The 288,358-nt window shown below is 40.7% G+C and overlaps 1 protein-coding gene across 3 annotated transcripts; it reads left to right on the plus strand.

The window, feature by feature from the left end:
- Positions 1 to 213: 213 nt before the first annotated feature.
- On the plus strand, positions 214 to 130,823 carry LOC132392502 (growth factor receptor-bound protein 14-like). Of its 3 annotated transcripts, XM_059966443.1 has the most exons (14): positions 214 to 384; positions 11,652 to 11,931; positions 67,859 to 68,015; positions 77,943 to 78,064; positions 84,643 to 84,711; positions 85,423 to 85,560; positions 98,698 to 98,808; positions 99,430 to 99,525; positions 111,128 to 111,196; positions 113,085 to 113,201; positions 114,489 to 114,558; positions 116,566 to 116,653; positions 125,147 to 125,240; positions 129,302 to 130,823. In XM_059966443.1, the coding sequence occupies exons 1-14, from the start codon at positions 248 to 250 to the stop codon at positions 129,446 to 129,448; spliced, it is 1,695 nt and encodes a 564-aa protein (XP_059822426.1). In that variant the 5' UTR covers positions 214 to 247; the 3' UTR covers positions 129,449 to 130,823. The 3 variants fall into 3 exon arrangements, with proteins under 3 accessions (XP_059822426.1, XP_059822427.1, XP_059822429.1); XM_059966444.1 differs by lacking the exons at positions 214 to 384; positions 11,652 to 11,931 and adding an exon at positions 51,181 to 51,484; XM_059966446.1 differs by lacking the exons at positions 214 to 384; positions 11,652 to 11,931; positions 67,859 to 68,015 and adding an exon at positions 51,183 to 51,484.
- Positions 130,824 to 288,358: the final 157,535 nt, after the last annotated feature.

A 288,358-nucleotide genomic window follows, 5' to 3' on the forward strand; every position in this document is an offset into this window, starting at 1 on the left:
AGTGTTTAAGTATTCCTAAATGCCCAGACCTCGTGCTACTAAGGCAACTGCTGAAGATTTGATGTAAAGAGTGCACTTAACGTCATGTTGAATAGCTTTACCATCTGTTAGCTGAAGAACTGAATTGGGACTGTATGCACAGCGGTAATGTTTGTATGGACCAGTTAACGATGGCATTATCTGAGTGAATGAAACTTGTTCCCTGCAGTTGAATGATAATCTGGATCCAGAGGCCCTTCGGTAAAATATGGAAACTTCACCAGAAGGAGTGAAAGAATTGGAGAAATTGGAAATAAGTTCAGCTCAAGATGACAGCGCTACAAGTGATCCAGTCAATCCAGACCCAACTGAAGCAGCATCAAGCATTCAGACCCAGCAAAGCAGGTATACTAGTTAGATATTTATGACAGTAAATTGAACTGCTAAAACAGCAGTTTGTGTCACTATGATATTTGAGGAAGTCTTAAATGGGTTTGAACAATTGTATGTGGAGCTGTGAGGTTTGCTGCTTTATTGAATTTAACTAAGGTTTAACTAGTTGGATGTCCAATATTCTTCCTCGTTTCACTCTTCATTTCAAGAGAATTTTAATTGCATTCCAAGAGTACTCAAATTGAAATGAATCAAAGATGGCAGAAGATGTATTTCCAAGGAGCGGACTCTTAAATTTAGTAAAACCTTTCCTGTCTTTTTTTAGTCAAAGTTAGACTAATTTTTGAGGCTTAAATGTACTTGAGGGAGTTGCCAAACAGAAATTGACACTTGTTGCAAGGGAGAGATCAGGACAAGTAACTGATTGATCAAAGTTGGATTTTAGTGGTATGAAGGCAAAGTGCTCAGCCTAGGCAATGCCAGTCTTTGCAATTGAAAGCAAATCTATCTATCTTCTCTTCCCCCCCCCCCCAAGTGGAGCTCTGCATGTTGGTGATGAACCAATCAATTTACTAATTATTAGCAGGGTCAAAGCTGAGCAGCCATTGTATGAGTGGACCAATTTAGCAGTGGGAGCTTGAGGCTGTGCCTCCTTGCTGAAGGCTTTTGTAGTGGTAGAACAGTCACTAAATTACAGCTAATTAAAGGGATGATGCAAGGCCAGGCGATTGTGCTTTAGCTGAAAGATGTGGGAGCTGGTGGACCCCATTGTGTTTCCTGGTGACCACATCGGCAGCAAGTGCTGGCTGCGCAGAACTCGGACTCAAAGTTGATGCCCTGGAATCTGAGCTTCAAACACTGGCATGTCCGGGAGGGGAAGAGTCACCTGGATTGTTTCGGGAGGTAGTCACGCCCATTAGACCAGCTGCCTCAAATCCAGTCTGTGGTCAGGGACAAGCAGGTGTGATTGTGAGTGAGGTGGGTAGTGGGATCCAAGAGACTGTGCTGGAGGAGCCTCTGTTCTTGAGCTTGTCCTAACAAGTCAGATTCTTGCTCCCTTTGTGGATAAGAGTGGGGGTTGCAGGGAGAATGAGCAACCCAGCTGTGGCACTTGGGAGCCACTCAAGACTGGGAAAAGATGAATCTAGTGGCAATTGGGGATAGTACAGTAAGGGGAATAGACAGTTCACTGTCATGAGGATAGAGCATCCTAAAGGCTATTGCCTGCCCGGGTTTGGGGGGCATGGTTATCTGACCTGCAGAAGAATTTGCAGTGGGAGGGGATAGATCCAGTTGTTGTGGACCATGTGGGTGCCAATGACATGGGTAGAACAAGGAAAGGGGTTCTGCTGGAATTTGAGCAGCTAGGGACTGAATTGAAAAAGCAGAATCAACCAGGTGGTAATCTCTAGATTACTATCTGAGCCACATACAAATTGGCATAGGGTCAAGAAACTTGAGTTAAATGCATGGCTCAAGGATTGGTGGGAGAAATGGATTTGAATTCATGGAAAATGGCACCAGTATTGGGGGAAGGAGGGGGCTGTACCAATGGGACGGGCTCCACCTGAACTGTGATGGGACCTTGATCCTAGCAAACAGCATAACTGAAGCTGTGGATAGGGCTTTAAACTAAATATTGGGGGAGGGAGGGGGGGTTCAACAGATTGGAGAAATATGGATAAAGTAAAAAGTGGATTTAAAAAATAAAGCAAAAGATCAGTGAAGAAAAATCAGTGCAGAGTAAAAAGGTTTACAAGCTTTTAAAAGCACAATGAGTGTAGAGGCACTTTATTTGAATGCCCACAATATTTGAAACGAGGTCAGTGTACTTGTGGAACAAATCAATACAAAGGGGTATGATTTAATGGCCATTACAGAAATGTGTTTGCAGGGTGGAGAGAATTGGGGAATTAAATATCCAAAGGTATTGGGTAATATGGAAGGATAGGCAGGGAGGTGGGGTAGCACTCTTAATTAAAGATGAGATCAAGATGATGGTGAATGACTGTATAAGATCCCAGGAGCAGAATGTTGAATCCATCTGGGTAGAGATTAGGATTAGTAAAGAGAAAAAAAATCACTGGTGAGAATTGTCTTATCGGCCACCAAATAATAACATTACAGTGACACGGGCAATAAACCAAGAAATGAGGCATGTAAGAATGGAACTGCAGTCATCATGGGGGACTTGACTTGCACATTGGGTGAATAAGAGGTAGTCTTGAGGAGGACTTCATAGAATGCATCCATGATGGCTTTCTTGAACAACATGTTACTGAACCTACAAGGCAATGTGATCTTGGATCTGATCCTGTGCAGTGAGATGGGTAAAATTGGTGATCTTGTAGGGGATCCTCTTAGAAAGTGATTAAAGTATGACTGAGTTTCTCATACAAGTGGAGGTGCAGTAGTTCAATCTAAAGTCATTGTATTGTGCAGAAGTAAGGGAAAATACAATCATGAGGGAGGGTTTGGCTACTGTAAAGTGGGAACACAAGTTTTATGGTGGGGATGGTTCAGGAACAGTGGAAGATCAGTGGGGATTTTTTTAAGGTATTCTAGAAAAGTATATTCCAGTTAAAATCAAGGACAGCAAGGGTGTTGAGAGCCAGTCGTGGATAACTAAGGGAAATAAAAGCTCATCCATACCAAGCTGGCAAGAATAGTGGGAAACTGGAAGATTGAGATTTTTAAAAAGCAAAGTATCACTTAGTGAGCAATAAGTAAAAGGAAGCAACACCTTAAAAATAGACTGGCACAAAATATAAAAGTCAATAGTAAGCATTTAAAATATAAAGCAGAAAAGGGTAGCTAAAGTGAATGTAGGTCCCTTGGAGGATGAGAAGAGAATTGATATTGGGTAATGAAGAAATGGCCAAGGCTTTGACTATTTTGTGTCTCTCTTCATGGTGGAGGACACGTCTAACAAGCCAAGGAGAGGTTATGGGTGGATTGGGAGGTGAGGATGTCAATAGATATCACTAGAGGGGTAGTGCTGAGCAAACTAGTGGTTCTGGAGATAAATAGCCCCTGGTCCTGATGGAATGCATTGCAGGGTACTGAAAGAAATGGCAGAAATTGTAGAGGCTTTGCAGATCTACCAAAGTTCTCTGCACTCCGGGCAGGTCCTGGCAGATTGGAAGATGGTGAATGTCATGCTGCTTTTATTTTTTATATATATATATATAAAAGTAGGCAAAAGGGCAAGTAACTATAGGCCAGTTAGTTTAAAATCTGTAGTTGGGGAAATGCTTGAAGCTATCATTAAAGAAGAAACAGGCATCTGGAAAGAAATAGATCCATTAGGCAGATGCTGGTCCTGTTTGACAAACTTGCTGGAGGACTTTGAGGATACGATGAGCATAGTGGTTAGAGGGGACCAGATGGACATTATTTACTTGGATTTCTAGGAGGTGTTTGATGAGGTGCCACATAAAAGAATCGTCCATAAGATAAGGATGCATAGATGGGAGGTGATGTATTGGCATGGACAGAGGATTGGCTCTTTGGTAGAAAGCAGGGTTGGGATAAATTGGTGTTTCTCCATTTGGCAATCAGTGGTGAGTGTGCCACAGGGCTTAGTGCTGGGCCGGCAACTGTACATGATCTACATTCTCAATCTGGAAGAGGGGACTGAGTGTAGTGTATTTAAGTTTGCTGATGACATGAGTGGAAAAGTAAATTGTGGAGAGTCTGCAGAGCCAGGTTAAGTGAGTGGACAAGGATCTGGCAGATGAGTATGATGTTGGTGAATGAGGTAATCACTTTGGAAGGAAAAATAGATCAAATTTAAATGGTTTTTAAATAAAAGTTGCAGCATACTGCTGTGCAGAGGGACTTGATGGTGCTTGTGCATGAATCTCAAAAGGCTGGTTTGCAGGTGGAGTGGGCTATCAAGAAGTCAAATGGAATGTTGGCCTGCATTGCTAGAGGGATTGAATTTGTGCTGCAACTGTACAGGGTACAAGGCCATAGATGGAGTACTGCTTGCAGTTCTGGTCTTGTTATTTGAGGAAGGTATACTGGCTTTGGAAGCAGTGCGGAGGAGGTTCAAGTTGATTCCAGAGATAGAGGTTAGACTAAGAGGAGAGATTGAGTTACCTGGGATTGTAGTTGCAGCAATTCAGAAGAATGAGATCTTGTAGAAACATGTAAAGTTGTGAAAGGGGTAGAACAGGCAGGAAAGATTGCTTCCATTGGTAGGTGAGACTTAGAACTAGGGGACATCACCTCAGTTTCAGGGAAAGAGGATTTAGGAAGGAGATGAGGAGAAACTGTTTCCCCAGAGTGGTGAATCTGAATTCTCTGCCCAGTGAAGCAGTGAAGTCTACCTCAGTAAATATATTTAAGACAACATTGGATAGATTTTTGCATTGTTGGGGAAAAGAGGATTATGGTGGGGGGGATGGGGGGAGAGGCAGGAAGGTGGAGATGAGTCCATGGCCAGATCAGCCATGAACTTATTGAATAACATAGCTTATCAGGCCAGAAAGCCTACTGTGTTTGCTCCTACTTGTGTTGTACTTGATTTTTTTTTTGGACTGTTATGTGCTCTGGAAGTCGGGATGAAAAGCATCTTGACTTACAGAATTGGAGAGTGGCTGCGTGGGAATAAAAGGAGCTTGTTCTGGTTGACTGCCAGTGACTAGTGTCCTGCAGGGGTCTGTGTTGGGATTGCTTTTATGCTGTATTTCAATGATTTAGATAACAGACTAGATTGCTTTGTTGCAAAGTTTGCAGATCTGAAGATTGGTGGGAGGGGCAGGTAGTGTTGAAGAAGCAGATAGGCTGCAGAAGGACTTCCATTAGGAGAATGGGCAAAAAAAGCAACAAATGAAATATGTTGGACAATGCATGGTCATGCACTTCAGTAGTAGAAATAAATGTCCATACTATTTTCTAAACAGGGAGAAAATCCAAAAATCTGACATGCAAAGCGACTTGGGAGTTTTTGTGCAGAGCACCTTAGAGGTTAACTTGCAGGTTGAGTCTGTGGTGAGGAAGGCAAATGAAATGTTGGCATTCGTTTCAAGAGGTCTAGAATACAAGAGCAGGGATATGATGCTGGGCTTTAAAAAGCACTGGTGAAGCCTCACCTTGAGTATTATGTACAGTTTTTAAGTCCTAATCTAAAAGTGTGTTGGCATTGGAGATTGGCATTGGAGAGGGTTCCTAAGAAGTTCACAAGGATGATTCTGGGAATAAAAGGGTCCTTGTATGAGGAACATTTGATAGGTCTGTCCCCACTGGAATTTTAGGAGGTGGGAGGATCTCATTGAAACATTTCAAATATTGAAAGGCCTAGACAGATTTGGAAAGGATATTGGGGGGGCATCTAGAACACAAGGCCTTGGGATAGAGGGGTTTGTATTTAAAATGCTGAGAAATTTCTCAGCTAGAGGGTGCTGAATTTGTTACCATGGGCAGCTGTGGAGGCCAGGTTGTTGTGTTGGGTGTATTTAAGGTAGAGATTGCTAGGTTCTTGATTGGCCATGGCATCAAAGGTTATGGGGAGAAGGCAAAGGCCTGGGGAGGAGAGGGATCAGCCATGATTGAATGGCGGAGCAGACTCGATTGGCCTAATTCTGACTTATGTCTTGTGGGAATGTGGATATCTGTCATCTGACTTGACCTGGTTTACCATTCAAGGTGTCTATTTTCTACCTGGTGTCAGTTCCTCCCTTCTTACTTCAAGAGAATGAAATTTTGGTTGTATATGGTGACATGTACTCAGATTTATTTAAACTATTTTCCTTTTCTACTCTGAGCTCTATCACCCAAGTCTTTTACATCTCTGGAATAAAGAACTTCCAAGGTTTATCACTAAATAAAGAAACTTCTCCTCCATCCTGTCCTAACTAACCAACCCTTATTCTGAGTAACTATTAATTATAAACTCCTGAACCATGGGGGGGGGGGGGGGGGGGAAGAGACATCCTCACTTCAAATTAGGTTTCCATAAGATCTTGTGGGACAAAACTCGCATGTAGGTCACATCTCCTAGGTTGTTGCTTGTATGGCAAAGTTGCTATCCCTGGAACCAGGTCCAGTACTGCTCTCTCCAGTACAGCAGGTGTCTAAAATTATTCAGAACATCTGAATGTAGTGTTAAGTTGTACAGCACGGAGATAAATCCTTTAGCCCAGCTCCTCTATGCTGACCAAGCAGTCTGAGTTGGTCCCATTTTTATCTGTCTGGCTCATATTCCTATCGTGCATAAATACAAATGTTTAACTGTTGTAATTGGACAACCCTCTAAGTTTCCTTTAGTAACTGGTTCCATATCTGCCACCCAGTCATGTGGGGGAAGAGGAAGTTCCACTTGAGCTCCTTTTAAATCATACTGCTTTTGCCTTAAATCTATGCACACCAACAATTCATCCTGTTAATACAATGGGTGATTTGCATTGAAGTATTGACTGAAGTTGAAAGACAAGAAGACTTAAAAGAATGTTGCTAGGACTGGAGGGTATGTGGAAAGACTGAATAGGTTAGGACTTTATTCCTTGGTATGTAGAAGATTTGGAGGTATACAAAATTGAATGGTTATAGATTGGTCAATACAAGAAGGCTTTTCCCACCAAAATTGGATGGGACTACCAACAAGGTCAGAAGGATGAAAGGTAAAATTTTAAGAGAAATGTGAGGGGAAAACTTCACTCGGTCATTAGTGTGGAATGACTTACCAACGTAAGTGAATGCAAGCTCAGTTTCAAAGTTTGGATAGGTATATGGCGGATAGGTAAATGGAGGTCTATGTTCTGGGTGCAGGTAAATAAGAGTAGGCAGTTTAAGTTGTTTTGTGCAGATGGAGTAGGCCAAGGGGCCTGTTTCTGTTCTGTACTCGTCAACTTTCAAGTAAATTTAAAGTACATGTATGTCACCTTGTATAACTCTCAATTCATTTTCCTGTGGGCATACTCAGCAAACCTATAGAATAGTAACTACAACAGAATGAAAGCATAGCCAGAATGCTGAAGATGACAAACTACAAATGCAAATATAAATAGTAGTAAATAATAGTCCTTAAAGTGAGATTATTGGTTGTAGGTGCAATTCAATGATGGGGCAAGTGAGTTGTTGTCTCTTTTATTCAAGAGCCAGGTAGTTGAGAGGTAGTAACTGTTCTTGATCCTGGTGGTGAGTCCTGAGGTCCTACCTTCTACGGGGTGGCAGCAATGAGGAGACCATGACCGAGGTGGTGAGATTTCTGTTGCTTTCCGAAGATGCATTTCATGTAGGTGTGCCCAGCAGTAGGGAGGGTTTTACCTGTGTGCTAGGCTGAATTCTGACCTTTTGCAGATTTTTCCATTCGGTCCATACCAGGTTGTGATGTAGCCAATCAGTATAAGACTCCAGTTGACCTGTAGCAGTTTGTCAGTTTTAGATGTGCTGAATCTCTGCAGGCTCTCAAGTAGGGGTGCTTTCTTCATGGTTGCCCTTAGTCCAGGATGGGTCCTCTGAAATAGTAACATGAAGGAATTCAAGGACCTCTTCCTTTTCCTGAGCTTCTCTGTCTTGCTGACATTGAGTGAGGAGTTATTATGACACCACTTAGTAAAAATTTCAATCTCCTTCCTGTATGCTGATTCATCACACATTTGATTTGGCCACAAGTGCTGTCATTAGTAGATGTGAATATGGAATTGGAACTCTGCTTACTCATAGGTGTTGAGCAGCGGGTTAAGTACACCAGCCTGTAATGTACCTGTGATGACAATTGTGGAGATGTTGCCTGTCTGAACAGACTGGGGTATATGATTCTATTTTGGGTCCATCTTCAAGTCTGTTTTACTTGTACAGCACGCAAACAGGCCCTTTTGTCCCATAAGGTGCACCAGTGACTTTCTAATCTCCATTACATTTGCTGAACAAGCTATCATTTTGTTTTACCTGTTTCAATGTCTATCAAATGCCCCTTTAAAAATAGTGACTGTATAGATTAACTTTCTCTGAAGTACTATTACAGCTGAGGATTCTCATCTAGTTGGAAAGCAGGCCCATTAAAACCAGTGTGTTAAGTGTGATGTAAGTAAAGCAGCTCTTGGGATGCTGATTGTCAGATGTGTCAGCTTTATTGTCATTTAACTATATACATCTATATAATGTATATAGAAACAAGACAGCATTTCCCCAAACCAGGCACAGTAGCACACAACACAAAGTTAGAAGGCAAGCATAAAATCCACAGGGGAATTTCTCATAAATAACAATGTATTAATAAATATTGTAAGGTACAGACCAGATTAACTAGGAAAACTTTGAATATGATGCAGTGGGGAGCTCAGAAGCCTAGTGGCCTGGGGGAAGAAACTCTCGTCCTGACTTTTTTTTGTGCGTCATTGACTCTCTACCATCAGGCAGGATCCTGAGGATGTTGGGTTGGATCCTGAATACTAAGGGCCCTGCATGCACACCACTCCTGATAAATGTCCCCAATGGATGTTTTGGAAACCCCAATGATCCCCTCAGGAGCTCTCAGACCTTTTGTAGGGACTTCCAGTCCAATGTTCAGCTGCTCCCATAGCAAATGGAGGTGCAACTTGTCAGGGCACTCTCAATGGTGCTCCTGTAAAAACAGTTAAGATAGGGGAAGTGGGGAGCCTTGCTGACTCCATCTTGGGGTATGGAAGTGCTGCTGTGCCTCATTCAGGGTATTGGGAACCAGGTGAGGTCACCTATAGCACAAACTCCCAGAACTTGGTGCACTTAACTCTATGGAAGAGCCATATATTTGCAGAAGGGGGGAGGTGGGTTGTCTGCACCTTCCTGAAGTCCAGTGACTTCCTTGTCCTAACATTCAGGTTTGGGTTGTTCTCACATTAAACCACAAGCCACTCCACTTCCTCTATCAAACAAGAGAACCTGGAAATCTGAGCAACACCATGCTAGAGGAACTTGGCAAGCCAGAAATCTAAGAAAAGAATACAGTTGTTGTTTCAGTCTGCAACCCTTCAGTGGGAAATATCTGTTGTACTCTACCTTGATGCTGCTTGACCTGCTGAGTTCTTCCACCATTTTGTGTTGCTTCACTTCCTCCATACTCCCGTCTCGTCTTCGTTCCTGATGAGGCCAACCACTGTCATCTGCAAACTTCATGGCAGGGCTTGAGCTGGATCCTGTGACAGTCATGCATCGGCTGTGTGAACAGCAAGTTTGATTGCTTTGGAGCGCTAGTGCTCAGTGTCATGGGACAAGTTGTTGCTGCTCGTGCACTGACTTGGACAAATTAGATTGCAATATTAAACCACGTGGAAACCTATAAAGCTAATCATTGTAGTCTTAGAACATGAAGTGGCCATAGCAGTCATCAATAACTTCAACTGAAACTCTGCCTCATTCTGTTAGGTAGAATAAAACAAATGTAAAAATTGACTTCCAGGGCCACCTTGTGTTTATAGCTTGAAACTACTTTGTGCACACTACATCTGGGCATTCATTTTGGGAAAGGCAGTTTTGCAAGGTTATCATTTGATTTGTACTGGAGATTTGTGTAGGCATCTTTGGGTTTTGTGCAGCTATCTTGCAGAGGGACCATGATGCAAACCTGTTGGTGTCATCAATGAGATGGTGTATAGAGGAAGACGAGCAACTGGTAAAAGTGTTAGCACAGCTTGAGTCTCAATGCAGACAAGACTTGGGATGAATGTGGGCAGCCTGCACCTTCCTAAGTGCACAAACACAGCTTGACTGGAGAGAGTTGGAAGCATGGAAGTTTCCTGGATTGCATGTTATGAATGATCTCGCCTAGTCCATGAACACCATTTTGATCAAGAAATTACAGCATAGTCTTCACTTCCTGAAGAGTGAGGCAAGTGTGGCTCCCCTGCACTGCTGTTATAAACAATTTTTACAGGAGCATCAGCTGGTACAGGAATTGCAAGGTGTATGACTGCCCGTCCCTCCAAAGGATTACAAGGGTTGCAGAGAGATTCACCATTTACTATTTATCAGGAGTACTGCATATGGAGGCCTTTGGCATTGCCAATGAATAGTCAAATCTCTTTGACCTCTGCCATCAGACAGGAGGCACTGTAGCATTAACACAAGGACTGTTGGGATGAGAAGCACCTTGTTTCTCCAGGCCCTGAGATTACTGGACTTCCTGCTGCCACCCAGGTCTCATTGCATAAAAGCACCTGTAGTGTTATAGTTGGCTTTGAACTTGTCACAAATGCACATTAATCTTAATTTACAGGTGGTAAGAGTATTGTGAGCACCTTGGTTCAGGGGGCAGACATGTGTACAGTTGAATGACAAACTTGAAGTTGAACTTGACTGCCCAAAGGGGCTTGCTCTTTGGTTATCTCGCAGTGCATCTGAATTAGAAGTGGGATATTTCCTTTTCTAAAGGAAATACAAGTGATTGTAGTAGAAGTAATGAAGTAGTATTTTAGTGGTGGGGAATGGTGCTGAAGTTTCTAGTTTGGAGACAGAGGCAGTCTGGATGCTAGAGCCCCCCAACACAAGTGTCTGATCAGAACATCCTCCATTTTTAAACACAGACCAGATGGTCAAAGCATCAAATGAAGTTGTTGAATCCTGTGCTCCTTGTTGCTTTAGCTCTGCCACATGATAGGAAATGCATATCATTTAAGTATTTGATGGCAAGCAGGAATTTTGCTTTATTTCTGTACTACACTTGAATGTCCTTCAAGTGAACTAAAGGATTCAAAAGGTTCTGAAATGGTTGAGAGTGAAGTCATTTGGATGTTAAATCTTCATTGCTGATGACTTAACATGATGAGTCATGTTGAGCTGGGACACTTTGAAACAGTTTTAGCAATGTAAGAGGCTAACGGAGCTTCCAAAATGTTTTTGCAGTGGTTGTATTGGCTCCAAATCTGACCTGGATAAAAAGCTAGCTTTTTTAATTGGGTAGCAAAATTATTCAAACAACTTGCAAAAAAAAAATTCAAGTTGTACAGTACTTGTAAGAGTTCTGACCATAGTCATTGAGTTGAAATGTTAACTCTCCAATGTGTCACCTGGTGAGTATTTCAAGGATTTGATTTTTATTTCCAATTTTCCATATGCCTTGACATTCATTGATTTGCCTTGTGTGTTATATATTAAAGGATATCCAATTTATTAAGTTTGAAGATACTATTTAATCCCTCCAAATCTAGGCAAAGTAAGACTTCAGTTTTGAAGGACTGACAAAACGCAATTATATTTAAATTTGAGGTTAATCACATGGATATTGCTGCCTAATGTGGGTTTTTTGTATTGAGTTTTGTTTAAACTTGTATGGAACTGCAATTTTCTTGACATAGGAGTGAAAAAGGGGGTCCTGAAACAGCAGCAGCAGTGCCCAGTGCGAAAGAAGGTGCTAAAGCAACAGTTTCACCAACCAGTGCAAAAGAGGGTGCTAAAATGGCAGTTTCACCAACCGGTGCTAAAATGGCAGTTTCACCAACCAGTGCTAAGGGTGCAGTTTCACCATCCAGTGCAGGAACAGCATCTGCATCATCCATTCCAAGCCCTTCTACTGCTGCAGTGAATCCTTCAGTACGTCCCAAAAGTTCCTTGCCTGCACCAAAACCCACTACTTCGGTGAGTACAATCTAGTTCTTTTGCATGTTGCCTCGATTGTTTTGTATTTGACATCTAGTTTATCAAAATTTCGGGTTGTCAAGTAGACTTTGTTCCCTCTCTGGTAGTGTTGGCCATAGGATTATGTTCTTGTTACACTAAAGCTTAGAGTGGTTATGAAGTAAATACCTGGTTAAAATGACAAATCTAAGTTGCGCATTTAGAAGTTGGTGTGGGTTTTAAAACCAAAACCTGTACACTTCATATTTGTGACAATGTATAATGTTTTGCCCTTTGGTACTTACTGCCTGAAAGACTTTTGTTTTTGCTAAGTGCAAATTGAAATTCCTCAGCAGACCATACTCCTTGAATTTTAGTTCCTACTTGTGAGCAGAGCTGAATAGTATTTAATTTGAGAGAACATGGAGGTACTACAATTTGAGAGTAGTCAGTGAATTTGGGAGAGCATGGACAGTTAATTGTGGAAATACAGAAGTTGTAAGAACACAATCTATTTATGCAGTGTCCATCCTGTGATAGATTTCAGCTTATTCATGAAAGGCAGAGGAAACTCAACTAATTGCATGTAAAATTAAATGACCTATCCTCCAATCTAACAAACATCTTTGCATGGAAGATTACTTGAAAAAATCAGTTTTAAATGATTGACTAGTCTAGCATTGAAAAAGCTAAATGTTTTTAAGCATCTTCTGGGTCTATCATATTACACATCAAACTGGAGACTGTCGTGGTTTCTTGTGCCCCACAAACGACCAGGAGAAGCAGAAGACTCTTCAATAAGTATTAAACTTATTAAGCATCACACGTACATCCGCCACTATTGTTTCTACCCATTGACTTAATCATGTTCTAATCTACATCTCTTAGCTACCTCTAACACCATTATAATCTACATCCTTAGCTAGCCTCATTAACATCACATCTTCTACATTTTTAAGATCTCATTCTCCTACTAAATTGGATACATGCATAGCAAATAGCAAGCTCAAAGCTGACTACGTAGTTTTTGTTGCACAGCAAACAATGCAACTTTTATACTCCCAATAAGACCAAGGTACAAGTTCTGTACTTAAATGTTAAATATTTTGCACTTAATTTTAAAGTAGGGTAAAATCTTATGTATTCCTATTTTCCAATGGACAAGGTACTTGTTTTGAATCTTGATGCTTTAGTCACTGCCTTCCAGAATTGGTGACCTCCCAAGAAGAAATGACATTCAGCTGCAAGAAGTTTTTTTTGGATTTTTGAAGTAAAATGCAACTACCTTTGTCTACTTTTACTTTAAAGCACAATGAACATTCATTAGACAATCTAAAAGTAGACAGATGTTCCCTTTTGTGATCTTCATTCCAGTAAGTGTTTCGCATAAATGGATTAGACAGTATTTCAACCTGATGGACAACATTTCATTTCTAATCTTCCACTTTTTTCTCCCAAAACAGAAAAAGGTTATGTATGTGCTTCAGTGCTCTGTAGCTGTGAACTGCAATTGTATTGTTTGAAGGAAAAGATGCTTTCAGTAATGTGCTTGAAATACATAGCCTCCAACTTTGGGAAGTGCAGTAGGTTAATAATCCTGTAATTTCCACTTGAGCTCTAAAGTGGATGCTGAGACATTTGTGTACCATTCAAATGATTTGTCTTACCCTCTTCCCATAATTTGCAAACTGATTGATTGCCAAGATATTTGAGGCACATGATAAAATATGCTGAAGTTAGCATGGTTTATGTAAGGGGGAATTGCCTGACAAATCTGGAATTCAGAGGAAATGAGCAGCAGAGAAGCCTGATGTTCGCATGAATTTTCAGAAGATGCTACTAAAGTTTGCTTAAGAAGATGAGAACCAATGGTATTACAAGAAATCTACAAGCATGGCCAGAAGATTGGCTGATTGGGGGACAGATTGGGAATATAGGGAGCCTTTTCTGGTTGGCTTATATATAGTGTTCTGCAGGGATCAGTGTTGGATCTGCTACTTTTCACATGTTAATAATCTGATTTACAAAATTGATGGCCAGCTTTGTGGATAATACAAAGATGAAGTAGCAGGTAGTATTGAGGATGAAGGGCGGTGGGGGGGGGGGGGGTGGGAAATCTACATGAGGATTTGGATAGATCAGGACAATGAAGGACTACCTAGGGACCTGTATGGCCATCCTCTGGTAGAAGTAAAGGCATAAGGAACACATTCAGAAGTCTGAAGAGCAAAGGGATTTGAGTCCCCATGTAGGATTCCCTAAAGATTAATCTGCAGGTTGAGTCAGTAGTAAGGAAGGCAAATACAAACTATCTTCTGCAGAGGCTGGAAATCCAAAGCTTTAGTTAGGTCTTAATGAAGCCTATTTATTCCCCTCCATAGACCAGAGTTTCTGTAGAATTTTGCAGCGTTAGAATTTGAGAACAAAAATTGCGGATTGAATGCTGAGGCTTTAAAAGCATTAGTCAGACCATATTTGGAGCAGTGTTAGATTTTGGGGTCTTTATTCTTAAAGTTGGAGATGGTCTAGGGCGGGGGTCGGCAACCTGCGGCTCCCGAGCCATTTGTGGCTCTTTCACCTCTGTGCTGCGGCTCCCTGTGGCTTTGGGAAATAATTGGTCAGTATTTAATTAAAATGTATTTTATGTTAGTTTGTTAGCTTTTGAAATGTAATTATGGTGATCTTGTACAACCTAAGTGTAGCGACACATTTCCTGCCACATCATAAAATGGCTCACAATTAGCCAGCATTCCGGCTAAGGGAGATAGCCTACGGGGGTTTGTGAGTACGCGTCTTTTGCAGCATCTGCGTCCATGGGGGCTGGGTTGAGGGAAGCTGAAAAGCAAGGCTGTTTAGTTCGAATAAAGCTATCTTTGACTGCAGTTTACTGACACCGCTACAACGTGTTTTTATCGCTGGCTGTCCAGACGGAAGGTGCTGAAACGCTTTGTCGCGTGTCTGGAAGAAGTGAAAACTTTCCTGGGCAGCAAAGGGCTCACCTTTCCTGAGCTGGAACAGCCAGAGTGGCTGGAAAAGCTACACTTCATGGTAGACATGACAGCGCACCTGAACACGCTGAACACAGCTCTTCAGGGGAAAGGACGTACAGCCCTGCACATGTTGGAGGATGTTTTGGCATTCGAGCGCAAGTTGACAGTGCTTGCCAGAGATTTACAGAAAGGCACTTTGTCTCACTTCCCCAATTTGAGAGAGTTCAAACAAGGTCACGACATGATAATTTCGGAGTATTCACATTCTGCAATCATCGCAATGCAAACATCGTTTGGGAAACGCTTCTGTGAGTTCAGAGAGGAAAAAAACACATTATCCTTCCCGGTCACTCCCTTAAGCATCGATCCTTCCCTACTGAATACGACTGCATTGGCAGGTGTGAGTCAACCTGATCTTGAGATGGAACTGGCCGACATAGCCGACAAAGACATATGGGTGTCCAAGTTTAGACGCTTGACAGCAGACCTTGAAGATGTTGCCCGTCAGAAGGCCGTTCTTGCTCAGAAACACAAATGGAGTGATATTGAAAACCTCACAGATGACAGCTTGCGATCCTGTGTAAAGATGAAGGTGACATCATACAGCCCTGATGTGCAGACGCTGTGCGCTGAGGTCCAGGAGCAGAAATCCCATTAACCAAGTATGATAAATATTTTAATTGCCTATTATTTTACTTATATTCATATTTTTTCATTGTTCAGTGAAATAGTCCTTTCATTTTTCAGGATGACAGCTGGCTGACGTTATTTTTGGTTTGCTGCTGGCGGAAAATTTAAGTTCGGCGTTTTTCATAAATACAAGAAGGACTCAAATAGACATTGAATATTTTACTTAAAAGTAACTTTCAACCCAACGTCTTTTTTTCGGAGTTCAAAATGTTTTTGTTGCATGCAGAAATGTAATTTCGTTTTCTCTGCAGGAGTTCATCAATTTCATAAATGCAACACATTATAGTTTGTTTATACATAGCATAAAGGCAAAAAAAACGTTGTATGCAGTGTTATTTCATTTTAAATGTCAAACGGGTTTTGCGGCTCCCAGTGTTTTCTTTTCTGTGGGAAACGGGTCCAAGTGGCTCTTTCAGTGGTAAAGGTTGCTGACCCCTGGTCTAGGGGATGTTTGAGAAAGATTTCAGGAATGAACGCTAACATGAAGAGCATTTGATGGCTTTAGTCTTGTACTTGAGTTTCAAAATGCCCCTTTCTACATTATTAAATATTGAAAGATGCTGGGGGGGGGGATGTTTCTGTTGGTGGGAGACTGCAGGACGTGAGGGCACAAGGATGACCCTTCAGAACAGGAGAAGGGGGATTTCTTCAGCCAGAGGCTGGTGAACCTATGAGTTCATTGACACAGATGGCTGTGGAAGGAAGGCCAAGTCATTGGCAGTATGATTTCTTGATTAGAAAGATTACAGGGAAGAGGCAGGAGAACAGGAAAGTTAGTAGTGATCAGATGGCAGAGGACACTAAGGCCGCCAAATGATTTCATTCTTTGTCTTGTGATGGCGTTTCAGCCTGAGAGCCTATGTTTTGGGAAAGATTGAATAGTTTAGGAGCTCTATTCCATGGATCATAGGAGAATGAGGGGGTCTTGGAGATGCTCAAAATTGAGCGCTAAAATTGGGGCAAATGCATGAAGTCTTTCTCCTTGAGTGGAATGAGAACTAGAGGTTATAGGTTAAAGGTGAAATATTTAAGGTAGGGTTCTCAAACTGGGGTCCATGGTATAAAGTTTGGGATCCCCTGATTTGAGGGGAAATCTGAGGGATTGCCCTCATGTTGAGTGTGGGGAACCAGAGCACATTTGAGGGCAGCCTTGGTTTGAGGTGAGGAACCTTTGTCCAGAGGGCACAGTCTCAATAGGATATCCCTTTAGGACAGGTGTGGAAAGTGGCACGTGTGGAATGAGCTGCCAGCAGAAGTTGTGGCTATGACTCCAACTGCAACATTTAAGATTTTTTTGATGGGTAGATGAAGGTGCAGCTGAACAAGCCTAGGCAGAAAAAGTTGGCACAGACTAGATGGGCTGAAGGGACTTTCTGTGATAGTGCTATGACTATGGTACATTGATTTGTATTTGGATTAATTTTCCCCATATATGCAACTAAGAACTTTTGATGGATGCTTTTGTAAGTATGTTGCTGTTCTCATTGTGCCACTAGGTGGGGTGGCATCATGACCAAGACAGAATCAAAGGTTTGTACAGTTGTGCTTGGCTTCAATTTATTTTTACCAGTGTACTCAGTTTTGCAAGGATCATTATTCAGCTCAGTTCCTGCTGTGCTGAACTTCTAACCCAGGAAAGTGTAAAAATAATTGTTTTAACCAAAATGGTTTGTGTGACAGTACAGCAAAATGTCATACTTATGCAGGTCAATTCATTACTGCAGTGTATTCAGATAGTCAAGGTAAAATAAACAATGCTGACTAGCTTTAGTACATGCATACAATCAGTGGTAAGGCTGTAAGAAGGTGGTAGTTTTGGGTAGTATATTTTATACCTGGGACATTTTCAGTAACTGCTAGTTGTCCCTCTCCCTGTTGATTCACACTTTAAACTTTTGTATCTTCTGCCTGATGGAAGAATGTCTAGGGTGGGGAGTCAACTGTGCTGGCTGTGTATCAAGGTAGTGAAGTGTGGTCTATAGAGGGGAGGCTGGTTTCTCTGTACTGAGCTGTGTCCAGAACTCAAACATTTCATTGGTAATGAGCAGAGCAGTTGTCATACTAAGTCATCCTACATGTAGGTAGGATGCTTTGTATAGTAGATCTCTTTAAATTGGGGTCAAATGGAAATGTGCTAAATCGCTTTCAGAAGCAGGTTTATTATCACTGGCATGTGATGTGAAGTTTATTGACACGGCAGCAGTTCAATGCAATACATAATAGAGGAGAAAAAATGAAAAATAAGCAAATCAATTAGTGTATATTTAAAGTTGCAAAAACACAGTATATTAAAGTGAAGTTGGGTTTATGGGTTCAGTGTCTATTTTGGAATCTGATGGCAGAGGGGAGGAAGCTGTTCCTGAATTGCTGAGTGTGCCTTCAGGCTTCTGTACCTCCTACCTGATGGTAACAATGAGGAAAAGGGCTGGGTGCTGGAGGTCCTTAATAATGGATGTTGTCTTTCTGAGAAACTGCTCCCTAAAGATGTCCTGGGTACTTTGTAGGCCAGTGCCCAAGATGGAGCTGACTATATTTAAAAACCCTCTGCAGCTTCTTACAGCCCAGTGCAGTAGCCACCATAACCAGGACTTGTGATGTGCACCAGATGCTCGTACAAACATTTGCCCATCTACTGCCACGGCTTCATGCAATCCTGATTGGGGGAGGGGAAGCTAAGGTGCTACTCCTTGCCTAGGCTCGCAGAAGGAAGAAATACTTTTGACCTTTGATAGAGACCCCTCTACTTCACCACCCAGTGTAGCTGAAGAGAAGTCTGGGCATGCAGTGGAATCAACATTTTCTTAAAGTTGAAACCTGACCTACATAACTTAAATGAGATTTTTATTTTTGTGGGTTGAAGAAACTCGAGCTTGTTGCAGTCTTAATTTTCAAAATGCAAGATGGGCCTAGTGGGTGACAATATTTGTATCATTTCAACCTCTAGCTATTGGAAGTCTCTAAATGTCAATGTTATGCGCTTGTCCATAGTTGACTACAGCAATTTGAGTAGTCAGTACTGTTGCTGCATAATCAAAATGAATATTTGCTGATTTAGGCTACAAGTTGTCCACTAGATTTATTAGAATACTCGAGAGAAACTTAATGCAGTAACTGAATATTCCTCTGGAAGAAGTTCTAGCCAATCTACAAAGGATCTGGAGGTCCTGGGGAGAGGCTTGAACCTGCAATTAGAATTGAGAATATTGCCAGATGAAGCTGGATGACATCAGAGGTGACATTTAACAAGCAGGTTGAAGTGCAAATGTTTGGTGTCAGAAGTGATGGTTTGCTGTATTCAATTTTTGGATTGAAGCAAAATAAGATTAAGATGTTTGGATTGCTAATTTCAATTCCAGTAAATATGCATGTTGCTGTTCAAAAGTATTTAAAAACCATGCAATACAAAATTGCTTAAATTAACTTGGGTACTTGGTTGCCATTGTCTTTAATAGAAATTGGGTGTGGTGAAGTGGATGATTGATTGGATTATTATCCTGCTGGACAGGTTTGAATTCAACTTTTTTTCACAAGTGAAGTATTGAATGCAATTAAAACTTGTCAGGCCATGCAGGATTCGGCCTAAAAGACTGAGTTAATTCAATTGGTTAAATCATTGTCAACTGGAAAGCAGTAAACATTTATAGATTTCTCTCTACATATTAAACTCTTTGCAGAGACTGGGATGTATCCTAAGACTAACACATTTGTAAAATGACTAGTAATCAGAGTTGATGTATTCTGATGTGGGTAAAATTTGGATTAGATTATGTAAAGAATGGAAGCTGGGAACCAGTCAAAAGCTGAACGGCAGTCCAGAAGTAACTATTTGGAATGAAGTGAAAGGATGGAAATACCCTAAAAAATACATTTGTGCAGTATTTGGTGGTTAAATAGAATGAATAGTAATTCAGACTTGGATTAATAATCCAGAGCCATAAACTCGATCTGTATTTAAAAATAAAAACATCTGTACTCTCCAGAATTCCCCATGTGTCTTCCTTCAAAGGAGAGAATCTCTTCTGATTTGCTCCAACCTGGATTTAACTCCAGAGCAATTAATAAGACTGCTTTCAAATGTTTTTTTGCATATGTAGTCAAAGTATAGCACAGAAATGAGCACATCAGCCTATCTAGTCCATGCCAAAACCACTTAAGCTGCCTACTCCCATTGATATGTACCCAGACCAGAACCCTTCCTACCTGTCATGATTTCTCATGCCCCACAAACTACCAGGAGATGCAGAAGATTCTTCAAGAAGTATTGCCCACTGATCCTTAGCATTTTTTATATAGCAATCTCCTGGTTTAGTTGCATTAGCATATCCAATCTACAGTTGCGCATCACAAGTACATCCGCCACTATTGTTTCTACCCATGACTTAATCCTGTTCTAATCTACATCTCTTAGCTACCTCTCATTAACACCATTATCTTCTACATCCTTAGCTAGCCTCTCATTAACACCCCATTATCTTCATTAAGATTTCATTCTCCTACTAAATTGGATACCTGCATAGCAAATAGCTTGAGTCTGAAACTAGAAGGCATAAATTTGGGGCAGGAGGGTAAAGATTAAAAAAAACAATTTGAGGGGTGAAAATATCTGGAATGAGCTCCTAGATTGAGGAATATAAAATCAACAAGCATTTGGATGAGTACATTAAGATGGGGCTGTGGTTGGCATGGACTTGTTGGGTAAAGGGGTCTGTATCTGTCATTTTAAATCACTTATTCAGCTGGAGTCTCAGCTAGCAAGGATTTGCTTATTTTTTTTAATATACTTGTAATATGATTAACCTACTACATGGAACCACCATGTCCCTTCACTTTTCCTTTAGCTTGGCAAGGCTGCCTCTGGTTGATCCCAGTTTGCTATCCTAATCAAAATTGGCCTCTGTTTTTGCATTAATACCACCCCTTTTCTGTCTGCTTTGTTTAACTTGTCATGGGTAATACACTGAACATAAACTCTGATATAAAACATCAGAAATGGCTCTTGTGCCAGCTCAGCAAGGAAGTCTGAGTACATACCAACCTTCCCTCATTTTCCTTACTATCTAAAGCACTTTGCTCCAGTTTTATTCCTTTTTGGGATATCTTTGAAAACTTTAACACTCTTGGCTGTGTTTTTTCTATCTCTTGTATTACATAACCTATAAATCAGAAGTAATTCATCTTATCGGATGGACTATTAGAACTGTGTCTGATAAATTTCACTCTAAATTCTTCTATTGGTAGAATCTAAAAATACCTCAAGTAAAGAACATTGCAATCTATTTGTTCTATCTGAGGGAAAAGTACTCTCCAAATATTTACCACACATTACAGTTGAAGACAGGTTTGGTGTTCTTAAATGCAAACTCCATTATAAAATGCGACTGACTTATCCTTGTCACTATTAAAATCTCCTGTTTCCAATACTGCAACCACAGTTTTTGTTCTCAACACAATTGCTATTCAGTTTGTTTCTCCTTGCTCTCTATCAATGAGTACCATTGTCAAGTTGCCAACGGAAAGTCCTTCATTAGTTGTCTTGGCTTCATTTCCATAGTTTACTGCTTAATCTGTTCCCACCCCCTCTCTGGGTTAACATTTTACTTCACCCTTGTATCAATTGGACAGAATACAAGAATTTAAAGATGCATTTGCTTTCATCCTTGTCCTTCAAGTTTATCTCAATCTTTCATTTAGACATTCATTTTGATGGTTAATGCTTTGGCATCATTGCTTCAGCTACATGTAATGCTATGTGCATCCACTTAATACATTCTCAGTTTTTGCTGTCAGTTAAATATTCTGGCATGGTCTCATTGCTCATTTGGGCTAAATTGGTCTAATTTCAATGATTTTAAGAATCCTTTTAAAATGACATTGCTATTTAAATTTCACTGACTATTGCATATAAACTTTCTACACTAAATTTGCTTCATTTGTATAGGATGGCAACAAAGATCATTGTCACAGGGTGGCACTTTCAAATCTAAAGGTGCAGTGGTAAAACGTAACTGAACTTCTCGCCTTGAATTGCCCCCTAATCTTCCTATAATGGTGGTTACCAGGTCCAGACAGGACAGTTCTGGCTCAAAACATCTTGATCTCCTGTGCTATTTGCTTTAGAAAGTCTTTTCATTGGAAATTTCACAAGTTCTGATGGTTGTTGGATCCCACTGTTGGCTTGACCAGCTGTGAGAATTGAGCTGATTTTTCTGGCAGCAATTACGAAGAAGGTTTGTGCCATTGTGAAAGGATTCAACTGTAAGAAAAAGCAGCATGATCATCAAACCCCCAAATCCCTCCTCCCACACAAAACCAATCAGCACATTAATCCCCCTCACCAGAGGGTGGGGAATCCTCCCTCCTGCAGAAAAGTCAAGACCAGGTGTGCAAAATCACTGAATGTTAAAGTATAAGATTAAATTTTTAAAAATAATTCCAAGACCACATCCAAAAGGGGCTCAGCCTTACTGGATTGGGTACTGTAGGGAGCAAAAGGCAAAAGAACCCTTTGGAGGTTGTGGTTACTGAGTTCAACCTGAAGTATGATGGGGGGGAGGGGGGAGTAAGTGAGGTCTGATGTAGCAGTGTCAGTGGAGTAAAGGAAATTACTGATATGATGGGAGTTCGCCAGAGTAAGCTGGAGGGAGATGCTGGCAGTAATGACAGCAGAGAAGCAATGGTGAGTTTCTGGGGAAAATAAGGAAGGTACAAGATGAATGGATTCTAAAAACAAATATTTAAATAGCAAAATGGTGGCTGATGAGGGAAGTCAAAACTAATATAAAAAGAGGGCATGTCAAATCAAAAATTAATAGACAAGATTGGGAAGCTTTTAAAAACCCTATGGAGCAACTAAAAATCTTTAGGAGGGAAAAGATTTTTAAAAATTCAACCAATCAATCAGTAGGTAGTAAAAGCTTCAAGAATATTTTTTAAAAAGTGGATATAGGACTGTAGGACACTTGAGGCTAGAGGAATAACAATGGCAGGTAAGGAGATGGCAGATAAACTAAATGAATATTTTGCCTCAGTCTTCACTGGAAGACACTAGCTGTGTGCCAGGTGTTGAAGGGTGTGAGGGAAGAGAAGTACAGTTACTATTGCAAGGGAGAAGGTTCTCAAATCTGAAAGGCTAAGTGTATGTCACCTGGACCAGATGAACTGCACCCTTGGGTTCTGAAAGTGGTAGCAGTCAAGATTGCAGAAGCATTAACTTTTTTTAAAAAAAAATCATTGGACTCTGGCAGGCTTCTGGAGGATTGGGAATTTGGATGTTGTATATGAGGCTGCTTACCAACTTAAGAGCCAATGATTTTACAGGGAAGTTACTAGCATGGTTAGAGCATTGGCTGATTTGGTAGGAGGCAACAACTGGGAATAAAAGGATCCTTTTCTGGTTGGCTGCCAGTGACTAGTGTTCCACAGGGGTCAGTGTAGGGTTTGCTTTTTATGCTGCATCATTGATTTAGATGATGGAATAGATGGTATTGTTGCCAAATTTGTAGATATGAAGATTGGAGGGGCAGATAGTATTGAGGAAAGGGTAGACTGCAGAAGGACTTACAGATGAGGAGAATGGGCAAGAAAGTGGCAGATGAAAAGTGATGTTGGAAAATGCATGGTCATGCACTATTGTAGTAGAAATGTGTAGATTGTTTTCTAAATGGGGAGAAAATCCAGGAATCTGAGATACAGAAGAACTTGGGAGTTCATGTGCAAACACTCTGAAGGTTAATTTGCAGGTTAAGTCATTGGTAAGGATGGCAAATGCTATCTTGCATTTCATCTCAAGAGGTCTAGAATACAAGAGTAAGGATGTGATGCTGAGGTTTTGTAAAGCACTGGTGAGGCCTCACCTTGAGTATTGTGTACAGTTTGGGGATCTTCACCCAAGAAAAGATGTGCTAGCATTGGAGAGGGTTTGAAGGAGGTTCACAACAATGATTCTGGGAATCTAAAAGTGTTATCATATGAAGAACAATTGATTGGTCTATAATTGCTGAAATTTAAAAGGATTGGGGGGGTAATCGAAACTTTTTGAATGTTTAAAGACCTTGACTGGTGTGGAAAGGATGTTTCCAATTGTGGGGGGAGTCTAGGATAAGAGGACATGGCCTCTGGATAGAAGAGCATCTATTAAAATGAGTACAGACAAGTTTCTTTAGCCAGAGGTTGGTGTGTTTGTTGAATGTATTGCCACAAACAGCTGTGGAGATCAGGTCATTGGGTGTATTTAAGGCAGATCTTGATAGGTGCTGGATAGGACAAGACATCAAAAATTGGGGAAAATGCTAGTGAGTGGGTGGAATGTCAGCCATGATGTGTTGAGCTGGTTCAATGGTCCAAATGGCCTAATTCTGCTTGGGGGTTAAAACCAGGCCAACTCCCTGCAGTGGCATGTTCTTCCCCCCCCCCCCCCCAGCATAGGCAATGGTCAAGACAGGTCCTCGCCCTGAGCACATACTTCAATTGCTTAGTTGGTGAACAGTGGAAGCAGAATGGAGAGCCAGAGGTAATCTTGTGCCCCATCCTCCCTACCTGCTATGAGGTTCTGCCTCAGAGACCACAGAGCACTGGAATACACAAAGGATTTCTGAACTGCTACACTTGCCTTGATATCTCAATTGCCCTTGTTGCTATAATTGGTGAAATGGTGTCAAGGTTGGTGTAAAACAATTGTCTGTAAAACTCCAAGATTATTAAACTTGTGTGATGACCTAATAGGTTCTGATGTGCTGGTGTACAGATTGCAATACTGGATTAAGTAAACTCTGGGACCTATGCATTTATCAGAGCATGTGGGTTCCAGAAATGGAACTAAATGTCAGGTAAATATCACCAGTTCATTTAATATAACAAATGTTGTCCAGTAGATTTTAATCAAGTAATTCAACTTGATGGGCAACAATTGCACAAAATTGTCCTGTTAGACTTTTGCCTCAAAGCTTTTGTTAGTGCTCAGTATAATGAGGTAATTTGACTTCAGTCTGAAAACCCGATTCCAAATTAAAACAACTTTCTATCAATCCTCTGATTGCTTTGAGTTAAATTTTGGCTTTCCCTGAGCGGAGATGTTTTGACAAGCTTTCTTGAATGAACATCAGTGGAAAGATTGTAGCTCAGTGTGAATTCAAGCCATAAATTACTTCTGATATTTACACTTCAGGCTTGTGTTTAGAAATTTGGCCCTTATCCCGATGTTTAAAATGTGCCTTTTGTTAGGAATCTCATACCCTCATGCTCAACCTAAAATTAATTTGAATGCTATTTAATGAAAATCTTCATTAACCAGATTAGAGGTGAGAAGCCAGTTTGGGGGATGGCAACCTCTATTTGCACAGCCACTGCAAGATTCATCAATTGATGGAGGGATGCACATTGTTGGCTTGGACATTAAAACAATACATGATCTCCTCACTTCTGCAATACTTCAGCAGCAAAAAAAAAAGCCTTGAATCAAGAATCTTATCTCCACTACTTGCAGACACTGGGAGAGGGTCTGATAAATCTATAACCAGGTCTCTGGGTACTTATTTGCTCCTAATATCTTGCAAAGAATCCCTCTACTTGTGTTATTTAGTATACCAACTCAGTTAGCTACTTGATGATCTTAGCCATGTGGTGCTCTCTAAATTACAACTATTTGTATGGGTTAGGGCAGTACTGCATGAGCACATTTGCCCTCAAATGGCAAAGTCCAATCTGTTAAGCATATGCAGGAATCCACTAAATAAGCACAAGATTCTATAGATGCTGGAAATCTAGAACAGCACAATGCTGGAACAACCCAGCAAATCGGGTGGTATCTATGGAATAGTTGACATTTTGGCCAAGTCTTGATGAAGGGTCTGGCCTGAAATGTCAACTGTTCATTCATTTCCAAAGATGCTGTCTGACCTGTTCCTCTAGCATTGTGGTCGGGAATAGACAGACTGCTTTCAGTTGAAGAGCCAAAGAAAATTCCCAGAGTAAATAACTTAAAAATTGCAAATTTTACAAATGCTCAGGTCATCAGTTTGTATTTCCACAGAAAATGTTATTGAGTGTAAATCTCATGGTGTAAAGCCCAGCCAAAATCTCCCTTTTTGGGCTAAAGCTGGGAACTGCTCATGTGCTAATGGTCTGGCTTTGAAAGCTCAACATTTAAAGTGATTCTGGAGGTCAATTAAGTTTCTAAAAACTGTAAAGTATCAGATTGTAGACTAAACTGCAAGTACAATTTTTCTTTACAAAAGTGCATTTCATACTCGAGCCAATAGAGCAGTGGCAGGTCAAAGGCACTTACATGTGACCTTTCAGCTATTCCACATTTCATTGCATAATCAAGGAAGTCTGTGCTGACAAAGGATGACTTTGGCCAGAAGCAAGTCATTGACATTTGCTTAATTATCTGAAGCAGAACAAGTTTTTCTAACCTTGGCATCTCCCTAGTTATGTTTTGGACTCCTTGACACTGTTTCCACATTTCTGGATTCTGCCCTGTCTCACTCCTCCAGTGAATCTTCATCACTTCTGTCTCAGAGTTAATTATTTTGGTGTTCCTGGCTGTCCTTGCTTGCTTTGTGCTAAACTTGATTATCCAGTTGCATCACCAATATTCCTGACATGGCTGACGTGATTAGATAAAACCACAGACAAATGTTCAATCCCCAAGGCATTATCACTACTTTGTTTTTGATAGAGCTGAAGGAACTCGGTCATTTGTGTGTTGCCTCATGAGTACCCTTGAATTTATCACTTTATCTCTGACTTCCTCCTGTTATCAACACCCAAGCGTAGAATTTGTTCCTCAGGGTTTTACTTGTTCATTTGGTTAATGAACAAGCTGTATTTATGGCTTGGCGCTTTCAAGGTGGCTTTGAAATATTTCATCAGAATCTTAACTTTGAGCATACTATATGGAAGGGAATATAGTTGGTGATCAGTGACGTCCAAAGCAACTTCCAGCTGCCTGTTGCATTATTGTAATTTATAAACTTCAAGTTCAGAAGTGCCATGCCATTTGTTTTGGTATAGTTAAAACTAATAGCTTGGTGCTTAGTTGGCTTATTCCTTGGCAATTTTCACCATCCTGGATAAACTTGGGCTCCAAAAGACCAAGCAACAGGGCATTTTGACTTTAACAGCTCTTGAGGATAAATATCCTTTAATCATTGAAACTTGAGGCTGTCCAAGGATTTTCTCCTGATGCCTTTCATTATGGGATGTCAAATAGAAAATCAGGAATCACTTGTGTTAAACTGGGAAATTTTCAAGTAGTGTCGTGCCCCACAAACGACCAGGAGACGCAGAAGATTCTTCAAGAAGTATTAAACTTTAATTTGCAAATCAAAGCTGAGACAGTCATTGAGCTAGTCGCCGATTGCCCACCGATCCTTGTACATAGCATTTTTTATAGCAATCTCCTGGTTTAGTTGCATTAGCATATCCCAATTCGTCTACAGTTGCATATCACAAGTACATCCGCCACTATTGTTTCTACCCATTGACTTAATCCTGTTCTAATCTACATCTCTTAGCTAACTCTCATTAACACACATTATCAGCTACATCCTTAGCTAGCCTCATTAACACACCATTGTCTTCTACATTAAGATTTCATTCTCCTAAATTGGATATATGCATAGCAAAATAGCAACTTTTATACTCCAATAGTAGTTATGTTAATCTTCCTACCACTCTGAAGCCCTAAATTCATGTTAAGGTATAGTGAAATACATTACATATAGGAATGCACATGACATTTACTTCAGTATTGAACTGAGGGATGACATTTCTTTTGTATTCAGATCCTCAGGCACATAATTGCTTGTTGAACCTGTAGGTTAACTTTGTGTAAAGACTTGTATTGCCAGGCTTCAGTACTTAAATACTAGAATTCCTGTTGGAGTAGTTGATCGTTAATCCTTGTAGGAAAATAATGATTTGTCCCCACTGCCATGGCCTTCCCCTTCCTCTCTGCCATCCAATTCCTAAATGGACATAGAACCCTTGGACGCTACCTCAGTTTTTTTGAAGTATTTGTTTTTACATGATTTTTAATCTATTCAATATACAATTCAATAGCTAAATTGATTTAATTTTTAAACTGTATATTGCATTCTGCTGCTAAGTTAGCAAATTTCACGTCAGATGCTGGTAATAATAAAACTGATTTAGTTGACTAGGCTAGCGGTGATTTAATCTTTTTTGGTTGTTAAAGGGCAGTCAAGGTTGGCCTTTAGCGGTGACTATCACATGGAGATCTCACTTTTCATTTGTATCCAATGTCTTATTATCCTGCTGTTGTCTTCAGTCTCAGTAGTATAGGATAACAATTGAAAATTGGTTATAAGCAGAACTGGTCCAAAATGTCAGTCATAGAACAAAATTTACAGCACATTACAGGCCCTTCAGCCCACAATATTGTGCTGGCCATGTAACCTATTCAAGAGACTGCCTAGAATTTCCCTAGTGCAGTCCATGACTTGTGTCAAGATGAAGCCACACTTGGGGTGGAGGAGCAGCACCTTTTATTTCATCTGGCACCCTCTAAACAATGGCATGAATATAGATTTCTCCTTCCTGTGAACAATTCCCTTCCTCTTTTCAATTCCCCTCACCTGCCTATCAATTCCCCTGGGTCCCCTCATACCCTTTCTCCTGTGCTCCTCTCTCCCCTTCTATTACATTCTTTATTCTCCACTCACTGGCTTCACCTATTGCTTTCCAGCTGGCCCCCTTCCTGTTCCCCACCTTTATTCTGGCATTCTCCCCTTCTCAGTCCTGAAGAAGGGCCACGGTGCAAAAAGTCAACTTGTTGGCTCTTCTCTGTAGATGGTACCTAACCTGAGCATTTTGTGTTGCTTTGGATTTCCAGCATCTGTAGACTTCCTCACATTTTCAGTCGATCATAAATGTGTTAGTGAAGCCCAAATCGACCTTATTAGAATGTACTGAAAACTAATTTCTCGATTTTAGGTATTTGGGCAATGTTTTCCTCACATTGTGTATGTCAGCTTTGCTGTGTTTACCCTTTAAAATGATAGATAATGCATTATATAATCATAGTTGAAACAATATTAGTTTCTACCAGTTTAAAATTGCTGTTCTCAAAACTTTGGAGTTTTGGCTAAATATTAAAGTTATCTAAATGGCAAAATGTTTTTTAAGCCCATTAAATGTCAAGCATTTTAGCAAGTAGGCTTTGTGGGAAAATAAGACCTTGTGGATAAAAATGAAGATATAGAATGAGAAAAAGCAAGTAGTTATTCTTGGATAAAATTATGTTCCTACTTATGATATTAATTCCAAGAAAATGTAAATGTAAATTGCCTTGGGCTACACTTGTTTGCAGCAGCTGTTGATCTGTCCTTAACACCAAAACACAAGCATGGCTCAGAACAACATACTCAACCTTCATGTGTGGGTACAAAAATAGACTGGACTGCCGTTCAGCAGCAGTCTGTGATCGAATGAACTGACCTTGAAATCTAAAGGTAAAATGCAGAATTTATTTTAAACAAGATTGGGGAATGTAAGTATTTAAAGAGACCTGATATATGTGCACCAGCTGAGAGAGTAACTGAAAAGAAATGGTGCATTAGTCTCTTGTAGTTGCAATTTATGACAGAAGTCTTACTCCATTGTTGCAGTCACACCTTTACTGACAAAGTAGCATTCTTGAGTGTTCAAATGCAAGGTGGCACTGATAATTATGACAGCTACTTTGTGCTTCAACTAAGTTCAGACTTGTGCTATATGAAGTTTCCTTGTGGGATAGGTCTTCTGGCTTCCTACAAAATTGAGACATGGGCTAGTAGTTTAATTAGCAACAAGGTGCAAGTGTTGGAGAGCATGTGAGATGACAGGCTGCACCAAAATAACCTTGAGCTGGAAAGGAAAGTTATTTGATGGCCCAGTCTTGAAACAATTGCCTCACTGGAGAACTGTAAAATTAAGTAAGATTTACTGGATTGAGGGGGGCGTCACGTGATGACGTAGGGTCGAGACGTTGGGAATCCAGCTCCCTAGTAAAAAGTAATGAAATAGGGTTTAAATGAAGAAGAGTAATCAAATATCTGCTCGAAACTATAAGTAACTCAGGTTTATCTTTTGATATGGCTCCTAAACTGAAACAGAAGAAAGCTACTACTTCGAAGACTGCGCAAATCGGCGGAGAAAAAGGCCTAGCCGTCTCGGTGAAGCCTTGGACTCAAGTTGGATCTCCTCCCGGTGAAGTGCATGGCACTTCTGATGCGGGACCGGAGGTTGCAGCAATGTCGGCCGTCTCCAAGAAGAAACGGCAAGAACAACGAATGCGTGAAAGTATGCATGAACAGATATTAACAAAACTACAAATCCCAACTACGGTTGGAAGTGAATCGGAGGTGGAATCGGACTCTGGGAAATTCAGGAGGAAGAAGAGGAAAAGGAAGAGATTAAAGGAGACATAAGATATCCTGATATATTATGAATGAATTAAAAGCTAAGAAAGATGCAGAATAAACTCTATAATGTGGTGGAAAAACAAAAGATAGAAAATAAAGTTAGAGATGGAAGTAAAAGTGGAAGAAAACACTGAAAGAATAAATAAGATAAAAGACAATCTTTCTTGCCTGGACAATAGAAAGAAAATAGATGTTGGAAAAAATAGATGGGCTTGAAAACTCTAGTAGACGAAATAATATCAAAATTGTTGGTCTTATAGAAGGTACAGAGGGAGAAAATCCAATAAAATTCTTTCAAGAATGGATTCTAAAAATGTTAGAAATGAAAGGAAGCCAAGTAATTGAAATTGAAAGAGCACACAGCTTTAAGACCAAGATCTCAACAAGATCAAAATCCAAGATCAATTTTGGTAATGCTTAAGGTAGCATTATCTTGAAGGCAGCTATTCAAGGTGCTAAAAAGAGAAATGGGCCATTGATAATAGGGTGGAAAAGTTTTTTTTTAATCCTGACATAAGTTATGATAAGAGGTGGAAGGAATTTAATCCAGTGAAAAAATCGTTATGGGAAAAGTGCTATAAATTTTTATTGAGCTATCCAGCAAAATTGATGATTTTCCTGGATAACGAAGAAAGATTTTTCGTTGACTTACCAGAAAGCGGAGGAATTTGTACAAGAATTACCTGATGTCCACAAAGAAGTAAAGAATTAAAGACGAAGACTGAAACAAGGTTGGACTTGATGGACATTTATATATAAAAAAAGTTGAGTATTAATTGGGAGTAGCGACATTTTCTTCACTAATATTTTTTGCAGGGGAGCTGGAAGAGCTCTTGATCAATGGCTGCGAGTTTCACGTGTACAATCATGGCGATTGCCATGACCAATTAAAAATGGGGGGAGGGGAAGTAATGTGTTTATTTGCAACATTAGTGGGGGGTGGGTACTTTGTTTTTTTTCTTATTTATCTACTATTTTTCTTTTTGCCTGGATGGTTGGGGAGAAACTCATAGCAACATGGAGAATTTTAGAGTTCCCAAGGTATTATGAATGATTAATTTACTGAATTTTTAAAGTTTTAATGTTAATGGAATTAATGGACCTGTGAAAAGTAAGTTTTAACAAACATTAAGAAAATGAAAGGAGATGTAGCTTTTTTTTACAAGAAACACATTTAATGGAAACGGAAGTTAAGAAATTAGAGGGATTGGGTTAAAAAATTACATAGAATCTAAGAAATGAATGATATATTGAAAATTTGGCTCCCATACCTACGAAAGATAGGATTAAATACACAGGTCCTTTGAAGATAAAATTATAAAGTAATTGGGGAAAGTAAAAATAAATAAAAATTATTTTGAACTCCATGGAGCATGTGGGGATCCGATATCCAAGCAATCTTTTTTCTTTAGATAAGGGTTAAGGGGAGGGGGGATGAATTATTTTTCTCACTATTTATCATCGCATTTATTCTTTGTAATTTTCTAAAATTTAATAATTTTTTTAAAATACTGGATTGATTGCTAGATTTTGGTAGAGATCATAATAGGATTTTTAAACTCTTCTTGCAGGCTGGGTATAAGTGATGAGACCAGTATCTATTACCCTCGGGTGATTGAGACATTGCTTCATACAGCTGTAATCCTTTTAAAGTTACTTTCAAATGCTTTTGAGGAAAGATCCAGGATTTATATCAGGTAGTGATGCAGGAGAAAGTGAGGGCTCCAAGCAGATGTGATATAAGTTTGAAGAATCTATGTGTGGTGGTCTTGGGTTTAGCAAGTATCAGATGAAACTTGTGTCCATGTTTGTTGGTTGTTTAAGCTATTCCAGAGCAAGAATCAATTCATCAAGCAGCTCAGAATTGGGGCTGCAAAGACGGTCTCTCAATGGTCACCTCCATTCCTATTCACACTATGATTTTTTTTTTCCTCATTCTGAACAGCAAGCCACATACATCAGTGGAAAATGATAGTTGGATTATGCACAAATCAAGTGGGCTGTTTTGTCTTGGATGTCAAAATGTGTATTACAGTGAGACTTGTCCAGATATATGGACAGCATTGCCTGTGTTGATTTGTTCTCTGGTGGGAAGGTTTTGAGGTGTTGAGAGTGCACTGTGCTACATTGACCTTGTAGCACAGTAGTTGTGGTAGGTTAAGTTGAGCTTCTGATCATTGATTTCCTGTGGACTCCTTCCAAGCCTTTATTAAAAGACCTGATGTTGAATGTTAAAGCTGGAAGATGCAATTTTTTTTGTGCATGGCAGTGGTGTCAGTGTTAATTGACTTCATGCCAGGAGTTGTGAATAGAGTTGAACTTTTTTTTGGTGAGTGTCCCTACTTGTGATTGAAGTCGTAGATGAAGCAGCTGTAAATGGCAAGCTGGAGCTCCTGCAGTGTGCTGGAGCTTCAGTAATCACAATTGTGTTTGAGGAGCAGATCAGCAGGCAGATCTCAAAAGTACAAAAATAACAGGACTGATATGGCTGACTTTGACTTCCCTAATATGTCACCTCCTTTATTACAAGAGAGTTGGATGGGATAATTTGTTTAGTCTGTCCAGGAGGGATTCCTGACATGTGGACAGGCTGACTGGAGAGATCATACTAGGTCTGGTACTGAGCAATGTGGCTGGCCTCCCTGTGGCTACTTTTACAACGGCTTTGGCGAAGGAAAGGAGTAGAGACAGTGTTTAAACTGGGAAAAGCTAACTGTGCTTCTTACTGCAGTGGTTCCCAACCTTTTTTTGGCCATGCCCCACCTAATCACCTCTAAAATCCTGATGCCCCCTGTGGTGATATAATTCTTTTATTATTCAAAAAGTGAACTCCTATTCACCTGGAGCAGGGGTCAGCAACCTTTACCACTGAAAGAGCCACTTGGACCCGTTTCCCACAGAAAAGAAAACACTGGGAGCCGCAAAACCCGTTTGACATTTAAAATGAAATAACACTGCATACAACGTTTTGTTTTGCCTTTATGCTATGTATAAACAAACTATAATGTGTTGCATTTATGAAATTGATGAACTCCTGCAGAGAAAACGAAATTACATTTCTTCATGCAACAAAAACATTTTGAACTCCGAAAAAAAGATGTTGGGTTGAAGGTTACTTTTAAGTAAAATACTCAACGTCTATTTGAGTCCTTGTATTTATGAAAAACGCCAAACTTAAATTTGCCGTCAGCAGCAAACGAAAAATAACGTCAGCCAGCTGTCAACCTGAAAAGTAAAAGGACTATTTCACTGAACAATGAAAACATATGAATATATGTAAAATAATAGGCAATTAAAATATTTATCATACTTGGTCAGGTTGACTCACATCTGACAATGCAGTCGTATTCAGTAGGGATGGATCGATGCTTAGGGGAGTGACTGGGAAGGATAATGTGTTTTTTTCCTCTCTGAACTCACAGAAGCGTTTTCCAAACGATGTTTGCATTGCGATGATTGCAGAATGTAAATACTCCGAATTTATCATGTCGTGACATTGTTTGAACTCTCTCAAATTGGGCAAGTGAGACAATGTGCCTTTCTGTAAATCTCTGGCAAGCAACGTCAACTTGCGCTCGAATGCCAAAACATCCTCCAACATGTGTAAGGCTGTACGTCCTTACCCCGTTGAAGAGCTGTGTTCAGCATGTTCAGGTGCGCTGTCACATCTACCATGAAGTGTAGCTTTTCCAGCCACTCTGGCTGTTCCAGCTCAGGAAAGGTGAGCCCTTTGCTGCCCAGGAAAGTTTTCACTTCTTCCAGACACGCGACAAAGCGTTTCAGCACCTTCCGTCTGGACAGCCAGCGATAAAAACACGTTGTAGCGGTGTCAGTAAACTGCAGTCAAAGATAGCTTTATTCGAACTAAACAGCCTTGCTTTTAAGCCTCCCTCAACCCAGCCCCCATGGACGCAGATGCTGCAAAAGACGCGTACTCACAAACCCCCGTAGGCTATTTCCCTTAGCCGGAATGCTGGCTAATTGTTTCGGATGTGGCAGGAAATGTGTCGCCACACTTAGATTGTACAAGATCACCATAATCTTCAAATTTAGAATTACATTTCAAAAGCTAACAAACTAACATAAAATACATTTTAATTAAATACTGACCAATTATTTCCCAAAGCCACAGGGAGCCGCAGCACAGAGGTGAAAGAGCCACAAATGGCTCGGGAGCCGCAGGTTGCCGACCCCCGACCTGGAGGAAGCCTAAAAGACCATTAACTTGGTTTAAACAAGCTTCCAAAGAACATGGCATTCATGAAAGAAAAATAAAAGAACCAAAGGACTGTTAAAAGTTCTGAGGAAGAAATTACTAAGAAATTGTTTAAAAAAAAGTGATACTAAAATAATAATAAATAAATAAAACAATGCCAATTCGTTTCTATAGCATACAAAGACAGATACACCGTTTAAAAGAGATGACGCAATGTGCACACCTTCACACCACCAAGAACCGAAAGCTACCGTAAAAAGCAGCATTGGCGCAACCTCGTACGAGTTTCTTAAGCATTTGGACTTGTTCATTCATTCCTTCCTACATCAGTCAATTCATTAATTTAATTCTGAAAGCCATTTGATGGTTGTAATGATGGTGATGCACTATATATACAGTACATACGCAATTACACATGTACATACAAGTATTTTTATGTATGCATACTGTATATACACATATGTATTAACGCGCGCACACACTCATACTCACACAGACTTACTAGAAAAAATTCACTGTTAATTCATTCTTGAATTGCCCCCCTTAAAAATCAAATTACCCCCCTGTGGGTTGTACACCCCACGTTGGGAACCACTGTTCTAATGGGTACTGTAAAATTGAACAAATACACCCAGGAAAAAAACAATGGAAATGTGGAGGTTGTTTTGAGGAGCATTTATATGGGGTTTTGGAGAAGTTTGTCATATTAAGGCAGGGTGGGATGGTAGGATGCAGGAACCATGATTGACAAGAGGGTGAACATTTGATCAAGAGCAGAAGTATTGGAGTATAAAAGTTGCGTTGTTTGCTGTGTAACCATGTAGTCAGCTTTGAACTTGCTATTTGCTAGAGAATGAAATCTTAATGTAGAAGACAATGGTGTGTTAATGAGAGGCTAGCTAAGATGTAGATTATGTAGTCAGCTTTGAACTTGCTACTTGCTATGCATGTATTCAATTTAGTAGGAGAATGAAATCTTAAAAATGTAGAAGACAATGGTGTGTTAATGAGAGGTAGCTAAGAGATGTAGATTAGAACAGCATGGGTAGAAACAATAGTGGCGGATGTACTTGTGATACGCAACTGTAGACCGATTGGATATGCTAATGCAACTAAACCAGGAGATTGCTATAAAAAATGCTATGTACAGGGATCAGTGGGTAATCAGTGACCAGCTCTCAATGACTGTCTCAGCTTTGATTTGCAAATTAAAGTTTAATACTTGAAGAATCTTCTGCGTCTTGTACTTGAGTACGAACCCTTTAATGCCTGTTTATTCATATGGCAGGTCCTATTGCCAGGGTTCAGGTTCAGGACTGCAACCTGTCCACATGTCTGATTGCTCTCTCATGCTTGTCAGGCATATTATCAAACTGGACATCTGGTAGCCCAAAGGTGTATTCCATTGAAGCCGACGGTCTAAAATAGTCTGCTTCCAAGAAGCAGAATGATTTGTTTACCCAGTCAAGATTTGTTTTATGGCAATGAAGTATTTGATTTTCCATGGTTACCTCATTGCCAAAGTAATCCAGTCATTTGGTGGCTGACAGCTTTTAGATGGTACATGTGAATGTTTGCCTTGTCTATGGAATTGATGTTATGGCCGTACTTTCTGCAAATTTCCTAATGTATAGGAGACCACTTAATGTATAACCTGTAGGAAGATAACTTCATGATTTCCCTCGGTTGCTGACTTGGGGGTGCCATCAATGACCTGTCTCCATTGTCCTCTGAAGTTGATAGTATGGTTTGAGTCCATCAATCAATTCTGCAATCCATTGCATTCACTGTACAGCGTCACCAGTGGCCTGTTGGCCAGCCTGGCTTGTTTCTACCTCAATAGGGTCATGGGGTTGGACTTTAAGAGGCAGCGTATGTTTAAGTTGCAATAATGAAAGCATCAGTGACAAAACTAGTCTGTAGAAGTTTCTAACCTGTAAATATAATTGTTAAACTTGGTTTCAAAATTTACTTGTATCATTAGGTGTCATAAGCTAGTTTATTCAGAACACCTAATATGCTTAAGCTTTGTGGGTGCATTGTTTTCCTTTGAAGAACTTGATGTACAAATGTAAAACGCTTCATCACATTTTATCCATATTTCTTAATATTCCATTGAATCTAAATTGGCCACCTAATTTCTGCCTTATTTTAAAAGTATTTCACTTCTCATTGATGGAAAGCACTCCTTGCAGATTGCTAAGCTGAGGATATGTTTGTATCTGTAAGATTTAAAAATGTATATTTCTCCCCAATAGTGGAGGCCACCGCTGGTTGAGATTGAACATGTGATATGCAGGCATGCTCGTGAATGCAGCTGAATCCCAAAGTACAGCTTAGTTTGGCATCATAGAGTTGCCAGTCTTGAACACAATACGGGGCTGCCTTAAGGACTCCAGCACCAGATTTTTCTTTCTGTTCACTCCTGAAGCATTCCCTGTGAATGGGTATAGCCCAGGGGTGGGCAAACTTTTTGACTTGAGGGCCACAAAGGGTTCTAAAATTTGACAAGGGGGGCCGGACCAGGAGCAGATGGACGGAGTGTTTTGATAATACACCTCATAAGAGAAAATAAAATATCATGGGATATGTAGAAAACATGTGCTTTAATTTCAATTGAAAATGAACAAATGCATTACAACAAAATATCTGTCTTTGAAGTCCCATGGTATTTAGCTATTTATTGAAATGACTTTTAAAACACTGAAAATTAAATGAATAAAATACAGCTTATTTTAATAGTAACAGTTATTATTTTAAAGCACTGAAAATTCTGTTATCCTTCAAGATATTATCATCATCACTCTCCTCCTGACCGTCTTTTATTTCAAAAATGGTAGGAGATACAGGTCTACTTGTCCTGCTCCTTCTTATTCAATTGTCCCCTGTGCCAAAACTCAATGACCTGCACAATGACAGAACAGTGAGAGCGCGCCAATATGCGGAGCTCTGTGCTCGCAAATCCCCGCAGGCTATCTCCCTTAGCCGGAACGCTGGCTAATTGTGAGCTGGTTCGGATGTGCCAGGAAATGGGTTGCCACAAGGTCACAAAGTAAAGCGCAAATGTGGAGTAATACACTGCACCTCAAAGGTCAGTGCGTCATCTATTAGGGAAAACGCCAGAATTGCAGGGAAAAAACGTTAACAAGGTTTATTAATATAATTTCATCAAGTTCTGCGGGCCGGATTAAAAAGCTTAATGGGCTGCATATGGCCCGCGGGCCGTAGTTTGCCCATGCCACAAGGTGATGGAATTTTGATATTAGATTTCATTCCAGGTGCGTTGGCAACATCAGCTGATGAGCCCCATTTGCTTGAGGTGACTGGTTTTGAGGTACCACGGGAGCTGAACTTTGTCAGAGCCTCTGAGGTGTAGCCATTAGGAGCATTTGATAGCGGGAGCTTATCCCCACTGCTCCTCCCCATTAAAACTAAGATTGTGTTCCTATTCTGGGCAGAATGTCACTGCCAGGATTTTCAGTGAGTACACATTGAAGCTTGCAGCATGTCCATTGGGATGACTTGTACAGTTTGCAGTGTATTATCAAGCAGTGGCCAGATCAGGGGGGTTTTGACTGGTGACATTCGCAAATCTCTGGTATTAACATAATTTTTCTGTTTTGGGAGAGGGAAGTTGGGTCTTTCAAAGTAGACCAGATTAAAGTAAAAGTTTCTATCTTTATTGTATGCTGAATGCATTTATGGTACCTACCAATCTGTAGACAGCATTTGTAAAAAAAAAGGAGCAAATATTTAAATCTAAAACTTGATTGTATAATTAGCAGACAGCTTTGTGAATTTCTGTATATGCAAAGTCGACTGTTGGAACTGAGTGCTTCATGGGAGAAACGTATTTAACCATTTTGCACAATATTAGAGGTAATGTACTGAGGCTTAGTTAATCATAGTGAGGGCTGGGAGTGAAAATTCACTTTGCCTTGCAACAAAATGGATTGGTACTAGTCTATAAGGCAATGTAGTATGTCTGTATTTGAGGCTCATGAAAAGCTTTGTCCTGAGGGAAGAATTCAAAATGCTTAAAGGGAAGCTAAAGAATGTAGCAAAGTGTGAAATTATTTACCTAAATAGCAAAATTAAAAGCAGCACCAATAGCGAATTAGATTGGGTTCTTTTACTCGTATAGAAAGCAACCAGAAGGCACAGTTGGTGGCCATTTTTGGGTACCTCCTGTTAACAAAGTGGCCACTGAGATTTTGTTCATGGTTCTTTAGTCCATCCACCTGGCAGCTTGAAGAGGTGCTGTTCCGGACACAACTATTGTAACGTGAGTGACTTACTGTTGCTTTCCTGTCAACTTGAAGCAGCCAGGTCATTCTCCTCTGATCTCATTAAGTGTGTTTTCACCCACAGCACTACTGCTTTCTGGGTGTTTTCCTTTCCACTATGCTATGTGTAACCCCCAGATTCAGCAGGCTGCGTTTCGTTTAGGGGTAGAGTTGCTGCCCCTGCCAAACCGGTGAAATCTCGATTGGGTGGATGCTGTGTGATGTTCCCTGTTACAAATCACTACCAAAAAATAACTAGTACGCTACATGAAATCAAAATTAATTCTTAATTTGGATAGAAGGTTAGTAAAGAAAACAAAAGGGCCCATTTTAATGAAACAGTCTAATGCGCACATTGGAGCTCATGATTTTACTGTCTTCTCACTCTCTATCGGTTTCCCCTGGGTGTCGTTGACTCCTGACCACATTCCACATCCTCCCAGTCCTGCAGTCTACGACCTCTCCATTCTGGTATCTTCTCTCTCCATCGTCTGCCGAACAAAAGTGTTTGACAGCCCTTGCACTTGGGCACATGAAAATAAAACTTCCCCTCATTGGACACCACAGATTCCAAAGCCCCCCCTCATTATCTCTAGTCATAACCCAAATACTGCTGCTACAGAGAAAACATATTAGCAGTGAAACCTTTTCCTGGGCATTACATTTTTAAAGTCTAGAGACTGGGGAAAATCCTAGATCAGCAATTTTTGATGAAATCGAATTGCCCTGTGTGGCACCAACCATCACTTCAGTCAGTCACTTTGATCATATTTCTTCCCTGTTCTGAACAACTGAACCCCTTGCTACATGCTTTCATGGATTGTGATCCTGCCACATGGTGATGAGCTGTTTAATTTAATGAGCAGGTGTTCCTAAAGTGGCCAATGAATGTATATCGGCTTTACTGGCAGTAGGAGTGACGTTGTCCTGAAGTTGTATGGTATTTTTGTATATTAAGATTGTATAGTGAAATGGAATCTGTGATGCACTGATCAATTTATTTAAACCTTGTGGTGGAGGGAGTGCAGCAAACTGATTCTTGCAGATGTTGGCCTGTTAAAGATGTGCTTTTAGTCCCTCGAACGTAGGGGAGAAATGGGGTAATCACATTGAAATGTACAGAGGTGATTTCATTTGGAGATGCCGCACGAAGCAGGTCCTTCCAACCCCATGAGCTACACCACCCGGCAAGCAATTTGTCTAACCTAGCCCAGTCACGGGAAAAGTTACAATGACCAATTAACCACCCAACTGGTCTGTTTTTGGAATGTGGGTGGACACTGGCACACCCAGAGGAAACTTGCAGGAAGGATGTAGGAACTTGCAGAGTACACCAGAACAGAACTCTGAAATCGGATGCTCCTGAGGGTCAATAACATCAACTGCTACACTGCTATGACTGTTCTGTGCTTGACAGGTCGGCTGGTTTCATTCGCCTGTGACGTCCAAAAACAGCATTCCGTATGAGAAGGGCTCATCTCTGAGCACACGAAAAAACACGCTTTCAGGTTTCAATCTTTCAAATTTTCTACTGGAAGTGACTGTTGTGATGCAGTTGATGGTATCTAAATAACTCGTAACTAAGTTTCTTGATAGCAAAAAAATTCCAATAGTCACAGCATAGGAACAAGCCATTCAGCCTAACTGGTCCATGCTTAAAAATATTCCCATTTGAGCCAGTCCCTCTTGCCCCATATCCTCTAAACCTTTCCTATTTCATTCCTGTCTTTCAAACATTAATGCACCTCCCTTAACCATGCAAATTCCCTTATTCCAAAGGTCCACCCTGGGTGGGAAATTGTCACTGGGGTTCTGAATAAACCTGTCTACTTAATCTTGAGCTTTCTGTACTGTGCAAAAGTCATGTGTCTGTATATTTTGCTAGGGTGCCTGAGATGTTTGTACAGTGCTCTATTTGTCAATTAGTGCTTGAGACTCTGCATCAGGTAACATCTAAGAAGGAAGTTGACATCTAACTTTTCATGTCAGCTATCCATTCTATTTCTAATTTATCATTGAAGGAAATCCTTGGGTTAGTATTAACATTTTGTCCATATCCCACCTTTCCCATTCCTTGCGTTAGGGTTAGTCTTTTCCTGCACCTCAGTTTGCATCACATGCTGCACTAGTCCACATGGAACCTTGGCAAAGACCTTCTGAGTTCATAGACTACTTACAGCTATGCCCTATTTGAGTTTCTTTGAAATAACTCAAAAAGCAAAACCAAAATTTTGGTTTGAGGATGGTATCCTTGTAGAATGTGAATGGCAGAGGCAGCCTTTCTACTTAAATTTGGAGAGTGCTATTGATAGTGGCATCTAGGAAAGTTGATTTGATCCTTGGTTTAAAGGGGTTTTAAAAGTGAACTCCTGCTGGGTTGTAATAGCTGGTGAGGATGTGAAACCAGTGATGGTAGATGTGAGGACTGGGAGCAGCAAGTCTTTAAACTTCTACTGCAAAGCTTTTAGGAACTGGAGAGATTTCTTATTCAATTTTTTAACAAATCACTAATGTTCACTACAGACACTTCATTGTTGCTACTGTTACCTCAGTCAACATGTACAACTAACTCAGCCACAACATGGGCAGTACTCCATCCTGGTGGAAATATAATGTACTTGAAGACAGCTAGTCAATTCTTATACAGGAGCTTACAGAGCAATAAAATATTACACTAAAGTGCACCCTGTGAACTTGCCACTGTTTAATTTGAGCAGCAGTGTTTTTGGGACAATACTTCCATCAAATTGTCAGACTGTTTGATAAGAAAAGTGGAATAATTGTGTTGCCAAGCCTAATTATGCTATACTGATGGGAGGTGTATTAGCTGCACCAGTACTGACTGCTGCTGCTCCGGCTACCAGTGTGAGGAGTAGATTGTGCTTTTTGCAAAATGATTTTAATAGTCCATTTGTGTTTTGGATAAAATTTGGATTCTCTTAAATCGGTTTGACTTGCGCATTTAATCAACAGTATTATCTAAGTATTAGTGCTATCTAAGTGTTGAAACTGGTATTTAAAAAAAAATACACCTTAAATCTTTAAGGTTTCTGGTGCATATAGCAAAACTGGTGATTAAATGATCCAATTCCCTGTAGTTTGCTTAATTGTGCTGTGCATGTTAATTCAATGCAGCCATAATGTCAATGAAGGAAAGTCATTTTGAGGGCAAAAGAACATAATTCTGACACTTGCTGTAAACTATTACCAAGGTGACACTGAGGTGGTAATTTGCAGCATTTGTACATGCGTTTGAAATCAATCTGGATGGAGGTTCCCAACCTGGGGTACGCAGACCCCCCTCAGTTTATGTAGGGGTCCATGGCATTAAGTTGCGAACCCCTGATCTACATTGATAGCATAGCTGTTCAGGTGTGGCATAAAGTGTGTGGCTTATTTCAGTTTTTTCTCCTTTGGGCTGCATCAAAGTAAAACCAGAATAAATCAAATGTCCAATTGGGACCTTGGGATTTATAGACAATAGGTGCAGAAGTAGACCATTCGGCCCCTCGAGTCTGCACCGCCATTCTGAGATCATGGCTGATCATTCACTATCAATACCCGGTCCCTGCCTTGTCCCTATATCCCTTGATTCCCCTATCCATCAGATATCTATCTAGCTCCTTGAAAGCATCCAGAGAATTGGCCTCCACCGTCTTCCGAGGCAGTGCATTCCACACCTCCACAACTCTCTGGGAGAAGAAGCTCTTCCTCAACTGTTTTAAATAACTGACCTCTTATTCTCAATCCATGCCCTCTGGTACTGGACTCTCCCAACATCTGGAACATATTTCCTGCCTCAATCCTATCAAATCCTTTAATTATCTTAAACGTTTCAATCAGATCCCCTCTCAATCTCCTCAATTCCAGCGTGTACAAGCCCAATCTCTCCAATCTCTCTGCGTAAGACAGCCCTACCATCCCAGGAATCAACCTAGTGAATCTATGCTGCACTTCCTCCATTGCCAGAATGTCCTTCCTTAAACCTGGAGACCAAAACTGTACACAATATTCCAGGTGTGGTCTCACCAGGGCCCTGTACAAATGCAAAAGGACATCCTTGCTCTTGTACTCAATTCCCCTTGTAACAAGGGCCAACATTCCATTTGCCCTCTTCACTGCCTGTTGCACTTGCTCATTCACCTTCATTGACTGGTGAACTAGGACTCCTAGGTCTCTTTGCGTTTCTCCCTTACCTAACTCTGCACCGTTCAGACAATACTCTGCCCTCTTGTTCCTGCTTCCAAAGTGGATAACTTCACATTTATTCACATTGAATGACATCTGCCAAGTATCTGCCCACTCACCCAGCCTATCCAAGTCTCCCTGTATTTTCCTAACGTCCTCTTCGCATGTCACACTGCCACCCAGTTTAGTATCGTCAGCAAACTTGCTGATATAGTTTTCAATGCCCTCATCTAAATCGTTGACATGAATCGTAAAGAGCTGTGGTCCCAATACAGAGCCCTGTGGTACCCCACTAGTCACCTCCAGCCAGTCTGAGAAACACCCATTCACTGCTACCCTTTGCTTTCTATCTGCCAACCAGTTTTCTATCCATGTTGAAACCCTGCCCCCAATGGCATGAGCTCTGATTTTACTCACCAATCTCCTATGTGGCACCTTATCGAATGCTTTCTGAAAATCTAGGTACACAGCATCCACTGGCTTGCCCTCGTCCAGCATCCACTGGCTTGCCCTCGTCCAGCATCCACTGGCTTGCCCTCGTCCAGCATCCACTGGCTTGCCCTCGTCCAGCATCCACTGGCTTGCCCTCGTCCAGCATCCACTGGCTTGCCCTCGTCCAGCATCCACTGGCTTGCCCTCGTCCAGCATCCACTGGCTTGCCCTCGTCCAGCATCCACTGGCTTGCCCTCGTCCAGCATCCACTGGCTTGCCCTCGTCCAGCATCCACTGGCTTGCCCTCGTCCAGCATCCACTGGCTTGCCCTCGTCCAGCATCCACTGGCTTGCCCTCGTCCAGCATCCACTGGCTTGCCCTCGTCCAGCATCCACTGGCTTGCCCTCGTCCAGCATCCACTGGCTTGCCCTCGTCCAGCATCCACTGGCTTGCCCTCGTCCAGCATCCACTGGCTTGCCCTCGTCCAGCATCCACTGGCTTGCCCTCGTCCAGCATCCACTGGCTTGCCCTCGTCCAGCATCCACTGGCTTGCCCTCGTCCAGCATCCACTGGCTTGCCCTCGTCCAGCATCCACTGGCTTGCCCTCGTCCAGCATCCACTGGCTTGCCCTCGTCCAGCATCCACTGGCTTGCCCTCGTCCAGCATCCACTGGCTTGCCCTCGTCCAGCATCCACTGGCTTGCCCTCGTCCAGCATCCACTGGCTTGCCCTCGTCCAGCATCCACTGGCTTGCCCTCGTCCAGCATCCACTGGCTTGCCCTCGTCCAGCATCCACTGGCTTGCCCTCGTCCAGCATCCACTGGCTTGCCCTCGTCCAGCATCCACTGGCTTGCCCTCGTCCAGCATCCACTGGCTTGCCCTCGTCCAGCATCCACTGGCTTGCCCTCGTCCAGCATCCACTGGCTTGCCCTCAAAAAAACTCCCAACAGATTGGTCAAGCAATTTTAGTTAGACAAAACTAATTTTGTCTTGGACAAAATTCTTCAGGTACTGTAAACCTTGAGCAAGGCACAAAAAGCTGAAGGAACAGCAGGCCAGGAGGCATATATTGAGGGGAAACAGCCTGAAATGTCAACTGAGATTAATCATATTGCTGAGAAGAGGTATGGGCTGATGTTTAAATTTAGAAATTGTGAAGATTCTCCAATTTGGCATATTTTACCATGACATTATCTAGTTTTGGTTGGCATAGATTTGTGCCATGTATGATGGGCAATCCTGGTCTTTCCTGGCCCATGATTGTTGGCAAATGATCTCCAGAAGTAATTTGTTATTGCCTTTTAGGCAGTGTCCTTTACAAGACAGGTGACCCCAGCCATTATTAATACTCTTCAGAGATTGGCTGCATAACCAGGACTGCTGATATGCACCAGCTGTTCATATGACCATCCACTTCCTGCTCCCATGGCTTCATGTGGACCTGATTGCTGGTGGTTTTGGGGGGGAGCCTAAGCAGGTGCTACACCTTGCCCAAAAGAGACCTGCAGGCTAGCAGACATAAACATCTTAAATCTCCTTTGGTAGAGCCATGTCTCAACCTCAATTGGCATGGATGCATAAGATACACATACCACAGCAGGAACCAAAGGCTTCCTGTTAAAATGAGTTTATTGTATTAGCATCTTTTCATTGCTACATTGATTTTACTGGTATGGGATTTTTATTCAAAATTTCCAATAATTTTCAGTGTCACATGATTAAAGTAACAATTCCTGAAACAAGAGGAATTGGTGACCTGATTCAACTCTGAAGGCAAATACCAGAATCTTCTGCTGGTGATTTTGGTATCAAAAGTGAGAGAATGGGTTTAAGGTGAGTGGAAGAGTAGCAATCTGAGATGTAGGAGTCTGATATTGACAACTCAGCAGTGTGGTAGAATCAGTCTCTATATTTGAGACTACCAAAGTAAAGAAGGATGCAGATCTAGTAGATGGGCATGGGGGGGGGGGGGGGGTCAAAGGGCCCATTACAGATCTGTACAATGGACTTGAACCATCGTTATAGCTACCATCAGTCATTAAGTGTCAGTCCACTACACAATACAAGAGAGAAGCTTAACTGAATGGCTGCTGGGAAATGCTGTGGATCAGTGCTTCATTGATCATGTGCATCAAATTTTGAATCCACAGAGGGGAAGAATACTGAGTTGCATGTTTCCACTAGGATTCCTCGTGGGATGCTAGACCAACTTTAACAATTGGGTAGCATAAAACTCTGCAGATCTGAGCACATGTTGGTGATCAGAACTTCCTGCTCTACAGCTTTGCTTTTGTATGGAGACCAGAGGCTGCATTTAAAAAATAGCCTAAAACTAGAGGAAGAATGTATACAAAAACTAATTTTATTTCTTCACTGTAATGGGAAACTGTTTAAATTTAATGCCAATTCTAAGAGTTTATGCATAATTTCTTCTGGGGAGAATCAAATTTTAATCCCACCTGAAGCACTGAAAGTATGCATGCTACATTCATCCGCATGTAATGACCAATTTGAGCTCCTGCATGCAAGAACTCATAGTACATTTAATCAAGTAGAAAATTCTTATTGTACAAGTCACAAGCCAGTTTGAAGTACCAGAGTACGAGTTTGAACCTTCCCCAGTTTATGCTGGAGAGTTGGCTCACAGATTGAGTTAGATGATCTTTGGCATATTAATTTCAATTGAAGATTGGTTGAACAATTATTGAATCTCTTGCAACTTTTGGCATTATGTAATCCAGAGCAGTTTGTCATGAATATGAAGGTTGAGGCAATGCAAAGAAGCTTTGAATCACTGCATGCATTGTGCATCAGGCCACATCTTTTGACTGTGGACTGCAGAGAAATTTGGAACTTGCTAAGCATAATTTTAGCTGACAATAAAGATGGGGACAGTGCTTTGTAGATAAAGATTGTAAATCTAACATCTAGAAAAACTGAATACGTGAAAGGTGGACTTGCTGTCAACGTGGAAGATGGAACAAGATGAGGGTTCTAGCAGACCAGAAGTTTTAGCTAGTATAGTATCAGCTCATTGAAGAGTGCTAGATTTACTGAGGTTCCTTTGAGGCATTCTCATGGTTCTTGGTGGATATGTCAAGTCTCATAGGTGCTAATCTGATGAACCATTAAAGTAATGCATCCTGCTATGTAGAGTTGATGGTTCCTGTTGGTGGTTAATGTTTGAGGTGCTGTTTAAGAACTCCTACAAGTTCATTGAACTTTAATCTTGCAGTGAGCTTCTATTCCTGTACATTTCATACAGCAAAATCATTGGAGTGGCATTGAATGCCTTGAGGTAGTGTATGCATTTCTGTTGCTAGAACTGTGCTGAAAAATACAGTAATTCTAGGCAGAATTGGACTGGCTACAATGTTGGATCCTGATGGGATATTGCAATTAACCTGGTACAAGTTGTTATTGGGTCAATAATCACAATTGCAAGCTTTTTAGCATTTTAGTTTTTAATTGGCTTTGAATGTTCAAGATATGGTCAAGGTTTTTAAACTTGTAAGCCATGTAGTATGACATGAGCAATCATAATCTTCTATGTCTTTGATCTGAAGTTCTGAGCTCTTCGAAACTTTTGCCTGTACTACCTTCTGCAAATCTCAGCCATTCTGTAGTACCAAATTAAGACGCTGGATTTTCTGTTCACTTGACTAGAATTAACAGATTATTTCATAGTGATCTTAGTTTGCAAGATCTTGAACTTTTACTAAGATAAAGTAAAATGCATACAATCCAGTTAAAACATTGGTTAAACACTAAGCATTCTTTAGTTCGAAAGGTCTAAAACTCTTGATAGCAGGTGCTGTATGACATGAGTCTGCAAACCTGTAGTTGATTTCCCTCATCTGTGGGCATAACTCTTGGTGGAACATTTAAGTGCATCTTTAAACCAATTCTGGAACTATCTGCATCATATTAAGTGCTAATTATGATTACTTGGAATAGAAAGGAAATTGATTTTTGAAAATATTTTTGGATGTGACTTGCCTTTAGCAACTAATTAATTCTGTTTGCATGTCTCCTGCTGGCATTTAGATCTTTAAAATGCCTTTCATGACAGTAATGGGGAGAATTACTCATGATTCAATAGAATGTACATATTGGTATAGATCTTGACCACCATATGCTTGTTTCAGAATCAAGTGCAGAAGTATATTCTTCAGTCCACCCAATCAATGTTGACATGACCATTTGCATAAATCCAATTTGCCTGCATATTGAGTCCACAATTTTGTGCCATGCTGACTTTTGTTCAAGCCTCTTAAATATGCAGATTGTCAAGATTTCTCCATCGCCTTTGGCTGAGTTCCAGATATCGAGTCCTAAATGTTGCTGGATAGAAATTGATGATCTTTCTGCACCCCCCCCCCCCCCCCCATCACCCCTGAGATTCTGTCCAGCTTCACCAAACCATCTTCTCCAGTCTTCTATACTATTACCTGAGTGAAGGGAGATGAGGACTGATCTAAAAGTACCCAGTCTATCCAATGTCTCCATAACTCCCAGTGAATCTGCTCTGGTCTAGTGCTGCCACACTCTTCCTATAGTGCAGACAGGAGCTGCAAAGATCTTGAATTTTATGTATCCTGATCTAGATGCCATTGTGTATTTGCCACTTATTACTGCTTTCAGCAAATTGTGCTTGAACCAAGGTCCCAATTACAAACATTCATTAGCAACTCACTATTTACTGTGCATGTATAACTAGGTTTGGACTACACATTGCGCAACAAAATCCTAAAGTACATCACTGGTAATTTGTTGGGATTAAAATTCTAACTGCATTTCATCTCAATTTCAAATCCCCATACCCTTTACAATTCTCCACTTCTAATGTGCTCAGGCAAGATAAAGGAGGGTGGTTGACAGGTCCTGAGCTCTCAAACCAATGTATTGAAATTGTTAGTCAATTCAAGTGCTAATACTATGTAATCTTCTGGTTGACTATAGTCTGCATGGAGTACTGATGGAAGATAAGGTGCTGTTCCTAAAGTTTTCACTGGGTCTCCCTTCAACAATACCCAAACTGTTCCAGGTGCTAAATCATAAAACAGTTTGCAGATGCTTGGAATCCAAAGCAGCACAGAAAATACTGGAGGAACTCTATGGAAAGGCAGTTGAGTTTCAGAAGCTTTGCTTATGGACTAATCAAACAGTTTAGCAAAGCAGTCAACCAACTTTAGCCTATCCAAAGCAGCTGTCCAATTTCAAAGTTGTGTTGTGATGCAAGAATGCAGTATTCCATATTGGAAGGAAGTCTAATGGCCTGGGCTCCTATTGAAGCAGACCTATTTGTGAGATTTTAGTAGCAATGTAGTTGATGGGAAGTAGTTTTTATCCGCTACCTATGTTGCCATCACCTTAATTTCATGTAAGTTATGAAACTGCTCGATAACAATGGACTTCCAGCTTAAATTGAAATTGCCACTTCCACTTCCAAAACCCAGCATAGAAAGTTACCTTTTTGCTGCTTGCTCATTGCTATGCTAGTTGAATTGCTTGTTATTACCATTAGTATCTGTAAAGGCTGTGCAAGTCTTGGAAAGGAATATAGACAGCACAATGGCATAACCAGCAGAGCTGCTGTTTCATGGCTCCAGTGGCCCAGATGAGATCTGTAATACCAAATGTACTTGGATTTTGAGTTTGTGACTAGGTGCACTGGTTTCTTACTGCAAAGGCACAATTGGGTAGGTTAGTTGGCCACTATATTCTGATATAAATTAATGAGCTGGCATCCACACTGGACTTTGAGACAGATGGTTTGGAGTCTGAATCCAGCCAGGTCCAAGCTGGACAGCAGTATCTGCGCTGAAGGACCTGGCAATCTATTTCCATACCTGTCCATGAAACCCTAAGGGCATGTACTCTAATCATAGGGCTGCAGTAACTCGACAGCAGTATTGTAGGATCAGTTGAGTCACGTGGACTTGGAGCAAGTGTCCTATCTGTACTCCATGGCAATGGAACTTGGGGGTAAGCTCCCCTAATGTATTTCTAACAACCACTAGTTATCATCACTTGGGCAAGCTTGTGAAATGTCAAGCTGGGATCTGTGGATGGCACTAAGATGGGGTATCAACCTGACACAACTAGGATATTTGAGCAAGGTGATTCCACAGCAAAACTATCAGATTTATACAGCAGCACTGAGTGTCCTGCACAGATGCATCACCATCTGGTCTGAGTTACAAGGCGACATCAAGACCTGACAAAGTATTGATTCTCTCAGCAATCCTCATCAGTCCTCCTTCCACCCATTACAGATATTTATCAGGAGTACTGCATATCTGGTCCCTTAGCATTGTCAGCGATCCCTCTCTGTCCAATCTTTAACCACCCCTACACAAGAGGCAAGAGGTACAGTAGCATTAGAAGGATTTGGGATGGGAAAGGGCTTCTTCCCCACCCAGACTGAGACTATGGAACTCCCTGCCACCATCCAGGTCTCCATATATTATGAAGCACATTTGTAAGATTTCCTTGTGTGTGAATTGTGTACTGTGAGCAACTGGAGGAACACCTGTCACTCAAGCATTTACACACATACTGCCAAATAGAATGTGACTTGAAACTGCAGATGCTGGAATCTTGAGTAGCAATTTGTTGGAATCTGGTACTGATTCAAGGTTTTGACCTGAATAATAAGTTCCTTTCTTTCCACTGAGTTACTACAACACTACCATACTTGGTCATGAAAGTTCACAAGTTCAAAGATGTACCAGATATTTTAAGTGGTGTGTAAATCAAATTCACTACTGGGAATAGTGACTTGAGGATTGTTTGTTGGAAGCACTTAAATGTCTCATAGTACACGCGTGCAGAGAATGGAGGTGTATGGACCACGTGCAGTCAGATGAATTAGCTTAATTTGGTCATTAGGCACAACAATTGGGGATAAGGGACTTGTGTTCCATTTCTGTGAACAGAACTTGAGTACTGTACTACCTGATGGTTGTTGAGTGTCAGTGCAATAGACAACAGGTGCAGAAGTAGACCATTTGGCCCTTGAGGCTGAAGAATTCCTGTTGACAGATGGTTATGCTGAAAGACATAGGGACGCGATCCCTATCAACAATACATTAGGAGATGGTAGTGTGCTGCATTGATACAAATTGGAGGATGAGAGTGATTTTTGTCATGACATGGGCCTTCAGAAGCTCGCAACATTCTTTCTGACTTTTAGTAATACTGATGCTAATTTCTCCATTTGTCTTTATGGAGATGTCAGTTTAATGTCAGTTCTCAGCTGACATTTTCTTGGCCAGTTACTTGGCATACTTGTGCTCTAATGGAAATGGCACCTATTCCAGGCCAGCTTCTCCTGCCTTATCAAGTTAAATAATTTGCAACTGTACGTAACCAAATTCCTCTGCCATTTTAAGTTGCTGCTATGCTATAAACCATTGCTAGCTGGGTCTATTTTTTTAAACAAAAATTGAGTGGTTTCATTTAATTTTGGCTTGTTATCATAGCAGAAACTTAAATCCATTATGAAACTTGGAAGTTGTAAGTAATATTTTGGGGAGGTTTGTATGAATAGGGACATGTTTCCTGTAGAACAGATAGTATAAAGTACATTGTTCACTTTAAATTGTATGCAAATATGGATTGTGCTTTAGTTGTAAGTAATGTGCCTATTTTCTGCAGGGGGGGAGAGTATTGGAGGAAATTAAATCACTTCATTGCTTCCAGAAAGTGTTTTGGCTCTTTAAGCGTGGTGATAGAACCACGTACTCATTGTTAAATGCCAACTTTTGAGTAATGGAAATTTGTAGGCAGTTGTAAAATTGAATGTACTTTGCCATAATTGTTTTGCATCTTTGTTCAATGTTTCATGAAATCTAAGAACCTTTGTGCAGAATTTCAAACAATTGCCAAAATGCCAGGAAGTTCAGATATTAAATGCTCATATGTATTTACTACTGTATTTGAAGGAACTAAAACTGGAATTTCCTGACAAGCAACTGACTTGTGCTCTTTAGCAGACAGGAAATTTGTGTTCTTGCTTTGAAAGCATAAACAGTTCAAATTTGTTTTCAAGGGCAAAGGAGGATCTTTGTGGTGACTTTGATTGGCTGCTGATTTGTCCAGTCCTATGCTGATGGAAATTAAAGGATGTATTCACAAGTGGGATGATAATCCTTAACTCGGTGCTTCGATTACTGCCTCTGCAATGACAGAATATAGTGTTCAGTATTTTGCAAGCAGCCATGTCAAGAGTTTTCAAATGGGCTTTCTGTGATTAGTAGTTCTTTTCCGAAGATTAGAGATGAGCTTGTATGCCCGGCGAGTGACGTTGCCTGCAATCACTCCACTTATCCTGCAAAAACGGGTAAGATATTTTTGTTCTTGTTCAATATCCTTTTTCTAATCTACCAGGCTCCAGTGCTCAAATACAGAATTCAGAAATGTGCCCTTGAGCTAACTCTTTAACTATTTGACTACCAAGAGCTTTGTAATTTGTGGAATTTTTTAATTCTCAATTTTCTTGTAACTCAAGAACATAGAATTAATACATTTTATGACATGTTTAACTTCAGTTTTTAGTGTTCAGTTACAACATTAGAAGTTGTTCTAGTGAACAAGAAACATTTGTAGGGACTGCGATGAATTTTCTGATCTGACCAAAGTTTGAACTAAGTTTGTGGACTTTGTGCTTGGTTGTTCTGGAGAATTTGAGGTCTGTTAATTGTAAATTGGTTTGCTATCTGTGCTGCTGCTGATTTGCACAATGCTTCATTGGGGGAAGACGGTGGGTAAATGCACTTTGGGCTACTGAATGCAGGCAAGAGGTTAAGTAAAGCAGTCGTTTCCATGTTAGCAGTTAGCAATACACAGCATATGGTCAGACTGCTTCTATTTTAGGCACTAACATGGCACCACTTTCATTATTGGCAATGTTCAGTGCCCCCTATTGGCCAAAGATAGCAAGGCCAGATTCTAGTACAAGCTTATCCTGTAGCTTATCACTACTTTCATGAAAAGTTGATGGGTATCTATTTACACTTCTGATCAAAAGCTTTGAATTTTTGGTGCAATGTACCATAGAATGTTCTGCTAACCTGTCTATTAACTTTGATATTTCAAGATTTGATTTCCTTTCATGGTAAAGGTGTGTAAATGCTAGAGCAACTGACAACAGAATTGTAATTTGCCATACTCAAATCTAGTTTGACTGAGCTGGTTATTGTATCTGACACCAAACCATGACAAGATCTTAGCTATGTCAATGTAAACAAATTTACTATGGTTTTTGTGACTGTGCTTTGTTGTAGATTTGCTACAAGTATTTGCTGTTGTTTGACATTTTTGGCTTGAATTGGTTAAATGTTAGTTTGTGAACAAGATTTCTAAAGTAAAATTGTGCGAGTTATGAAGATGTGGGATTAATGAGGATGGGATATACTTCCCACAGGGTGCCAATGCAGAGTTAGTTTCAGGACCGTGTCCTTTTCAAACTTTCTGCATGTATCCATTGTGTAATATGCAGTATTGGTAGCTAGGTGCCATTTCAGGCATGTCCAAGAGCAAGATCTATTGATACCAATGAAGCTCATTTTAGTAACATTTAGTAAAAAATGCTAGAAGGGGAAACCTGAGCAATAAATTAAAAGTTGGGATTCTGCAGATTCTGGAAATCCAAAGCAACACACAAAATGCTGGAGGAACTCTTAAGTCGGGCAGCGCATCTATGGAAGTAAGCAATCAGACATTGCCTGAAATGTTGACTGTTTATTCATTTCCATAGATGTTGAATGACCTGAGTTCCTCCTGCATTTTGTTGCTTTGAATTGAGCAACCCTGGAAAGTGAAGCAGTTAACATTTTTGAAATCTTCATGTTTCTTAATGAAGACCTTTCACCAAAGTTGATTTGTGTAGAAGAGATGCTGAAGAATGTCCTTTGGGTAAAACAAAGGGAATTTTCTAGAGTTAATCAGTGGCCATCAGGGATATTTAAGCCCTAGTAAATAAAGGAAAAGGGTTGACAGGCAGAACTGGCCAGTCTTGATGCAGATGGTTATCTAAAGTTCTCATTGTTCCAGGTTTCTGGTCTGCTTGTTGTTCAAGCCTGTCTTGTATGATTTGAATTGAGAATCCAATCTAAATTTAGCAGCTATTAACAGATGTTTCGGTTGGGTGTGGGCAAGATGAGTAGTAGAGTACTCTTGTTTTGTTCCCTCTCTTCCTTGTGTACACTTGTGATACAAGAATGGAGTTTGTGGAATCCCGCTGGGTTGAGATTGAGAACAAGTTGCCTTTGTTCTTTTGATTTTGCAATTATGCTTTTGTCATGTAGACATAATAAATGAAAATTAGTGTATAGATGACATCAACAAAATTGAAAATGATGGATATTCAGTAAAGTTTGGGTCCATATACTCCACTCTACAATGATCTTCCCCTTTCAGCTAAGATTTTTCACATTACCAGGGAAGTCCGCACAGTGCTGAGTCAGAACTATTTTTACCTTTTAGGCATTCTGAAACTGTTGCCTGGAGCAGAGTGATTTCCAATCATTAGTTTCCCGAATGACTGGCTTTGGCTCAAATGGAAATGAAACTCAAATTGCTCCAGGCCTAATTACTAATGGGTGAAATTAGGATTAATTTTGGACAAGGCTAAATGAAAAATCTGGTTTTGTGTACAAGCATCTTCACTTTTTTTCAAAGAATATTTTTGAAATTGCACACTTGACACTGGTACACATTTATCTGTGATACATCGGCAAGCATCGGAACTTAGCTTTACTATTGGCTCCCAAATCAGTTTTTGCAAAGCAGTCCTTTTAAGAAACAATGGAAATTCTCCTACCAACTTTTCTTCAAAGAATGGGAGTTAATTTCTTGACATAATAGGTTGTTCAAATATTAATCCTCCACAGGATGGTCAAATCCATAATTAATGGCACAATTTAAAAATGGATTATCAGCCAGTTTCACATGCCACACAGCATCTCCTGTCCAAACAATTGTGATATCTAGATAGTTGTACTATCGACATAGTGAATGCTAAGTAAGACCATAAATACATTTTCTGTCAGTTCTTAGCAGTTGCCTTCAGGAAGTCTCAGCATATTAAATCATTCAATTTTCCATTTTGAACGATTCCGAGCCCTTCAACAGTACAACATGATGACTATTTGACTGTTCTGTAAAAGGGTTGTTATGTGATGGGTTGAAATTGAAGATGTGCTGATGTAATATGCTGGATTAAAATGAATGAAAATAGCATTAAATTGCTATTTTGTCAAGTTTCAAATGATTGACATTTCTGAGGTACTACAGCTAATTTTTGCCCACCTCAACTGAATATCAAAGCATGCAATTAGTGGTAACCTTTCGATGGGTTAATATTTTAATTTGGAATATTTGACAGGTTTGATGGGTGGAGCTATTGTGGCTGATCTATAAGTGTTCGATTTAAGATCCAATGATCAGCTCTGCTATGGATTGATAAACTTGATGCTGCTTTCCATTTTTCCTCCGGCTTGTAATCCTTACATTTGTTATTTCCCAATTTCTCTCCCCAAACATACAATTGCCTACTGAGAATTGATCCTCCTTGTCTTTGGACTAGGCTCCAGATCAGAAATGCTGCTTCCACCTAATAGCCAGTTAAAACGTGCTGCCAAGAGGCCCAAGGTGAAATGTTTTTGGTCTGTCAGTAAGGGGCCACTTGATCACTAATTCACCTTGAACCCCTTACTCACATTAATGCACACAGCTGAAACTTGGCTTGTATTTTTGCTGGCATCTAGAAGCTAATGCATGCAGTGCAGAAACATTTCTATTTGAAATAATGCAATGTAATAGAGGAGATTTTCAAAAGTTTAGGTGTCATTTGTGTTGTAATTTTTAATTCATTCCTGTAAAAATTAAGGAATGTAAAACCACCAAATCTATCAGAAGCAACTAGATTGCAAACGCTTCAGAACTGTTTTGATCTTAAATCTTTGGTTGGGGAAAGTTAACCTTGACATAATTTAATCCACTGAGCATTAACCCAAACTTGGAATTTAAAATTGACCAGCTGGAAAGAAAACAAATGTCAAATGGTGATTTGTCTTCAGGAGGCTCATTATGGAAATTATTTCACTGTTAAATTTGCAACTGTTAATTGGCAATATTAACTAGAATTTGGGGCTTCTGGCAACAAATACACTGGAGCACTGAGCAGATACCTGTACCAGGTCTCCGTTTAAATCTTAAATATTGTGGTTCGCAACAATAAATCACAGGCCATTCTGACTTCCTACCCTTCAGTCTTCAGGCAAGTTTAAGCTTTCGTGGTTGAGTCCTGAAGAAGTGTCATGACCAGAAATGGACTCAGATAGCATCTAGGGAAATGAGACAGAGTTCCTACAGCATTTTGTTTCTTTGGATTTCCAGCATCTACCAAATTTCTCAGGTTAAGACTTGCCTGTCTAATGTCTTAAGATCTAATTTGCCACTGTACTTCATCAGTTTCATTATATGGCGATTGTTAAGAGAAACTGATCCCTGAATTTAAAAGTTCAATACATTAGTTTGGGCCTCTGTTTTCCTTATTCATAATTGTCTGGCATGAAAATCAGCCCTATAGTTCAACTCGCGTATGCTAACCAAGATTAGTATCTAAGCTAGTCTCATTTGCTGGCATTTTTCCCATATTCCTCTAATTCTCTTGTAAATAAGAGATTCTAAAGATGCTGGAAATCTAGAGCAGTGCACACACATGCTGAAAATTCAGTCGGTCATGTGCCTGTCCTGGTGGTTTTAACTATGTAATTGTTCTCTTCAATATTCCTACAGTGGCGAGGGGGGGGGTGTAATCTTGCCTTTTACAATCTTACAGGGACTCCATTTGTACGTGAGGTGATTTTGAAAAGTGAAATAACCCACAAGCTCCAAGTTGCTTCATTCAATTGGTTCATAGTGGATTTGCGTCTGTTTATGACTTAACTAAATACAGTATTAGCAATCTTAAAGGCCTACCTCCTGGATACTGGGACACAGTGATCATGCTTTTGAGAAGTTGGTGCAGTGTTTTCCTCTTAAATTGTATTGTGGAAATTGGCTTTGCAAAGTTGAGTTTATTTTCATATGCATATTTATTTGCATGACTGCACACATGCAACAAAACTCTAGTAGTGTCATCAGAAGTAGCATTCACAGGGGGGTGGGTGGGGGAGATGAGAGAATTAGAACAAGTTAATTGTAGTGACAAGTTGGACCAGCCATGGTAGGTCTTGTACAGTGAACAATAGGTCACTAAGGGGTAGAACAAGAGGACCTGGAAATACAGGTCCATAATTTTGAAGGTGTCATCACAGGTAGATGGGATTATAAAGTTTTTGGCACATTGGCCTTTATAAATGTATTGAGTACAGGAGCTGGGATGTTGAAGCTGTATATGTTGGCGAGGCCTAATTTGGAGTATTGTCTGCAGGTTTGGTCACCTACCTGCTAGAAGGATGTAACAGGTTGTAAGAACAGGGAATTGTAAGGATGTTGCCAGGTCTAGGGGACAGTTGTAAGGAAAGACTTAATAGCTTGGGACTGTATTCTTTAGATTCTAGAAGAGTGTAGCTAGGGTAAGTGCAGGCTTTTTTCCACTGAAGTTGGGCAGGAACTACAACCAGAGGTCATCGGTTAAGGATGAAGAATGAGATGTTTAAGGGGAACGTAAGGGGGGAAAACTTCATTTGAAGCCATGAGTGTGGAATGAGCTGCCAGCACAAGTAGTTCATCTGAGCTAATTAAGGTCTTAAGAAAAGTTTGGATAAGTATATGGATGGTCCACCAGTGCTGATGCAGGGTCTTGGCCTGAAATGTCAACTATGGACTCTTTCATAGATGCTGTCTAGCTTGCTGAGTTCCAGCACTGATGTTGCAGTGGTAAGGAGGGCTGTGGTCCCCGGGCAGGTGTATGGAGAGCAAGAGGATGAGCCATGTGAGAATGGGACCACTTGGGTACAATAGTGGAAACGTGCATGGGGCTGGAGGAGGTAGTGGATACTTTGCTTCAGTGTTCACGAGTGAAAAGGCCTTGACAATTGTGAGGATGACTTGCAACAGACTGAAAAGCTTGAGTATTGGCATTAAAGAGGATGTGCTGGAGCTGTTGAAAGGTATTGGGTTAAGTTGCTGGGACCAGATGAGATGTACCCCAGGCTGCTGTGGAAAGTGAGGGAAGAGATCGCTAAGCCTCTGGCAATGGTCGTCTTTGCATCATCAATAGGGATGGGAGAAGCAACAGAGGATTGGCAGGTTGCAAATCTTTCTTTCAAGAAAGGGAGTAGAGGTAACCTAGTGAGTCTTTCAAGTTGTTGAAGATCCTGAGGAAGGATTGGAGATGGTTCATATTCTGCATGGAGGACTTTGATCAGTGGTGTTCTGCAGTGATCTGTTCTGCGACCCTTCCGCTTTGTTTTTTAAATGACCTGGATTAGGAAGTAGAAGGGTGGGTTAGTAAGTTTGCTGATGATGGGGGTGTTTTGGGTAGTATGAGGGCTGTCAGGTTACAGTGGGACATCAATTTGATGCAGAACATAAGTGATATCTGGAGTTCAATCCAGATAAGTGAAGTGGTTCATTTTGGTAGGTCAAATTTGAAGACAATATAAGACTCTTGGTAGTGTGCAGGATCAGCAATCTTGGTCTGTGTCTATAGGACACTCAAAGCTGCTGCACAGGGTTGACAGTGAAGTGTATGTGTGATGGCTTTCATCAACTGTGTGATTGAAGCTTGAGTCATGAGGAGATGAAGCTATAAAAGACCCAGGTCAGACCTCACTTGGAGTATTGGGTTCATTTCTGGTCACCTCACTACAGGAAGCATGTGGATGCTATGGAGTGCAGAGGAAATTTACAAGGATGTGGTCTGGATTGGAGAGAGTGCCTTGTGAGAATAAGTTCAGTGAACTCTGCCTTTTCTCCTTGAAGCAGTGGAAGACGAGAGGAGACCTGATAGAGGTGTACAAGATGATGAGGCATTGATCAAGTGGATAGTCAGAGGCTTTTGCCCAGGGCTGAAATGTCTAGCACAAGGAGGCAAAGTTTTAAGGTACTTGGAAAGTAGGTGGTGTCAGGGATAAGTATTTTAGTGGTGGGTGCATGGAATGCACTGCCATCGATATTGGTAGAGGCAGATAGATGCTGTAGGGTCTTTTAAGACACACTCAGATGAGTGCATGGAGCTTAAATAAGAGGGCTTTGCAGTAGGATCATTCTAGGCAGTTTCTAGAGTAGGTTACATGATCAGCACCACATTATGGGCTGTAATGTGCTGTAGATTTCTATGAAGGAGTTGGTAGTTGAAATAGTTCTGGCAAGGAATAGATGGGCTGAAGAGTCTGTCTCTGCACTGTACTTTAGTGCAGAGGTTAGTGTTGCTGAACAGTGATTGGGGTTACGCCACATGGTTAAGGAATCAAATTGTTAAAGAAAAATCACTATTCTTGAACCTAGTGGTGTGGGATGTCAGGCTAGGCCGGGGGTCGGCAACCCGCGGCTCCGGAGCCACATGTGGCTCTTTTAGGTCTGTGCTGCGGCTCCCTGTTGCTTTGGGAAATAATTGGTTGTGGCGACCCTTTTCCTGGCACATCCGAACCGACTCACAATAAGATAGCCTACGGGGGTTTGCGAGCACAGAGCTTTGGAGCCTCTGCGCCATGGGGGGGGGGGGCAGGTTGAGGGAGGCTTAAAAGTGAGGCTGAAGATTTCGAATAAAGTTTTTTCCTTCGACTGCAGTTACCGACTCCGTGTCGTAATTTTAGCGCTGCGTGTAGCACACCGCTACATGGTCAGTATTTAATTAATATGTTTTTTATGTTAGTTTGTTAGTTTTTGAAATGTAAATCTAAATTTGAAGATTATGGTGATCTTGTACAATCTAAATAAGACGTTGTGGCGGGCGACCCATTTCCTGACACATCCGAACCGGCTCACAATTAGCCAGCGTTCAGGCTAAGGGAGATAGCCTACGGGGGTTTGTGAGTACGTGTCTTTTGCAGCATCCGCGCCCATGGGGGGCGGGTTGAGGGAGGCTTAAAAGCAAGGCTGTTTAGTTCGAATAAAGCTATCTTTGACTGCAGTTTACTGACTGCGTGTAGCAACCGCTACAACGTGTTTTTATCGCTGGCTGTCCAGAGGGGAGGTGCTGAAACGCTTTGTCGCGCGTCTGGAAGAAGTGAAAACTTTCCTGGGCAGCAAAGGGCTCAACTTTCCTGAGCTGGAACAGCCAGAGTGGCTGGAAAAGCTACACTTCATGGTAGACATGACAGCGCACCTGAACACGCTGAACACAGCTCTTCAACGGGGTAAGGACGTACAGCCCTGCACATGTTGGGGGATGTTTTGCATTCGAGCGCAAGTTGACGTTGCTTGCCAGAGATTTACAGAAAGGCACATTGTCTCACTTCCCCAATTTGAGAGAGTTCAAACAATGTCACGACATGATAAATTCGGAGTATTTACATTCTGCAATCATCGCAATGCAAACATCGTTTGGGAAACACTTCTGTGAGTTCAGAGAGGAAAAAAACACATTATCCTTCCCGGTCACTCCCCTAAGCATCGATCCATCCCTACTGAATACGACTGCATTGTCAGGTGTGAGTCAACCTGAAGAAGTATGATAAATATTTTAATTGCGTATTATTTTACGTATATTCATATGTTTTAATTGTTCAGTGAAATAGTCCTTTTATTTTTCAGGTTGACAGCTGGCTGACGTTATTTTTGGTTTGCTGCTGGCGGCAAATTTAAGTTTGGCGTTTTTCATAAATACAAGAAGGACTCAAATAGACGTTGAGTATTTTACTTAAAAGTAACCTTCAACCCAACGTCTTTTTTTCGGAGTTCAAAATGTTTTTGTTGCATGCAGAAATGTAATTTCGTTTTCTCTGCAGGAGTTCATCAATTTCATAAATGCAACACATTATAGTTTATTTATACATAGCATGAAGGCAAAACAAAACGTTGTATGCAGTGTTATTTCATTTTAAATGTCAAACGGGTTTTGCGGCTCCCAGTGTTTTCTTTTCTGTGGGAAACGGGTCCAAGTGGCTCTTTCAGTGGTAAAGGTTGCTGACCCCTGGGCTAGGCTGACTGCATGGGGCAAACACCTTGCAACTCATAATTTCATATTTATCCACATTATGACAGAGTTTTCATTTGTATTTGGTGGGTGTTGATGTATAGTAAATGTATGCAGTTTGGCTTGGGTGGAGCATATTTGAACCGATGTATAAAGTTGGCTCCATGGTTTGAGTACCCGAGTCAGATCGGTACTTCATTGGAATACCTTTCATTCTGCCTGAGGTACCTTGTCCTGTGCTGCGCTTTTTTTTTGCAGCCTGGTGTTCTAATTTGCAAGTCGTGGATTGCTTTTGGAGCACTTTGCCCAAGAATGTGGGCAAAATTACAGTTTTAAAGAAGAGATCTTGCAAAAATAGTTAAATTATTCCTGGTATTTTAATAAAACTGGAGCTCTGGACTAATCAAATGTGTCTTAAAAAAAAAATCACCTTCCATCAAATGGCAGCATTAATTTGGAGCAGGAGTTCCCAACCTTTATGCCATGGACCCTTGCTGTTAACCGAGGGGTCCATGGGCCCCAGGTTGGGAACCCCAATTTAGAGCCTGGCCTCTCCCAGCTTGCTATGCTGGGAGCTCAGCAGAAGCTCAGGCAGCAAGCTGAAGTGTCAATACTGCGCCACTAGTGACTGGGCCATTGAAGCCTTGATTATCATAGTCAAGGTAATGAAATTGTGGCTTTTTTCCCTATTTAACAAGACAAAGTGCATTCATGTTAGCTATTTAAATTTAATTTAAATTTAACTTTTGCCATGGTTTGTTTCCTTCATTCAGAGCAGCACAGTACAGGCCTTTCAGCTCTCAATTTTGTTAGTCTACACTTAACCTACACAAGATTAATCTAATTTTTCCCTACTTCATACAGTAGCCCTCCATTTTTTCTATCATCCATATGTTTATTGAAGAGGTTCTTCAATGCCCATAATTTATCTACCTCTCCTGTCACCCCTGGGGAGGGTGTTCTATGCACCCACCACTGTAAAGAACTTACCTCTGACATTCTTCTAATACTGCAATCACCTTAAAATTATGGCAGCTTGTATTAGCCATCTGCACCCTGGGAGAATATCTCTGGTTCTCCACTCTCTTTGCCTCTTAACTGTTCAAGTAAAGTAATACACCCTGACTGGCAAATTTAATATGTAAGCTTTCTAGCCAGAGGGCCAGGGGACCTGTGGAAAACTGTACCATCCTAATGGTTGTGCTGTTAATTAGGATTTCAATGTATCGTGAAGTGCAAGGACTGGTTTGGGGATCTGTCCCAATAAATGTAGTGCTATCAAGCAAGTGTTGGTGAACCACATCGGGTATTGGGATGGCTGATTAAAGACTAAAATGTAGATTCAAAACCACATCTGAGGAATGAGGTAAAATGCATTGGGAAGGGAGTTCACTTGAAAGGTAACCAAATGTGTTGATGAATGAAATAAAAATGTTGAAGGTGCCTTGGGATGTAATGACAAAATGATATAAATTGAGAAAGAGGTTTTGGAAGCAAGAATTGTTTAAAATCTACTAATTTATTAACCAACTTTATTGTGAAGATCCCCATAACAAGGGACACGGCTACGATGTTCCCTCAACCCAATGGGTGAGTAAGCTGCTTGAAAACTGAATTTCCTGTGTAATTCTGATCAGTGTTTCAGATTGTAAATGGATTCCCTATTCATTGTAACCAAGAATTTATTGTGAATATTAATTTTTAAATGGTCAATTAGCAACAAATCAGTTGAAAAGCAAGAATAACTTGAGGTTGAGTTAACATTGGGCAAAGACCTGCTCAAATATTCCTTCAGCTTGGAAAATGATGGAGCTTTTGTCACTAAACTTTTAACTTTTAATTTGTGTTCTGCATAACTTCAACCTAGTGCTGTAGCAGTAGTAACATGTGCTGTCTGCAATGAATGTGGAAACACTTGTATTTAAAAAAAAAAATACTCTTACCATTTTGGCAAACATTGCTAAATATGTAATTGTCAGTATGTATGCAATTTTGGAACAAGGAATTGGGATTTTGATCTATATTTTGGCTCTTTATGTATGTTTAGTCTAGGTCATGTACATAGTTCAGTAACTAAAAATATTTCTAGTGTCTTGTTAAATCTGGGTAGCTCATTTGAAATGATCTGAGTGAAGGCCGGTCCTAGTTTGAAGGAAAAATTGCCTCAAAAAGTCAATATTTATGTCTGGTCTGATCTTGTTGCAATTAACTCTTCTGCTTTTCAAAGCTAGATAGTGGAAGTTGTAATTAAATGCTGGCTTTTTAAAACTTGTTTTCATAGCATCAGTAGTTATGCTATTGTTCTACTTGCTGATCCTGGTTATTCTGCTACATGCTGTCATCTTCAGTACATTTTGATGCCCTTCGGTTTAGGCAGGGAACATTGTCAAACATTTGATTTGTACATCACAGGCCATTTGGCCCAGTGAGTCTGCATTGGTCCTCATTCTGAATTTTTAACTTGCAAACAGTGCCACTGGTATTGCTTGGGCTCATCAGTAGCATCGTTTGATCTTCAGGAAGAGTTGAGACTGGAGCTTGTAGGGCATGTGTAAATTGGGTACAGTATGTATATACCCTCTAAATGTGCACATAATCTTATGTATTCAGTGACTTTAAAGCTGCCCTGTCCCCATTTAGTTTCCTTTTTGCGAATGAGACATGAACTCTTGGCTCTTGCTGGCACATTTGAGCATATCTCAAGCTTGCTTTGTCATTCTATCGGAGATCATTATGTGCTGTGTCGCACAGTCTCTGACCATGATTGTTCTTGGCAAATTTTTCTGTAGAAGTGTTTTGCCATTGCTGCTTTCTGGGTAGTGCCCTTACCAAACGGGTGATCCCAGCCATTATAAATACTCTTCAGAGGTTGTCATCCTGATACCAGTGGTCACATAACCAGAATTTGTGATGTGCACCAGCTGCTCATATGACCACCCACCACCTGCTCCCTTGGTTTCACATCTCCCGACTGGGGGGGGGAGATGAGTAAGGGTTTTGCGTGCTGTCATCTGTTCAAGCTAGTCAAGGTTGAGGGGAGGATGGAAAGTAATATCTGCAAGATTGTATCTTCACAAAATTAGCATGAAGATGGCAGAAGTTATCAACATCCTCAAAGCTCACCCTTAACCCATCAAACTGCTGAGAATCTCATTTGGAATTTGGTGTTCTGGAGTTTTAAAATGATCTTTGGTAGTAATACGTGAATAGCTATCATTTGCAGAATTAGTTTTAAAGTAATGATCAACAAATCTAATGTTGACAATTAAGCAAGGCTGAATTGTGCCCTTATAACAGTACTATCAATAATTGACATTAATGGCTTTGTGAAGGAAGGGAAATAAAATTCAAAGACTTTTTGACTGAAAGTTTTAGCTATGTAAATTCATTGTATTTTAGAAGTACTCCAAAGTCAGCTCCCAGATGTGTAGTCTGGAAGGTTTAAGGCATGGAACAGGGTTTCCCTTATTTAATGGTATTGGTCCAAGGCATAAAGGCTGGAAACCCCTCACTTTAAGTTATTTTTTTTTCCCTAAGACAACTAAATACATTAAGGTTTTAATATGAACCTTGGCCCATATTGAACCTGGTGGATCAAACTAGATGTTTTTAATTTGCATTGAGGCTCCTGTATGTAGGGGTGCAGGGGAGTGGGGATTGTGGCAAGCAATTGTATTGTGCAGTGCATCCAAGTTAGTTTTGCACATTGTGGCTCCTGCTTGGGAAGGGGCAATTATGGGATATTGGGGAACAAAGATGGTCGAGTAATTAGATTAACACTCTGGGTCTAGTGACCACGATTTCTATTAGTTTTAATAGCAGTAGGTTTAAAAATGTTAGGAAGAATTGTAAATATTCTAGGAAAAGGAAAAGGTGCAATCACTTTTAGGCTGTTGGGTATGAATTGTTACAAGAATCACTCGGGCACAGAGAATCTATTTACCGACAAGTAACTTTATTGTCTCATCTAAAAGCAGTTGGTTCCACAAACTACCTGCGTGTTAGTTCCTGAAGAGAATGTATTACCCAGGGAAGGAGACTATGCCAGCCCTTATCTCCACGTGTTTGTGATTGGTCTCTGGTTGCAGGAGAGTTATCACCTCTGCATATTTAGAATTCCTAACTCTTATAGTGTTCCTCATCAGTCGAACTGGTACATCTCCATCCCATTGGCTCAAGGTCACCTGATCTACCTGGATCACCTTACTGGTTCATGTACAGTGCTGCAACCAACAGTGTTTTATCGCTGTCCACACCCTATCTAGCCTTGTGTATGTCTTTCAACTCTGGGTCACTTCATTCAACTGGTTTGGACCAGTCAGAGTATAAACGAGATAGATTGCTCCTTTGGTAGGTCTGGTATGTTGCATAATAAGTAGCTACTCACCTGAGAATGGCCTTGGGTTATTACTGGAATTGAATTGACTTTACTCATGTGAAGGAGGCAAGAAATAAACATCTTTGTTACATCTGTCTAAAAGTGTAATCACTATAATTTACAATAGAACAGTCAGTGTAACATAGAAATACAGTCAAATCGGCATGAGTTAATTGGTCTGATGGCCTGGTGAAAGAAGCTGTCCCCAGAACCTGTTGGTCCACATTCAATTGCTCTGATCAGAATATTCCAGATTAGGAATCGGTTCAGAGTCCACAAAATGTGGGGGAAACAGACAATTGCACTCCCTATCCCTGATTCATCAAATCCAAGTGTAAACTGTAGTTTCTTCTGGCCAACAGAATGAATCCTTTAAATGTGAAAAGTTTAAGAACAGCTTAAGGAAAACAAGAGGGCTAAAAGGCATGAGATTGATGGACAGGGTTAATGGTGATCTGAAGAGTGGTTCAGTTATATTAACAGTAAAGGGATGGCCAGGGAGAGACTAGGTCTGCTTAAGACCATCAGGGCTGCCGATGCATAGAGCTACAGGAGATGGCTGGGATTTAATGTCCGTTTTGGTGGTTATGAAGGAGAATATCCAATGAAATGAGGATAGTGAAGTCTGAATATATTGCAAGGGAAGATTCGCAGCTGTGCAATCCCAGTGCTTGACCAAATGTATTCCTGGTCTTTATGGGAGGCCGTAGAAGAAATCAGACCTTTCAAGAGATGGTGCTTCATTGATCTTTGCCAGTTGCTTACAAAACTGGAGTGTACTTGAGAACTGTTGCTTGAGAGTAGTGACCTGCCTGCCTTTGTAGGAATACTGGTAGATGGAACTGGGGGACAGGATCTACCGTTGCTTTGGTATTCAGTCTAATCAAGAATGGTTTTGTAAGATGTAATATGTCTGAATTGCTGGGTGGGGTGCAGAAGAGATTTGAAGTTATTGCCTGGACTAGAAGGCCTGAGTGAAGGGAGGGATTGGCTATCCTGCATCTTTACTCCATGACATGCAGGAGAATGAGGAGTGATCTTAGTTTATGAAAAACCATGAACGGTATGGATAATTTAGTTGGTCAGTTTGTCCTCTGGTTGGAGAGTCCAAATCTGGATGGCACAGTTGCACACTAGGGGAGAAATGTGAGATTTGAACCAGCTTTACACAGCAAATCCTGGAATGAGCTGCTGAAGTGCTTGAGCCAGGTAAAATTGAATATTTAGATGGGTCCATGAAAGGCACTGAACTGTCGGGAAGGAGGCTGTAGTTGCACTGAAAATTCAGTTCTGTGCATCCAATTTTTGAAGTTTTTGTTTTTAACTGGGTGTCCTTGTGAACATGCAGCAGTCTAATTTGCTGCAGGCTGGCAAAAATGAGTTAAAATATTGACCAAAAGTTAATTTCAAATGAAACCTAATGTTTCTTTCAGTATTTGCATAGCTGAATTTGTCCTGAAATCTTTCCAAATCTGACGATGCAATGTGCATGCTTTGCCATGTACAAGTTGATAGAATTGCAAGTGTGGAGTAGGTGGAAACTTAATCTGACTGGAATGTATCAACAGGTGAAGTTGCTTGCTTCTAGTTGTACACCTATCAGAATTGAAGTAATTAATGCCAGTGTTGATAAAGGATAGATTGTGTATTAAGTTGTTTACATTTGATAATTCTCCACATTTCCAGAAACAATAACATCTTGCTGTGTTGATGCTTCAATTGGAGTGTTGTAATATCAACTTGATATTGCTTTAAAAATGTAGCCCATGTGATTGCTTTGAAAATGGATTTTAGGCTAAAATGATTACATGTTATCTTAATGGCTTGGCAGACATCTGTACTGATGCCCTTGACATTAGTGCAATTAATATTTTTAATTAAACATTGGCAAGTAATGGCAACACTAGCATATTCCTCAAGTTAAGCTTTGGGTTATCAGAACCATTTATTGGGACACAATTAGTTGTATGAATGAATTTCCAGTATACTTTTGCTTTGAAAGTGGTCATAACAATTGGGTTTTTCTCCCATCTGAATTGAGTTAGGAGTATCCTTAAGAGCTGTGTACTTGATGATGCTTTGATTTCTACTTTGTTAATGGTGGATAATTTCATTTGAAAAGACGTGCAGCCACAAAAATAACATCAGCAATTTAGAACTAAAAATTAAGAACTTGGTAGAAGACAAAAGCATTCAGGCCTAAGAGTATAAGATCACTTTCATGGCAGTGTAGCGATGCGCTACACACAGCGCTGAAATAACGACACGCAGTCGGTAAGTCGTTTCGAGACTAGTTTATTCAAACTTGGCGGCGTTGGCATTTAATCCCTAGCGCCCGCCCTCTCCGGGCGGAAATGACATCAGAGGTGCATTACCAAAGTCTCCCCCCGCACGCTGGCTATTTGTGAGCTGGTTCGCCTGCGCAGAAAGTGGGTTGCCACAACAGTCCATTTTAATAATAAAAAAAAAGAACAAGCTTGGTTTTGTAGTCTATATGGGCTGTGGTTTTAAATGTCATGACCTGTAGTGATCCTACTTTATGCAAATTCTCAAACTTAGTAATATTTCAAATGCAGCATGTTCAATTGGTTTAATTGGTGATTATTGAATGAAACAAAAGTGTTATTGCAAGTATAAACAAGATTTTGCTGTAGATAACAGTTCTGATGGTGATTGTGACTTGGTGAGAGTAGCTTGCAGAGAAAGGGAAGCTAATGTAATCTAGGTCTGCCTATATTTGCAATAAGGGCCAGTATCAGTTTATTAGGTAAAATTCACAAGATGTTATTAAAGTCAAACTGACTTTGTCAACAAAGTTAAAGCAGCACTAGATCTTTTGAGGCTGAACTTGCACGTCCTAATTCTGAATTATCTGCACAATGACTTTAACCCAATGTCCACAACTAATGACAGTAGGTCAAAATATCATTTCTCTCATCTCCAAGTACATAACAGGATTGAGAGTAAATTGGGAAAACTTGAGGTGGCTAAAGAGCCTATCTTGTTTAAAATTTAAAACTATAATAAACCTAATAGTTGATGTGATGGTCCATGTGCAGCCAAGTTTATTTTTGCTCTTCAAAGATTAATTTTTGTATAATCCTTTTGTAAATCAAAAACGTGAAGGAATTTTAGAGATTAAACAGAATGCTGAAGGATTTGTCCACAACTGTCAGTGAGGTGAATGTAGGTAAGTAGCAAAATATGACCAACAATTTCACTTTAGTTGGTTATCTTTTTGTATCTAGGTAATTAAGGTATTTAATGAAGATGGCAGCAGTCACCCTTTGGAAGTGCCAAGTGACATTGCAGCTCGAGATTTGTGTCAGCTGCTAATAACGAAAAATCAATGTGTTCATGATGGTTCCTGGACTATCATTGAGCAATTGACTCATATGGGCATAGGTAAGCATACTGAATACTTTCATATACAAATTAGTGCTACATCTTTTCTATGTAATAATCAGTAGATATCTGTAAATTATCTAGTGTTGTCCATGAGAATATAATGCATTATAGAGCATGGAAATGGCTTTTGTAGTTGGTCCAAGAAAAGTACAACACAGAAACAAGCCTTTGGCCCCTCTAGTGTTTGCTGAGCCATTTAAACTGCCTGCTGCTATTGACCTGGATCATAAGCCCTCCATATCCCCCCCCCCCCCATCCATATACCTATCAAAACTTGGTAAATAGTGAAATCGACCTTGCATGCACCACTTTCACTGGCAGCTCATTCCACACATGACCCTCTGAGCGAAGTTTCCCCTTGTGTTCCCCTTAAATGTCACCTTTCACCCTTAACCTGTGGTTGTCGTCCAACCCAAACCTTGGTGTAAGTACAAGCAGGCTTACATAGATTCTGTCCAAGTGGTTAATGTCAACTCTTGTCCAGCAAGCTAGGCTCATTGCCTGCATAACTCTGTAAATCTCCAGCATCTTTTAAGGGATCTAGACAGGTACCTGGATAATGTCTGCTTCCTTACTACTGGCAACTCAGTACAAGCACATCTCACCCTTTGTGTTGAGAAGCGGCCCCGGTCTTAGCATCCCCCTCCCCGGAGAAAGACTGCTTTCACCCTATCTCTGCCCGTCATGGTCCTATACATATCTCAGGGCACCCTTCAATCTTCTACATTCCAGGAAATAAAGCCCTAGTCTATGCAACTTGTAATTTGGGCCTCCAACCCCAAACAGCATCCTGGTGAATATTCTCTGCACTTTCTAGAAACATAGAAAACCTATAGCACAACACAAAGCTCTGCTGACCTATGTCCTTACCTTAGAACTACCTTAGTTTACCCAAAGCCCTCTATTTTTCTAAGCTCCATGTACCTATCCAGGAGTCTTTTAAAAGAACCTATCACCTGCCTCCACCTCTGCTGCTGGCAGCCCATTCCATACACTCACCACTCTTTACTTTTTTTAAAAAAAATAACTTGCCTCTGACATCTCTGTACCTACTTCCAAGTACTCTTAAAACTGTCCTCTTGAGCTAGCCATTTCAGCCACATGATTAATGCCTCTCATTAGCTTGTACACCTCTGTCAGGTCACCTTTAATCCTCCATCACTCAAAGGAGAAAAGGCAGAGTTCACTCAACCTATTCTCATAAGGCTTGCTCCCCAATCCAGGCAACATCCTTGTAAATCTTCTCTGCACCTTTTCTAAGGTTTCCATGTCCTTCCTGTAGTGAGGTGACCAGAACTGAGCACAGTACTCCAAGTGGGGTCTGACCAGGGTCCTATATAGCTGCAACATTACCTCTTGGTTCTTAAACTCAATCCCACGGTTGATGAAGGCCAATGCGCTGTATGCCTTCTTAACCACAAAGTCAACCTGTGCAGCAGCTTTGTGTCTTATGGATCTGGACCCCACGATCCCTCTGATCCTCCACACTGCCAAGAGTCTTACCATTAATACTGTATTCTGTCATCATATTTGCCCTATCAAAATGAACCACCTCACAGGTATCTGGTTTGAACTCCATCTGCCACTTCTCAGCCCAGTTTTGCATCCTATCAATGTCCTGCTGTAACCTCTGACAGCCCTCCACACTATCCACAACACCTCCAATCTTTGTCATCAGCAAATTTACTAACCCATCCCTCCACTTCCTCTTACAGGTCATTTATAAAATTCACGAAGAGTATGGGTCCCAGAACAGATCCCTGAGGCACACCACTGCTCACAGACTTCCATGCAGAATATGACTCATCTACAACCACTCTTTGCTTTCGGTGGGCAAGCCAGTTCTGGATCCACAAGCAATGTCCCCTTGGATCCTATGCCGCCTCACTTTCTCAATAAGCTTTGCTTGGGGCATCTTATTAAATGCCTTATCTGGTTAAATGTCCTTCCTATAACTAATCAAAACTGTACACAACACTCCAGGTACAATCACACCAGTATCAAATAATTGCATCATATCCTTCCAGTTCCTAAATACTGTGCTCTGAAGTGCAGTTTGTCAGCCTGTGGTGCTGTTTTCCGTGAGCTATGCACTTGTGCTTCTCGTTCCCACTTCTACCAATGCTCACCAGGGTTCTACTATTCACTGTACAAGTCTTGCCTTGTTTAATTTCCTAAAATACAGTATCGGACACTTTGCAGATTCTCAGCTTACACCTAGTTGATCAAGATCCCCTCATAACTTTGCAATGTAATGCACCTATTTTTGTATCATCAAAGCTTCCTCATCACATCCTGTAGATTATTATCCAAATTACAAATGAAAGGTCCCAGCACAGATATGTGGCACACTACTAAATGCAGGGTTTCCGATTGAGAAACTCCCCAAAACCATCACTGCTTCCTGTATTAAACCATCTATGAAACTATTCCACCATCTCTCCTGGATCCCATGCATTCTAAACTTCCTGATCAGCAAGGCTGCTCATGACAGGCTAAAGTTTAGAGAAATCCACTACCTTACTCATTTACCCTCTTGAACAATAAGATTTCAGATACCACTTCTCTCCGAAAACAGGCTATCCCAAATCAAACCGTCTCCAAAGGTTGGTGCTACAGAATCCCCTTTGTCTACTACTTGGCAAATGTTCATTTCCCTGCAAACAATCTGTCAATCAACCATGTTGAGGTTCCATTCAGTCTCTTGATGGCTCAGATTTGCTCTGCTGCAATTCAGACCTTAAACTATGAATTCTTTTCACCATACTATATGTCAAAACTTAGTCAATGAACCCAAACTGTTTGCTGACAGATACTTCTGCCACTTCTAACTCATTCCTGAGGAGGAGTTCCAGTGTGTACTCTCCAGAACTTTTCCTCTATGTTGATCAAGGAAGCATATCACACGTTCTACTTGGAACGTGTCTCTTTCACTATGGTTGGCCCATTTAATATCAGGGAAGTTAACAGCTTTCTCTCTCATTCCAACCCCCCCCCCCCCCCCCCCCCAAATTCAGGGGTCCCCAATCATTTTTATGCCATGGACCTCTGCATTAACCAAGGCAGGCTGTGAATGCCAGGTTGGGGTCCACTGACCTATACTCCCCTATAATGTTTAAAACCAGCTGTGATCACCACATCTCTGACTATTGGGGGTGGGGGGAATGGGGTGGTTGGCCACAACACAAACCCATTTGTGACCTCCCTTATTTTAATTCTACCCATATGGCCTCATTGGGTGATAAATCCCCAAGAAAATCCTCTAATAGCTTGTCCTCTTTCATGAAGGCATCTGACCTTAGCAGCGCCTCTATCTCAGAACATTTTAGCTGCTAAGCTTGTTCTTGGTCACAGTTTGTTTTTGTTATGATATCCCAGTTCTTGGCCAATCCAGAATTCATCTGCCTTCTCAGTCAACCCTCTTGCATAGAAAGAAATTTAGTTTAAACATTCCTCTCATTGTATTATCTTTATGACCATGTTTGCACTCATCGACTGCAATATTATCATTTTTTCATCAGCTCTGTGCCCCACCCTTCACTAGTTTGAACCCTCAAGTGTAATTTAGATGGGAACAGCAACTTTCTCATTCAACTTTAAGACATATGGTTTGTAGTGCTTGGAATTTAATATGGAAATATTTGTATAAGCTATGCTTGAAGATCTTCATGAACGTGAAGCTATTTTTGGTGGTCATTGTCCAACTAAGTACAAAGCCATATTCTGGATTCTGAACAACTTTATCCTTTTTGCTGGTGGCAACTACTCTGACATGATTTTCATGTAGTTAGTCATTAGTGATATTTCAAATTAAGGTTTATAATACTATTAGACATTTTGCAACCTCTGGATTTTGTCGACAATCAGGTGGGATATAGCTGGCAATCTGTCTAAGAAATGATTAGGTTTGTATGTTTAAACTTCCTCATTTTTAAACATTTTGATAACACCAATAAGGACTTGTAACTGACTATTTCTCCAGTAAATGACCCATGCTGCTGAATTGTAGGTTTTTCAGTGATAAGTAACTCTACATTTTTTGTGTAGATACTCCTATCTGAAGACGTGTTCCTGAAGTTAATCTATTGTTTTTTTTAATCCTTTGGTCAGTTGATCAAGTTTAAAAATGAGCAAATAAGTGTAAGAAACTTACAGAAAATCTAATGATCCCCCCCTCCCCCCGGGTCTTCACCAGTTCACTTGTAACAACACGTGCTATTGTGTCTACCTAAGCAGAACTGCTTTAAAATAGAACAGGGTTTCCTCCTCTTCTTTCCACCCCCCCCAAAAAAAACTGGCAGTTTTCTATTCTCTTTTCATAGTAGTAAGAGGGAGCATCTGAATTGATTAAAAGTCAAATATATGGAATAACTTCAAAAACTGCCTTCAAACAAACCAATGGAAAGGGTGACATCTGTAGGGATAAAGTCACATTTCTGTTAAGAATTTGTGTAGATGAAAACTTCCTACATTTTCCTTAACTCTTTAAGATGCTGTCTGTATTGGACAATCCTGGGGAAAAACTTGCTTCATTTATTAACTTGAGCTTCTCTAGATCTCCAAGTTGGAAACTTATGAACTCTATTCAACTGCCTGGTAACTCGACCCTTGGTCATATTGGTGCTCACCTTGCATTGGTGCAGATGTTGTTGAACATCTAGTACCATCTGGTAAGAATCTGATGCACCCTTCACTTAGCGCATTAATTTGACAGTGAAGAAAATTGTACTGAACAAACAACTGTACATTTCCTTTTTCATTAAAATCCATGATTATTGGCAAATCTTTCTACAGGTGCTCACCTTGCCCAAATGGGACATGGAGGCTAGAGGACAGAAGGAGTGCTTTTCACCACTTTCAGTACAGACTCGCTTCATCCTTGCCACCCAACCTTAACCAATATAATTAATCACTAGGATTGAAGTGTAAATAGGAAGAGGATTAAATTTGGTAACAAGATTGAACAGTAGTTGTGGGAAGGGGGAAGTGGACAAATCTAAGTTGGTAAAATTAGGTTTAATCTTTGACAAAATCTGAAGCAATGACATTGCATATACCAGTGAGGGTTTGATCATACTGTTGAAGGACATTTGTGTGTAGGATGGGGGTGTTGTTCACTATCCCTGATCACCTTCGACTTTGAATGTGGTGGTGAGCCTTTTCTGATTTGCTGTGGTATATGGTCCTCCCATTGCACTATTTGCCAGAATATTCCAGTGTTAAAGGAATAAGTGTCAACTTGTCAGTCTTATATGACACAAAGGGATTTTGCTTTAAGAAACAGATGGTGGGTACATGGAGATGCCATTGGCATTGGATATGATGCCACAGAAGCTTTGTCAATTTATACCAATGCATTTTGTGGATGGTGCCTTTTGCAGAATGATGATAGTCATGTACTGTCCTGATGTAGGCAATCAGTGACCATGATTGTTCCTGGCCAACTTTTCTGCAAACGATTTGCCATTGGCTTCTGGGCAGACTTTAAGACCCCAACCATTATCAATGCTCTTCAAGTAGTGCAAAAAGTTTGAGGGGGTGGGGAGAGAAGTCGTGTTTGAGTTCCATGCCCATTCAGAAATTGGGTTGCAGAGGCAAAGCTTTTGTTGAATCGGTGTCCTTCAGGCACCTGTACATCCCTGATGGTAGTAATGAGAAGAGGAATGCCCTGAGTGATGGGGGTCCTCTTGATGGATGCTGTCTTTGAGGCATCAGTACTGGAATGCTATATAGACCAGTGCCCATGATGGAACTGATTAACTTCACAACTCTTCAAGCTTATTTTGATCCTGTGCAGGCCCCCCCCCCCCCCCCCAACCAGTTAGAATGCTCTCCATGGTACATCTATAGAAATTTGTTTGTCTTTGACAAAATGAATCTTGAACTAATGAAAGAAGGCCACTGCTATGCCTTTGTAACTCCATTGCTATGTTGGGCCCTGGATAGATCAGCTAGTAAACATTGAAATATTTTGGAAAATCCTTGCCATGTGAACATGTGTGCCAAAATAATAAATGAAAGCTGCAGCAAACCAGCTTATTCAAAATGTAGTTTAAGACTAAGGGAACTGAAGATGTGGAGAAAGAATTGGGTATTTCCAAAGAGAATGTTGAGCTTGATTTCAATCTGTTTAATTATCTGGGAATAGGAAAAGGAGAATTTAGTTCAAAATATTAGAAGAACTTGATTGGGATGTTGCCTGTTGTGCTGTTGCACAAATGGAAGCATGAATGATAGCACTTTAAGATCTAATGAACTATTGGAGAGTGGATATACAAATTCAAATTTGAACAGAAGTGACAAACCTGAAGGGCTTTTCAGGCAAAAGAGCAGGAAAATGAAATGATCCCTTGAGAGTTGGAATGGACAATTCCTGTACTAGCTGACTACTTCTCCTCTTTTCAAATAGCTGCTATTATACCTTAGGCCTTTTAAGATCTAACATAAATGATCATTTATTGTCGAGCATTGTCAGTTCACCGCTCTGTGGAGAAGCAGATTATTAATTGAGCCTACAAGGATTAGTTTTCAGGCCATTCCTCTTTAGAATGACCTGACTTCCTGGCATTTACACAGATGGGATAAATGGAAAATGGAGATGAGAAAGGCTGAGCATGTGAATTCCATCCAAGGTCAATTCTAGGTTGAGTAACTGAGAATCATCTGGTTGGTTTAGCACAGTCCACGGGTTTGCATGTACTGTTGAACGAGATTGTTAAAAGTACTTGAAACATTGTGAAAACAGATTCTTCCTTGCATAAGAATTTGTTCATGCCTCACTTTAAAAGCCACCTCTTACTCTGTTCATGGTACTGGAGCCTCTCCAGGTGGTTCAGACAATGGCCACTTGCTGAGTAGCTTGTTGGAAAGTTTGGGTTTTGTGGTCGTCTTGGGGGGGGGGGGGTGGTTAAGATTAGCTTTTGGTTTTGATAAAGGTGAGGACGTCGTTTATACATCCAAATTTATTGGCTCTTTAACAGCTCGTAACAGAGCAAATTTGCATATATTTAAGCAGGTAAAATAAATTCCAAACTTGTTCAAACATGGTAACTAAGTGAAGGTAATTTTGATTATGGTATGAGGTATTGGAGGATATCTTCGTCATTCTGCTTTTAAATTAACAGAGCTCTGAGGCTGCTGGAAACTTAAAATAATTCCGGGAAACTTTCTGGTTTTTTTTTTGTAACTTAAACATTAAATTTATCTAAGGGAGTCTGAAGTGCAGATCTAACTTGGTGTTTACTAAGGTGTACATGTATCACATAGTAACATGTTAGAACATTTAAAAAAAACCTACAGCACAATGCAGGTCCTTCAGCCCACAAGGTTGTGCTGAACATGTCCCTGGCCTAGAAATTACTAGGCTTACCCATAGCCCTCTGTTTCTAAGCTCCATGTACCTATCCAAAAGTCTCTTAAAAGACCCTATTGTATCCACCTCCAGCACCTTTGCCGGCAGCCCATTCCACGCACTCTCCATTCTTGAGTAAATGTTGACATACGCAATTCATGTATTTGTACACATAACTCAATTAAGCAATGCTTGAATTAATATACACAAGATTATTCAAATACTACTGAAAAATTAAATGCACAACAGGTGAGTTTATTGATGAACCAGAATTATTTTCACAGCAATGCCACCGCTTGTGGCTAATCCATAATGCTCGTAATCCCTGACTTCACTTCCCCTTTATTCTCTGTCTCTTGTTTATTGCAATGCCACCGCTTGTGGCTAATCCATAATGCTCGTAATCCCTGACTTCACTTCCCCTTTATTCTCTGTCTCTTGTTTATTGCAAAATGCTACTTCCACAGATTCTACACTCTTGATTTCTATTGGGGGTCTGAATTCAGCTTCAATTGCTATGTGCTTTCAATATTAAAGGTTTGGCATCTCTACACTGAGCTTTCCAATATCTAATTTCATTGCCAAAACAACCTCATTAACTGGTTAATATCAACTTCATTTGATAGAATCTTTTGCACAGAATTTGATGTCCCAGATCTTGTACAAAAGTCTCCTTGTTACTTTTCCTACCCCTCTATCTTGCCAAAAACAGTGACTTTTGCATTAGTAAGTTTAAAATCAAAACTGGGGATGTGAAGCAAATAGCAGGTATGAAATTTCTTTCAGAGGAAAGTGGATGCAAGGAATAGTTATACTGGAAAACGTGTTTATTAGTGTGTGCAGAGGTACGGTGAAAACTGTTGTGATGCCATCAATATGGATCATTTCATTACAATAGTGCATTGAAGTAGAGGTAAAACAATAACAGAATACAAAGTGTTGGTTACAGAATGCATTACAGGCAGTCAATAAGATACAAGGCCATAATGTAGATTGAGGTCAATTCCATCTTGGAATATTAAAGTTGTTCAATAGTCTTGCAACAGCAGGATAGAAGTTGTTCTTGAGCCTTACAGTATGCTTTCAGACTTTAGTATCTTCTGCCGGGGGGGGGGGGGGTGGGAGGAGAAGAGAATGTCTGGGATGTGCAGCAACTTTGATTATGCTGGCTGTTTTACTGAGGCAGTGAGAAGCGTGGCCTGTTTTGTGATGTTCTTCAGTTCCCTTGTAGTCATGGGCAGAGCAGTTGCTGAACATCTGGATAGGGTGTTTTCTATGGTTTACAAATTGAGGATCAGGAGACATATCAATTATTTTTAGCTTGAGGAAATGGGTGTGTTGGCCATAGTTTCTGTGGCGCAAAAGGATATTGGTGATGTTCAGTCTGAGGAACTTTCAACACATTTGGTATCAGCACCACTGATGTAAATGGAAGAGTGTGCACAGAGAAGGGTTGTTACCATGACACTGTGCCATTTGGCACTTTATCTCCTTCCTGTACTGTCTTGTGATTTGAAATTCGGTGTACTATGTCACTACAAATTGTAGAGAAAGTTTGAGAATCTGCCCAGTCGTGAATGTATTGGGAGTGGAGTAAAAGGCTGAGGATGCAGCTTTGTGGGAACAATTGGGAATGGTTGCTACCTAGTCTTGTGGTCTGTAAAACTTGCAGCAGCATCAAGGCACATTAGATGAGCAGTTTAAGAAAATCATGAATAACTGCTACTTTTCTATTTGGGAAGAATGCATTTGGAGCTACATCCTTTTGGTGCAAGTTGACCATGGTGTTGATGTACTGAGGTAGTGATTAGGGTTGTGCAGGTTTGAGAATCAAGTACAAGGGAAGTAACACTTCTTGATATTAGTAGTGTGAGATTTTTGGCCTTGTTCCTCCTGCCCATTGTTAATAGCAAGAAGATGGCATGACCTGGATTTTGGGGAGATTTCTCTTGAGAAAACATCTCGTAGATTTTTGCAGGTGTGGAAGGGTGTATTGGCCAGAGTTCACTACCTTCTACAGCTTGCCCTACTAAACATTCAAGTTGCCATACCAGACCATGTTGCAACTGTTCAGTACATCTGCAGATGTTTTAGTTTTGGGTGACATGCCATGTCTCCTTAACCTTCATGTTCTGCGAAGAATTTTGCATCAAAGTGCAAACACCTTGGAACTGCTATATTAAAAATAAGGCTAGGCAAAAGTAATAAATCCTATTTGTGTGCCAGGGTCTCTTCGTATCTTACCAAAAATACCAAAGAAACTTAAATGCAATGATATACTTCAAAAGATTCATAAACTTCAAGGAGTGGAAAGTGAAGCTTGTAGAATTTCCACTTGCACATTCTTAATAGGAAAGTAAATTGAGTAACCATTGTAGTTGGAATCAATTTTATCACCCCTTAAATCATAATTAAGGTTTGCAATAACCACTAACTTTTAGTGCAGTATTCAATCTTGAGATGCTAGTAAGATCAACCTCGTTCTATTAGCTGTGTGACCACTCTTCTAATAGGCTACTCTTAAAAAGAAAGACGGAAGGGTATTATTCTCTGGAATTTTTTTATCTGTATAGAAAGAATCGTAGAAGATCATGAATCAGTGATGCAGGTACAATCAAGTTGGTCGATGGATACAGACTGTAGATTATACTTCAAAAAAAGTAATGCCAAATATGAATACTTTAGAAATCCAATGGTAAGTGAGATCAGCTATTTGAATCTATAATAGTTGATTGTTTTATTATCAATATTGTATAAAATGAGAATAATAACACTTTGAGGGAAATGTATTATCTGAGTGTCTAATTTTATAACCATTCTTGTTTGTTTTTGTGCACATTTGAAGTGCTGTGTAAAGGTTATTTACCTTTAATGGAATATTCTTTCTTTTTCTATCTTTTTATTAAGTTTCATATATATATAAGAAAAAACATAACATAATAATGAATAGGTTATAAATTCAATAGACTTGAAATTACATTAGTAGTAGGATAATAATATCCTATTAAACATCAACAAACAAGAAGTACATTAATCAATCAAGTCTATATAAATATATAAAAAAAACAAAAATAATCATCAAAAGAAAAGAAGAAAAAATTGAAAACATATAAAAGAAAATATATATTGAAAAAAACACTGAACTAAACTAACATGGGCAATAATAACAGTTTATAAGTATGTGATAGTGTCAAGAAAAAACTCCGGAACTCCATACCTGAACAAGAATAAGCAGAGAGAGGGTCTGAAAAAGGCCAAATTAATTCATATGAAAATGTCGAATGAATGGTCCCCAGGTTTCTTCAAATTTAATTGATGAGTCAAAAATAGTGCTTCTAATTTTTTTCAAACTCCGATAAGAAATAGTTTGAGAAAACCATTGAGATGTGGTAGGAGGATTTACTTTCCATTTTTGTAATATAGACCTTCTGGCAATTAATGTTACAAAAGCAATCATTCGTCTGATTGGAGGGGAAAACTGATTACCATCCTCATTTGGTATACCGAAAATTGCAGTAATAAAATGAGGTTGTAAATCGATATTCCAGATTGAGGAAATGGCACCAAATATGTCCTTCCAATAGTTATGTAAAGTGGGACATGGCCAAAACATGTGGGTCAATGAAGCCACTTCTAAGTGACATCTGTCACATTGAGGGTTAATATGAGAATAGAATCGAGCAAGCTTATCTTTAGACATATAAGCTCTATATACAATTTTAAATTGTATTAAAGCATGTTTAGCACATATAGAAGAGGAATTAACCATTTGCAAAATTTTTTCCCATTTATCTGTTGATATATTGTATCGAAGTTCTTTTTCCCATTCTTGTTTAATTTTGTCTGATATTTCTGGTTGTATCTTCATAAACATGTTATAAATAAAAGCTACTAATCCCTTCTGACAAGGATTAAAGGTGAAAATCAAATCTGAAAAATCCAATGGAGTTGAATTGGGAAAAGATGGAAGAACTTTATGTAAGAAATTTCTAATTTGTAAGTATCTAAAAAAATTAGATTTAGGTAATTTAAATTTGTTAGAAAGTTGGTCAAAAGACATCAAAGTACCTTCAAAAAAAAAAGATCACAAACATTTTATACCTTTCCTTTTCCATATGCTAAAAGCTTGATCTGTCAATGAAGGTTTGAAAAAAAAAATTAAGTAAAATAGGGCTATCAAGAACAAAGTTTTTCAGAGTAAAAAAACTTACGAAATTGGAACCAAATTCATAGTGTATTTTTGATAACAGGATTAGATATCTGTTTATTGAATTTAACTAAATCAGCAGGAAGAAAAGAGCCAAGAACAGAGAATATCGAATATCCCTTTACCTCACTACATTTCAAATTTACCCACTGTGGACACAATGGTGAGTCCAAATCTAGTTTCCAATACGTTAGGTTACGAATATTATTCGCCCAATAGTAAAATCTAAAGTTAGGTAAAGCTAAACCACCATCTTTTTTAGATTTTTGTAATTGCCTTTTGCTTAACCTGGGGTTTTTATTTTGCCACACAAATGAGGAAATTTTTGAATCAATGTTGTCAAAAAAAGATTTAGGAATAAAAATTGGTAAGGCTTGAAATAAATATAAAAATTTCGGTAAAATCATCATTTTAATAGCATTAGTCCGACCAACTAATGATGAGAATAAGGGAGACCATCTTGTAGTAAATTGTTGAATTTGATGAAGCATAGGTAAAAAATTCAGTCTAAATAAATCTTTATATTTCTTGGTGATTTTTATACCTAAATAGATAAAGTTATCAGTAACAACTTTAAATGGTATCCTGTCATTCAATAAGGTTTGCGCGTTTAAGGGGAATAATTCACTCTTATCTAAGTTTAATTTATAACCAGAAAAACTACCAAATTGTGCCAACAAGGATAAAATAGCGGGAATAGACCTATTGGGATCAGAAATGTATAACAGCAAGTCATCAGCATAAAGTGATAATTTGTATAACTTCTCATTACGGGTGATACCAAAAATATTAGGAGATTCACGAATAGCAATGGCTAAAGGTTCTAATGCAGTATTAAATAATAAAGGACTTAAAGGACAACCTTGTCTCGTACCACGAGATAATTGAAAAAAAGGATCTATAATTATTTGTAAGAACAGAAGCAACAGGTTTATGATATATTAATTTAATCCATGATATAAAATTAGGACTAAAATTAAAGTTTCTCAATGCATTAAATAAGTATGTCCATTCAACTCTTATCAAAAGCTTTTTCAGCATCTAATGAGATAACACATTCTGGTGTTGTGGGTGATGAAGTATAAATTATATTAATCAATTTTCTAATAAAAAAGGAATACCGATTCCTAATAAAACCAGTTTGATCTTCTGAAATAATCTGTGATAGTACCTTTTCTAATCTAATGGCTAAAATTTTTGTAAGAATCAGAGTCTACATTTAATAATGATATAGTGCGATAAGATGCACACAAAGTAGGATCTTTATCTTTTTTAAGAATTAGAGAGATAGTAGCTTCATAAAAAGATTGAGGTAATCTCTTAACAAACGCATCATTAAAGATTTCACATAGCCAAGGAGAAAGCAACGAAGAAAAAGTTTTAAAAAATTCTACAATAAAACCATCAGGAACAGGAGCTTTCCCTGAATTCATTGATGAGATAGCCTCTTATTTCGGCCATAGAGATAGGAGCATCAAGCAAGCTACGATCTTCATCTATCAGTTTAGGAATATTCAAATTGTTAAAAAAATTATCCATCATGGACAGGTCACCATCAAATTCTGATTGATATAAAGATTTATAAAAATCTTAAAGTGTTATTGATTTCTTTATGATCAGTAGTTAAATTACCGTCTTGTTTATGAATTTTAATAATTTGTCGCTTAGTTGAAATAGCTTTTAATTGATTAGCTAACAATTTACCAGTTCGATCACTATGAATATAAAATTGAGCCCTGGTCTTAATTAATTGATTCTCAATTGAAGAAGATAATAATAAGCTATGTTCCATTTGAAGCTCAACTCTCTTCTTATAAAGTTCTTTGGTAGGAGTAACGGAATAAATCTTATCAATTTCTTTAATTTTATCCACCAATAAAGCTATATCTAAATATCTTTGTTTTCTTTTACCAACGGAATATGAGATAATTTGTCCACAGATAAAAGCCTTGAAAGAGTCCCAAAGTATTCCTCTGTCAATCTCTTCGGTATAGCTTGTTGAAAAAAATAAGTCAATTTGTTGTTTTATGAAGGTAATAAATTCTGGATCTTGAAGCAAAGTAGCGTTAAGTCTCCAAGATCTAGTATTAATGGAAGAGTCCGAGATCTTGATAGATGACTTCAAAGGTGCATGATCCGAAATAGCAATAGAATCATATTTACAATCAGTAACATCTGTTAATAAACGATGATCAATAAGGAAATAATCAATTCTAGAATAACTACGATATACATGTGAAAAAAATGAAAATCCTTTATCTTTAGGGTTCAGAAACCGCCATATTTCAGTAATTCCCAAATCGACCATAAAAGAATTAATAAGTAAAGCTGATCTATTCGGAAGAGTTCGAATAGGTTTAGATCTATCCATCGAAGGATTCAAACAACAATTAAAGTCTCCACCCATTATCAACATATATTCATTCAAATTAGGAAGGGAAGTAAATAAACGTTTAAAAAATTCAGGGCAGTCAAAATTTGGAGCATAAATATTAACTAGAACCACTTTTCGATTTAAAAAGTGAACCAGTTATCAACAAAAATCTGCTGTGGATCAGAAATAATTTCATGTGTAAACGAAATTGAGGGGTCTATAAAAATAGACACACCCCTAATTTTAGCGGTACAATTCGAGTGAAATTGTTGACCCTTCCAGAACCTAAAAAAACGTTGATTATCCTCCCTCCTAATATGGGTCTCCTGTGCAAAAATAATACTAGCGTTCAATCTATGGAATACTTTAAATATTTTTTTTACGTTTAATTGGATGATTTAAACCATTAGTATTCCAAGAGATAAAGTTAATAGATTTATCCATCATACCAATATTAGTTGTGTGTATCATAAAAGGTTAAAAAGACACATAACCCATAATTCAGGAAGAAGGAAAATTGATTCAGGAGCAACCGGAGATCATGACACCTCAACAATATTAATAATTTAAAGTCGGCCCATAAACTAAAAGCAAAAAAATAAAAAGCAAAAGCATGAAAAAAGATCCCTCCCCCTCCCCCCACCCTTCGAAAGAAAGCCAAGCGGCAGGCGCATAAACTAACACTAATATTACCCCCATTTCAAGATGGCAGCTCCATAAAAAGATTTTAAAAAAACTATATAACACCCAGATTAAGATATAGGGTTGCAAAAAGAAAATCAGTCAGATTAAAAAAAACTAATATAGTAAAACAAACAATCATTAATTAAAAAAAAGTATGAACATTAAAATTTGAAAGTGTAATATACCTTTAAAAAAAAATTCCATATTCAAATACAAGAAAGATGACGTTTCAAAAGCAAAGACTTATGGGAAGAAGAAACGACATTTTGAAAGAAATTCATTATTACAAAATACAGACGTGTATAAAAAAGGATATTATAAAAATTAAAACAGCATCTATAAACAATGATAATAGTAGTAAAAAAAAAACCAGACCCGTAGATCAGGATAAGAAGTTGTAACCCAGCTTCATAGGTTAAAACTTAAAATGAGATGGCATCCTCTCTCCGAAAAACCTTCAATGTAACACATAGTTCAAGTTGCACTAGAAGATCGATATTCTTCAACAAATTTCTTCGCTTCTTCCGGAGTGTTGAAAAATCGTTGACTGTTGTCGTTCAGCGCAATTCTAAGCTTCGCTGGATACATTAGAGCTTGTTTTAAGTCCAATCAAGTGAATCTCTGCCATCACTGGTTTAAAAGCGATTCTGGCTCTCAATACCTCGTATGAATAATCCTCAACAATTCGAAATGTGTTATCCTTGTGAGAAATCATACCTTTTTTATGGGCTAATCGAATTAGAAGCTCTTTCTCACGAGGATAATGAAGGCGAACAATCACCGCTCGTGGTTTACCAGTCGTAGACGAAAACCTCGCAACTCTATGAGCACGATCGATAACAGGTTTAGCTTGCAAACCTTCATCACTGAAAATTTCCCACAGTAATTTAGAGAAAAATTCAGTTTAATCACCGGACTCAACTTTTTCGGGAAATCCGATGATACGCAAATTCTGTCTGCGAGATCGGTTTTCGAAATCAGTAATTTTAAACTTACACTGATCCATAGTTTTAGCAGTCGACTCTATCTTCTCCAACGCTTCAATTGTACGTGCTTTTTCACAAATTGATTGTTCAAGAGTCGTAATCTTATCTTCATGCCGCTGAATATCTGATGCCTGCGATTGAAACTTAGTTTCAAGCGATCTAACAACTGCTTCAAGTTCAGATATTTTCGTGGTAAGCCTTTTTTCCAAACTTGACAGTTTACTTTCCAATTTACCTTCTAACCTGCCTTCCAAACTCACAAGTTTAGTATCCAGAAGGGTAGCAATTACGTCGATAGATAAAGGATCCTTAGACGATTTCTTGCTTGTAGCCATTCTAAGTTTGACAAGATTAGATCAAATATTATTTTAGGAAAAAAAGTTAATCAGAAGTAGCAACTCATATGATTAAGTTCGAAAAGATTTGATTAAAGGGTGATTATAGTTGATAAAATGAAGAGCGCCTAAAAGGCAGATGCTTACGTCGCCATCTTGAAACTCCACTCCACCCCCCCCCCCCCCCCAATGGAATATTGGTAAAAAAAAACTGCATTTTTTTTGAGGGCTTGAGATTTTATGGGAAATAGCAGAAAATTATCCATGCAGATTATAAACCTGGAAAATTGGTGCACTTGCTGTTTTAACTAAAAGTGGGGAAGTGCACAAGCACTTAAATAATTGTGCATATAACAGCATAGCTTTTCTATTTTTGTTCCCAAGTCAAAGTTCTAAAGGTTAAATCTAAGTTTAAACCAAGTTTTGCTGACCAGAAAGAATTGGTTTTTGTACATTGAGCCAGATTTTTGAAGTTGGTAACGATTTTGAAATGCCAGAGGTTTCATATGTTAACTTTTTCAAGTTCAGCAAATGGGATTTTAGTACATATTTAAAATAAATGCAAGATGTCCTGAACTCTAGCTGGACTAAGGTATGTTGAATAAGAATAATGTGGTCAAAAAGCTGTTGGAAAGTACAGAACCCCATGCAAGAATTTGTTCAAATGTGTTTTATTTTCTCTCCTAGTTTTTCCCAGAAAACATGGTGTCTAGTTGCAATGAAACAGATACTTTAAGCTATTCACAGTTGACACAGGTAAGGAATTGCAAACAATACTAAACTGGGAACAGTAAGTTTTTAAACCTACTTGACTTGAGTTGCTGGGGTGGGCTGATTTGAATGAAAACTAGGTTTTAAAAAAGATTGTTTAGCAGTTTCAAAGAATCTTGAGCAAGCACAGATAAAAGTGAATTTAACTTAAGCTGATGGTGAGAATGTTGGAATAAAGAAGAATGAGATTATGGAATGAGTAATTATGTGCTTCGGAAAATTTGAGGTGACTGGAATTGGAGGAATGGTTAGGAGGGGCAGAGGCATGGATGGCAAGCAGCAGGTTTTTTGTATAGTTGAACATTGAATTTTATTTGTGAAGGTCACTTCACAAAATAGCATTTTATCAGATTTTGGGCCTTTTGTACTCATTGACACATAACTATCTTATAGACGTGCACAGTAATCTCTCTCAACATAGTTCACAATCTGATGTATCTTTTGTAGTTGACTGGTCTGGACAAGATCCTCAATTGGCAGTTTTTGCATACAGAAGCAAGTCTTAATGGATGGGTTCTGTTTGGTTTTAAGTGTACCTGATTGCCACTGGAGTCAAAATCCCCATCTCCATGTTACAACTTCCACCACAAATATTTCCACAACTTGCTGTCCAAATTTACTCTGTTTTACATGAGCAAGAAAACTTGATTAAAAGCTGATCCTTTGATTTGTACGTACTTTTTGCAAATTGTTTAGGAGTTCCTGAGTTCAAGAATGTGTCCTGAAATTCATGGGCATCTCCAAAGTAGAGAGCAAGGAAAGAAGAGCTGGAAAAAATACTATTTCATCTTGCGAAGATCTGGATTGTACTTTTCTACCAAAGGAACATCAAAGGCAAGAAAATGATGCAAATTCAATTCCATTCTGAAATTGTCCTGATGAATTTTAATACTGCAAAATTTCAGTCTCCAGCTTAGGTGTTTTAACTCAGAATAACAAGAAATTTGAGTCTCTTGGCTGTTGATTATATGATCCATGTTTGTAATGGTCACTATACTTGTGGCAAAATAGTGACATGCTGAAATGTATAAGAGCATGAAATTCAATGTGGCTCCACAGATTCCTGAAGAATTTGGGCAAGTTTGTAGTGTCCAAGAAGGCTTAGTGGCAAGTCAGCCTTTGTCATGTTTAGTGAAGATGAGTATTGGGTTCTGGTGGGACGATTCTGGACAATGCAGTACTGGAATAAGTTGGCTCAAAAGTGTATAGGATATTGCTCAGCATAGAATTGAGTGGCAGAGAGTAGATGGAGGTATAAGGCACTGCTTCCCTCTGCTCACCTGCAGGTAAACCTTGGATAAGGTTTAGCATCTCTTAGCCCCTGATCAGGGTCAAGTGAAGCCATGGGAGCAGGGGGTGGATGGTCATAAGAACAGCTGCTGTACGTCAGATCCTGGTTATGTGACAACTGATGCCATTGTCCTAGACTGTGACCTACATCATATGACACAGCACTTAATGAAGAAGAATTATTTGAGTTGAAAGTGACTTGTTTGGTTAATCTATCTTTAGAACAGTGGAGATTGGAGGACGATGTTATAGGCTAATGGAAAGATCAGTGTAGGCAGGAGGAATGAGTCATGTTTTAGTTTTATAACTATGCAACTTGAATCTGATAGGGTAAAGCTTGAATTTTTGTTTGCTTCTCCAAAGGGTATTTTCAACTTTAATTTCTTATTACATGCCAAGTACCTGGATGGATAAATCTGTAGGGAATAAACTCAATAACAGACTTTTAACATGTACACAGTGGGTTTAAAATTAACCTGTTTACTGCTTTTCCTCAATTTCTCCAATATGTCTTCAATTTCAGTCTTAAAATTTCATTCCTATTTGAATTTAATCTGTCTGCATCTCTCCCAAGTTTTAGATGCTCTTTTGAGAATTAACAGAATCTTGGATCATGTGGCCATCTTGCTACAAAACTTAACTATAGGATATCTCTTCCTGTGTACCTAGTAATGAAAGCATGATTTGCTGTGTTGAAACCCGTAATTAGGATTTTCTTTAATTAAAAAAATATTCCTAATTCTGTGGTACTTGAAGTTGTGTGACTTTGCAGAGAAATCCCCTCTGCTGTCTGTCCCCTCTATGCTGTGAGCTGAAGTCTGTTTGTAACAGTTAGTCAATCTGTAATGAGTCTGAAGAGGAGCAACTCCTGGTAACTGACTGTCACCGTCCTCTAATGGCACTCCATGTCTTAGTGGGATATCTTTGGATGGACTGGGTCACTCTGGCAAGTGCCCCTTAGAGACTCTGCTTAACACATACAATTGCAATGGTTGCTTTTCCCTTTGAGTTTGTTTTCCATTCTCCTCCCTTCCCCTCTTCCCTGCCCAACTCGCCCTACACCATGATACACCATCAATAACTCTTGGAGACGTGAGGCGAGATATAGGCTTTTATTGGCTGGAAGAAAGAACAAGCAGCAAATGACCACCACACTACATCCTGGAGACTGAGGCCGTGGCTGTGTCTCCAATCGCCTTTATACCGGGGTCCGTGGGAGGAGCCACAGGAGCAGTCAGTGGGGGGGTGTGCCCAGACAGGTATAGGTAGTTCACCACACACCAGGAATCACAGCTGGATGTAGGCACAAGTATGGAAGCTGACTGCATGTTACTATTTTATAGAAATTGAGTTAATTCAAAGCTGAAATATAAATGGTTAGTTTAAAGACTGGAATACTTGGTATATTTCTACTGTCACTGGTCAAAGTGACTTGGTGAAACACTAAATCTGGAAAACCTTACATAATATTCATCTTTTGCATTCCTTGTCTGTCTTAATCTCATTTTGCTTCAGTATGTTTCTGATAACAAATTCCATAGCTAAAATAATAAATGTTTTTCCCCTTTGGTAACCTTTTGCAGAGGTGACTAGTGTGTATGTCTGTGTATAATTTCTTCAAGTGAACTGATCTGTCCAAACAATTAAACTTTCCTATCACCTTCCTGTTACTTTGTCAATTGGTGACACCTTTTGTTTATCCTCCACTTTACAGCTTTTGAAAGGATGGGTTGTGGAAATTTGCAGGTTAAATAAGGACCATCTAAAAGACTAGGCAATATTGGGAGAGCTGATGTTTCTGCTTTGCCTGGACTGGAACTAAGTATTTTTCATTATTATTCACAAATGATCCAAAGCATTAACTTAGAATCTGGATATCATTTGTAAAGCTAATTTATTTACCACCTTTTTAAATACTGTTTGCCTAGGCCATTTCAAAGTAAATTCGTTATCAAAGTACATAATGTTTCTTTCATATGAAGAAAGACTGGATTGACTAGGCTTATAGTGGAATTTAGAAGATTGAGGGGGGGGGTGGATCTTAGCGAAAAGTATAAAATTCTAAAGGGATTGGACAGGGTAGATGCAGGAAGATTGTTTCTGATGTTGGAAGTCCAGAATGAGGGGTCACAGTTTGAGGGTAAAGGGGAAGTCTTTTAGGACCGAGATGAGGAAAAACTTCACACAGAGTGGTGAATCTGTGGAATTCTCTGCCACAGGAAACATTTGAGGCCAGTTCATTGGCTACATTTAAGAGGAAGTTAGATATGGGCCTTGTGGCTAAAGGGATCAGGGGGTATGGAGAGAAAGCAGGTACAGGGTTCTGAGTTGGATGATCAGCCAAGGTCATACTGAATGGTGGTGCAGGCTCGAAGGGCTGAATGGCCTTACTCCTGCACCTATTTTCTATGTTCCCTTAAGATGCATTTCCCAAGAGGGGGAAAGGCAGGACTAGCTGCTACTCAATATGCTTTTCCAATTGTGGATCAACCTGGCCCACCTTGTTTTAAAAAAAATCGTTGCTTTATTAGTTTCCCAAGGTGTGATCTCATAATCAAATCAAACTTCTCCCAAATGAAATTAATCTTAAATGGGTTGATCACTGCACTATGCTAACAAGCTATATTGTACTTGTAATTAACAATTATCAGATAACATTTCATTTTTGAAAAATTTCAGAATTTTAATGAGATTAGAAAATGGTAAAACCATTTACACTCTGACCTGTAAACAGAAACTAATGAAGCTGAAACTAATGAAGCCGATATTTGCAGAGCTATTGATAGTGTTGTGCTATTCTAATTTGCACAAGCTCAATGAAACTCATTGTTTTGAGTTTAGAGACTGCTTTGAAATTGAAAATTGACGAATTTGAGTTTACTAATATTTTATTGTAGAGTTTAATATCCTTTACCTTTCAAAGTTTGGGGGATTTGAAGCTGGAGTTGCCTCTAACCTACATCACTGTCCCTAATTTACAAAATAAGAAGCTGATATATTCAAAATTAATTTAGAACTATTTTTGTGCAGACCTGAAATTGGCCATCACTAACTTTTGCCAGGGTAATCAAGCTTCAGCAAGACTAATTAAAGTACAATTGCTTTTGAAGTGAACATTGTATGAGGTATGTAGATTTTTGTCTGTCCAGCTGGAATTTTCTTAACATTTCAACATTGAGAATGAAGGCAGTTTTCAGGCCATTTTTAAAAAAAAATAATCCTGCTCAGAGCAATGGTTGTCCACACAACTGTTCTTAAAAATGGGAGCTTTGGAGTGGAAACATTCTGGTTTGTCAAATCAAGGATTATGTTCCGAAACCTTGGATGACGAGATGTAAATTTGTTCGAGAAAAGCAAGTTGTATTTAGGAAGCTGAAATTGGGCTAGGCATTAAGGAATACAAAGCAGCAAAGAATTCAGAAGGCCAGAAGAGTCCTCTGCAAGTTGGAAATCCCAAGCCATCTTATACAAGAGGATAGTGAGGTTGGACATAAAGGAGAACAAGAAAATTTTGGGTTGAACTGGAGGAGCAGGTTGAGGGTATTAAATTGCTATGTTGTAATTGACTAAACCAAAGTATTCAAGCTGTAACTGGAAGTTTTAATTTACTTGATCTGCAGAGAATCTAAATCTCCCCCTTGTGACAAACGTTTTGCAGTCTTTTCAACAACAGTTAAATGATTAACTAGTTTCAATGGCTATAATCAGTTTAACTGTTTGAGTCGGGTAACTGAAGGATTCCTTTTACAATGACTCATCCCCACTAGTGGAACTCCTTTGAGTATTAAATATTAATACAAAATAGAATCTGAGTATTAAATCTGTTCAAAGCTCAAACAACTCCAGATGCCTTAATTGTAATTTAACTTTGTGTGATGGCTCGATAGATGCAACCAGCCAGATCAAGTGATGAAACGGATCACGGGTCTGTCCTGAGCTGGTCATTAAGTGGCAGGAATATAAAAGATTCTACAGATACTGGGATTCCGGAGTATCAATTTTGGAGGAACTCGGCAGTTCAGGCTGCATCTGTAGCGGGGCAACTAATGTTTTGACTGAGAACCTTCAAGTTGCTGTGAAATACCTTTAACATCAGAATTGGATTATGTATAATCTAGCCATGCGCTATTTTGATGTGAAGTTTTCAGTGACCACCAATAATGTGAATATTCATTGTCTTGTGTAGTTTCAGCAGGATAACATCAATGTCTCGCTGTGGCTTTGCTAACATTAAATTATCATTTGAAGTTGTATTGTGAATAGGTTTTATCATGAAGACAGGTTCTCATTTGAAGTAGCTATATTCACAATTCTGTACCTCCTAAATCCCTGACAAATGCCTTGCATTAGTCACTAAGGAGGACATGAATGATAGAGGTTAGTGAAGAGAATGCTAATATTTTCTAGACATTTTGTTATCGTAAGGGAGAAGGTGTTTGGATTCTTGAACATAAGATGATGGGTCTGGTGGGTCTATCCCAGAATGAGAGGAGTGTGTCTTTGACAGATCTTTGTATTCTCCCTTGTCTCAAGACTGCGGTAAGACAATAATCCCATATGATGTAGGAACGGAATTGAGCCATTTGGTCCATTAAGCCTTCTCTACCATTGGATCATGGCTGATCCAAATTTTCCTCTCAGCCCCAATCTCCTGCTTCTTCTGATATCCCTTTATGTCCTGACCAATCAAGAATGAAGGATAGGCAGTGTTGTGGGGAATGGGGGGGGGGGGGAGAACCCAGCAAATAGGTGAGTCTTGAATCAAAAATGGGGAAATAATGAGAGGAAGTTCTTGGCATAGGATTTGAAAAAGCATAGGAATATTAGAGACAGACAGCATAACTTTATGGTGGTGGGGGGAGAACAGTGTGTTGAACAACTTAAATTTCTGTAGAAGCTGTGACTTTGTAGTGGAGTAAGTCGCTTGACAAAGCTATGGGTTGATCCAGAAGGTTGTCATGTGGGATCCATGGTGACTTTATATACAGCAATCAAATTTGGTTGACCTTCGACGGGATAATGGAGGCGATGATAGTGGGGTTCTTCAGGAATTGGTGCTGGAACCTATTTTGTGATAAATGATTTAGATGAAATTGTTTCACAACATCCCTTTCTATCCATAAACCATTTTTTTTGGTTCGCAAGGGATATGGCAGGATTTAAGACTACTTGGATATATGGGTGGAGAAATGGCTGATGGAGTTTAATATGGGCAAGCTTGAGGCTAAGCATTCTGGTAGGGCAAATGTAAGGAATGATTTAAAAATGTAAACAGTGAAGCACAAGGCAGGAGTAACTCAGCAGGACAGGCAGCACCCATTGGAGGGAATGGACAAATCACATTTTGGGTCAATGGAAGAATCATTGAGAGCATTGACATAGAGGAATCTTGGGACAAGTCCACAACTCTCCTAAAAGTGGCAACGCAAGTTGACAGTGTGCCTTAAAAAGGTATATGACATGTTAGTGCCTCCCCTTAAAGCCATGTCCTCTTGTACTGAGCAGTGGTGCCCTGGGGAAGAGGTGCTGGCTGTCCACTGTGTCTATTCCTCTTAATATCTTGTACATCTCTATCATCTCTCATCCTCCTTCTCTCCAAAGAGTAAAGCCCTAGCTCCCTTAATCTCTGATCATAATCCATACTCTCTAAACCAGGCAGCATCCTGGTACATCTCCTCTGTACCTTCTCCAAGGCTTCCACATCCTTCCTATAGTGAGGCAACCAGAACTGGACACAGTACTCCCAGGTGTGGCCTAACCAGAGTTTTATAGAGCTGCATCATTACATCGTGTCTCTTAAACTCTATCCCTTGACTTATGGGGTGTTAGCTTTTATAAGCTTTCTTAACTGCCCTATCTACCTGTGAGGCAACTTTCAGGGATCTGTGGCCATGTACCCCCAGATCCCTCTGCTCCTCCACACTACCAAGTATCCTGCCATTTACTTTATACTCTGCCTTGGAGTTCACACTTCTGGGTTGAACTCCATCTGCCACTTCTCAGCCCACTTCTGCATCCTATCAATGCCTCTCTGCAATCTTCGACAATCCTCTACACTATCCACAACACCACCAACCTTTGTCTGCAAACTTGCCAACCCACCCTTCTACCCCCACATCCACGTTGTTGATAAAAATCATGAAAAGTAGAGTTCCCACAGCAGATTTTTGTGGGACACCACTAGTCACAACCCTCCAATCTGAATGTACTCCCTCCACCATGACCCTCTGCCTTCTGCAGGCAAGCCAATTCTGAATCCACCTGGCCAAACTTCCCTGGATCCCATGCTTTCTGACTTTCTAATTAAGCCTACCATGTGGAACCTTGTCAAATGCCTTGGTAAAATCCATGTAGATCACATCCACTGCACTACCCTCATCTATATACCCGGTCACCACCTCAAAGAAATCTATCAGGCTTGTTGGGCATGATCTGCTCTTCACAAAGCCATGCTGACTGTCCATGATCAGTCCATAGATGCTGTCTAAGAATCTTTTCCAACAGCTTTCCCATATTGATTCAAAAGAGGATCCTGCTACATTACTCACCCTTTCTGTAGCTGTAATAGTATCCCTGACCAGTAATGCCACCCCTTCTCTCCCCCCACCCCCACCCCTTTAAAAGCTCTGAAATCCAGGAATATTGAGAATCCCTTCCTGCCCTGGTGCCAGCCAAGTCTCTGTAACGGCCACTACATCATAATTCCATGTATGTATCGAAGCTGTCAGTTCATATCTTTGTTGCTGATGCTGCTTGCATTGAAGTACACACACTTTAGCCCTTCCACCTTACCACCTTTACACCCTTTATTCTGCTTCTCTTTCCTCTCTATGTTAGATCCGGCTTTACTCCATGCATTTCTTTCACTGCTGTATTGCTTTGGGTCCCATTTTCCCCTTGCAAATTAGTTTAAACCCTCCCGAGCCATGCCAGCAAACCTACCTGCAAGGATATTGCTCCCCCTCGAGTTCAGGGGCAACCCATCCTCTGAGGATGTATCTAATTTACTGTACTTTTGATCTGTTTTTAAACATATTAGATCAAGGGCATCGATTGTATTAATTGGTGCAGTAGGATTTCAGTATAAAATATTCTCAATCTACCTGTACTTTGAGTAACTGATTTGTTATTGGCTGGCCAGTATACAAGTACGGAACAGCTTCACTTGCAGCAATGAAATACTGAATTCCACAGTTGTAGCATCAACAGTGTTGGGTCAATGCCAGTTGACCTGAAGCTCTAGTTTGTATCGTATTCTTATCTCCATTCTTGTAGAGATCCTCCCTTGTAACAAACATAAATGGACTTGGACTCTATTCCAGCCTTCAGTTGTCTGAAGATGCTGTTACTTAGTTTCTATAAATTATACAAATACTTCTGGTGAAAATTTGCTTTATCCTTGACCTTGTGATTTCCTATTATGAAGAACTTGGGTTTAACTGTTATGAAGCCAAACTGAAGTTTTAGCCTTGACAATACTTCTGTATCCATTTATAGCTGTACACTTATCTTCAGGGCTGCATTGCTGTTTAGAATAATACTTTGGCACTTTTTTAAAAAGATGTAGCCCTCAATGTTTTGCATTGGGTTGATATTGAAATTGCCCTTTGTTACGATTGTTTGCATCTTTTCCAGTAGTATTTCTGAAATTTGTCCTCCAACAGTTATAGTTTGTGTTAGCAAACTTTTTAAATAAACCTTATATTAGTTCCACCTTGGTTGTCAGTGCCAAAAACAGTTGTTCATTTCAAGTAGCAAACAGGAGGAAATCTGCAGATGCTGGAAATGCAAACAACAACACACACAAAATGCTGGTGGAACACAGCAGGGCAGCCAGCATCAAAGGGAGAAGTGCTGTTGACGTTTCAGGCCGAGACCCTTCGTCAGGACTGAAAGGAAAGATGGTAAGAGATTTGAAAGTTGGAGGGGGAAATGCAAAATGATACAAAACCGGAGGGGGTGGGATGAAGCTAAGAGCTGGAAAGGTGATTGGCAAAAGTGATAGAGCTGGAGAACGAAAAAGGATCATGGGACAGGAGGCCTAGGGAGAAAGAAAGGGGGAGGGGAGCACCAGAGGGAGATGGAGAACAGGCAAACAACTATTTCAGGGATGGGGTAAGAAGGGGAGGAGGGGCATTAATGGAAGTTAGAGGTCAATGTTCATGCTACCTGGTTGGAGGCTACCCAGCCGGTATATAAGGTGTTGTTCCTCCAACCTGAGTGTGGCTTCATCTTGACAGTAGAGAAGGCCATGGATAGACATATCAGAATGGGAATGGGACATGGAATTAAAATATGTGGCCACTGGGAGATCCTGCTTTTTCTGGCGGACCGAGCGTAGGCGTTCAGCGAAACGGTCTCCCAGTCTACGTCGGGTCTCACCAATACATAAAAGGCCACACTGGGAGCACCGGACGCAGTATACCACACCAGCCGACTCACAGGTGAAGTGTCACCTCACCTGGAAGGACTGTCTGGGGCCCTGAATGGTGGTGAGGGAGGAAGTGTAATGGCAGGTGTAGCACTTGTTCAGGAGGGAGATCGGTGGGGAACAAGTGGACAAGGAAGTTGCATAGAGATCCCTGTGGAAAGCAGAAAGGTGGGGGGGGGAGGGAAAGATGTGTTTGGTAGTGGGATCCCGTTGGAGGTGGCATAAGTTATGGAGAATTACACGTTGGACCTGGAGGCTGGTGGGGTGGTAGGTGAGGACAAAGGGGAGCCCTATCCCAAGTGGGGTGGTGGGCGGATGGGATGAGGGCAGATGTGTGGGAAATGGGAGAGATGTGTTTGAGAGCATAGATGATGGTGGAAGAAGGGAAGCCCCTTTGTTTAAAAAAAAAGAAGACATCTCCTTCGTCCTGGAATGAAATACGTTGGACCAGTATTTTCAAGTATCTTCATTTCAAGTATCGGCTTTTCCCACAAGTGCACCGAAGCAGCAACATTTTTTTTGAGCTAATATCAACCACTTAGAAAATCTGCAGATGCTGGAAATCCAAAGCAACGCGTACAAAATTCTGGAGGAACTCAGCAGGTCAGGCAGCATCAATGGAAATGAATGAAGAGTGGATGTTTTGGGTATGGATGCTACCTGACCTGAATTTTGTTACCTTCAATTCTTATGCTAACATTTTGACTAAAAACAATATAACTGACTTGATGGAAAACAAAAATTAGTGCAATAAAATCTTTGATTCGAGATGAATAAATGTTGGGGTACAGGCAGAATAGGCCATTCTTGGTCAAGTCACAAAAACTCAGATTTCGCTAGTTCTGGATCTTTCCTGTAAGGCAAAGATGACTGCTAGGCCATTAACAGGTCCACAAATTGCCAGTTATGTAGACTTTTCATCTCTAAAGACATTGTTTATTGTTTTTCCCTACAGTTCTTCAATAGCTATAAAAGCATGATTGCAGAACTTAGACGTATTGACATGTGTATCATTAGACAACAGATGGAGGCATTGGCCAGACTTTCATGATTGTACAAGGAACATTAATTGCTGAGCGTAGTCTCAAGCTAAAGGATTGGCCATTGTGCTGAGGTGAGATTTTTCTTTGGCTAATCTTGAAAATTCTCCTACCTAAAGCACTCTGTTCAGTTGTACTGTGCATTTTAAAGCAATTAAAGACTCTTGCTTAGCTAGAGAATGAAACGGGGGGGGGGGGGGCACAGTGAAGGGAGTGAAATGAGTCTCTTTCATTCTCTCCTGGCAAAGCTGTGCAGGGGTATGGCTGTTTGTGAACCGGTGCAATACATGACAGAACAACAGCATCCCTTGGAATCTCCCTGTTCTAAACAGTCAATGTTTCAACATGCCCACAAAAATAAAAACGTGCTTCACTTTCATAGACTTTTGAGCTCCAGCAAAATAAATGCAGGGAATTTTTAAGTCTTACTTGAAAGGTTATCGTTGGTTAATTATCAGCTCTCAAACAAGGTGGTTCATATCTGTTCTCTGGTAGACTTGATCACTGTTTAATCACTTCAGTCTCAATTGATGAAACCATCCCAAAAGGTCCAAGCTCCGGGAGTAGCACATTTCATTGGTATCCACATAGGAGGAACTAATTTAGTTTCTACTGCAGTCTAAAATGACCAGAGTTAACTAATTGACTAATTGATCATGGATTTTAATTTTATTAACTTTCTGTGCTTTACTTTGAACCTGAAGTACAGTATCAACCTATTCTGCAATTTTCCAATCCCAGAAATTTGAATGTGAATATTTTAATTCGGAGGACAATGGTGTTGAAGTAGAGGAGTTATGTGCCAGTAAAACTTAACCAGTCTGCAGTAACTCGACAAGTTTGGGTTATCGTCAATACGATAATCAGTGACATGTATATTTCAAATGGTGTGAAGGGAGCATTTTGAGATCTGTTTATAAATAGTATTCTTGTATTGACTTAAATGTAAATTTCAGTCAGTACATGATCTGTCTTTATAGTGGACAGCTGTCTAGGTAATTTATTATAAGATTAAATTACAGAAATGCAGTTGTGGATTCAGTGGAGTAGATATTTTAGACTGGATCTTGACTGGTGAGGTTTAATGGCCAGCACTGGTACAAGAAGGGTATGTCTACATTATAGACCACCCAACAATCTGTAGGATTTCTACATTGGCTGGGGCTTCCATACTATAAAAGGACTAGGTGGGCTGGAGTTACTTTAAATGTGTTCAGGAAGGTTTCCTTAATATGAAGAGGTCCCAACAAGAGTGAGATTCTTGATCTGTTGGGGACTGAGATGGGGCAGGTGACAGGGGAGCACTTTCTAAATGTCATTGGTCTCAAAGGAAACATGCAAAAAGACAAGTCTGGTCCCTGGTTAGAGAGTGTAAATTGGAGAGAAGCCATTTTGATGTTGTCAAAGGATTCAACAAGGTTAGGTTGAGACACTGTTTTCTGGCAAAGGTGTACTGAGTGGGCCGTCTTAAAGTGAAATTTTGAGAGTATAAAACTTGTACGTGCCTGTCAGAGAAAAATGAGAAGATAAATGTAGGTAACCTTGGTTTTCAAGAAAGAGGCCCTGGTTAAGAACAGTAAACAACAAGTAGGGAGAAAATGAGATACTTGTGAGGATAAGAAAGGCAAATGAACACTTAAAGAAAACAGGAGGGTTAAAAAGGCATTGGGTTCCCTGAGCAGACAAGGGGGAGCAGAATCCTAAGGATTCTACAAATGTGAAGAGCTAAAAGACAGCAAGGGACAAAATTGGTCCTCTGGAAGATTGGAATAGTAACCTGTTTATTTTTTTAGGGGGGGGAGATGGAATCTTAAATGTTTTTTACGTCTGTTTTTACGCTGGAGACAGTTTAGAGGTGAGACAAAGCAGTAATGAGGTCATGAACCCTATACAGATTAGTAGAAGCAGTGTGTGGTGTCTTGAGGCACATTAGGGTGAACAAATTTCCAGGACCTGTCAAAGATGTTTTCTCTAACCCTGCAAAAGGCAAGTGCAGAAATTGCTAGGGCACTAGCAGAGAGATTTAATCATCTTTGGCAACAGGTGAGGTACCAAGGGATTGTAGCCAGTGTAGCTCCACTGTTTAAGGAAGGCTGTAACTGTAAACCAGGAAACTAAGCTGTTGAGCATGGCATCTGTCGTGAGAAAGTTATTGGAAGGTATTCTGAGAGTCCTGATAGGAGTATTTGGATAGATTTGGACTGATTGGGGATGGTCAGCATGGAGAAAGTTACCAGGAAAGTTGAAGGCAAGGCAATGTATATTGTCAAATGTCCTGCTGAAGGTCCACGAAGGGGAGTCCAAACACTTGGTATTCAAGATGAGATGGTAAATTGGATTAGACGCTGGCTTTGAGAGAATCCAGACTTGTAGTAGATGGTTGCATCTCTGACTGGAGCTGGTGTTCAGATGTGCTGCAGGGGTCGTGTTAGGTTCTTTATCATCTTTGTCAATTATCTGGATGATGCGGTCAACTGGATCGGCGAATTTGTGGATGTCACCGAGGTTGAGGGTATAGTAGACAGTGCAGAAGGCTATCATGACTTGCGGAGGGATCTGTATCAGCTGGAAAAAATGGGCTGGATAAAGGCAGTAGGGCCAACCAGGGTAGTCTTAGTGAATGGTAGGGTGCTGAGTTCAGTAGGGCAAAGGGATCTGGGAATGTAGGTCCTGAGTTGTAAAAGATTGAATAGGCTAAGATTTGTTCCTTGCAATGTAGAAGATTGAGGGGAGATTTGGAGGTGTACAGATTTGAGGGGTATAGATGGGGTTAATGCAAGCAAGTGTTTTCCAGAGGTTGGGTGGGTCTTCAACTAGGGGTCATTGGTTAAGGGTGAAAGCTGAAAAGTTTAAAGGGAACATGAAGTTAAACCAGTCAGAGGGCTGAGAATGGAACAAATTGAAAGAAATCATATTCACCACTTGCACTGTCAGAAAGTTTCAGAAGTTTGGGTCTGTACATGGATGGGAGGACTAAGATCTGGGTGCAGGTTAATGGGACTAGCCAGTTTAAACTGTTTGGAATGGTCTAGTTTGAACAAAGGGCCTGTTTTGTGCTGTACTTGGCCATGACACTAGGCTACTTGCACTCTTGGTTACTTGTCCTGATTAATGTTTAATGTTTAATGCTTCTCTTCCTTGGGGGCAAAAGGGAAAAGGTTTGTATAATTTTGAAGTTTATACATTCATCTTTCCCTACTGTGGTAACAGGAACCAAGACATCTTCAGTTTTATGCTGAGTTTAGTGAATGCAACGTGTACACAGTGTTGTCAGCGAAGAAGACCTACGGAGCTCCAACAAAGTTTGGATTCTGTATCAAGGTATGAATTGCCAAATATGAATAGCCTGTTAACACTAATGGCGTTTAGGGCAGCATTGAAAGTCCCCAATTTCTGGTGGTGTTCAAGGTGTCCTTCATGTCAGTACATTCCTCTGTTTTCACTATTGTCAATCATGCATCACACTGGTATTTAGGATTCCTCAGCTGTTTCCATAACAATTTTATTTTACCAGTTGGGGGCTTCCAAGCTGAAATACTGAACCTGAAGGACTGCTCAGTCTGGCCTCTACCTTTCGACCTGTTTGGCATGGGTAACCCTACCAAAGCATAAAGCTCTGATCTACCCAGCTTGGCTCTCTGGGTCATTGAGGCACACAAGCCTTCAATCCATGACAAGGTTGTGGTCCTCTTGGAGGAAATATGAATAGCTATCCCATAATATAAATTCCTCAGTTGCATTGTACTATACTTCAGGATTGGCAATTTTAAAAATCTCAGCTTTTAACGAGCACAGGATATTTTTAAAGTAATGTCCCTGTTTAATCCAAAAATGAATGGGGAGGCCAAAGGTTTTCTAAGCTTTCATTTCAGAAATTTCATCTGATTTTAAATCCAGCAGGTGGAAAGTTGTGCATTAATGTTGAACAATCTTCTGTTCTAGTATAACAACTTGGGAGATGCCAAAGACCTGAAGTTGTTTTGTGCAGATGATGAACAAACTAGGGTACGCTGGGTGACAGCGATTCGACTTTTTAAGGTACAGTTAGAAGAACTGATCAACTTTACATTTGCAATTGTTCTTGGATATTTTCTACTAATGACTTGAATGAATTATCTATTGTTTTTGAGATAGTACAGAGTAGGTCCTTCTGGCACTTTGAACTGAGCTACCCTGCAGCCTCCAATTTAATCCTAGCCTAATCATGGGACAATTTACAATGAACAATTAACCTACCAACTGGTATGTCGTTGGACTTTAGAAGCAAACTAGAGCACCTGGAGGAAACGCACATGGTCACGGAGCGAACACATGGGTAATGGTGGGAATTGAACACAGGATCTCCTGTATTGTAAAGCATTGTGATGGCCACTATGCTACTATGTTGTCCCACACAATAAGTTGGCTTTGATCATTTTTCTATCAAACACGATAAATAGAAATGGTTCCAAAGCCAGTGAAGTTAGTAACAGCAAATTCCTTGCTTTCTCAAGCTAAAGATTTAAGTGGTTGGATACCAAGCCTCCTGACAAAGTTTGACCTAAACTGCAAAATTTTGTATTGGTGTAATTGCACTTAATGTAAAGATTGGTAAATGTATTGTCACATATGCTGAGGTGCAGGGAAAATCTTGTTTCCCCAATTGAAGGGTGGCACAGTGACATTTTGCTTAGCGTAACACTTTATATAGGTGACCAAGGTTCATTTCCAGCTGCTGCCTGTAAGTTCTCCCAGTGGCCATGCTGAGTGCTCTGGTTTCCTCCCACAGTCCAAAGATGTACTGGTTGGTAGGTTAATTGGTCATTGTAAATTGTCCTGTGATTAGGTAAGGGTTAAATAAAGCAATTGCTTGGCGGCATGGCTCAAAGGGCCAGAAGGGCCTATTCTGCACTTAGCTCAAACAAAAATCCATACAGATAATTTCATCAAATCAGTATATTGGAACTAAAAGCAATAATACAGTGTAGTATACATGCAGGCAGTCAATGTACATAGCCATAATGAGGTAGGTTGAGGTCAAATGCATCAAACCATACCGGGGAAGTTCAGTAGTCTTCTAACAGCATGATTAAAAGCTGTCCTTCAGCCTAGTATGTGCTTCCAGGCTTGATCATCTGTCTTATTTTTGGGGGAGAGGTGTGAAATGTTCAGGTTGGTTGCTTTACTGAGGCAGCATCAAGTCCTTGAAGGGGAGATCGATTCCAATGACAGCAGGATGACATGCAAAAACAATCCACAATAAATGATGGCCATTTAATCCATATATTTAGTCATTGCCAGGATGCTCAGAGGAAACAGACTGCTCCCTAAAATGCTGCTGGATCCATAATATTCATGTGAACTGGTTTTTTAAAAAAAACAATATTGTGAAGATTAGTTGCAAGAAATTGTTAAATATTATTACTGAATCAAATCATTTCTTTGAGTTGAAGGTAATTTGTAAGATGAACAAAGAGCAGTCAAAACAAATTTACAGTAAGGCTTTGAATAACCTTGACTGTTTTAAGGAAATCTTATGATTCATACCCAATTTCCCAAAAAAATCATGAAATTTCTCAATAGAAGATTGCTAATTTCTGAAGTTAGATTTTTTTTAATCCCAATGTTTCTCTCATGTAGTTTATCCTTAATGCTGAATCAGGTGTAAAATTATGTTTTAAATTTGATCAAAATTGCTTTGTTTGATCAGTATGTAACACTGGTAATTGAGTGATTCAACCATGTTGATTGCTTTTCTCAAATTTCAGAGGAATTGTCTAGAAACTGGATTGATGTCCATAAGATAGGAGCAGAATTGGGCCATATTGCCCACTGAGACTGCTCGGCCATCTCATTGTTGATCTTCTTCCCTTTCAGCCCCAATTTCCTGCCTTCTCCCTGTATCCCATCGTGCTCGACTCCTCGGGAATCTTATCAGCCTCTGCTTCAAATGTACCCAAAGACTTGGCTTTCACAGCTGGCTCTTTGCAGTAAATATCAAATAATTAAAATACAATATAATGTTCCATGACCATTGGATGATTCCTGTTGCAAGTTCCATGTGATCTTGATGTAACATATTCCCCACCCTTCTCGCTATGAGATACTCTCGCTGATCCCACCCACCCACCCCCAACATTGACTCTGCTTCCTCCTATCCCTGGAAAACTGGCTATCGACCCAATCAAGTCAACTTCCCCAGGCAAGCACGAGTTTGATGGTATTTCTGGTATTTGGTAATCGTATGATTAGTTTAAAACAAACCAGTACTGCTCAGAATAAGAATAGGGTTGGGGGTTGACTCTGACATGCTCAACAATAGCAAAGTTAAGTTGAAATGCGTTCGATCCTTTAAGAAAACAACCTTAAAGTTTTTAAAACTAATGATATGATGGAATGAGCTGTCTAAGCGTATTCAAATATGCTTGAGCATTAGTGTTAAACATATGAACATTAGTGGTCAACAAAAATATCAGTGCCCGGCCTACCCCTTGCTCTAACCAGACTAAAACTGAACTGAGGCCAACTCAAAAGTGTAATTCTACTTGTATCATGCTGGAGTCCATGTCACAAACTACCCATAATATGCAATGCAGACACAGAAAATAGGTGCATGGTTCCTACAGTAATTGATGTAATACAGATGGGCACTGAACAAAATTGTTGCAATGAATAAAACTATTTCTATGGTGTAAGGTGTTGAATGTTGAGTAACAAACATTCACTGATATTTTAACTCTCCTTTCTTCCCCACCTCAGGCCTCTGCCATCACGAGTATGGGTGTCTTGCAGTTCTGTTAAGTAGGGGTTTTGAACAAAATATGTTTGAGTCAAATGCTAGAAACGCTTTAATTTGAAGAAAGGTTTTCCCTTGCATGAGGTGGTGAACAGTAGCGCACTGAAGAGTGGTAGAATAAAGGGATCTAGGAATACAGGTCCATAATTTTTTGGAAATGGCATCACAGGTAGATGGGGTCCTAAAGAGAATTTTTGGCACATTGGCCTTCATAAATCAATGTAATGAGTACAGGAGATGGGATATGTTGAAGTTATACATGGCACTGAGGCCTAATTTGGTGTATTGAGTGCAGTTTTGGTCACCTGCCTACAGGAAAGATGTAAACAAGGTTGAAAGTAGAGAATTTACAAGAGTGTTGTCAGGTCTGGAGGACCTGAGTTATAAAGAAAGATTGAATAGTTTAGGACTTTATTCCTTGGAATGAAGGAGATTGAAAGCAGTTTATAGAAGTGTACAGCTTTGAAAGGAAAGAATGGGATTAACAGACCACTTCCACTGAGGCTGGGTGGGACTACAACTGGAGGTGGTGGGTTTAGGGTGAAGGGTGAAAAATTTAAAGGGAACATGAGGGGGAAATGTCACTCGGGGTTGTGAGTGTGGAACCAACTGCCTGTGCAAGTAGTACATGTGAGCTTGAATGTCACATTGATGCGAAGTTTGGATAGGTAGATTAGCTACGGTGCTGGTGCAGGTCAATGGGTATGTACAAATGGTTTCAGCATGGATGAGATGGGCCGAAGAGTCTGTCTATTGTACTTTTCTATTACTCCATACATTATATATTTAAAAACTGAAGACGACAGAGCAGGAAATGTTGTAAATAATATCAACACCATCTATTTTGTTGGGGCAATGAAAGATTCAGAAACAGTGGACTGCTTTGCCTTACAAACTTTATTGTTCTGGCTTTGCTGAAGCAGATGGGTACCTACACACATGAAAGATGCTGGTTTCAGTTAAAATGGTTCAGGAAATGTTGAAAGCCATGCCATTTAATAAATCACCCATCCAGGCTGCAATTTTGGGAATCTTCATTACTTGTTTTTTAAAGCTACAGCAGATCTGAAAAAATGATAATTAGTTCAGTGTGATAAATAACTTGCTAATCTGGCTCATCAACTCTTCAGCATTAAATGCTCTGAGCTTTGACTTGCAATATTTAAGCACAAGTGAGTTGCTGCTATCCAGGATGCATCCAAATGTTGATTGGGGCAGATGAAGTGCTACCTGCAGATTAATATGCAGTTTCATTTGTGCTTGAAAACTTTGTCAAGGACATAAATGCAAGAACAACTTGGACGAGTATAAGCAGAACTAGTACCCTGATTGGTGATTCGCAGTGCATTTGACATCTTGCCATACAAAGCACCCTAGACAATTTATAACTGCACATCTATATACAAGCCAAACTAATTCTGACCTTGTCATTCAAGTGTAGGGGGAAAAAATCAGCCACTTAACCCCAGAGTGCTTTCAGTGTCTGTTTATTTCTATGATGCACCTCTAGGAACACAGAAAACCAAAAGCACAAGTCGGGTGCTTCAGCCCTCAATGCTGTGCTGACCATGTACGTACTGTAGAAATTACCTAAGGTTACCCATAGCTCTCTCTTTTTCTAAGCTTCATGTACCACTCCAGGAGTCTCTTAAAAGAGGAAAGGCCAAGTTCACCCAACCTATTTTCATAAGATACACCCTCCAATCCAGGCAATATCCCTGTAAATCTCCTCTGCACCCTTTCTATGGTTTCCACATCCTTCCTGTAGTGAGGCCACCAGAACTGAGCACAGTACTCCCAAGTGGGTTCTGACAAGGATCCTATATAGCTGCAACATTACCCCATGGCTCCTAAACTCAATCCCATGATTGAAGAAGGCCACTGCACCATATGCCGCCTTAACCAGTCAACCTGCATAGCTTCTTTGAGTGTCCTATGGACTCAGACCTCAAGATCCCTCTGATACTCCACACTAAGAATCTTGCCATTAATACTATATTCTGCCATCATATTTGCCCCTACCAAAATGAACCACCTCAAACTTATCTGGGTTGAACTCCATCTGCCACTTCTCAGCCCAGTATTGCATCCTATCAATGTCCCACTGTAACCTCTGACAGCCCTCCACACTATCCACAACACCTCCAACATTTGTCATCAGCAAATTTACTAACCCATCCCTCCACTTGCTCATCCAGGTCATTTGTAAAAATCATGAAGGGAAGGGTCCCACTGGTCACTGACCTCCATGACCTGTCTACAACCACTCTTTGCCTTCTGTGGGCAAGCCAATTATGTATCCACAAAGCAAGGTCCCCTTGGATCCCATGCCTGCTTACTTTCTCAATAAGCCTTGCATATGAGGTACCTTGTCAAATGCCTTGCTGAAATCTATGTACACTACATCTATTGCTGTACCTTGATTAACATGTTTAGTCACATTAGTCAAAATTGAATCTGCCTTGTAAGGCACGACCTGCCTTTGACAAAGGCGTGCTGGCTATTCCCAATCATGTATTGCCTCTCCAAATGTTCTGAAGATCCCTGCCTCTCATCATCTTCTCTATCAACTTACCAACCACTGAAGTAAGACTCACTGGTCTATAATTTCCTGGGCTATCTCTACTCCCTTTCTTAAATACAGGAAAAACATTTGCAACCCTCCAATCCTCCAGAACCTCTCCTGTCCCCATTAATGATGCAGAGATCATTGCCTGAGGCTCAGTAATGTCCTCCCACACCTCCCACAGTAGCCTGGGGTATACCTTGTCTGGTCCCAGTGACATATCCAACTTGATGATTTCCAAAAGCTCCACTACATCCTCTTAATGCCTATTTGCTCAGGTTTTTCTGTCTGCTGTATGTAAATCATCCCTGCAATCGCCAAGGTCCTTTCCTGAATACTGAAGCAAAGTATTCATTTAGTATCTCCGCTACCTGTGCTACGTCCTTTAGTTCCATACACACCTTTCCACCGTCACACTTGATTGGTCCTATTCTCTCACGTCTTATCCTCTTGCTCTTCACGTACTTGTAGAATGCCTTGGGGTTTTCTTTAATCCTCTCTGCCAAGGCCTTCTCATGGCCCCTCCTGGCTCTCCTAATTTCATTCCTAAAATCCTTCCTGCTAGTCTTGTCTTCTAGATCTCTATCATTCTCTAGTTTTTTTAAACCTTTTGTAGGCTTTTCTTTTCCTGATTAGATTTATAACAGCCTTTGTACACCATTGTTCTTATACCCTTCCATCCTGTCTCATTAAAACGTACCTCTGCAGAATGCCACACAAATATTCCATGAAAGTTTGCCACATTTCTGCCTTGCATTTCCCTGAAAACATCTGTTCCTGATTACAGTAAATTCCGGACTATAAGCCGCTACTTTTTTCCCACGCTTTGAACACTGCGGCCTAAACTACGGTGCGGCTAATGCATGATTTTGTTTCATGCCGCCAAAAACATTTTGCCTCGTAACAGTAGACCAATAAAATTGATGAGTAGTTCAGAGGTCCAATGAAATTGTATGATAAATCAAGCGCACTTTCACAATTAAATTATTGTAAATCAGTCATTTGTACTCACCCTCATCAACATGGAAAACACTCGAAGAAAAGCATATGATGCAGCTTTTAAGTTAAAGGCGATCAATCTGGCGGTTGAAGAAGGAAATCGAGCTGCTGCACAAAATATTGGCATAAATGAATCGATGGTGAGACTGTGGAGACGCCAGCATGAAGAACTGAGTCAATGCAAAAAGACAACAAAAAGCTTTCAGAGGTAATCATAGCAGATGGCCCGAACTTGAAAACTTTCTTGAAGACTGGGTTAACACACAGAGAGCCGGCGGCCGCGATGTTTCCACCATGCAGATCAGACTGAAGGCTAAAGCAATCGCCACCAAAATGAAAATCTAAGATTTTAGAGGTGGGCCATCGTGGTGTTTTAGATTTATGAGACGAAAAGGCCTGTCCGTCAGGGTACGCTCGACTCTTGTGTCAGCAGCTCCCTCCCGACACCACGAGGAAAAACTTGCTAACTTCCGCACATTCACTCAAACAAAGATAGCGGAGAATTTCATCGGGCCAGATGATATCATAAATAGGATGAAGTACCTTTGACATTTGACCTGCCTCTCACTCGGACTGTTAATAAAAAAAGGTGACTCATCCATCACACTGAAAACAAGTGGCCATGAGAGAACGCATTTTACTTGTGTTCTGAGCTGCACAGCATCCGGACTAAAGCTTCCACCGATGGTGATTTTTTAAGCGGCTGACAATGAAAGTTCAGTGAAAGCTGCCATCAAGAGTACAAACTCAATTCCAGCTGTGATTCCTGGGGGCACCTCGAAGTATTTGCAGCCAGTGACATCAGCGTGAACCGGCCATTTAAAGTGGCGCTGCGTGTTGAGTGGGAGGCTTGGATGACGAGCGGCGAGAAATCCTTTACCAAAACAGGACGCATGCAAAGAGCATCTTTAACTCAAGTCTGCCAGTGGATCCTAAATGCGTGGAGCCGTGTCTCAACATCCACCATCACCAACGGGTTTCGAAAGGCTGGACTGCTGCGTGATGAAGAGGACCGCGTGCGCTCAAGTGAGAGCGACAACGAAGACACTGAAGTGAGTGACGATTCGGACACTGAAGGACTTTGATGGTTTTAGTGCGCAGGAGGAAGATGAAGAAGGCGATCAATAACTTTTCCTGGTAGGCTGCAGTATATATATTTTTTACCTGTCGTTAGGAGATATTGGAATGTTGTTCGTGCACTGTTCAGTAAAAAAGTATACGCAACGTAATTTGTGTGTTACCGATACGTATGTATATTTAAAAGTAGCTGTGTTACAGGCACTGTTTGAAAAAAAGCATTTGCAATATGTATTTGTTACCATATGGATTTAATTAAAAGTTAAAAAATCCTCACGTGTAATATCTTTCTGTGTAAATATCTCGTATTACAACGTGGGACACCTGCGGCTTAAAATCCGGTGCGGCTTGTACAAGTACAAAATTGATTTTCTTTCTAAAATTAGAGCGTGCGGCTTTTAATCAGGTACGCTCTGTAGTCCGGAATCTACGGTAATGCCTCCAAGTTCCTGCTTGATAGCTTCATATTTCCCCTTACTCCAATTAAATGCTTTCCTAACTTGTCTGTTCCTGTCCCTCTCCAAAGCTATGGTAAAGGAGATAGAATTGTGATCATTCTATCTCCAAAATGCTCTCCCACTGAGGTTCATCTCCCAATGCCAGATCAAGTCTCTCCCCTTGTAGTCTTATCTACATATCGTGTCAAGAAACCTTCCTGAACACACCTAACAAACTCCACCCCATCTAAACCTCCTGCTTTAGGGAATTGCCAATCAATATTGGGGAAATTAAAATCTCCCACCTATTATAATTGCACAGTTCCAGAATCTGTCTCCGTTTCTGCTCCTTGATGTCCCTGTTATATTGGGTGGTCTGTTTTTTTTAAATAACGCAGTAGAGTTATTGACCCCTTCCTTTTCCTAACTTCCACTCACAGGGACTCCATTGACAATCCTTCCATGGCTTCCTGCTTTTCTGCAGCCATGACACTATCTCTGATTAGCAGTGCCACACCCCCACCTCTTTTACCTCCCTCCCTGTCCTTTCTGAAACATCTAAAGCCTGGCACTAAAGTAGCCATTCCTGAGCCATCCAAATCTGTAATGGCCACACCATCATAGCTTCAAGTACTGATCCATGCTCTAAGCTCATCTACTTTTCTGTTTGGATTCATACTAAAATTTAACTCTGCACTTTGCATCTACATTTCAAGCGCTGCTCAACTTCATTTAAAAGTAACCAAACTTGTATTCAATGCCCAGTAGTCATAGAATTATGAAAAGATAAATGGGTCACTTAGCCTACTGATTACATTGATCCTTAATTACAAAGTATACTCTAATCTCATTTTTATTTCCTCCTTTCCCCTACTTCCAATCTTCATTTCTGCATCGTAGATTAATTGACAGGTACAGCTGAGAAACACTCTTCAGCCCACAATGTTGTGCTAAACCAGCTTTAAAATGTGAATCAATACCCCAAACTAAATCAAAAACCTCCGTACCTACACAGTCCATATTCCTTCATCTTTCTAACACGTGTGCCTATCTAAATTTCTCTTAAGACTCCTATGTATTTGCCTCTACCACTATAGCAGGCTGCTCATTTTGGGCATCCACCACGGAGTTAAAAAAAAACCAAAATGAACTTGGCCCCCCTCATTCCTGTTGAACTTTTTCCTCCCCCACCCCCTCACATTCAAAATCCTTCGGGTCAGAATGATTTATTCTAGCCATGACTGTCTCAATGCAATATCAGACCACAGGGATGTGGCAATATCTTAGTTTTGAAGCCTTGACAAGGCTAACGTAAGGAGAACCAGAATCCAGTTTCCTTAGCCAGTCTATCCAACTTGCAATGAAATAATTTTGCTCTGCATTGCTTAATTGCCTTTATGGTGATGTAAAGTTCTTGTGTAGGAGATGCATTGGCTGCCTGCTTGCCTGTTCCAGAATTTATGAACAGTATAGTTGGGCAATATGTGTGAAAGGAAATCGCATGTCTTTGTGGTGTGTTTTATTACTCTATAATTCCTGAACTGTTTCCTGCTACTCGGTATTTTGAAGTAACTATTGGCTGCCTCTGCCGACAGGTCCCAAAATTAGCAATACTGTTAACATCGAGCAATAACAAGAATATTTTGAGGTTCTGATATGGTGGTGGAATTGGAGGTGGCTGCCTGCAGATCGCTGCAGTGACTGTCTGGTTTTGTGGCGCAGAAGTGAAGTGGGGCGAGTGGTAATGATGGGGGCTTCAATAGTGAAGAGAACAGACGGGAGACTTCAGTGTCACAGAAAAAAAATAGTGCAGAAGCAGGCTCTTTGGCCCATCTAGTCCATTCCAAGCCATTTAAACTGCCTACTCCCATTGGCCATAGCCCTCATACCCCCACCATCCATGTACCCACCCAAATTTCTCAAATGTTGAAATTGAGCTCACATGTACCACTTGCACTGGCACTTTCTACACATGACCCTTGTTCCCCTAAACTTCATCTTTCATCATTAACCCATGACCTTTGGGTGTAGTCCCACCTAGTCTCAGTGGGAGGACTTGCATTTGCCCTACATGCACCCTCATAGTTCTGTATACTTCTATCAAATCTCCTCAATATTGATTCTCTGTGAATAAAGTGCTAACCTATTTTATCTTGTTAGTGGATCTGGAGTTACATCTTTGTAAATTTCTTGTAACTTCCTCACTACTAAGACCGGTTAGACACGACCCACCACACATGAAACCATGCTGACTGTCATTAATCAGTCCCTATCTTTCCAAATATTAGAAGGTATCTAGTCCCTTAATTACCTTCTAATAACTTCCCCACTACTGCTTTCAGGCGCACTAGCCTATAATTTCCTGGTTTATTTTAGAGCCCTTCTTAAATGACTGAATAACATAGGCTATCCTTTAGCACCTTGCCTTTTGCTAATGATTTGAATATCTCTGCTAGGCCTCTAGCAGTTTCTGCACTTGTCCCCTTGGACCCTGCGGCAAACCTTGGTCAGACCCTGGGGATTTATCCACTCTGATTTGTCTCGGGCCAGCAAACACTGCCTAATCTGTATAGGGCCCATAAAATTGGTGCTGCTTTGGCTTGTCTATAGACTGTCTGTCTCCTGAATAAATGGAGAAGTAAATATATGCATTTAAGATTTCCTCCATTTCTTTTGGCCCTGCAGGTAGATTATCTTCACTCTGATCTTCCAGAGGACCAAATGCGCCTTGTTAATCTTTTGTTGTTAACAAATTTATAGAACCCTTGGGATTCCCTTTCAACTTGTCTGCTGAGGCGATCTCATGCTGCCTTTTAGCCCTCCTGATTAATTTTGTGTTCTGTATTTCTCGTACTCCATAAGCACCTCACTTGCTCCTCACTGCTTGTGCTTTCTGTGTTTCTGTGTATTTTCCCTTTTTACTCGACCAGGGCCTCCGCATCACTTGAACCAAGGTTCCCTGCACCTGTTATCTTTACTTTTTATTCTGACAGGTACGTTCAAACTTCATTTTTAAAAATTCACTTTTGAGCGCCTCCTACCTGCCGAGTATACTTTTGACAGAAAATGTCCTGCCCTAATTTACATTTGCCAGGTCCTTTCTGATGCCATCAAAATTGTCCTTTCTCCAATTTTGCATCGCAACTCATTGTCGAGACTTATTGCATATTTACTTTGAAAGTAATGGCATTGTGGTCACTGGATGCAGAGTGATCCCCTACTCTAACCTGTCACCTGCCCTGTCTCATTCCCTAATGACAGATCCAGTATCATACATTCTCTTGTCAGGACTTTTGTGTACAGATGAAAGAAACTTTCATGAACAGTATGGGATTTGGATGTGGAAAGTTAGTCAACTACTGTAATAACCGTGTTTCTTGCAGCAGTCTACTATCTCTACACAATTGTCCCTCAAAATCCCTATGACTGTTGGGTGATCAGTAATTAATTGGCCTCATTAATCTGGTCATGTCTTATTACTCAGTTCCACCGAAACACATCAAGAAATGATTCATACAGTCTGTTTTGACTGAGCTCTGCCATCACAATTCCCTGACTTTGAGGGAGTAATGCCGTCCATCCTTGAATCCCTCACGCTCTGTCATGTCTGAAACAATGGAACCCCAGGGCCTGGGAATACAGAGATTGCCCCATAATCTCCAGTGCACTTGAAATAACATTATCAGTAGTTGCAACCTTGTATCAAAGTTTGAATTTCAACAGTTTAATGCATTTAGGGGTTCTAATTGTCAAATTTTTTGATTTGTGTATTTCTTTATTTTTCAGTTTGGATTACAACTCTTTCAAAACTTTATGTCACCGCAGTCAAAATGTGGATCAGTGAGCTCACCAATGGTATGCAGTCCAGTCTGTATAATTCTAGAAAAATCAGTTATTCCTTTAATTCTGGACAGTGTGACTTAGGTTATTCTTGAACAACATTGTATTGTATGCCGGCCAGTGGTGTAGTGACATCCGCACCGGAGTTTGAGGTGGGTGGCCCGAGCTTCCAATCCGGCTGGCTGCTTGTTTGCTTTTCATCCCTGCTGAAAACTAGCAACTTGGCCTTTGCTTTTTCTCTTCTTTTCAAAAAAAGAGACAAATGCTAAAGAAAGGGTAAGGTTGCCACCCAATGTGCCACAAAGTGTGGAGCGCAACATTGTATTATGATCTTGCAAAAGTTTCTATTTTAAGTCTGAAATGTCTTGCCCTAAGGCAGGTGACGAACCTGTAGCTTCTCTCTCTTCTCTCCCCCCCCCCCCCCCCCAAACTAAATTGTTCTCCATCTGGTTTAAATATTTGGTGCTGAATAGTTCCTGCATAAATAAAATAGTGGGATGTAAAATAATTGTTTAAATTACCATATGCTGAGATAGCATAGAAAGTTTCTAATGCCCTGTGACAATGAGAGTTTTTAGAAGTGATGCAAATGAGTAGCATTTTACTTTAAATTTGTATTCTCAATCTTATTGGCCACTTTTATTACAGTAATAAAATTTAACTCGCTTCTGCATATCATTTGCTGGATGTAATAATTATCAGGCTTTCTTTCACTCTTTTTCTAACACTTGAGTTTCTAGTTTGTATTGGCATTGGTTTAAATGGTTTTGGCATTCGGTCGCCATATGTGTAGCATTTGGATGGTGGGGGTGGAGATGTGCCTTCACCCAAAGGAGGTGTAAAGCACTCACTTCCTCTGCGAGCCTGCAGGCAACCTTTGCATAAGATGTAGCACCAGCTTCGTGATCTCTTCTCCCCCACCCCCCAGATCAGGGGTTGTATAAACTTTGGGAGCGAGTGGTTGTATGAGCAGCAGATGTTCTCCGTTAAGCAACTAATGCCATGCAGACCGTCTTTGAAGTGTATTGATAATGGCTGGGGTCATCTGTCTTGTGACACTGGCAAACCACTTGAATAGAAAAAATTGCCAAGAACAATCATGGTTAAGACCATAATCACCATATTTAGACTGCACATAATGTGCTGTATGAAGATTGGAATTTCATAAAATGTTCTTGGAGATTAGATTTGAAAATCTAACTGTGTCGCAATGGCTACATAATCAATTTCTATGGAACATGAAGTTTGAGGGTCATGTTTAAAATGTTATTTTGGGTCCGCAGTGCAGCTGACATGCTAAAATATGCAGGATCCTAGGCAAGGGGTCAGCAGCATCCAGTGACCTGCAGTGAACATGTGCATGCCACCATCCTAATTTTAGATCTTGTGTGCATAGCTCGCAGCTCTACTTGTCAACTTGGACGACAACGTGTAGGCAATCTCTGAACCTGATACTGAACTTAACATTGAGTAATTTATTTACCCAGCTATCCTCAGCAGTTCTGCTACTTACCTACAAGCTATCCTCTGCTTGAAATGTCTTGCACTGTTCACTGCTCTAACCTCAGATCAAACACTGCCCTCCACTCCTCCCTCCAAATCAGCGACCCTACTACAGGTCATGAGGCAGACCCAATTTCTTCAACTAATTGCACTGTCTTAATTCTATCTTAATGGGGAAAACTGGCACATATCAGGTATGAAAACTGCTGGAAATACTCCCACTTGGGCAGTGTATGTGATGTAAATTGATGTATCAAGCCAGTAATCCCAATTCCAATGGAAGTTGATCAATTGAGAAAATAACTGCTGCTTTCTGTATAGACACTTTCTGAGTACTAATAAATTGTATATTAAGTCTGCAGAGATGTTTACTTACAAGAATTTATTTTTTTTCTTATAGAGAAGTAGCTCAGAAAGTTCTCTAGTAGCAATGGATTTCTCTGGAAGCCAAGGAAGAATAATTGATAACCCTGCAGAAGCACTTTCAGCTGCTGCGGAGGAGGCATTGACATGGCGGGTAAAGTCTGACTTCGATTGTCCACCCCTCTCCAATTAATTTGCAGTCTTTGAGCTATTGACTAATGGCCAAATGTAATCTATTGCACAATATAATTTGTAGGAGTACAACAGAAGTTTCCTCAAACTTGGTTGGTCAAATAGTACATATGTGATTTCAACAGCATCTTAAATGATCACCTTTTTGCAGAATGCTACCTCTTATTGGTTCGTCAGATGTTTCTCAGTTCAGTGATGTCAAACTCCATGTTGGACAGTAAAGCAATTTCCAAGTCTGATCAGCTGTCACCAAACTAGAGAACAATTAAGTTGTTCTAAGGCATTTCTTCAGGGTATTCAGTTGTATTTAATTTCTATTTTCAGATTTCAAGCTCCCTTGAGCATAAAAATGCAAGTAATAAAGTCATAGTTCCACACCTTTTTCTGTGAGCAGTTTAACATTTAGTGGGTGGGGGCTTTTTCCATTTGGTTGAATACACTAATGTCAACGGGCAACAATTATGGACATGTCTGTTTAAGATCCAAATTGTCAGTAATGCCAACTTAATTTCCCATGCATTGGTTTGTGAATCAAGAATACTGAAAGCAGCCAGAGTTTTGAATGAAGTTCAGCTAAAAATGGAAATTGAACTTCATTCAGTGATGCAACTGAGTGAACTCAGTTGAACTTGAGTGCCCTTTGCAGTTACCCAGTTAGATCCACTAATATTTTTCAGCATACTTGTGTTGCTTTCTATTGCTTAATGAATTGAGTTTAACATTTGGCTTGTTAAAAGGAGTATTCATTCAAAAGTAGTAAAGCAGCCCTAGGTGAACACTGGTAGAAATCATTATTAATGACTGCTGTTTATGCAATGTTTATTATAAGCAAATGCAATAAGCCTCGTGTTGCTACAAAAGATAAATTTAAAGTTTCCACTTGGTAGGAAAGTACTTGAATTATGTGGGTGGTGGGGTGAAGATGTGTCTGTACTCAAAGAAGGTGAAGGCACTCCTTCCCTATGCTAGCCTGTAGATCATCCTTTGGCAAGGTATAGCATCTGCTTGGCTCCCCAGTCAGGGTCATGTGAAGCTGTGGGAGCAGGTGGCAGGTGGTTGTATTGAGCATATCACAAGTCCAGGTTATATGACCACTGACGTTAGGCAGACAATCTTAATGGCTGGAGTCAAGAGAGGGCAATGGTAAATGGTTTCTGTAGAGATACTTGATAGGAATGATCATGGAAAGACCATGATCACCTATGTCAATAAGCACGGCATGTGATTTATCTTTTTTATTTTGAAACAGAGGAGGAGCCATCATCGTATCAACCCCTTTGGAAGTCCAGCCTTGGCACAGAGCTATTCTTCACGCCAAGGTAGTTTTAATGTGTGGTGTATCCTGGTGTTAATTTGTTTTATTAGCCAATGAAATTCAAGTATTTGCTTTGACAATAAAATGAACCGTTGTACTTGTTTCACAAAGTATAAATGTACAATAGAACTTCGTCTCCTCCAGTTAGCCATAGAATACAGAAAAACGATGGGATTTGTTGAAAGAAAAGACGTAAACTCGTCCCCTGCACGAAAAAGAAAACTTACAACCCCAAAATTTCCCCTCTCCTCAGCATCAAATCCCCCACACCTCCCCACAGGAAAACATCAACAATAAAGATCTCCGACACCCCCCCCCCCATGAAAACGGCGACAATAACATCAAAATCCTCTGCACCCCCCAGACAAAAACAAACAAATCACCTGTCTGCCAATTGGCCACAAGAAAGAAAATGCTGAAAAACTAAAGGAGACCAATTTGTTCAATAATCACAAAATCCATGAATATGGAAAACCTCTTTCCATCAGCATATGAGGAATGTAGCCACACAAACTCTGACCTCAGTCCTGACCAGACTGGGTCCAAATGCCACTGACCATTGTCACCCTGGTGGTCTCCATTGGGAGTGCTCGTTGACAAAGTCCAAATGCCACTGACTTGGCTGCTGATCATTGTCAGCCTGGTGGCCTCCGTCAGGAGCGATTGCCGACTACCTCCACGTTCACTTCATTGCTTCAATCTTCCTCACTGATTCGAGATGGAGTAGTTCATAATTTAAGAGATTGGTTATCTGGAAAAAGTTGCCTGAGGAATTGTTTGCTGGTGCTATTTTGATCATCAAATGATTTAACAAATATTCAGTGCTCTGCATGATGTGTCTGGTTCTTGACATCTTAGATGAATATTTTGTTTTTTCTTTTTCCAGACTTCTACAATTTTCAATACAGTACATCTTGGTGATATTTTAATTCTTGCATTGATAGAATAATTTTAGCATGGGTAAACCACTTGTATTAGCTTTATTGTACTTTTAATGCATTTCTTTGTGATCACATGGCTTGATGGAATTTTGAGAAGGCCTCTGGCATGTTTTGGTCAAGGGACTGAGTTTGAGTCAGGAAGTTCTGTTGCAACTTAATAAAACTCTAGTTTGATCTCATCTGGAGTAATGCATTGAATTCTGCTTGCTTGTGTAAAGATAAGGTGGTTTTGAAGAGTGTTGGTGTTTACCAGGTCATTCCCTGAATAAGATGGGTCCTATAAGGAGAGGTTTGTCAAACTTGGGTTGTTTTCTCTGGGGAGATCTGACAGAGCAGGAGTTCCCAAACTTTTTTTTTATAACTTGGGCCCTACCATTAACCAAAGGGTCTGTGGACTCTAGTTTGGGAGCCTCCAATAGAGGTTTATATGGTTGAGGGGAACAGATGAAGTAGTCTGTACCTTTCTTCCAGGGGTGATGTCCCTTAACACTAGAAGTCATCTATTTAAGGTGGGGGGGGGGCCAAGTTCAAAGGAAGTGTGGGTTTTTAGTGCTGACTGCTTAAAAATGTCCAGACAGGTGGTAATTGAAGTAATTCAATAGACATTTTTTAAAAAAAATTAAATTCTTGGGCATATGAATGTGCAGAGAATGGAAGAGTATGGGCATTGTATCAGGAAAAAGGTCTAGGTTAGTTAGTCATTTAATTACTAGATTACTTTGGCACGGTCTAAACTGGCCCATTGCTTTACTGTTTATCTAATTTGATGCTGAGTACATTATGGTAAAGAGCTTTCAGTTCGGTCTTGTCACCATGTTTTTCTGCTTTGCTATGTCACGAGTTTATGTTCAGAGTTTGTCAGAAAAAAGATTGGGGATCGTGACCCATTCTTCTATGCGGTGTTAGCATCTTTGATGTATTTAATGTTCTGTATTTCCTCTTGCCATCACCTCTCCAGTCCATTGATAAGTTTAAGACCTATGATGTGACAAATCACTTTTGAAGTAAGAAATTGATGAAAATAACGATTCATGCACGCTACTTTCTAGTTGTTACCTTTATTTGTACAGGTCTTCCCAAGGCGCAGATTTGGTTTCATCCTGGTCTCTCCAGAGATGACGCTCAAAGAACACTGGAACGTCAAGGGTTTGTGGATGGGTATGCAATTTTTAGTGTCTTTTCAGATGGGTAAAAGTTCAAAGTAAATTTATTAAATGTACATCTGTCGCCATATAAAACCCTGAGATTCATTTTCTTGCAGACATACCCAATAAAGCCATAATAGAATAATAACCATAATAGAATTGATGAAACAATGCACCAACTTGGGTGATCAACCAGTGTGTAAAAGACATACTGTGCAAATACAAACAAATAATAAATGACAAATCAATGAGTTTGCCACAATTCAATTGACAATACATGTAAAGGTATATAATAGCAAGGGGTTTCAACTACTTTTAATTGTAAAATTATTTTAACTTCAGTAACTTGATAAGTCATTCAAATTTAAATTGAACTAGATGCTGCTGCTGAGCCAACTCTTAAAGAATCCTTATGGAGTTTACGTTATCAAGGTCATGGGTAATTTGAGCCCTTAATTCTTGGAATTATGCAAGATAAATATAATATTCAACTTTATCTAAGTACATTAAACATGACATTAACTGTGGGATTTGATTATTTTCTATTTCCACTTTAAATTACCATATTGTGGCACAGAGTATCCAGAGCATGAATTTAAAATTTCAGCTTGTGTTGAGCAGAATTAAGTTGTATTATTTCAATATTGTGCTTCTATAGAGAAACTGGAATTTTGGATGGCAATTTGAAAATGTTTTATTGTTGGAATCTGAAAAATGGCATAGCTTAGTGCAAACTTGCATCCTTGCCTTGAACACCCTTTCAGTCCATTTGCCTTGAATCCTTAACCAGCCTTATTGCCTCCTTCGTCTGTCCTGATGCAGGGTTTGAACCTGAAATATTGATTTATTTCCTTTTTAATGCTGCTTGACCCACAGTGCATCCAGAAGACTGTATGACTCTAAACTTGGGTTTTGTGTGTTTTTAGTCCATGAGTTGTCAATTAGAATTGGTCTTGTGCCAATCAAATGACACTGAAGGCATTTATGAGCGTCTGCCTTTCTCTCCAATACAGTTCAGTTATATAGTAGAGAAACCTAGTTTAAAGTAGATAAGTGCTATCTCAGTTCCCAAATAGAACTTGACTTTGAATTGAGGTGAGGGCTTCCATTGGTCAGAGTTGACCATGGATATTGCACGGCTGTCTAAATGCTCAAACCTGGGCAGTACAATATTAAGAGCAAGTTGTTGTCCATGTAACAAGCTCCCATTCTCTATGCATCTGATGAACCCAATGGAATGGCAGACAGATACAATTTGGTACCAGAGGTGTCACAGGAGTTGGCAGTCAGCAATGAACTCGATGCAGGATTCTAGCTTTGGATTTTCCCCTGGGGGGGGGGGGGTGACTTATTCCCAAAGCCTTCCCCATGAGTGGGTATAGCCACAAGGCACTGGAGGTTTGAGATCAGAATTTTACTTCTAGATGAGCGGCCAACCATGGCTGATGAAACAACTGGTTGTAAGCTGCCAGTAACCCACTTTTGCCCCTTCTGTCAGTAGAAACTGTTCCGCCAGGCTTAGTAGCTAAGCCTCTCATGAAGGCCAGGAGCTGGACTTGGTTGTCAGAAGCTATTTGAAGGGCTTGCCATTGGGGCTATTTATCAGTGGGAGCTTGTCCTCATTACCACCCTGGGCCATAACAACCTTAAGGAAACAATTTGAATTAGAGGAATTGTTATTATATGGTTGAGACTACTATATGCTGAAGGAATGTTTAATCATCTTTTACCCTGTTTCTTCAAATGCTATGAAGGGAGTTTTACTTGACCCTTTGGAGTTCTAGAAAAGTGCAGCATAGGGCAGTCCCTTTGGCCAACCTGGTCTGTGCTGAGCTATTAAATTGCTTATTCCTGCTGACCTGCACCAGCACCACAGCACCTCTCTACACCTTCCATCCATGTACTTATCCAAACTTTAAAAAACTTTTCTAAAACAGCATTCTCTGACATTCTACATTGTGAACTACATTCTAATTGAGTGGTTCCTAATCTTTTTTAAAGCCGTGGACCCCCCCTCATTAATTGAGGAGTCCATGGACCCCAGGTTGAGAACCACAATATGTCAATGTGGGTTTTATCATTTTTCATGGTACTCATTGAGCTAGGTGTGATCCATGGGAATGAAGATCTAAGCTTTGACTGATTCAATTTGAGTCTAATTTTCATTCAACCAGGCACAACTATTTATGAATCCAGCTAAATGACAGCTTTCCTCTGAGGCCAAGGTGTAAAACAGTCACACAGCCAAAACACAAGCAGTACATACCGAAAGCAAGTGCATAAAGGTATTAGTAAGATACAGCCTCTAAGAATCCAAATTAGAAGCCTCAATGGTGCAGAAATTAGCCAGTGAACATGGGGTGGGTGGTGGGAAGCTGACAATGCAGACTCCAGCCTGGATGTTGTGCCACTTTACCCCTGGCACAGTGCACTGGCTTTGACACCTCCCTTCTGGCAGCTGTAAGCGGGCAACACTGTGCCTTGAGGCCTTGCACATATGCGATCGTAAGGGCATATAGCATATCCTAAAATACAGCCATGCAAAAGTTTTACGCAGAAATCTCGCGGCCAAGTAGATAGTGTTCATCCATCTGGATACAGAAGGGGCAAAACTGTTCCCAGAAGAATGTGAAACCCAATCTGTCCCCAGCAATTCCTTTTCAGGTTAAATCATGTCTGGAATTATAATTTTGCCTACGCATTTCTCCCAAAGAGTAGTATTTACCTTTGTAGCAAAAATTGCCAGGAGCAGCACATGGAGAGTAAAATAGGTTTTCGCTGGGATTAGAAATTGAAAGTTGGTTTTAATGTTTGTTGGAATCATAGTGTTGGATAACAGGCAGACAGTATCTGAAGAGTATTGATAATGACTGGGGTCATCTGTCTTGTAAAGATGCTGGCCAGAAGAAGGCAAACAACGTCTGCCATGCGCAGGCATGGTCCTGGAGAGACCATGATGACCTACAACATTTGGTCATGTCACATAATGAATGCTGGAGTGTAAATATGTTTAGGAGAATCCAGAACCAGTGACACTGTCATAAGTGGAATAGGAATAGATGGTTAGTACATCTCTGAGAGCATAGCACTGAATAGAACCGGAGACAAAAGAGATGGAGATGGCAAGGACAATTAAGACAGGTGGGGAAACTAATCTTTATGATGTATCTTGCTGCAAACAAGAGTTTTGAATAGCTTGTAGTTTATGGATCATGAAACTCTGCCAATCTGGGAGCGAGGCTATTGTTAGAAATAAAATGGACACGGCAAGTTTATTTGCATAGCACTTTTCGAAAAAAGACAGTTCAAGTGCTTTACATAAACCACAATAAAAATCAAGCATCAAATCTCAGACAATAGAGAATAAAATCGCTCAATTAACAAAACAAAAGTTAGTGCAAGAGATTCTAATTAAAAGCTGCAGCGACAAGAAGTTTTAAGCCTTGATTTAAATGAGCTTAAAGCTGCTTTGCTATATTTAGTTCTCACCCTGGGGACGGTAAGCAGACCTGCCCCACATGACCTGGGAGCTCAGGAGGGTTCATAATGCAGTAAGTAATCGGAGATGCCCTCGACCATTCTGTGCTTAATAAATAGTAATAATATTTTGAAGTCAGTGCTCTGGAGAGGAAGCCAGTGTAACAATCTTATTGAAATGAGGAGTTGTACTTTCTTGTTCTGAGGACTCTAGCAGTAGTATTCCGAATGAGCTGCAGCTGTCTGTGGGATTTATTTTTACGCAGACCTGTGAAATGCCATTACAGTAATCAAGCCTACTGAAATAAATAGAATACCAGTTATTGGTTGTATTGTTTTTGTATTTGATTTGAGTGAGCCAAAAGTGCAGCTTATAGCAGGTGGTGTTGTGGGATGATGCTCATTTACTACGAGTAATGGAAGACTCGTTTATCTCCAGATGTAATGTCTCTGGAATGGTTGGGTCAAAGAATTGGGCAAAGTTTACTTGGGCAAACAGTGTGTTGAATTTGTTTTAAGTTTGATAATGCTGAATTTAAACTTCACTAGATTGAAGAGTCAAGTTTGCTTATTCCAGCGGAGTAGGAGGAAGACTAATAATGATACCTCCCTCACCTCTATTCAGAGCCCCAAACATTTCCTTTCAGGTGAGGCAGCTCTTCACCTGCAAATTACTGGAGTTGTCTATTGTATTCTGTGCTCCCGATGAGGCTGTCTTTACATTGGTGAGAATTGGGGGGTTGGGACCACTTCGAGCATCTCCATTCGCTAAAAGTGAAACTTAGTGGTAGCCAAACTTTTAATTCCTATGTGTTGGTCCATGGCCTCCGTGCCAAGATGAGGCTACGCTCCATGTGGAGGAGCAGCAGCTTGTATTTCATCTCCTTTTCCCCACTCTGGCCTTTGGCCTCTTTTCACCTCCCCTGGTTCCCCTCATTCCTTTTCTCCTATGGTCCACTCTCCTGTCGGGTTCCTCAGTCTCCAGCCATTTATCTTTCCCACTCGCTTGGTTTCACCTATCACCTAGATATCCTTTCCCTCTTCCCACCTTTTTATTCTGTCTTCCCCCTTCCTTCCCAGTCTGCCTCAAACATTGTTTATTCATTTCTTTAGGTGCCGCCAGATCTGTTGAGTTGAGCAGTGCTTGGTGAATATTGAATGTCTTGAATTTAATTGTAGATGACTTGTATTTGTGCAGTCTAATTTTGAGCAATATTACACTAAGCTTTGAATGGATACAGCTAGTACATCGTGTATAGAAGCTGTGTGGCTCACACCAAGGGTAGTATGCAAATAAAAGGGACTGAGGATGTGTTTTAGAGCAACTATAGTGGGTGACTGGGTAGAAATGGTATTGCAAGAGATGGTTGCTGGTTTAAACATTTGTAAAGCTAGTGGACAATGTGGGAAGGAAAAAAGGTGTGATTGCTTCACTAAATTAGCAATGCAACCATGAGCATAGTTGAGAATCAGTACAAATTAAAGGACCAGTGCCTTGTATCACCTTTCCAGCTCTTAGCTTCATCCCATGCCTTCTGGTCTTCTATCATTTCGCATTTCCCCCTCCCCCCCACTACTTTCAAATCTCTTAGTATCTTTCCTTTCAGTTGGTGCTGACGGAGGGTCTCAGCCCAAAACATCGACAGTGCTTCTCCCTATAGATGCTGCCTGGCCTGCTGTGTTCCACCAGCATTTTGTGTGTGTTGTTTGAATTTCCAGCATCTGCTGATTTCCTCGTGTTTGCTCCTTGTATTCTGGTTGGGTTGAGTTTGTGGCAACTTACAAATGTGTTGCCTTCATGTGAGGAGACATTGTCAGAGCACCAATTGTAGTGTGTCCTCCCAATGCTTAGCCTTTATCTTTTTCAATCAACCCATTGAACGTCATTTCAAAAACTAAATTGTGATGTGGGGAGGGTTTCTCGTCATTGATTGGCTGTGTGCTGAATTTGGTGCATTGTCTGCAATTTTGCCTTATCGCTTCCTAAATAGGATCAAGGTCTCCGTGTTTGTTTCCTGAATTGTTTGTGGGGAAAACCATGCTTCTAGGAATCGTCTTGCATGCTGCGTATTCACTTGCACCATGACTTATGGCCAGCTAAATTTGTGCTACTTGTGGTCTTAATGGGTAGGGACTAGGAAGAGTTGCTCATGCCACTTGACAACCAGTTGATGTTCATGGATTCTTGTGGATAGCTTTCTTCCAGTCTGGCCAACATATTTGCAGCAGTCCTCTCATTGGATTTTGTAGATTACATTGGTCTTGTATTCCGCCCAGTTAGTCTACAGTCTAATGGCACGATTGTTGAGTTCCTCACCTTGCAGTAAGTGTCCCTTTCTTCCCTCCTTTTCCCCCTTTTGATTGACCCGGCTTTCATCACAATGTCCGTCCTTTTCAGCATCCTCTCCATTTACTACTGGATCCTACTGGATTCCACTCCCCAACTCCCAGCTTTTATTCCATGCTGTATATCCTTTTATATCTCTGTATATCTCTGTTTCCTCATGACTTCTACCTATCCTCTCTTGTCTCTGCCATTCCAACTTTCTGCTCCTTTCAACCCCTACCTAGATCTACTTATCACCTGCCATACTTTCCCCTCTATATTGGCCATCTCTGTTTCTCCTACCCCCCCCCCCCCCCCACCCCTCTAGAAGGGTCAAATGTCTGTTTCCTTCTGGAGATGCCACCTGACTTGGGTTCCTCTGGCGTCTTGTGTGATGAACAATGAAACAATCTGTTGCAGTCAAAGGTTTTAATTAGTCTTGAAGTGAGGAAGGATGAGTTTCAGTAAGATGTGTGGGTATTTTCATAGCATTGAAGAGTCTTGATAAAGTGAGCTTGTCAATAGTTCTGGTTAGTGAATGGGTGATTGTTTTTTCCACTCAAACATTTGTTTTCATTGTATTCTGACACTTCATCTCACCGTTTCCACAATGTCAGAGTAATCAGCTACATCAGCCTATTTTTTGGCAGTAGCTCCTCAACCATCTTTGCCTTTCTACCCTCTTGAATCTATACCCTTTGAGTAAAACCATTAATTACTTTTGCTTGCCCATCTGCTAAGGCTTAAACCTCAGCATTCTTTCACTCAAGAATCTTTCTGCTTGTTTACCAGGTGTTAACAATTCCCCAACATAGATCTAAATAGGGAAGTTAGGCACGAGAAAGTCTGCAGAAGCTGGCAATCCAAAGCAACACAGTTCTGGAGGAGCTCAGCTGGTCAGGTGGTGTCTGTAGAAAGGTATAAGCAGTTGACATTAGGACTGAGAACCTTTCAGGAATGAGAAGGAAAGTGGAAGATACCAGAATGAAAAGGTGGGGGAGGGGAAAGAAGCTGGCTGGAAGGTGATGGATGAAACCAAGTGTGTGGGGAAAGTCGAGGGCTGGAGAAATCTGAGAGTAAACTATAGGAGAAAGGGAAGGGTGTTGGGGGGGGGTGGGGGGTGGAAGCTGGGAAGGAAGTAACTGGCAGGTGAGGAGTTTTTAAAAAGTCAGGGTGGATAATTGAAGGCAAGCTCCCAGGAAGGAAGTGTGGCTGTGGTAGTGGATCTGGGTGAGTACATGGTTGGAGGGCAGCAGAGATCACAGAAGGGGAGCAGTGAGAAATTTTCACTGAACTCCTGTTGAAGAGAAGATTTTAAATTTAAGGTGACTCAATGAATTTATGGGCTAACCTCAGCATATCAGTTAAGCTTCATGTGAAGGAAACGCTAAAGGGAGGTTGAAGCATCTGTCTGAGATGGAAGTGTAAGACAGCTTAAAAGCAGGAGGGCATACAGTATTGCAAAAACCAGCAGGAAACTGGAGGATTGGCAAGCTTTCAAAGGCCTTCAGAGGGCAACTTGAGCAACAAGGGGTCAAAAAAATGAAATGTGTAGGTAACCTCAAGAAGAGGACACCAAAAGTTTTTTAAGATGGAAAATGAGGCAAAGGGAGACTTTGGACCACTGGAGATGAAGTAATCAAGAACAAAGAAATGGTGGATGAACTGAATTAAGTATTTTTTAGTCTTCCCTCTGGATGACAGGAAAGTTCCAGAACTTTGAAAGTGTCAGGGGGTAAACATGAGAGTCGTTGCTATTTTAAGGAGCTTGAGAAGCTTAAAGGGTCTGAAGATAGATGAGTCACCTGGACTGATTGGAGTCTGCCCATTCTCTTAATCTGTCAAAGTCCTTCTGCAAAGAAGTTGCAGGTGGAATTCAGTGTAGGGAAGTGTATGCCATGTTCTTCAGTATTAGGAATAAAGGCATAGGCAATTTTTTAAGAGTGAATTTGGATGTGCAGAGTGACTTGAGTCCCAGTGCAGGATGCCCTAAAACCTGAAGGTTATACCTGTAGTAAGGTATGCAAATACAATGTTAACATTCATTTTGTGGGGACTAGAATAAAGCAAGGATGTAATGAGGCTTTAAGGTGTTGGTCAGACCATGTTTGGAATTTTGAGCAATTCTGGGCTCCTTATCTAAGAAAAGATGTTGCATTGGACAGTCAAAAGTTTTGAGAATTATCCTGGGAATGAAAGGATGGTTCTGGGCCTGTGCTTGAGTTTGGAGGAATGGGGCATCTTAAAACCTACTCTATATTGATAGGCCTAGATAAGAGGGGCCATGAAGAAGTTTCAAGTGATGGAAGTTCTAGAATCTGAGGACACAGCCTCAAAGCACATACCTTGGAACATGAAGAGGAATTTTAATCCGTGGTGAATCCATGGAATTATTTGCCACGTGGCTGTGGAGACTGTCATTGGGTATTTTTTCAGCTGGAGGTTGGTTCTTGATTAGTAAGGACAAATGTTATAGTGTTGCGGGGAAAAACTGGCCATGATTGAATGCCAGAGCAAACTCAATGGGCAAATGGCCTACTTCTGCTTGTGTCCTGTGTTTTAAGTGCTTCAATTACTACCTTTGTGTTGTACTGTTTTGTTCCAGTCTATCAAGACTGGTATTTTCAACAACCTAGTATAGGCTATTAATACTAGTTTGATCTAAAGAATAGTATGCAAACAACTTTGTTTTTATCCATCTAGGATGTACTTGGTGAGAGACAGTCAAAGCAACTTGAAGAGTTTTGTTTTGTCATTATGCTATGGTCGGAAGATAAGGCATTTTCAGATTCTTCAGGTAAGTTGTTATATCTGCTACCAACTCCTAATGTACAGATTTGCCTAATATCTTAAATGATAATTTTGCATTAAGTGGAGGCTTTGGAAGAAAATAGTTTTGACCAAATAATTTTCAGAAGCTTGTTACACAAACTGCACATTGCTTCATTGATATTTGGTGTCCCAAGGATCTTATCTCAGTATTTGCTGGAGCTTCTGAGTGGTTGCTTTTTTCTTAAAAGTTTCTGGTACTGTTGGACTTGGCAATGTAATAACACTAAATTCAGCTTTTATGAAAGCAGAATTGTTTCTGCTACCATCTGCACTTCCATGACTAATATTTGCTCTTCCACGATAGCTTTACACTTAGTGTTGCTGTGAGCAATAGGGGGACCAAATTTACTTCTGAAGTAGAACAGTAGAATGCATGTGAACAAATCTTGTGTTGGGAGAGGGTTAAGGGTGTGGAAAATACTTGTAACTGCTCATTATACTCAAATATCCACTAAATCAACTATCCATTCTTGTATCTTGCCTGAATCTTACTCTCAAAGGAAACTTTCACTTTATCTCCCCTTCTGGATCAGATGTTTAACTTGGATCTTGATGTTATTATCTTTCTGTTATGGCTTCAGTGCTGCATGCCTGTTTCATTACTCTATCTAGTATTGAAATATAGCCAGATTCTGCAACTCAACCCACTGGATGTGCATGCTGAAATTTAGTCAGCTGTGCTGGTAGTTATTGAATTGTACTTGAGAGGCATTTATTTTGTATTTATTGTTGAAATCATTACTTTGCATTTGTTCATAATGCCATTTGACCTTCCTTATCATAACCAAATTGATTCTGCATTTGGTTTGGCCATTTCCGATTTCATCTATTGCCTCAAAAGTGTGTTGGGAGATGCCTGCTCACTTGTGCAATTTGCAAAAGCACTTTCACCAGTATTGATTACTATTCCATTCCTTGTGACCTCTTGTAAACTTTCTTCTGTTATGGTTGCAGGTATGGTAGCTAAAAGGGAAACATCTTAACAGGAGAGTTAAAAATGGGGTGCAAATGTCCATTTTCCTCCCAGTGCTATCAAAATTAAATGAACTAGTATGTCTTGTTAGCTCCTTTGTATGGCTAGTTTTAAACTACCTTCAGTGTCATTGTTCCTCCAGATTAATGAACTGAGCCTCTAGTATAGGCGTTCCCAATCTTTTTTTTATGCCATTGACATTACTGAGGGTTCCATAGGCCCCAGATTGGGAACCCCTGCTCGTATGTTCAAGCTGGCTCTTCGTTGAGAAGAAGGTTAATGCTGATCTGTGTCAGCAATAAATAAGCAATAAAATTTCTATTTACTAGTTAAATTTTGGTAGCTCTGGAGGAAATTGGACACTTGCACTACATTTTCAATTTTTCTAGAGTTGGGATGTTTCCTTTTCAGCTACCATGCCAGCAACCAGCTGATATGTATGCAATTATTCACAGATCCTTGCAAATCTATTTAGTGTGCTTTGATTGCTTTCTCAATCCACTAGTTTTTCTAGTCCAGGTATTCTCAAACAATTATGCTGTGGACCAATACCATTAAGCAAGGGGTCCATGTTTCCCAGGTTGTGAACCTGTGTTCTAGTCATTCCTGTGGGTTTAAACAAATTATTTTCAAGATGTTGTCTCGTGTAGGGCTTTGACTACCATTGCACTTGTTTCTTTGTGTTTTTTCCATTTTGTTTGCTTAGAATCTTTTCATTGCAAGTTATTTTATTGTTTACCATGTCACTGGGCCTTCATACTTCAGGAAAATCCCTCTTAATGCGACCCTATTTCTCCATACTTTTATTAATCCAGTTTAATTTTCTTGTCTGTTTTATCTTGTGTAGTAGATTGGTTCTATCAATGCAAATAGAATGTACTTTCTCAAATTCTCCCAATAACTCTTGTTCTTATTGTGCTAATGAATATTTCTACTGTGCTTGGGTATATTTCCACATGAGCACATTATGTAGAAAGATTTATAATGGTGTACTGTCTTGGATTATGCACAATGTCAAGTGTGAAGCTGTCCTGAAAAAGGCTGTATGCCATCTGCAGCTAAACAGCATAAGAAATAGCCTAAGTTACCTGGAAGGTGTATGGCGAGTTTCCCCAACCCCAGTGCAAACAAAATCTGGGAGGTGGAAATTTCAGCAACTTTTAAGAAACAAGTGGGTTTATAAAGTAGCCTAAGAAAGAGGCTTGATTGTTGTGAAGACATTTGTGTCACTTTGGAGTTAAGGGAATAAAGACAATAATCTGTGCACCACAACTTCTAATTGTGCTCGGGCCTCGTCTGAGGCCTCAAACTGCACTATAAATTTGTATTGTAAAAGTCCTGTTCAGACAAATGTATTTAGATAACTGTAAATGAATAACACTTAACAGTACTAAAATATAAGATTGTTTTCTGTCTTAAGTTCCTATTGGCATGAGACATTATAATCATAATTAGTTGTGACAATTAAATAGTCACAGCACAAATACAGGCCCTTCTAGTCCATCCTGAAACCATTCAAACTGCCAACTCCCATCGATCTGCACCGGTATCGATTACCCCTAACATCTATGTACCTATCCAAACTTCTCCAACATTGACATCGAGCTTGCATGCACCACCCGTGCTGGCAGCTCGTTCCACATTTGTGACCCTCTGAAGAAATTTCTCCTTGTGTTCCCCTTAAACTTTACATCACCCTTAATCCATGACCTCTAGTTATAGTATAACCCAAACTCTAGATAAAGCCTGCATGCACTTACTCTACCCCTCAAAATTCTGTGCAGCTCAGCCTGTGCTTTCCAAGTAAAGTCTGATCCTATTCAATTTTCCTGAACTCTTGGGTCCTCAAGACCTGGCAACATCTTTGTAAATCAGTTCTGTACCTTTTCAACCTTGTTTACATCTTACTTGCACACAGTACTCCAAATAGGGCCTTGTCAATATCTTGCACAACTTCAACATAACATCCCATCTCTGTCCTCAGTACTTTGATTTAGTCTAACTGTCTTGTTGCCCTTGATGCTGCTGAGCTGCTGATTTGGTTGGGTGGGGGAAGAATGAAAAGTTCTAACTTTGCCCAAATTAGAGCCTTTAAGTTAAAGTAAATTGCAAGATTTAATCATTGAGCTTAAACTGTCTGAAGCAGAACTTTTTTTTTTGGACCATTATTGTACTGATAATGGTCATCTTGGGATTTACGAATGTAAGGGAGTTGTCTCAAACTGAAATGGCAACATAATCCAATGTACTTGAATCTCTGGAAGTCAGCCCCTCAGGAATGAGCCATGAAATGGACTTTAGACATACTGGTATGCCTGCAGGCACAAGTATCTTCACTAAGAATGACAACCCATTGAATTGTGGTTGGATATTTACAACTATAAGACTATATTTTAATGCCAATCCCATTACAAACACCCTATCTGACATTAAAATGCTGCTGCTTGAGGAAAGTGAAAATAGTTTGTATGCATGGTTCTAGCATTTGTAGCAGTATACATGGCTTTTTCTTTTTAAGGCTTTGCCAAGGTCATCAATGATAACTTTGGTTGCTTCCTGTAGAGCGCCAGAGGCCAAGGGGTGATCAAATAAGAGCTTTACCAGATTGGGGGGGGCATAGTGGACAGACTTTTTCTCAGGGTTGAAGTGTCTAAAACCAGAAAGCTTGCATTGAGGGTGGGGGCAGTTGGGTTTAGAGGGAGGATCTGAGGAGTATCTTCGTCGTGAATGCTTGGAATGTGCTTCCCAGTATAGTAGTAGAGGCAAATACGTTGGGGGGGGGGGGTTTGAAAAGATATTTGGATAGACAATGGATGTAAGGAAGATAGAGGGATATGGATTGTGTAGGTATTACCAATTAGTATTTCTGATTTGCTTTTCAGCTGGTTGGACACAACATAGTGGGCTGAATGGCCAGATTCTGTACTGTGGTGCTCTAGGTTCAGTTTAACCAGTGGTTCAGAAATTTAAGAGTAGGATGCAAAGTAAGAAGTTAATTTTTAAGAATTGTAATGTATTGGAAATGTTTCATAACTGCCATGTTTTCAATGCAGCTGGAAGAAGATGGAAGAGTGTGTTATTCAATGGATGAGGGTCGCACCAAATTTTCAGACCTTATTCAGCTTGTGGAGTTCCACCATCTTAACAAGGGAGTGCTGCCCTGCAAATTGAAGCACGCCTGTGCCCGAGTTGCACTTTAATCCAAAGCCATTCGTTCACCAGAGTTGTTTCGAGTACGTGCTTCGAACAAACGCCGCAACTGTGAGAAGATAATTGTGATAGTGTACACTGTGCCTCAGACCAAAGGAAGACTACCTGTGGAATTGTATGGTTAATATTGATGCTACTCAATACTTGATCTTTGACTTTTGAACCTCATTGTGCCTAAGAAATCAGTGTTTTATTGTGCTGCTTGTAATGGGAGGACAATACAAAAAATCTGTTGTGGCATTACTAAAACCTGTGCTGCTTGAGATTGGTTTCTGCCTGCCTGACATTTTTTTTTATTGTGGTAACACTGTTTACTGTTTGATATTTGTGTGCCATCCTTATTGGAACATGATGTCTTGCCAAGAGAGCAATGTGTTCAATTATAAAAATAAACAGAAACAGAAGATCCCATTTCTTAATACTTGAACATAATGCAAAAAAAACATTCAGTTTAGTATACTAATTTTCGTACAGAATTTTGAATTGATTTATCTGAATACTGTGTGTGAAGATGAGTGAAGTTCATCCAGCATTATTTTGCACTGAAATTTAAATAGCAAGCATTTTCAGAAAATTCCAAAATTGCTTGCCTATTATCACTGTACCTCAAGTACTGAAAGTGAGCTTTGTGGTCCATTCTTTAGACATTTTGTTCTAATAATTGAACTGGTAAATTGGTGTAGTGTTTATTTTTTTACTGCAATAACTGACTGTACCCTTTATGAATATGGTTTTGTAGTTTTCATTGCCAAATTGGGCCTGACTTGAATTTATTATTTGGTCATGATGTGTAGACTCGTGTCCAATATGATTTGCCAATCCATTCCATTAAAGGGTCTGGCTGAGATCTGATCTAACAAGCTTTTAAAATTGACAAGGAACCAGTCTCTATACACTTACTGGTTTCATCAAATTAAAAGCTTGTTAATGAAAGTACTGTAACTTTAACAATTTTGCATTAAATATTGTCTACTCCCTTTCCTAACAGACTTTTTGATACCAGTAAGTTCTACTGAAATTATTTCCCAAGCATAAGTTTGAAGATGCACTTTGTCTGTATAAAGGCAAATTGTCCTGCTGCTTCCTGTAAACTTGTAAATCTGACTTTTTTTAGTCTTTGAAACCTCAGGAAATGGAGAAATCTTGCAGTATTTTGTGTATATACTATTTCCACAGAAGTCTTCAATTATGGTTGTTCTTCTGAGAATATCTGTTTAGGGAAATATTTTTAATGACTTTGTGAAAACTTGTGTTCTGATTTATCTGTGGGGTAAGTGAGAGATCAAGCTACAAAATGACCTATTTTCTACAAAATGCAAATTGATGTTTCTTTGACATTTTCTACATGAATAAAGTTTGCTTGAATTTTCATTCCCTTGGTTTTTAAGTTCTATCCAGATTTGAGAATTGTTTTCCAGTTCAGACATGTCATTTGTAATACCTGCATGAGGAATTTTTCCTTGCATTTGAACAAAACCTTCATTTTGTCCCATGGGCGAATGTATTTCTACTGTGTCCAGAAGTCAGGAGAACAAATTTTGGTATTTGTGTTCATTCAATTTGTCTTATTCTGACATTTTTCCTTTTCTAATCATTGTGAAAGGCAATGTGTTTTTTTTTCTGATGCGCTGTTGCTTAATAGTGAAGGTATTTGTCACAAATATTGATAGAATGTTGACAAACAGATCTTTAAGACACTCCATGCATTAGAGGGTATCTGCAATATAGAAATTGGACAAACTTGGATTTTTTTTTCCCCCTGGAGCAGCAAGATAGGGAGGAGATCTGGTAGAGATTTATAAGAATATGCAAAATAGCCATTCAGCATCTTTGTATAATTTAATCATTTGATTTCTCAATTTCATCTGACGCAAATATAGTAAGAAGTTTGGTCACAGTAAGACCCTCAATTCTGCATCAAATTTGACTAGAATTGAAGGGCCATAAATGCAGGATGGATGTCTGATAAAGGGAAAGCTTTCAGAGAATATGTGGAATGGGGCCTTTGGTCTATGATGCAGTAAATTAAGTTGGTAACTATGTCTAACTGAACTTGTTCCTTCTTGCACACTTGTCAATATTCCCCCCCCCCCCCCCCATTCTCTGCATGTTGATGTACCTATCTAAGTGCATCTTAAATGCCCTGGTCTTATATGCCTCCACTACCACCACTGACAGTAAGTTCTATTTGGGAGCTGGGGAGAGACGGATCTTGCATGTACTTGGAACTTGAATCCTCTTGCCATTTAAATATTTATCCTCTATATTGGAAACTTCAACCCCAGGAAAAAGATGCTGGCTGTCTACCATCTGTTTCTTTATTATAAACCTATGTCCAATCTCCTTGTCTCTGCCACTCTGGGGTTTTGGAGGGGTGGGGTGTGGTGGGAAAGAATCAGCCCAGGATCGCTAACCTCTATATTGCACATGCCCTCTAATCCAGGTACCATTCAAATGAACCTCTGCGCCCTCTCCAACCAGACATGCTTCAATAATGGGATTGTGAGAACTGAGTTTTATACTCCAGATACAGGCCAATCAGTTTTACAGAGCTGCAAGATAACTTCCCAACTTTTGAACTTTGTCCCTGGACTAATTAAAAACAAGCATTTAATAAGATTTCTTTACATCCTATCAATGTGCTTGCAGCCACATTCAGGGAACTTTGGACTTGAGCATCAAGGTCCTCATTACTGTTAATTGTCTTCATTAACTGTACTCTATACCTTGATCTCACATTTTGCCAGATTAAAATCCATCTGATGCTTTTCCACATTTACCCACAACTGATTTGTATCCTTCTCCATCCTTCTGCATTGTGGGTAGTGTGGAGGGTATGTCATGACTATTGTGTGCAAACTTTACATAGATGACATTTTAATAAGTCTCAGAGTTACTACACTGTTTTCAATGGGCAAGGCAATTCTGAATGCTGATGGCCAAGTCACTATGGATGCCATGCTGTTTGTTCTTCTGGATGGGCTTCTCGTGAGGTGCCTTCTCAAATGATTGACCAAATCAATGTAAACCACTTCAACAGTTAAGACCATAAGATATTGGAGCAGAAGTAGGCTGTTTGGCCCATTGAGTCTGCTCTGCCATTCAATCGTGGACTGATCCAATTCTTCCAGTCATCTCCACTCCCCTGCCTTCAGCCCATATCCCTTGATGCCCTGGCTAATCAAGAACCTATCTATCTCTGCCTTAAATACACCCACTCAGTGGCATGGCCTCCACAGCCAGTCATGGCAACAAATTCCAAAGATTTACCACCCTCTGGCTAAAGTAATTTCTCCGCATCTCAGTTCTAAATGGACGCCCTTCAAACCTGAAGCTGTGCCCTCTTGTCCTAGACTCCCCTACCATGGGAAATAACTTAGCCTTATCTAATGTGTTAAGGCCTTTTAACATTCAGAATGTTTCTGAGATTCCCTCATTCTCCAGGGAATACAGCCCAAGCGCTCCCAGATGTTCCTTGTACAGTAACCCTTTCACTCCTGGAATCATTCTCATGAATCTTCTCTGAACCCTCTCCATTGTCAGTATATCCTTTAAAATAAGGAGCCCAAGACTGTGCACAATACTCCCAAGTGTGATCTTGAGTGCCTTATAGAGCCTCAACATCACATCCCTGCTCTTATATTCTATACCTCTAGAAATGTCAACATTGCATTTGCCTTCGCCACCAACTCAACCTGGAGGTTAACCTTTAGGGTATCCTGCACAAGGACCCCAAGTCCCTTTGTATCTCTGCATTTTGAATTCTCTCCCCATCCAAATAATAGTCTGCCTGTTTATTTCTTCCACCAAAGTGCATGACCATACACTTTCCAACTTTGTATTCCATTTGCCACTTTGCCCATTTCCCTAAACTAAGTCTCTCTGCAGGCTCTGTTCCCTCAACACTACCCACTCCTTTGTATCATTGGCAAATTTAGCCACAAATCCATAATGTTGTAGTCCAATGATTGACAAACATCATAAAAAGCAGCAGTCCCAACACCAGCCCTCTTGGAACCCCTCTGGTAAGCAGCACCTACCCAGAATAGGATCCCTTTATTCCCCCACTCTATTTTCTGCTGACCAACCAATGCTCCACCCATGCTAGTAACTTCCCTGTAATTCCATAGTCTCGTGCTAAGTGGCCTCAGGTGGCACCTTGTCAAAGGCCTTCTGAAAATCCAAGTACACCACATCTGCTGCATCTCCTTTGTCTACCCTGCTTGTAATTTCCCCAAAGAATTGCAGTAGGTTTGTCGGGCCGGATTTTCCTTTCAGGAAACCTTGGCTTTAGCCCATCTTGTCATGTGCCTCCAGGTACTTCATAATCTCATCCCTAACGATCAATTCCAACAACTTCCTAACCACTGCAGACTAATGGCTCGATAGTTTTCTTTCTGCTGCCTCTCACCCTTAAATAGCAGAGGCAACATTTGCAATTTTCCAGTACAATGCCGGAACCTATCAATTCTTGAAAGATCATTTTAATGCCTCCAATCTCCTCTCCTTCAGAACCCGAGGGTGCATTCCATCAGGTCCAGGAGATTTATCCACCCTCAGACCATTAAGCTTCCTGAGCACCTTCTCGGTCATTTTCACTGCACAAACTTCACTTCCCTGACACTCTTGAATGTCCAGTATACTGCCAATGTCTTCCACTGTGAAGACTGATGTAAAATATTCATTCAGTATCTCTGCATCACTTATTACAATATCTCCAGCATCATTTTGTATTGGTCCTGTAGCTACCCTCAATTCTTTTTACCCTCTTGTATACTTACTCTAGTATCTGCCTTAATAGTGGATCTTCCTATCACTGCCACTAGACAGTAGCACATGACATGGTTCCATTAAAGGTGACTGTCCATAAAAATCTGAGGAAAATATAGCACCGGGAGCATATGGGATTAAATGAAGAATTGACAAAGAATAACTGGATGACCAAAGTGACTTCTCCCGATTCTATAAATGGTGCAATTTGCAAATGGTGTGTGTGTGTTAGTTTTCTTTCAGACTGCTGTTTTTATTAACCTTGTGCAAGTTTTATAAAATGTCTCATTTTATAAAAGTAGGACAAAGTATTTGTAACTAAGAATTCAAATTGTAATTTAATTTGATCAAGTTCGGGATACTTTTTTTTTAAAGCGTGAGCAGTTGTGATGCCCAGTCATATAGAAAACTTCATCCAGTGAAACTGATGCCAGAAGTTGAATAATATAAGCTGTATTTCCAACAACTGCAACTTCCCTTGGGCCAAAGCCTTCAAGCATTGGAACTCCACAGCTTCTTGCTTTTATTAGTGACTGGTGCTGGTTACCCTGTGGCACCATCTAGTGGTTTTGAAGCTGTCTAAAAGCATTTAATGAATTTCATATTTGGAAGTATTAGTTGCTCCAGATAGTTACCTCCAATCTTGTGGAAAAAGATTCAAAATTTTAGACCATAAGGCCATATTTTCAGTTTTATTTTATCATTGAGGTTAAACTAATGTGCATATATTATAAGTGTATATTAAAACAATTCTGGTCCTGGGCCTGCCATTTTGGGTACTGAATTATTACATCAGAATTGGGTTTATTATCACTATTATATGGCATGAAATGGTTTGCAGCACCAATGCAGTGCAAAGACAAATTACTATGAATTAAAAATAGTGAAAAAGAGGTTAAAAAGCAAACACAAGGAAACACAGTGAATTTAAATGAGGTGTTCATATTAGTAGACAATTCAGATGTCTTTCTGAGAGGAAGAAACTTTCTGAATTGCTAAGAGTAGTTGTTCAGGATCCTGAGAAGACTGTGTGTCTAATGGTGCATGTCCTTTCTAATGAATGCTGCAGCCTTGAGACACCATCTCCTGATGCCCTCGGTAGGGAAGATTGACTCCACGAGGAGCTGGCTGAGTCTACGGCCAGCTGCAGCCTCCTGGGATCCTGTGCACTAGAGGCTAGAGCAGGCTGTGATGCAACCAATCAGAATGCCCCCTGCCACACATTTGCCCATGTCTTTGTTGGGTTCTCTGCAGTGCTGACGTTCAGGAACTTAAAACTGCTCACATTCCCTCCCATGACCCTACAAGTAGTAGCCTTCTGTTTTCAGATGAAGAAAATGTGTGGGTTTTGTGCTTTTTTTTTGTTTCCTCCTACTTCTCTACCTTTTGAACTGTTAATTGTCATCTACAGCAGTTCTGCAATTAACCCTTAGGTCTATACTTTAGCCAAAGGCAGTAGTAACTACCTGGCAATATAATTCAAAGAATCACTAATACAGTGTGGAGAGGCCAACAATCCCTTTCTACTATGAAAGCACCACCTACCCCAATGTCATTGAAACTTATTCCACTCGATCTACATGCAACAAAGCTCTATACTTCTGTTTTTAATCTTCAGATGTGACAAGCCTGTTCACAATACCTGCCACAGACAAGACCCTGCTGAGCCATTGTATACATGTTTTTAAAATGGTGAGTGTGTTCAACTCTGAGCTGAGAAGGGATCTAGGTGGCCTGGTTCATAAACTGCAAAATATTGTAGCTATGAAAGAAAAGGAGAGAGAATCTGCAGATGCCGGAAATCCAAGCAACACGCAAAATACCATAGGAACTCACCGAGCCAGACAGCATCTATAGAAAAGGGTAATCAGTTGGCATTTTTGGCTGAGCCCCTTCAGCAGGACTGGAGGGGAAAAAAAGAGTTAAAAGGTGCAAGGAGGAGAGGGTGAAACGGATAGGTGAAACCAGGAGGGGTGAAGTGAAGAGCTGGGAAGTTAATTGGTGAAAGTGATGCAGGGTTGGTAAAGGGGAATCTAATAGGGGGCATAAGACCATGGAATAAAAAGGGGGGAGGTGAGGGCTAGATGAGATAGTGATGGGGAATGGTGGCGGCCATTACAGGAAGTTTGGACAGCTTAAATGTCCTGCTAGGTGAATTGAATACAGTGGTGGATTTGTCATTACAGGCATTGATAAGATGATATATTTTGGAATATTGGATAGACTACTGAGCTCAGACGTACAGCACAGAAACAATCCCTTTGGGTCAGCAAATTCATGATGAAACCATTTAACTGCCTACTCACACTGACCTGCACTGAGACCATAGCCCTCTGCACCCCTACCATCCATGCATCTGTCCAAACTTGGCTTAAATGTTGTTATCAAACTCACATGGACCATGCACTTCCATGACCTTCTGTGAAGAAGTTTCCCCTCGTGTTCCCCTTAAACTTCTCGCCTTTAAGTCATGACCTCTGGTTGTAGTCCCTCCCAATCTCGGTGGGCGAAGCCTGTTTACATTTACCCTATTTATACCCCTCATAATTTTGTATATCAAATCTCCTCTCAATCTTCTATGCTCTAAAGAATACAGTACAGACCTATTCAATCTTTCCTTGTAACTCTGGTCTTCCAGACCCAGCAAAATCCTTACAAATGTTCTCTGCAACAGCACACACAAAATGCTGGTAGAACACAGCAGGCCAGGCAGCATCTATAGGGAGAAGCGCTGTCGACGTTTCGGGCCGAAAACCTTCGTCGGGACTAACTGAAAGGAAAGATAGTAAGAGATTTGAAAGTAGTGGGGGGAGGGGGACATGCGAAATGATAGGAGAAGACCGGAGATGGGATGAAGCTAAGAGCTGGAAAGGTGATTGGCGAAAGTGATACCGAACTGGAGAAGGGAAAGGATCTTGGGACGGGAGGGGTGGAGCACCAGAGGGAGATGGAGAACAGGCAAACAACTAAATACGTCAGGGATGGGGTAAGAAGGGGAGGAGGGGCATTAACGGAAGTTAGAGAAGTCAATGTTCATGCCATCAGGTTGGAGGCTACCCAGCCGGTATATAAGGTATATCCCTTCTCCAGCTCTTTATCACTTTCGCCAATCACCTTTCCAGCTCTTAGTTTCATCCCACCCCCTCCGGTCTTTTATCATTTTTCATTTCCCCCTCCCCCCACTACTTTCAAATCTCTTACTATCTTTCCTTTCGGTTAGTCCTGACACGTCGACAGTGCTTCTCCCTATAGATGCTGCCTAGCCTGCTGTGTTCTACCAGCATTTTGTGTGTGTTGTTGTTTGAATTTCCAGCATCTGCAGATTTCCTCGTGTTTGCTCTCCAATGTTCTCTGCAGTTTTTGTCAACCTTGTTTACATCTTTCCTGTAGGTGAATGACAAAAACTGTACACAATGCTCCAAATTAGCCACAGCCATATCTTATACATCTTCAAATAAACATCCCATTTTCTGATTGATGAAGGCCAATGTGCCAAAAGCTTTCTTTATGACCCAATCTACCAGTGACGCAACTTTCAAGGAATTATGTACCTGTATTCCCAGATGTCTGTGTTTTACCATTCTCCTCGGTGCCCTACCGTTTTCTGTGTAAGGCCTACCCTGATTGGTCCTACTAAAATACAACACCTCGCACCTGTCTGCATTAAGTTCCATCCGCCATTTTTCGGCCTATTTTGCCAGCTGATGCAGATCCTTTCGCAAGCCACGATGGCCATCCTCACTGTCTGTTACATCCATCATCTTGGTGTCATCCATAAATTTGATAATCTGGTTAATCACCTCATCATCCAGATCATTGACAAATAGATGACAAGCAACAAAGGACCCAGCACCAGTTCCTGCAGTACACAACCTAGTCACAGGCCTCCAGTCAGAGAAGCAACCCTCTACTTTGATTGCTAATGATGGCTTAATAGGGTTCTGATCTCAGATTCTGGTGAGCGTGCAAAAGAAAAGCACTCGTCAAGCACGGTAACAAACTGTGTATTTACTGAGCATGGTTCCAATCCAATCAAATCCCTTCTATTTTCCCATGATCCATTTCCTTGCCTGTTCGTGTAATTTACTGCTGGTTGTCCATTATGCCTAAAGTGACAGAAGACCTGGGAGAGTTTTTAAAGAGGAGAGTCATTGTACTGGAGCTGTTCATAAGAGATAGGAGCAGGAGTAGGCCAATCGGCCCCTCAAGCCTGCTCCGCCATTCAACAAGATCATGGCTGATCCAATCTTAACTCTAGTTTTCACTGAATCCCACAAGGCAACAGTGCCAACCAACAGGGCACCATGCCGCCCATTTATTTTATTATTCATCCCACCCAAACCCATGTGATCACCCGGGGAAAAAAAAAAACGATTTGCCAATTGAGGAGAAAAACTCTGGAAAATTCCTCTCCGACCCATCCAGGCTATCGAAAACTGGTCCAGGAGATTACATGGCTGATCTAAACCTAGCCTCATGTCCACTTACCTGCTCGCTCACCGTATCCCCTAATGCCATTTTTATCCAGGAAAATGTCTATCTCCGTTTTGAATTTATTGAGTGTAGAAGCTTCCACAGCTCTCTGGGGTAGTAAATTCCACAGCCCCACTACCCCCTGAGTGAAGAAATTTCTCCTCATCTCAGTCCTGGAACGGCATCCCCTTATTTTAAGATTATGCCCCCTAGTCCTAGTTTCACCCATCATTGGGAACATTCTCCCCACATCCACCTGATCAAGCCCCTTCACAATCTTATATGTTTCAATAAGATCACTTCTCATTCTTCGGAACTCCAATGAGTAGAGTCCTCATCATACATCAACCCACCCATCCCCGGAATTAACCTAGTGAACCTTCTCTGCACTGCCTCGAGAGCCAGTATGTTCTTTCTTAAATATGGACACCAGAACTGCACGCAGTACTCCAGGTCTGGTCTCACCAATACCCGGTACAACTGCAGTAAGACCTCCCTGTTCTTATACTCCATCCCCCTAGCAATAAAAGGCAGCATTCCATTGGCCTTCTTGACCACCTGCTGCACTTGCATACTAACTTTTTGTGTGTCCTGCACCAGGACCCCCAGATCCCTTTGCACAGAAGCACTTTCCAGTTTCTCCCCATTTAGATAATAACTTGCTCTATTATTTTTCCTGCCAAGGTGCAAGACCTCACATTTGTCAGTATTATATTTAATCTGCCAAATGTCTGCCCAATCACTCAGCCTATCTAAGTCCCCCGGCAGGGTTTCAATGTCCTCCGCACACATTACACTCCCTCCCATCTTTGTGTCATCAGCAAACTTCGATACGTTGCACTTAGTCCCTTTCTCCAAATCATTAATATAGATTGTAAAGAGTTGGGGTCCCAACACCGACCCCTGCGGAACACCACTAGTCACCAACTGCCAGTCTGAGAATAAACCATTTATCCCAACTCTCTGTTTTCTGTTAGAAAGTCAATCCTCCACCCATGCCAGAATATTATCCCCAATCCCATGATTTTTTACTTTAAGTAATAATCTTTGGTGTGGCACCTTGTCAAATGCCTTTTGGAAGTCCAAATACACCACATCCACTGGTTCCCTTTTATCTACCCTACATGTTATGTCCTCAAAGAACGCCAACAAATTTGTCAAACATGACTTCCCTTTTGTAAAGCCATGCTGACTTTGTCCTATTAAGCTATGTTTATCCAAATGCCCTGTTACTGTTTCCTTAATTATCGATTCCAACATTTTGCCAACCACAGATGTTAGGCTAACTGGCCTATAATTCCCAGCCTTCTGTCTATTACCCTTTTTAAATAAAGGAGTTACATTAGCATTTTTCCAATCTGCCGGGACCATTGCCAAGTCCAGCGAGTTTTGAAAAATTATCACTAATGCATCCACAATCCCGACCGCCACTTCCCTTAAGACCCTAGGATGCAAGCCATCCGGTCCAGGGGATTTATCCACCTTCAGTCCCATTAATTTATCATGTACCATTTCCTCGGTGATTTGAATCATAGTTAGCTTCTCTCCCCCTACAGCCCCCTGTTTATCCACTCTCTCGATCTCAAGTCTGGCTCCAGTGTTACCAGAAAGTGTCTCAAACTGGAGTCTTCCTTTGTGGCAGTGAATGGCCATGATGTCTCCTGTGCCTTATCATGCCCTTTGCTCCTGTCTTTCTAAATCCATCTTAAATGTTATTTCCATATCTGCTTTTGCTGTTTTCTCTGGCACTCCATTCCAGGCTCCTATTGTTAAAAAAAATCCTACTTTGTAAACTTCGATTTACACACCCTGAAGATTGTAGAGAGGCATACAGAGTCGAGATCAAATGAGACCTTTCCCGTACAATTGCCATCTTGTTTGACTAGCCACATTTATGTGGCTGCTTCTGCCAATGGAAGACATGAGACATTTGATGGGGGATTCGTTGGTAGTCTTCGTCATTTAGTATCCACAGAAAACATTTCAAATTATTAGTTGGATTATTTCTGTGGTGGATATTAGGGTTAGGGTTTTCTCAAGACTCTTTTAACGGTCCTGCCTATGACCTGTGTTGGAGTTGTACCTGTCAAATACATGCTGAAGCACGCTACTATCATTTCAAGTTATTCAGAAGCTTCAAGGACCTGGGTGAGTCACTCGTAAAATGCACTGCCTCTCCGCACGATGTTATTTCAGGAGATCACAATAGTATTATCGTTGCAATAAGTACAAAATTATTGCAATACACTAACACAAGAAAGTCTGCAGATGTTGGAATTCCAAAGCAACATACAAAACACTGGAGGAACTCAATCAGTCAGGTAACATCTGTGGAAAAGAGTAAACTGTCGACGTTTTGGACCGAGACTCTTCCTCAGGACTGAGAAAGAAGGGGGAAGATGCCAGAATAAAAAGATTGGGGGGGGGAGGGAAAATGGCTGACTAGAAAGTGATATGAAGCAAGGTGGGTGGGAAAGGGCAAAGGCTGGGCAAGAAAGAACCTGATAGGATAAGAGAATGGACAATAGGAGAAAGGAAAGGGGGAGGGTCCCGGTTGGGGGGAGGGGGGTGTGATAGGTGTAAGATAAATCGTGTCTTGTTAGAGATGGTCAGAGCTTGGCTACTCATGTGCCCTTGTCAGTCTGACACTTAAAATGATTCAAGGCCTGTTGTAAACTATCATTTTCAGGCATTTTGTGAAATAATAGTAATCAGCTTTCTTTTGAACTGTAAAGGTAGATAATAAAAATGTGATGCAATAGCAATTGTGTCAAGCTTGGAGCATTTACCCTGCAACAACAACAAACTTTATTGGTGGTAGTAATTAGTGGCAGCTGATTGAATGTAAGTAATTAGATTGTTTGTCCTGCCTTTTCTGGCTAAGACACTTGGGTAATTTTCTGGGTGGAATGAATGCTATTAATATAGCAAAGCATCTTGATTACAGTTTGCAGCATGCCAGCCATCAGTACTGGTACAGAGATTTATTCTGGGTGCCTGATTCGTGCTGCCTTGTGAGCTTGATTGTTGCCCAGTGTCAGATGTAAGGGCTGGTATACTGTCGGTTGTCTAATTTTGTGTAGCAATTGCGAAAGTGAGGTGAACCAGGACAGATCAATTCAAGTAATAAAGTGAAGTCTTTTTGTATGTACACACCTGTAAACACACAAGAGATCAACTTTGCAGTTAATTGTCTGTTATAAATATAGATGATAGTATGATAAATAGGATTAATCAAATCAGAAGCACTCTGACCTTTTATCTTTTAATATAATTGGTAGCTATAACTTATTTCTGTAAACTGCTATTTAGTGTTTCAATTATCAATAAATTTTAATTTATTATTCAGTAATCCATAACGCGCAATGTAGCTAATAGATTGTAATACACTTGAGAATAATCTATAAACTGTCTTTTAAATTACTGTGCTTGTGAGATGAATTATATATTTAGTTATAATTATTTAAAATTTTCAGTACAGCTTTTATTCAAACCATATTGATGTATGCTTAAATGAAAGTGATTTTAAGTGAAAATAGAATGCTGCTTTGCTATAAATGTGGGTTCTGTATATCACTTTGAAGGAACATAGTCTTTAACCTTTAAGACAACTCTGATTAATTTACAATTTAACGCCCCAGAAAGTGGGGCAGCACTGTAGCGCCATGGCTAGCACAACACTTTACTGTGTCAGTGACCCTGGTTCAATTCCTGCCACTGCCAGCCGTCACCGTGTTGGTTTCCTCTGGGTGCCCCAGTAAATTGTCCCGTGGTTAGGCTAGGGTTAAAATAGTGGGGTTGCTGGGCGACGTATCTCGAAGGGCCGATTCTGAGCTGTATCTCAATAACAAATAAATAAAAATTAATCAAAAATATTATTGTCACTTGCACAATTGAATAGTTTAAATATAGTGGCATGCAAAAGTTTGGGTACCCCGGTCAAAATTTTTGTTACTGTGTATAGTTAAGTGAGTAGAAGAACATCTGAATTCCAAAAGATATAAAGTTAAATATAAAACATTCTTTTCAACATTTTAAGCAAGATTAGTGTATTATTTTTGTTTTGTAATGTACTCCCCTAGTTTGATAGGTAGGAAGCTTCGGGAAATAGAACCAGCAATGATGAAAGAACTGCATGTATTTATAATTCCAGATGATGTAAATAGAATGGGAACTGGCAGGTAGTAGCATCGCTGTGCACCTGTTGTTCTTGTCCTTTTAGATATAAGACCATAGACACAGGAGCAGAATTAGCCCATACGGGCCCATTGACTCTGCTCCACTAATCATGGCTAGTCCTTTTTACCCCTCCACAGCCCCACTCCCCGACCTTCTCCCAATAAGCTTTCATGCCGTGTCCAATCAAGAACCTATCAAGCTCTGCCTTAAATATAACCCAACGACCTGGCTCCACAGCTGCCTGAGTTAATAAATTTCACAAAATCACCACCCTCTGGATAAAGAAATTTCTCCACATCCATTTTAAATGGACATCCCTCTATCCTGAGGTTTTGTCCTCTTATTCGAGACTCCCCATTCATGTGAAACATCCTTTAAATATCTGCTCTGTTTAGGCCTTTCAACATTCGAGAAGTTTCAATGAGATCACCCCCTCATCCTTCTAAATTTCAGTGAGTACAGACCCTGTGCTATCAAATGTTCCTCATGTGAGAAGCCTTTCATTCCTGGAATCATCCTTGTGAATCTCCTCTGAACCCTCTCCAATACCAGCACATCTTTTCTTCAATGATGAGCCCACAACTGTTCACCAGTGCCTTATAAAGCCTCAGCATCACATCCCTGCTCTTGGATTCTAGACCTCTTGAAATGAATGCCAACATTGCATTTGCCTTCCTCACCACAGACTCAACCTGCAAGTTAACCTTTAGGGTGTTCTGCACAAGGACTCCCAAGTCCCTTTTCATTTCAGATTTTTTGATTTTCTCCCCGCTTAGAAAGGAGTATGCACATTTATTTCTACTGCAAAAGTGCATGAACATGCATTTTCAAGCATTGTATTCCATTTGCCACACTCTTGCCCATTCTCCTAATCTGCCTAAGTGCTTCTGCAGTTCACCTGTTTCCTCAACACTACTTATTCCTCCATTAATTTTCATATCATCTGCAAACTTTTACTTCGATTTGTACTTCAGGGAGCGCGAAGCACAGAAACAAATATCACTGTGATGATTGTATGCTCTAGTATCAATTTTTGGTGACAATATTTGTATTTGTAAACTTGGCAACAAAGCCATCTAGTCCATCATCTAAATCATTTATATACAGCATAAAACAGGTCCCAACACTGACTCCTACAGAACAGCACTAGGCACTGGCAGCTAACCAGAAAAGGATCCTATTATTCCCCTTGCTGCCTCAGCCAATAATCTAAGCATACCACTAACTTTCCTGTAATACCATGGGCTCTTAACTTGGTAAGCAGCATCATATGTGGCACTTTGTCAAAGACCTTCTGAAAGTTCAAATATACAACATCCACTGCATTGCTTTTATCTATCCTACTTGTAACCTCAAAAAAACTCTGATAGGTTCATGAGGCAAGTTTTTTGCTTAAGGAAACCATGCTGACTTTGTCCAATCTTGTCCTGTATCACCAAGTACTCTACAACCTCATCCTTAACAATTGACTCCAACGTCTTCCCAACCACAGAGATCAGACTAACTGGTCTATAATTTCTTCCCTGCCAGCATCTCCTTCCAATTTATTCCTCTCTCATACCACTGTAATTTCTTTTACTCCACTGAAATACTGCTACATCAGACTTTATATTATCCATATCAAATTTCAAGTTGATCTGTCAGATTGTGATCACTGTCTCCTAAGGGTTCTTTTACCTTTAAGCTCCCTTATCACCTCCAGTTCATTACATAACACCCAATCCAGATTAGCTTATCCCCCAGTAGGCACAACGCCACACTGCTCTAAAAAGTCATCTCGGAGGCAGTCAACGAACTCACTCTCTTGAGATCCAATACCAACCTAATCTTCCCAATCGACCTGCAAGTTAAAATCTCCAATGATTATCCTAACATTGCCCTTTTGACATGCCTTTTGTATTTCCTGTTGAAATCTGTGTTCCAATCCGAGCTACTGTTGGGAGGCCTGTATATAACTGCCATCCGGGTTCTTTTACCCTTGCAGTTTCTTAACTCAACCCACAAGGATTCAAAATCTTCTGATCCTATGTCACATCTTTCTACTAATTTGATGCCATTCTTTACAAGCAGAGCTATGTCACCCCCTCTGCCTACCTTCCTACCCCTCTGATACAATGTGCAACCTTGGACATTCAGCTCCCAACTACAACCATCCTTCAGCCACAATTCAGTGATGGCCACAACATCATACCTGACAATCTGTAATAGTGCAACAAGATCGTTCACCTTATTTCTTGATCTCCATGCATTGAGGCGTAACACTTTGAGTGCAGTATTTGCTACCCTTTATGATTCTGCATCCCTAATGCACTGATACTCACCCTGTTGGCTGCAATTTTGTCCTTTACATCTAGCTGCCCTGCCTGACAATCTGACTGGATGCTATCTTTGCTTTCCATCCTATCCTGAGTCCCTTCACTTTGATCCCCCCCCGCCCCACACCAATTAGGTTAAATCCCTGCCAACTGCTCTAACAAACCTACCTGTGAGAATATTGGTCTCCCTCTGGTTCAGGTGCAACCCTTCATTTTTGTACATGTCATACTTCCCCTAGAAAAGATCCTAATGATTCAAGAACCTAAAGCCTCCCCTCCGCACCAGCTTCACAGCCACGCATTTATCTGCCAGATTATCCTGTTTCTACCCTCACTGGTGCGTGGCAGAGAGAGCAATCCATAGATTATTACTCTGGAAGTCCTGCTTCTCAGCTTTCTGCCTAGCACTCTAAATACTCACTTCAGGACCTCTTTGCTTTCCCTTCCTGTGTCGTTAGTATCAATATGTATCAAGACATCTGGCTGCTGTTCCTCCCCCTCCAAAATGTTGTGGAGGCGATCCGAGACATCCCTAACCCTGGCACCTGGGAGCGAACATACCATCTGGGTGTATTGTTCACACCCACAGAATCTCCTGTCTGTTCCTCTGACTATTAAGTCCCTAACACTGCCACTCCCAACTTCTCCCTCTTTCCCTTCTGCACCATGGACCCATGCTCAGTGCCAGTATCCTGGTCTCCATGGTATTTCCCAGTATCTATAGAATTCAAAATGGTATACTTATTATAGAGAGGAATGGCCACAGGGCTGCTCTGTACTAACTGTCTATTCACATTTCCATTTCTCCTGACAGTCAACCAGCTACTCGCTCTTACATCTTAGGGGTGACTACTTCCCTGTAACTCTGATCAATTGGCCCTATTGTGTTTGACTTATAAAGTATTAAGTATATAACTGATATCCCATGAGGTCTTGCGTTAGTTTAACGTTCAGTTTATGATCTCTTGAAAACTTAGTGGAGATAACCTTATTGATATATTGTTGATTCCAGTTTTCTAAACTTGAACAAAGTTCCGCATGGGAAGCTGATCAAGAAAATTCAGTCGCTTGGCTTTCTCTTTTTTGTTTTCAGTGAGCGAGTCACCACAATTTGCTTCCTAAAGCATGAGCCGCCTTTTTAAGCAAAACCGAGCTGCTACTATGGCCTCTTCTCAACAATATAAAATTGAATCAATGCTCATGCTTTTGCTTCACTTGAGCTGCTTCTAGATTTCTCATCTAACTCTATTCATTACACCTCACAGGCCACCTAATTTTTCCTTAAATACTTTTATTCTATATAGCTCCGTAGGCTGTCCACATTGGGGAACAAAAATGTCTCCAAAATTCCCTTGGACATCCCTGAGCCAATAGGCTGGTCCTGGACTTATTTCCACTTGGCATGATTAACTTATTATTATTTTATTATTTATGGTTTTATATTGCTATATTTCTTCACTATTCTTTGTTGGTGCGGCTGTAACGAAACCCAATTTCCCTTGGGATCAATGAAGTATGTCTGTCTGTCTGATTAGTATTCTCTTTTGGGTCCATCTTCCTGATGTCTATCCTGTTGAAATCTTTTATGTTAAATGTAGGTGGTAGAATGGAGATGTCTCCACCAAAGGAGGAGTAAGGCGCTCCTTCTCTTTGCTAGCCTGCAGATCACCCTTGGGGAAGATGTAGCACCTGCTTAGCCCCTTGATCAGGGTCAGGTGAAGCCATGGGAGCAGGTGGTGGATGGTCATATGAGTAGCTGGTGCATATTACAAGTCCTGGTTATGCAACCACTGATGCCAGGTGGACAATCTCTGAAGAGTATTGATAATGGCTGGGGTCACCCATCTTGTAAAGACACTGCCTAGAAGGCAGCAATAGCAAAACACACTATTTGGCTAAGAGCAATCACTGTTATTGATAGACCATGATTGTTTCTATCATATGACATATCACATAATGATCATACATTAAAGGGGCGTCATTATTTGTCACCATTTATTATCCCTTCTGGAGATAAATGTACTCAATCTTCACTCAATGTTATCATTTATAAAATCCCCAGATGCATATCTGAGGAAAGTTCTCTTGATTATTCCACACTTATTTTGTGTGATTTGGTCATTATTTTTGCAGTATTATGCAATATGATCTTCTGGAAAATCTTCAGTGTATTTAGTTTTCAGATGTTCTTAGTCTGCAAGATTGAATTCATCTACAGCACTGTGGAAAAGTCTGAGGCACATATATAGCGAGGGTGCCTAAGACTTTCGCATACTATTGTATTTGTCACCGAGGAGAAACAGTGAGTTTGTAAATCTGGTGGGAGGGCAGGATGTTGAGAATGGTGAGGGAGGAGCACCACAGGAGGGGCATGAGACAAGTGGCAGAGGAGTGCCAGGGGTGGGGTGGGTGCAGACACATCCAGCCCTGAGACTCCAGCCAAGGTAATTTGATTCCAAACAATTTGTTTACTGATCATTATTGAATGCCTCTCTGGTGCTTCCCACACCCTGCTCTCTACCTTCCTCTTTTCCCAACCATGATTCCCCTCTCCCTGACCCCTTTCCACTCTCAGTCCACAATAGAGACCAATATCAGAATCAGGTTTAATACCACTCACATATGTCATGAAATTTATTTTCTTTTTCTGGAGCAGTACATTGCAATATGTAAAATCACTACAGTACTGTGCAAAAGTCTTTAGCACAGTACTGTATAAAAAAATGAAATGAAAAAATGTTTTATCATATTTCTAACTGAACTTATTTAATCAACATAATATATTTCATTTCTATTATTTTCTTTGCATTTCTCATCAGTACAAATGTTTAGTAGCATTTGTTGAGCTCTAGGTAGCAGTATTGTTTCATACATATCATACAGCTGCATCAGTATAAGCCCATCATATCAAATGACACACATTGTCTCCTTTTAGACCAGCTCACAGTGACAAGTGGAAGGCAGAGGAGATATGAAATGCCTTTGCCGACTGTATGTAAAGCATTTGTCATTACAGGAAAACTTAATTTTAGTGTTGATCTGTCAGTCTAACCACCTCAAAGTCATAGAAAAGTACAGCACAAAAACAGACCCTTTAGCACATCTAGTCCCTGCTAAACCATTTAAACTGTCCACTCCCATCGATCTGCACCTGGACCATAGTCGTTCATACCCCTACCATCCATGTACCTATCTAAAGAGATGTGGGGTTGAGATTGCAAAGGGAGCTAGAAAAGGCATGCAATAAGGGTAATTACTCAATTGTAATGGGGGGACTACAATATGCAATGGGAATTGGGAAAATTAGGTTGGTTTTGGATTGGAAGAGAGGGAATTTGTTGAATGCCTGTGAGATGGGTTATTAGAGCAATCTGTGCTTGAGCCTACTCAGGGTAAGGCTATCTTAGATTGGGTGTTGTGTAATAACTCAGATCTTAGTAGGAAGCTTAACGTAAAGGAATCCTTAGGACGCATGGTGCAATTTGAGAGGGAGAAGCATAGCTCACAAGTATCAGTATTGCAATGGGATAAAGGGAATTACAGAGACATGAGCGCTTTCCCAGTCGGATTGGAGGAAGATACCGGCAGGGATGATAACAGATGGCGGAAATTTCTGGGAATAGTTCACAAGGTGCAGAATAGATGTGTTCCACAGGTGAAGAAGTTCTCATATGGCAGGAGTAGGCAACCATGGCTAAAAAAGGAAGTTAAAGACTGCATAAAACCCAAGGAAAGGGCATATAAGGTAGCAAAAGTAAGTAGGAAGTTGGATAATTGGGAAGCCTTTAAAATCCAACAAAAGGCAACTAAAAAAGCTATAAGAAGGGAAAAAGTGAAATATATGGGCAGATTAGCCAATAATATAGAGCAAGATACCAAACGTTTTTCCAGTTATATAAAGAGAAAAAGGGAGGTGAAAGTTGATATTAGACCCTGGAAAATGATGCTGGTGAGGTAATAATGGGGGACAAAGAAATAGCAGATGAATTTAATGGGTACTTTGCATCTGTCTTCACTGTGGAAGACACTAGCGGTGTTTCAGAGGTCCATGAGTGTCAGGGAGCGGGAGTGAGTGTCATTGCTATTACAAAAAGAAAAAGTGCTAGATAAAATCAAAGGTCTTGAGGTGGGTAAGTCACCTGAGCCAGATGGACTACATCCCAGAGTCCTGAGAGAGGTTGCTGAAGAGATAATGGATGCATTGGTCATGATCTTTCAAGAATCACTTGATTCTGGCATGGACCCAGAGGACTGGAAGATTGGAAACGTCACTCACTCTTTAAGAAGGAAGGAAAACAAAAGAAGATTATAGGCTGCTAACCTAACCTCAGTGGTTGGAAAAGTGTTGGAGACTATTATTAAGGATGAGGTTTAGAGGTACTTGGGGACTATGATAAAATAAGTCAAAGTCAGCATAGTTTCTGTAATGGCTTATACAACTTCAACATAACATCCTATTTTCCTGTATTTAATACTTTGATTTATGAAGATCAATGTGTCAAAGCTTTCTTTATGACTCTATTTACCTGTGATGCCACTTTCAATGAATTATGGACCTGTATTCCCAGATCCCTTTGTTCTACTGCACTGATGCTCCATTTTCCAATGTTTGTGAATGCAGAACATTATTACATTCTTAGCAGATGCCATTCATGGCTGGTTGGAACTGGATGACTAGATCTGCTTTTATATGACAAGAGAAACCTTGCATTCAGATGTCAAGTGTGTTAGTTTGCTGTACAACCACCTGAGATATCAAGTTCTGAGATAAGGTGCCCTTTGGCATGGATGATATTAAGCGGGATGTTGCGATGTGTTCTCTGGTTTGGTGTTTATGGTCATAGTTGACCTTTGGGTCATCTGCTGGGTTCCATTTTCCAAGCTGGTGGCCATGGCATCTATAGTCTGTCCAGTTGTGTTGAAGAATGTATGTGATCTTCAAGAGAGGTGGAAACCAGAAATCTCCAATGTGTTTGTTGTGTGGGGGGTTGGCATACTTGCCAGTCAAAAGCCGCTTCTGCTGAGTCAATTGTGATTGGTGCATTTGAAATCTGTAGCATTGGGTGCCTTGTGCACCACAAGTCTGGTGTCTGGTTTCAAACACCCTAGGTATAAAGAATAGCATGTGTGGGATATTTACTCTCTCCTTTTGTTCCCAGAGCATGCCTCACAGACCCATCAGGAAGCTATGCTCTGTGCGCACTTTTAACTAAGGATATGTTTATTGAATATTTTGATTTGTAGTTTGTGTAACTTGGGGGAACATAAATGCTTGGTCAAATGTTTTACTGCTTGTAAATAAATGATTAGTGTGCTTATTCACAGTCAGTGTTTTCTGCTTCACTCACCAATGCCATGAACCCGCTTCTACAGTACAGTGTTCTTGCAGTTGTGGTAAACAACTGTTGCTATAGTTCTGGTAATGAGTTAATGCCCATGGCATAGACGTTAGCCGCTGTTTCCCAGAAGGGTTGCTGTGATTTTAAGCACTTTGGGTGTATATACTGTAGATAATTGAAGATTGCGAGAGGCATAGATAGAGTGGACAGAGATTATCTGTTCTCCCGAATAGAAATGTCTATTACTGGAGGCACGCATTGAGAGGGGATTGGTTCAAAGGAGATGTGAGGGGTAAAGGTTTTACACAAAGAGTGGTGGATGTGTGCAATGCCTGCCTGATATGGTGGCAGAGGCAAATACATTAGAGGCTTTTAAGAGAAATTTGGATAGGTAAATGAATGTGAGGAAGATGGACGGATATGGACATAGTGTAAGTAGAAGAGATTAATATTTGGTGTTTTTGATTTGCTTTTTTGCTGGTTCAGCGCAACAATGTGGGCCACTTAGCCTGTTCCTGGGCTGTACTCTTCCATGTTCTAACTAAACTTGCATTACTCTCACACCTCCACTTGTATTTGAGCAGCGAGTACCCTTACTGTGGTGCATGGTTTGTGCAAGAAATGCCCCCCATCTCAACAGGACGCCGGAGCGGCAGATTCTATGGCATAAATCCTTACTGCACCTCACCATTGTCCGAGGTACTGAGTGTGTGAAGTTAATCTTCATATCTATTGGGAAACTGTTCCACCCTCTGGAACCAAGGTCACCTAAATTTTGATAGTCAAGCCGCAGTACATAGGTAATGCTTTCCTTTACGTGCACTTGGTGCTGAGTTCCAACACTCTGTCGTGTTCGCTTCAGCAAATGAGAGAATGGACTTTCATTCAATAACTGCACACGAATACAGTCTTCTACTACCCTTCCTTTGTGTATCACACTGCAGACTGATAATTAAAGTTCACACTGAGGCCCAGGAAACCATGGTTCACTTACTATTTCATGGAAGCCACCTCGCCAAATGCAAACATTGATGACAAAATTCATCATCATCTTCAATGTGCTAGCATGGCATTGTGTTGATTGAGATTCGGGAAGAGAAGGTATTTGAAGATCAGTCCTACAGATCTGGCATGATCCTCATGGTCTATTGGGTAGAAACCATCTTTGCCCTGAGACCTAAACTACCTGAAATGGGTGCCTTGAGGCACTGGAGCAATATCAGCAATGCTCTATCTTATCCTCCAAATTTACTGGAAGGGAACCAGTATCACTGTACTCTCCCAGGCCAACATCTCTAGGCTGAGTACCTAGCGACACTCACTCAGCTATGTTTAACAGGCTATGCCACTTGCTCTCCTGAAACAGACACAGTTTCAGCAGTCCTTTCATGGAAAGAGAATTATTCAGAGAAAAGTGTTCAAGAATGTGATTACTTCTTCTTTCTAAATTGTTTTAGTTTATTTTTCTTTTGTTTTTAATTAACTATTTTTAAAAGTTTGTTTTTGGAAAAACTCTAGATGCAAAAATAGTTTAAAAGCTTTGCAGACAGCTATCAATGGTATTTCAGGAAAGTAGCATTATGCTTTGCCACCTAACCGCCCAGTCACCATGCTGCTAGATTCCAAAGCCTGTGGGCTAAAGAGGTGCTCTCTGTTCCTTGACAAGGCCCAAAGGGCCAGGGCTCGCTGATTCCTGATTCATTTCGAGCTCCATAGAGTACTTTTTGTGCACCTTTGTGATAGTTTTTGCCACTTCACTCACCTATCAAGCAATTAAACCACACATTCAGATATTAACACAGTAGATTTGGAATATGTACTTAGTTAATTATCCGGTAAGATGGCAGTGTGTGCAAATGCAGTGGTCTCTTGGAGGCCAACCAAAGGTGCATTTTTTTTGCAATATGTGTTTTTTATTATCCAAAGACAATTGTACTCCAAGAACTTTGGGTGCGTCAGGGCTACTCCATCAGTGAACTGTTTGTTGATTGGAGTAGCTGGACCAGTGTTGGCAGTGGGGCCGGCTGAGGTGTTGAAGAGGCCAGCCAGGATGTTAGAGAAGGGCCTGGCAGAGGTGTGGTAGGAGCCGGCTGGGATGTTAAAGAAGGAGCGGGCCGAGGTGAGAAAGGGGCTGGCTGAGATGTTGGGAAAGGAGACTGTTGGGATATCGGAGGAGCAAGTTTGGTTATGGAGGAGCTGACCTGGCTGCAGAACATGCTGCTGCCGCTACTTCGGAGCATTTAAGATGGTGCAGTTTAACTCAGACACAAGAATCTGTTGGAAAGCGATAATGTAAGTTGCTGTAGGCCTGTTACCCTTGTCTGGTGGAGAGACAGAAGTAGATTTTGTTGAGTATGCCCACAAGAAAATGAATCTTATATGGTGACATATATGCATCTAAATTTTACTTAGGTAATGAAATTTACTATGAACATTGACAAAAATCTTTTATTTTTAAAATGCTAGTCATCAGTAATGGTGAGCACAAAATCTTTAATTCTTATCTGATTCGCTGTGCTCCTTTGGGAGGAAAAATGTCATCTTTGCATTGTCTTGTTGATGTGTGATTCCATATATGTGAAATTCTGACATTAGCTATCGAGCCACTAGATCTGAGGGCAATTAAGGATGAGCAAAAAATGCTGGCTTTGCTAGTGATGCCCAGATCCTCAAAAAAATGAATAAATAAAGAGCTTTTATTTCTGTCATAATTCATGCTGAATAATAATAACAGTGCTGTGGGAGCAAAACTGTTAGCAATTCAATTATTCAAAGGAAGTGTGTATCTAAAATAAAACCTGATGTTGCAGTCCAATTGAATAAAGTTATCATCAAACTTCCTTGATTGCATTCCAGGATATCTCAAAGCTATCCGTGTAAGCTGATTTATATAAATTTTATTTCCCAGTATGCTCCTGTCAAACTAATTTCTTGCAGAATTAATAATTCATTCTAATTAGGAGTTCTAAGAGCAAAGGGACTCTAATATTCTCCCTGCTTTGCGTGAGCTGTCTCTTGTCTCAGCCAGAGTTGTCTGCTCACTACCTTAAAACCTCCTTAGTGGGAGTTCTGCTAAAAATAATTAGGAGCAAATTCAGAAATGCAAATACAACATGTAAAGTACTGTGCAAAAGTCCTAGGCTCATATATGTAGGTAGGGTGCCCAAGACTTTTGCACAGTACTGTACTTGTCAACATCAATCAGCAGAGAGAGTTTGTAAACCTGGCGAGAGCAAAGGATGTTGGGAATGGTGAGAGTGGTGCACTGTGGTAGGTGTGTGGGGCAGGTGGCAGAGAAAGAGTTCCAGGTGAGTTGTGGATTGGCACAGGTACACACATATCCAGCCCTGAGACACCAGGCAAGGTCATTTGATTCCGAACAATTGATTTACTAATCTTTACAGCACTTCTGTCTAGAGCTTCCCGCTCTCTCTCCTCTCCCTTCTCTGTTTCCCCAGTCATCATTCCCCTGTCCCTGCCCCTTCCCACTCTCAGTCCACAATAGAGACCCATATCAGAATCAGGTTTATCACCACTCACATATGTCATGAAGTTTATTTATTCTTTGCGGCAGCAATACAATGCAATGCATAAAATTACTAAGGTACTGTGCAAAAGTCTTAGGCACCCTAGGTATATATATGTGCCTAAGCCTTTTATATAGTACTGTAAATGTAAAGTTATTCCAATATCTCTTAGTTTGTTAAAATCTCAAATCTCATTCCTTTAAAATGCCTTTTTTTAAATACTCTTTTGGTATACCATACTACTGAACTGCTAAGAGTTGGACAAAGCTCATGTAAAAGGCTGCTAAAAGGATGAACCTCAAGGCAAGAAATATTGTTATGTTTGCAGGCATTATATATGCCTGCAGACAAACAACACGGTCTTGTTTCAACACACAACTATTTTGTTCTGTGCTGGGTGTGTCATGATGATAAGCTGAAGGTGTCTTGGCTAGATTGCCAAGTACCCAGTGATTAGTGAAGGGCTGCTGGCTTTCTGTTCTGTGTGAGGTTCTGTATTTCTCATAGCTACCAGTGGCTGCCCAACTGCCCAAAAAGGCTCAACTGTTGTCACTAAAAGTGGGACTGCTGATTCTTATTTTTGGAGAGCAAGGTAAGTGACGGAATCAGAATCAGCTTTTATATCATTGACCTATGTCATGAAATCTGCTAACACTGCGGCACCAGTACAATGCAATATATGATAAATATAGAAAAAGTGAATTATAGTATAAATATATATGTATATTAAATAGTTAAAGTAAGTACTGCAAATACTGAAATTTTAGAAAAAGTGAGGTAGTGTTCGTGGGTTAAATGCCCATTTAGAAATCGATGGCAGAAAGAAAGAAACTGTTTCTGAATTGTTGAGATTTGCCTTCAGACTTCTGTACCTCCTTCCTGGTAAGAAGAAAGCATGTCCTAGGTGGGAGTTGGCGGGGGGGGGGGGGGTGTTCCTTGATGATGGAAACCACTTTTCTGAGGCACCGTTCTTTGAAGATGTCTTGGATACTATGGAGGCCAGTAGCCATGATGGAGCTGACTAACTTTATAACCTTCTACAGCTTACTTTGATCCTGTGCAGATTGCGCCCCCCCCCCACCCCGCACCAGATGCTGATGCAACCAGTCATAATGCTCTCCACAGTATATCTGTGGAAGGTTTCAAGTGTTTTAGGTGACAAACAAAGTCTCCTCAAACTCCTGCTGAGGTATAGCCACTGTTTTGCCTTCTTTATAGCTGCATTGATATGTTGGGCCCAGGTTACTGACACCCAGAAACCAGAAATTGCTTACTCTCTCCACTTCATCCCTCTATGAGAGCCTGCCAATGTGCGAATGGTGATTTAATATATTTCTCTTGCCATGTAATTGTCCTTTTCTTTATCAAAATGGATTGATCATTGTGATGGAAGCATATCATTAAGATGTTATCCAACAAAAATTTGTTGAATAAGACAGAGTTTGTTATATGGTTAAGATCATACCTTTGATACAACTAAATGCAGTGTAATATCAATTACCACCAACCTGCCCAAACTTATTCTAAAATTATTTGCTTTTCCAAGTGATAATTTAGTCTTGTACAGCAAGTAGCCTTGCTAATTTACCGAAAGCCGCACTTGCTACCATTTGTGTTAATTTGAATACTTGAAACCCTGAGAAAATATAGATCATTTCAAGGATTCTGCGTATGGTAATTCTCAATGTTTAATAACTCTTAAGAGTGCCACTACAGATCTACAGAGAATTATTTTCAAGCAGCTAAAAACTTCAGTATAAGCAAGCAACCTTATTGTTAGTCATTTTCAACAGAATAAAAATGTTTTATGCATAGCGTTCTATACTGACAGCAACATGATATTGCTGAGACGAGCTAATATCAGGTCCTAGTAATAGGGTAAAGTTATGTAAAGAACTGCGTAATACAGGTTTATGTTTTGTAGCATCTCCAAGCTGCAACAGAGCTGCAATATTTTCTTCAAGGACAACTTGTCAGTTTAAGGTCACTTCTATAAATTCAGAGTGAAATGATCTCTATCTGCCCAAGTTCACGATGGAGAAGAGCTCTGAGCAGAAAACAGATTAAAACAACTAAAATTCAGGCTTTCTACTTTTGCAGAAGAATGAGCATATCAAGACCACAAAATAATTAAAACTTACTCAATTGTTGAGTTGAATCTCAGTATGGTTGAAAAATAGCACTGGAAAAAAGAAATAAGTCATAATATTTTTTAATCATGAAAATTTGCATTTCAACATAAATTATGTTAACGTTTATCTGTAGTTGAAGTTTACCATGTAGCAGTTGAATTGTAACACTTTTCCATCCACTTCCATTATTTGCATTTCAACAACTTAACAGAAAAAGTGATTATCGTTGCATTCTCCATCAGCTTGTCACTTAATTCTCTTCTATAGGTTCTCGCCAAAGGCAACGTATATTCCCACGTGGTGTTTACCATTTGAGGCCAAATTGTGAAATTTACCTTCCATGCTCCAGGATCAGTTCAACCCTTATTTCAAACATCACTTCAGTCTAACAGACATTGCTTCTGCCCGAACCACAGGCCAGTAAAGAAAATTCAACCATCTCGCTAGTCTGTATAAAGTGTCCTTTCAGCCAAATGTTATACATAACCTTTCATTGATAAATTCCCATTCTAAACCTCTTTACTATAGCAAGCAAATTGCTTCAATGCACTGCTTATTCTTCTGGATTTTTAACAACTTTTATCATATCTGCATAATCTGAATTAACTATAAGTGTCACATCTTTGTCCACATGACCACTGCATACTGATACATTTCCAGATTTTGTTATTTGGATCCTAACTAACTGGTGATCACAGCAATGAATGTCTTTATAAATGAACACATAGCACCTGTGTGTTAGTATTTTCTTGGTTCTTTACACTAAGAAGTTGAAAGTGGGGGAAAACATAGAACCATTTCTTTACATGGTAATTTGTACAATTTAACCCTATTGTCTGCCTTTAATGTCGGTTATGCCTGTTTAAAAACATATTAACAACAGACCAGAAAAGCACAAAGAAGGACTGGAAAGAATGAAAGTAATGGAGAAATATATTTTAACCAATTGGCATGAGATCTAGAAATATTTGCCCCTTGGCTACTTAAAAGTCTAGGCATATCTGCACCATTCCTCAAAACAGCCAGTACAGGGGAATCTGGAAAAAGTACTAGTGAGATTCAGCACATAAACAATTACAGAAAGATTGATGATAACTTTCATATAACAAAATATTGCATAGCCTTTTGACTTACTTAACTGTGGTTCTGGATTAAATTAATTTGCTTTTAATTATTCAATCTAATTTAATGGTTGTGAATAGTAACCTGCAATGTGAAGCATCTTTACTGAGTTCTTCCATCTCTTCGATAAATGCAAAAGAAAAGAGAGCATTTCTTTTGTTTCTGAGCATGGGCTTGAGGATTAAACAGTAAATTCTTGCAGTTGATTAGTTTCATCCTTATATGACAGAGACCTTGATAGAGTGGATGTGGAGAGAATGTTTTTTTTGGTGTAGGAGTCTAACATCCCCAGAGGACATAGCCTCAGAATAGATGGACATCCTTTTTGAATGGAGATGAGGAGGAATATGACCATAAGGCATAGGAGCAGAGTTAGGCCCATTGAGTCTGCTCCACCATTTCATCATGGCTGATCCAATTTTCCTCTCAGCCCCAACTTCCTGCCTTCTCCCATATTCCTTCATGCCCTGAGCAATCAAGAATCTATCAATCTCTGCCTTAAATATACATAAAGACTTGGCCTCCACAGCTGCATGTGGTAAAGAATTCCACAGATTCACCACTCTTTGGCTAAAGAAATTACTCCTCATCTCTGTTTTAAAAGGATGGCCCTCTATTCTGAGGCTGCATCCTCTAGTCTTGGATTGTATCACCATAGGAACCATCCACTCTATCAAGGCCTTTCACCATTGGGTATGTTTCGATGAGGTCACCCCTCATTCTTCTGAATTCCAGTGAGTACAGGCTCAGAGCCATCAAATACTCCTCATTGACAAGCCTTTCAACCCAGGAATCATTTTTGTGAACATTCTTTGAACCCTCTCCAGTTTCAGTACATCCTTATTTTCTAGGCCAGAGAGTGGAGAATCTGTGGAACTCACTGCCACAGGTGGCTGTGGAGGCCAAGACATCGGATATATTTAAGGCAGAGGCTGATAGATTCTTGATTAATTGGTGCATGAAGGGATATGACAAGAAGGCAGGAGGTTGGAGCTGAGAAGAAAAATGGATCAGCCATTATGAAATGGTGAAGCAGACTTGATGGACCAAGCAGCCTAATTCTGCTCTTCTATCTTATGGTCAGAAGATATTCCAGGTAAAAAAACTACATGTGGCAATATTTTATAACCCTGATTTTGAGTGTCATGGCACAAATAAAGGGAGTCTTTATATTTTGTTTTGTTGGTCTTGTAAGGATGAGGAAAATTTCAATGGAACAATAGATGGAAATAACACCAGTCTGATAATTAGAACATGCAGTTTGATCAAATGAAAATGCTGAATCAGGACAAGGTACTCTTGAACATCCATCATCTTAGGAATTGTAATTTGCAACTTCAACCTTTGTCTTTATTTTTCAAGATGACATCATTATCCTTTGCTGGAACGGGAGGTAAACTCCCTCTTTGTCCCAATGCTTATAAGCCACTGAATTGGATTTTTACCACTGGAGATCCCTTTAGGGACTTCTTCCCCTATCTACCTTATAAAGAAGCAAATATTCTTTGACAACACAGAGATCTCATTCATGCTAAAGTAATCTAAAATTAGTTATTAGAGATTCTTTTAAAAAATGGTTCAATGTTTTCATCTGATTCAAACCAATAGCATTCTTCACTTAAATGCTTACATATAGATTATTTAGATTACTTGATATGTATATATCTGATGGAAAGGTTGGACTACTTTTTTTTAACGATATAGCACACATTCAACAGGCCCTTCTGTCCCAACAAGCCCGTGCTGCCTAATTACACCCACATAACCAATTAAACTACTCACCTGTAAATCTTTGGAATATGGAGGAAATCGGAGCACGCAGAGGAAACACAACAATCACGGGGAGAATGTTGGTACTTGGATTTTAATGACCCAATTGATATTTGCAGTGAGGGTCAGTCTTTTCAGGTACAACTTTGCATTGTAATATAGCTCATCAGAGTACATACTTTGGTGTTAAAATCTCATTGAAAAAACCTGCTTTCAGTTGCATATTATTTTAAACACTGTAGAGAACTGTGGCCCAAATGCTAACTCCTGTACTATTCAGTGCTGTGAGAACACTTATACAATCATTATTTTTAAATAAATCTTCATTGAACTGGTTTAAATGTTCTGCTTTAACTTGCAAGGACCATGAAGAGAATTGGTTCATAAGACCTTAAGTCCCTTGAATAGCACAGAACAGATGATATCACAAAAGAGAAACATTTATTATCCCTCTCAGTGAGGTTGGGAGGGATAATAAGTTGCCATGATGGGATTTATTTATTTACTTATCAATATACAGCATGGATAAGTCCCTTCTGTCCCTTCAGACCACGCCGCTCAGCAATCCCCCGATTTCAACTTGGCCTAATCAGGGGTAAATTTACAAGGACCAATTAACCTACCAACCATTACATCTTTGGACTGTGGAAGGAAACTGGCGCACTTGGAGGAACCCCGTGCTGACATGGGGAGGATGTACAAACTCCTTTCAGGCAGTGGCGGGAAATGAACGTGGGTCAGCGGTACTGTGATGTGTAGATCTAACCAGTATGCTACCGTGCCATGGAGCAGACTCGATGGGCTGCGTGGCCTATCTGCTCCGAGGACTTGTGGTCTTATTGGTAAATACTAATGAAGGAAATCTTAAACACATGACTTTCACCTGAGGAGGTGAATGATAAAGAAAGAAAAAAATAACCACAGTCTCTGAAGACCCCCAAGTGTCAGAATCAGAATCAGGTTTAATATCATCAGCACACTGGATGTTATGAAATTTTGTTGTTTTGTGGCAGCAATACATTGCAGTCATGTCATTCATTCACCTCAATGTCACAAACCTCTCCAGGGTATTCCAATTGTTCCACATGAATCAAAATTCTGGTAAAATAGCATTAACAAACTTCAAAATTTATGGCAGAAGATTCATATGAATTAGTTCATTGTTCATAGATCAACTTTAATTGTCATTCAACCATACATGAATACCCATGAATACAGCCAAATGAAACAGCGATACTCTAGGGCCAAGATGCAATACACAGTACTAGCAGTCACACACAGTACAAGGCACATACAGAACATGTAAAATATCAGTAAAATACAGTGACATAGACAAATATAGTCCAAGTCCCTGATTCCATGAATGCTGCAAAAATCTGCATTTGAACACTTGTCTTCTACTGAGTGAATACGAGTTAGAGATTCTATTGGCAGATAAGAATGATTTTAATGTGTAATGTGAAATGCGTTCTGTGTAAATGCAAGGAACCACCCTTTGTATATTCAGGGTCATTTTACACTCAAGCAGGCATTTATAGTTCAGCTTGCCACCTTATTTCCCTTACCCTCTCCTTTTAAACCACTCTCAATACTTGGACAAAAAGCTAACAATGTACCATTTCCGAACTTGATAAAAAAAATTAATATCCTACCCACCACCTTTTTCAAGGTGCAAGCATTCATAGTCCAGGTCTGATTCAAAGCTAGGTCTGGCCTGTCAGTATCAAATTTCACCTGGTGAGATAAGTTGACAATACTAAAGTGACACAAATTGAGCAGAGATCAATAACTCAGACTTGACTAAGAACAGTTGTAGCGGCTGATAGAAACAATCCCATCTCCTTTGGTAGTGTCAGTACATTTCTGAGGTTTGGCACATGTGCAGCTGAGATTTAATGGCATGAAAGGAAATCTTTGTCATTAATACATCCCTCCTTCTGTGTAACTGTGAAAGGGATGTTTGACGTGGGAAAACTGAGAACAGGATGTACATGTTGGCTGATAGAATACGAAGACTTGAGAATAGTTTTGACAGTAAGTGACATTTTGATGGCTAATTTCACTATAATCTACATTATATTACATGTACAAGTGGGTGGAAAGTATGGTATGCACAGTATATCTATTGAGCTGCAATTGGAATGAAATAACCCACAAAAAACACTGTTGTTATGTTTTTAAATCAATAAGACCATAGGATATAGGAGCAAATTAGGCCATTTGGCCCATCATGTCTGCTCTGTCATTTCATTATGGCTGATCCATTTTTCCCTCTCAGCCCTAATTTCCTGCCTTCTCCCTTCAGGCTGAGGAAAGTCCATCTCCCACCCTCCATTCTCATCACATTCTACAGGGGTTGTATTGAGAGTATTCTGAGCAGCTGCATCACTGCCTGGTTTGGAAATTGCACCATCTTGGATTGGAAGACCCTGCAGCAGATAGTGAGGTCAGCTGAGAAGATCATCGGGGTCTCTCTTCCTGTCATCACGGACATTTACACTACTCACTGCATCTGCAAAACAAACAGCATTGTGAAGGACCCCACACACCCCTCATACAATCTCTTCTCCCTCCTGCCGTCTGGGAAAAAGCACCGAAGCATTTGGGCTCACACGAGCAGACTTTGTAACAGTTTCTTCCCCCAAGCTATCAGATTCCTCAATACCCAGACTGACACCTTACTACCCTACTGTCCTGTTTATTATTTATTGTAATGCCTGCACTGTTCTTGTGCACTTTATGCAGTCCTGTGTAGGTCTGTAGTCTAGTGTAGCTTTCTCTGTGTTGTTTTTTTTACATAGTTCAGTCTAGTTTTTGTACTGTGTCATGTAACACCATGGTCCTGAAAAATGTTGTCTTATTTTTACTATGTACTGTACCAGCAGTTATGGTTGAAATGATAATAAAAGTAACTTGATTTGACCTGATGCCCTGACCAATCAAGAATCTATCAACCTCTTCCTTAAATATACATAAAGACTTGGCCTCCACAGTTGCCTGTGGCAACGAATTCCACAGATTCACCACTCCCTGGCTAAAGAAAGTCCTCCTCATCTCTATTCTAAAAGGATGCCCCTCTATTCTGAGGCTGCGTCCTCTGGTCATAGACTCTTTCACCACTGGAACCATTATCTCCATATCCACTCTATCAAAGCTTTTCACCAGTCAATAGGTTTCAATTAGGCCACCCCTCATTCGTCTGAATTCCAGTGAGTACACACCCAGAGCCATCAAATGTTCCTCATATGATTAGAATTTCAATCCAGGAATCATTTTTGTGAACCTCCTTTGAACCCTCTCCAATGTCAACACATCCCTTTTTAGATAAGGGGACCAAAACCACTCACAATTCTTCAAGTGAGGTCTCAACATTACATCCTTGCATAAAGTTAATCCTTATGGAGATTGAAGGTATATCCTCTTCAACTAATGGCACTCTGTCAAGATTGTGCAGACCATGAAGATGCTTTTTTTTAAAGTGGGTGTTGGTTGAGGAGGGGGTCGCTGGGGCTGAAGGATTCACTTGCCATTGCTGCTGGCTGGATAACACAGTTGTCCTAGCTTCTGATTTCTTCCCACTTTGTTCCAATCACCCAACTCACTATAACTCCTTGATATGAAAAATCCACTTGATCTTGATTATAGATTTCCTGTCACTTTGCTGATGGGAAATTGGGAGAACTGACTCATATCCATGAAAACTAATTAATTTAATGAAAGGAGCAATCATTTGATGGTAATGGGATTGGCTGCTACACCTGACATATTTGCACGTTAATTAATTAAATAGAAGTGGCTGCTGTTTATAACGATGGATTTCCTGCAGCATACTTTAAGAACACAAAATAAACAAATATAATAGTCTTTCTTTGGAAAATAGAAGAATTAATCAAGGAGCAACAAGACATCTACAGTAGTTCCATCAAAAACATTAATAAAGTAGAGATTATAATGGCATCTACAAAATGCTCATCGGATAACAAGAGCAGAAAAATAATCTGACTAGCCCCAAGATGAATCATAGAGCAACACAGCATAGAAACAAATCCTTTGGCTCACCTAGTCCCTGCAGATCTGTAATTCTATTTAGTCCCATCGGCCTGCACATGGATCATAGCCCTCTGTGTGTCTCTCATCCGTGCACTTATCGAAATTTCTCTTAAATGTTGAACTCAAACCTGCATTCACCATTTCTGCTGGCAGCTCATTCCACACTCTTACGGCCATCGGAGTGAAAGTTTCCCCTCATGCGCCCCTTAGACATTTTGCTTTACACCCTTAACCTATGACTCTAGTTGTAATCTTACCCAATGAGTTGAAAAAGCCTGCTTGCTTTTAACCAATCTATATCTCTGAAAAATGTTAGGCAAACTAAAAGAGTTAAGAACATAAATTCTCAGGTTATGAAAGTATTTATCCTCGAATCATAACAGAATTGGCAATAGAAATACTAATGCAATTAATCCAATCTTAAAAAATCCTCAGATTTTGAAGATATGTCAAAGGATATGAAACCCCTTGATATGATCTACAATGCCTATAAAACTTACTTACCCCCCCTTGAAAATTTTCATGTTTTATTTGTTCTTCAACATTGAATCACAGTGGATTTAATTTGGATTTTTTTGACACTGATCGACAGAAAAAAAAACTCTTTCGTGTCAAAGTGAGAGCAGATTTCTACGAAGTGATCTAAATTAATTACAAACATAAAACACAAAATAATTGATTACATAAGTATTTCCCCCCCCTTCAAGTCAGCATTTAATGGCAGGAATTACAGCTTTGTATCTGTGTGGATTGGTCTCTATCAGCTTTTTCCCCACTTTTCTTTACAAAACTGCTCAAGCTCTGTCAGATTGCACGGGGATCGTGAGTGAACAGCCCTTTTCAAGTCCAGCCTCAAATTCGCAATTGGATTGAGATCTGGACTCTGACTTGGCCATTCCTAGACATTAGCTTTACTGTTTTTAAGCCATTCCTGTGTAGCTTCGGCTTTATGCTTAGGGCCATTGTCTTGCTGGAAAATAAATCTTCTCCCAAGTTGCAATTCCCTTGCAGACTCCATCAGATTTTCCTCCAATATTTCCCTGTATTTTGCTGCATTCATTTTACCCTCTACCTTCACAAGCCTTCCAGGGCCTGCTGCAGTGAAGCATCCCCACAGTATGACGCAGCCACCACCATCTTCACAGTGGGATGGTGTGTTTTTGATGATGATGGCCAAAAAGCTCAGTTTTGGTTTAATCAGACCATAGAACCTTCTTACAACTTATTTCAGAATCTCCCACATGCCTTCTGGCAAGTTCATGTGAGTTTTTTCAACAGTGGCTTTCACTTTGTCACTCTCCCACAAAGCCACGACTGGTGAAGCACCTCGGTAACAACTGTTTTATGTGCATTCGTTCCCATCTCAGTCACTGAAGCTTGTAACCCTCCAGAGTTGTCATAGGTCTCTTGGTAGACTTGTTCACTCATCCCCTCCTTGAACGATCATTCAGTTTTTGAGGACGGCTTGCTCTAGGCAGATTTACAGCTGTGCCATACTCTTTCCATTTCTTGATGATTAACTGTCGTTCAAGGGATATTCAGTGACTTGGAAATTTTATTGTATCCATCTTCTGACTTGTGCTTTTCAATAACCTTTCTGCAAAGTTGCCTTGAGTATTCTTTTGTCTTCATGGTGCAGTTTTTTCCCAGGATATTGACTCAGCAGCAGTTGAACGTTCTAGTTAAGGGTGTAGTTGTACTACTATGAAGTGAAATACCTTGACTGCACCTGGTGATCTCCATTTAACTAATTATGTTACTTCTAAAACCAATTGGCTGCATCAGTGATGATTTGGTGTGTCATATGCCTGCTTTGAAAGGGAGAATATAACTCCAGCTGTGAAGATCCCTGCTGCACCCGGTGACCCTGTGATCTCTGTCTCGGAGGCCAATGTTAGGCTGTCTTTAAAGAGGGTTAACCCTCACCAGGCAGAATGCCCAACAGTACCTGGTAAGGCTCTGAAAACTTGTGCTAACCAACTGGTGGGAGTATTCAAGGACATTTTCAACCTCTCACTCCAATGGGTGGAAGTTCCCACTTGCTTCAAAAAGACAACAATTATATCAGTGCCTAAGGAGAATAATGTGAGCTGCCTTCATGACTATCACCCAGTAGCACTCACATCTAGAGTGATGAAATGCTTTGAGAGGTTGGTTATGATTAGACTGAACTCCTGCCTCAGCAAGGACCTGGACCCATTGCAATTTGCCTATCGCCACAATAGGTCAATGGCAGATGCAATCGCAATGGCTCTTCACAGGGCTTTAGACCACCTGGACATCACAACCATCTATATCAGGTTGCTGTTCATGGACTGCAGTTCACTCCATTATTCCCACAATCCTAATTGATAAGGTGCCGAACCTGGGCCTCTGTACCTCCCTCTGCATTTGGATCCTCGACTTCCTAACCGGAAGACCACAATCTGTGCGGATTAGTGATAACATATCTTCCTCACTGATGATCAACACTGGCGCACCTCAGGGGTGTGTGCTTAGCCCATCGCTCTACTCTCTGTATACACATGACTGTGTGGCTAGGCATAGCTCAAATACCATCTACAAATTTGCTGATGATACAACCATTTCTGGTAGAATCTCAAAAGGAGATTAGAGGGCATTAAGGAGTGAGATATGCCAACTAGTGGAGTGGTGTTGCAGCAACAACCTGGCACTCAACATCAGTAAGACGAAAGAGCTGATTGTGGACTTCAGGAAGGTTAAGACGAAGGCACACATACCAATCCTCATAGAGGGATCAGAAGTGGAGAGAGTGAGCAGCTGCAACTATAAAGAAGGTAAGACAGCAACTGTACTTCATTAGGAGTTTGAAGAGATTTGGTGTGCCATCAGAAACACTCAAACACTTCTGTAGATGTCAGATGAACATTCTGACAGGGTGCATCACTGTCTGGTGTGGGGAGGGGCTAGTACACAGGACAAAATAAGCTGCAGAGGGCCATAAATTTAGTTGGCTCCATCTTGGGTACTAGCCAACAAAGTGCCCAGGACATCTTCAAGGAGTGGTGTCTCAGAAAGGCAGTGTCCATTATTAAGGACCTCTAGCACCCAGGGCATGCCCTTTTCTCACTGTTACAATCAGATAGGAGGTATTGAAGCCTAGAGGAACACACTCAATGATTAAGGAACAGCTTCTTCCCCTCTGCCATCCCTTTGACATTTAACCTATGAACACTACCTCACTTTTTAAATATATATTTTTTCTGTTTTTGTATGATTTTAATCTATTCAATATATCTACACTGTAATTGACATATATTTATTTATTTATTCTTCTATTTTATGTATTACACTGAACTGCTGCTGTTAGGTTTTACAAATTCCATGACAAATGCCGGTGATAATAAACCTAATTCTGATATTAAAGGGGTGAATACTTATGCAATCAATTATTTTCTGTTTTATATTTGTAATTAATTTAGATCACTTTGTAGAGATTTGTTTTCATTTTGACACAAAAGAGTCTTTTTCTGTTGATCAGTGTCAAAAAAAAGCCAAATTAAATTATGGAAACCAAAGAAAGGGTGCAGAGGAGATGGATGTGGAAGCCATAGAAAGGGTGCAGAGGAGATTTACAAGGATGTTGTCTGGATTGGGGAGCATGCCTTATGAGAATAGGTTGAGTGAACTCAGCCTTTCCTCAGGATGTGAGGTGACCTGATAGACATTGATTGTGTTGATAGTCAGAGGCTTTTTCACAGCACTGAAATTGCTGCCACAAGAGGTCACAGGTTTAAGGTGCTGGGGAGTATTTACAGAGGAGATGTCAGGGGTAAGCTTTTTATGCAGAGAGTGGTGAGTATGTGGAATGGGCTGCCGGCAACGGTGGTGGAGGCGGATACGATAGGGTCTTTTAGGAGTCTTTTGGATAGGTACTTGGAGCTTAGAAAAATAGAGGGCTATGGGTAACCTTAGTAATTTCTAAGGTAGAGGCATGTTCGGCACAACTTTGTGGGCCGAAGGGCCTGTATTGTGCTGTAGGTTTTCCATGTTTCTATGTTACTAAATTCATTGTGATTCAATGTTGTAAAACAATAAAACATGGTGGGGGGGGGGGAAGGGAAGAATACTTTTTCTAGAGACAGTACATACACAGGTAAAACCCTCCTATTGAGCACATCTACGTGAAGCATTGAGTAAAGCATTTAGAAACATAGAAACATAGAAAATAGGTGCAGGAGTAGGCCATTTAGCACTTCGAGCCTGCACCGCCATTCAGTATGATCATGGCTGATCATCCATTTGCCTTGCATGCTGTTCATTCAGATAATTTCATTACAATGGTAAAGAATGGAAAATCCTGCAAAAGGTAATGGATGTTGGGAAAGCCAAACCAGCCATTAAGCACATCTACATATAATGCTGTTGCAGGAAAGCAGCACCCATCGTCAGAGATCCCCACCCCTTAGGACAGGGTGTCTTCTCACTACTGCCATCATGGAGGAAGTATAGGAGTTTCACAACTCACCCCTCCAGGTTCATGAACAGCGACTACCCCTCAACCATGGGCTTTTGAACCAAATGGAATAACTTCACCCAACTTCACTTGCCCCATCATTGAACTGTTCCCACAACAAATGCACTCACTTTCAAGGACTCTTCAATGCATGTTCTCGATATTTATTGCTTATTTACTTACTATCATTATTCACTCTTTTAGTATTTGCACAGCTTGTTGTCTTCTGAACTCTGTTTGAATGCCCAAGTTGGTGTGGTCCTTCATTGATTCTGTTGTGGTTTTTATTCAATAGATTTATTTGAGAATGCCCACAAGAAAATGAATCTCAGGAGTGTATATGGTGACATATATGTACTTTGACAAAAGTTTGCTTTGCACTTTGAATATACGCAAAAAGGATGGGAGTTAATAACCAAGTAAAGCTATGCCCGTTTGCCTAAAGTCGATTATTGGAGAAATGTTACAATTAGTTATTGAGGTAATTGGAGAATATTTGGATATACATATGTATTTATTTCTTTATTTATTGACATATGCATGGAGTAAGTCCTTCCAGCCATTTGAGCCGTGCCACACAGCAATCCCCTGACTTAATCCTAGCCTAATCATAGGACAATTTACAATGACCAATTAACCTAACAATTTGTATGTCCTTGGAATATGGGAGGGAACTAGAACATCCAGAGGAAACCCATGCAGTCACAGGGAGAAACTGCAAACCTCTTACAGACAGAAGTGGGAATTGACACCAAGTCGCCTGTACTGTAAAGTGCTGATGGTATTTTGTTTGAAGTCATAAATTATCTCTTTAAATTCTGCCACTGACTATTTATCATATTATTTGCTAATCTTTGTGCCCAGTCCATTTTAACCATATCTCTCCTCATTCTGTTTATTTCACTTTAGGTATGTTTGCCAAAGTTGATCCAGGCCCAAGTTTTTCATTCTCAAGCTAGCTGCTAAGTGCTGTTATACTATGACCATTGCTTTCTATGAAATCTTTTACACTGAGATCATTTATTAAACCTTTCTTGTTACTCATTACCAGATCCAAACTTGTCTGTTCCCTGTTTGGCTCCACAACTGATCATGCTAGGAAACCACCCAGAATGCATTTCACGAAATCATTGTCATTGCTGCCATTTCCAATTTGATGAATGCAATCTGCATGAAGGTTAAAATAATTGATCACTAATACACAATTCTTTTTACAGGCTCTCATTATTTCTTGATTTATAATCCTTTCTACAGTGAAGCTATTATTTGGGGTTCTATGCACCTCAGTTACTGCTGTCTTTTGATTTTTAGATCATCTCACATTGCTGTATTTATTTCACTCGTATTAGTCCACTATCCTTTCCTTATCCTTACTGCTGAATATTGAGATTCCAGTATGGTAACTCTATCTCTGTTATGACTATTGGATCATACCTGCTTCCGTCAAACTGATTTTTAATTCCTTGATCTTCTTTAGGATGTAGTATGCAATTAGATGTGGACAACTTAATTTTTTCTCTTTACCGTTTTTTCTTACACTAACTCCATCAGCTTGTCCATTTATGTCTGTATTTGCTCTTTGTTCTTCTTTTTGCCTGCCTTTCTCTTTTAGCTTCTGTTTTTGTCTTTCATTTCTATCCACGTTTTTCCCTTCTCTCCCTCCTCACTCAGGAACCCCTCCCACTTCCATACAAGTTAAAATCCTTATGTCAGCAACGCTAATAACCCCTTGAAGATATCTGCCCTCTTCCTGCCTGGCTGTGACCCATGCAGCTTGTACAAGTCCCACTTTCCCCAGACTCAGTCCCAATGCCTCACGAATCTGAAATGCACTTTACACCTTTCCTCTTACATTGCATTCATTTGATCACTCCTTCTATAATTGCTTTAGCACAGAATAATCCTGAGGTTTATAACTTTAATATCCTGCTTTGTAATTTACTTTCTACCTCCCTATTTGGGTGGTGGGGGGGAGATACATTGGAGGTGTAAGGCAATCCTTTCTTCCCTCCGCTAGCTTGCAGGTCATCCTTGGACGATGTATGGCCCCCCTCCCTCCCGAGCAGGGTCACGTGAAGTGGTGAATGGTCTCCGAAGCAGCTGGTGCACATCACGAGTCCCGGTTATACGACCACTGACGCGAGGTAGACAATCTCTGAAGAGTACTGATAATGGCGGGGGTCACCTGTTTTGTGAAGACACTGCCCAGAAGAAGGCAATGGCAAACTAGTTTTGTAGAAACGTTTGCAGTAAACAGTGATGGTCAAAGACCATGGTCACCTATGTCATATGATAATGAACTCCTTAAGTTCAGCCCTCATCCACTTTTTATAAATATATCAAGTGGATAAATATATCATATTAATTAACATGTACCACTACCACTGGCTATTTGCCTGTCTTCCACAATTTCCTGCAGCCTCTCACTAATGTTCTTGACCTTGGTACCAGGTAGACAATGTACCATCCTGGTGTCCCGTTTTCAGTTGCATAGATACATTCCCCTCGAGACAGTGTCTTTATTATATAACTTGTCTACTTTTTTTTTTATTTTCCACCCTTTTATTTAGCTGAGATATCCTTGCTGCCACAACCTTGATTCCTGGTGTATTCCTCTGAGAGACGATCTCCTCACTAGCAATATCTAAATTTATATAAGTGTTTTGAGGTTGGCCTCGGGGGACACCTGCTGACAATGCTCTCCACAGACATGCAAGTCTTCCTCTTGCTCTACAATGACAACAGCAACAGCTCCAGCTTAGAATCAAATTTCAGTATCAACAGCATTTATTCAGAAGAAGAATTTAGGATGATTGCTTCTCGGACCGGAGGCCTGTGACTAATGGTGTGCCTCAGGGATCTGTGCTGGGACCATTGTTGTTTGTTTTTTTATATCAATGATCTAGATGATAATGTGGTCAATTGGATCAGCAAATTTGCTGATGACACCAAGACTGGAGGTGCTGTGGGCAGCGAGGAAGGCTTTCAAAGCTTGTAGAGGGATCTGGACCAACTGGAAAAATGGGCCAGAAACGGCAGATGGAATTTAATGCAGACAAGTGTGGGGTGTTGCATTTTGGAAGGACAAATCAAGTTAGGACATACACAGTAAATGGTAGGGCACTGAGGAGTGGGGAGGAACAAAAAGATCTGGGAGTTCAGTTACATAATTCCCTGAAAGTGGTGTCATATGTAGACAGGGTTGTAAAGAAGGCTTTTGGCATCCTGGCATTCAAAAACCAAAGTATTGAGTATAGGAGTTGAGAGGTTATAGTAAGGTTGTATAAGACATTGGCGAGGCCAAATTTCAAGTATTGTGTACAGTTCTGGTGACCTAACTATAGGAAGGATATCAGTAAGATTGAAAGAGTGCAGAGAAGATTCACTAGGATGTTGCCGGCTCTTCAGGAGTTGAGTTACAGGGAAAGATTGAATAGGTTAGGACTTTATTCCTTGGAGCGTAGAAGAATGAGGGGGGATTTGATAGAGGTTTGCAAAATTATGAGGGCTGTAGATAAAGTGAATGCGAGTAAGCTCTTTCCACTTAGATTAGGAGAGATTAATACGAGAGGACACGGCTTTAGCGTGAAAGGGGAAAGGTTTAGGGGGAACATTAGGGGGAACTTCTTCACTCAGAGAGTGGTGGGAGTGTGCCTCTGGTGAAGAGTAAACCTGCAACCTCGAGGACAGCGAGGAAATGGTCGGGGGAGGCTTATGAGGCACTCCAGGGTTGTTTTGAGGTGACAGACTGACAGGCCCTCTGTGAGCCACATGGAGAGGACATTAATGGGCTCACAGAGTGCATCACTGGTTACATCCACTTCTGTGTGGACTGCAATGTTCCAGCAAGAACTGTCCTTTGTTATTCAAATAATAAGCCATGGGTAACAAAGGACATTGAGTACATCCTGAATGCTAAAAAGAGGGTGTTCAGAGATGGAAATAGGGAGGAGCTGAGGACAATACAGAGGGACCTGAAAGCCAAGATCAGGGAGGCTAAAGACAGGTGTAGGAGGAAACTCCAGCAGAACAACATGAGAGAGGTCTGGAGTGGGATGAGGACCATCACTGGGTTTCGGCAAACTAGCAACAGAGGAGCTGAAGGCAGTGTGGACAGGGCCAACAAACAATCTATTCTTCAACAGATTTGACACTGTGGCCCCTGCCCATCCCCCACGTGATTCATCTGTTGTCGACTCCCAACCAACACATACTCCACTCTCCCCTCCTACCCCTCCTCATAGCCCCCCACCCTGCTCTCATGACTACACCCCTCCCTCACCTGAAACCACCACGGTGGTCAGAGCCATCAGAGCTGTCTCTATTTCCTGAGGAGACTAAGGTCCTTTAATATCTGCGGGACGATGCTGAGGATGTTCTACGAGTCTGTGGTGGCCAGTGCTATCATGTTTGCTGTTGTGTGCTGGGGCAGCAGGCTGAGGGTAGCAGACACCAACAGAATCAACAAACTCATTTGTAAGGCCAGGGATGTTGTGGGGGTGGAACTGGGCTCTCTGACAGTGGTGTCTGAAAAGAGGATGCTGTCCAAGTTGCATGCCAACTTGGACAATGTCTCCCATCCACTCCTTAATGTACTGGTTAGGCCAGAGAGTACATTCGGCCAGAGACTCATTCCACCGAGATGCAACAATGAGCATCATAGGAAGTCATTCCTGCCTGTGGCCATCAAACTTTACAACTCCTCCCTCGGAGTGTCAGACACCCTGAGCCAATAGGCTGGTCCTGGACTTATTTCCACTTGGCATAATTTACTTATTATTATTTAATTACTTATGGTTTTATATTGCTATATTTCTACATTATTCTTGGTTGGTGCGACTGTAATGAAACCCAATTTTGCTCGGGATCAATAAGGTATATCTGTCTGTCTGTCTTCCTGAATGACCTGCCATCTGATGTGGTAAATGCGGCTTCACTCTTAAGTTTTAAGAATAAATTTGATAGATACATGGATGAGAGAGGTCTGGAGGGTTATGGACTGGGTGCAGAATAAAGTTTCAGCACAGACTAGAAGGGCTGAATGGCCTGTCTTCTGTGCTGTAGCCTTCTATGGTTCTAAATCTCCATAAGGTATCATCTTGGATTAGAGTATGTGGGACCAGCAGTTGATGGAGTGTAGGCACTCACTTTCTGGAAGTTCCTCGAGTGTGGGAAAAAGAGCAGCTGAGAGATATTCAAAGAAAGTAGCTGACAGTGCCATCTCCTGCTGTTAGTCAGTAAAAGCAAAAGTTGTAGAGTTACGGATTAAAAGTCATTCCAACTTTCAAAGTAAGTTTATTATGATAGTACATTTCTGTCACCACATATAACCCTGCTGTTCATTTTCTCGAGGGCATACTCAGCAAATCTGTAGAACAGTAACTACAACAGGATCAATGGAAGATCAACCAGAGTACAGAAGACAACAAACTGTGCAAATGCAAATAGAAATAAATCGTGAGAACGCGAGATAAAAAGTGAGTTCATTGGTTGTGGGAACACTTCAATGATGGGGCAAGTGAGTGTAGTTAACTGCTTTTATTCAAGAGCCTGATGGTTGATGGGTAGTAACTGTTCTTGAACCTGGTGATGAGAGTCCTGAGGTTTTTTTACCTTCTACCTGATGGCAGCAGTGAGAAGAGAGCATGACTTGGCTGGTGGGGATCTCTGATGATGAATGCTGCTTTCTTATGCTATTGTTTCATGTAGATGTGCTCAATGATTGGGAAGGATTTACCTGTGATGGACTGGGTGAATCCACTACCTTGTGTAGGATTTTCTGTTCAAAGGCATTGGTGTTTCCATGCCAGGCCGTGATGCAGCCAGTCAATACACTCTCCATGACATATTTATAGAAATTTGTCAAAGTTTTAGATGTCATGCTGAATCTCCGCAGACTCCTGAGGAAGTGGAGCTGCTGTTGTGCTTTCTTCGCAATTGCACTTACCTGCCAGTTCCAGGACAGGTCCGCTGAAATAGTAACACCCAGAAACTTAAAGCTGCAACTTCTCTCCTCTTCTGATCCTCAGAATACATCATCGATTATCATATGTAAGGGAAAGGTAATTTGAAAAGAAAAAATTTTACTAATTCTCTGGATGTGTAGCAATTTCTCATTGATGGATATTGAAAGAATGATGTTTCATATTTACATATGGATCTTACATGACTTGGCCTTAGAATAGAGGCATGTCCAGTTAGAATGGAGGTGAGGCAGAATGTCTTTAGCCAGAGAAATCTGAGGAATTAATTGCCACAGGTGGCTGTGAAGGCCAAGTCATTGGGTCTTAGACTGTAGATATAGGAGTAGAATTAGGCTATTTGGCCCTTCATGTCCACTGTGCCATTTCATCATGGCTGATCGATTTTCCCTCTCAGTCCCAATCTCCTGCCTTCTCCCCATATCCCTTTAGGCCCTGTCTAATCAAGAATCTATCAGCCTTTGCCTTATATATACCCAATGACTTGGTCTCCACAGCCACATGGGCAACAAGTTCCACAGATTCACCAGAGGTTCTTTTGGTCTTATGGGTGGGGTGGGCTGCGAGTTAGAATGTTTGTGGTGAGTGGAATGTTCCAGAAGGATCTCCTTCCATGTTATTCTATGCAGCAGAGGTTATGTGTTTGCTGTTGTGCAGTTTCCAGACTGTACACATCACAATCCCTATTTATTAGTGATTGAGGGAGTGAGTGTTTCATGTGGTAGATAGCACACTGACAATTTACGCATCAGTGCTTGCCCTGAAAGGTGTAATATTTGTTGAAGTGTTTTGGAGCGGCATTCATCCAACACATTAAGAGTTTTGCATTTATATACTGGACATCTGTCTTATCAATGTGGAAAGCCTTCCAGCGAATCCGAAATGGAATCACTTACTGCAGCGTGACCTTCAGCTGATTTGTTCTTGTATCTACAGTTCAATGTTGCTGGTCCACGTTAGTTTGTGATTGGTAACTCCAAAATATCGACGGTGGCAAGCTTGCCAGCAGTAAAAAACATAAAAATAAGGAACAGAATGAGACTAGTTAATCTGTTAGATCTGCTCAGCCAGCCATGGAATTAGAAGAAAATCTCTGTTTCCACTTTCCTACCCAACCCTTATATAACTGGATTGCCTTATATATAAAAGTCTTTCATTCTCACCCAATGAATATATTCAACAACTGAGTACACTAGATTGAGGCAGAGAATTCCTAAGATTCACACCTCTCTGTGTGGCGGAATTTCTCTTCACCTGAATGATATGAAGCCAGCTACTTAAGATTGTGCCCTACGGTTCGTGACTTTTCATCCATTTGAAATGTAGTGTGACAATTCCCCACAGATTCTTATAAGTTTCAGTCAGATCTCGTTCTTCTGAATACAAGTTAAGCCCATAATACTCAATTTCTTCCCGTAGGATTCAATGTCTTGACATAAGAAACAGTTCATTTTCAGATTGGCGAGTCGGAAAAAGTGAAGAGCCTCAGGGAGCAGTGTGAAGCTCTCAGTTATTTTATTTTAATGACTTAGATGTACGGACTAATTACAATGTGCTCAAAGTGCTGGAAATATTCAGCAGGTTGGGCAGCATCTGTGCCAGAGAAATAGAGTTAACTTTTCAGTCTGATCTTTTGTCATCGGCCTGAATCACGAAGTCCGTTCTTTTTCCACTGACGCTTCCTGGTCTGCTGAATAGTTTTAGTAATCTTGTTACTTATATTTCAAATTTCTACGCAGTAGCACAGCTTTCAAACAGATCCAGCAAGCAGTGTCAGATATCCGTGTGTGTTTGCCTGTCCTCACAGTGCCGGCATGGGATTTCCCCGTGGGCTTCCACCTCCTCCCACGTTCTAAAGAAGTGCTGCTTGGTAGGTTAATCGACCACTGTAAATTGCCCCTGAAAGTAGATGACTGGCGGTATGGGGGGGTTGGGGATGGGAATATGGGGAGGATAAAAGGGGATTACTATAGGATTTGTGTAAGTAGCTGCTTGAAAGTCAGTGGAAAGTATGTGGGCAGAAGGGCCTGTTCCTGAGCTGCGTGACTCCATCTTTAACACCTGCACTTCTCATTTTGTTAATTGTAATATAAGGAAGAAAGGAATTGCAAGGAATTCAAAGGTAGGCGGAGAAGAAAATTGCAAATATTTGTAAATTTTACATAGGGGTATGGACTATGTGGGTAAAAATAGGGCAACTGAAGCGTAAAGTGGGTTGATCCACATTGGTAGGAAGAATAGAGAATCAAAGTAATAGTTAAATTGTTAAAACTATTAAATGTCAGTATTCAGGAAAATCTAAGTCTCCTCTAAATTTAGGTCTAAATTTAGCACGCAGGAAGGTAAATGAATCGTGGTCATTCTGTGCTGGAGCTAGAAGCATGGCAATAATTGCAGGCCACTCCCAGCTAAAAAGTACATCTCACTGCACGTTTCAATGTCTTAATGTCCATGTGACAAATAAAGCTAACCATTATTTTTATCTTTATAGGAATAATTGGCCTTTGTTGCAAGGAAATTGGAATATAAACATACGATGGCGCAGTGAGGTGGTGGTTAGCGTAATGGTGTTATAGCACCAGTGATTCATGTTCAATTGGGCTGTTGGCTGTAAGGTGTTTGTATGTTCTCCCTGTGACTGCGTTGGTTTCCTCTGGGTTCTCTGGTTTCCTCCCACGTTCTAAGGACACACTGTTGCTGTGTGAACGGCAATGATGGAGCCCACGTGTGGAGGAAAGGCCAACTCCAATGTCGAGACACAGACAGTGTTTGTTCCTCGGACAGGACATCGGAGTGACACCACAAGATGGAACATTCTCAAGTCTAGGACCTCGGGATAAGCGGTAGGGAACGTTTGCTTAAACAGTCCAGGTGCCTCGAGCCTATCAAAATAAACTTAACAAGGTTAAACAGTTAAAGATAGAAGTTAAACAACAATTAACTAGTTAAGGTACTCCAGAACATACACAACACACACAAAACGCTGGAGGAAATCAGCAGGCCAGGCAGCATCTATGGAAAAGGGTGCTGAAGGGTTTCAGCCCAACACATCACCTGTACTCTTTTCCTAGATGCTGACTGGCCTGCTGAGTTCCTCCAGCATTTTGTGTGTGTTGCTCAGATTTCCAGCATCTACTGATTTTCTCTTGCTTGTGGTTAGATTAAGGTACTCTAGACACCGAGGAGGAAAATGCTCTCTGGCTCTCCACAAAGGCCTGGAGAGCTCAAAACACATACAGGTTAGTATGTTAATTGGTTACAAGGGAATACTCGAACGCTGTGGGCTCTTTTTGGGCCAGAAAGGCCTGTTACTATGATGTATCTCTTTATAAATAAAATTAGGAAAGCCTTGGTATAACTTCACAGACATGTAGGAAAACACATCTGGTATATTGTTTACTGTTCTGCACACAGATCCTATGTAAAGGAACTTGTTTCATTTTGCTGATTTACATCTCCTAGTGCCGACTGGTAAATTCAGGCCTGTGTCTCATATTAAAACTTTGCTCATGGTATTGTAAGTTCAGAATCACAGTCAGAATCAGGTTTATTATCACCGGCATGTGATGTGAAATTTGTTAACTTAGCAGCAGCAGTTCAAACCAATCCATGATCTAACAGAGAAAAATAAATAAAATAATAATACATAAACAAGTAAATCATTTACATATATTGAATAGATTTTGAAATTCTGTATATTAAAAAAAAGTGAGTTATTGTCCAAAGATTCAATGTCCATTTAGGAATTGGATGGGAGAGGGGAGGAAGCTGTTCCTGAATCTCTGAGTGTTTGTCTTCAGGCTTCTGTACCTCCTACCTGATGGTAACAGTGAGAAAAGGGCATGTCCTGGGTGCTGGAGGTCCTTAATAATGGACGCTGCCTTTCTGAGACACCGGTCCCTTAAGATGTCCTGGGTACTTTGTAGGCTGGTACCCAAGATGAAGCTGACTAGATTTACAACCTTCTGCAGCTTCTTTCGGTCCTGTGCAGTAGCCCCTCCATTCCAGACAGTGATGCAGCCTGTCAGAGTGCTCTCCACAGTACAACTATAGAAATTTTTGAGTGTATTCGTTGACATGCCAAATCTCTTCAGACTCCTAATAAAGTGTAGCAGCTGCCTTCTCTTCTTTATAACTACATCGATATGTTGGGACCAGGTTAGATCTTCAGAGATCTTGACACCCAGGAACTTGAAGCTGCTCACTCTCTCCGCTTCTGATCCCTCTATGAGGATTGGTATGTGTTTCTTCATCTTACCCTTCCTGAAGTCCACAATCAGCTTTCATCTTACTGACACTGAGTGCCAGGTTGTTGCTGTGGCACCACTCCACTAGTTGGCATATCTCACTCCTGTACGTCCTTTCATCACCACCTGAGATTCTACTAACAATGATTGTATCATCAGCAAATTTATAGATGGTACTTAAACTATGCGTAGCCTCACAGTCATGGGTATATAGAGAGTAGAGCAGTGGGCTAAGTACACACCCCTGAGGTGCGCCAGTGTTGATCGTCAGTGAGGAGGATATGTTATTACCAATCCACACAGATTGTGCGGATTTTGGAGCACATTTCAATCAACTGCTACTGAGAGTCACTGAGCCTGATTGTGGCCAGTTCATTATTTTTATTTATGATTCTCATTTACTCCCCCTTCCTTTCCAGTCCTGAAGATGGATCTCGGCCTAAAACAACGACGGCTCATTCCCATTCATAGATGCTGCCTGGCTTGCTGAGCTCCTCCAGCACATTGTATGCATCGCTCTGGATTTGCAGCACCTGCCTGCCTCTTCTGTTTACTCATTTGATATTGTTTATACTTTTGATGGGATCTCCCATCCTGGCATTTATTCTAATATTCACATCACAAATGTGACTCCATTGTATCATAGTGAACTTCAGCATAAAAGCATTTATGCCTGAGAATCACCCCTTGGAAGTACAAAATGGTCTGCGTACTGGGATCAGAATATGGTAATCTGATCTAAACAGAATAAATTTCATTCGGTATGTTTGAATTTCATGAATTTCATGGACAGCATAGTTACATAATTGATCATGGGATGAAAATAGAAGTACCTGGGCTGATGAAATATCGTCTCATGAAATCAAAACAAAGGTTTAATGAAATAGCTCACGTGTAAATTAATTTTATTACAGGAATTATTTTTCAAATTTAATTAGCTAAAGTAACCATGCTTTTAGATAGAGTTGACAGGAGGCCTTTGTGGATGGGTGTTCACACAGCCATTTCCTTGATCAGGAAATGTAAAAAGAAGTAGCATTACCAAATCATTTCCCTTACTTTTTTATCAAATTATAATATAAAGTAGGAAATCAGTTGAGAATAAGAGTGCAGTGTGCTATGTTGTCCCCCGTCAGAGCTCCTTTGCTCCTTAGACTCGTACTTGAGGGAGTCACTCCGATAAAGTTCGCAAAAGAAATAAAATCAATTTTAATTTCTTTAAAGATTTATCAAAGCTGTTTGTTAATTTATTGTTAAGGAACTTTCCTGGTGATCTAATTTGACCTTTGTGGTAAACCAGCAATATCATTACGGAACTTAACTGAGCTTTGATTCTGTTAACTCCTAAATTGCCAAAATATAATGAATTCAGCAAACAAAATGAAAGTTTACATGAAAATACTTCCGTTAATGTTATCCCTTGCTTTTTTTTGTAGCAGCCAGTCATCACAGCCTGAAGGGCAATGTACAGGAATTCCTTGGGGAAATAATTTCCAACTCTTTCATCAATACATTCCGCATGTCATTAGATGTGTAATGTAATTTTTTTGCTGAGTATTTATAACGCATGGGTCCTTTCACTACCCCTCCAGCAATGAAGCAGCCTGTATCAGTGCATGGATGGAGCTCTGTGACATCCAGGCCTGAACTAGCAATTCACACCATGTAAGTGCCACGTATTTACAATATTGTACATAAGGAGGTTCACAAAAATGATTCTGGGCTTGAAAGGCTTGTCACATAGAGCCATAGAGAAGTACAGCGCAAAAACTGGCCCTTCGGCCCATCTAGTCAATGCCGCAAAACATTTAAATTGCTTACTCCCAATGACTTGCACTGGGACCATAGTCCTCCATATCCCTGCTATCCATGTACCTATCCAAACTTCCCTTCAACGTTGAAATCGAGCTTGCATGCACCACGTGTGCTGGCAGCTCATTCCACACTCTCACAAACCCATGAGTGAAGAAGTTTCCACTCATGTTCCCTCACCTTTTACATTTAAGCCATGACCTCTGTTTGTAGTCCCACCCAACCTCAGTGGAAAAACACATACAAAATACTGGAGGAACTCAGCAGGCCAGGCAGCATCCATGGAAAAAAGTACAGTTGACGTTTTGGGCCGAAACCCTTTGGCAGGACTTTCTTCCATAGATGCTGTCTAGCCTGCTGAGTTCATCCAGCATTTTGTGTGCGTTACTCAGATTTCCAATTTCTGCAATTTTCTCTTCTCCGTGGAAAAAAACCTGCTTGCATTTACCCTCTCTATACCCCTCATGAGAAGCATTTGGTAGCTTTGGGCCTGCACTCATCATTGGAATTCAGAAGAATGAAGGGGGTATCTTTCTGAAACCTATTGAATGTTGAAAGGCCTGAATAGAGTGGATGTGAAGAGGGTGTTTCCTATTGAGGGGAGAAATCTATGACCACAGGATACAGCCTCAGAATAGAGGGGTGACTTTTTAGAACAGAGGTGAGGATGAATTTCTTTAGTCATAGAGCAGGACAATGTAGAAATCATTGCCACAGGCATCTGTGGAAGCATAGTCATTGGTGTATTTAAGGCAGAGGTTGATAGATTCTTGATTAGTCAGGGCTTGAAGGGATACAGGGAGAAGGCAGGAGATTGGGGCTGAGAGGGAAAGTGGATCAGCCATGATAAAATGGCAGAGCAGACTTGATGCGCCAAATGGCTTATCTCTGCTCCTATACCTTATGGTCTTATGATAGCACCCCCTACTTCCCATGATGTTCAGTGGCATTACCACTGCTAGGATAACCATTTTCATTTACTAGCTTAAGCCAGAAAGCTTAATATTTACAATTATACCATTCTAGCTACTGTATTAGAGCAAAATCTGAGTAATAAGGAAAGATTGAATAGGTTAGGACTTTATTCCCTAGAATGTAGAAGAATGAAGGGAGAATATGATTAGCGTAGATAGGGTAAATGCAAGCAGGGTTTTTCCATGAAGTTGGGTGAGACTACAACCAGAGGTCATGGGTTAAGAGTGAAAGGTGAAATGTTTAAGGAGAACACGAGGAGAAGCGTTTTCACTCAGAGGAAAGTGAGGGTGTGGAATGAGCTGCCAGCACAAGTAGTAGATGCGATTTCAATTTCAAAGTTTAAGAGAAGTTTGGAAGGGGTATGAAGGGCTATGGTTCCGGTGCAGATCGATAGGAGTAGGCAGTTTAAGTGGGTCGGCATGCATTTGATGGGCCAAAGGGCCTATTTCTGAGCTGTAGTTTTCTATGACTCTATGAAACCTGCAATGAATATTTCCTCACCTAATCCTTAAGAACCATCTACCATGTTTTAATACCAGTCAGGTACATGGTTGAATACTCACCACTCATAATAGTGTCAACACCTACAAAACTGGTAACCATGTAGGACCATGCAGTTTGTTTGATTGATGTCTTATTACAACCCACAAGCTCCATCATTTCCCTATTGTCCAATAGAAAGTAAGGTAGGAACAGCAATGTCAGAGGGATACATCACTTTCAAGTACTCCGACAAGTGCTCACATTTATAATTTGGACATTTTATCATCCCTTGACAGCAGGAAGTGAAAATGGATCTGAAGAATGTTACTCCTTGTGCTCTTCCATGCTCTTGTGTGTCTGTCAGTATTGCACTCTGTTTCTAACGACACTGTGCAGTCCTATGTTTCTGACTGTAGCTAGCTATTACTACCTTTACAACCAGCCATGCCAGCCTGTGGTGTGCTATAGCTGTGGGCCAATTTGTTATTGATGGAACTGATTTCCAAACCTGTTAAAGAGTGTTTCCCATAATTGGTGTTCCAATGGATGCAAATAATTCAATTTGATTCAATTCAAGTTTAATTGTCATTCAACCATACGTGAATACTCATGAATACAGCCAAATGAGACAGCATTACTCTGTGGCCAAGGTGCAAACCGCAGTCCCAACAGTCACACATAGAACAGAGCAAACATAGCACACATAAGATAGAAAGGTACAGCCACGCAATAAAAGAGTCCAAACACTAGCCATCGAACGCTGCAGAAATCTGTAGTTGACCACAACAGAGATTGTCCTCTGTGAGCAAACACTGGGGACAGCACCGGTTCTAGCCTGGATGCCACACCACACTGCTCTCAGCTCCGACGCCTCTCTCCTGGCGGCTGTAACCAGGCAACACCATGGCTTGAGGCCTAATCTTCACTACGAGCAAGGTCACACAGCTTCCCTGCAGCCTGCCCTTGCTCACCACCAATATATCAGTCAATCGAACTTGTGGCATACCACATTAACAATGTCGAAAATGGTCTTGCGATCACAAGAAAAGTGACCAAGACAGTCACTCACTATTAAACTGTAAGCCTCCTTCAGCTCAGGCAGCAGCACGATACACGGTTCCTTCACTTTCTCCGTCAATGAGCAACTCGCTGTTAGGGAGGTCCTGCAGTACTTCAAGTTCTTAATGTATAGCAGGATCATGTGATCATTAAAAATACAGCCATTATCAATACTCTTCAGAAATTATCTTCCTGGCATTAGTGGTCGCATAACCAGGATTTGAGATGTACACCACTTATTCATATGACTGTCTGCTCCTAAGGCCGATTCTGATCGGGGGGCCAAGCAGGTGATGCATCTTGCATAAGGGTGACCTACAGTGTAGTGGAGAGAAGGATTGCCTTACATCTCCTTTGGTAGAGATGCATCTCCACCCTGGCATCCCATTGAGATAGTACAAGATAAAATAAGAGCAGAGTGCAGAATAAAGTGGTACAGAGAAAGTCCAATGAAGGTGTAGACATGTAAGTCATATTGAGGTAGATTGAAAAATCAAGATCCCATCTTATCATTCAGTATTCTTATAATAGTGACCTGGTCGGGGGTCTAAGCAGGTTAAGAAGTTGACCTTGAGCCTGGTGGTACACGTTTTTAGGAGTTGGTATCTTCTGCCCGATGGAAGGGGCAGAAAAAGGAATACTTGAGTTGGGTAGGGACTTTGATTATGTTGGCTGCTTTACCTAGACAGTGAGAAATATACACTTCTTATTTCTGTGTTGCTTTGAACTGTGTCCACAGCTTCCTGCAGTTTCTTGCATGGGCCGAGCAGTTGCCATACCAAGTCTTGATGAATCTGGATATGTTGCTTTCTATGGTGCATTGGGGGTCAAAGGGCAGATACCAAATTTCTTTATCCTCCTGAGGAAGCAGAGACACCGATGAGCCTTGGTGTCAATGTGGTTGGATGTGGACAGCCTACTGGTGGAGTTTACTTCTCAGAACTGGAAGCTCTCAACTTGAGTACAGTACTGTTGATGTTAGGTGTGGTTACTAGGGAAGCTGGTGGTCTCCCAAAGTTCCCACATCTCACACAAGAAACATACCATTAACTCAGAATCCATTCTCAGTGCACTAGCTATGTATGTATTAACAAAATAAAACTTATTGGAAACTTATTTAGTGTCTACATCTTTGCTTGTCCAATCTCAACCAAGCCTGCTGAGCCAAAGCTGGACCACTCTAACACTGCCCATCCAGCAATGGCCGCTCGGCTTACACCTCCTTTCTTTTTAGTGGCTCAGACAGTGACGGGATGTGCTGTTTTCAAATGGCACCCGCCCTACAAGATGTTGCTTTCTCACTCACACATTCAAACAGTTGCTTGCATAATAATTTTAATGAACTGAGTTCAAATTGTGAGGTGGCCACTGACTTCTGTACTAAGCAGTTTGTTTCAACATTACGGAACAAAAATTTCTCCACCATCAGAAATATAATTGTGAGCCTTTCATACATTGGTTGCTGATGGTTGTTTATTAGTACTTTTAAAGGAGGAATAAAGTGAACATTTGCTTTCTATCTTTTTTTCTTCCTTCTCACTGAAACCATTAAATGAATTAAGCAGCTTCTGAATTATTATTATTTAATTGATCTGGCATTTAACTGGTCGATAAACAGATTGTTTCAAACAAGCTTTCAATAGTATTTTTTATGACAGTTACTTTTGTTTGTCCCAAAGATTTGATATTTTTAAGGGTGATGTTTTAGAAGTTTTGAAGTGCATTAGGCATGAAATTTTAAATGAAATATTGTGCTTGTATGGTCAGTAAAGAGTCAGCAAAGCTGCAAAGTTATAATGAATCCCACGTGAAAAGATGCAGTTCGAATTCCTAGTTAAGTGATGTTGATGATTTCAAGTGGTATTAATTGCGTTGTATTTGGGTCAAAAATTATGGAATAACTTATGGAAATCACAAATATACGGGCAATATGGATTAAACTAAAAATACTATTTGTGGATGTGGATAGTTAAGAATTTGCACTGCAAATGGGTGGACTCACTTACCAGTCACACAGGACTATTTTTATTAAAAGAAATATTCTTGATGCTTGATAGTGCTAGTAATCATCTTTGTACCCACAGCTCTGCATGAGTCCCCTTTGTCTGGCTGATGTTTACCTGGTACCAGTCACATACTTAATAATGTCACAGGTCATGCAGAATATATTACCTCCGCTGCCAGCAAAAATACTGGAGCTTTGGTGGTGCAGGGGTGGAGGGGGGAGGGTTGGAGGCTAGCGGGAGGGTGAGGAGTATCTTACAGCATTCTCAGTTTGCTGCTAAAACCTAGTGTCTTATTGTACAGGGTTCAGGAGCGAGATGGCAATTAAAGGGCTTGCACCATCACATTGACGTTTTGCAAACAGCATCTTCCCGTCTCAGTTTCCTATGGTCAGCACTACGGAGGATTAATCAATGGTACTGCTTTCACTGATCACAGCTTATTTTTAAAGATCAATTATCAACTGCATGCTCCAATTTCCAGCCCCTTGATCAGTTTGCACCTTTACTAGCTTGGGACTATGCAAGGTGGGAGTTGATTATTGCACTGCAACCTGGTGTACTCACGTAATAGACGCAGAGGCCTAGAAATTAGACCAGTTCCCGTGTTCTCTCTCCCTCCTGTTACCCCCACTTCCACAACAGTCTTTTCTGCAGCTGTAAGAGCTTTGCATACAGCTACTGATAAGATCTGAGCATGACCTGCTTGACAGTGAAAATCTGTTGGTCAGCCACCACAGCTCCTCTCTTAATGGATTTTTGCTTGATGGTGTGATTTTCTTTGGAGGTTTAAGTGGACATTATCTCTGTGTTTAACACTTGTTTAGCACATCAAAAGAACATGAAACACAATCTTAGGGTAGCACAATGCCAGTTTGGACATACAATGTGTATAATTTTCTCACAACATTCATTGTACTGATAAATTGCGGTCAACTCTCAACCAAGTATCTAATAAACTATGCCAGTGACAAGTTAAAATAATTCCCCTCTCTATTTCCCTTCCATAATTCAGATTTATATTCATCTTATCTTTCTGGAATAAAAGATTTCTGACTTCTATTAGTTGTGATACTTCTAAATGAAAAGAGATTAGCTAGTTACCTCCATGTTAATTTTTTCCCCAGTGATTCATTTTAGCACCCTGGATAGAACTTAATTGTCACTCAGTGGGATATTTAATTGAGTTTTGTGAGAATTAATGAAATGTTTCCCTTTATATTGCCAGGCACACTTTATCTTAATTTTTTTTGCATTCTTTTGTGTGGCATTGAGCTCTTAAGGTCTCGACCTTTATGTAGCTCTCTTGTTCTGTTTATGCTCAGTTTCTCTTCAGCAAGTTAGCTTTACACTCATTTCCTTTTTGTTGGGTGATCCTTGAATGAAGACCTTTGATTGTCCTTTTTGAACGTGAGGAACCAAACAAGGGATTATAGTTGTTATTGGGAAGTAAGTAAGTGATCTGAAGGACACAGGTCTTGGGCCAAGCTGGCATGCAGCTAACTACTTCAATTGTAGGTAATAGTTGATATGCAGAGGAAAATACCTGGCTAAATGGAGAACTCCATTGTTGTAGAAAAGACTACTACCAGACCCCATTATAATAATTTCTTTCATTTCTTTGTTGAGTGATTGGCAAGGAGAGCTTATTCACCTAAATTGACAACATTTGAGGCTACCCTCTGGGTGGAGAAACAATACCTTATATTTCCAAACTGATGACATGATTATCAGTTTTTCCTTCCCCTAAAAAAATTCCCTCCACCTACCCTCTTCTTCTATTCCCCACTCTGGCCTTTTACCTTTTCTCACTTGCCTGTCACCTCCCCTGGGTCCCCTCCCCTCCCCTTCCCTTTCTCCTATGATCCATTCTCCTCTCCTATCAGATTCCTTCTTCTCCAGCCCTTTATCTTTCTTATCCTCCTGGCTTCATCTATCACATTCTGGCTATCCTCTTTCCTCTCCTCTCCCCACCTTTTTATTCTGGCATCTTCCCCTTTCCTTTTCAGTCCTGAAAGATGGGTCTCGGCCTGAAACGTCGACTGTTTACTCATTTCCACAGATGCTGCCTGACCTGCTGAGTTCCTCCAGCACCTTGTGATATGCTGATGATTTTAAACCTGACTCTGATACTTCTGCTTTTGATTTCCAGCGTCTGCAGACTTTCTGGTGTTTATGATTTGTGGCTTTTTGCTCGTTGAAGGGCAAGCCTGCATGGAACAGGAACCAGCAAGGCAAAGAGTTATTTAAGCTTTACATAGTGTGTAAGAGGCCATTGAAATGATGGTTGAAGAGATAGGTATCAGAGGAATGCAAGCTACAATGGAAGAACAAAGTCAAACCTACCACTGTTACTCTTTATTTTTAATTCATTATTACTATTGCCATCTTGCCATCTTCAGAAGTTTTCTGATGACTCTGCCATAGTTGGATGCATCAGCAAGGGAGATGTGGCAGACTATAGGGCTACGGTGGGAAACTTTGTCACATGGTGTGAGCAGAATCATCTGCAGCTTAATGTGAAAAAGACTAAGGAGCTGGTGGTGGACCTGAGGAGGGCTAAGGCACTGGTGACCCCTGTTTCCATCCAAGGGGTCAGAGTGGACATGGTGGAGGATTAAAAATACCTGGGGATATGAATGGACAATAACCTGGACTTGTCAAAGAACACTGAGGCTGTCTACAAGAAGGGTCAGAGCCGTCTCTATTTCCTGAGGAGACTGAGGTCCTTTAACATCTGCGGGACAATGCTGAGGATGTTCTACGAGTCTGTGGCGGCCAGTGCTATCATGTTTGCTGTTGTGTGCTGGGGCAGCAGGCTGAGGGTAGCGGACACCAACAGAATCAACAAACTCATTCGTAAGGCCAGTGATGTTATGTGGATGGAATTGGACTCTCTGACGGTGGTGTCTGAAAAGAGGATGCTGTCCAAGTTGCATGCCATCTTGGACAATGTCTCCCATCTACTCCATAATGTACTGGTTAGGCACAGGAGTACATTCAGCCAGAGACTCATTCCACCAAGATGCAACACTGAGCGTCATAGGAAGTCATTCCTACCTGTGGCCATCAAACTTTACAACTCCTCCCTCGGAGTGTCAGACACCCTGAGCCAATAGGCTAGTCTTGGACTTATTTCCACTTGGCATAATTTACTTATTATTATTTAATTACTTATGGTTTTATATTGCTATATTTCTACATTATTCTTGGTTTGTGTGACTGTAACGAAACCAAATTTCCCTCGGGATCAATAAAGTATGTCTGTCTGTCTGTTATCTACCTACACTGAAGTAATGACTTTGCAACAGGTTGCATTTCTTGATGCATAGAGCTGTGTTTCAAAGATGCACAGATACCACTACAACCAGTTTCAATTAGGTTCTTTTGCCCCCTGCAGATACCTTTTCCTGGGTATTACTTGGCTCAGGATGTGATAACAGTCATTTTCTGCAGTTGTTGGCAGTAGGACTTGCAGAGATCCAGCATCTGCAGAATCTATCAGATCTGGGCAGCAAGCTATAAGGACAAAAATCAGCGGTTATTTTTAATTCTTTGTGGGTGCATGTGCGTGTGTGGCACTGGATTTCCAGCATCTGCAGAATCACTAAGTGCTTACTTTAATTCTAGTTATTTGAAGAGGAAAACAAACAGCTGGAATTGCAACAGATCAGGAGTTCCCAACCTTCTTTACGCCATGGACTGTTACTATTAACCGAGGGGCCCGTGGACCCCAGGTTGGGAACCTCTGCAATAGTTGGAACCCGTTGCATAATTGTTGGCTCGAAGCCTCTTTTAGACATTGTACATAGGGATTCTAACATCACAAAAAATAGCAAAAACTTAGTGGATAGCTCAATGCCAGGTTTTTTATTTATTTTATTTTGCCATACAAAGTGGAGTAGGCCCTTCCAGCCGTTTGAACTACACCGTCACAAAGTGCTGCCAGTAGTGCCTGCACCCTTTGTTAATTTGCCACCATGTAGCAGTGAAGAACCTGTTCTTCCACGTGGTCACGATCCTGTAAAATGTGGTAAAATCATCATCAAAGATGCATCCAAGTTCATCGATGATAACTTATATCCAATATGAAGAAGTTTGCAGCAATGCATAAGTTCAAGGCTGAATTCTTTCCTTAATCATAGTTGGCACCAGATGAATTCTTCTAAGGGGATCAGATGAGGTCTCAGCAATGAGGTCTCAGCAGTTAACTATTAGCAGACTTGTCTTGTAGCTCTCTTTTGCTCCCCCTTGAGTATCTAATGGTTATGGCGGTTTGTTCAAAACCAGCTGTAGTCAGGTGTAAAATTCAATTCCATGGTAAAAGTTCTATGGTAACGATAATGATAACTCTATTGATGATTACCTCAATTCCTGCATGAAATTCATAAAAACTTACATGTTTGAACATTTGCACAATGTGGAAATCCTGAAGCTGCTATCAACAATCCTGTGATCAAGATAAAATGACTTATACTAAATAAACTGTTTCTCTGTAAAATAATCTGAAAATCTTAACACCTAGCTAACTGAGGCTGAAATTATTTTTAATAATATGCCAAGCCATAATTACTGTTCAGCAAATGATCTGGCCCTAAAAAACATAGTTTTTTATTGTACTTTAAATGTATTATGATTTCCTGGCATGAATACTTGAAAATATAACAATATTTTGTGTGCTCTGAACACATGAAATTGTGCTATCTGCACTTTGAACCTTACTTCTGAAATTTAGTTTCATGAATGGAATTATATTTCAGATTTAAAATTTGAAGTGTTATTATTAGCACACTGTGTATTTAGTGTATGCAACAGAATGCATTTCTAAGTTCAAAGTTCAAAGTAAATTAAGGATTTAAAGGATTCAAAGTACATTTATTATCAAAGTATGTATGCATATACAACCCTGAGATTTATCTTCCCCACAGACAGACAGGAAACAAAGAAAATCATGGAACCTGGTAAAAGAAAACAACCATCACCGCACCATGTGCTAAAAGTAAATAATGCAAGTGGCAACAAGAATGTCAACCCCCCCCCCGCCCCCACCCCCGGTGTAAAAAGAAAAAGTGTGCAAATGGAAACAAGAAAGAATGAGTGAAAACGCAGAATATAAAACACAAAACTGAAAGAGTCTGTATTCTGTTCAGCTCAGTGTTCGTTATCTGCAGGCCACACCAATTCAAAGTCTTCCAAAATAGCAAGAGATAAAGGAGCATCCAGGAACTACAGTCCAATCTACAAACCGCAGACCATAAACTTTGGTACCATCCTCCGACAGCATCAAGGGAGAGAGGGACCTTTCCAAAACAGGTACATATACTGTTCTTCCCTTGGACAACATCGGTGGCGTGGAGAGGGGAGACTTGCAGCTTGGGCAACTGCCGGTCTCCCATAAAAAAAACTTGCCCAGGCTTGCGCCCTGGAAACTTTCCAAGGTGCAAATCCATAGTCTATTGAGACTAACGGAGGCCTACACTACACTACGCATATACGTCACCATATACAACCCTGAGATTAATTTTCTTGTGGACAAACTCATAAGTTTATAGAATAGTAAATATTATAGAATCAATGAAAGAGCATCCCCTTGAGCACTCAGCCAGTGTGCAGAAGACAACAGATGAGCAAATGCAAAAAGAATAAACAGCTATAATAAATAAATAAACAATAAATATTGAGAACGAGATGAACAATTTCTATACCAACATTAAAAAAGGCTTTGTAAAATTATTAATGATAGCGCAGATTCTAATTAACTCATAAGTATATGATCCACTCTTTAGTAACTTGCTTCAAATATTGATTATGATTTAATTCCTGTTTGCTTGTCTGTGAGAATTCTTCAGTGTGATTTGGCTTGCTGGTCAGCCCAGTGACATATTTACCACTGGAAGGTTAAAGGTTTGAAAGCACCATGGTTTTCAAGGGATATTAGAAACTTGGTTCGGAAAAAGAGGGATGTCTACAATAGATATAGGCAGCATGGAGTAAAGGAATTGCTCGAGGAGTATAAAGAATGTAAAAGGAATCTTAAGAAAGAGATTAGAAAAGCTAAAAGAAGATACGAGGTTGGTTTGGCAAATAAGGTGAAAGTAAATCTGAAAGGATTCTACAGTTATATTAAAAGCAAGAGGATAGTGAGGGATAAAATTGGTCCCTTAGAGAATCAGGGTGGTCAGCTATGTGTGGAGCCGAGGGAGATGGGAGAGATTTTGAATGATTTCTTCTCTTTGGTATTCACTAAGGAGAAGGATATTGAATTGTGTAAGGTGTGGCAAACAAGTAAGGAAGTTATGGAACCTATGACAATTAAAGAGGTGGAAGTATTGGCGGTTTTAAGAAATTTAAAAGTGGATAAATCTCCGGATCTTGACAGGATATTCCCCGGATCTTGACAGGATATTCCCCAGGACCTTGAGGGAAGTTTGTGTAGAGATAGCAGGAGCTCTGACGGAGATCTTTCAGAAGTCATTAGAAACGGGGATTGTGCCAGAGGATTGGTGTATTGCTCATGTGGTTCCATTGTTTAAAAAGGGTTCTAGAAGTAAGCCTAGCAATTATAGACCTGTCAGTTTGACATCAGTGGTGGGTAAATTAATGGAAAGTATTCTTAGAGATAGTAATTATAATTATCTGGATAGACAGGATCTGATTAGTAGCCAGCATGGATTTGTGCGTGGAAGTTCATGTTTGACAAACCTTATTGAATTTTTTGAAGAAGTTACGAGGAATGTTGACGAGGGTAAGGCAGTGGATGTAGTCTATATGGACTTCAGCAAGGCCTTTGACAAAGTTCCACATGGAAGGTTAGTTAAGAAGGTTCAGTTGTTAGGTATTAATGCTGGAGTAATAAAATGGATTCAACAGTGGCTAGATGGGAGATGCCAGAGAGTAGTGGTGGATAATTGTTTATCGGGATGGAGGCCAGTGACTAGCGGGGTGCCTCAGGGATCTGTTTTGGGCCCAATGTTGTTTGTAATATACATAAATGATCTGGATGATGCGGTGGTAAATTGGATTAGTAAGTATGCCGATGATACTAAGGTAGGAGGTGTTGTGGATAATGAGGTGGGTTTTCAAAGCTTGCAGGGAGATTTATGCCAGTTAGAAGAATGGGCTGAACGTTGGCAGATGGAGTTTAATGCTGAGAAGTGTGAGGTTCTACATTTTGGCAGGTATAATCCAAATAGAACATACAGGGTAAATGGAAGGGCATTGAGGAATGCAGTGGAACAGAGAGATCTAGGAATAACAGTGCATAGTTCCCTGAAGGTGGAGTCTCATGTAGATAGGGTGGTGAAGAAGGCTTTTGGAACGCTGGCCTTTATAAATCAGAGCATTGAGTACAGAAGTTGGGATGTAATGTTAAAATTGTACAAGGCGTTGGTAAGGCCAAATTTGGAATATTGTGTACAGTTCTGGTCACCGAATTATAGGAAAGATATCAATAAATTAGAGAGAGTGCAGAGACGATTTACTAGGATGTTACCTGGGTTTCAGCACTTAAGTTACAGAGAAAGGTTGAGCAAGTTAGGTCTCTACTCATTGGAGCGTAGAAGGTTGAGGGGGGATTTGATTAAGATATTTAAAATTTTGAGAGGGATAGATAGAGTTGACGTGAATAGGCTGTTTCCATTGAGAGTAGGGGAGATTCAAACGAGAGGATATGATTTGAGAGTTAGGGGGCAGAAGTTTAAGGGAAACACAAGGGGGTGTTTCCTCACTCAGAGAGTGATAGCTGTGTGGAATGAGCTTCCTGTAGAAGTAGTAGAGGCCAGTTCAGTTGTGTCATTTAAGGTAAAATTGGATAGGTATATGGACAGGAAAGGAGTGGAGGGTTATGGGCTGAGTGCGGGTAGGTGGGACTAGGTGAGATTAAGAGTTCAGCACGGACTAGGAGGGCCGAGATGGCCTGTTTCCGTGCTGTGATTGTTATATGGTTATATGGTTTCAACTGCTCCCTGACAACAGCTACATTAGGAAAATATGAAATTATAGACTTGGAGATCACCAGCTTGATGTGAGAAATTTTTTTTTTCCAATTTATTTATTGAGATACTTCGCAGAATACGCCCTTCTGGCCTTCAAGCTGCACTGCCCAGCAATCCCCTGATTTAATCCTTGCCTAATTACAATGAACAATTAACCAACCAACTGGTACTTCTTTGGATTGTGGGAGGAAACCAGAGCACCCTGAGGAAATACACGCAGTCATGGGGAGAACATACAAACTCCTTACAGACAGTGGCAAGAATTGAACCCAGGTCGCCTGTATTGTAAAGAGTTGTGCTAACCACACTTGCCCCAATATTTCATTGCCGGTGGAAAGTAGCATTACTGTACAGTCTGCGTCAAATTCTGTGTCACTACGTTTGATAGCTTGAGCGGAAGAAAAATGCTGGATTGTAGTCAGGTCCAACTGATTCAGTACTGGAAATGCCAGCCAGCATTGCTTATAGTATCTTTATTCCTGATGACCTAGGGAATAAGAGGAAGAAAATGCAGAAATATTGTTTTGCCAGTGTGCCAATAAAAATAATCACAAAACTAGCCATAGCTGGACACTATTAACCTGGTTGACAACTAGTGGCACGAACAATCTGATAGGAAATACTAAGTAGCTGAGAGGAAGGCTGAAAATTGGCAGTGATTTCAACTGAGAAGATATGCAATATATAAGCTCAATTTGCTACTGCAGGTGAACACCAATTTCATGTGCAATGCATCTTTAATAATGGACCTACATTATAGGGACTATCGCTCTATTTTTGAATCACTATATTAATTGGGCCTTAAATCATATTGTGATTGTTACTGATATTGTAGGCTGGAACGAGAGTTACTTAAACCCATACAGATTTGTCACAGGGTATGAAGATTAGTGTCATACCTAATAATATGGAGGTCTGGCACTTGATTAACAACAGTGCAACAGGTATTTTAAGATTTTATCATCCTGTCTCATTGTATTTAGTTTTGTGGCTCTTAAGACTTGCAAAGAGAACTACTTTTATAGTAGGGTCCTGAAGAAGGGTCTTGGCCTGAAACGCCGACTATTTATTCATAATTTCCATAGATGCTGCCTGACCTGCTGAGTTCCTCCAACATTTTGTGTGCATTGCTTTGGATTTCCAGCATCTGCAGGCTTTCTCGTGTTTACCTTTTCAGTAGGGTAACATTTTTTTTAAGTAGTCACATTGGGCATGGGGAGAGGGAGGTAATTTAACTTTCCAGTTTGCTCAGAAAACTAATGAAAGATTGAATCTCTGTCACATGCCACCTTACAGCATATGGCCATATCCAGCAATGCATATCCAAAAGTTGTTGTTCCTTTCCACGCCTGGTGGTGCATTGGGTGGCAACCTTGCCATTTCATTAGTATTTTTGTCTGTTTTTTCACAAGGCTGAGTTGCTAGCACGAATGGTAAGCATGCAAGGAGCTGGCTGGATTCGAGCACAGGACTGCTCGCCTTGAAGTCCAGTGCGGGTGCCACTGCACCACCAGCCAAGCCATATCCAAAAGGACACATTACAGAAATATGGGTACATGTTGTAAAAATAAGTAATTGCATTGGATTTTGTTTCAGATTCCATCCGTGTACACTTAGCCTGCTCTCTGTCCTTTATCTAGTTGAGGCCTTTTGCCATTAATTGCTGTTGAATCCTACATGTACTATCTCCTTTACACATTTCATAGCAATAATAATTAGGAAATTCAGGAATATTACATTGATTTTTATCTAAATGAAATACTGGGTATTTATGTTCCTGCTAATAAGCTCTGAGCACACGTTTTGTATTCCAGTCTATCTTTCATCCAGTGATGCACCTATTAAAAGACAATACATGTTCCTCTGAAAATTATAACAAGGTTGTTAATTTCTAAAGTGTAATAGCATATAAATTGCTTGATCAGCCATATGGAACTAAACATAATTAAGACCAGTAAGGTTAATTTGTTTCATAATTGCATTATATAAGTAAATGAAAATTGCTTCTTTACCAAATTGCTTTCCATTAAAAACCGCCGAGATAAAAGTAATATACAGTGAAAACACATGAAGCATATAGACATTAAAGACCAACAGTAATATAATTTGCTCTATCTGCCTTAACCAAATTTTAATAGATTGTCACTTAGTAATATACAATGGTTCACATCCTTAATGGTTTGTCAACAGTACTTTAATGTGGAAGTGCAATTTACTTCGAATATTTTTATAAACTCCCTGAATTGATGCCTTATTTAGATATTTTGTAAGATTTTTAATCTGGGTCTTTGCATTTTTTCAGTAAACAAAAAAGCAAATGGTATTAGATCAGGTGGCATGCTGTAGCGTAAGCTAATTATCTACCCTAGGGAAAGAGCTCCCTCTCAACCATTTAGGGTCTGAGATCCATTTGAAATCCTGGAGTGGGACGACTTCACAAAACCCTGGGGAGTCTCCCACGTCATGCCAAGCATAACCGTCGCAAATTAGGATGGCTGTAGTATATTTGTCAGTTAGGCACACATTTTTAGTGCTTTCTTTAAAAAAAACTGTTGCAGAGTCTATTATACACGGTTTTTAGAATGCTAGTCAGGTAGTGACTAACCATGAAGAGGACAACAAGGCAATAGTCAAACTGGTCTATGACAAGCTAATTATAGAGGCTCCACTGTAAAACCTTTTACAAGGGTCACCTGGTACAAATAATTAAAATGCATTATAAATCCTCTTTACTGATGCAATTAAATTATAAAGCTAAAAAAGTAATTATCTATTTAACTAATAGCTTTGTTGGTCAGCAGCATTTAACTAAGGAAGAGGCAATGAACCTTTTACATGTTTGAGTTCTGAGAAACCTCTGACGTGAGGATAAAAAATAAAAGTTCTCCATTATTTATTCATGCAGAAAATAAATGATAAAAGATAATATTTATAATGCAACATATTCACAATACTGGGCTTTAACAAGTAATAACTAAATAGGCAATATACCATTGCTTACTTTGTCAGTGCTTTGTTTTATAAGGGAGCTCTGGAGATGTTACAATGAAATTTTATTGATCTCTGTATGCTGTTAGAATTTCTTTTGCATCTCTAGAAATTTATTATACACAGTTTGGATTATAATTAATCTTTCACTGCAAGATAAAGCTGAGAGTTAAGCATTAACACATTTTACGTATTCATTATAATAAATGAATATTTTATAAAAGGTCTTCTTCATTTATCTCCAATTTGTGCCTATGTATTTCCCACTACATAATTATCTTTTGCAAGAAACTTGGGAAACATCCCGCAAAATTACTTTATGAACAGTGTATAATGATTAGAAAACATAAGGACAAGGTAAGTGTTGTAAATCAGACCAGGGAAACATTTTTTAACATCATGGTCCATCCAGGAATTTGACTGAGAACTGTGAGAAGTTATTCTGAATTAAGCAAGGGGGTGATTACACAGAGAGTGGAAAAGCCAAGTCTAATTTCTTACATTCGAAACCTGCGGTAAATTTCCTGTTCTCATTTCAGAGTACGCACAAGTGGTGGAGATATTTTGAAAATTTAAATTCTGCCATGTCTGGATTTTGGCTCTTTTAAATCACTGCAATCTTAGTTTTTTCTTTGTATTTATTGGACAGTAGGGGGCAGTTTAAACACAGAAAAATTCCTTCCACAGCAAGGAATGCCTGAAGTATTTCTGTAAATTTTCTCAATTCTGTCAGGTTTGAATTTTGAAAGAAATCTTTTAAAAGTATTTTTAAACCATGATTGTAGTGTGCAAACTAGAAATAATGTAATCCTACAAATGTAATAATAAACTGAGATTTAATTTTCATATAGTACATTGAATTCTGAATTTTGTGTTCAAGTGCATTCTAAGGATATGATCAATTACATTATATTATTTAAAATTTAAATAATTTGTGATCTGCTTGGAGACGGGGTTGTAAGTAATGTTTCAGTTCAGTCTGAATCAAGATGATAGGCTGTTTCCCCCCAACAATAGTTCCTGACTTTGGTTTGATCATCTGGGGAATGCAGCAAGTAAAACCTCCTTAGGGAGGGAGAGAAAATAATCATTTAAGTCACTTCAGGTTGTTCTCAAGCTGCTTATAGAGTTGTGTAGCCAGAGACTAGTAAGCAGATCACTTCCCTCCACTTGTCTAGGGAATAGTGAGTGATGCCTGGGACCGAATGGATAAAGAAACTAAACTGCAGACTAAAATCTGAAAAGTGAATTTACCTTTATATTTATCTTAACACGATGGGGAGAAAATCATTCAACAATGAGTCACAAAATGACCAATAATGAATCAGTAAGCTATTGGGTTCAAGGAAAAAGATAATTCAGGTATGGTGTGTGGCAGGCTGACAATGTGGACTTGCTCATGTTGCCCTTTTGCAGAAAACCCGATGTATTTTAGTGAAAGGCAGAAAGAAAGTTCTTTGTTACATTCATATAAATCTTGACAAAGGTAGTAACCATTTTTCACTTTAATGATTTTTAGCATTGCTTTTATTATACAATGAAACCATATCTTTAGACACATAAATCAAAATTGAGATGTTAGCCTGTTTTATTGAACAAAAATAAAAAAATTTTCAATACTCTGTAGATATAAAACAATTAATGAAAAATTATATTTGTCCGCATGTTATACAGCACAGTTTGGCTTAGAGTAGGATAATCTTATCAATCATGCACGTTACTTATAATCCAAATAACCTGCATGATTGATAAAATTAGACCTGTAGATGGGTCTCAGCCCAAAACGTTGACTGTCTACTCTTTCCCATCGATGCTGCCTGACTTCCTCCAGCGTTTTGTGTGTGTGTGTGTTGCCCTAGATTTACACTTGTTCCTATTTTGATTTATTTATACCTGAGGTAGTTATTCTTAAGGAGTCACATTCAAAGATTGCAACAAATGTAAAAAGATAACAAGAGAATTACTGATTTTTTTTGTTAAGAGGAAATACATTGGTAGAATGACTTTAAACTTAAATGATAACTGTGTCCATTGCTCATTTTTATTAAGTATAACTGAGTAAACATGGAGTGACAATAACATTTCATGCTGCCCTGAATGAATATCACAATTGTTTATGTCTCGTGCAAAAAGCTATTGAAGTCCACAGAGGTTAATTAGCCTCTTCTGTTTAGTATAAATTGAAGTAGGTCACAAAAAATCATCAGCAAATTGCAAGCAGAATTTTACAACCTGTGTTTAATGCCATTAACATTCTTTACTTTTAAAATCAATTTAAATCTCATCACCTACTGTAAATAAAAACTGCTAAGATTTTATTGAGTGTAGCATTGTGGGCTTAGAAAAGTAATTCTGGCTAAACATCCATTTCCAATGGTTATAGTTTGATTTCTTTTTTGTTTTGTTTGTTTTAGATCTGTTTTCTGTCAGGTTGGACCAGCCTAAATGGTGCTGAGCTGCAGAGCTACGGCTGTTGTAAGTTTTAGAAGATGAATCTAACGCAATGTAGGGTTATTATTTATCACCGTCACTTATTTAATGGCAGAATGTCATTTTTCCTTAAGTGAAAAATGCTGCCCAGAGGTGTTTTATTCAAATGTTTCCTGCCATAAGTGAAACAGCTCTTACTTTCTAAGGCATCAGAATGTATCTTAAATTCTAAGATTTGAATGTGTAATTCTTTACCAATATCTGTCAGTTCTATGCAACTATAACTTAACTTTCCAGAACACATTTTTGACTTTTTTTTGTTTGGTAAACCATCTTACGTTCTACCAGGCTGATAACCTGTTGCCAGATCTGTCGATAGACTGCGAGTGTTCATTAAGGTAACTGCAAATAAAATGAATGTGACTGACTTGTATTTTTATTTTTTGTTAACATCTTTCTCAGACGGATTAGATCACATTTATAGCACATAAGATAGATAAACTTCTATCTGATTGTGTGCAATTTTCTTGATTATGTTAATAGGAAAATATCAAGGTGGAAAAAAAACAAAGATCCTTCAAAAAACACCCAGTGTGATTCTAGATGTATTTTAGGAAAGATTTTAGTGCTTTTTTGGGGGGGGGGGGTGGTTTGTAATCTTTTGTTTTTTTTACATTTAAATCCACTTTTCATAAATGCATTTCTCCTATCTTGCTGAGCTTGAAGTCAAATAACACTTTTATCATCTCCTCTTATGATGTGTATATCTGTACCCCTTGATTGTTACTGAATTCAAAAGTTGTAATATCTTTAATCCCACTTCATTGCTCATTTTAATTGAAGCCTTTAGACTTTTCAAATCACAGATGATTGCATTTTTATGTCGCTCATGATCTTGTGTCAATATCCAATATTTTATACGTTTCAGGATAAATTTAATCTGTTAGATCTCTAATCACTTGCATAAATTATGTAAATCTGTTTCCAATATTTTGACTGCATTCTGTCCTGCTATAATACCCCTGAAGGTATTCAGCCATGAGAATATTTTCACATAAATCAACACAATGATAAATAATCAGTTTAAGGTTGGATTTTAACATTTTGTGCAGAAGTTCATGTAGCAAGTATTATTGCCAAAATTTAGCTGCAAATCTCATAATATATCATAATGCACAATTACATTAACCTGCTGTATTTCAAAAAGTAAATTTCCCAGATAATGTCTAAATCCAGCATGTTAATGTCATTGGTTCATGTGAAACCATCATCCCATTTCAAGCTGCTGTACAAGCTTGTTTAGAGTTTAAGATTTTTTAAACAGTTTCATTGGAAGATCTCATGCAGGCCTTTTGAGCACAATGGAGAACTCAGGAGAGCTCCTTATTGAAATAAAAAGCAGTGTAAACTTTATCCTGACCTATGACATTTCTTTATGGGAGGTTGAAACCTGTGTCATGAAATGTCACAAGTCCAAGTGCTATGGGACCACTTGGAGTGTAAAAATAACCAGTCTCTTCTCCTGATTTCCCTGCCTATGGAAAGATGATGGGTTACATGCAGCTCAGTACATCCAAAAGCTAAAACCCACTTACCACCTGCGTGAGTACAGCGGAATGAAATAGAGAAAACATCATTTCAATTAAGTATCTTACGTCAGTAGTATTATTACATATTGCAATGAAAGTTGGTACGTTTACAATCTGCTAGTTTCACTCAGATTTATGTGTGGTAATAAATAGATTGTTCCCTGTACATCTGTACATCCATTGGAGGCTGGTGTGTTATCAGTGGTGAATGCATCGAATTATGTTCTTGTGCAGAATAGGCAAGGCCAGGTAAGCATAGCAGACACAAAATGCTGGAGGAACATCTATGGAGACAAATAAATAGTCGACCCAGCATCAGGACTGGAAGGGAAGGGGGAAGAAGCAGAATAAGAAGGTGGGGGTGGGAGGAGGGGAAGGAGTACAAGCTGGAAGGTGATAGGTGATGCTGGCTTCTTCCCTTTCGCTTCTAGTCCCGATGAATGGCCTCAGCCAGAAATCTCAACTATTTGTTCCTCTCTATAGATGCTGCCTGACCATTGCGCTCCTCCGTCATTTTGTGTATGTTACTCTGGATTTGCAGCACCTGTAGAATCTCTTGTGTCAGGGATAATGAACTCTGTTTCTTAAAGAATATTATTTATTGTTATTATTATTACTTTAGTGTTGCCAAACAATTGATACTAGAACGTACAATCATCACAGTGATATTTGATTCTGCATTTCGCACTCCCTGGAGTACAAATTGATAGTAAATATAATAAAAATTTAAATTATAAATCATAAATAGAAAATAGAAAAGGGAAAGTAAGGTAAAGCAAAAAAAAAACGAGAGGCAGGTCTGGATATTTGGAAGGTACGGCCCAGATCCGGGTCAGGATCCATTCAGCAGTCTTATCACAGTTGGAAAGAAGCTGTTCCCAAATCTGGCCGTATGAATCTTCAAGCTCCTGAACCTTCTCCCGGAGGGAAGAGGGACAAAAAATGTGTTGGCTGGGTGGGTTGTGTCCTTGATTATCCTGGCAGCACTGCTCCGACAGCGTGCGGTGTAAAGTGAGTCCAAGGACAGAAGATTGGTTTGTGTGATGTGCTGGGCTATGTTCATGATCTTCTGCAGCTTCTTCCGGTCTTGGACAGGTCAACTTCCATACCAGGTTGTGATGCACCCTGGAAGAATGCTTTCTACGGTGCATCTATAAAAATTAGTGAGGGTTTTAGGGGACAGGCCAAATTTCTTCAGCTTTCTCAGGAAGTAAAGGTGCTGTTGGGCCTTCTTGGCAGTGGACTCTGCTTGGTTAGACCAAGTCAGGTCATTTGTGATATTCACCCCGAGGAACTTAAAGATTTTGATCTGTTCCACCTGCGCACCAGCAATGTAAATGTATAGTGTACCAGTTTGATTTTTATGAGAATCAACTGATGATTTGTCACCTTTACTCATTCCAGGTGCATCATTACCAATTTGCCACAGTGGGAGTCAGACTCATTGGTCTGAATAACTGACGTAGATCTTTGATTACAAATCAAGTATATTAACTGGCATGCTTTTTTACCTTTGTGGAAACAGAAATTGCTGAAGACACTCAGCAAACATTCAGCACCTTTGGAGGGAGAAACAGAGGTTAAAATATTAGGTTGAAGACTGCATTAGAATTGAAAATGAGAAAATGGTTAAGTTTATGTTGCGGAAGATAGGTACAGATGAGGAAGGGAATATTCTATTTCATTGAGAATACTCAATACTGTATTGAGTATTGAATCACTCAATACAGTGATTCACTGTATCACTGTATTGAGATACAGTGCAGAATAGGCCCTTCTGGTCCTTTGAGCCTCACCACCCAGCAAACCCAGTTTAACCTAGCCTAATCATGGGACAATTTACACTGACCAATTAACCTACATCCAGTACGACCAGTACATCTTCGGACTGTGAGAGGAAAGCAGAACACCTGCAGGAAACCCTTAATAGTCACGGGGAGAATTTACAAACTCCTTACAGGCAGTGGGTGGAATTGAACCCAGGTTGCTGCTACGGTAAAGCATTGTGCTAACCACTACACCATCGTGCAGCCCCAAATATCTTTGACAGTACGCTATCTTTTGCTACAGTGATATTCTACTTACAAAGCTATCTGGTCAATAAACTAATGAGGACAGTTAGAAAGAGAAAAAGTAAACAAAGAGAACTAAATGGGCTTTTAATTCCCATTCTTAATTGTTGTTGAGAATGTGGTGGTGGGCCACCATCTTGAACATGCAGGCTGCTGAAAGTACCTTCATGGTGCTGCTGTGCTTGGATATAGGCTTAGTGAACATGTGGGAGCAAACCTGGAAGCTGTGTCACTTAAAGGGGAACCAGGGGTTTTAGTGCTCTCAGATGCCTGCTGTATTTGCCTTCCATGTTGGTGGAGGTTACAGGTTTGAAAATTGCGTTTGCGGTATTAATGGTGCGTTTTGTGGTGAGCAAGCACCTATATTAAAGGTGTGCCAATGGTGAACGTCTGTTTAGAATGGCGCAAATCAGGCCGAAGCTTTATGAGCATTCTTGGAGCTGCATTGATGAAGAAAGTTTCACCATGCAGCTGAACTTCTGATATAGAGCCATGCATTTATTTTGTAGATGCAATTAAGCTTTTGTTCAAGTGAATCTTCAGAATGCTATGGAATGTCAAGCATGAATTGTTAGGCTGTCTACTGGGAGATGATGTCAGCATGACTGATGATTCCTGCTATTGTCAATCCATGCTTGAATGTTAGATTTTCGCGTCATAGGGCCATAGAACACCACAGCACAGAAACAGGCTCTTCAGCCATCTAGTTTCAATTTGCACCAGAGCTAGAGCTCATATCCCACCCCTTCACGTACCTCTCCAAACTTCACTTAAATATTGAAATCAAATCCACATCCACTACTTCCGCCAGCTGCTTGTTCCACACTCTTACCGCCCTCTGAATAAAGAAGGTCCCATTATCTTCCCCTTAACCTTTCAACCCTAACCCATGACCTCAAGTTGTAGTCTCATCCAACCTCAGTGGAAAAAGCCTGTATGCATTTACCCTATCTATACTGCCTCATAATTTTGTAAATCTCCCCTTATTTTTCCACATTCTGGGTAGAAGATCAGGTGGATGGTATGCTATAACATTCTTCTTGTGGGATTTGAGGGTATGGATGTATCATGGTTAAGTAAGCAGCTAGGGTTCTGGATCCAGAGGTGAGTGCAAATCCTACCACGGCAACCATTGAATTTAGTCTTGAATTTGAATTTAAAATATGGTCTTAATGGTGGAAGTATTGGATTTTGTTCACTGGTGTCCTTCAAGGAGAGGAAATCTGCTGTCCTTAACCAACTTGGTCTATTCATGACTCTAGGCCCTTGAAATCTGGTTGAATCTAAAATGTCCTCTCCAATGGCTGAGCAAGCTCCAACTATAATCTAATTACTACAGTAGTTCAAGAAAGTGGCTCCCCACCAGATTCTCCAGGGTAACTGGGAATGGGCACTAAATGTTGTTGCTCAGGGAAGGCAATCAGTGGTGCTTCCCTAGTCAGGCCTATGTGATACCAGACCCATTAATGTAGCTGTTTCTTAATTACCTTCTCAGTTAGGGGTCATTAGAATGAACAATAATTGTTGGCATTATCTGTAGTGTGCGCGTCCTGTGAATGAATGGGAAAGTTGGTATTTGAGTATCGGGAATTAAAGAACTCATCACAAGATATCTTGACTTGCTCTAGTGGCTGTGACATCTATTGGCCTTTTTGAGCATCGTGTTCAACAATTTCCCTTTCAAATTTTGATTAGTTTAATAATGGTTTAACTTGTGATTGAGGCTGTAAGTGGTACCAAGTTAATTGGGCACTGGAAGCTGGATGTTGACTCCAATATGGTTCTTTCTTCTTGGGAGCAATAAAGCATTAACTGCCGAGACTGAGATAAAACCAGAAAATCTGGAAATATTCAGCAAGTCAGGCAGCATCTCAGAAGTAAGAGGCAGAGTTACATTTTATTCTGTTGATCTGTTTAATCACAGATGCTGCCTGTCTTTCTGAATATTTCCAGCATCTTCTGTTTTTATAAGATAAGACCACAAGACATACAGCGGGTGCAGAACCAGGCCATTAGGCCTGTCGAATCTGTTCCACCATTTCATCATGGCTGACCCATATTACTTCTCAGCCCTAATCTGTTGCCTTCTCCCCGTATCCCTTCATGCAGTGACTAATCAATAATCTATTATTCTCTGCCTTAAATATACCCAATGACTTGTCCTCCACAACCACCTCTGGCAACGAATTCCACGGATTGACCGCTCTTTGGCTAAAGAAATTCCTCTTACCTCCGTTCTAAATGGATGTTCCTCTATTTTGGGGCTGTGTCCTCTAGACTTAGCCTCCTCCATCATAGGATAATCCTCTCCACATCCACTCTATCGAAGCCCTTCACCATTCAATAGGTTTCTGATTTAAACATCTGTAGTTTTCATTCCTTTCTTTTGGATGTCCGGTTCTTAAACTGAACATGTTTTGCAACCTCATTTGTATTCAAATTAACATAATGCTTAACAAGAGGCTAAACATGGAATATTCTGGAATATAAGAATTAGATCACCCTGCAACTATGTCTCTCTGAACTGAAAGACCATTCTCTGCAAACCAGTGTTGACCAATAGGACAACTGAGCAAAGGTCACAGGTGAAAGTAAATTTATTATCGAAGTGCATATATGTCACCATATATATCCCTGGGATTCGTTTTCTTGTGGGCATTCTCAGTAAGTCTAAGAACCATAGTAGAATCAATGAAAGACCACACCCAAAAGTATGGGCAACCCATGTGCAAAAGACAGCAAATAGTGCAAATACAAAAAAAGGAAAAAAATTAATATTAATAATAATTATATTAAAAGTGGGCTCCCTCACCTCCAACCCTCTGACTCTAATACAGGAGCTCCTCAGGGTTGCTTACTGAGTCCCCCCCTTTACTCCCTGCATACCCATGACTGTATTGCCACCCACAGCTCTAATCTGCTTATTAAATTTGCTGCCAACATTACATTACCTCAAACAATAATGAAGTGGCCTACAGGGAAGAAGACATCTCTCCGACACAGTGGTGTCAAGAAAACAACCTCTCCCTCAATGTCGCAAAAACAAAAGAGCCAGTTGTGGATTACAGGAGGAATGGAGATGGGCTTAATCCCTATTGACATCAATGGATCTGGGCATGAAAGGGTAAACAGCTTCAAGTTCCTTGGCATTCACATCACCGAGGACTGCACGTGGTCTGTACACACCAGCTGTGTGGTGAAAAAGGCACAACAGTGCCTCTTTCACATCAGACATTGAGTAAGTTTGGTATGGGCCCCCAAATCCTAAGAGCTTTCTACAGGGGCACAATTGAGAGCATCCTGACTGACTGCATCACTGCCTGGTATGGGAACTGTACCTCCCTTAATCACAGGACTCTGCAGAGAATGGTGCGGACAGCCCAGTGCATCTGTAGTTGTGAACTTCCCACTATTCAGGGCATTTACAAGGCCAGGTAAGTAAAAAGGGCCCATAGGATCATTGAGGACCCAAGTCATCCCAACCATCTGGGAAGTGGTACTGCAGCATAAAAGCCAGGACCAACAGGCTCCAGGACAGCTTCTTCTACCAGGCCATCAGACTGACGAACTCACGTTGACTTGAGTGTATTCTATATTACATTGACTGTTCTATTTATTATAAATTACTATGATTACACATTGCACATTTAGATGGAGATGTAACATAAAGATTTTTACTCCTCATGTATGTGAAGGATGTAAGAAATAAAGTCAATTCAATTCAATAAGCAATAAATACAGATAACATGAGATGAAGAGTCCTTGAAATTGATACCATTGATTGTGGGACCATTTCAATGATGGGGCAAGTAAAGTTGAGTGAAGTTATCCCTTTTGATTCAAGAGCCTGATGGTAGTGGGATAGTAACCGTTCTTAAACCTGGTGTTGAGAGCTTTGAGCCCCTATACCTTCTTCCTGATGGCAGCAGAAGGGAGCATGTCCTGGGTGGTGGGGATCCCTGATGATGGATGCTGCTTTCCTGCGACAGCATTTCAAGTAGATGTGCACAGTGGTGGGGAGGGCTTTACCCGTGATGGACTGGGTTGTAACCACTACTTTTTGTAGGATTTTCTGTTCAAAGTTTTCGATGTTGTACTGAATCTCCACAAACTCCGAAAGAAGTAGACGCGCTTTCCTACCCAGGACAGGTCCCCCCCCCACTCCTCCACCGAAGGATTCATGTCATAATATACCAAAGCACAAATATAGCATTATCGTATGAATCAAGTATTAGTTTATATATTTTAGCTTTAAATTCTGCCTTTTGGTTGAATGTTTAAAATTTGCTGAATAAAACATTCAGATGTCAGTGGAGTTGGCTGGAATTTGCAGTGTAAACATAAAGCGATGTACCATAAAAAAATGATTGTACAACTATAATTGAGAGTAAACGTTAGAAAAGATAAAACCCTACAATGTTTGGATTTTCAATAGTTTGAAGAAGCTTTCATGGATATTCATTCAACTCCTCTGAGTCCGAAAAGACACTTTAAGCTTCTATTATGCTTTCAGTATATGCAAGCCTTTTGTGTAACATCTGTATAAAGGGATTTGCTCTATATTTGATGTTGAATTTTCTAAGGGGAAATTAGACAAAAATAAAGATTATCAATTAATCATTAATAAAATACTATTTTCTAAACATTGCTATAGTAATGTGGGTGCAATTCTTTTCAGAGCTGAGTAGAATTGTGCCGACACACATAATTTTAAGTGCAAATGAATGCAAGGTCCAGTTAGACTTGTATTAGCATTTCCATTTTAGTTTTTTTATATTTCTGCATTGAATTTAAGCCACTTACTATAACAATCAAGTAAAGTAGGTGCTTAATTTCACTTGCAATATATTAAGCTCTAAAATCTAGCCAGAAACGCATGTATTTAAAAGGATTTTATCAAAATATGACTGAGGAAAGGAGATGTGTATTTCTTTGCATGTCTCTACATATGTTCTTAATTTGCGTGTTTAACTGAGATAATTCTGTGCCAGATAATTCATAAATTGCTGTGCCATTCGATTTTCTTGCATCCAATTTTTTTTTCAAATTGAAGTTTGCTATTTGTGCAATGAGCATTAACTGCTAATACAGTAAACTGTAATTGCACCATAATAAAAGCTTCATCTTATTTTGGATTGTAAAAACAATCTCTCATTCAGTGGCAGCTAAACTTGAATCGGCTGCAGTGACGCTTGGCTTTGTGTCTGTCAACTCAGTTTTGTGAACTTCAGTTCTGAATGCTGTTTGCTTACTTTTATTGATTGCACAATTTGATTTTTTTATTCTCTCTGCACATTGGGTGTCTGATGGTCTTCATTTTTTAATGGGTTCTATTGGGTTTCTTTGTTTTGTGGCACAGGGATGAATCTCAAGGTTTTATAAAATATACATAGTTTGATAAATGTACTTTGAACTTTGAGCTATGTTTTAGTAGCATAGGACTTCAAAATTTGGTGACAAATTAACAGTTGAATTTTTACAAATGCAGTCTAGGAGCAAGTTTTTTTTTAGCTAGCATGCTAATGCACCAATAACTCCGGGTATGTGGCCTGCAGAAAAGAGGCAGACAGTCTCTGAAAATTGTTAGTCAATAAAATCTACATTTTGGAGATTCTTAAGTGAGATATCCAGTGACTGAAGAATCGAAAACTCATGAAATCTTATTTAAAACCAAAACTCCAATGTTATGATGCTGAGAGACATCCTTGGATGCACTGGACTACATCACCAGTGATATTATTGGGGATCACTGGGTGTTTTGGGTCTTTCTACATCAGCCGCCCTTACCCAGGTAATCCAGTCAGAGTTGATCAGATCCTGGCTTGTGTCCAAGCAGCATTGGTCCATGGGTCACACCTCTTGAGCCATAGCCAGCTGGAAGCTCATTCAGCAGCCTCTGTTACGGTCCTGGTGGCTCTTGTTTTGGAAGCCCCCATAATGCCAAGGAGAGGGCTATGGGTACCGCACAGTGAGCAACCAAATTTGGTTTTCTTACATTCAAACATCTCAATCCGGTCTTCCAAAGGGTCTGTCAGTTCTACCACTCCATTTCAACAGAGGTTTAGAACTGTGGATAGGACGATTCACAGGCTAACACAGGCTTCAGTAAGCAACCGGAGACTGATATTTTAGGAGTAATTGTATTTCAATTATTCATTTCGAAATGCCAGGATTATTGGCTAGCTCATTTATTGTCCATTGCTAGTTACTGGTGGAGAAACTGGTGGTAAGCCCCTTTTTTAAAATAAGGCAGTAACTAGGTTTAAACTGAAGAGCCTGTTCGAGCTTGTCAGCCGTGGTTGGCAGCTCATCTAGGAGAATGGAAACCACTGATCTCAAACCTCCGCTGCCTTGCGGCTATACTCACTCATAGGGAAGGTTTCAGGAGTAAATTACGAGCAAAGTTCCGGAGTTGGAGTCCCTAACAAGAGAGGGCATAGCTTTAAGGTGCTTGGAAGTAGGTACAGAGGAGTTGTCAGGGGTAAGTTTTTTACACAGAGAGCGGTGAGTGTGTGGAATGGGCTGCCGGCGATGGTGGTGGAGGCAGATATGTTAGGGTCTTTTAAGAGACTCCTGAGTAGGTATATGGAGCTTAGAAAAATAGAAGGCTGTGGGTGACTCAAGTTAATTTCTAAAGTAAATACATGTTCGGCACAGCCGAATGACCTGTATTGTGCTGTAGGCTTTCTATGTTTCTAAAGCAGTCCCACGTAGAGTTCAATGCTGACTGGCAACTCCTGTGATGCTGCAGGTGCCAAACTGTATTGGTCTTAGACGTTCCTTTGGATTCATCAACTGTGTGGAGAGAGGGAGCCTGCAGCTTGCTCTCTATATCGTACTGCCCTGGCTTGCATCTCATGTAGACATTGGGGATGAAACACCAGTGGTCGGCCCTGACCAATGGAGAGCTTCAACCTGAGGAAGAGCTTGCTCACCAATTTCAGAGGGCAATTCAGAGTCAACTAGAGCTTAGTGATATTGAGTCATGAATATGCCCGCCTGGTTAAGGGCAGCAGATTTCCTCTCCTAAGGGCATTAGTGAACCTGACCTAATGGTTTCATCGTCATCAGTACTGAGTCTATCTTAAGTAAAACTCCAGGTAATTCAGAATCAAAATCAGGTTTAATATGACGGGCATATGTCGTGAAATTTGTTGTCTTTGCAGCAGCAGTACAATGCAAAGCATAATAATAGAAAAACACTGTATTACAATAAGTATATATTTAAATAGTTAAATGTAATAAGTAGTGAAAAGAAGTAGTGAGGTAGTGTTCATGAGTTCAATGGATGGCAGAGGGGAAGAAGCTGTTCCCAAATCATTGAATGTGTGCCTTCAGGCTCCTGTACCTCTTCAATATTAAATTATCCAGCAACAGGATGGGATTTGAACTCATCTCCCTGGATAGTCTATTTAGGCTTCTGGATTACCAATTTGCTAATTTAGTTACCACTGCACCATCATACCATGTTGAATGTCACATGTTTAGACAATTATATGAAATGGTGCACAGCAGAGTAATGAACATTTGATAGTGTCCCTGCCTCCAGCTCTGGGTGCAACTGTTATGTTGAAGTTTTATAAGATGTTGGCGAGGCCTAATTTGGAGTTGAATGTGCAGTTTTGGTCACCTACCTGCAGGAGAGATGTAAACAAGGTTGAAAGAGTATGGACAGTAACTAATGTAGGTCTTCTGTAAAAGCAAAGTGGCGTAAAGTGAACATTCATGAAGATGGGGACACCTCTGCCATCAAATTTGGCTTTTCTACAATTTAGAATTTCAACCTATGGACCACACATATCTTTTTGTATATTTACTTTGAAATTAATGGTACTGTGGTCTCTGAATGCAAAGTGTTCCCCTACACAAATTTCTGTCACCTGCCCTGTTTCATTCCCTCATAGCAGATCCAATATCACATGCTCTATCACTGGGACTTCTATGTACTGATGAAGGGAACTTTCCTGAACACATTTGCAAACTCTATCTCATCTAGTCCTTTACAGCATGGGATTCCCAGTCAATACATGGAAAGTTAAAATTACCTGCTATAACAACCTTATGTTTCCAGCAATCTTTACATTCTTTTTCTCTAAATCCCTAGGACCATTGGGTGGTCTGTAATATAGTTCCATTTATGTGGTCATACCTTTCTTACTTCTAGTTCCACCCATGACACCTCACTAGCCAAGTTCTCCACTCTGCCCTGACGGAACCCACTGCCATGACATTTTCTAAGACTAGTAATGCCAACCCTCCTTCTTTAATCCCTCCCATTCTGTCAAGTAAAAAACAATGGAACCCTGGAATATTGAGCTTCCAGTTCTGCACCTCTTACAACCAAGCCTCACTAATGGCTACAATGTCATAATTCCAGGTGTTGAACCATACCCTGAGCTCACCAGCCTTTCATATGATTCTTCTTACTTTGAATGTGCCATACATCTTCAAAGGGCAATGCCCTAAAAATGCGGCATCCATTGTTAAGGACATTCTTCACCCAGCCCTCTTCTCCTTTCTGCCATCAAGCAGGAAGTTCAGAAGCCCGAAGGCAAGCACTGAATGGCTCAGGAACAGCTTCAACTTGTCTGCCGTCCAATTTCTGAATGGACATTGAATCCATGAACACTATCTCGCTACTTTTTTCATTACTTATTTAAAGGTATATATTAAAGTATATATATTTACAGTAATTCACAGTTTTTCTCTATTATTATGTATTGTAAAGTACAGTAAAATTCATGACATATGCCGGTGATATTAAACCTGATTTTGATTCTGGTGAAAGGCCTTTCCATTTTATATGCTTCACTTAGGCAAGTGTTATAAAGTCAAGTCAGGTTGAACTTATTGTCATTTGCACAAGTATGGCGAGGTTGGAGTAGTGTCTGTGAAGTAAACTTCATGACTACAGTGAAAACATACTTCTGCATGAGTATCCATGAGTGTCTAGGCTATAAATGTTTGATCCAAGTTTCCAGAAATAGCACTCAGACAATTGGTTGCCAATGTGAGCATGACAGATGTTTAGAGGTCCAGGAAGGAATATATCGTGAATTTGCAATTAAGTCATACTTTGCTTTGTAAATAATTTGCCAATCTCATTGAACTTCCTCAAATTAAATTTCTGATCCAGCTAAGCTATTTTCTTAAGAGTTGTGCTCATATGTCAAAATCATAAAAAACTGGATGATGTGAATCACGGACTTTGCTTGCTAGGCTGATCTGGCAGAATATATTTTCATTAGGCTGATATTCAGAACGTTTTACTTCAGTGAGGCACCTACTGACTGCTCTGGGCATGAGAAATGTTATTATTCTCTAACTATTTGACCAGTTAAGAGCTTATCTAATCTAAATGCCTCATTTTATCAGCCCTACGCTGGGTTACAACATTGTACTGAAGTGTCATCAGCAATGGTTGCATCGTGTAGCCTGGTTTCAGAGGAATCAGCTTTCCATCCTTCTCTCTCCTTCAGAAAAAAAGCTCAGTGACATCTGAGCGCTTCAGAATGAAAACATCGTGTTTCCTCTTGGGAAGTGTGCGTTGACCTGAATTATTTTCTGGCAAGAGATGCATATGATTTGCACATTGATGGCATAATAGTCCTACCTATTTAGACATGCCATGGAGTTATCAGTAGATGTATGACTGTATGACTGTCTACATGTGCAGAATAATGCTGTTTACCTTGGGGAAGAAACTGTATCTTCTGAGACACATGTAAGCGGATATATGGTGAAACAGCTTTTTTTTAACCAAGGTAATACAGGGGGGAAATAATATCTTAATGTTTAATCAAATCTAAATCATTGTAAGTCTGTTAATAATGTATTTGAACTGATGAAACTGAAGTGGGTAATATAATAGCATTTGTTTATATTTTAAGAGTGCTGACAGTAATAAAGTGTTTTCTTCTCGCTAACATTTCCAGTCGAACTAGTGATGCTGAGTTGAAGAGCTAACCAGTGGCATTTCCTCACTGTCAAAAGCAGATTTTAATGAGTCTCCTAAACAAATAATAAATTATAAGATGTAGTCATAACATGTTTAGCACTTTCACTTTGATCGCCATTCAGAACGCGAAACATTGTGGGTCTCGTTAGAAAAATAGCAGCTGTTCTGCCATGGTCATTGGTGATTAGCATTTTAAACAAAATAGATAACTTTTTTGTTTTGTTTTATCGTGCCTGTAGTACACAAATACTAATTGCATGTTAAAATAATGTTTTAAAGTGAAAGTAATTCTATATGCTTATATACTGAATTTAATTAGCAAGACAGCAATTAGTTTCTCAGAACATGATAGCTATTGAACTCTTCCATTTACTATCAGTAGAAAGAAGTACCTAATTGCTCATTCACGCCTTTCCTTTCTCAGTCTTTAGTACACTTCAGATAATGAATTTTTCTAAATTGCTCTCTGTGCGTGTATATACATGTGTGTGTGTGTTTGTGTGTGCGTCTGTGTTTGGTTTAAAATATTATCCCTGTGTATTTAAATAACTACATAGCAAATATTTGAGCAACTGGTATCAACAGCAAAAACTAAAACAATGATTTTACACTCTTCAAATTATCGTTGTCTTTTTTTTTCAACGATAACTATGGTGGCACAGTATAGTGTAGTAGTTAGTACAACACTTTACAGAACAGGTGACCTGGGTTCAATTCCCACCGCTGCCTGTAAGGAGTTCATATGTTGTTCCTGTGACCATGTGGGCTTCCTGTTGGTGCTCCTGTTTCTTCCCACAGTCCAAAGACATACCGGTTAGTAGGTTAATTGGCCATTGTAAATTGTCCCGTGATTAGGCTAGTATTAAAATCAGGGGATTTATGGATGGTGCAGCTCGAAGGGCTGGAAAGGCTTTATCAACACTGCAGAATTAAAATCGGGGATTGCTGGGTGGCATGGGTCAAGGTGCTGTGAGGGCCTATAAATAAATAAAAATACCCATGAATAGGATGCTACAAAATCTCTTTGAATAAAACATAAACAATAAAACAAGAAGTTTTTTAGCATATAAATTAAAACTATATTTGCTTTCTGATCTTTTGAAATAAACTAGCATATAAAAAATGTCAAATTTAAGATTATGCTGGCAATGTATATCTGTTGTACTGCACTCGAGAGGACGGGAGACAAATATGTGAAAAGACCTTTGCCATTCTGATTATAGATTCCAGAAAATGATATGGATTCCTGAACCCTACGTGTATCATCCTGACTAAGGAACTCCTGATTCAGTCTTGCAGTTGTAGATCAAAAATATGAATCTGGAGAAATAGCAAGTGAGTCCTGGGGTCAAAACTATATTGTGGATTCCTAAGAGACGATACTCATAAGCAATTGACACAACACTTAAAGCTCAAATGGGGACTAGGAGCCAAACAAAGGAGGTTCCCAGGGAAAGACTAGATAACTCTTTAGAGCAAAGAGGTTGAGAAAAAATTTTAAAAGGCTGTGGACAAATTTAGAAAAAATAAACTGAAGGGAGTTCTTTCTATTATGAAATGGTTCAAGGTGCATGGAAACACCAGATTTTTCATTACTTTTATTATGCGTCACGTCTTATGACGTGGGTGATCATGGTCTATCCATGACCCTGATTGCTCTTGGCAAATGTTTCTGCAGAAGTGGTTTGCTAGTCCTTTCTTCTGGGCAGTGTCTTTACAAGATGGCTGACCCCAGCCATTATCAATTGGATAGGAGGATCCCGCTCTTCCATTTAATATGATCTTTATTGATCGTCTAGATTCAGACTCCTCCCTTCTTATTCTGCCTTCTATCTCCTTCCTGATGAATTACTATCATTATTATTATTATTAAACTTGCCTGGCATCAGGAACATTCTTCCAGCATCTAGTCTATTATGTCCCATCAGGATTTTCGGATTTTCAGTGAGCTTACCTCTCATTCTTCTAAAGCAAGTGCCTATTGCCCCAGTTCTTCCAATTGATCTTCATATGCCAATTCTGTTGTCTGTGGAGTCAGTGGTGAAACCACTGAGTCTCCTCAATGGCAGGACCATCTTTCCTCTGAGGATATATTGCTCAAACTGTGCTTTTGCCACAGCCCTGTACATTAATGATAGGCTATCACCGTTCCTGCATTCAAATCCTCTCACCATCAAGAACAATGTACTATTTGCCTTGTTAGCTGCTTGTTCCACTTGTATGCTTACTGGTGCACCAGAACATTCCCTCTTCTTAATCTCTCACAGTTATAAGAAAATAACTTGCCTTCCTATTTTGCCACCAGAACAAATAACCTCACTATTACCCAATTTGTGCTGCACCTGCCAAATATTTGCCTGCTCAATCAATTTGTCCAAATTAGTCTGGAACCACATCCTCCTCACAGCTCACCCTCTCACCTATCTTCATGTCATCCACACCTACGTAAATATTACATTTAATTACCTTATCTAACTCATCGATGGATATTGTGACTAGCTGGAATCCAAGCATTATGTATGGCATCTGTTAGCCTCGCGAGACCATGGATCTGTGCATGGAAAGTCTTCTCCAGGGCGTAGGCCTGGGCAGGGTTGTATGTGTACAATGTACTGTGTATGTTACTCAAAATGGCTTCTTTGGTTTGTTAAGAGTAGGAATGCTTCTTTGTCTGATAAGTGTTTCTCTTGCAGTTGTTTAGGTTTGGACTTGCTGATATGGGGATTGTATTCATTTGTTAACCAATGGAGAATGTTATTTTGTCTTGTGAGGCTGGGAGCTTGGGGGGGGGTTTCGCGGGTTTTCAGGAGAGTCGAGAAGAAGATGCCGAGGAAGGTGGACGTGCGCTGCACTGGGGTGGTCCCAGGTGCGAGGACGTGGAGGTCGGAGGCAAGCGACGAGGGGTCGAATGGTTCGATGGTTGAGCTCCAACGATGTGCACTAAACTGACTGAACTTTGATAAGTTGGCGCTTTTGCTTTTTCTTTTCTTTCATATATATTGTACTGCCTAGTACTCTTTTAGTTTTAGTAAACTCTTTAAAGTGTATTTCATAACGGTATTTGTTGTGGGTTTGATACTGTGGCCGGGCGCGAGGCATAAACTTGATTCTCACAGCACCTGCGTGTACGGGAGGTGGGGGTTGGTGAGTGGCTGGATCTCCTTTTCCCCTAGACATATGCCAGCCTGTTGGGTGAATGTTACATATGGAAGACTGACTGTTGCCCATGCAGCAAGTCTCCCCTCTCCACGCCACCAATGTTGTCCAAGGGAAGTGTGGTGAACTACGTGTGCCTGTCTGGACACGCCTCCCCGCTGACTGCTCCTGTGGCTCCTCCCACTGACCCCGGTATAAAGGCGATTGGGGACACAGCCCCGGCCTCAGGCTCCAGGATGTAGTGTGGTGGTCAATTGCTGCTTGTTCTTTCTTCCAGCCAATAAAAGCCTATATCTCGCCTCACGTCTCCGAGAGTTATTGATGGTGCATCGATTTTTTGCATCAAATTGGACATTGGTACTCAAGACTCAGAAGCAGCTCTTGCCTTTGAACTCTGGCTTGCATGCTTCCAATCATACTTGGAACAGATTCCATGACTGAGCCCGCTATTATGCACAGAATTTCGAGAGTCACCCCAAAAGTTTACTCCCTTATCAGAGACCTGCCGGCCTACCAAGGGACACTGGACGCCCTTAAAAGACAGTACCTGCGGCCGGTGAACACTGTCTACGCAAGACATCGCTTAGCGACACGGCGGCAGCGACCCGGCAAGTCAAGCGGGGAGTTTCTCCGAGCCCTACAGACACTTGTGCGGGCCTGCGACTGCAAGGGACTGACGGTGGAACAACATTCGGAGTTGCTGGCAAGAGACGCCTTCGTTATGGGGATCAGGTCAGTGTACGTGTGCCAGCGGCTGCTGGAAAATGCCGATCTTACCTTACGCTTGGCGATCGAGACGGCTGACACGCTGAAGACTGCTCTGCACAACGCTGATGCTGTCCAGCCACGCGATCCCCCGCCGGTTCCGTGGACATCTCAGACCCCGCCGCCCGCGAGTGAATTCACCACCGCTGCTGCCAGTCGCAAGTCCACAAACACCCCAAGACCGACCACAGCTGCTGCCAGTCACGAGCCCACGAACTCCCCGAAACCGAACACAGCTGCTGCCAGTCACAAGTCCACGCAATGTTACTTCTGCGGACTCGAAAAGCACCCCCGAAAATGCTGCCCGGCCTGAGAAGCTACCTGCTCCAGCTGCGGGAAGAAGGGCCATTTCACCAAGGTCTGTAAGTCTAAACCACGAGCGGGGTCGGGCAGCGCTGCGTGTGAGGCATGGGGGCTGCCATCTTGCCTGTTCGGATATCCCTGCTATATCCACAGTGATAGAGGGTCCTCCTTTATGAGTGACGAGCTGTGCCAGTACCTGCTAGCTAGGGGCATTGCTACTAGTCGGACCACGAGCTAAAATCCCCGGGGGAATGGACAGATGGAGAGGGAGAATGCCACAGTGTGGAAGGCCACACTTTTAGCCGTTAAGTCAAAAGGGTTGCCGTTCTCTCGATGGCAGGAGGTCCTCCCTGAGGCACTCCACTCTATCCGCTCCCTGTTATATACGTCCACCAATGTCACCCCTCACGAGCGCCTATTCTCTTTTCCCAGGAAGTCTGCCACTGGGACCACCCTACCAGCTTGGCTGACATCCCCAGGGCCAGTGCTGGTCTGGAAACATGCGAGGAGCAATAAACACTCCCCACTGGTCGAGAGGGTTCACCTACTACATGCGAATCCCCAGTATGCCTACATGGTCTTACCTGATGGGCGGGAGGACATGGTCTCCGTCCGCGACCTGGCGCCCGCAGGAGCAGCAGACCACTACCCCGAACACTCCATGGTAACCATGAACCCTGTACCCTAGGTGACACCGCGTGCACCGAGCCCTACACAGACTCCTCACGACACTCCTATACCGGGAGTCTCGTGCACTCATATACCAGGCGCCTCGCACACGCATGAGGGATCACTGACGCCTAGTGGGCTGACACCTCCAGTCAGGCCGGAACCAGCACAACCACCGTCTCCGGTGCAATCACCACCGGTACCTGTGCAATCACAGCCGGAGCTACGTAGATCGCAGCGACAGATTCGACCACCTGATAGACTTAACCTGTAAATATACTTGTAAGAAACTTTGCCCCATGGGGACTCTCTTTTAAAACAAAGGGGGGAGGGTGAATGTGGTGAACTACATATACCTGTCTGGACACGCCCCCCCCTCCCCCCCCCCCCCCCCGCTGACTGCTCCTGTGGCTCCTCCCATGGACCCTGGTATAAAGGTGATTGGGGACACCGCCCTGGCCTCAGTCTCCAGGATGCAGTGTGGTGGTCAATTGCTGCTTGTTCTTTCTTCCAGCCAATAAAATCCTATATCTCACCTCACGTCTCCGAGAGTTATTGGTGGTGCATCAGGAAGGGCAAGAGCCGATACAGCTTGGCACCAGTATCGCCGCAGGAGTTTCCAGAGCAAGGTTGAATACAAGGTCAGACTGCCTTAGGGACTCCAGCTCTGGATTTGTCCTCAGGGTTTACTCCCGAAGCCTTTCCCATGAATGGGTATGGCCTCAAGGCAGTGGAGGTTTGAAATCAGAGTTTTCTCTCTCTTAGATGGACTGCCTTCCCAGGCTGATGAGCTCTATCCAAGCATTAAACCCTTCAAAAAGAACCTGCTTATTTGTACTCTCTGCCTGTGTGCAGTTTTGGCCACCTTACTACAGTAAAGATGTAAGCAAGGTTGAAAGAGTACAGAGAAAATTTATAAGGACATTGCCAGGTCTGGAGGGCCTAAGCTATAAGGAAAGATTGAATAGATTGGGATCTTAGGACTATTCCTTGGAATGTAGAAGATTGAGAAGAGATTTGACAGAGGTATAAAAAATCATTAGGGGTATAGATAGGCTAGATGCCAGCAGGCCTTTTCCATTGAGATTGGGTGGGACTACAACTGGAGGTCATGGGTTAAGGGTGAAAGGTGAAAAGTTTAGGGGGAACATTAGGGGAAAATTTCTTCACTCAGTGGGTTGTGAGAGAGTGGAAGGAGCTGCCAGCAGAAGTGGTGTGTGCAAGCTCGATTTCAACATTTAAGAGAAGTTTGGATAGGTACATGGATGGTAGGGGTTTGGAGGGCTATGGTCCTGGTACAGGTCATTGGGAGTAGGCTGATTAAATGGTTTGGCACAGACTAGATGGGCTAAAGGGCCTGTTTCTGTGCTGTACTTTTCTATGACTGTATGACTCTTTCAAAACCCATCCTCTATCTATGCCATTTCATTACCCTAATCCTTTATGTATAAATTTTGCATGCTAATCTCTTATGGGAACCTTGTGAAAGGTCTTTTATAAATGGAAATACACCAGATCCTCTGCCTCTCCCCCATCCACTTTAAAAATTACCAAAAAATTACTCTATATTTGTTCAGTATATTTACCCTTTTGCAAGTCAATATTGACTCTGTCTGATCCCGTCCGCATTTCCAAATGCTGTCCTGCTGCTTCTTTAATAATGGACTCCAGCAATTCCTCACTTCTCTGGCCCGCCAGAGAAAACAGGATCTCCCAGTGGCCAGACATTTTAATTCCACGTCCCATTCCCATTCTGATATGTCTATCCATGGCCTCCTCCACTATCAAGATGAAGTCACACTCAGGTTGGAGGAACAACACCTTATGGACCAGCTGGGTAGCCTCCAACCTGATGGCATGAACATTGACTTCTCTAACTTCCATTAATGCCCCTCCCCTTCTTACCCCATCCCTGACATATTTACTTTTTTTTCTCTCTCTGCCTTTTCTCCATCTCCCTCTGGTGCCCCCCTCCCCCTTTCTTTCTCTTGAGGCCTCCCGTCCCATGATCCTTTCCCTTCTCTAGCTCTGTGTCCCTTTTGCCAATCATCTGTCTAGCTCTCAGCTTCACCCCACCCCCTCCGGTCTTCTTCTATCATTTCACATTTTCCTCTCCCCCTCCTACTTTCAAATCTCTTACTATCTTTCCTTTCAGTTAGTCCTGACGAAGGGTCTTGGCCTGAAACGTCGACAGCGCTTCTCCCTATAGATGCTGCCTGGCCTGCTGCGTTCCACCAACATTTTGTGTGTGTTGCCTCACTACTAATGTCAGGTTATGCAGTCCATAATTCCTCCTTTACTGATACCTTGTAGGGAAGGATGAAGAATCCAAAAGATTTTGGAAATGATCTCCACTATTTCTGGGGCCAGAAAGTATTGCTTAGAACTTGTACTAGCATTTTCTACCCTTGGCGTTTATTAACTCTACCCAGACTGATTCCATATTATACATGGGGTGGCATGGTAAGGTAGTGGTAGCATAACACTTTACGGTACTGGCAAACTTGGATCAACCCACTACTGCCTGCAGGGAACTTCGACGGATTCCCCATGACCATGTGGGTTTCCTCCAGGTGCTCCGGTTTCCTCCCACAGTCCAAAGACATACCTGTTGTTAGGTTAATAGGGTCACTGTAAATAGATACACAAAGTATCTATTATCAAAGTATATATGCAATATACAACCCTGAGATTAGGTCTCCCCACAGACAGCATCAAAACAAAGAAAACCATGGAACCTGTTCAAAGAAAGCCATCAACTCCCCCCACCCTGCCATGCGCTGAAAAAATCACGCAAATGACAACCAAAAAAAAAAATAGAGTGAAAAACACAGAATCAAAAGAGTCCAGGTATATTCAGTCCAGCTCAGTGTTCATTAGCTGTAGGCTGCCCAAATTCAAAATTGCCCAAAATAGCAACAATAAATGCAGCAGAAACTAGAAACACATCATAACTTAACTGACAGAGAACCATTTGACAATAGGCAATAGACAATAGGTGCAGAAGTAGACCATTCGGCCCTTTGAGCCTGCACTGCCATTCTGAGATCACGGCTGATCATCTACTATCAATACCCGGTTCCTGCCTTGTCCCCATATCCCTTGATTCCCCTATCCATCAGATATCCATAAGATCCATTTGGTAGGTTAATTGGTCATTGTAAATTGTTCCCCGGGTTAAATTGGGGGTTGCTAGGCAGCATGGCTTGAAGGGTTGAAGGGCCTTCTCCACGCTGTGGTGGTGGCATCTGTTGGTGTCGAGAGACCATGGATCTGTGCCTGGAGTTTCCAGGGCGCAGGCCTGGGCAGGGTTGTTTGGGAGACCGGCAGTTGCCCAAGCTGCAGGCCTTCCCCTCTCCACACCACCGATGTGGTCCAAGGGAAGGGCACTAGGACCCATGCAGCTTGGCACCAGTGATGTTGCAGAGCAATGTGTGGTTAAGTGCCTTGCTCAAGGACACAAACACGCTGCCTCAGCTGAGGCTCGAACCAGTGACCTTCAGGTTACCAATCTGATGCCTTGCCCACTAGGCCACGCACCTTCTCCACGCTGTATCTCAATAAAGTATAAAAAAAAATTAACTGGGCTAATGACTTTCCTCACTATTGTGGTTATCAATCATTACTATCAATGCCTACCCCATCTCATTTTCTTTCTAAATGTTGAATATCCCTGCAAGTTTCTTTCCTGTACTTGGTCCCTTTGCAGTCATATTTCCACAATCCCAATAATATCACATTTACACCTGCTGTATAAACATTACTAATTTATTGTTAATGCTTTGCTCATTAATACACAAAAACATTTCTGTTCAAAATTCTTCGTGCCAGTTACATTATTTTGCAATTTGGTCCTGTTTATATCTTTGTTCTTAATTTCTCTGTCTTCCACACTCACTTTTCCCCAGCTTCTATTTTACCCCTATTTCTCTCTCCCCTTCCTATATTTCCTTATGTAGCATCCTGTTGACCTCATTTCATTTTAAATCATTCCTAATGGCACTGGCAAATATTCCATCCATAACAGTAGTGCCCCTCCCGACCAGGCACAAACCACTTTGTTTCTACTAGTCACACCTCTCCCAAAATCAGAATCAGAATTAGGTTTACTATCTCTGAAAATAACACGTGCAAACATATATAAAGCTATAAATTGCAAAAAGAAGTAGTGCAAAAACAAAAGGAATAAATAGGTGATGTTCGTGGACCATTCAGAAATCTGGTTGGATGGGAAGAAGCTGTTCCTATTTTTGAATTTGGTTAGAAACACATTATTCTTGGCTTGTAGAAGCTCATCCATTTTTCTAACCTATTGTGAATATTTATATGCATCTCAGCTAGTGGAATTTTCTGAGACAAACAACAGCAGCACCTAGGGGAGGAGAGCTTGAGCCAAGCTTAACCACCTCAAACCCCAGCAGCAGAGTTGGTGGTAACATCATGATTCAGAAAGTGATGAAAGTAGAGGAGGCAACTGATTGGTAGGTATGAACAGGTGAGTTTCTCCTTTACTTTTACTGTTTACTGATTAACTTAAAGTAATGGCAATGTCCTCTCATTGTGAGGGGGATCGTGGTGAGTAAAATAAGTAGGCTTTAATTTAATTTTAAGTCATTAAGGACTATGTACTATGTAGCACAATTAACTGGGCTAATGACTTTCCTCACTATTGTGGTTATCAATCATTACTATCAATGCCTACCCCATCTCATTTTCTTTCTAAATGTTGAATATCCCTGCAAGTTTCTTTCCTGTACTTGGTCCCTTTGCAGCCATATTTCCACAATCCCAATAATATCACATACATTTACACCTGCTGTATAAACATTACTAATTTATTGTTAATGCTTTGCTCATTAATACACAAAAACATTTCTGTTCAAAATTCTTCGTGCCAGTTACATTATTTTGCAATTTGGTCCTGTTTATTTCTTTGTACTATGTAGGAAATCAGAGAGACTTTCCTTGGTGACCATGAGTGCAGGAAGTGCATGCAGCTGCAGCCCCTGGTTAGCCAAATTATGGAGCTCGAACTGTCGATGGACTCAGTGTGGACTGGGGTCATGGAATTAAAGTGAAGGGGAAATTTCTGTTTCAATTGCAAAGACTGCCCATCATTTGGAACTTAGAGTTAATTAGCCTGGTCCTTTTAGAAACCCTGTTTATTATTATTGAGATATAGTGTGGGATAGGCCCTTTGAGCAATTCCCCATTTAGCCTAAACACAGGACATTTTACAATGACCAACTACCAACTGGCATGTCTTTGGACTGTGGGAGGAAAACAGAGCACCCAGAGGAAACCCGCACAGTCACAGGGCAAACGCATAAATTCCTTGCAGGCAGCAGCAGGAATTGAACCCAGGTCGCTTGTATTGCAAAGCATTGTGCTAACCATTACCCTACTGTGCCATCCCATTTAAGATGTGTTCCTCTTTTGAGTATGTGTTTCATGGTCTTTTACACTATTTTCCTTTTTAAAATGTTGGCTTCAGCTTTCTATTTTGGCACCAGGTAAGCTATTAATTCAGATCTTCCACAATGAGTGTTGATTGCACAGGGACGCTGAACTGGGAACTAAAAGGAGCTCACCAGAACCCATGACCTTAACATTGTGAATTAACAGGTACACAACTTCTGAAAGCGGTCTTCCCCTCTCGCTAGCGCTTTGTGGCACCACTACAGAATATGAATGCTTGAATGCCATTTACAATGTCTCAATGCATCATTTAATATGTTACCTTGCACTTATAAATGAATGCAATCATCGTCAGAGTGATCATCATCACACATAGATGGTGTGGTTGAGCCTTGAAACCCACTTCCATGTTCTTACAAGTATACTCCATTCCAGATTATAGGATGGTGGGATGTTTTGCACATCAATCAATACCAGGTCTCCCTCAGTTGACTGTCACACAGACAACTGAGTTGGTTTACAATCTTCTCGTCCTTGCACAACTTGACTTGTCTTTACATTATACCTCCATACTTTCATCTTTGGTCAAAGTTGATAGCTTGAAATGTATTTTAATGACCAACAAAAGGCTTCTCATTTCTTTCCTCTGTTTCTGTCGCACACACCTTCACATTGTCTCATTTGTTTGAAGTGATCAATGCAATCTTTCATTTTTCCCAGATCGACTTTCCCCACCATTGAGTGTTACTCACCATCTACCAGAGTGTTGTTACAGGAAAGCAGCATCCATTATCAAGGACCCCCACCATCCATGGCATGCTCTCTTCTCACTACTGCCATCAGGAAGAAGGTACAGGAGCCTCAGGATCCAACTGTTTCAGAAACAGTTATTACCACTCAATGATCTGGCTCTTGAACCAGTGGGGTTAGCTCCACTCAACTTCACTTGCACATCACTAAACTGTTTCCACAATCTATGGACACACTTTCAAGGACTCTTCATCTCATGTTCTCAATATTTATTATATTTTTTCAATTTCTTTTCGTAATTGTACAGTTTGTTGTCTTCTGCACACTACTGGTCTGCCCTGTTGGTGTGGTCTCTCATTGATTGTATAATGGTTATTAGTTTTACTGAATATGTCTGAAATAAAATGAGTCTCAGGGTTGTATATGGTAACGTATACAGTTGTGTACTTTGATAATAAATTTACTTTGAACTTTGAATTTTGAACTTCAGTGAATTTACTTGTAGGATTATGAATAAATTTGCCAACAGGCATAGGTCAGAGAATTATGAGATTCTACTTGTACAGAGCTCTTCAGCAAAGTTTTGGCTCACATATATATAGGCTGTCCATGGCCTCCCTTTAGAATGTTCTGATTACTTGTCTCAATGCAACCCTGCAAACCCTGATCATCAGCCTCGCTCCAGCACCAGAGGAGCTTATTAAGTGACCATTTGATAATTTATGAAGGATTATGTAGGTTAACAGTGTGATGAAACCTAAGACGTGCTGTGGATCGCATCTGTTGGCTCTGATCAAGCTGGAGAAATGCCACTAACTTTTTTTGTGAAGGGAAGCTGGGAGTGTGGAGCACATTCCTCCAACAGTAATTATCACTCTAATCCGATTTTAAATCCTGATCCGTCTCCATTTCAGACCTCCTTCCCAACCCCCAACCTTCACTGCTTTATTACCATATCTCATGGGCTTTTTCTCTCACCATTACCACCTGCCTTGCCTCCTTATCCCTTAGTGAAAGTACCTGACTCATCTGCTTTCTTTCACAAAGTCTTTTCCTTCCATGAGGTTTTTAAGCTCATTAAATATTCAAGGACTATGATATTGACTACAGTGACTACATTGTAGCAGTGGGCACAGTGTCCATTCCTGCAAACAAAGTGACTAAATATTACTCACCTTAATGGAGCCAGGTATCTAAACTGTAGGGAAACATAATGGTCCACAAATCCTGAAGTTGAGTTCACAAGTGAGATACACCAGCTAGTTGAATGGTGTTGCAGTCACAACCTTGCACACAACGTCTGTAAGCCAAAGAATTGATTGTGGGCTTAAGAAAGGGTAAGACTGGGGAACACATGCCAGTTCTCATAGAGGGATCAATGTGAGCAATTTCAAGTTCCTCTGATGATCTAACCTGGACCCAATATATCAATGCAACTGTAAAAGAAGGTAAGGCAAGACAAGTTTCATTAAGAGTTTGAGGAGATTTGGTATGTCACCAAAAACACTCACACATTTCTACTGATGTATCATGGAGAGCATTCTAACTGGCTGAATCTCCATCTGGTATGGGGGGCTACTGCTCAAAGTAAGCTCCAGAGGGTTGGAAAATTAGTCAGTTTCACCATGGGCACTAGCCTTTGTGGTATCCAGGACATCTTCAAGGAACAGTGCCTCAGCAAGACGGTGTCCATCATTAAAGACCCCCCGCACCGAGGACACACCTCTTCCTTTTTTCCACCCCTTATAAGTCGTGTTTATGTGAATTTCTCTCTTGGTCTTGGGTCCTCTACTAGAGGCCTGGGAGCTTGAAGGTTTGGCACAGTATCATTTCCGTTCCTGGTGGTGTGCTCTTCTAGACTGAAATCTCATGTGTTGTTCCCAGGATTTGTTGGAGCCACTCTCCCAGTCCAGGTGTCACAGTTCCAAGTACTCCAATCACCACCGTTTTAACCTTACACATTCTTTCGATCTACTCTTTCAAGCCCTGGTATTTCTCCAGCTTCTCATGTTCTTTCTTCCTGATGTTACTGTGATTTGGGATTGCCACATCAATTACTTTTGCTTTCTTCTTTTCCTTGTGCAGTATTCCTATGTCTGGTTGGTTGGCCAGTACCTGCTTATCAGTCTGTATTCAGAAGTCCCAGAGGAATCTTAGCTTTATCATTCTCCGCTTCATTCTCCGCTACCTTCTCCGCTACCTCTCTCAAGTCCATTTGGACTTGAGAGTGTCCAATCCATACTTAGCACAGATGTTCCTGTACACAATTCTTACAACTTGGTTGTGCCGTTCAGTGTATACTGCTCCTGCCTGTGTCTTGCACCCTGCTACTATGCACGGGATGGTTTCTGTGAATTCCTTGTACAGTCTATGCAACGGTCTCCTATTGCTCATGTGCTCAACGCCTGTTTTTGTGCAGCCATGTGCAGCACCTCTGTGCTGTCCCTCAGCCCTGCCATTTCCAGCCATTGGTTGGATTTTCTTCTGTCAGCCACCTCTGATTCTTGGCGATAGTACATCCCGTGCAATGGCTTGTCCTGCCACAGCCTCTGGTCCTCTGGGTCTGCTTCACCCACTTCCATTTCCATGCCCCAGCCTGCTGTCTGAGATATTCTCCTAGCAAGTTGTCCTTAGGTGCCATCTTCCTGACATACAGTGACAGTCAGCATGGCTTTGTTAAGGACAGGCTGTGCCTTACAAGCCTGATTGAATTGTTTGAGGATGTGACTAAGCACATCGATGAAGGTAGAGCAGTGGATGTAGTGTATATGGATGTAGTAACGCATTTGATAAGGTTCCCCATGCAAGGCCCCTTCGGAAAGTAAGGAGACAAGGGATCCAGGAAAACCTAGCTTTGTGGATCCAGAATTGGTTTCCCACAGAAGGCAAAGGATGTTTGTAGATGCTTCATATTCTGCACGGAGGTTGGTGGCCAGTGGTGTTCCGCAGGGATCTGTGCTGGGACGAACTCATCTTCATGATTTTTATAAGTGACCTAGATGAAGAAGTAGAAGGATGTGTTAGTAAGTTTGCTGATGACACAAAGGTTGGGGGTGTTGTGGATAGTCTGGAGGTATGTCAGAGTTACAGTGGGACATTGATAGGGTGCAGAACTGGGCTGAGAAGTGGCATATTGACTTCAACCCAGATAACTGTGAAGTGGTTCATTTCAGTAGGTCCAATTTGAAGACAATATAATATAAATAGTAAGACTCTTGGCAGTATGGAGGATAGGAGAGATCTTGGGATCCGTGTCAAAATAGGACACTCAAAGCTGCTGCGCAGGTTGACAGTGTTGTTAAGAAGGTGTATGGTTGACATTCATCAATTGTGAGATTGAGTTCAAGAGCCGTGAGGTAATGTTACAGCTATATAAGACCTTGGTCAGACCCCACATGGAGTACTGTGTTCAGTTCTGGTCACTTCACTACAGGAAGGATGTGGATATAGAGAGAGTGCAGAGGAGATTTCGAAGAACGTTGCCTGGATTGGAGGGCATAACTTTTGAGAATAGGTTGAGAGTACCTGAAGCAACAGAGGATGAGAGGTGACCTGATAGAGTTGTATAAGATGATGAGATGCATTGATCGCATGGATAGCCAGAGGCACTTTTCCAGGGTTGAAATAGCTAACATGAGGGGGCATAGTTTTAAGGTCCTTGGAAATAGGTACCAAGGGGATGTCAGGGGTAAGTTCACACAGAGAGTGGTGGGTGCCTGGAATGCACTGCCAGTGGCAGTGGTGGAAGCAGATACGATAGGGTCTTTTAAGAGCTTCTTAGGTACATGGAGCCTAGAAGAATGTGCTAGGGAAATTCTACGCAGTCTCTAGAGTAGGCTACATGGTCAGCACAACATTGTGTGCCGAAGGGCCTGTAACATGCTGTAAATTTCTATGTTCCATGTTCTATACTCATGGATGTTTCGCATTTCTTCCAGGACTGTGGCCTTGACACTTCCAAGACCCCGTCCTCTCTTACTCAGATGGGTGTACAGTCTCTCAACGTTGGACTTTGGATGGAATCCTCCATGTATTGTTAGTACAAACATTTGTAGTTTCTGGTCTTGATGTCAGCATCTTCCGGTTCATCCCTTTGTCAGCACACTCACGGGGCTGGGTTTCTGATGACTGGCAGGACGAACGCATTGATGGTGCATATACCTGGTGTAATTCACAGTTTTTTTCTCTCTATTATCATGTATTGTATTCTACTGCTGCTGCAAAGGTAACAAATTTCATGACATATGCCAGTGATATTAAACCCGTTTCTGAACATAGCACAAGAGAATGTCTGGGAGAAGAGAGACAGAGAGAGAGATTATTTTCTAAATTTACCAATGTCTTTTCTTTCACTCACTGTGCTTTTTGAAGAATAATCAAAAATACTCAAAATGTCTGCTCTCAAGTCTCTGGAGACTGCAAGGGAAAGGGGAGGAAGGAGGAGTGAGAAGGTTTCTGTCAGATGAGTGGGGAAGTTGCAAGTTCAGTTGCTTAGGGTTCACAGGGTTTTATGACTTCTCAGCCAGAAGGGTACAGAGCGAAAGCAGGCCTAGCCAGGCACTGAAAATGAGTCTACTGTCAGGGGAGGTCACCTGGTCAGTCATCAGCAGATGTTGGCACAGAGACAGTGGCTATAGTCAAGGAGGGGTCAGCTGGTCAGTTACCTCAATTCATGTTTCATCTGATCGTCAGCAGATGATCATGCACATGCAGAGCTTAGCATAGAGCTAAAGAGGAAGGGATGACTTTCAAAGTGTTGGAAATCATATTAAAGTTACTGTGATCTGTGAAGCAGACTGAAGGTCTAATACTAAGGGACGAAGGATTAGGGTCTTCTGTAATTTGAAAGATCTACAGCGGTGAGGCAGCCTGCAAGTGGCCTAATACATCTGGTGCCAACATAGCATGACTCCAACTTACTAACCATAATGTGTATATCTTTAGACTGTGGGAGGAAACCAGAGCACCTGGAGGAAAGCCACGTGGTCATGGGGAGAATTTACACACTCCTGACAAACAGCGGTGGGAATGGAACCTTGATCTTCTGATCACAGGCAACACCAAGCATTACAGTCGCCACTACACTAACATGCTACTGGCTTCAGAACAAATTACATTTTGCCCATGTTGTGTATTTAATATCTAAGTAATGTGTGAGTAATCTTATATATATGTACACACACATGAGGGATGATTGATAAGTTTTGATAAGTTCGTGGCCTAAGGTGGAAGGAGATGAGTTATACAGCTCTCGTCACATGCATGTGCAGCTCAACTCTTTGCTTGATTACGCAGAAAGTTTGAAGTTAATAACTCAGCTCCTTCTACCGTATGCCATGAACTTATCAATCACTGCTGATGAGTTATTAACTTCAAACTTTCTGCATAATCACTCAAAGAGTTGAAATGCACGTGCATGTAATGAGAGCTGTATAACTCATCTCCTTCTACCTTAGGCCATGAACTTATCAATCACCCCTGCTGTGGACACTTTCTGGAGGACCAAGATCTGTATGTTCCAGGACCGCTGGACAAAGTGTCTAAATGTAGGAGGGGACTATGTTGAAAAATAAATGTGGTAGGTTTTCTAAAATGGACTCCTTCTGCCTTAGGCCATGAACTTATCAATCACCCCTCGTATATATTGGTTGATTAAGCATTCCTTGCTTGTCCAAATATCTCATTGTGGGTTATATGTATAAATACTTGAATTGCATATGTCATCATGCTACCATGTGTTACGTGCATGCCTTGTTTATAGTAAACTTGAAGTTTAATATTTTGAAGTTACAGAACATAATAGCCAATTGCACACCGGGCATTAAAATCATTCCTCCAGACTCCAGATCTGGTTATCCCCGTTTAATATATTGTTTTCAATATGATCATTTTACATCAGTAATAATATGGAATATAATCCTTCTATCATAAAAATACAATAGAAATAAAACAATTATTGTCAGCAATTTAATTGCATTCCTCACTTCCTCTTATCATTTTCTTAAGTGAAACTTTACTCTTTGTATTTGTTACCAAGGAGGCAAAGAGGCATCCAGTGTTGTCTACTGATGCAGTTCAATGAACACTGTTGCTACGGGTGCATCCCTGTTTCCAGTAGTTCTGTAAAAAATGGTAATGCAACACAAACGGAGCCACTTTCACTGGGAAAATAATAGCTGGTCTGGAGGTGCCCTCACCATTGTTAATGATTCCTCTCATCTGTCAAACAATCTCTTTGACCCCCTATCATCAGGAAGGAGGTACCGTAGCATTCGGAGAAGAACTGTTGGGATGGGAAACAGTTTCTTCCCTCAGACTGTCAGACTACTAACCTCCCTGCCACCACCCAGGTCTCATCACGTGAGAAGTGCCTGTAGCTTTAGCTTTTAGATCATGTAGTGAACATACCTTATTACTTATTAATTTATTTGTGGCTATATTACTTTATGTATTATGTGTGAGTTCTATGTATTGTGTTGTACACCTTGGTCTGGAGGAACGTTGTTTCGTTTGGTGGTATACCTGTGCATGGCTGATTGACAATACACTGACCTTGAGCTTGAGGTGGCTTTATGGAGAAAACACTGAAGATAGGGATGAGGGATAAATTGGAGGTACACTTCGTCGAACACCTCTGTGTTGTCCACCACAAGAGGGGCTTCCTGGTGGGCAACCATTTTAATTCCCATCCCCATTCACGTTCTGATGTGTTGATGCATGACCTCCTCTTGTGACAAGATGAGGCCACCCTTAGGATAAAGGAGAAACACCTTACATTCCATCTGGGTAGCCTCCAACCTGATGGTATGAATATTATTTTTCCTTCCAGTGAACAAACTTCCACCCCCCCGCCCCCCCCACCACCACCCTTTCCTCTGTTCCCCACGCTGAAGTTTCACTTCTTCTCGCTTGTTTATTATTTCCCTCTGGGTCCCCTTCTCTTTCTCTTTCTCCTACGGTCCATTCTCCACTCCTATCGGATTCTTTCTTCTTGACCTTTCCCATCCACCTGGCTTCACCTATCACCTTCCAGCTAGCCACTTTCCTCATCCCGCACCTTTTAATCTGACATCTGTAGCCGCTGACTGACCTGCTGAGTCTCTCCAGCGTTTTGTGTGTGTCGCTGAGGAATGAATCTGTCTGTATGTGGACTTGGATTGGTTTGTGATTCAGATGCCACAAACATGTATCCAAACCCAAAACTCATTAAAGGCGAAATGAATATCCATATTATATTATTAGTTGATACTGTGGCCAATGTGCTGTGCTGAACTAATTGAACTAATGATGCCTAATTAAATTAGTTCTTTCTGCCTGCACCTGGTCAATATCCTTCCATTCTCTGCATATTCATGTGCTATCTAAAATGCTTCTTAAATCACCCACCCCTGACAGTGCATTCCAATCACCCACCACCCTCTATATAAAAAAAAACTGGCCCTGCACATCTCCTTTGAACTTTCCCTCCTCACCTTAAATGCCTGCCTTCTAATTTTAGTCATCTCACCCTGGGAAAAAGATACCAGCTCTCTACTTTATATCTGGCTCTCATACTTTTACCAACTTTATCAGGTATCCTCTCAGCCTTGGCCGCTCCAGAGAAACAGCTTGAGTCTGTCCATTTTTTGAACAATCAATTTGTTGTTGAATGCGAAGCACTAAAGAAAGTCAATAGAAATAGAAGATGCGGAAATATTTCAGGAGAATTGAATGTACTGTTCCCGTATGTACATGGTTAAGCTGTACTCCGACAATATTATGTTCATCTATCTATCTATCTATCTGTCTATCTATCTATCTATCTATCTATCATCTATCTGTCTATCAATTGAGATACAGTGTGGAACAGACCCTTCCGGCCCTTTGAGCCATGCTGCCCAGCATCCCCTGATTTAATTCCAACCTAATTACAGGACAATATACAAAGACCAATAAACCTACCAACCGGTATGTCTTAGGACTGAGGGAGGATCTGGGTTTGAGAGGGTGAACAGCTTCAAGTTCCTTGACATAAACATCATCGAGGATCACAACAGGGCCTCTTTCACCTCAGACAGTTGAAGAAGTTTGGTATGGGCCCCCAAATCCTAAGGACTTTCTACAGGGGCACAATTGAGAGCATCCTGACTGGCTGCATCACTGCCTGGTTTGGGAACTGTACTTCCTTCAATTGCAGGACTCACAGCCCAGCACATCTGTAGATGTGAACTTCCCACTAATCAGGGCATTTACAAAGACAGGTGTGTAAAAAAGGCCCAGAGGATACTTGAGGACTCAAGTCACCCCAAACACAAACTGTTCCAGCTGTTACCATCTGGGAAACGTTACCACAGCATAAAAGCCAGGACCACCAGGCTCTGGGACAGCTTCTTCCACCAGGCCATCAGACTGATTAATTCATGCTGACACAACTGTATTTCTATGTTATATTGACTATCCTATTGTACATACTATTTATTATAAATTACTATAAATTGCACATTTAGACAGAGACTAAATGTAAAGATTTTTACTCCTCGTGTATATGAAAGATGTAAGTAATAAAGTCAATTTAATTCAATCAGAGCACCCTGAGGAAACCCATGCGATGGTGGGGAGAATGCACAAACTCCTTACGGACTGTGGCAGGAACTGACCCCGGCTCACAGGCACTATAAAGCGTGCTAACCACGATGCTAGCTTACCGCGGAGCAGACTCAGTGGGGTGAATGGCCTAATTTTGCTCTAGGTCTTATAGTCTTAGTTGTAAAAACGAATGAAGAAAATCATAAAAACATGACTTGCACCTGAGGAGATGAACGATAAAGAAACAAATATTGTGTGGAAAAGGAGGAAGAAGCAATCTTAAAACTCCTCCCTGGCAATGACTTCATCACTCCTGCAGTTATCTCCTTAAGCTATACTTGAACGGGTAAACAGGTAACCTAACAAGGCTAATAAATAACTTATATATATTTGAGAGAGAGATTTTTATTTTATATTTATAGTGCTTATAACACAATAATATGTCCAAATTTAAGAAAACTAATGAATTAATCAGGGTCAGATTTTTGTGACAGCATCAGAAAAATTTGAAGTTGTGCTCAGACACCTCATGCGTCATTGCCTATCGATTACCACGGAAAGAAAGTAGAGATTTGCATCATGTATTTTTTTATCTGTAAACATCTTCTAGGATTTTATCAGTTGTCTGATGTGAGGAACACAAGCATTCAGAAAGCAGGGCAAAAGGGCAATGCATTAAGGCAGTTATTATGTAGAGCATTAAATAGGTGGACATCTCACCTCAGCTTGTTCTTGTACGTATTATGTGGTGGTTTATAGGGCAACGTTGATAGAAATCTGGATGTAATTCATCAGCTGAATTTTTAGGTTAGGATTATTTTACTGCAGGATATAAAAGGGAAAATTGTTAATCTTACTTATAACAATTTAAATGTCCCACAGAAGTCTGAGTACTGATAGGAAGATGGTTGTGGCAATTAAAGCTATTAGTTTTCCATGGCCATTATGGCAACCATGTTTGAATTAATTGCAGGGAATTTGGATATACGCTTGTATGATAATAAAAAAATCAAGCCTTGGCTGATTCTCTCTCACAGTTGCTCCAAAACAAAAGCTGGCTGGATATTCTTCACTGTTGATAACAAAAAAGCTTTTTTTTTGTCTTAAATATGATTATAGAAAGAAGATGAAAGAAAAGCTTATTAAGACATAGAACACAGAAAACTGTAAATCAGGAAGAGGCTCTTCAACCTACAATGTCTGTGCTGACTGTGATGCTAATCCAGATTAATCTCTTCTACCTACATTACATCCCTCCAGTCCCTGCCTGTCTATGTGGTTAACGCCTCTTAACCATTACTATCTCATGTGCTTCCTCTATCTACTCTGTCAGTCTGCATCAAGCACTTATCACTCTCTGTGTAAGAAAAACGTCTCATAAATCTCTCAGTCGTCCTGAAATGTTGATTAATTACTCTTTTTCATAGATGCTGCTTGGGCTGCTAAGTTCCTCCAGAATTCTGTGTGTGTTGCTTTGGATTTCCAGCATCTGCAGATTTTCTCATTTTTGTGATTTACTACTCTACTGCGAAGCCTTTTCAACTGATGCCTACCTTAAAGAAGTTTATATCTTCCAGGAGGGTCTCAGCCCAAAATGTCGACTGTTTACTCTCTTCCTTTGATGCTGCCTGACCTTCTGTGTTCCTCCAGCATTTTTTGTGTGTTGCTCATAAATCTCCTGTAAGCTTTATCCTGGTCAAGTTGCATAACAGAAAATGCATACGATACAAAGTAATACTTTCAGAGCAAGAAGCATACATTTCTATTTTGCTCAGAAAACTTATTGTAAATATTTCTTATTTTCAGTATCTTATAGCGTTAGGTGCTTTGGAACCAGTTATTTCTATGTGCATTCTAAGCCATGTAAGTCACATTCAGTTTTATTAAAAAAAAATGCGCATAAGCGTTACCAAAGTTACCAGATATCTAGTATAGTCTATCAGGTTGGCTTTCAGCTTTTGTTGCTCCAGAGACACCAATCTAATTTTGTCCAACTTCTTATAGTTAGAAGTCTAATTTAGGCACAATCTGAACCTCTTCTGCGCTAATTTCAAAGTCTCCATGTTCTTCCTATTTTGTATTGATCAGAGCTACGTACAATGCTACAAATATGAACTATCCTGGGTTTATCCAATTTCAGGGTATAAAATGCATGTATTTTATACTCTGACCATTGAAGCCATATATGTTATTTTCCTTATTTACTACCCTATCAGGGAGGTATGGATTTGCACCCAAGATCAATCCTCCTAAGGGTCCTGCCATTTACTATATGCTTCCCCCTTACCTTTGACACCTCACACTTAAACTCCATCTACCAACTTTCTGCCTATCTTTCCAAATGGTTTATACCTTGCAGAATTCTGTGACAATATTCCTTAATCTTCAGCTTCACCAAACGTTATGTCATCCGCAAACTTGCTGTTCATCCCACCTACATTTTCATCCAAATCATATCACAAGCCACTGAGAGTGCTGTGCTGATCCTTATAGAGTGCCATTGGTCACAGATTTCCAGTCAGGATGGCAACACTCCACCATTAAAGTTCAAAAAGTTCAAAGTAAATTTATTATCAAAGTGCATATATGTCACTATATACAACCCTGAGATTCATTTACTTGCAGAAATACTCAATAAATACAATAACCATAATAGAATCAATGAAAGATCACATCAACAGGGTGAACAACCAGTGTGCAAAAGATAACAAACTGTGCAAATGCTAAAAGAAAGAAAAAAACTAATAACTGTAATAGAATATTACAGGGTAAACAAGTAATAACAACTTACTTAATAGATTCAGCTATTTCAAATATCCCTAACATAGAGAAATTGGTAAGTGAAAACACCAGAAGTATGTTGAATTAAAAGAGGGAATTGAAAGACTATGGAACATGTTCAGGGTATATACCTTGTCTCAGTAGTAATATCTACAACTGCTATTATCCCAAAGTCACTGCACAACAGTATTAACCAATTAGGCTTACACAGTAAGATTTATGTAAATCTCCAAAAAACCACAATATTAACCATCACTAGAACAGTCCGAAAGTTCCTAGCAATTGACCAATGAGCATGCTTATCTATTCAGTACCTCAGGTTTTACCAGCTTGAGCTGAGAAAATTAAAAAAAAAAGCAATAAGTATTGAGAACATTAGTTATAGTACCTACCTTTTGTCTTCTAAACCCAAGTCAGATTTAAATCCAATCTGCCAAGTTTCCATATGTATTTATCTTCTAGATATGTATTAATCTTCTAGGTCCTTCAAGAAGGACCTTGTAAAATGACTTAAGTCCACGCCCTGCCCTCATGAATCATTAGTTTCATTTCTACCTCTCTGAGATATTCTATTATTGTCACTTTGCTATTTTCACTATTTCAGAGTTTACTACTATGTTTATACCATTCTTGTTTTGCGCTCATCCCAGTATTCATTATGAGATTTATTATTCATGATGTATTCTGTTTAACGTGAGGAATGTCATTGACCGTAATTTAACAATAAACGAAGCTGAATCTGCACCTGAAGTTTGTATGATATTTCTTCTCCCGCACAAGCTGTGCTGACTATCTCTAGTAAGTCTATGCTTTTCCAGATGTGAGTAGGTCCTGTTCCTGACATCCTTCTCCAATAATTTTTCTACCACTGAGGTAAAACTCCTTGATCTACAATATTCTTGTTGTTTCCATTGCCCTATCTCAACAAAGAGACAATGTTGAATCAACACACACAAAATGCTGGAGGAACTCAACAGGCCAGGCAGCATCTATGGAAAAGAGTACAGTCGACGTTTCGGACTAGGAATGGCCTCTCTCAGAATCTGAATCAGAATCAGAACTGACATATGACATGAAATCTGCACTTTGTAGCAAGCAGCAGAGCAGTGCAAAACATAAAATATATAAATTACAAACTTAAATAAAAAGTGCAAAAGATGTATTATAAGGAAGTGTTCAAAAGTTCATGGACCATTCCGAAATGTGATGGCAGAGAGGAAAAGCTGTTCCTGAAATGCTGGGTGTGGGTCGTTAGGCTCCTGTATCCCCCTTGATGGTAGTAATAGGATGAAGGCAGGTGCTGGATCGTGACGGCCCTCAATGAGGGATGTGATTTTCCTGAGACATTGCCTCTTGAAGTACTGTTGACAGTTGGGAGGGTTGTGCCTGTGATGGAGCTGGCTGGTCTATAACCCTCTGCAGCCTCTTGTTTCTCTGTATTGGAGGCTCATACCAGGCTGTGATTCAGTCAGAAATTTAGCGAGAGTCTTTGGTGACATAACAAATCTCCTCCAACTCTTAGTAGTAGTGACATTGGCAGGCCTTCTTCACGATGTATTAATATATTAGGCCCAGGTTACAGCATATGAGATGTTGACGCCTAGGAACAGCAAGCTGCTCTGACCCTCAATGAGTGGTGTGTTTTCTCCTGACTTCCCCTCCCCAAAGTCCACAATAAATTCCTTGGTCTTGCTGAGGTTAAGTGTGTTGTTGTTGTGACACCCCCTCAGCCAGCCAATCTATCTTTCTCCCGTACACCTCCTTGTCCTCATCCGACATTCATATTGTGACATCATATTGTAGTGACATTACTGTGGAACCTTGCTTTATATTAACTTATTTAGAGAGACAACACAGTAACAGGCCCTTCAGTATGATTGTAGAAACTCCCCACAGACAGCAGCAAGAATTGAACACGGGTCGCTGGTGCTGTAGTAGCATAGTTCTACCCACTATGCTTGTCTCAGGTAAAAGACCCTCTCCCTGGTTTCTTTTGTGTGTGTGTGTGTGTGTGTGTGTGTGTGTGTGTGTGTGTGTGTGTGTATATATATATATACATCAAATGCCTTTGGATTCTTTTTAATCCTGCTCACTAAAGTCACTTCATGGTCCCTTTTCACCCTGCTTAAGTTCTCTCCTACTTCCTTTATATTCCCCATGAGCCATGTTTTAGCTTACTGAACCTTTTCATGATATCTTTTTCTTTTTGATGATGATTTTTCTGATTTTTCTCCTGTGTCCTCTCACACAAGTGCCCTGAGTGTTAACCATCAATCCCATTACAGTCCTGCAGCGATGGAGACCAAATGGCAAGGCGTTGTTTGGGCAGGCAACTCAAAATCACAGGGGGACTGCAGTGGCTCTGTTAGGTGCAGAGATTATACTCGATTTTAATTGTTTTATTGATTCTCTACTATACCCAATCAGGCAGAAATTCCAGAATTCAGAGTTCCAAATGAAGTATTGCAACACAGCGATGGCTTTAAGTTCATTATTCCTTGATGCTTTGATTGAAGCATATTTTCTATTTTTAAACAGTTTACATCACTTTAGTCCAACAATTTAGCTTCATCTGAGTTTTAGGGTATTTGTTATGATTTCCTTGTGTTTTTCGGAGTGAATTTGCAAATTTAGCAGTTATTCATGTGAAATTATGGGCACTTTTATTGTGTAGATCAGTTGGGTAAATACGTTTTGCCACTTTAGCTGCAGGGAAAAAAGACAATTACTGGCAGGGTGCATATTGAACATCAGAATTAGATTCAGGTTGAGAATCACTGGCATGTGGCATGAAATTTGTTGTTTTGTGGCAAAAGTACATTGCAATCCATTAAAAAACATGAATTACAATAAGAAATAGATATATGAAAATTAAATAAAATAAATGTGCAAAAATGAGAAAAATGACCGAGGTAGTTTCTGTGGCTTCAAAGTTCAAAATTCAAAACACATTTATTGTCTAAGTACATACATATTATACAACCTTTGTCTCTTTACAGGCAGTCACAAAGCAGAGAAACCCAAAAGAGCCTATTAAAAAGACCATCAAACACCCAATGTGCAGAGAGAGAGAAAAAATTCAAAGTTCAAAGTTCAAAGGTTCAAAGTTCAAAAGTTCAAAGTAAAATGTATTATCTGAGTACACACATATCACCACATACAACCCTGAGGATTCTTTTACTATGGGCATACTTAGCAAATCTATAGAGCAGCAACTGTAGACAGGATCTGTAAACTGTAAACAAACAGCATTAGAGGCTGAGAGGTGACCTGATAGAGGTGTATAAGTTCATGAGAGGCATTGATCATGCAGATAGTCAGAGGCTTTTTTCCCAGGACTGAAATGGCTGGCACAGGAGGGCACAGTTTTAAGGTGCTTGGAAGCAGGTGCGGAGGAAATGTCAAGGGTAAGTCTTTTTACGCAGAGAATGGTGAATGTGTGGAAGGGGCTGTCAGCGGCGATGGTGGAGGCGGAAACGATAGGGTCTTTTAAGAGACTTCTGGATAGGTACATGGAGCTTAGACAGATAGAAGGCTATGGGTAAGCCTAGGTAGTTCTAAGCTAAGGACGTGTTCGGCACAGCTTTGTAGGCCAAAGGGCCTGTAGTATGCTGTAGGTTTTCTATGTTTCTATGTTATCTAAACAGTGTAAATGCAGATAATAAATAAACAGCAATAAATAACGAGCATGAAATAATAATATAACCAAGTCCTTAAGTGACTGTAATTATCTCCTTTTGTTCAAATTCCTGCTGGTTGAGAGGTGCCAACTGTTCTTGAACCTGGTGGTGCAAGACCTGTACCTTCTACCTAATGGCAGTATTGAGAAAAGAGCATAGCTTGGGTGGTGAGGATCTTTGATGATGGACGCTGCTTTTCTATGGCAACATTTCATGTAGATGTGCTCAATGGTTGGAAAGTCTTTACCCATGATTTACTGGGCCAAATCCATTACCTTTTGTAGGATTTTCTGCTCAAAGGCATTGGTGTTTCCATACCAGGCCACGATGCAGCCAGTTATCTACAGAAGTTTTCTACCGCACACCTATAGAAGTTTGCCAGGTTTTTGATAACATGCCAAATCTCTACAGACTCCTGAAGAAGTAGAGGTACTATCATGCTTTCTTTGCAGTTATATAATGGGTCCAGGACAGGTCCTCTGAGATAGCGACAACGAAGTGACCATCTCTATCTCTGATCCTCTGATGATTACTAGTTGATGGACCTCTGGTTTCCCTCTCCTGAAGTCTACAATCAGTTCCTTGGTCTAATGACACTAAGTGAGAGATTCTTGTTATTACACTACTCAGCCATTTTTTCAATCTCCCTCCTGTATGCTGATTCATCACCGCCAATGATATGGCCCACAACAGTGGTGTCATCAGCAAATTTATAAATGGTATTAGAGCTGTACATAGCCACACAGTCATAGGTGTAAAATGAGTAGAGCAGGGAGCTAAGTATATATCCTGTAGTGCCCTTTTGCTGATGGAGATTGTGGTGGAGATGTTTTTGCCAATCTGAACTGACTGGGGTCGACAGATGAGGAAATCCAGGAATCTGTTGCACAAATCATGCAAACAATAAAAGCAAGCAAATAGTGTTCTGAACTGAAGTCACAAACTGAGTCTGCCAACAAACCCTTAGCTCAGTTGAAATTGAGAAAATGTCATGGAGCAGTAAGCTGAATTGGCCTGCCCTTCACCTGAATCAGCCTGGCACCTAAATTATTGTCCAAATTTCAGGTTCAGCTGATTTGGTAAATCATCCGTTCAGAAATCTGATGGCCATATCAATTATGGCAGAAGGGAAGAAGCTGTTCCTGAAACTTTAAGTGTGAAGATATTGTTGCAACACCACTCAACAAGCCAATCTATTTCACTACTGTACACCTCCTTCTCATCATCTGACATTCATATTGTGACATCTTATTGCTGTGAAATTATGATAGAAGCCTTGCTTTATATTAATTTATTTAAAGATGGTAAAGGGTCCTTCCAGCCTCCTTGATGGTAACAATGAGAAGAGGAAGTCTCCTGAATGGTGGTGGTCCTTGATGATGGATGTGGTCTTTTTGAGGGATAGCCTTTTGAAGGTATCTTTGATACTGGGAGGCTAGTGCCCGTGTTGGAGATGGCTGAGTTCATAATTTTCTGTAGTTTTTTCTCATCCTGCACAGTGGCCGCTCCAAACCAGATGGTGATACACTGGTTAGAATGCTCTCCGTAGAAACCTATGAGCGACTTTGGTGACATCCAATTCTCCTCAAACTCCTGAAGAAATATATTCATTGTCATGCCTTATCTGTAACTGCATCAATATGTTGGGCCCAGGATAGTTCCACAGAGCAGCTGACATCCAAGAAATTGAATCTGCTCACCCTTTTCACTTCTGATCCCTCAATGAGGACTGTTGTGTGTTCCCTCGCCTTCCCCTTCCTGGTTCACAATCAATTCCTAGGATTTATTGATGTTGAGTGCAAGATTGATACTGTAACACCATCCAACAAACTGATTTATATCACTCCTGTTTGGCTCCTCATCACCATCTGAAATTCTGCCAACAATCATTGTGTTATTGACAAATTTATAGATGATGTTTGAGCTTTGCCTAGCCACACAATCATGGCTGTAGAAAGGGTAGAGCAGTGCGCTACGCATGCATCCTTGAGGTGAGGGGTGCCAGTGTTGATTGTCAGTGAAGATTCAAAGATCCAACATATATTTATTATTGAAGTATTTATGCAGTATACAAACCTGAGATTCATCTTCCCACAGACGGACACAAAGCAAAGCAAAGCAATGGAACCTGTTCAAAGTAAAACATCAAATCACCCCCCCCCCAGGTGAAAAAAAAAGAATCACACAAATGGCAAAAAAAAGAGGGAGAAACTCAGAATATAAAGCAACAACCTATAAAGTCTTTGAAAGAGTCCAGGCATATTTAGTACAGCTCTCTTCTGGCGAGTTGTTATTTCTGATTCACCCAAACTGTGGTCTCCTGGAGAAGACGGCAAGGCTGAGTTGCAGAGGGGGGTACAAAGGCCTAGGTTTTGGGCCTTGTGGATTAGAAATGAAGGTATGATTGTGTTGAATTTTGAGCTGCAGTCAATAAACAGCAGTTTGATGTGCGTATTACTGTCGTCCAGGTGATCCAAGGCCAAGTGGAGAGCCAGAGAGATTATATCTGCTGTAGACCTATTGTGGCAATAGGCAAATTGCAGTGGGTCCAGGTCCTTACTTTTGACAGGAGTTGATTTTAGTCAGGTGATTGCAGCAGTGAAAGATTGAAGATATCTTTGAACACTCCCGCCAGTTGGTTGACAGAAATTTTCGGAGCCCTTCCAGGTACACCATCAGGGCCTGAAGCCTTGTGAGGCTTGAAAGACATTCTGACATCAGCCTTCAAGGCAGAGGTCACAGGAGCACCAAATGCTGCATAGATTTACAAAGTTTTAGGTTTATTCTCTGTTTTAAAGTGAGCATAAGAGGCATTGAGCTCATCTGGGGGTGAAGCATCACAACTTTCTTGATGTTGGGCTTCGCTTTATAGGAAGTAATGGCCTGAAAACTCTTCCAGAGCTGACATGAATCCAGTTCTGTCCCTAATCTCAATCAGAGTTATTTTCTCGCTGTTAAAATAGCCTTCTGTAGGTCGTCTGGTATAGTTTTGGATCATTGGTCTTGAATGCCTCAGATATAGGCCTCAGCAGACTACTAATCTCTTGGTTCATCCACAGCTTTTGGTTTGGGTTTGTCCAATATGTTGTTCTCGAAGACACACCCAGTCTTGATGAAGTTGGTGACAGCTCCGAGGTATTCATTCAGATTCTAAGATGAATCCCTGAATATAGTCCAGTTGACTGGTGCAAAGCATTTCTGTAAATGTTCCTTTGCCTCCTCTGACCATACCTTTTGTGGTCCTTACCATTGGTCCTTTAGTCTCTGCCTTTGGGCTTCAAATAGCCAGGTGTTCGGACTTCCCAAAATGTGGGCCTGGAATGGCACAGTGAGTATCCTGATGGGGGTATAACAGTGCTCAAGTGTGTCAGCTCCTCTCGTTCCACTGGTGATATGTTGGTGGTAATTGTTCAGAGACTCCCTCAAGCTGGCTTTGTTGAAATCCTGCACAATGATATGGAAGGCATTGGGGTGCACCGTTTCGTAACTGCTGATTACAGAGCTTAGCTCCTCCGGTGCTTGCCTGATATTGACCTGAGGTGGGATGTACACCTCTACCAAGATTAGGTAGAAATCTTCTTCAGCAGATCAAATGGATGACATTTGACTGCTAGATGTTCCAGGTCAGGTGAGCAGGACAGAGATATGTTGTCAATACTTACTTACTGTCCATTACACCACTGGTGGTTAGGGCAGCAATGAAGGTCCTCCATCTCTGTCTGTCCTTGGCCACTCAGGTATAGCAGGGTCCTTCATTCCTGTTTCCGTTACAGTTTTGGTTTACTGGTCTGAGCTGAACTCTCAAACCCGGAGGACCGGCGAACCGTTCTTAGTCTGGCCTCTACACTTTAACCTGCTTGCCCTGTGTGCCCCTACCAAGAGGCAAAGAACAAACTGATTACTCCAGCCAACTTTGCTCTCCAGGCCATAGAGGCATGCAGGCCTCCAAACCACGACAACATTGTGTCCTCTTGGCGGATGTTGTGGATACTACTTTTAAATTATAAGATTAAAGTATGACTTATGAAATACTTCCTTGTTTGAGATATCTAAATCTGGTTTGCAACCATTACGTTCAATGAGATAAAATGTATATTTTTACCGTTTTCAGGATCCAGTCCACTACTAAGCTACTGCACCAGCATCCAGAGACCTGAACTATTGATCTGGAGACATAAGTTCAAATCCCACCTTGTCAGATGGGGAATTTAAATTCAACCGATTAAATAAAATTCAGAATTACAAGCAAAAGCTAGTTTCAGTATGTTGCCATGAAATGCCCAGATTGTTGTAAAAACAGATCTCGTGCACAGCAGTTTTCAGGGAAGGAAATATATTGACCTCATGTGGGCCAACCTGATATCAACAACAGTGTGATTAATTCTTAGCTGCCCTCTGATATAGCCTCATCAACCATTAAGTTCAGGAGCAATCCGGAAGGGCATCAAAATGCCCCCCCGTACAGTTAAGTTTTAAACCTAGCTCTCGGTGAATAGTTTGTGAACTTGGAAGAAATGGAAGCTTCCCTCTCTCCCAGTAAAGTGCAAGGAATTTCAATCCTAAAGAAGGGTATCAGGCTGAAACATTGATTGTTTATTAATTTCCACAGAGGTTGCCTGACCTGCTGAGTTTCTCCAGCATTTTGTGTGAAATGCAACACATTGTTTGGTGTCATTCATGGGAGCTAGGATCTCCACCTGCACGTTGAAGAATCCCAGCCTCCTACATCCCCATCTAAACAGGCAGGAATTTCCTGTACGATCATTACCCTCACTCCTGGCTGATCGTAAATCTGGCTAATTCCCTGCAGCTCCTGAGGAATTCCTCTTCTGAGCATTTACTCACATTCACAAAGAAGACCCGGTCAATTTAATTCTACCACAGTTTGAGGGACTTCCCAGATGGGTTATTCCTTTCTGGTCACGAGTACTGCTCAGCCTTTGTATTCTATTCACATGCTATCTCACAAGTAGATCCTAGGCTTGGCTTCAAGAGTCAAGATCCTTTAATGTCATTTCCAGTACAAGAGAGTAAAGGATAACAAAATAATTGTTATTCCAGATCTGGCGTAGCACAAAAAAAAAACCACATTGAGATAAAACAACAGACACAAAATGCTGGAGGCACTCAGCGGTTCAGGCAGCATCCATGAAAATGAATGAACAGTTGACGTTTCAGGCCAAGAACCTTCTTCAAAACTAGAAAGGAAGAGGGACGATGCCAGATTAAAAGGTAGGGGAGGGGAAGGAGCATGGCTAAAAAGTGGTAGGTGAAGCTAGGTGGGTGGGAAAGGTAAAGGGTTGGAGCAGAAGTAATCTGATAGGAGAGGAGAGTGGACCATAGGAGAGAGGGAAGGAGGAGGGGACCCAGGGGGAAGGTGATAGGCCAAAGTGGGGAATAGAAGAGGGGACGGGGGAATTTTGTTTTTACCGGAAAGGGAAATCGATATTCATGCCATCAGGTTGGAGGCTACCCAGACGGAATATAAGGTGTTGCTCCTCCACCCTGAGGGTGGCCTCATCCTGGCACAAGAGGAGGCCTTGGACCGACATGTCAGAATGGGAATGGGAATTAAAATGCTAACCACTGGGAAGCTCCACTTCTGGCGGGTGGAGGGGAGCTGCTCGACAAAGCAATAAAGAGCACAATAATAAAAAATACAATAAATATAAATACATAAGGTAGCTTATATAAATAGATTGATTATATGTCCATGAAGTGATGCTAGGCATAGGAGCATCTGTACATAAGGTGACTCTGATAGGAAATGATGAAGTACTGGTGGTGGGGCGGGGGGTGTCTAGTGGGTGCAGGCATTGATCAGCCTTACTGCTTGTGGAAAGTAACTGCTTTTGAGTCTGTGGCCCTGGCATGGATGCTACATAGCTTCGTCTCTGATGGGAGTGGGACAAACAGTCCATGAGTGGGATGGGGGAGTTCCTTCATGATGTCACTGCCTTTTTCTGGCACTTTTCTGTACATATGTTCTTGGTGGTGGTAGGCTGGAGTCAGTGCTGCATTGGGCAGTCCTGACTACCCATTGTGGTCTTCCTGTCCGCCACAATGCAGTTCCTGTACCGTGCAGTGGTGCAGCATATTGGGATACTCTCTACTGTATGTAGAAGGTTGTGAGTATTGATGCAAATAGTCCAGATTTCCTGAGACTTGTGAGAAAGTAGAGGCATTGGTGAAGCTTTCTTGTTTGTGTAGAATGTGCCCTGGGACCATGAGAGTTTGTGCAGGATGTGCACTTAACCTAGGTTCTCAGTAGGAAAATGAAATCCCCAGTTATCCCAGCCTGCAGTTGTGCAAAATGATACTCCAGGCCTTTCCTGAATCACAGCAGAATAGAACAGCATATGTTATGTATATAAAACCTTGGACTCTGCCTCTGTGGATTGAATTCAAATATCTTTTGATACTTAGAAATCTTATTATTGTGTATGAATACCGTTCAAGATTATTTATACAAAGGAACATTCCCACAGTGTTAATCACAGGTTTCTAGATTGCATTTTTTTCATTTACTGACCACATAATCTACTAGTTATGTTAAGTGCCGGGGTTAGGACTGAGCTTAAGTTACCACTCAATGCACTTTAGTAAACTATTTAAGAACTTTTTAAAAGCTATTTATTAATGCTTTTTGGGAGGGTGATTTTAGATGCATATTATATTTATACTGAGTTAAATACTGTATGTAATTAGTTTTGCTACAATAAGTGTATGGGACACTGGAAAAATGTTGAATTTCCCCTTGGGGATGAATAAAGTATCTATCTATCTAGTAGTCCTTGTAGAAGTGATGCACCATCAATAACTCTCTGAGACGGGAGGCGAGATATCGGCTTTTATTGACTGGAAGAAAGAACAAGCAGCAATCGACCACCATGCTACATCCTGGAGACTGAGGGCAGGGCTCAGGCCTCAATTGTCTTTATACCGGGGTCAGTGGGAGGAGCCACAGGAACAGTCAGCGGGGGGGGGGGGGGGGGGCGTGTCCAGACAGGTATATGTAGTTCACTACAAGTAGGTAGAACTTAACAGCAACTCATTTGCTGCTGTGGTTGGAAGGGGCAGCACTTCTCCAATTTAATGGGTGTGTAAGCCATAAAATGGCTCATAGCTTCCTTCTTGTTGCTGTGTGAGAATCTCTGCCAGTATTGGTGCACTTCGGTTTCTACCTCAGGATCTAAAACAAGCTCATTGGTTCACTCCTCTGAGGCACAAATTGGGGTTATTCAATTGTGGTGAACTATGTGCCTGTCGGGACACGCCCCTGCTGACTGCTCCTGTGGCTCCTCCCACAGGCCCCTGTATAAAGGAGACCTGCGGCCTGAAGATCGGCCTCAGTCTCCAGGACCTTGTATGATAGACACTCACTCCTGGTTCCTTCTTCCAGTCAATAAAAGCCGATATCTCGCCTACGTCTCAGTGTGAGTTATTGAAGGTGCATCATCAATAAAGCTAATTTGTAGGCATTTGTTACTTGTAGGCATTGTTATGAATATTTTTTCACTAGTAAGCTTACCAGTAAGTTTAATGTGAATATAAAATACACCAGCTTTAAAGTCAGAATCATGTTTAATATCACTGGCATATGTAGTGAAATTTGTTAACTTTGCAGTCGTAGTACATTGCAATTTACTATAATAGAAAATAATTTTTTAAAAACTGTGAATCAAAGGTATATATCTAATAGCTAAAATTAAATAAGTAATGCAAAAATAGAAATAAAAAAGTATTGAGGTAGTGCTCAAGGGTTCAGTGTCCATTCAGAAATCGGATGGCAGAGGAAGAGACTGTTCTTGAATCACTGAGTGTGTGCCTTCAGTCTTCTGAACCTCCCTCCTGATGGTAACCATGAGAACAGGGCACGTCCTGGATGGTGGGGGTCTTTAATGAGGGACACGGCCTTTTTGAGGCATCGTTCCTTGAAGATGAACACAAAGTACACTGCAGATGCTGTGATCAAATCAAGACGTACAAAAAAGCTGGATGAACTCAGCAGGTCGGGCAGCATCCGTTGAAAGAGGCAGTCAACAAATCTTTCAATGGATGCTGCCCGACCTGCTGAGTTCATCCAGCTTTTTTGTGCTCCTTGACGATGTCCTGGATACTACTGAGACTAGTAACCGTGATGGAGCTGACTGAGTTTCCAACTCTCCACAACTTACTTTGATCCTCTGCAGTAGCCCACCCGTCCCCATACCTGTTGTGGCCGGTTAGAATGTGCTCCACAGTACATCTGTAGGAATTCACGAGTGTTTTAGGTGGCATACCAAATCTCCTCAAACTCCTAATGACATATAGCTGTTGTCATGCCTTCTTTGTAGCTGTATCGGTATGTGAGTCCATGATAGATCCTCAGAGATATTGACACCCAGGAACATTAAATTGTTTACTCTCTCCACTACTGAACCTTCTGTGAGGACTGGCATGTGTTCCATTACCTTTACCCTGGAACTTATTAAAAAAAGATGAAAAATCTGTTAAGTTTTGTCAGCTGTAAATAAATAAATTGTGAAACACAGATCAGTAAGCCAGAAATAATTATATAAAGGCAAGATATATATGACCAACATTTTTGTCTCCAATAAACTGTACTGAGTTAATCCCTTTGCTGGAATCACAGGTGAAAAATTATTCAAGTAAAATAATTCTGATCATACTTTTACCAATTTATTATTGTGTACTTTAAAAAAAAACAGTCCTCTGCACTCAAACATATGCTTAGAAATTCAATCACAGCTGTCTCATTCAGTGATTTTCTTTTTGCCCTGAAGTGAAATGTGATAACAGTTATCTCTGGGCTGTTTTACACCACTCTGGAAATTTGAACCGGCACCTCTGGGCATGAACCATCCTTGCTTCCTTGCTGTCTTTTTCTGGAGGAGATAGGGTCATTCCTCAGTGACCCCTTTTGGAATGCTGCAGGGAAAGCTAAACATGAGAATGGGTAGAGTTGAAATATATTTCCCAAAATAAAATAAAGGAAGGACTACAGGATAGTTCAGCTTAGAAATTCATAGAAGCTTATAAAGAAAGTGAGTTGGCCAATGGCCATGAAGCCTGTTCTGCTTTTTACTGCAATAACAATCAATCCTTTAACTCAATGAGATATTTTCGTTCTTTCTCCGTACATTCTTTTGTGTCTAGAATTCTATCTCCCACTTAGACATATTCAGGGTCTTGTACAGCCTATATTGATAGAAAATTCCATAGTTTCACCAACCTCTGTATTTCTCTCACCTCAGTCTTAATTGACTTACTGCATAATATGAGACTGTGACCCCTAATTCTTCACTTCCCTGCCATGTCAAAACCTGGTTGAACTTTGAAAATTTGAATGATTGTCCCTCCGTTATACATTAAAGTGCAGGGGTTCCCAACCTTTATAATGCCATGGACCCTTACCATTAAACGAGGGATATGTAGACCCCAGGTAGGGAACTCCTTCTCTAAGAAATACAGGCTGAGTTGACCTAATGTCCTACTGTCCAAGATAGATATATATATACCTTGTTTATCTTTTCCTAGGAAAGGAGATCCAGACTATACCCAGTACCCCAGGATTGGTTTCACCAAAGGCCCCAAATCAATTCCACTTGTTTAATTTTTACAAGTAAATTGAGCAATTAAGCTTCCAAAGATAACTGTTGTGTACCATTGAAGGATCTGTGCCAGAAATTCACTGCTTGCTATATAACGATTGGCTGCAGGAAAAGTAAATATACTTTGTTTTTGAAACAGATGTTAAGTATTTACACCTAACAGTAGTAGTGAGGTTGGGGATGGCATTAAACAGGAAATTAGAAATGCGTGCAATAAAGGAACAGTAGTTATAATGGGTGACTTCAATCTACATATAGATTGGGTGAACCAAATTGGTAAGGGTGCTGAGGAAGAGGATTTCTTGGAATGTATGTGGGATGGTTTTCTGAACCAACATGTCGAGGAACCAACTAGAGAGCAGGCCATTCTAGATTGGGTATTGAGCAATGAGAAAGGGTTTGTTAGCAATCTTGTCGTGCGAGGCACCTTGGGTAAGAGTGACCATAATATGGTGGAATTCTTCATTAAGTTGGAGAGTGACATAGTTAATTCAGAAACAAAGGTTCTGAACTTAAAGAAGGGTAACTTTGAAGGTATGAGACATGAATTAGCTAAGATAGACTGGCAAATGATACTTAAAGGGTTAAGGGTGAATATGCAATGGCAAGCATTAAAGATCGCATGGATGAACTACAACAATTATTCATCCCAGTTTGGCGAAAGAATAAACCAGGGAAGGTAGTGCACCCATGGCTGACAAGGGAAATTAAGGATAGTATCAAGTCCAAAGAAGAAACATATAAATTAGTAAAAAAAAGCGGCACACCTGATGACTGGGAGAAATTCAGAGATCAGCAGAGGAGGACAAAGGGCTTAATTAGGAAAGGGAAAAAATAATATGAGAGAAAGCTGGCAGGGAACATAAAAATTGACTGTAAAAGCTTTTATAGATATGTGAAAAGAAAAAGATTGGTCAAGACAAATGTAGGTCCTTTACAGTCAGAAACAGGTGAGTTGATCACATGGAACAAAGACATGGCAGACCAATTGAATAACTACTTTGGTTCTGTCTTCACTAAGGAGGACATAAATAATCTTCTGGAAATAGTAAGAGACCAAGGGTCTAATGAGATGGAGGAACTGAGGGAAATACATGTTAGTAGGGAAGTGGTGTTGAGTAAATTGAAGGGATTAAAGGCAGATAAATCCCCAGGGCCAGGTGGTCTGCATCGCAGAGTGCTTAAGGAAGTAGCCCAAGAAATAGTGGATGCATTAGTGATAATTTTTCAAAACTCCTTAGATTCTGGATTAGTTCCTGAGGATTGGAGGGTGGCTAATGTAACCCCACTTTTTAAAAAAGGAGGGAGAGAGAAACCGGGGAATTATAGGCTGGTTAGTCTGACATCGGTGGTGGGGAAAATGCTAGAGTTGGTTATCAAAGATGTGATAACAGCACATTTGGAAAGAGGTGAAATCATCGGACAAAGTCAGCATGGATTTGAGAAAGGAAAATCATGTCTGACGAATCTTATAGAATTTTTTGAAGATGTAACTAGTAGAGTGGATAGGGGAGAGCCAGTGGATGATGGTATATTAGATTTCCAAAAGGCTTTTAACAAGGTCCCACACAGGAGATTAGTGTGCAAGCTTAAAGCACATGGTATTGGGGGTATGGTATTGATGTGGATAGAGAATTGGTTGGCAGACAGGAAGCAAAGAGTGGGAGTAAACGGGACCTTCTCAGAATGGCAGGCAGTGACTAGTGGGGTACCACAAGGCTCAGTGCTGGGACCCCAGTTGTTTACAATATATATTAATGATTTAGATGAGGGAATTTAATGCAGCATCTCCAAGTTTGCAGATGACATGAAGCTGGGCGGCGGTGTTAGCTGTAAGGAGGATGCTAAAAGGATGCAGGGTGACTTGGATAGGTTAGGTGAGTGGGCAAATTCATGGCAGATGCAATTTAATGTGGATAAATGTGAGGTTATCCACTTTGGTTGCAAGAACAGGAAAACAGATTATTATCTGAACGGTGGCCGATTAGGAAAAGGGGCGATGCAACGAGACCTGGGTGTCATTGTACACCAGTCATTGAAGGTGGGCATGCTGGTACAGCAGGCGGTGAAAAAGGCAAATGGTATGTTGGCATTCATAGCAAAAGGATTTGAGTACAGGAGCAGGGAGGTTCTACTGCAGTTGTACAAGGCCTTGGTGAACCGCACCTAGAATATTGTGTTTAGTTTTGGTCCCCTAATCTGTGGAAAGACATTCTTGCCATAGAGGGAGTACAGAGAAGGTTCACCAGATTGATTCCTGGGATGGCAGGACTTTCATACGAAGAGAGACTGGATCGACTAGGCTTATACTCACTGGAATTTAGAAGATTGAGGGGAGATCTTATTGAAACGTATAAAATTCTAAAGGGATTGGACAGACTAGATGCAGGAAGATTGTTTCCGATGTTGGGGAAGTCCAGAACGAGGGGTCACAGTTTAAGGATAAAGGGGAAGCCTTTCAGGACCGAGATGAGGAAAAACTTCTTCACACAGACAGTGGTGAATCTGTGGAATTCTCTGCCACAGGAAACAGTTGAGGCGGTTCATTGGCTATATTTAAGAGGACGTTAGATATGGCCCTTGTGGCTAAAGGGATCAGGGGGTATGGAGAGAAAGCAGGTACAGGGTTCTGAGTTGGATGATCAGCCATGATCATACTGAATGGTGGCGCAGGCTCGAAGGGCCAAATGGCCTACTCCTGCACCTATTTTCTATGTTTCTATATTTCTCATCTGCCAATAGCAGACAAATGTCTGTTTTTGGTCTCTACCCAACAACTAGACTGTCTCTACAAGACTGTTTAGGAAAAGCAGGTATGCATTTATCTTAATGAACCTTCTTCACTGAAACCTACCATTAAAGGTTTGTTTTTCTCGAAGTACTTTCTTGACAATGGGGCTGGAAAGAGCTGAATTGTTCTCCGGACTTCACAGCAAGCCAACGACCAACATAGCTCTTCAGATGGCCCTTTCCCAATTATTTTCCCTGCTCATGGCAGCTTTCTTAGAACTGCTTCGGTGTCTCTGTGAATTGAAAAGGATGCCGCTCCTGATTTGAATCATGTAGAGGTTAAGTTTGTATGTACAGCTAATTTAAATTAGGCCAGTGGTCACTCTCTTATGGCTGTCTGCAGGACCAATCGCCAAGGTTATTTGTCTTGCAAGGAAGAACCAACTGCAGCTCCTACAATCAAATCAAAGTTTACTCCAATTAAACTGGAGATCTTGGTGAAACTGCACCTTCAAACAATTCTTTATTCTGACAGTCAGCATAGGAACACTGGAACGAACGTGACTGGGAAAGACAATTTCAGTCCATCTGGCAGTCCCCAGAGTTCAAAAACACAATTCCTAGTTCCTTAGCTACATAATTTTCTCTTAAATCATTTACCCCATGCCATCTGTCCCACTCCTCTTCAAATTACTGCTGCTATAATTCTGAATTGTTTACCTAGTCAATCCATTCTAAATATTCATTGTGCTCACACTAATGTCGTTATCTCTGATCACAAACAAGAGAAAATCTTCAGATGCTGGTAATCCAAGTAACACAGACAAAATGCTGGAGGAACTCAGCTGGCCAGACAGCATCTATGGAAATGAGTACAGTTGACGTTTCAGGCCGAAACCCTTCGACAGAATTTCTGATTTATTTATTTGTACTTTCATCCAAACCTCGATCAGGTTCTTGGTTCAAGCTGTAATCCAGGACACGGGCTTGCATTTAGGCTGGCAGTGAGGTACCTGGATAGCATTAGCGGCGCCCTATTGTGAACGAAGCCAGGGGATTGAGGTGGTGCAGTGGTGGGCTTTAGTTTCCTGAGGGACAGTGTGTACATGGAAACAGCTTCATGGGTTTGGTGAGTGAGACAGAAAACTGTGATTACAAATAAGCGTATTAATCATTTATTTATAAGCAGTAAAGGATTTGACCGAACATCTAAACCACCCCCCGCCCCCATCAAGTTATGCAGGTGACGAAACTAAATATTCAACAAACAGACACTTACCTAAGAAAGGGCATGGGCCTTTTAAATCCGGAGAATACTTTTGCAATGTTTCCTCAGCACTTATCATGACCTCAATGTGAAGTGCGCTCTGGGAACAAAAGGAAAGAGAGGGAGAGGGCGAGGGAGATGGGAACGAGCTGCTGCAGATATCAAATGGGCCAATCGATGACCAGTATGGTGGAAGCAGCTTTTAACCAACAATTAAACTAAACCCCACTTAAAGAGTTGGTGAGAGTGTTTTGCTGTTTTACACAAGGTGGACTTATCTGATACTGATACCTGGTGAATTCATGGGCTGAGACATGAATTAGATCGATCTCATTTAAGAGGGTCCATTAAAGGCCCTCTATCTTAACTGTTTTACAGGAGCACCGTTGAGAGTGTCCTGACATCTCTATCTGGTATGGGAGCAGCTGATCATTGAACTGGAAAACCCTACAAAGGCTTGAGAACTGATCATAGGGGTCTCCTTACCATTTATTGGGGACATTTGTCAGGAGCACTGCATATGCAGGGCCCTTAGTGTTATCAAGAAACCCTCCCATTCATCCAGCACCCTCTTTGGCTTTCTACCATCAGGCAGGAGACTCCGATGCATAAAGACAAGAATGGTCAGGATGGGGAACAGTTTCTTCCCTCAGGCCATTGGGCTCTGAACTTCCTGTTGCATCACATTTGAAGTGTCACTGTTTAATCTATACTGAACCTGACAATATTTAATTTACGCACTCTAGTTTGTTATTTATGTGTGATCCATCTGTAGAATTCATCCTTACATTCATAAGTTATTATGTGTTATCTGTGTTATGTGTTCAATGGTGCTTTACACCCTGGTTCAGGGAACCATCGTCTTGTTGGACAGTATACGTGTATATAGTTAAATGACAATAAACTTGACTTGAAATTGTCTGCACTGTTGCCCACCAATGGACATGGTTGAATATGATTGGCTGCATTTTTGTTTTTGTACAAATGCATGATGGAGATGATGAAAGAAAATCTGACCTTCAGAATTGTCTCCAGCTGTGCTTCTCATTTGTACTCCACAAGAAAAGTGCATTACATTGTGATGCACCATCAATAACTCTCTCTGAGATGTAAAGGCGAGATATCAGCTTTTATTGACTGGAAGAAGGAACAAGCAGTGGTTGACCACCATACTACATCCTGGAGAATGAGGGCCGGGCTCAGGCCTCGATCGCCTTTATACCGGGGTCTGTGGGAGGAGCCACAGGAGCAGTCAGCAGGGGGTGTGTCCAGACAGGTATATGTAGTTCACCACACATTGTACAATTTCTAAGCCGTGAGTCTTTCCCATAGTTTAACCTTCACTTAAACCCAGCTCATGCTAACACAATAGACAAATGGCTATTCAATTTCATTACAGTTTGTGTAACTTTGTTGTGCCCAACTTTGTTACATTTTTCAATTAATCAAAAACAACTCCACATAAAAGTAATTAAGTGCCCAACAATGCTCTGGGATTTAATAAGAAAATGAAAAAAATGCTTCATATAACTACTCTCTGAACACGTAGGTACCTTCTTTGTTTGTTATTCAGTCGATCCTCATTGTTGATGTCAAGGTCAAGAGTAAACAATTTGTCAGGATTCAACTTGTGATACTTTGAGTATTGTGAAAACCTCAGTAAAATCCTCTCTAAAATTCTTTATTGCCAATAAATGCAGCTTCTACCAGCTTTCAGTATAGTTCAGGAGCATGAAGTCAAGGATGAGATGAGCAGTGTTTTTTTCGTCTATAATATTGTGATGATCAATCATCAGCTGCTTTGTTAATAACCTTCTTTCCATTGAAGGGTCATGAGCGGGAATACTTGCAGTCACTTGCAGCGTATTCAATTTCAGTTGTAGCTCATCACATCTGAAGAAGACTGTGCCAGCTTGCCACAAGATACATGGCATAAAGGCTGATAAGTAGTAAGAAATATACGCAATGCTCAGGTACCAGGTCATACCTGTTTCACCCTCCTTGAATGCTCCACCATCAACTTCCTGGGAAAGCAGGGTACCTAACTTTTTTTACGCTAAGTACCAATACGACTAAGCAAGGGGTCCGTGGACTGCAGGTTGGGAACCCCTGTGGGGATTCAAATCTTAAAAAAAAACTGCAGAACTGGAAATCTGATACCACCTACTCCCACTCATCCTATCTGCTTGTGTCCTCGTCCATTGTACTAATGTTGCATAATGTATACTTGAGGAACATCACTTCATTTGTCTGGCCTATTACACTCCTCTGGACTCAATAATGCATTCAAAATTTCAGACAACCTACGTACTCTGCCTGTATCAGAACTGCCAATCCTCCGATAGATCGTGCATCTCCAATATGAATCTGGGTTACCTTTCTCTATTACCGCAGCCTACTAGGTACTTCCAATGTTCAGGTAATATTTGAGAAATCTTGTGTATATATTGTTTGAATAAGCATTCTTGTTAATTTAAATAATTCATATTGGGTTATATGTATAAATATGTGAATTGCACATTGTTATCGTGATACAGGCGCACCTCGCTTAAAGTAAACCCAAAGTTAGACCTGTACTTTGGGACTTCCTCGTCTTCCTTTGAGTTAGTTTAATGCTTTGAAGTCACAAAACATAAGACATTTCACAGCTTTTTGTTTTCCTTGATTGTTTTCTGTCTCACTAACTTTCCTTATCAATTTTTCAACCAGATGGTTCCTTCAATAGGTTATCACCATGGAAACCCTGACATTACTATATCAGAGATATTCCCATTGTCCTATCCCCCACTTCCACCTTCCACTCTCTGCAACTTGATTTTATTTCTCTTTTCCAATTCTGACAAAGAGTCTTGGACCTTACTTCCTTCTTTTCTGCCCCATACAGTGCTGGTATATAGAGCAGCAAGAAAATTCTCTTTCTCTGTCAGTATAGCAGGATTCTTCATTGCCTTTTACCAGTCAGAGTCGTTAGACCTGAGCTGAACCCTCAAACCTAGAGGACTGGTGGACCACTTTTGTCTTACCTCTACACTTTGATCTGTTTGGCATGAATGACCTTACCATAAGCTAAGGCTCAAGGCAACGCCCTAACTCCAGCCAACATAGCCCTCTGGGTAATTGAGGCACGCAGACCTCCAAACCATGACAAGGTTGTAGTCCTCTTGGAGGAAAATGTTAACTTTTGTGCTCATTAAACAGAGATATTGTCTGACTTGTTGAGTACTTTCACCATATTTATGTTGTTATTTATATCAACATCAGAAGGGTCAGCATTGACCAGAAACTTAACAGAACATTGATCGTGTGGATAGTCAGAGGCATTTTCCCAGGGCTGAAGTAGTTGCCACAAGAGGACACAGGTTTAAGGTGCAGGGGAGTAGGTACAGAGGAGATGTCAGGGGTAAGGTTTTTACTCAGAAAGTGGTGAGTGCGTGGAATGGGCTGCCGGCAACAGTGGTGGAGGTGGATACGATAGGGTCTTTTAAGAGACTTTTGGATAGGTACATGGAGTTTAGAAAAATAGAGGGCTATAGGTAAGCCTAGTAATTTCTAAGGTAGGGACATGTTCAGCACAACTTTGTGGGCCAAAGGGCCTGTATTGCGCTGTAGGTTTTCTATGTTTCTAGAACTAGCCACATCCGGCTGTAAAAGGAACTTGGAAACTGAGCATCCGCTGATTCGTCAAAATCTTTCAACATCTATAAAACTCTTCAGGACAAATTGGGATAGATTATTGACTCTCAGTTCTCCATCCCAAGCATTTTCTTGCTCAACTGTAAACTCATCATGGCTGCAGAATGTACACCCATGGCACTTGCTAACTCCCTGACCAACACCCAAAAGACAAGGGAAGCAGGCATCTGGCAGCATCTCCAACTTCACAAGCCATTCAACTAAAATGTTATCCTCACCTGGAAATAAACTGGTGCTTCTTCATCACCACTGGGGCTATACATTGGAATATACTACAGAGCAACACAGTAAGAGTACCTTCAGTGCATAGACTACAATAGTTCAAGGGTACACTACCTTCTCAGAAGTAGTTAGGGATAGACAATGGATTTAATTTTGTACTTATTATCCATAATGAATGAATAAGAAAGAACTGGAAGTAGTGCAAAATAATCTGGATTCCCTTCATTTATACTTGATGTTAATAATTAATGTTGCATCAAACCAGTTTTCTTTATAAACCATTCCTTTGGCTGTTTTAATGATCTAAACATTGATATTTCCAGATTTGTTTTCAATTTATTTGCCTATTTTTTACTATTTATGATAATTTGTAAAGCTTGGGCTGCTTTTAAACCTTTGACTGACATCTGGAATATATATTTTGAGCAAGGAGTCTACTTCTGTGTTTGCTATTTTCTTCAGTTACTACAGACAGAAGTCAATTGTTTTTGTTTATGATTCTTACTTTGATTTCAAACATTATTCATCAGCATGGAGTTTGGATGGGTTGCAAATACATTGCATGCCGAACGCAAGCTCCTACAACACGCAGACATTTTCATCACAAAGCACTTAACGTGTCAGAATCAGAATCAGGTTTAATGGTATATAATAATAGAAAAAAACTGTTAATTGCTGTAAATGTATATATAAATATAAAATAGTTAAATTAACTAAGCAGTGCAAAAAGAGAAATAAAAAAAGTAGTGAGGTAGTGCTCATGAGTTCAATTTCCATTCAGAAATCTGATGGCAGAGGGGAAGAAACTGGTCCTGAGTTATTGAATGTGTGCTTTTAGGTTTCTGTACCTCCTTCCTGATGGTAGCAATGAGAACAAGGCTTGACCTGGATGAGGGGGGTCATTAATGATGGATCCTCCTTTCTGAGGCATTGCTCCTTCAAGATGCCCTGCATACTGTGGAGCTGACTGAGTTTACAATTCTTGGCAACTTACTCAATCCCGTGCAGTACTCTCCCGTACCAAATGGTGATGCTACCAGTTAGAATGCTCTCTGTAGAAACTTGTGAGTGTTTTTGGTGACATACCAAATCTTCTTAAACTTCTATTAAAATACAGCAATTGTTGGGCCTTCTTTGTAGCTGCATCAATATATTGAGTCCAGGTTAAATCCTCAGAGATATCTATATAATGCTCCATTTACTTAGTTCAATAAAAATATATAAATATTCATTGCCAAAAGTAAAAAGCAAAACATTAAATCTAAATAATACTAAGGCTCAATATAATGCCTTTAAGATGTTTTTGGATATTAAGTTCAGTTGGATTGAAGTTACTACAAAACAAGCAATTACAGATCACCTGGCAATTTTATATGCTATCTGACTTTATAGTTCAAGTTCCAGTTTAATTCTCATTCAACCATACATGAACACAGCCAAACAAAACAGCGTTACTCTGGGGCCAAGATGCAGAACACTGTCACACACGTCAAAAGGCACATATACAATAACAAACACATATAAGAGTTCAGTAAAATACAGTCACACAAAACAATATAGTCCAAGACCCTGAGTCCATGAATGTTGCAGTAGTCTCCAGTACAGATTGTCTTCTGCCAAGCAACATTGGGGGGGCAGCATCAACTCTGGCTTGTGCGCTGTGCCACACTACCTCCAGTGAAGCACACTGACTCTGGCGCCTCTCTCCTGAGCGGATGTAATCGGGTGACACTATGGCTTGAGGTCCAGTCCTTGATACAACCAACATCACTGTCCGCCAATAAATCAGCGAATTAAAATCACGGCATACCACACTAGCGAGGTCCAACAGCGTCTTGAAATCCCAAGAAAAGTGACTAGGAACACCTTTGGTCGGCCCCGTAGAAGCCGCTCTGATCAAACAAGCCACCAGCTTATCGAATTTATAATCATTATAAACTTCCCAATAAACTAAATTAGCAAAATTCTTTAAATCAATAATTAGTTAGAAAGCATATGTAAAAAAGGGTAGTAATAAACAGAAGAAATTCAAAGTGCTGGAGGAGCTCAGCAGGTCAGGCAGCATCTATGGAATTGAATAAAAAATCACTGTATCGATATGAGACTCTTCTTCAGGATTGAGAAGGAAGGGAGAAGATGCCAGAATAAAAAGGTGGGGGCAGTGGAAAGAGGATAGCTACAAAGTGGTAGGTGAAGCCAGCTGGGTGGGAAAGGTAAAGGCAATTTGGATGAAGGAATTGATGGCTTTGTTGCAAAGAGTCCTTGTGCAGGGTTTCCTGAGGGTTAATTTGCAGGTTGAGTCTGTGGGGAGGGAGGCAAATGCAATGTTAGCATTCATTTCAAGAGTACTAGAACATAAAATCAAGGATGTAATGTTGAGACTTTATAAAGGGCCAGTGAGGCCTCATTTAGAGCAGTTTTGGGCTCTTTATCTTAGAAAGGATGTGCTGAATCTGGAGAGGGTTCAAAGGTGGTTCATGAGAATGATTTCCGGATTGAATGGCTCGTCATATGAAGAGCGTCTGATTGCTCTGGACCTGTATTCACTAGAATTCAGAAGAATGAAGGGTGATCTAACTGACAACAATCGAAGGACGAAAGGCCTGGATAGAGTGGCTGTGCAGAGGATGCTCCCTAAGGTGCTCCCTAAGACCACAGGATTAGAGGGATGTCCTTTTAGATTGTAGATGAGGAGGAATTTCTTTAAGCCTGTGAGGGGTGGATCTGTGGAATTCTTTGCCACAGGCAGCTGGGGAGGTGAAGTATTTATCTATATTTAAGGCAGAAGTTAACAGATTCTTGATTAGCCAGGATACGAACGGATACAGGAAGGATGGCAGGAGACTGGAACGGAAAGGGAAATTGATCAGTCATGATGAAATGGTGGAGCAAATTCAATGGGCCAAATGGCCTAATTCTGCTCCTATATCTTATTGTCTTATGGCTGGAGATGAGGGAATCTAATAGGAAAGGAGAGTGGAACACAGGAGACAAGGAAGGAGGAGGGGACCCAACAGGAATAGATAGACAGGTGAGAAAAGGCAAGAGGCCTGAGTGAAGACTAGAGGAAGAGGGGAGGGGGAGGGAATTTTTGATCTTACCAGAAGGAGAAATCGATGTTCATGCCATCAGGTTGGAGGCTACCCAGTTGGAATATAAGGTGTTACTCCTCCACCCTGAGGATGGCCTTGTAGTGGCACAAGAGGAACCTATGGACCAACTTGTCGGCTTGGGTTTGGGAATTGAAGTTAAAATAATTGGCCACTGGGAAGTTCCACTTCTGGCGAATGGAGCAGAAGTGCGTGAAGAAGCGGTCCTCCAATTTATGATGAGTTTCCTTAATGGAGAGGGAAAAGGGGAGGCAGGTGCTCAGACGTTTGTTTTCAATATAATGCCGCATGTACAGGGAGATAAGATTGGAATAACATGGTTGGAATAACGTAGGTCTGTAATTCAACTGTTGTTATTTGAGTCTCTATCAAAAGCTAAAATGAAGCTGATGGCCTAATCTTTTGGTAAATGGAAGAAAGTTTGGATCTTACACAAATTCATGGGCAAGTGCAAAGGTCTTAAGTTTAGTGACAGATTGGGAGTGTGGCATTTGTCACTTTGCTCTGCTGCAGGACAAATAAACGTGTTCATCGGTGAAACTTCAGCTAGCTGATATTTACTGACATTCATATTCAAAGATTCAAAGTACATTTAATATCAAAGTACATAAACAGTATACAACCCTGAGATTCGTCGTTCCATGGATAGCCACAAAACAGAGAAACAGCACGGAACGCACTTAAGAAATGTTCTATTTATGTAAGCTTGCTCTTAAGAAAATAAAAAAAAATGTTAATTATTTCAGTTCAGCAATACACAAAAAACACTGGAGGAACTCAGCAGGTCAGGTAGCATCCATGAAGGGAAATGAATAGTTGATGTCTTGGTTTGGAAATAAAGAGGGCAGAGGCCAAAATAAGGGTGGGTAGGGGGAGGAGCATGATCTGGTGGGTGATAGATGAATCTAGGTGAAAGAGGATGATTTCTGGAACTGTTAGGTGGAAGAGGCAAAGGGCTGAAAGAAGATGGAATCTGATAGGAACGAACAATGGACTTTTGGGTAAAGGATAGAAGATATGGGTGAGGGACAGGTTGTGAGAGCAGGGAAGGGAAAGAAGTGGCAAAAGGGCTAGAAGGTGAGGGAAAACAAAGGAGGGATAAGGAATGACAGAATGGAATGGTTACCAGAAATGAGAGAAGTCAATGATGATGCCAACTAGTTGGAGGCTACCAAGATGGAACATGAGATCTTGCTCCTGCAATCTGCATCTATCCTAAACATGGCTGTAAAGAAAGCCATGGACATAATTTCAATTTTGTTTCATTATTGAATAGCATTTTAGGTGTTTTCAATCATTTTCTTTATTCTTTAGTCTGCAATTCAAAATAAATATATAGTGACTTTATTTTAGTAGCCTTTGTTTATAATATCACATATTAACCATATCATTAAGACTGTTCTTTCTCTTAAGGAATATTTACTGGAGTTTAATTACTTGTAACACTTCAAGATGCAGAAAAATGGATAGACGATTTTTAGTTGATTAGGCTACTGTAATGCACTCTTTTGAGGTCTGCCTGAGAAAGATATAAATCAGATGCAGCTTGTTAAAAATGCCGCAGCAAGAATATTAACCTAAAAAAGAAAATCTGAGCACACTTCACCGGTTTTGGCATCATTACACTGGCTGCCTGTGTCCTTTAGGATCAATGTTAAAACACCCTTAATTGTATGTAAGGCTCTGAATAATCTAGCTCCTCTGCATATTTTGGAGTGGCGATCCCCCAAAAGTCCCTAATTGCAATCTTAGATATCCGAATACTGGTTTTCTTAGTGTTCTTAGAGCCAAGCAAAGAATTCATGATGTGGCCTTTTGCTCTTATGCACCAAAAATCTGGAATACTTACCGACTGAAGTACAACAGGTTAGTTCTGTGGAACATTTGAAAACACGTCTAAAAGCATACTTCTGAAATTTTGGCTTATTTATAGGATTACTTAATGCCTGTTGATGTTGATTAAATTTATATCACTTGGTATATTTGATTACATTTTATTCTACATAACGTTTGGCCTGAACTCTGATTTTTAATTTTGTCTCTTTTTTTATGAATATATTGATCTGAAGGAGATCTCATAAAGAGATCTTTATGATCTCTGCAAAGCATTTTGAACCCGCATCTGAATGTATGAAAGGTGCTATATAAATAAAATCATTATTATTAAAGATACTTAAAAACCATTTAAGATCCTTCTCTCCATGATGAACTGGTCCAGCAAGCTATGCCCTCTTTGGCTGAGGGCACAGGGAAACTGCTTTTGATGTTACTAGGTTTTGTTCTATTATATATTTTTTATAATTATATATTCTTCACAACTAAATTGGGATCAGGTAATGACGTTTTGTTACAAAGTGTTTTTTTAAATGACACAAACAAGCCATTTATTATTGTACCAAAGCTTCTAATGATGATTTTTAATTACTGTAATTTAGACCATAATACCATAAAACTGTAAGACCATAAGACATAGGAGCAGAATTAGGCCAAGTCTGCTCTGCCATTTCAGAATCAGAATCAGGTTTATTATCACTGGCACGTGATGTGAAATTTGTTCAATGCAGTACATAATCTAGCAGAGAGAGAGAAAAAAAATAATAAATAAAATAAAACATAATAATAAATAAACAAGTAAATCAATTAGATATATTGAATAGATTTTTTTAAATGTGCAAAAACAAAAATACTGTATATTAAAAAAAGTGAGATAGTGTCCAAAGCTTCAATATCCATTTAGGAATCGGATGGCAGAGGGGAAGAAGCTGTTCCTGAATCGCTGAGTGTGTGCCCTCAGGATTTTGTACCTCCTACCTGATGGTAACAGTGAGAAAAGGGCATGCCCTGGGTGCTGGAGGTCCTTAATAATTGATGCTGCCTTTCTAAGACACTGCTTCCTAAAGATGACCTGGGTACTTTGTAGGCTAGTTCTCAAGATGGAGCTGACTAGATTTACAACCTTCTGCAGCTTCTTTCAGTCCTGTGCAGTAGTCCCTCCATACCAGACAGTGGTGCAGCCTGTCAGAATGCTCTCCACGATACAACTATAGAAGCTTTTGAGTGTATTTGTTGACATGCCAAATCTCTTCAAACTCCTAATAAAGTATAGCCGCTGTCTTGCCTTCTGTAAAACTACATCGATATGTTGGGACCAAGTTAGATCCTTAGAGAGCAAACAGGAGGAAATCTGCAGATGCTGGAAATTCAAACAACAACACACAAAATGCTGGTGGAACACAGCAGGCCAGGCAGCATCTATAGGGAGAAGAGCTGTCTATGTTTCGGGCCGAGACCCTTCATCAGGATTAACCGAAAGGAAAGATAGTAAGAGATTTGAAAGTAGTTGGGGGAGGGGGAAATGTGAAATGATAGGAGAAGACCGGAGGGGCTGGGACGAAGCTAAGAGCTGGAAAGATGATTGGCGAAAGTGATACAGAGCTGGAGAAGGGAAAGGATCTTGGGACGGGAGGCCTCAGGAGAAAGAAAGGGGGGGGGGGGAAGCACCAAAGGGAGATGGAGAACAGGCACAAACTGCTCACTTTCTCCACTTCTGATCCCTCTATGAGGATTGGTATGTGGTCCTTCATCATACTCTTCCTGAAGTCCACAATCAGCTTTTGTCTTACTGATGTTGAGTGCCAGGTTGTTGCTGCAGCACCATTCCACTAGTTGGCATATCTCACTCCTGTACGCCCTCTCGTCACCACCTGAGATTCCACCAACAATGGTTGCATTATCAGCAAATTTATAGATGGTATTTGAGCTGGGCCTAGCCACACAGTCATGTGTATACAGAGAGTAGAGCAATGGGTTAAGCACATACCCCTGAGGTGCGCCATTAGATCATAGCTCATCTATTTTCCTTCTCAGCCCCAATCTCCTACCTTCTCCTCGTATCCCTTCATTTCCTGACAAATCAAGAATCTATCAAACTCTGCCTTAAATATATCAAATGACTTGACCTCCACAGACGCTTGTGGCAATGAATTCCACAGATTCATCATTCTCTGATGAAAAAATTCCTCCTCATCTCCATTCTAAACGGACATCCCTCTATTCTGAGATTGTACCCTTTGGTCCAAGACTCCCCCACCACTGGAAACACCCTCTCTACATAAGTTTCAATGAGATCCTCCCTCATTTTTCTAAATTCCAGTGAGTACAGTCCCAGAACCATCAAATGTTCATCATATGATAAGCTTTCTTTCCCGGCATCATTCTTGTAGACCTCCTTTGAACCCTCCCCGATTTCAGCACATCCTTTCTTAGATAAGGGGCCCAAACCTGCTCACAATACTCTAATTGAGGCCTCAACAGTGCCTTATAAAGCCTCAGCATTATATACTTGTTTTAATTTAGGTATCAGGCACCTAAATTAAAATAATTAATTTAATGTAGGAAATGTATAGGCCAAAGGGATTAGATGGAGAATCTCGGTTGCCATGGACAGCTGGGCCTTATGACCTTATGACTTATGGAGTCAGTAATGGTTTCAGGCAGATGGAGCTCATCAGTCATGGTTGGCAGTTCATCTAGAAGGAAAACTCGGATCTCAAACCTCTGCTGCCTTGCAGCTATACCCAGCCATGGGGAAGGCTTCAGGATTAAACCCTGAGAGAAGATTCTGAATTGCGAGTCCCTAAGACAGTGCTACATTGAGTTCAAAGCTGACTGGCAACTCCTGAGATGCTGTCGGCGCCAAATTGTATCGGCCTCTGCCGCTCATGTCAGTTCACCAGATATGTGGAGAGGGGGAGCAACGGCTCGTTCTCCATATTGTACTGTCCTGACTTTGCGAATCGAGTCAGCCAGGAAGCAACATCCGTGTCGACCCTGATCAACGGAGGCCTTAGAACAGTCTCAAGGCGACAAAAACACTTGCTCCATATTTAGTTTGATTCACTTTTCCTGATAGTTTCTATGAAGCTTCATTTCCTGACTGCTGGAACGATGTGAAATGTGTGGGTATCTTGACAACACAGCAGGTGAGCTTGCAGCAGAAAGGACTTCATTAAAATCATCCTGTAAACAGCTTGCACTAATGAAATCAGAAATTTGAGATTTGGGCCAAACACAAGACAAATTTCATACAGTGCCAAAACAGCATCAAATGTACATGCCAAAGGAAAGAAAAAAATGACTAATCACTGTTTGTTTGCTGTTGACTGGCGGACATTTTGTGCCTTCTTCACAAAGATTCTATACGAGTTAACATTAACGATTCAGTAGTCAAGTATAGGAATCCTACCTGATTTATAGGCCTATATGTGTGATTGCATGTGATATAAAATAATTTTCTAACTGACTTTAACAACTACTGATTCGGCATGTTAGTACTTGATACAAATTCATTTGAGCTGAGCATTGGGTAGTAGTTATCATATTTAAATGGAAGTATAGCCAATACAAAATATGTAAATTATAGTAATTATACATCACAATGAATTTGTGCTACATAGTCTGAAAATGGCAGGAATTCAAAGTAGTTAATGGCTGGAGTGCACTAACAATTTTAGTGTGACTGAGCGAAGCTGATAGCAAGCGCACTCTTGTGAGGTTAAGTACTGCTATGCGATTATTCAGAGTTTTGTTCATACCCCTGACTATCCAGTTATGGAAATAAGTATGTCCTCATCTAAGAACTTAAGTACCATATGCAGCATTTTTAAAAAAAGAAAAGATGATAATTTTTTTACATTAACCATTTTACTGAAAAAAAGAAAATGAAAATAATAATTGCTTTGTGTAATTTAGATTATTCATTCCCTAAACAGGCTTCCCATAAGTAATCCATTTACAGCTTGAGACATATTCTATTGTTCTGCAGACATTATTACATTCTGAAAATGTAAATAACCAATAAAATGAGAGGGGACAAAACCTGACAGATAAACAGATGCAATAATTTCTTGCTGTGCTGTGCTCAGAATACCCCATGCAGTCCTCACCAAAATATGTTCAAAGTACGTTTATTATCAAAGTATGTATACTTTACACAACCTTGAGATTAGTCTCCTTACAGGCAATCACAAAACAAAGAAACCCAAATGAACCCATTAAAACAAAAAAAGTCAGCCGAACACCGATGTACAGAGAGTAAAGAAAAACAACCAATCGTGCAAACAGTAAAAGTCAACAAATAACATTCAGAACTGAAGTTCGCAAAAGTGAGTCCATAGCCAGGCATTACTGTAGCCGATGCAGAAACCTGTTAGTTGCAGGCCACAGCCTCAGTTCAGTTCAGAGACGAGTCTCTTTTGATTTCTCAGTCACTTCTTTCTCTCGGCTTTCTCTACCGTCAGACATGCAAGTCAAATCAAATCAAATGAAGTTTCATTATTATTCAAACCATAAATAGACACAGCTGAACGAGAGACATCATTCTTCTGGGGCCAAGATGCGAAACATTCAAAATAGCAAGCCAACATTCAAAAATAGCAGGTAACATAATTCAAAATAGTGAGCCAAGAAGCATATTCACTCAAAAAAAAAAGCATATACTGTTTTATGGTCCAAGACCCTGAGCAAAAATATCCAACAATGGATGGTACAGTTTCCCAGCGTTGTACAGTCATATGCAATCCACCCTGTTATTCCACTGCTCAAACGCAGGAGGGAAACACTGACAGGAGAGGCCAGACCCCAGCTGAGCTTAGACACCATGCTGTAAACAGTTCCACGTCTCTCACCCGGTCTAAATCAGCAGGCAAGCCCCAGGCTTGAGGCCTAGCTCTCGTTATAACAAAGGCTACGCAGCTCTCATGTCATCTGTACCTCCGCCAGATAAGGTTAACAGGCCTGCTGCAACTTACATTATCACTGTCCACCAGAGTCTTGCGATCACAGGTGAAATGTCCAAGGAATCTCCCACGGTTATACTTCGATGCTTCCGAGTACCCAGCAGCCACATGGTCTGCAGCCAGATCAGCTCCCCTGAACCCAAACTGACTCCTCTGACACATTGGCTGGCTTCTCTGATACCCTGATGGGATCCTCAGATACCCGGACGGGATCCTCAGATACCCCGATGTGATCCTTCGACACTTCAGCCGGCTCCACAGCTGACACCAGTCCAGCTGCTCCAATCGACGACCTGCACACTGATGGGTAGCGTTGAAGCACCTCATGTTCATGATTTGTCTTTGGATCATAAAAAACAAATCTTACAAAGAACAAAGCGCCTTTATTGGCTCCCGAGAGGCCACTGCTTTTGCATGTGCCGCCACCTTACTGAAAGTCCTGGGTGGAGACTCAGGAATACTGTCACACTCAGGTGTAGAAGGATTCTTCATTGCTGTTTCTGTAATAGTTCTGTTTCACCTGTCAGGTTTGTTGGCCCTGAGCTGATCTCTGGAAACTGAAGTACCACTATTATTCTGGCCTCCATTCTTTGACCTGTTTGGCATGGACCCAAGTACCAGAACATAAAGCCCTGACTCCTGCCGGCATAGGACATTGAGTATTGCAAATCCCCAAGCCACAACGAGCATCCGTATGCATCCATACAATGCACACTGCTCAGTGACGTACAGATTCTCTTCACTTACAGGATGTGGGCATCGCCAGCTAATCATAAACGTTTACTGCCCATTCCCAGTTGCCCTTGAGAAGGTGGTGATGAACCACCTTCTGGAACTGCTGTAGTCCCCGAGGTGTAGGTTTTCCCACAGGGCTGTTAGGGAGGGAATTCCATGATTTTGACCCAGCGATAATGAAGGAAGGCTATATATTTCCAAGTCAGGATGGGGAGTGACTTGGAAGGGGATTTCTAAGTGGTGGTGTTCCCAGGTATCTGCTGTTCTCGTCCTTCTCGATGGTAGCGATCATGGGTTTGGAAGGAGCTTCTGTGCGTTGTTGCAGTGCATCTTGTACGTAGTTCACACTGCTGCAATGGTTGGTCGATGGTGGGGGGATTGGATGCTTGTGGAAGTGGGGAACAATTGAGTGGGCTGCCTTGTGCTGGATGGTGTCAAGCTTCTTGAGTGTTGATGGGGCTGCACTCATCCAGGCGAGTGGCGAGTATTCCATTACACTCCTGACCTCAGCCTTGCAGCTGGTGGACAGGCTGTGGAGAGTCAGGAGGTGAGTTACATGCCGCAGGATTCCTAGCCTAGCTAGTAGCCATGGTACTTATATGGCTAGACCAGTTCAGTTTCTCAGGATGCTGATAGGAGGGGAATTCAGAGATGGTGATGCCACTGAGTGTCAAGGGACAATATACACAAATGCCTTTTATGGTATGAGCTTTTACTGATTTCATGTTGCAATTTCCACAAACAATGCAAAGAAATCCAAGAAACTATTATTTTTCTGAGCTCCTAATGAGTCTTCTCACAGAGGGTGGTGAACTTACAGCATTCTGTATCCTGGAGGACTGTAGATCACTAGAGCTGTTTAAAGAGGAGGTAGATATGTTGGGGAATTGAATTCTATGAAAAAATAGTAAAGAAGTCAAGTCAATCTACATCTCAACCCAGGTGGACATGAAGCCTGCACTCACCAGACTAACCTCCTTGGTCTACAGTCTGGAAATGGGATACTCGGAGACCCAGAGTCACCTCTGGTGACTTCAACCAGGCGAACTTCATGACCAGCATGTCACTTGTCCAGACACCCTTGATCATTGCTACGCATCCATCAAAGTCACCTGCCAAGCAAATTGAAACCCCCAAAGCAACACACAAAAAATGCTACAGGAACTTAGCATGTCAGGCAGTATCTATGGGGGTGTTCCCAACCTTTTTTATGTTACGGATTCATACCATCACCTGAGGGACCCATAGACTCCATGTTGGGAACCCCTGATCTATGGAAATTACTAAACTGTCAATGTTTCAGGCTGAGACCCTTCTTCAGGGCTCAAACCCCACCCACCCCCATACCCACCCACACTTTGGTAAGACAGGCCACTAGGCTGAGCTCCTCTCAGCATAAAAATCCTGTCACATTCCTCCTTCTTCAGCCCTTCACCCCTTCCACCTGTCACGTCACAGCTTCTTGCGTCACCACCTCCACCCAGCCAACTTCCCCCTTACCTGGTCTCACCTATCTCCTACCAGCTTGTACTCCTCCCTCTTTCTCTACCTTCTTGCTTTGGCCTCTTCCCCCTTCTGTTACATTCCTCATGAATGGCTTTGACACAAACAGGAGATCCACTCCCGGCCGAAGTCTAGTTCTGAAGTATTCAAATCGGGCAACCCTGACATATGCAAGAAATCAAGATATGAAATTTGTTAGATAATAATCATGATAATGATTAATGCCAAGAGACAATACCATTCCAGAATTGAGTGCTGGACTAGCCACAGGGTTTACATTGTTACAACGGGCTACTGAAGTCAAGAAGCATCACTAAAAACAGCCCATCCTTTTCTGATGAGCTTCACACATTCAATACACGTTCTGAACAGAAGAGGAATGGACTGTCACCACTCACACTGATCATTTTCAATATACCTGATCACACTGTCACTATTGCAGACATACACTCAGTGGCCACTTTCCTCGGTAAAGGAGGGGACCCCAGTGTGCTCTTCTGCTTCTCTGGCCCATCCACTTCAAGGTTTGACGTGTTGTGCATTCAGAGATGCTCTATTGCACACCACTGTTGTAACACGTAGTTATTTGAGTTACTGCCGCCTCCCTGTCAGCTTGAACCAGCCTAGCCATTCTCTCTGACCTTTCTCATTAACAAGGTGATTTCGCTCACAGAACTGGATGTTTTTTTGTTCCTCGCACCATGCTCTGTAAACTCTAGAGACTGTTGTGCATGAAAATCCCAGGAGATTAGCAATTTCTCAGAAACTCAAACCAGCCCACCCAGCACCAGCAATCATTCCACAGTCAGTCACTTAAAACACATTTCTTCCTCATTCTGCTGTTTGGTCTGAACAACAGAACCTCTTGACTATATCTGCATTATTTTATGCATTAAGTTGCTGCTACATGATTGGCCGGATAGACATTTGCATTAACAAGAAGGTGTACCTAATATAGTGCTACTGAGTGTATAGCAACTGCCCCAACCTCTGAGCTTGCTGCTGGCATGTCATAGAGTCATAGAAAAGTACAGCACATTAACAGTCCCTTCAGCCTATCTAGTCCATGCTGAACCTTCTAAACTGTCTGCGTTTGACCTCATGGAGTCCAGTTGTTAGAGATTATTGGTCCCAGACCGAGGTCAACCGTGCAGGATTTCCACAGAGCAATGTCTCACACACACAATCATTTGAACTATTTCATTAACAGCCCTTCTATCACAAGGCAGAAGTGAGGATATTTACTGAAGAACACATTATATTTAATTTGCTCAGGAAATGTAGTGGCCGATACTTGAATACAACAAGACCTGGACATACAGGCATTGACATAAGGCAATAAGAAACCGCAAGATGGTGCCAGCAACCAACACGACTAACTGCAGACAGTTCACTAAACTATTTCTCCTTCTCCTTAGAGTCGTAGAGCCATTGAAAAGTACAACACAGGAGTGGGCTCTTTGGCCGAAACTGAACTGAACCATTTAAACTGTCTATGCCCATGTACCTAGCCAAGCTTCTCTTAAGCATTGACATCGAGCTCGCATGCACCACTTGTGCTGGCAGCTCATCCCACACCCTCATCACCCTCTAAGTGACTGGTAAACTCCGGAAGTAGTTGACAGCTCTGTGAAAAGAACAAAATAGGATTAGTATAAATGTGTGCTTGATGGTTAGTGCAGACTTCGTGAGGCACAGGACCTGTTTCCATGCTGTCTAAATGATTCTATTGATCTTCAAAGATAAATTTTGTTTATGGTCCAAATTTTTCATTGCTTTTAGTTCACCTTTTTAAAATGTTTAATAGTTTGTAAATAAGTAGTTTTCATACATTTCTAAATATATTTAAGTTCTGAAACTGAAATCCCAGATATCTTTCAGAGCTATCTAAGCTGGGAGCTTCTCCGTCATGCTGTAAGAAAACAATTTGAAATGCAGCCAATTACTATTAAGCAAATGCACAGAGCAGCAAATACAATGTCTGGTAGTGTTGTAATATTGATACAGGACTCATCACCTTCTGCTACATACATCAATTTCCATCTCCAACCTATTTTTCCCCATTGATGAAAGAATAAACCCATGGTCTACCTGTCTCACAAACAGACTGCAAATGGTGGATTATCACTCTGTGCAGCTTTGAGGAGCTGACTGACAGGATGGATCATAGCAACAGGCCTAGCTAACAGGCTGTAGTAATTACTGCCTGACCATGCTGACTTACAGTTCTGGATGCACCATATCGACAAACGTTGGTAAAGCTCTTCCAACCACTGAACACATTCACCTAGAACAAATGTAGGGAATCAGAGATCCCCACCACCCAGGCCAGGCTCGTTTCTCACTGCTGCCATCAGGAAAAAGTACAAGAGCTTCAAGACCAGTAACCACCCCTCAATCATCAGGCTCTTGAACAAAAGGGAATAAATACACTCACTTACCCATCCATCGAGATGTTCCCACAAACATTGATCTCACTTTAAGGGTTGTTTATCTCTTTATCTCAGGTTCTCATTATTTATTGCTATTTATTTATATTTGCATTTGCACAGTTTGTTGTGTGTTTCTGCACTCTGGTTGATCTTTCTTTGATCCTCTTAAAGTTACTATTCTATAGATTTGCTAACTGCCCACAGGAAAATGAATCTCAGGGTTGAATATGGCAACACATATGTACCTTGAACTTTGAACCTCACCAGTGTATCAAACTGAATGATAAACCATGCAACAAACAGACCAACATCGGGCCATGGTGAGCAACAGGCCAACCCTCAGTAGTCACCAGCAGCAGAACAAAATGAATGGCAACACTTTAAAAACCACTGGAAGTTATCCTAATGACTGACAGGTACTACCCACTATGGGTCATGTCGCAATCAGAGGTGCAACCATTCAGCCCATTCACTGACAAAATGCTATATCTCTGTTGAGACACAAGAGACTTCAGAATCTGCTGGAGGAGCTCAGCAGGGTCAAGCAGAGCCAGTGGGAGGAAACTGTCAACATTTCAGGTGGAAACCCGATGTCAGCATTGATGATGGAGAGGGAAAATGGTCAGCATTGAGAGAAAGAAAATGGCAAGCAAGGAATTGCAGTAGATTGAGGAGAAGAGTAAGATGACAACAGGCAGGCTGTGTCATAGTATACGCTCGTAGGACTGGATAGAGGAATGGCAGCAGCTGACAGGAGGCAGCATCAGTCACGGGAAGTGCAGACTACAATTCGACCCCATGAAGAGACAGAAACAGGAAGCTAGGCATAAGGGTACCAACAGAGTATCGGAGGAGCAACTGAACAACAGCACAAGACAATTCATTCTCTCCAACGCAATGACACTAAACAAGAGTCCTCTTTAAATAATTGTAGAATGTGAGAAACCCGTGCCAGTCACAATTAAGTGACCAGATTAATCAGAAAGCAAAGGGCTTAATGACTCTCATTAAGACAACAATTAGTAAATATAGGTGCTTGAGGAAACGTAAAAGCCCAGTGTTCTAGGTTTACCAATGGAGAGCACTTGGTAAAACCACTCTTTACACATGGGCACTTGCACATACACACCAAACATTGCCTTGTCATTCTGCAGTCGTTGTGATGACTGTACACACTGTACAGCTGTAAACCGAGCTGACGCACTCAGGTTGGCTTTATGATGTCTTTCCACCTTACACAGAGGAATGAATATTTCAGTTCTTTAGTAATGGGAAGGTGTAAATGTATATATTGTATATACATATTGTGTGTGTGTATATATATATATATATATATATATATATATATATATATATATACACACACACACACACACACACACACACACACACACACACACACATATATATACATATATATATATATATATACAATATATATATATTGTATAATTTTATATTGTGTATAAGGTAGATCAGTTTATTTTGTAATAAGATTGCAATTACATTGCAGGGTGCATCATATTCTGCTTCATTTGTAGTCTTAAGCTAACTTTGTGAGTAATTGAAGATGGTATGTTCCAGTGCCTAAGAAATGGGACTCATCACTCTCAGTGAAAGAGAAGGAGTTTGGAGCTGGTAGGAGTTCACACTGGACAAAGGTATTATCATGTTTTCTGGTAGATATCATTTATAAATATTGGCAGTTTTCACTATTTTTGCCAATTTGATTTTTGATGCACCTAATAAACACTCTTGCACTGAAGTGCTAAGCAACACCAACCATTTTTCCTTTGGTCATAAACCACATATCTAACACAGGTAGGGGTGGTGAATGGTGGTGTGGTAGGAAGACTATGGCAGGTGAATGGTCAACGGAAAATAGAATATGGAACAACACAGCAAAGTAAAAGCCCTTTGGTCCACTTTGCTGTGCCAACTCTTTAACCTACTCCAAGATCAATCTAATGCTTCCCTCCCCCATTGGCCTCTATTTTCTTTCAACTATGTGTCTATCTGAGTCCCTTAACTCTCCCTAATGTATCTTCCTCTATCACAAACCCTGGCAGTGCATTCTACAAACTCACCATTCTGTGTACATCCACCACCCCCCCCACCATACTTCCCACTAATCACCTTAAAATCTCTAGTATTAGCTATTTCCACCCTGGGATAAAGGAGCTGGCTGTCTACTCTGCCTATGCCTCTTATCATCATGTACATCTACATCAAGTTATCTCTCATCCTCCTTTGCTTTAAAGAGGAAAGTCCTAGATCACCTAACCTTTCCCCATAAGATATACTCTCTAATCCAGTCAGTATTCTAGTAAATTCTATCTGCCGCCCTCTCTAAAACTTCCACACCCTTCCTATAACGAGGCGACCAGAATGGAACACAACATTCCATATGTGGGCTAACCAGGGTCTTCTAGAGCTGCAACATTTCCTCATGGCTATTGAACTCAATCACCTGACAAATGAGGGCCAATACACCATATGTCTTCCTAACAATCTTATCAACTTGTGGGGCAACTTTGAGGGATCTATGTACACGGACAGTGTACAATTCCTCCACACTGTGAAGATTCCTGCCATCAACCTTGTCCTCTGCCTTCAAATTCAACCATCCACAGTATCGCTTCACACCTTAATGGACTGAACTTCATTTCCCACTTTTCAGCCTAGCCCTTCATCCTATCAATGTCCTATTGTGACCTATCACAACCTTCTACACTATCCACAACTCTGCCAACTTTTGCATCATCTGCAAACTTACTAACCCAACATTGCACTTCCTCATTAAAGCCATTGATAACAGCAGGGGTGCCAGAACAGAACACTGCAGTACTCCACTCACTCCGCACTAATCTTAACCTCACCATCAACCCTGCAGATAAGTGGGGTGCTGTGGTAGTCTGGCAGACTGACTTCTACCTTGCTGAGGCCCAGTGACAACTGTCAGACACCTCCTCTGAGCTACTTCTTGAACAAGATCCTACTAAGGAGCACCAGGCCATTGTCTCCCACACCTTATCCTGTTCACTGTCACCAGCCTCATAGTTTCTTTATCCCACATCTCCTGTTTCTACCTCCTATCCAAACTCCACAAGACTGCCTATCTAACTCCACAACCCTTCCTCCTGCCACCCCAATGGGGATAGGGTTCCTCTTGTCCTCACCTCCAATCCCACCAACCTCCGTGTCCAGCACATAATTCTCCATAACTATCGCTATCTCCAACAGAATCCCACCGCCAAGCACATCTTTCCCTCTCCCTCACTTCTTTCCACAGAGATCACTCCCTACGTGACTCCCTTGTCCATTCATCCCTCCCTGCTGATCTCCCTCCTGGCACTTATCCTTGCAAGTGGAACGAATGCTACATCTGCCCCTACATCTCCTCCCTCACTTAGCACCCCAAACAGTCTATCCAGGTGAGGCGACACCTCACCTGCGAGTCTGTTGGGGTCATCTACTGTATCTGGTGCTCCTGGTGTGGCCTCCTGTATGTCGGTGAGACCTGACATAGATTGGGAGACCACTTTGCCGAGCACCTATGCTCCTTCTCTTAGAAAAAGCAGCATCTCCTAGTGGCCACCCAGTTTAATTCCAATTCCCATTCCCATTCTGATATGTCAGTTCCTGGCCTCCTCCACTGTCATGACAAGGCCACACTCAGGTTGGTATTATATTCCATTTGGGTAGCCTCCCACCTGATGGCATGAGCATCGATATCTCGAACTTCCGGTAATACCCCCCCCCCCCCCCCGCCCCTTCTCTATTCCCCATCCCCTTTTCCCTTTCTCCTCTCTCACCTTATTGCCTTGCCTGCCCATCACCTCCTTCTGGTGCCCCTCCTCCTTGTCATGGCTTTCTGTCCTCTCCAATTAGATTCCCCCTTCTGCTGCCCTGTATTTCTTTCTCCAATCAACTTCCCAGCTCCTTACTTTACCCTCCCCACCCCCCCACCGGTTTCACCAGTCACCTTGTGTTTCCTCCTTCCCTTCCCCCTTCTTCTAACTCTGACATCTCATCTTTTTTTTCTCTCCAGTCCTGCTGAAGGGTCTCGGCCTGTTCACTCTTTTCCACAGATGCTGCCTGGCCTGCTGAGTTCCTCCAGCGTTTTGTGCACGTTGCTTGGATTTCCAGCATCTGCAGATTTACTCTCGTTTGTGATTCTGATTCTAACACTTTTCCCAAATACTTACTCTTGCTTGATGTCTATGGGAGCTTTCAAACTCTGCTTGCAAGTCCTGTACAAACTACAACATGTTGTCAGAATCAGAATCAGGTTTATTATCACCAGCATGCGTTGTGAAATTTGTTAAACCTAGCAGCAGCAGTTCAATGCAATACATAATATAGAAGAAAGAGAAAAAAGTAACGAATAAATAAGTAAATCAATTACAGTATATGTATAATTGAATAGATTAAAAACCATGCAAGAAACAGAAATAACATATTTTAAAAAAGTGAGGTAGTGTTCAGGGTTCAATGTCTATTTAGGAATCGGATGGGAGAGGGGAAGAAGCTGTTCCTGAATCACTGAGTGTGTGCCTTCAGGCTTCTGTACCTCCTCCCTGATGGTAACAATGAGAAAAGGGCATGCCCTGGGTGTTGGAAGTACTTAATAATGGACGCTGCCTTTCTGAAACACTGCTACTTGAAGGTGGCCTGGGTACTTTGTAGGCTAGTACCCAAGATGAAGCTGACTAACTTTACAACCCTCTGCAGCTTCTTTCAGTCCCGTGCAGTACGCCCCCAACCCCATACCAGTGATGCAGCCTGTCTGAATGCTCTCCATGGCGCATGTATAGAGGTTTGTGAGTGTATTTGTTGACATACTAAATCACTTCAAATTTCTAATATAGTCGCCGTCTTGCCTTCTTTATAACTACATCAATATGTTGGGACCAGGTTAGATCCTCAGAGATCTTGATTCCCAGGAATTTGAAATGCTTACTCTCTCCACTTCTGGTCCTTCTATGAGGATTGGTATGTGTTCCTTCGTCTTACCCTTCCTGAAGTCCACGATCAGCTTTTTCATCTTACTGATACTGTGTTTTGCACTTTAATGGTGTAGTGTCTTGCAGTTATTTAAATATCACAGGAAAGAATGCATTGTATTAATATAATGTGATTCTAAAGTGATTTTTTTGCCTATGAAGTGCCTTTGTAATGCAGGAACTGTGAAAGTCAGTAGGTTTCTGTAAATGGCATTGAAATAATGACCAAGTAATCTCTTTTGAGATTAATTACTGGGGGTTGGGGGAGGGGAGGTAAACATTGCTTAGGACTCTCAAGATAATTGAAAGTAAATAAAAAAAAGTAACTGCAGATGTTGTAAATTTGAAATAAGAACAGAATATGCATGATAGTTTCTCTGATTCGGGCACCATCTGTGGAAAGGGAAACAGAGTTGATGTTTCAGGTTGAAAGTCCTTGCTTTATAATTCCCTGCTTTTCAACTTTGTGCCACGCAGCAGAAAGTATCGTCTGGAATTTGACACTTACTATGATGCAGGATTCTGCCAGTGGGGCTGTGAATCTGAAGTTCAAAGTAAAAGTAAATTTTATTATCCAAGTACATATATGTCACCATGTACAAACCTTAGATTCATTTTCCTGTGGACATACTCAATAAATGCATAATAGAATCAATGAAAGTTTGCACCAACTTGAGCATTCAGCCAGTGTGTAAAACACAAAAAACTATGCCGATATTAAAAGAAAGAAATAATAATAATAAATCAATAAGCAATAGGGTATCAAGAACGTGAGATGAAAACTCCTTGAAAGGAGTTCATTGGTAGTGGGAACAGTTCAGCGATAGGGCAAGTGAAGTTGAGAGAAGCCCAATAGCAGAAGGGCTATAGCTGTGATGAACTGGGTTGTATGGACTACGTATTTTTTATTGGATTTTCCATTCAAGAGAATTGGTGTTTCCATAGCAGGCTGTGATGTCGTCTATCAGTATAATTTCCACTACACATCTGTGGAAGTTTGTCATATTTTTAGATGTCATGTCAAATCTTCACAAACTCTAAGGGAATAGAGGCACTACCGTGGTTTCTTTACATTTGCACTTACGTGCTGGGCCCAGAACAGATCCTGTGCAGTAGTATTATGTTCTTGTACCTTACTGTTTACCCACATTGCACTTTCTCTGTAGCTGTTACATTCCATTCTGCATTCTGTTATTGTTATACCTTGTACCACATTGTCTAATGATTTAATCTATATGAACTGCTGCCTGTAAGGAATTTGTATGTTCTCCCCATGACAATGTGGGTTTCCTCCGGATGCTCCGGTTTCTTCCCAAAGTCCAAAAATGTACCGGTTGGAAGATTAATCAGTCATTGTAAGTTGTGCCATGATTAGGCTAGGAGTAGATTGGGGGATGGCCAGGCAGCATGGCTCAAAAGGGCAAAGGGCCTATCTTGGGCTTTATCTCAATAAATATATAAATAAATGAAAGTATGTAAGACAAGCTTTTCACTGTAACTTAGTACATGTGACAATAATAAACCATCTCATTTTCACTCTGGAGTTCCCTGGCCCTGAGATGTAACACTAAGCGTCATAGGAAGTCATTCCTGCCTGTGGCCATCAAACTTTACAACTCCTCCCTCGGAGTATCAGACACCCTGAGCCAATAGGCTGGTCCTGGACTTATTTCCGCTTGGAATAATTTACTTATTATTATTTAATTATTTATGGTTTTACATTGCTATATTTCTACACTATTCTTGGTTGGTGCGACTGTAACGAAACCTAATTTCCCTCAGGATCAATAAAGTATGTCTGTCTGTAGGCTCATTTTCACTCTGGATGTCCAGTCTCTCTACACCTCCATTCCCAGTCAGGAAGCTCTTACAGTCCTCCGTTGTAAGACTGGGGAACAGACCCATCCAGTTCCCTTCCACACACTCTCCTCCGTCTGGCGGAATTGGTCCTCACTCTTAGTAATTTCTCCTTCGGCTCCTCCCACTTCCTTCAAACCAAGGGTGTAGCCATGGGTACTCGCATGGGTCCCAGCTATGCATGCCTTTTTGTTGGCTATGTGCAACAGCCCATGCCACATGCATAGACTGGTATCGCTCCCCAAATCTTCCTATGCAATTGTCAATGTGTCGACAATTGCATTGGTGCTGCTTTCTGCATCCTTGCTGAACTCGTTGACTTCATCAATTTTGCTTTCAACATCTACTCTGTACTGAATTTACCTGGTCCATATCTGACACCTCCCTCCCCTTTCTCGATCTCTCTGTTTCTATCTCTGAAGAGATTCTGTCCACCGATATCTTTTATAAACCAAAATATTCCCATAGCTACTTGGACTATTCCTCTTCCCACTCTGTCACTTGTAAGAATGCCGTCTTCTTCTCTCAGTTCTCCTGTCTCTGCCACATCTTCTCTCAGGATGAGGCTTTTCATTCCAGAACTGATGAGATGATTTCCTTCTTCAAAGAAAGGAACTTTCCTTCCCCTATTATCAACCCTGCCCTCCCCCACATCTCTTCCTTTTCACGCGTCTCTCACCTCATCCTCCCACTACAAAAACAAGGATAGGGATTCTTCTGTCCTCACCTACCTCCCATGAACCTCTGTGTCCAGCACATAGGTCTCCTTAATTTCTGCCATCTCCAATGGGATCCCACCACCAGGCACGTCTTTTCCTCCTCCCCACTTTCTGCAAGGATCACTCCCTACGTGACTCCCTTGTCCATTCATCCCTCCCCACTGATTTCCTTTCGGGTAGTTATCCTTGCAAGCAGAACAAGTGCCACACCTGCTCCTATACCTCCTCCCTCATTATCATTCAGGGCCCCAAACTGTCCTTCCAGGAGAGGCGACACTTTGCCTGTGAGCCTGCTGGGATCACCTACTGTATCCCGTGCTCCCGGTATGACCTCCTGTACATCAGTGAGACCCGATGTAGATTAATGACCCTCCCCCTCTCCTTTCCCCATTCTTGTTTCTCTATCTCATCTTATCTCCTTACCGGCTCATCATTTCCTACTTGTGATCCTCTCCCTTCCCTTTCTTCAATGGTCTGCTGTCCTCTCCTACCAGATTCCTCCTTCTCCAGCCCTTTATTTCTTTCACCATTCAACTTCCCTGCTTTTCACTTTACCCCCCTCCCCCTCCCTGGTTTCACCTATCACCTACCACCTTGTATTTCTTCCTCTCCTCCCCCCACCTTCTGACTCTATCCTCATCTTTTTTCCCCAGTTCTGATGAAGGGCCCCGGCCCAAAACATCAACTGTTCAGTCTTTTCCATAGATGCTGCCTGGTCTGCTGACTTACTCTGGTGTTTTGTGTGTGAAACCAAAATAAATGTATTACTTAATAATGTGGTACTATCGGAGGATGGTGCCAGAGTTTGGGTCTTGGGTAAGGTTTAACCAATGTGCTTTGTGGATTGGACATAGTTCATGTTATTATGTATTTCTGGGTTCTGTTCACACATTTATTGTTGCTACTTTGGATGATTTAGACTGTAGCAGTCTGTAGATAATGAACTGAGCTGATACTGAATATAATATGCCTGGACTCTTTCAATTTTTTGATTTTTGTTGCTGTTTGCATGATTTTTTTGCGTGTGGGAGTGGGTTGATGTTTTTCTTTGTTTTATGGCTGTCTGTAGGGAAGACAAATCTCTCGGTTGTATTCTGCAAGCACATTTTAATAATAAATGTACTTTGAATCTTTGAATTAGGCTACTTACCCAATATAGTTCTAAACCATGTTTATATAGCAGAATAATAAGCACAACTCTGTCCCAAATATAAATAATGTCAACATAATGCTATTGTAAATTTTACTTCAAAGAAAAATGAATACAGCAAAAATAAATCTGCATTGCTGTCTACATAATTTCGGATGCAAAGTTAAATGCTTGTTCAATAAAGGAATTTCTGTAAGTTAACAAAAATACACTTACACATCATGAAGCATACTCTGCCTCATTATTCAAGAAGCAGATGCTCTATTCTGGTATCAAATTCAGAAGAAATTTTCATCTGCATATAAGTGACAGACCTCTTAAGAAAATCTATATTTCTCAAACATGATGCATTGATAGATGTGCTGACAATTAGATGAAATAATTCAGAATTTCCATTTACACTACATTGTAACACATTGAGTGCATGGCCCCTCTGGTTTATTTTCATTTCCCGTTCAGTTTTTTTTTCTAAAAATGTCTCATCAAGCCATTGAAGGAATTCAAGTGTACATTTCCATGCATTAATGAAAACCACATGCATGACTATTACTTCATTTGAGAATGGATATGGTCCTCAATTCTACTTCAACAATTACTGTGCATTAAAATGCATCAATTATATATATTTTTTACTGAACTGCTCTTGCGTGCATTTAAAAAACACAGTATTTTGTAATAAATCTATTTTCTGTATATATAATAAAATGCACAATTAGATTATTCCTCACAGTATACATCTAATTGATGATTGATGGACTAGTTTTAAAATACAAAAAGATGTATAAAATTTTTTGCTGAGAGTGAAAGATTTAATTATGTTTCATTCAGATCTTATAAAATTGTACAGATTTTAGTTTATAGATCAAAAAGAATGGAAGGCATTTTAGTTTGAAAGAAGTTCTGGGTTGCAATAGACAAGTCAGATTACATAATAAAGATTATCTTTTAAGGGAGGGAATTGTCTCTTATAAAACTATTTATACCTTCTTATAAAATTTCTACAATAATGGAATTTCTACAATAATGGAATTAGTAATTGGATCTATTCTCTGATTTTGTGTAGGCTCAATTATTTAAGAAATATACGCAGACCAGTTGTTAGGTTCTCTGTTTCGTCAAGCGACATTATTAAATGCTGATCACACTGTATGTTTTGCTACAGGTTATTATTGAAAGATTGCCTACATGCAGATGGTGGTAGAAATTTTAAATTCTCTTTCATGACTGTTTTACTAATAATCTTAATGTCTTGTCTGATAGATTTTTGCTAGACGTTGGTTCTCGGAGTGATGGGGAAAATGTGGATCACATCGGGAAGTCACCAATCAGTTATAATCTCACTGAGTGGGAAAAAGAATTTTAAGAGGCTAGAAATCCCAAAATAGTTCCTATATTCCTAATGAATACAAAATGATGATATGGAACTATGGTATCAAAGATGATAACTTCTAGCAGAGAAAGTAAGTTGGCCATCTGCTCTCCCAGGTGGAGCATGACACCATGGTAAAGAATCGGCGGTTATCGCTGGTTTCCAGGAAAATTTATTTATTTATTTTTTGAGATTCAGCATGGAATAGGCCCTTCTGGCCCTCTGAGCTGGACCACCCAGCAATCCCTCAATTTAGCACTAGCCTAATCATGGGACCATTTACAATGACGAATTAAACCACCAATTGGAGTGTGGGAGGAAACCAGAGCACCTGGAAGAAACTCACGTGTTCATGGGGAGAACGTACAAACTCCTTACAGGCTGCAACAGGAATTGAACCTGGGTTGCTGGTGTTGTAAAACGTTGCGCTAACCAATTTGCTACCAAGCCGCCCCACATGCAGAATAAATATTCCTCACTCTACTTGGCCTGAGCTTGGCATTCTAATCAATATCTTTTTGCAGATAGTGTGAATTAACTGTGCCATGTTTCCTACAATAGAATGCTAACTGCTGTCGGAACAGTTTCATTGGCTGCACTGCGTTTTGGTTGCCCACCATTGCTATTATAAAGCGATTCTAGAGCAGAGTTTAAGATAAGTGAAGAAGTTGCGCTTTGAGATCTACTTTGACATTAATGGAATTGACGCCCTGCTCAGTGCTTTTTACTGTAATGATGAGGACAAGTAGCTGCCATTGATTTGGTGTGTGGCACATTGTGAGCACTGGCTCGTGGTTCAGCCGCCCTGGAAGTTCAGAGGCCAGCAGCACTGCGGCAGTCTAGTTTTATTGCAAAATGTGGAAAGGATTCATTCAATTTAGAGCTGTTGTCTGTGGCAAGCAGTGAGCCCCCTTCAGTGTCTTTTCCACGTCTTCGGGTTTGTGGAGCTTCTCTTGTCAATCTGACTTCTAGATCTTGGAACGGTTTTGCAAAATAAAAAGTTAAGTCCATTGCATGGGCAAATGCATCCTTTGACATGCCGGCAAAGCCTCAATAGTTAATAACCTGGCCTACATCAGTTTCTCGTCAACTGAGATTTCCGGGAAGTTTCTGCAAGGGAAGTGATCTACCTTCACTCCACAATATAACAAAGTAGTAGCCAGCATCTTATGGTGAACACTTTTTCTGCCATTCTCTTTGAACTCTGTTGTGCGGTGAATTTCAGAGGGTTTTTTCTTCATGCTTACCTGTGCCTAGTCCTTCTTTTCCACTCCTTCCTCATTTTCTTCCTGATGCTGTTGTGAACAGTGCTCTTCTTTCATTATATGGAGATTGAATACAATGCAGCAGATGGTGCAAGAACATCTCCAGACTGAAGAAAACTAAAAGCAACCCTGATTATGCACATAATCTTGAATTGTGGCAGTAATTGCACTTCCTGTTATCTTCAGAGGCTCCTAGTGGAGTGAGGAGCTGCGGGTAGAGGGTATCTGGGACTGTCTTTGTCTCTCAGGAGTCACCCACCTTTGTACCACCTTAATATTGAGGGCACATCCAACTGTCTTTGGGTGAGTGGGTCCTGAATTTTGTGTTGACCATAAAGGTCATTTGCTGGTGTTCCCTTTTCTAACTTCATGTTTGTGGGTTGAGTTGTCTTTCTGGCTAATCAGGAGCTTCTGGTTGAGGTGTAGAGCCCAAAAGGCTGTATGGGCACATTATATCTGTGCATTGAACTTTGTAATTCCTGTGCTGTCCAGGAATAAGGAGATATTTTTCCCTCTCCTTGAAATGGAAGTATCTATTACATCCCAAATGTAGTAGTGAGCCAAATACTGGTACGTGCATCGAATCTCAGCTGCTCCTGCCTGGAAGGAACCAAAATCCAAAATGTTTAGGGCAAATCTATGGGAAGGCTATTCTAGACACAGATTCATGGTTGGAAATGTACACACAGAAAGTAACATGTCTCTACTATCCGGGAAAATCTTAGTTCTGTGTGCAATATCTCATGGGCAGCTGGCAACAGGAACATGGCTATTGGAAATCTCTGGAGCAGGTAGGTTTACCTGGGCACTTCTCACATACATCTCAGGAGGCTGTGTTTGCCTTTTGCCCCTCCTCTTTATGCTCCTGGTATTACAGTGAGACCAGGACTTAACCAACCATGATGATGTAACAAATAGAGGATTTGCAAGTCAGAAATGGTTTGACTGTGTTGCTTCATTGCATGTTATGTTTTGATGTGATCTGAGCTGTTCTACCAGGCATTGTGGGCAAGCTATGTTGGCACAGGAACGTGTGGTCACATGCCTGGACTCTCAGCACGCCTGCAAATACGTTGCTTGGTAATGAAACCACAAATTTCACTGTATGCTTTGATGTACGCATGATAAATAAACTTGAATCTTGAACCTTGGTCATAATAATCCTAAAAGTTTGCACGGCTGATACCAATGAGCTAATGGACTCCACAACAAACCTTTAAGTTACTTTGTTTCTGCTCTTCAAACCAGACTTCCTATTTAAGCTGAAACCAAATGGCATTTGCACATACAGTCAATTTTAGAGGAGATGCCAATCATACATTTTAAGAGGAATCTTGTTACCCCTATATGGTTTCACTGCTTTGTGGGTGTGTGTACAACACACATAGAACCATGCAACTGAATATTACATGAGATGCAAAGTATTACAAGTTGCTAATTGTATTCTATTATTGATTTTATGCTGCAAACATATTCCATAGCACTTAAAAAGGACGTGCTATCTGATTAAATTTCTGGGTCCTTCTTGATTCTACTAATTATGCAGAAGTGGCATAAACAGAACAGTTAATCTGTGGATTTGTGGATTACCAAATGAATTGCATTTATGATAAATCCATTAATAATTCACTCTTGAAACTGTCACAGATCAGCAATTACATATGCATGTTTCTAAGATACAGCATCTCAATTGTTGAAATTGTTGTTACATTTACTGTATAATCAAGCATATTATAATCACAGCAATGCATGCTTCCTAATTGCCAATAGCCTTTGGTTTATGTAAAAATATTTAACCAGGTTATATTCTAATTAATGCATAATTTCAATTAAAATGCACACTCCACTCTCTCTCTCTCTCTTTTCTCACACACACACACACACACACACACACACATCTTACGTCTTACATATGTAGGAGTATAGAATTCAAAATTCTGCTGAAACCAAAATGAAGCCACAACTTCGTGTGAATTAACCTAAAATTCATATTTCATTGGAAAATACCAACCGATCAAAATGCTGGAGGAACTCGGCAGGTCAGGCAGCATCTATGGAAATGAAATTTTGGGCTGAGGCTAGCTGGAAGGGTGGTGGTTGGGAAAGGTCAAGAGCTGGAGAAGAAGGAATGTGATAGGAGAGGAGAATGAACCATAGGAGAAGGGGAAGGAGGAGGGGTCCCGGGGGAAGAAATGGACAGGTGAGAAGAGGTAAAAAGTCAGATTGGGGAATAGAGCAAGGGGGGTGGGGTAAATTGTTTACCAGAGGGAGAAAACAATATTCATGCCATTAGGTTGGAGGGTACCCAGAAGGAATATGTTGCTTCTCCACCCTGAATGTGGCCACATCTTGGCACAAAAGGAGGCCAAGGATAAACATGTTGGAATGGAAGTAGGAATCTGAATTAGAATGTTTGGCCAACAGGAAGCCGCGCTTGTGGCAGATGGTGCGGAGGTGCTCGATGAAACAGTCCCCCAATATACAATAGGTCTCACCTATGTAGAGGAGGCTGCAATGGAAGCACCGGACACAATAGGTGACCCCAGCTGATTTGCAGGTGAAGTGTGCCTCACCTGGAAGGACTGCCTGGGACCCTGAGTAGGGCAAGGGAGGAGGTGGATGAGCAGGTGAAGAACTCAGGCCACTTGCAGTGATATGTTCCAGGAGGGATATTAGTGGGGAGGGATGAATGGACAAGGGAATCACAGAGGAAGCAATCCCTGTGGAAAGTGGGGTGTGAAGAGGTAGATGGTGGACGTTGCGGAGGATAATATGTTGGACTTAGAGGTTGGTGGGGTGGTAGGTAACGACAAGAAGAACTGCGTCGCTAGTTAATGTACAGTCAACACAAAACACTAACCAGTAGCAATGGCATGGCAGCAACTATTGCAGTCAGACTCTATAGGATAGATTTTCAACAGTGTTCAGTTAAACAGATACACAGATTGCTCACCCGTCATACTGATGGACCATCAATAACTCTTGGAGACGTGAGGCGAGATATAGGCGTTTATTGGCTGGAAGAAAGAACAAGCAGCAAGTGACCACCACACTGCATCCTGGAGACTGAGGACGGGGCGGTGTCTCCAATCGCCTTTATACCGGGGTCCGTTGGAGGAGCCACAGGAGCAGTCAGCGGGGGGGGGGGGGCGTGTCCAGACAGCCAGACAGGTATAAGTAGTTCACCACACATACATACTGTCTTATACTAATATTCTTTGCTCTAAACTGCAATACTAATTCTATGCCCTGACCACAGCCAAACAGCCTGCACATATCATTGTTAAAGAAAATCAGAAGAATGCACTGAAACAATTAAAATTCTGTCAATGACTAGAAAATAATTCAAGTTGGAGGATCAAGAATGTTGCTGCTTCAGACAGAATTTAAAACAGAAGCCCAGGAATCGGAAACTTCTAAACACTCTCTTGGTTGCGTCAGAGATCATAGAGACATAGAAAAGCACAGCCAGAAAGAGGCCCTTTGCCCCACCTAGTCTCTGTTGAACCATTTAAACTGCCCTCTCCTACTGACCTGCAGCAGGACCATAGCCCTCCATACCCCTACCATCCATGTATCTAACCAAACTTCTCTTAAACGTTGAAATTGAGCTCACGTGCACAACATGTGCTGGATGCTCATTCCGCACTCTCGCAATCCTCTGAGTGAAGAAGTTTCTCCTCCTGATCTCCTTAAACTTTTCATCTTTCACCCTTAACCCGTAACCTCCGGTTGTGGTCATACCCAACAGTGGAAAAAGCCTACTTGCACCTACCCTCAAATCTTGACCTCTATCAAATCTCCTCTCAATCTTTTATGTTCAGAGGAATACAGTCCTAATCTATTCAATCTTTCCTAATAACCCGGCAACATCCTTTTCTCTGCACTCTTTCAACCTTACTTACATCCTTCCTGTAGGTAGGTGACCAAAACTGCACCAAATACTCCAAATTGGGCCTCACCGAAAGATCCTTCCAAGGAATGTGAGTAAAAGCTGAAGTTCGACACCACACCGATTCTAAGCTGAGGTTCAATTCCATGGAACGTATACTGAATAGAAACTCCATTTCAATGACACAGCTCAGGATGCTGTAATATTGGGTTGTTTGTGCATTGTACCTGCCCTGAGTTAGGTCCTGAGAACAGGGAGAATAAAGTGAAGGGGGGGCTGCCATTCTCTGTTAAACAAATTTACTTACAGTAGGTTTGCCAGTCAGAACCCATAATCAGCCCACCATGGCGAATCTCATCCAAGCCATCTGGGCAACTTACAGAGGATATGCTCAGCATTCAATTGAAGAAGTTTTCTAGTCACCTATACTCTCTACTCAAAGTGAACCAAGACCTGGGAAAGGGCATAACTCATTTCAATAACTATACTTCCTTCAGAAAATGGAGAGAAACACAGGCTCCGACATTCACTGCTGATGAAGCTTCTCTGGCTGAACATCATGCCCCAGTCATTTTCCCTCCCATTTTTAACCTCTGATCCCTGCTTGCCCCCCTCATCTCTTGCTTCCTCACTGCCCTCCATTTCCTAGGTCTCATTATTTTCTACATGGTTCTAGGTATGACACCGAGATGTTGATGGATTTTAGTGAGGCTATTCAGCAGAAGGGCCTGCTCAGAGCTGAACAATGGCTGCTTAAAGGAAGCCTGGGCCATTTGCCACTCTATCCATGCAGCTGATGGAACGCATGGACTGAATAGCTACTCCAGCTCAAGTTGCTGTTTATCTTAGTTAGCAATACAGCCAGGAGAAAGCCCTTCTGGCCCTTTCAGCCACACCACCGCAGTGACCCCACAACCCCAATTAACCCTAACCTTATCACGGGACCATTAACGATGATTAATTAACCTACCTGGTACGGCTTTGGACTTATGGAGGGAAACCGGATCATCAGGAAAGCTCGCACATTCTACAGGGAGGATGTACAGAGTCTCCTCATAGAACGGTGCCAGAATTGAACTCTAAATCCTGGAATGCCGTGAGCTGTAATAGCATTGCTCTAACGAGTTAACTTGGATAGTCAGTGCATTGCATCTACTTTTAGCATGGAGGATCAAGTGGAGAGAGCTAAGTCCATTCTTACTGTGATCTACTCTTCCACCAAAAGAGAAAGATGAAAATCGCTTTGAATCTACTGCTTGAGCAGCCAACACAGGTTCTCCACTTATTTGTCCTAGAAAATTGCAAATTTTTTTCATCAGATCTTTAAAGTCCAAAGTAAGTTTATTATCAAAGTACAAATGTATATGTTTATACACAACCCTGAAATTCATTTACTTGAGGGCATACTCAATAAATCCAGAACAACCATAATAGAATCAGTGAAAGACCAATCAACCTGGGCATTTAACCAGTGTACAAACGACAACAAATTGTGCAATACAAAAATAAATAAATAAACATTGATCAGAGGGGTGATCTAACTGTCCAGGGAGGAAACATCGTCTAAAACTTGCAATGGCTAGATCACCACAGATATTAGCATGATAAACACACCAACCTTCTGAAGAGTTTGCTACGTTGAAATTGCAGGCATTTTGCTCTGGTTTTTAATTACTGTCCATTAACATTTATTTCAGTTTACTAAAATCAGGCTCTTATGCCACAATGTTATTCATAAATAACATAGTTACACTTTCTACTGAACGGCCCAGACCTAAACTGGTAACTGGCACCACAAATACTGCCAAATCCTTTTCTGATTTTTTTTCAGAACTTCAGCTTCTGCGGTTCTTTGATATCCTTGCTTGTTGCTTATCTGTCCTTTGGTTCCTTATTACTAGCTATTGTCTCTATCCTCACACAGTCTAAAGTTAATTGATCTTTTAAACACTGCTAGTTTAAAAAAGTCTCTTAACATGAAAATGCCTGCAGACGCTGGAAATCCAAAGCAACCCACACAAAATGCTGGAGGAACACAGCAGGTTAGCCAGCGTAGACATAAATTAATTAACAATTGATGTTTCGGACTGAGAACCTTTTTCAGGACTGGAAATGAAGGGGAAATATGCCAGAAATAAAAGGTTGAGGGAGGGGAAGGAGGATAGCTAGAAGGTGAAGCCAGGTGAATGGGAAAGGTAAAAGGCTGGAAAGGAAGCGATGTGATAGGAGAGGGGACTGAAGGAGAAAGGGAAGGAGATTTCTTCTTCTCCACCTCTATTTTTCCCACCCTTCCTCTACCCCAACCTTTTTATTCTGGCATCTTCTCCCTTCCTTTTGAATTCCGAAGAAGGCCTGAAATGTCATCTCCATAGATTCTGCCTGACCAGCAGAGTTCATTTAGCATTTTGTGTGTATGTTGCTTTTAAAAACTTCAATACCAAGATTTGGCAAGTCCTGCTTATCAAGTTGCCTTATGATTCCTTAAATGTTTCCTTCATTGTTCAAGGCAATTGGTAAAATAGTAGCTAATAAAGACTAGCTTGGATAATACTACTTACATTTTTTTTGTGTTTCAAATCAAATCAAATTCAAGGTTAATAATTAATCAATGATACATGAATACATCCAAACAAAACAGCATTCCTCTGAGGCCAAGATACAAAACATACACAGCACATTCAAAATAGCAAGCAAAATAAAAACATAATCATGCAAAAAAAAACATATGTAGTCCAAGACCCTGAGCAACATGTCCTGCAAATTTATTGTATAGATTACCGGTGGGGTGCAGCCACCACAATCCAGCTTGTAATTCCACTGATCAAACACTGGAGGGCAGCACTGGCTGGAGAGGCCAGTCCCCCAACTAAGTATGGACACCAAGCTACACTGCCTCTGGTGTCTCTGTCCTGGACTGCAGCAGCAGGCAAGCCCACGGCTTGAGGCCTGGTACTCGCTACAACTGAGGCCGTGCAGTTCCCTCGTTCCACCAAACGGGGAAGCAGACCTGAGGCATCATACATTTAAAGGCACTGTGCTTTTCAATGATCAAATAAACCTTAATGGATAATCCATTATATCCATTAAGGTTTTTTATCCATTAATGTTTATTTGATCATTGATAAGCATTGTACCTTTAAATGCTATAATAAAATGAACAAGAGCCCCCTTTTTCTTGTTCTTCAATGATGACATTCTGTTAACCTAGTCAAGCCTTTGCAATCTATTATGAGAGTGCTGCTCATGTGTAAAGCAAATGTAGGGATTTCTAAATGCTTTTATGTTTTAATATGAAACACACTCACATATAACCCATACTTAACCACAAATTAGCCCTTCTCTTTACAAGGCTCTGCAGTATTTAAAGAGAATTTCAGGATACAACACTTGGAATGAATGGTGTCCTTTCACCATAATCTATCCATAACCTATGCACAACTGATCAATTAAAATCAGCTTCTTTGCTGGCTAAAACGAAATGAGTTAGGACAGGTTTGTTCCTGACACAAACGTTGTTAAGCCTTTGTTCTCAGGATTTCTCCAGATCAGTCACTGAAGGACAACCGTCACAAAAAATGTACTTCTATCGTGTCTTTCTTCATTGATTCGGGTACATTAACAGTTAGACATAGATAGATATTGAACTAGAATTTGTACAAAATCATAGGTTATTTTTAACATTACATATCTAGTCGGTATTCAAATTG

The sequence above is a fragment of the Hypanus sabinus genome, chromosome 4 (assembly GCF_030144855.1).
Source record: "Hypanus sabinus isolate sHypSab1 chromosome 4, sHypSab1.hap1, whole genome shotgun sequence".
Classification (NCBI taxonomy): domain Eukaryota; kingdom Metazoa; phylum Chordata; class Chondrichthyes; order Myliobatiformes; family Dasyatidae; genus Hypanus; species Hypanus sabinus.

What these genes read in the sequence shown, in the direction of transcription:
- LOC132392502 (XM_059966443.1), top strand. Translation starts at nt 248, where the DNA reads ATGGAAACTTCACCAGAAGGAGTGAAAGAATTGGAGAAATTGGAAATA. An exon ending in CAGCGATTCGACTTTTTAAG is followed by an intron (nt 99,526 to 111,127) that starts GTACAGTTAGAA and finishes TTTATTTTTCAG; the next exon opens with TTTGGATTACAACTCTTTCA. An exon ending in GGCATTTTCAGATTCTTCAG is followed by an intron (nt 125,241 to 129,301) that starts GTAAGTTGTTAT and finishes TTTTCAATGCAG; the next exon opens with CTGGAAGAAGATGGAAGAGT.